The sequence below is a fragment of the Drosophila serrata genome, unplaced genomic scaffold (assembly GCF_035046125.1).
Source record: "Drosophila serrata isolate PLE 108 unplaced genomic scaffold, ASM3504612v1 contig_382, whole genome shotgun sequence".
Taxonomy (NCBI): domain Eukaryota; kingdom Metazoa; phylum Arthropoda; class Insecta; order Diptera; family Drosophilidae; genus Drosophila; species Drosophila serrata.
This window is the reverse complement of record NW_028257280.1, coordinates 1,269,238-1,503,359: the sequence shown is the minus strand read 5'-3', so window position 1 is coordinate 1,503,359 and position 234,122 is coordinate 1,269,238. Positions and strand designations below refer to the sequence as shown.

The 234,122-nt window shown below is 38.5% G+C and overlaps 10 protein-coding genes and 1 long non-coding RNA gene across 36 annotated transcripts in view; 6 read left to right on the top strand and 5 right to left on the bottom strand.

The window, feature by feature from the left end:
• Positions 1 to 34,246: 34,246 nt before the first annotated feature.
• On the bottom strand, positions 34,247 to 89,302 carry LOC110186962 (uncharacterized). The gene is made up of 2 exons (XR_002319860.2): positions 88,730 to 89,302; positions 34,247 to 34,312 (listed from the first exon to the last, which is right to left on the bottom strand). It is a non-coding gene; the product is annotated as an uncharacterized LOC110186962 (long non-coding RNA).
• Positions 56,682 to 194,994, top strand: Ptp99A (Protein tyrosine phosphatase 99A). 14 transcript variants are annotated; one of them, XM_086840221.1, is made up of 19 exons: positions 56,682 to 57,078; positions 63,696 to 64,176; positions 103,850 to 104,019; positions 106,875 to 107,001; positions 107,451 to 107,574; positions 114,235 to 114,416; positions 117,298 to 117,485; positions 122,413 to 122,527; positions 177,331 to 177,534; positions 178,749 to 179,029; positions 180,534 to 180,650; positions 182,688 to 182,827; positions 189,376 to 189,665; positions 189,724 to 190,064; positions 190,123 to 190,289; positions 190,359 to 190,914; positions 190,977 to 191,245; positions 191,352 to 191,626; positions 192,332 to 194,994. In XM_086840221.1, exons 2-19 carry the CDS (start codon positions 64,062 to 64,064, stop codon positions 192,367 to 192,369), a joined length of 3,699 nt encoding a protein of 1,232 aa, XP_086696347.1. In that variant the 5' UTR covers positions 56,682 to 57,078; positions 63,696 to 64,061; the 3' UTR covers positions 192,370 to 194,994. The 14 variants fall into 14 exon arrangements, with proteins under 14 accessions (XP_086696347.1, XP_020811958.1, XP_086696341.1 ...); XM_020956299.2 differs by having other exon boundaries at positions 191,792 to 194,994; XM_086840215.1 differs by having other exon boundaries at positions 191,352 to 194,994.
• Positions 154,296 to 197,233, bottom strand: LOC110186959 (uncharacterized). Of its 6 annotated transcripts, none has more exons than XR_015273314.1 (5): positions 196,255 to 197,233; positions 195,558 to 196,186; positions 195,338 to 195,499; positions 195,005 to 195,280; positions 154,296 to 154,327 (listed from the first exon to the last, which is right to left on the bottom strand). XR_015273314.1 is itself a non-coding variant. In XM_020956301.2 (5 exons), the coding sequence occupies exons 1-4, from the start codon at positions 197,131 to 197,133 to the stop codon at positions 195,008 to 195,010; spliced, it is 1,956 nt and encodes a 651-aa protein (XP_020811960.2). In that variant the 5' UTR covers positions 197,134 to 197,233; the 3' UTR covers positions 154,296 to 154,327; positions 195,005 to 195,007. The 6 variants fall into 6 exon arrangements, 4 of the variants coding, with proteins under 4 accessions (XP_020811960.2, XP_086696354.1, XP_020811959.2 ...); XM_020956301.2 differs by having other exon boundaries at positions 195,558 to 196,199; XM_086840228.1 differs by lacking the exon at positions 154,296 to 154,327 and adding an exon at positions 154,797 to 154,898 and having other exon boundaries at positions 195,558 to 196,199.
• Positions 197,234 to 197,352: 119 nt separating this feature from the next.
• Positions 197,353 to 198,516, top strand: LOC110186540 (tRNA-uridine aminocarboxypropyltransferase 1). The gene has a single exon (XM_020955744.2). It carries the CDS (start codon positions 197,469 to 197,471, stop codon positions 198,456 to 198,458), a length of 990 nt encoding a protein of 329 aa, XP_020811403.2. The 5' UTR covers positions 197,353 to 197,468; the 3' UTR covers positions 198,459 to 198,516.
• Spase12 (Signal peptidase complex subunit Spase12) lies at positions 198,454 to 199,115 on the bottom strand. Its single transcript, XM_020955745.2, has 3 exons — positions 198,933 to 199,115; positions 198,724 to 198,870; positions 198,454 to 198,654 (listed from the first exon to the last, which is right to left on the bottom strand). The coding sequence occupies exons 1-3, from the start codon at positions 198,954 to 198,956 to the stop codon at positions 198,520 to 198,522; spliced, it is 306 nt and encodes a 101-aa protein (XP_020811404.1). The 5' UTR covers positions 198,957 to 199,115; the 3' UTR covers positions 198,454 to 198,519.
• Positions 199,116 to 199,473: 358 nt separating this feature from the next.
• LOC110186648 (uncharacterized) lies at positions 199,474 to 202,200 on the bottom strand. Its single transcript, XM_020955909.2, has 4 exons — positions 202,105 to 202,200; positions 200,484 to 200,828; positions 200,153 to 200,220; positions 199,474 to 200,094 (listed from the first exon to the last, which is right to left on the bottom strand). The coding sequence occupies exons 2-4, from the start codon at positions 200,807 to 200,809 to the stop codon at positions 199,733 to 199,735; spliced, it is 756 nt and encodes a 251-aa protein (XP_020811568.1). The 5' UTR covers positions 200,810 to 200,828; positions 202,105 to 202,200; the 3' UTR covers positions 199,474 to 199,732.
• A 7-nt stretch (positions 202,201 to 202,207) lies between these two features.
• Diedel (diedel) lies at positions 202,208 to 203,488 on the top strand. The gene has a single exon (XM_086840214.1). It carries the CDS (start codon positions 203,063 to 203,065, stop codon positions 203,402 to 203,404), a length of 342 nt encoding a protein of 113 aa, XP_086696340.1. The 5' UTR covers positions 202,208 to 203,062; the 3' UTR covers positions 203,405 to 203,488.
• Positions 203,489 to 204,217: 729 nt separating this feature from the next.
• Positions 204,218 to 209,020, top strand: FipoQ (F-box/LRR-repeat protein FipoQ). Of its 4 annotated transcripts, XM_020955377.2 has the most exons (9): positions 204,306 to 204,439; positions 204,498 to 204,615; positions 205,501 to 205,714; positions 206,833 to 207,157; positions 207,215 to 207,408; positions 207,471 to 207,895; positions 207,955 to 208,122; positions 208,184 to 208,387; positions 208,446 to 209,020. In XM_020955377.2, the coding sequence occupies exons 3-9, from the start codon at positions 205,631 to 205,633 to the stop codon at positions 208,579 to 208,581; spliced, it is 1,536 nt and encodes a 511-aa protein (XP_020811036.2). In that variant the 5' UTR covers positions 204,306 to 204,439; positions 204,498 to 204,615; positions 205,501 to 205,630; the 3' UTR covers positions 208,582 to 209,020. The 4 variants fall into 4 exon arrangements, with proteins under 4 accessions (XP_020811037.2, XP_020811035.2, XP_020811036.2 ...); XM_020955378.2 differs by lacking the exon at positions 204,498 to 204,615 and having other exon boundaries at positions 204,218 to 204,439; XM_020955376.2 differs by having other exon boundaries at positions 204,290 to 204,615.
• Trc8 (TRC8 ring finger protein) lies at positions 208,881 to 215,243 on the bottom strand. 4 transcript variants are annotated; one of them, XM_020955374.2, is made up of 7 exons: positions 214,055 to 215,243; positions 211,395 to 211,965; positions 210,793 to 211,333; positions 210,556 to 210,730; positions 210,155 to 210,336; positions 209,894 to 210,094; positions 208,881 to 209,829 (listed from the first exon to the last, which is right to left on the bottom strand). In XM_020955374.2, exons 1-7 carry the CDS (start codon positions 214,488 to 214,490, stop codon positions 209,488 to 209,490), a joined length of 2,448 nt encoding a protein of 815 aa, XP_020811033.2. In that variant the 5' UTR covers positions 214,491 to 215,243; the 3' UTR covers positions 208,881 to 209,487. The 4 variants fall into 4 exon arrangements, with proteins under 4 accessions (XP_020811033.2, XP_086696338.1, XP_020811032.2 ...); XM_086840212.1 differs by having other exon boundaries at positions 208,881 to 209,832; positions 210,155 to 210,351; positions 214,055 to 215,222; XM_020955373.2 differs by having other exon boundaries at positions 210,155 to 210,351; positions 214,055 to 215,222.
• Positions 215,244 to 231,480: 16,237 nt separating this feature from the next.
• On the top strand, positions 231,481 to 232,229 carry LOC110186817 (uncharacterized). 2 transcript variants are annotated; one of them, XM_020956104.2, is made up of 3 exons: positions 231,481 to 231,854; positions 231,913 to 232,015; positions 232,073 to 232,229. In XM_020956104.2, the coding sequence occupies exons 1-3, from the start codon at positions 231,606 to 231,608 to the stop codon at positions 232,177 to 232,179; spliced, it is 459 nt and encodes a 152-aa protein (XP_020811763.1). In that variant the 5' UTR covers positions 231,481 to 231,605; the 3' UTR covers positions 232,180 to 232,229. The 2 variants fall into 2 exon arrangements, with proteins under 2 accessions (XP_020811763.1, XP_086696061.1); XM_086839935.1 differs by having other exon boundaries at positions 231,495 to 231,854; positions 231,913 to 232,011.
• A 1,589-nt stretch (positions 232,230 to 233,818) lies between these two features.
• Positions 233,819 to 234,122, top strand: part of ND-20L (NADH dehydrogenase (ubiquinone) 20 kDa subunit-like) — a 904-nt gene continuing 600 nt past the window's right edge. The window contains exons 1-2 of the mRNA XM_020956084.2: positions 233,819 to 233,936; positions 234,012 to 234,122. The exon at positions 234,012 to 234,122 is cut by the window's right edge and continues 600 nt beyond it. Of these exons, the coding sequence (XP_020811743.2) occupies positions 234,013 to 234,122 (110 nt within the window). The 5' untranslated portion in view covers positions 233,819 to 233,936; position 234,012. The remainder of the gene's footprint in view (positions 233,937 to 234,011) is intronic.

Sequence of the window (234,122 nt, the reverse complement as noted above, 5' to 3'; positions counted from 1 at the left end):
CTTTCTCTCTGTGCTTCAAGCGAATTCCCACTTGGGGTCTTCATTTCCTCTCCACAAAACTGATAGTTTTCCTTGGCGGGGCACTAGGGGGAAGTGCAAACAAAGCTCTGTGGCAAACTTATTTGCTTTACACAAAATATAAAAGCGCTGTGGCGGCGCACAACTGTTGCACAATCGAACACAAAGCAATTTTAATAAATTTTATGGTACACTTATTTGCATGGCACCTGGGAGCCCTCCAATTATTTGTCGACTACATTCCACATAGCAATTTTCTTTTATTAGAAAATACTATAATAATTCCTGGCCAAGTTGAGTTCGCATTGTTGTGCAAAGAGACCGAGAGGGGAAAACAAAAGAAGCTTTGCGCGAAAGTTTTCTATTTTATGAGAGGGAAAACCAAGGGCTGCGGAAAGTGGACAGTGCACAAGGGTTATATTATAGAGTTCATATAACGATATACTTCTAACTCACTTGTATTTTTCGCCTATGATTGCTGGGGAAGTTTTCATTCGGTGCCAAGAAGTTTTACTCATTTCCCAGGGACTCGACAATAATTGGCCTAAACTTTTGGCAAATAAAGAAAATCAATTGTCAACAAATTGCTGAAAATTAAGCTTCTTTTCCTACACAAGACTAAAAATATGTCTTCATCTTCACAATTAAAATTTTATCGAAACCTGAGAAGCTTTTGGGTAAAAAAGCAAACTTGTAAATAACAATGCATTTAAAACAATTATGAAATAAAGTATTTATCGCTTCAAAAAGTCAAGGACTTAGCAGACTCACATTTCCCTTGTGCGTTATATGTTTGATGCTTACTTTAATTGCACCCTTAAAGTCACGGACTCGGACCAAGTGCTGTGGCTCATATATCAAACTTTGAAGACAGCTTAGAGTTGAATGCGCATTCAGACATCAAAAGGTAGCCCCACAGCCAGGATCCTTCAGCTCGCAGGAGCTGGAAGCCGGGACGTGGAGTGCGAGTTTGTTTGCTGCCCAGTTGCAGTTGCTCCGCCTGGCTTCTGGCTTTTGTTTGGTCTGATGTCTGGGACTGGAGTCTGGGAGTCTGGGAGTCTGGAAGTCCTGGAGTCTGGGAGTCCTGGATTCTGATGTTTCTTTGGTGGTGACAGTTAAAGTGGCGTTCCGGCATTGCCAGGCATCCAAATAAATGCCGTGAAAACTCATGACACGCCAGCAGGGTTCTTAAGAACAGTGGCGTTTTAAGTTTGTTACAGCTGGATATTAATTCTTATTAATATTATTTTCTAAATTAAACGAATAATATTAACTATGAGTTAAGCTATATTTTCAAAGGGTTTAATATAAGAAGAATACCCTTGACATTTTTAAATGCATATTTTTAGCTTATTTTGAAACCTTTAATCGCGACTAAACTGAAAAAGTTACTAGAAATAATACTCTTAAATTAAGTGTCAGAATTAAAATGCATTTTTAAATTAAAATCTTAGAGTCAAGTCGCAAATTTAAACGTACTTTAATTTAAGATTAGTAATATCATTTAAAAACTTACAAATATATAAACATTTTCCACTATTCAGTCTCGTTGCTTTTGCTTAAACATTGCACTTGGCCAAGGGCTAATGCGCTTGTCACTGTCACTGCCCGGAAGCTGCCAGATGTTCTCCTATTTTTACCTGGACAAATGCATACACACTGCCCCACCGCCCCCTCCACCCCTCAGTATGAGCCATAATCAGGTAATTGTGGCCGGTGTTGCACCTGTCCCGCAAGCGCGAATATCGCGCATACGCCGCGTGGTACAAGGACGCAGGGATTAGGCTTTATTTCTTCTGCCGCTGCTGGTCGCTCGTTCGGTTGATTTAGTGCCTCCGCTTAGTGAGACCGGCAATTGTGAGCGACGCAACCGCTGACACTTAACTGTGAAAAATTGTGAATTATTATGGCAGGTTCCCCGCCCCCACTCACTGCCTTCCTTACACAATGGATATATTTTGTAGGCAGTAGTCGGTGTTCTTGGGGGATTTCCCTTTTTGCCTGTTTATGGCTGCGATTTGTTACGCACAATGGTGCGAGGAGCTTGTGTTGGCCACAAACAAGGGAGAATAACAAAAACAACCGCAACCAAAGGATATCTTTGATAAGCCGGAGCTTCTAATACCCTTATGAGACTGTGTTGTTTTCAAGATTTATGCGAAGCTAACAACCAGCAGTTAATATTTGATGGCAGAAATGCCATATTATTGAAGGAAATAGAGAGTTTCATTTAATAATAAAGTCTTAATTGAGTTTGGTTTACCAGGGATATACGAGATGGGTTTTCTTCAGTGAGTTTTAAGCATTTCTCTCAATATATTAATATTTCTCCAAACTTTCCGCAAAAATGACTTAACTCTCCGCAAGGGCATAATCTTCTAATGAGAGAGCAGAGGCTGCTGCTGCACCTTCCACCGGCGACTGTTGACAGGTAAAAGGCTAACAGGCAGTCGCCCAGGTAAACAAATAATTCAAAGTCATTTGCGCTGTGACTTGGCCCCATTGCCAGCTGCTCCCCGTTGGCTGAGCTCCACTCCTGCCACGTCCTAGTGGGAGCTGGCCAAGTGTGAAAAAAGTGTCAACGCTTTTTGCCACGTCCTGTGATTATGACACTAAAGAGGGCTCCAATCTGCGAGGAAAACGCTTCATGGGGGCCGGAAAACTCCAACTCTTACTATGACTCTGACTGTGACTCTGAGCATTTGGCCTGACCGAGTGTTTTGAGTGTTTCTGTGACTGTTTTTTTGTAGTTCTGTTTTGTATTTGAATTGCCTTTTGGTTTCCTAGGAAGATAAACGGATTTTCGGGGTTAGGATAATGGCGCTGGGAGTTTAAGGAAAGATAAAAAATTTTCCCTTCTGTTGGACGCTTAATTTCTATCAAAATTGTGATGACTGTGCTTTTATAATATTCTTTATAATTTGCCAAAGTAAAAGCGAACAATAAGAAAGTATTTGTGACCCACTTTTATATCTAATAATAGTATCTATTCTATTATTAAATACTACAACTACTGTAAATAATATAAGTCACATTTCTTCTCCTGTAGTTTAATTCCTTGACTGTCCTTCTCCTCCTTTAAATATCCTTTCTTGGCTCTTTAAAATAACGACCTCGCATGCAGTGGCACAACCCATTGGCACCGTTTTGGACATAAACAGTGTTTACTTAAACACACACAAAAAAAAAGAAGAGAATCGTTCAGTTGAGGCCACCTTCTTGTTTTCAGCTTCCTTGGCACCTTGTCCTCGCCTTCAACGGCGCCTCCCTTATCCTTTATCCATTTGCAGCTACCTTTCCTTCTCCTCAGATTCCCAGCTGCCTAAAGGTCCTTTTACGTTTTCTAGGCGCCTGCCTCCGCCTGCTGTTGGCTTGGGCAAACAAAAAATCTCATTAATCCATTAAGTATACGCCAAGAAAAAGTTCAAAGCGTCTGCTCACACACACACACACTCGCACACCCGCACACCCGCACACCCGCACACCCGCACACTCGGGCGGGGCAAGGACACTTGGAGCGACAGGAAGCCCACCGCGTGTATTATAGTAATGCGAGTGTGCGAGTGTAAGTTTGTGTTCAGTGTAAAAGAAAGCCTTTTGGGAGCACTAATGAGTTTGACATTGTTTCCTCCTAACAAGCAGCAAAGTTGCCCGAAACTGGGATGAGGAGGGGTTTCCCTCTAAAAAATCAGAGGAAGCCGACTGCATCGCCCAGACATTCCACCTTGGCATCTTTTCGGGCATTTCTATTGCGATTTCCTCTTGGGAGGAAGGACACAGGGACACAGCGAGAGAGAGACCGAAATGACTTTTATTCTACGCTTTCCACTCTTCAGCGTCGCCTCGCCATTTCTTCTTTTTTTTCTACTAATTAAAACCGTGTTGATAACACATTTCAATTTGGCTTCCGGCTGAGGCTTAAAGTTCTTTAAAAATAGAGGAATCGAACTAAGGATTTTACTAATGTTTAAAATATTAATTAGCGTTTTCAAAGGGAGGAAGCGAATAAACCAGATAAAAATATATTTGACAAGACTAGAATTTATTTTATTATTTATTGATATTTTTCTACAAGTTATAATATTTAAAATTACTAAAGAACGTACTTCAAAGCTCTTTCCATTTTAAAATGAAGGCATCAAAATTATCTATAAGCTATTTTCTTGTATGTAAGTTAGGCATTTCCCTCCCTTCCTTACCTTCAAAGCCCACTAAAGAATACTTTCACTAATTAAGAAGCCAGTTGATGGCAATTTTCCATGCGACTTCCGGCCGAAACTTAAAGCTTCCAGGGGTATAAGTGATTTTGCAGGGTTTTTGGCTCGGTTTGGAGGATTTTTTTCGCCAGTTTCCGGCATGAGTAATGTCTCCCTTTTGACTCATTTGGTTACACACTCCGCTCGCTCCACTTTGACTCATGCATGCATAAATATCCTGGATGGAAACTACGTCTGGGTACTGGATACTGCGTCCTGCTCCTGCTTTTCCTTTTCCTTTGCCCTTTCCATTTCCCTTTTCCCGGATTCTCCGACTTTTGTGTGCGCATATTTGTCGGCTCTGCGCTCTGCCGGCGTCGATTGTAAATTACGCCCCTAATGCGCCCATTTGTATGCTGCAAAAATTGCCGCTTATTGAATATTTAGCGAGCTCTCCACCTGACACAGGACCCCCCTCGCCAGGACCCCTCGCCAGGCTCCCTAATGAACTCATTTGGGATTTCGCATGCGTGCTTTTTAGACTGCACAAATCGGCGAGGCATAAAGAAAACCGAAAAGTTTTTCGCATTTTAAATAATTAAACAACAAAAAAGCCGCCCCCTACTTTCGGTTTTATATGTCCTTTTTTCGCTGACTCTGTTTGGGACCCGTTTGCGTATCGCAATCGGTTGCCAGGCCAATGAAGAGTGACTGAACTCAGTGACTGACTGACTGACAGGCGAAATGAGCTGGGATTATGGCCAGCGATAAGCGCTAAACAAGCAAATGAAGCCCGAAATGTGGCCTCCGGGGGCGGCCTCCGAAGAGGAGCAGAAATGGCAGCTTGGCCTTTTTTAAAGGATTCATTTTGGTTAAGAAAAAATATGTAATATTTTCACTTTGGAAGTCAAGAAATTTCACATAAATATACTTATATTTTCCCAATATAAAATCTGGCTTTTTTAAACACATTTCCTGTCATCTCTGTCATTGGCTTTCCTATGTGGGAGTTCTGTTGGAATTTGATTAGTTTTGAGAACTTTTCCTAGAATCCCAGCACTGGGAAACCCTTGGCTTGTGGCCTGGGCATAATTATAATGAAACTTTTGCCAGCGTAACGCCTTTTCATTCAGTTGCGCCATTGTGTCTTTCCTGGGAAAAATGTCATTTAAAAATATCTTTCGCTCGCCAAATCCTTGAACACCCAAACATTTACACACACAGAGATCGGGGGTAGCAGGATGTCTAGCAATCGATACTTCATTAAGATATCGTGCTCTAGACTTTCCGTTTACGTTTCCCTGATTACTTTGCATAGTTCCCTCCTTGCTCCCTCCTCTCCTGGCTTTGCCTTTGCCTTATCTGCCCTTCCCTTCGGATTTGGATTCTGATTCTGAATTTTGTGAACTTTCGCTCCTTCGTCCTGGCGTGTGTCTGTCCTTTGTCTTTGTCGGCCTCGGCTGGCTGGCTGGCGAATAAATCGCAAAATCGTATTAGAGGCCCGCAAATTATTTGCCACCGGATGTGTGGCCCAGCTGGCTGCCTATCGTCGGAAGTCGAAGCCGTTGGCCTGCCGCTTTCCTGGAGGAGATCCTTGCTAACCAAGTCTCAGTTCCAGTTCCACTTGGAGATCCTGGGGTCGTGGCCCTGTGTTTATCACATGAACACAATCAAATTAGCGCACATCGAGTGCAAATAGGCGGAGATAGGACCAGAAGGTACCAGGCAGTCCGAGCAGGATCGCTGGTTGGGTGAGAAGGTCTCCTTCATTCAACCAAAACGTGTAGATTAATTAATTCTTTTAAGGGGAGCTTTAAGTCTTTTATACCTTTTAGGTTTTATTTAACATTCAAGTAAACATTAATTGATTGTTAGTGAATATCTTTGAGGCAAAAGTCTTTTGGCCAAGTGGCTTTTGGCCACCGCATTGGGCAAGTTTGTTGAGGGAAACCCCAAAGAGACAGTGCGGTTTGTGAGTCCTCGCTTTTGGGGGTCTGGAGAAAGAGCAGCTCCTGCTGATTCCGCATCCTGCCCAATGAACTTCGACACCAGTGGGGCGTCCAGGAACTGTCCCACTTTGTTGCCAGTAATTCCCTGCTCCTGCCATGTCAGGACTTTTGTTGGGAGCTGTCAACAAGGAACTTTGCGGGGTTGCAGCAGCAACAGAAGTTGCAGTTGCAGTTGCGTTGCTCTGTTCAGTGCTCAGTCTCTCTGACAGCTCCGACAGAAAATATGAGCCGGCAAGGAATGGGCCCTGGGGTATATGTGTGTGGACAAGTACAGTGAAGCCTCCCGCCCGCTTGTCGCTGTCACATCTTTGTCATGTGGCTGCCGCTGTCAGGAGTCGAGACTCCAGACTCTCGACTCGAGAAGATTGCCGGCCATCCGGAGCCAAGCTCGGCGGCGGCAGCCTTCGTTTAATCAACATTACTTGTGCTTAAATCAATTAAAAACTAATTACGTTTTATGCCCCGTTGAGCACGCAACTTTGTGGCTTTTCTCCGAGGAAAATTCTCCCGCACAATCCTTTGAGTCTGCGTGCGCTCAAAAGGCGTTAATAGAATTGCAGCAGCACCTGGCCAAAAGCCTGCTAAGGCCAAAAGCCAGTGCATCTGCTTTGGCTTTGACTCATTTGGGGAATTTCGTGCTTTTCTGCTGCTGGGGAAAGCAAAAATTAGACGACACACAGGTGTATATCCCTGGGCTTATGACTGCAAAATTCGACATAAGATAAACGAGTGTTGGTTGTACCAAAGATAACTAATTACAAATGCGAATTGCTGTGGATTTTTCTGCACTGGGAAATGTGAAATATTTTGAATATGTTCTGAAATTCTCTTGGGACATATAAACTATCTCAATTACCAACTTCTGACTGAAATTTCTGCCACATTCTGTATCGACATTGGCTTATGCTTGCTTCCTACACAATTTAACCTATCATTAGCCCCCTTGCCACGCCCATGTCCAAACATAATTATAGCTCCTTGAATGGCTCTGGCTCCCACTCCCCCCCTTCCGCAATCTATCTAAACTGCAGCTAATCACAAGCTGCAAGCTGAGTAGCTCATAAATATGCATTTACACACTTTTGTACCGAGCAACTTGACATATTAATTTTTAATATATGCCTCCGCCTCTCTACCCCCTCTCCTCCTCCTCCTCCTGCTCCACTGAATCTGAATCTGCCACGGGTATTGCCAAGCCGCCAAGTGGACAAAGAGCGACCGGCTAATTAGCCAGCTCGCTCAATGGCCAATTGCCACGCAAAATCAGCCAAGGGTAGCGACAGGGCTCCGCGCTGTCCGGACTCCGGACTCCGGACTCTGGACTAAACACAGCGTTTAAAGCCAAAAAATAAACAACAATTTAGTGCAGATTAGCACCGAACACACACACACACAAACAGGAAGGGGGAGCGGAGACGAGCTCGTCGCCGCCTTTTGTTTATATTGTTGTACGTGTGTCGGCGCGGTAAGGTGCCATTGTTTCAACGCTCTGAACAGTCGAGTTCTGGCCGGAATCACCAGGTGGCCAGGTGGGCAGGTGGGCAGGTGGGTTAAGGGACGGGGGGACAGGGGGAGCAGGGGGGGACTGGTGACATTAGGCTCGGGTTTGAATGGAGCTGGCAGGCTGCTTACATGCATTGACTGGGGCTATGGATATACTGAGAGAAAGGGAGTAAATATTCAATATTGAAATCATTTTTAAACCATTTTCTATTCTATATTTTAAAGATAATTTATATACAAGTGTACTTTCTGTAATCCTTTCGGGAAAACCCTTCAGGAACTCTGATGTTCTTGCTGGGAAAGATATTTTAGGCACTACTTTAATGACCTAAACTTACTTCACTCACTCCCTGAAGCTGCACACTTCTATTTAACCACAAACTAAGCCACATTTTCTCGCAGTGCCTCAGTGGCCCAGCTGAGGGGCAAGGGGATGACCCAAGCCGAGGCCGAAGAGGGCTAACTGCCTTTAGTTTGGCTAATTGCTTGAAGAGCACACAACAGCGGCGAATGGCGATGGTGATGGCAAATGGCAAATGGCAAATGGCAATGACGATGGCGATGGCAAACTTCCGCTTCCGCTTTCCCCCCTGCGTTAAGCTGGCAAACTAATTAGATTCGTGCGCCTCATTGGGCCACTTTTGATTTTGATTTGTGCCTCGCAGGCTCCGCGAACTTTCTCCGAGGGTGGAGCCAGCACTGACTGCATCATATTTGGTTCAAGTTCGCGGGAAATGCACAAGAAAACTGCGCCAAAACAACAAATAAAAGCAAATGCGACATGTGGCCAAAAAACCACCGAAAAGAAAGTTCAAGCCAAGCCGCAAAAACAAAAAACTTTCTGGCCCTTCAGAAAATAATAATAATAAAAGCAACAAACTGAGAGAGGAAGAAAAAAAATTATGCGAAATTTAATTTGACTTTTGTTGTTTTGGAAAGATGTTGTTCTTGCCGCTCTTGTTGTTGGCAGCCACTTTTGCGCTTTCCATTTTAGTTTCCTGCCAGCTGGCAGCCAAATGCAGCAAGCTGCGCCCGGGGAGCCCGCTTTCCACCATCCCACCATCCCCGGAAAAGCCAAGAGCCCCTCGTGGCCCCTCCGCTCCTCTTCCGAAACTCGTAATTTGCCAGCTTGGCTTGTACACACTTAGTTTGTATTATTTAGTTGCAGCTGGTGGGGAGTTTGGGGCTACTAGGGTGCCCTCCATGTGAGCAAGAAATATGATTATCTTATGCATGCACTGCACTGCAGTGGGGCACCTAATAAGCCAAAGGGGCAATGCCAAAATTATGACCAAAGCTATTTGCAGGGTGCAATTCGGCCATACTTAAGTCATAACTCTTAAAAGAGACTCGGACACTTGCAAGTGCTTCTTCAATTTGCAATCAGGCAAGTTGTTTAACCAATATTATAATGAAATAAACTAAAGAAATTACATACAAAATATTTATTTAGTCTTTATTTCATTCGTAAATATTTGTAGTTTGTTTTAATGCAGACCAGGAATGCAAATACTTAAAGCTTATTTATGATCTATTTCGATGCGATCCTATCATTAAATTGCAAACTGCAAGGCTTAATAGAGTTCACTTATTTTTCGGGTATATCAAAGTCTTCCAAATATCATAACTAAGCCAAAAATTCATTAAAATTAATTCGAAAAGCTTTCCCATATTAGTTTTTGATAGGTTAATAAACCTGCATACTCAAATTTTAATTTAAAAAATTTCAGTTTTTTCCAGTTTTTGATAATTTTAATGATGTAACCCCTTATAAAATTTTCCAATTTTTGGAAAAAATCAATTTTTCCCAGACATAGCCAGATCGACTCGGCTTTTCATGCTGATCAAGAATATATATGATTTATAGGGTCGGAAATGATTTCTTCACTTTGTTGCAAGCTTTTTACTAAGATAATAATACCCTGCAATGGTAATAATAAAAGGTTTGGCTGGTAAAAATCTGTAAGCCTTTCGAATAATAACTTTGGGAATTATACCCCCAGAGACAGTACTTTAAACAAGCGAATATTGAAGAGCTCTATTATAATACATTAAAACTTTTTAAATCTATAATGCATTAATGCTGATTCATAGAGAAAGTGGATTGTAATGTAAATTATTTGCAAACCACAAACACTTTTCCTGTAAATAAAGTTGAAATATATTCCTTTCTTAACTATATGTGATTTCTAATATAAAGAATCCCCTCTGTTTTCGCGATTGCAGCTCTTTGTCAAAGGTGCTGGGGCAAAGTGGTTTTATATGTCCCTCGTAAATGGCAGCAAATGCATACGCCAAGTTGTGTTACACTTCTCAGGTGATTGGCGTCGGAAACTTGTTGGTTTTCCCTTTGATTTATATTGACAATTGCATTGCCAATAAATGTATTTTAGCGAATGGGTTTTTATTCCCCCACCCCACCAACTATTTTTGGTGGTAGAAAATAAGACCACTTTTATGTTTAATCCTTGGATCTAGATTTCTTTTGTGCTCGTTTCCCTTCCTCGAGAAGCAATCTGTGCGGGTCAATTAATAATTTATAAGGGGGGATGGTTGGGGATGGGGGTGGCTTCTATGGAGGGTGGCTTCCATGCAATATGCATAATGTGTGCCCTTTGATTTTCTGCTTTGGCATGCACATTTATTTATATTTCATTTTGGCGCTGCTGTCCCTTTCGGGTTTCCTTTGCCGCCGCTGCTGCTTAGCATTTCCTATTTATGTCGAGGACCTGGCTAAGGATTTTGGGCTGGAAGGGGGTGGTCGTTGGAGGGGGGAGTGGCCGTTTTCCTCCCTCTATTATGCAAGCCATGTGTGCTTGTATGTGTGTTCAATGTTTTTTTGTTTTTGTTTTTGCGGCCAGAGACGGTGCGAGTATAAAAACTAAAAACAAGCAGCGTCAGCATCAACGTTTTATATTAAAAACAACAACCGCAATGGTACACTGCGAGAAAAGCATAGCGGTCGATTTCAATATAAAATATATTATTAAACAGTTTCATAGGAAAAGAAGTGGATTTGAAAGTCTAAAATATATATGTTAAGACTAAATTGTAAAAGAAAGCCAATTTCAGTTTTTTAAAAATTTGATTTGACAGTTTTAAGCAGTCTTTTAAATTATTTGGCCCCCATGTTTCAATTAATATATATAAATCTGTTTGAAATTTATAAAATTGTACAATAAATGAATGTTTTAATATATATATACACCAAAATAAATATTTATAAACCCCTTTTCTTTTAAAATTTTACCACAAATAATCACATAATGATAAAAATATTCTTAAAGAATAATACATAATACAAACTATTACTAAAGTTTTATTTTTTGTAGTGCAACTACAACTGAAACTTGCAATCGGTGGCAGTGGCAACAACAAGAAGGAAAAAATAAAATACAAAGAAAGAAAACTTTGGTAAGCCGACTATTGTGTACCCTTAGAATTTGCACTTGCATTATTACATTGAATTAAGAATCAATCCTACCTATATCAAAAAATGCATTTCAATTCCGAAACCTTTTCTGTGTTTAAGGTAAATAAACATTTTCCATTTCTAGATCGAATTGTCTTTTAATATTCCAAAAGATAAGTATCTCGTATAATTGAAAATTACTCCTTTCAGGCGTTGAGTAAACTGATAATACCCAGCAAAAGCAGCAAGAGTATGAAAAGGAAAAATATCTAAAGTATTTACACTCGCTTTTAGTGGGTCCGGCCCCGCCCCCCTTTCTGCCCCTCACCCCCCTTCCGCCCCATTGTGGGCCATGTTTTCTAATTTTTGTGCACGCCACTCGCTAGCTTCGCTGCACGTTGTGTTGCATTTTATTTTTATGTCGCACTCATACGCTTTTGACTTTTAAACTCCTCTGTTTAAGTGTATTTAACATTTTCCTCTAATGATACTCAGAGCCAAGTGGCATTTGTTGCCCTCTCTCTCTCACTCTCTCTCTCTCTGTCTCTGCGGCAACTATTTCCGTCTCTTTCGCAATAAGCCGCTCTGCACAGTTGGTAAGTGGCAAAGCTTCCCGTTAGCTGCGGTTGGCAGTTGTCAAAGTGACCTCAAAGAACAGAGAAAGATGGAATCGCATGTGAGCTCATCTGTAAGTGTGTCTCTCTGTCCCTGTCCCCCTGTCCCCCGTCTCTGTCCCCCCTGTCCCTTTAACCCTCCTCCCTCTCTTGCCACCCCTTCATGCACCTGTCTCGTACTGAAAAGAGCTTTACCTGCATACACATGAGCATAGAAATACAGAAATACACTCGCTTACAGGCAGAGAAAAGGTATTAAAAAAATTGGGTCAACAATTTGGGTTCTCCTAAAACTGAAACGTATTAATTAAATATTAATTAATATTTAAGAAATATATTTTAAATTCAATAAGAAAGGTGTGTTATAGTGAAAGAGAGTCTAAAAGTATGTCAGTATCACTGAAGATGGTATGTTAATATACAATTTGATATTATAGAAATGAAGTCATTACATTTCTTTTCAATGTTTGTGTTATAATTGTGTACATTTAAAAATTTTAAATGTGTACTGATATTTGATTTAAATATTAAAATATATTCAATATTTTTTCTCTGTGCACGAAACACAGGTGAGGCCATGGCTAATGCATTTTGCTTTTGTCTGTTTATTCATCCGCCTTAATGAGCCCAGCCCTCAAGGCCAGCTTGTGTTTGACAGTTGGGAAATGCGCTTTTCTTCTACCGCTTCTCCTGCATATCCTTGCCCACCTCATATATCCTTTGTCGTTTACTTTTTCGGATGAAGCGAAATTAATTACGTTTTTATAGGCTAGCAAAACTGTGGGATTTAAATTGATTTGAGGTATAATTTGAATCTGAAATACGTTCTAAATGAACTCTAACCCCTTTTATGACGATGATATTTTAAGAAACTATTTAAGGTTTCGACTGAAACTGGTATCCTACTCGTTTTTAGAGGGGGTTTTCCACTCTGCCAGCCTTGAGGCATCCACCGAAATCGAGCAATCACAAATGGAAATGTCGCCAATTGCCGTTGACGTAGTTGCATGGCAACAGATACCTTGCGATGACATGGGGCAGAGCAGGTGAGTGGAAAAGGAGCAGGTGCCAAGGATGGCATGGGATGGATGTGGAATGTAAAAGCCGGAAGGGAATGGAAAATGCAGGGACAGCCAGCGACACTCGACGGACTCGCGGACTGATGAAGTACATACATACAACGCACTTGCAGCAACTCGACAACTCATTTGATTTACTTTTCATTTCCGGCTGCCTTGCAACAACACCTCAACAGCGATACAATGCACACTCACTGTCACTGTCACCGGCACACACACTCCACACACTCCACACACACACACCCGGGGAGTGTAGTCCTCGAAGCCGAGCGTTATGCAATTATAACTTTTGTCATTAGCAACTTAAAATGCAAATTGCTGCAATGAAGCGTCGTCGTCAACGTTGTCGTTGCCTTTTTCGGCACAGCTCCAGTCAGTCCTTCACTCTGTTCCCTATGGCACCCTCTGCACTTAAAGAAATTGTGAGGATTTTTCCTTAAATAAATGTGATTTTATAGGAACTGAAGCGGAGGTTATTTCAACTCCTCAAAGGGCTTTCATCACAGAATGAATTAAATGAATTTCTTAACAAAATGTACATCTCGATTTTCTTCAAGTGACTTTACCACTGGCGGGGCGTGGCAGTAGTCATTATTTAAAGTGTTATGACTTAAGTTGCTGTCGTTGGCTTTTAAACGTTATCTAAGTAGTTCCCGGTCCCGAGCCCCATATCAGCCATATGGCGGTGACATGACGTCCAAAGAGTCAACTGCCGTTTTACATACTCAGAGTCAGTTTCCTTGGGAAATGGCGGAAAATTGGAAGGCGAAGAGGAGGTCCTTCCCAATTAGCTCACTTCGCCGTCGCCAGTTAATTTGTAAGAGTTGTGCTCTGCTCTGCTTTTTATGCAACTGCCATAAAGCTTCCATTTCGGGTTTCTCTAGAGATTTTTTTTCACTGGCTCTTTGTTTTTCGGTGCTGCGATGGCAACATGCAACATTGTCGGCGGAAAAGCGGAAAAACTATGCGCAAGTTCAACAAGAAGTAACCATAAAAGTGGCGAGTGCTGAGTGCACCTTTGGCTTGAGTTCAACTCTGAGGAGTCCCTTTCCATCCTGTCACGTCAAAGGAATTAAACCAGGAAGTGCGAGCACTTTCTGCACCAATTCTCTCTCTCCTGGAGGACATTAAATCATTAAGAAGTGTCCCGGCGATTTGGTCTTGTAAATAATTCGGCGTGTGGGCCATAAAAGAAAGAATGTTATACGAGGCGCCATTTAAATGCCGCAAATGGGAGCTCTCCTAGTCCTCGTCCCTCTCCATAGTTCATAATTGACTGGCAATCCCTACTCATCACTCACACACAGATCATTAAGGGCTCAATCAGGCCTAAGATTTCATTCACTTCACTGGTTTTCCATTCAGAGGAGGAAGGTCAGGCAGGGGGGCAGGGCAACTAGTGTCGAATGCTGTTGTTGAGTTGATTAAATTGGTGTTAAAAAGTTTAAGTGCCTGTTGGTACAATGTAGGACAGTAAAATTTCATAGCCTACTTTGCCGCATCTCTCTTCCTAGTTCTTGCCCGACCTGTTCTGGCCATAAAAGCACGACGCCGCCGCTAACGCTAACTGTTACGTGTGTAGTTCAAGTGCGCACTTTTGGCCCACTCACTTCCCTTCTTCCCATCTGAAAGTCCTTGTCTTTGGCCAGGATATGAGCAAGGCCATGGGGGCAAGGATCCACCACCATTCAGTTAACTGTTAACGGCCAATGGTTGTAAGCTCACGGATATCCTCAATCGCCAATCGTCAGACTAGCCCTATTTGAACTTTCCAACTTGAACAGATTACACTGTTGATCAGAGATATAGGATTCACAATGGATTTAGATGTGAGAGAAATTCAATATAGGTATACAGATTTTAATATCTTTGTATTACTTGGTACTGGTTATTGAGTGAGATGTTTATTACATACCTCCATTCTTTATCATATATAAAAAGACTATCTTTAAAATGTATAATGTGTAAATTTGCAAATATTAAATCATATCAAATATAGGTGATAATATATAAAAGTAGAACAAAAGATAAACCTTGCTGTGTAGTGTTCACTGCGGATATAAGCTTACGACACGTGTCTGGACTGTCTAATTGGCAAAACGAATGAATCTATTTGGCAGAAGCGAATTTTCCCCCAGCTGACCGACCCCTTCTCCTCGACTCACATTTATTCCGATGCCCTGTTTTCCTGTTCCCCCTTCCCTTCACTCTCGGATTTCCGCTCCCCAGTCGAGCGTTTTCAATTAGAGGGCGAGAGCGCGCTTTCGATTTGCGTATTATTTATGGCGTCCGCAAATCGTGCACATTATTCATAAGCCCTGAGAGGGATAGCTTAATGGCCACTCGGAGCAGGGGTTCCCGGGATCCAGGGGCTGTTTTGGTCCATAAGGGGTGGCTGTATGACCACTAAGTAGCGAGAGCTGCTGCTCCTCCCCCTTCACAATGTCGAAGGGGCTAACTAAGTAATCTTGAATAGAGCGAGTTGTGGCCTTCATTTAATTCCCGGCTTGCACTTGGGGTAAACGGGTGCATGGATTATATTTAAGTTCTTGTTGAGAAACTATTGACATATTCTCAGCTGTCTTAATATAAACCAATAACATATTTAGATATGATAAATAATAAATAAATTTATATTAAACTATGTAACCTTTTTGTTCAAATTGCTTCTTGTAAATTGTTATCCCTTTTTCTTAGTTTTGGTTGCATATCATTGGAAACAGTTTTAGTTGTAGCATTCAAACTCTTAACGACTTTACCCCCGACATGTGTTCCTTGCGGTTGAATGCAATTCACCTGCATTCCGGACCAGGTGCGCGTTTATCTCTTACACACCACACACACACACCCAGACACACACACACACACCCAGACACACACTCACATTCTAGACACACCCGCAGACATGAGCCGCGCCATGAAATGCACAGAGTTGTGCGAGTTTCAACTGTTTGCCAGCCGCTGGCATCCATTTCCAAATGCGGTATTAGGCTAGCGATGTGCGTGAGTCCTGTCTGTAGGAGGCAGGCAAGGACTCAATCAGAGCAGAGGGAGGCCCCAACCTAAAGGATACGTTTTAAAACCAAATACAAGAGTCAAGGATTACAAAAAATAGCTTTAACCTTACTTAACTCTTGGATACAAAGTTTATTCAATTCTTCTTGACCAACTTCTCTTTAGATTTTTAATTATTTTAACATTTAATAATAATTTAATTTAGGGAAAAACAGTTTAATATCTAAAGAATACTATGTGGAACCACCTCTAGCTGCAGGACCAACAGGTTGACAGCGTTTAATGTATATACGTTGTTCCTGGTTTTGGTCCTGCCACTGCCATTCATTAAGCAAGGGGGAAGTGGATATGGTTATCCTGCCACTGGTCCTGCTCCTGCGTCTCAGCTGTAGACCATTCGAGCACTTAAGGCGACCGCATGGCCAAACCAAATGTCAGCACACAAATCCACCTAAGTCGCCAGGATACACGGCTGCGAAGAGGAGGTCCTGATGATGCCTGAGGTTACTCGGGGAAGCCCCTGAAACTGACAACTGACTGACCTTTTGGGAAAATTGTTGTGAATTTCCAAGACCTGTACTGGGATTTGATTGAAAATATTGTTTTTATGATGCCCAAAACTTCATATTTGCATGAAAATAATATATAGAGAGAGGGAAGTCCCTGCGGGAAGGACCCCATGTTCCAATGCCATTTCGTACTTAACAGTTAATCCTCTGTTAATATTTTTTTGCGCAATCGCACTTCTTGCTTCGTTCTCTTAAATGTTAGCCTAACAGTGTTTTTAATCGGAATTTGTTCCTTTGCCACAGCGTTTCAGGCCGGATTGTTCAGAAAGTAGTGCACTAGGTAATGGTTCGCATGCCAAGTTCACATTTCGGCCTCGGAGATAAAATATGTGTTTGCCACGGCGCCTCAAAAGAGTCCTTTTACCTCTGTTCTCCCCCCTCCCCCCCTCTAGTGGTTGCGTGTCCTGCCGCAATTTTACGGGAAGGGAACTCCCGGAGAAGGAGGGGGAGGTTCCAGATACTCTCCGCACTTGATAAAACCTGTTGAAAATATGGGAGGTCGTTGATTTATTGACTTGGTCGGGGGCAGAACGACTCTCGACAATATTTTAATTAAAAACTCTTTCCAAAAAAACACACACACAGAGTATTTTCATCTTTTTTGGCAGCCACAGTCGCCGTATTCCCTCAAGTAATTTTCGGGCAAAGATGAGGCATATCGAGGCCGGCCAGAGAGATGCAGACACCTAATAAAACTTTTGCGACAAGAGCTGCTTTCGAGTGTAACGAAAACAAAAACAATAATTTTTCCAAGCAAAGAGTAAAGTAAACTAAAGCGAGGAGGGAGAGACACCTGAACTGAACTGGACTGTGTCCTGTCCCCAGAAGGATTCTCGGGGACATTTGCAGTTTTCTATTTGCCATCTTGGCTGGGAATCTATTGTTGTTCTTGCTGCTGGAAAACTATTTGCCATCTCGACAATTTCCCGCACGTGCAGAGCATTCGGAAAAGCCAAGCAAAGTTTTTCGATTGCGGGTGCGATGGCAGGTGCAATATTTCAATAAAATCTATATATATAATATATATATATATATATCTATATTTACCAAAAGAAGAGCAACTTTCAATGATTTCATATTTTTCCCAGCCATTGGAGAAGGCAAATGGACTTCAATTTGCTTCTCAACTTCATTTTGGTATATACTTTTATGCCGAGAATCGGCAATTAATAACAATTAGAGCCGGCGCCGCCATCATCGCCTAATTGCGGATAATACATAACTCTCCCACTATATATAATATATTTATGTATATATCTGGGCTTACTTGCCGGCAATAATTTATGCCGAAAGCGTAATTAAATTAATTAGGATTAACTTTGGCTGTGCGCGCATTAAACTAGCTTTGATTAGCTTATGTTTCTGCATACATTTGACAACTTAGACATGCAGATACAAATGTATCTACGTGGCTGTCGCCGCATCTGCCTCTGCCTCTGCCTCTGTATCTGTATCTGTATCTGTATCTGTGTGCTGTTCGCTGTGCGTGTGTGTGTTTGGTGTGCGTGTGTATCTGTGTGTGTGTGGCGCACATGTCGCATGCTGTTTAATCTGAATGCTGGCGTTGGGTCGCTTCGGTAATCATAAAGATGGAATAAGCGATGAGCTCTGTCTGCTCTGTCTGCCAATTTGCTTTAGTTATGCCCTCACGCATTGTTGTTGTTGATGCTATTATTCCCGTTGTTATTGTTTTTGTATCTGGCATGTCCTGCCAAAGGTCCTTGTGAACCTTATCCGCTGATTCAGCCGATACATGCCCCAAAAGCATTAAAGAGAAGTTGCTGCTCCTTTACTCTAGGCTCTTGGCAGTCAAAATGTGTATACAATTAAATAAAATATTATTTCTTTAAATAAAATAAACACAAAAGTCCTTTTTATAAAGTTTTTTAGTTTAAACACCTATTTCAAAAGATTGGGGGCAAACAAATCATTATTTTCCAAAGCAAACCCTTTACAAATGCTTTGTAGTTTAATATTAAAACATTTTTTGACTAATATATACATTTTTTTTAACGGCAAAATGTGTACATATTTCTAGCTCAGCTTAATTTCATTTTAATTTGTTAAAGAAATTCCTTTGCAAATAAAAATCAAAGTTTAAAAAACTCATAACTATGCCAAAAAAGCCTTAATTTTAATTCGGAAAACAGTTTTCAGTTAGTTTTTCGTATATTTACAAATCTGCATAGTCAATTTAAAATTTAAAAAAATTCAAATTTTTCTCAATTTTTGACAATTTTAATGATGTAACCCCTTATAAAAATTTCAAAATTTTAAAAAATTTATTTTTTGACCGGACACGGCTAGAACAACTCGGCAGTTCATTCTGATCAAGAATATATATGATTTATAGGGTCACAAATGACTCCTTCATATTTTTCTAGGCTTCTAACTACAATTATAATACCATTCTTTGAGCCGATATTTATCTATATTTTATATGAATATGTGTTCTCCAAATCAATGTTTAAAAATCCCATAGCTAAGCCAAAAAAGGATTAATTTTAATTCAGAAACCACTTCTATGTTAGTTTTTAAAAGCTTAATAAATCTGCATAGTCAATCGAAAAATTAAAATTTTTGTCAATTTTTGTAAATTTTAACAATGTAACCCCTTTTAATATTTCGAAAAAATTAAAAAAAAAAATTTGTTCTGCCAAAGATGGCTAGATCGATTCTGCTGTTCATGCTGATCAAGAATATATATGATTTATGGGGTCGCAAATGACTCCTTTCCATCGTTACGATTATCCGACTAAAATTCGAATACCCTGGAAGGGTATTCATTGCCATTTTAAGTCTAAAAAACACATTCTTCATTCGCTATCTGATATATCATATGTATATGTTTCCCCTTTGCTTGGTTAAATCAAAGCTATAATTTATTGACCAACACACAATGGCAGTAAGTTTCGGTGACTTATCAGATTTTTAATGATTTCGCCACTTACTAGCATAAAAGTGCGAGTATGGCCGCATTTAAGATTTATTTTCGGTTTTTGTTGTGGGTTTTTCCTAGTTTCGGACTCGTCTAATTTATGTCACGAATAAATGTGTCGCAAATCATTACGCGAGGAATTTTCCTATTTTTTTTTCTGATTGTTGGATTGTCAGAGGACGCTTTATTTAATGGCTTGGAAATGGAAAAAATAAACAAACAAACTGGGTGCGGGAGCGGGAACGAGGAGTGGCTGTAGCTCCGGCGATGACGAGGCATTCGAGTTGGAGGACATCAGGACGAACGAGCCACCTAAATATAGACACAAATCACAAAAACTCAGGCTGGCAGTCAGGCAGGCAGGCGAAAGGAGCAAAACCAAAGCAGGATCCATTGTTTTTGTCCCCCTGTTTCTATTGTTGTTATCCTTGGTGGTGGCTGAGAATGAGCACATTAAATCAAAAGTGGTGCATAAAGCAGAAACAGGAGCAGAGGTCACTGGGGCTGGGACTGGAGCTGGAGCACAGAGTTTACATGGAGCAAAGAGCATCGAGTTGAAAACACAAGGATTAAAGGCGGCAGAAGGACGCTGAAAACGACGAAAACGAGGCAAACGTTTAACGCCTGCAGGATATTTATGATCATGAATTTTCTTATTGTGCTCCTCCAGCTACTGCCGCTCTACACTGAGCATAAAATGTAATTGAAAATCATCATCTAAGCAGAGGTTTAGTTATATTTCAGATATTACAATATTAAAATCTTTTCGGATTTGTATATTAGATATGAAAATTGTAAATAAGAACATGTTTTGTCTAGCTTAAATTATCTCTAAATATTTGCTTGGTTACATATGTTTATAATCATAATTAGAAACATACACCGCACTCATATTTTTACGGCTAAAAAACCTCTCAGTTTATAAATTACATTTCTGCATTTAACTAAATCTCATATATTTTCTTCAAGTGTCCTGCCGTTGGTCTTGTCTCGCCCACGCCTGTCCCGCCCGGCAGCCAGGACTCTAAGCGATTTATTAAAATGTGCAGCAGAAGGAGCAGACGTAGACAGAGTCGCAGGAGCGTCGAGCGGACAGCTGAAGGACTTGCAGGAGCTGATGTCTGAGATGAGCTGAGCCAGCCTCGACCTCGATAGCTCTCTCTCCGCTCGTCTGCATCGAATGGAGGTCCTTCGCCGCGCCCACCAATCGACAGAAATGAGTTATAAAACTTCAATAATCTGAGCGAAATATTTATTCATGTTTAGCACGCAGATATGCAAAGGGAGTGGCAAGGGAATCACGATGAGGGACGAGGGCAAGGAGAAGGAGCAGCAGAGGAGCCTTGGAGCGGCCATTACTTTATTTACATCATATCCTGCAGGATGTGCTTGGCACACCGTGCTGCTCACGACTGTGTGGCGCACTTACAGCGAATCAATAACAAAATAAATCGTTTTACAACCGCAGGACATTGTATTGTGTTACACAAAAGATTGCCAACGCCGTGCCACTCCCCCCTCCCGCCTCCCTCAAAAGGATTCGATGGATCCGATGGGTGCCCTCTTCAGCTGCAAGGAGCAAAAAGGATGAAGCAGCGAAGGGAGAAAGGAGAAATGAGAAAGGAGGGCAGGACTCCTGCTGCCAGGGCCAATGAAAGCGAAAGAAACGAAACGAATCGAGTCGAATCGAAACGGAGCGAAACGATACGAATAGGTACACTGTAAGTTTTAATATTTAATAATAATAATTATTTATTTTATTTATTTATTTATTATTGATATAATCATGAAATAAGGCATCTAGTTGATAATTTGTTGGAATTTTTCTCATAAGACAATTTTCTTGTTAGGTGTTTCAGACACATAAACTGATCTTCTAAATATTTTTATTAGCCCCTATAAACTATACAAATATTTAATATATATTTAAGATTTATTCATATTAAATATGCATTTTCTTGTATATTTATTTTTCTTGTGCTCTGTGCAGGAGTTGAGCTGCCAACAACAACAAGAACAACGAGGAACAATGCCCAGGCACTTGGCAGAGAAAACAAGCAATGAAAGGATATTATAGTAAAAGTATTTATACAGCGAAAGGGACAAAGCACCAGAGCAGAGGGAACAAGGACGAAGCACACAGAGCACCGAGCACCTCCAACACCGAGCTGGTAGATGCACTACGACGATAAAGTGAAAGGAAGTAGAAAGTATAAATCGTTGCAATCAATTTTCGCTATGTGCTAGGAATTGATAAACTGCTTCAGCTGCAGCTCTCAGCTCCCAGCTCCTGCAGGTTCAGGTCCAGATCCTGGGACTAGTCCGGTTTGCCTGTCAGTTGCCAGGCTCTATTTGGGTTACCTACATACCGCAGGAAAGTGAGAACTTATGGGTCACTGTGGGTGGCTTGCTGTTGGTTTTGTTTATGGCTTAGTTCTTCGTCCAAACAAGCTGCTTCTAATCGGAGCTTCAATTTTGATGAATTCCCAAACCACTGGGGAAAGCAGGGAAAATTGCAAAGGAAAACTAACATTTTTGCATGCTCTTCAATATGCTTTAATTACTACTTTCACTTCACATAGACAAAGTTAAAGAAACCGTGCTTATTGCGGAAACTCTCCACAGCATTTCCTGGAAGACATCCCTTTTTGCAATGACATCCTCTGGGATTGCACCTGCCACGGCCACACCAGGTGCCAACGACTCGGTCACCATTGCCGCAAATCTTCGCCTTACAGGTGTTGCCGTGTTTATCCTTTTTGCCGCCAAAAGTTCCACAGTTATGTCCTTTGCCATTCTCGGCCAACTCGAAGGAGATGTGAGAGGGCTTGCAGCAAACGGCAGAGGTTTCTGTCATCTTACAGCAAAGCCAAATGGCCAGGATCAGCGAAAGGACAATCACCAATCTCATCTCGAAGACACCAATTCGTAACTAATAAGCTTCAGAGAGAAACGAAGGTCTTTAAAGGTTTTGCCCCAACTGCTTCTAGTACAATTTGAAGATAATTCTTTTAATTGAGAAACAATTAGAGATAAGTCCCATGAGAGATCACTGAACTCTTTTCAAATCATTGCACGCTTCTTATCTACAATTAAGCAATTAGTACAAGAAGTTAAAAAATGCTGAAGACCATGTTACGTTTCATTTTACACAGAAAAAATATTAAAGATGTGTTTTACAAATTGTGACAAACTAGAGTTTAATGAATCGTTTAGCTTTCGTGAGGAGATACAAAAAAGAAGACAGATTTTCAAACTCCATCTCAAGTCTTGTGTATGAAAAACTAGGAATGTTAATGTGAACCACTTAATGAAAAAATAGTTCAATCAACTATGCATAAATAAGTCATTTCATATTGTAGTTCAAACAAAATAATAAAATACCAGGAAACCCCCCAGGAAACACACATGTGCTTGTTGTGGTTAAAATGAAACTAAGAAGATTGAGACTTCAAAACGGAATCCACTTAGCTTTAGTTTTTCTTTTCCGAGGAAAATCACTCTAAAATGATTTGACACTCGTCGGGGGCGGGGACAAGGGGACACAAGGACACAGGGACACAAGGACACCAAGGGAACAACGTGAGAAGTAGACGTTGACACATGCCGGCAAAAATATTGTGTATACGCCGCGTGGTACGCACAATAAAACCTAAAATTTATATACGTTACAGTGGCGGCACACAGCACTGCGACTGCAAAATAAATATTTTATAATTTAATCAACATAAAAGCAACAAAGCCGAGACAGAGATAGAAACAGAGAGAGAGAGAGCGGGACAATAAAAAGGCAGTAGCAAATACATACGTTGGCGCGATAATGCTTAATGATAAGCGCAAGTCGGCCAAGGAACGAGATGTATATATGGGAGCATAGGGGGAAAATACTCGCGGCAATAGGCCAAGATGTTTATCACACCGAGTGAGACAATAAAGCGCGGAGACAGACGTCAGCCTCGCTCCCATTTCGCTGGCGCTTTTCCACCGCCCGCCCCCTGCATTTTCCCGCAGTAGCATTTTCCAGCGCCCTGCGAGGTCGACGACTGGCGCTGACAAATGGACAATGTCTGACAGACGACAGGCCCGTGAGCATTTCGAGTTTGGACAAGTTTATATTTGCATTTATTTCTATTAGGCGCACATTTGTCAAAAGCTGTTTACGAGTGTGTGCCGCCGGAGATCAAATCTCGCAGACGTCTTTAACTTCTTCCTTCCTTTTTTTATTGTTATCCTTAAAGTTACCTTGTGGGATGGCGGATGTCACCGTTCGATTTGCTCAGCCGTTATTCCTTCCGTTCTTTCCTTTTTTTAGACAAACGGACTCATCAAAGTAATAAAATATTTATTTGGTATTGTTGTGCACTTTTATTTGACATCATAAACAAAACCCACAGAAGTGTAAACAAAGCTGGCGGGGACGTGTTCCCCCACTCGATGTTGTTGTTGTGCGGTTCGGTTGCTCCTGCGAGTCCTGTGACTCCTGTTGTTGGCTTATTTAAGACATAAAGTGCTCACGCACACCGACACACACGAGCCGAGTATTGACACGCTTACGTGTGGGCGTTCCTAAATTTAACGCCTTTGTATGCGGAAAATCGGAGGAGACGGCAGGAAAGAAATGAAAACCCCCCAAAACAGAAAAAAAACCAAAAACAGAGAACCGAAAAACAGAAAAACAGAAAACCAAACAAGGAACCAAGTCAAAAACGCATAAATTGTTGCTGCCGCTGCTGCCGTCGTGTGTAAATGGTTCTTGACATTGCCTCTAACTTGGCCGGGATGTTTTTCCGGCTTTTCTCCACCATTTCCTCTCCCTCCCCCTCCCCCTCCCCCTCCTCATCCTTGCTGTTTGTTTGTTTCGCATTCGTGGGCTTTAGATTTGGATTCGGATTCCATTGACCTCGTTGAATGATTCTACAAGTGCCGCAACGAATTTAACTGGCAATTCCGTTTGGAAATTTAATTCACAAAATCGTTGGGATCTCTCTGAACCGTTCAATTAATAGTGTAGGATTCAATGGAGACCCTCATAGCATTTTCCGCTATTAAAGAGCCTAATAAAGTCGTATTTAAAGATCAAGGTTTATCTCCAATTATAATTTATCAAAAAATAAGCGATAGCATTAGCCTCAATTTGGTAAGCTTTTGGATTTTAATATAATACTAGAGCTTTAATATTTAAATTAAATGAACAAAACTAAATTTTTAACACTTTTACTGAATTAAACTTCTACAAAATTGTTTTTATAACACATATATTGATATTCCAAATCGAAACAAATATGACCTTTGGCAAATATCGATTATTTGGTCTTCGTATACCTACAAGAAAACCTAAAATGCCTTTAATTCAACTCAGATAGCTTTTCTGTGTTAGTTTTTATAAGCTTAAAAATTCTGCATATTAAGTATTGAAATTGAATACCTTTAATTTTTGTTCAAATTTGTACACATTTTTTATTCTGTAAAAAATCATACAATTTTGAAATAAAAATCGAAAATTTATTTTGTTCACCAGTCATAACTAGATCGAATCGGTTGTTCATGCTGATCAAGAATATATAAGATTTATAAGGTCGGAAATGACTCCTTCACATCTTTACAAGTATCTGACTAAAAATAGAATACCCTACAAGGGTTTAAAAAAAGGATGCTCATCAGCTACATAAACTATTTGGCAATTGATTAAAAAGCTATTCATTTCTATCATTTACTCAGTTAAACTATAAATATATATTTTAATAGCATATGTTATTTATTCCATACTTCTCTCCCCCTCTAGAACTTTGTATCTTCCTTGATTCCTTTCTAGTTTCTTTTTTAATTCAACTACTTTGTTCTGCCTTTTCTTTATCCTTTTTAATCGCTGTCTTCTTGAGCCTTTCTTGGCCTCTTTTTCATCTCGTTCCTCCGTTAAGCTCCATATGCTACGGATTGGTGGAGATCCCAGGCCAAGGAGGCAGGGATGGGATATGAATATGGCAAAAAAGGAACAGCCGGCGGGCTCTAGACGCACTTTTTTGTTTATGCCACCTTAGTTCTGACTCCTAGTTCTCTCCTAGGTCTGCCCAGGTCCTTGGGAGCCTCGGGAGCCTCGGTCTTGTGGCAACGCTAGTGATTCTGCCGCTGATGCTGCCGGGCGCTTACGTGCCACGCATATAAATTATTGTATCTCGAGCGTATTAAAAATGTACGAGTGCTCATCTTGTTATCCTGTTGTGTAAGCGGATTATGTCAGGCATAAATGTCATGCGTTGGAGCGCCCCTGTGCTCTGCGTCCTTCGTCCTTGCTGCATTTACCTAGCTGCCGGCTGCCTTTTGTTTTCCATTTCGTTTCGAGCTGGGTTTGGTTTGGAGCGGAGCGGAAAAACCAGCACCACGTTTTTTGATCCACCGATTTGTTTAACAGTGTTGTTCAACCATTTTGCATTACACGCCACACAGGACCAAAAGGATATCAATAAAATGACGAGTGAAATTCAGTCCTAGCTGCATATGGTTGCAAAATTTGCATTTTCCATTTTAATATAATTTTTAATATATGACAGGGGCAAAATAATTAATATTTAAAATCAGTCAGAGTAGGTATATAATATCCATATCAATAGTTACATACGACATTAATTTTACACGGATATTATCATAAACTTTGATGTATTTGTAATCAATTTTGAATTTTGAAATTTACTTTCTTTATAAAATCAATATTTTTAATCCATAAAATAATGAGAATGTAAACCATTTCTTCCTTTACATGATTTTCCAATAATTATCCAACTTTATTTTCGTGTAACCCCGGAACCCTCGGGCACTATTTTCAGTGCCATTTGGTATTCACTTTTATTGAAATTTAAAACCACCGCCAATCGACACACGATGATGGCCCATAACTTGCGCTTAAAAACCGTAAGCCGTTCGTTTTTGGCCAGGGAAAGGGCCAGGGCCATGACTATGACTTTGGCTTTGGCTATGGCCATTTGGCAGTTTCCTGCTTCGCATTTCAGCCATTCAGCGCACTGCCATTTCGGTCAATAAACCGAGTCGAGCGAATGCAGGTCCGAAAAAAGCGTATGCAAATATACTACTACCACGTTTTCGCACGCTGGCGTTTTGTGTTTGCATTAGCTCAATTTTTATTGTCCGCCCAGGAAGTGCAAAAACGTGGCCAACAGAAATGTTCACTTTGCAGTTGCGTTGTGCACGTTGTGGCGGCTTATCGCCGGCTATATAGTTGGTCAGAAAATAAAACCGAAAGGCCGTAATGAGAGTCATATTTAGTAGGTTTGTTCTCGGTGAGAAACTCAGCAAATTGCTGGAATTTTCCTCCCTTTCCCCCAATTTATTTGCATTTCATTAATAATTACTCGCTTTTTTTATGATTGGATTACCTTGATCGGGAGACCTGCAAGTTAATGCTTGACAAAGCGTAAGGGCAAATAATTCCATAATTAACAGGGGAAAAAAAGGGCAGCGGCAGCAAGTGAACCGAAAATGCGACAATAATGAGCCAGAAATCACATTTCCAGCTTTGGCAAAGACAACAAATGATGACACAACCGAGCGAGGAGTACACTGCAGGCAAAGGAAATCAAATTTACAAAATATTTATGATTTCAATCAGTGATTTTTTAAGACAATTTGTAATTAATACGTTAAGAAATATGAATTGAAAACCATTGTGTTTTGAGCGAAAGTAGAACGAGTATGCTATACTTCTCTTCTCTTTACAAACTGATTAATAAAAACAAAATCTTAATAACAATTAAATTCCCTTCTAAGAAAATCGAATTCTAATTAAATTCCTTATTTAAAAATCGTTTACAACCATTTTCTACCAATCTTTGTAAGCAATTATACTTTTTTCCATGTACACTCCAGTTCTTATCAACAGCGTTGTCCACTCCAGTGGGTGGAGTTCCGATGGGGGGACGGTCTATGGGTCCACAGATATGCTATAACATAAAGTCCTAATTCACACACACACACATACGTACTCACACCACACTCATCCTAAGGACAGAAGGCGAAGGCACTTGGCCAGGCCAAGTTCTTGTTGTTGTGGCTGTTGTTTGCGTGTTTTTGAAGCGCCTTTGAAATTGGCGCTATCGTCGTCCCTCACACACACACACACACACCCACACACACCCACACATACACACAAAGCGTATGCCAGAGATGTCAGTTTGGTCATTTTGTGGATAGATTTAGATCCGAGAATATATAAATCTTTATATATTTTATAAGTATTTAAAATTAAGTAGTATTAAATCTTGGAATTTATTAAGAAACTATTTCTGACTTTCTAAAAACCATTGTTCTGGAAGATCTTGGCTTAAATGTTACACTAGGCTTCACTTAATATTAATTTACTAATAAAAAACTATAATTTTCTATTAATTTATAGAAATATATTTTGTTGAGGTAAAAACAAATGTAGTAACAGCATTCTAGGTCTTCCTAAAGTAAAAAAAAACTGTAATAATAACATTTGAAATAATAATAATAATAATAAATAATAACATTTGAAACTTTAAAATTGTTAGATGTTGCATTAAAAATCTTATTATTTTTTTATTTTATTATTTAAATTTTTGCTGATCTGTCCTTGTTTGTTGTTGGCACCACTGAGTAACACACACACTCACACACACACATACCCCCGGCACACACAGTTCCACAAATTATTTGCAGCTTATCAGCGCGTTGGCCGTTGTCCATTTTTATGGCCATTTGTTTTTGTTTTTGTTTTCGTTTGTTTTAGTTACTTCACTGGAGAGGGGGGAAACCCCCACCCAGAAGGGGGGACAGGAAAAGGGGAGTGGAAAAAAGTGTCCAGGGATGAAACGAAGAAGATGACGCGTATGGCTGATGGACCACAAAGTACTCACACTTGGAGAGGAAGAGAAAAAAATGAGGGGCAAGGACCTGGCCCACTTGAGGCAAGGACATCACTTGAAAATTGCCTAAGTAGTTATATTCCCACTCCTCATTTCCCTCTGTTTTTTTTCTATGCCTTGTTTTATTTTTCTCTGTTTCTGTTTGCTGCTTTGTTGCTACTTCTCCTTTGTTTTACGATTCCGACAGGCCCAAAATTGATTGTTGCCTGGAAAACTTTGGCCACAGAAAACTATCAGCAGTTCACCGCAAATATGTTTACCCCGAAAATGCTCTCAGATGTCATATGTAGATTGATAAACCCCAAATGTGCTTTGTCAATAAAGTTTTCAAGATACGAGAATATCCAGTTGCGGCAGTTTCCGATTTTCCACTCACTCCCTTGGCCCCTGCTCCTGTGATTACACTGGACTACAGGGAAGTTAATACCTATTTTTAGCAAGTCTTATCGATTAACCTTTTGCCATTAAGAGTTTCTTCGATTTTGTATGCTCTAAGTTTATCGAAAAATGTCGATATTTGGTTTCTTGTTCAGTATTTGATGCGAAAGTCGATATGTATATCGATATCGATATTTAAATAGTATCGTATATGTTTGTGCAATTAATTTATTATCTTGTTGATTTACCAGACAAATATGCTCATTTGTTGAGGACTTATTTAAATTATAATGAAATTTTAATCATTAAATGCGCTAATTTTCGATATTTGTTCGATACTCTTGACCATATTACACCTTTCACTCTCTTCGATCTAAGTCAAGTCCTTTGTATTTACTTTTAAAACTATTTCCATTTGATTATATATTATTTAATAGTTACTTGTTATCCTGTGTAAGTGAAGCATATGCCACAAGGGGCTTGCATTATTTATTGTTGCCCCAATTGAGTGGCTGATTTTGCGGTTGCCTCGCTGTTGATTGAAATCCATAGACGGTGGCGAGGTCAGGAGTCAACGAGGCTGGTCATCAATAAATCGTTCGCTGATTGCCGCCCTTGAATGTCCTGGCTGGTGGGCCAGTCAGCCAGGCCGCTCCTTGGTCCTCATTTTCCCCAATCCTTGGGCCACAAACGAAACGTTATTAAGTGGCACCGCAGGGCTTGGGGAAATTGCGGAAACACTCCTTGGCAATTAATGATGGCAATGGTTCGATCGGTGCCACATCGCGCATACGCAACGTTGGCGGAGCGGGGCAAATTAATTAAATGCCGGTCCGCATATGAATGCAAATGCTATAGCATCTCATTATGCGGCACTTTAAGTTCTTAACTTTTTAATAATCTCGGCGAATATATGCGAGTGGATGTGTAATCTGCTTAATGTTGTCAGAATAAAGCGGAATACAATGGACGAGAGCGGCGACGGCGACGGCGGCGGCGGCAAATAAGTTAAAAAGCATTTAATGCAGCGCCAGCATTAAAAATAAATGCAAAAAATATGAAAATCCTTGGCGCAGCTGGCAGAGGCATTCATAAATTATTTGTATTTAAATGAGCCTGCCGCCGCTAGGCTGTGGGTTTGTCAACGCCCAGCTTTAATTAAATTAAATAAAATAAAGTAAAATAATATAAAGCGTCGTGCTGCAATCTCTCCATCTCGAAGAAGACTGGTAACTATCGCTGGGAATTGCAAGGAGTTTTATGGCCTCCTTGCGCGTTTTTAACTGCCGCAACGTGAGTGGGAGCCACTGGCAGCGATTATCTGAAAAATCCCAAAAAAGCAACCCAAACGAGTTGCCAAGTAATGCAAAGGGCAAACAACCCCCAGGGCCCGATACCACTGCTGCTACCTCTTTGATAAGTATAGCGCCGAGTTTTGATTTTTCGCCTTTGCATTTACATATGTTAATTAACGAGGAACAAGGAAAATAGCTCTTACGCCCCTTACGTTGGCCAGGGCAACCTCAAGGCCTCAAGATGCTGCCGAGTGGCTTACGAATATCATATTAATTAAGTGCAGATCACACTCGCTAGGTAAACACTCTGAAAATGTGGGGAAATTCCAAGTAGGGGTGGGGGAAAAGGGTCTGCGGCTTTTCACAGATAACGAAGGATGCGCTGCGGTCGAAGGTCTCGGCTCTGAGGGGTGGATCTGCGGCTTGTCGAGGATTCTTGGCATTATTTTTCACGAGCCTGTGTGTTTACTCAAAAGCAAAGTAAAGCCTAATTACATTTGCTGTAAGGTAATTTAAATAATTTTGGTTAATGGAAAATGTGACTCTCTGAGTGATTATTATTGTGACAATAATTTGATGGCTGAAAAGCCAGAAAACATTCGCAAAATAACAGCTTGTCAATCCGAGACCAAATTAAACCTCAATCTGCATCTGATTCCTTTATTGCAATAAAAATTCGGCGAATAATCTCATCAATATCTGTATCTGTAGCCTGTCGTTCATATTTGACCAACTGTCCATCATTTTTTAAATACTAATAATCCGAGTATATATAAATAAAAACATGGCGAATCAACATTAAAGTGCTGAATGCCTGGAAAGATTATTCAAAGTCCGACTCAAACTTTCCGGTCAGACAAACACAAACAATTGACAAAGTTTCAATGCTCAAGTGGTAAATAATACAATAAATAACTTTCCCCAAATGAATTAGATGCTGGCCCAGAAACAAGGCCAGCTGGAAAATTGTAACTGCTGGGATTTTCCGTATTTCCGTACGTGCCCAGGAGAAAACGAGAGAGAGACAGACTCCTTCGAGTCCGAGTCGGCCTGTGAACTTCATAAATTTCTTATTTCGCTTTAAAGAGCGACAGTTTTCCGGCCCGTTTTCACGGAATTCATTGACCGCAAAACGATTTTATGGCCTCGCAGAGGGAGGAGCTAAAAAAAGAGCAAAACCTGGTCTGAGGATGCCATAAATTCCACACTTTCCTTGGGTAAAATCGAGGGAAAAACGTTGATTTGTGGCCGAGGCAATTAAATTCTGCATTCGGGGCTAATGCATCCTGTTTTCGGAAACAAGTTTCGGGCAAAGTTCTGTGATCCTGTGCGATCACAGAAGGAAATGTTTTCTTTTCTCAAGCAAATGCTAAAGTTTGGCAACTGGAAAATTGTTTACTCTGCCAGCCGACTGCCGACTGCCTGCCGAAAGTTTGGCCAACAAATCCGGACAGTTGAACCCAGTTTGACAATCAAATTCAGGGCGAAACTAGAAATTTGCAAGGCGCAGTGTGTTTATTTCTTTTGCTGAGCAAATTACGAGCACAAAAAGGGAGCAAAACTTCTGCCGGCTCTATTATTACATATTTGCATTGGCAAAATTGCAAATTAAATGTGCAGCAAATTGAATCCAAAGTATGTTTGTGATGCAAACACAGTCGTTACTTGGGATATCAGATAAAAATGCCTTTGTAAATGCAATTTAGTTTATTAGCAAGCCCAGTTAAAGTCGGGGTTCGGTTGCATTTTGGCTTAATTAATATTTGCTTCTCTCCGGGCTCGTCCTGGGGCTATCCTGGGCTTATCCTGCACATCGCCATGAATTTGTAACAATTCATTAAGATTCAAGCAGAGAGCGAGTCTGGGATCGTGTGTGCAACAAATATAGCCGCAGAATAAATATAAAACCCTTTCAGCGCCCCAGCTTTTGGCTATAAATAAGAACAACAATGCGACATTTTCAAGGACACTTGGCTGCCCAGCTGGTTTGTCTTTTTTCCCTACCTCCGCCCCCTACAGTTTCCTCTCCCGTTGGAGAAAATTTATACGACTTGCTAAAATTGCACATAAATTAAATTTATGTTTTATGAGCGTTGTCCTTGTCCGCTGTCTTATTCCCTGTTTTTGTGTGTGCGTTCCGCCTGGTTGTGTTTTGTTTTGGTTAAGTTTTCCCAGGCTTTTCTTGTTTTCCTCGTGTATTTTTGTGTCTCTTTTTATTTTTGGGCCTAGTTCCCTGGTTCACGTGCCGGAAAATCGCATTTATTTAATACGCACAGTAAATTTCAAGCACTTGGAACTAAATAGACGCACATTTAGTGCCGGGCCGATGGGCTTTTCCTCTACTATTTTGACCATTTCCCCCCAGTTTGAGTCTGAGACTGAACCTCCTCCACATGACACTAATAATTCACTTTGCGCAGTCAATTTGGCCAAATCGCTTCGGCTATTTTCCTCTGTCCTGCCGCGTCCTGCCGCGTCCTGCCATGTCCTGCCTTGTCCTGCTGATGTTCATTATTTTTAAACGGCGCTGACAGTTGTAAATCTGTCAGGCTTATTAACCGTTAAATGTCACTTAACTGTCATTCGCCGGCCATAACAATTCGACAAAAGGCCAAGAGCTGAAAGCCGAAAGCGCCCAAAGCCAAACGGGCCACATGAAATGAAGTCTGACGAAAAAATATGTGCATAATTCTGCACCAAAAGTTGTACATAAATTGCCCGAATAATAGAGAGAGGTGAGGTGAGGGCATTTCCGGTGGCATTAAGTAATGAAAGCGTGATCTCTTCTCGCGACTGTAATTATTTTCCACGTCTTTATTACATTTAAATGCCAATTTATTGCCTTCGATTAAATTATGCCCCCCCCTCCTGCAGCTGCAGCCTGAACATAAACTTATTTATGAAAATGATTTATGCCAAGGACCCTACTGTTACTCCCCAGTCTCCTATCCTACGGCCACTTTTATGGGCTTAATAAAGGATAAAGCCAAAGACTGATCGAATAGGGAATATATGGATTGGTTCTGTGAATTAATAACCATAGAACTGTGTTTTTCAGATATTTGCAATTAAACAACAAGAGAAAATAAAGTATTTATGGCACAAAACATTTAAGGAAATATTTTAGAGAGAAACTTTACTGTATAACTTGATTTATAAGAAACTCTGTACTCTGCGAAATCTAATTAAAATATGTCTTGTTTATGTTTCTTACAGTGTTTTTAGCATATACAACAGAGTAACGATTCCATTTTATTCGGATATCATATCCCGAGTTAATAAGCTCGATTCTTCGAAGGCATTACTTAATTAAAAGCCCAACTAATAGTCGATATGAAGAAAAAGGGTTTTTTCAACTATTTTAATATGCACTGCCGGAGGGGAATGCTAACGGAAACACGAATACATTTTCATAAATCTGGCAGAGCACTTTAATAATTTCCGTTTATCTCTTGTACTTGCAACGGCTGGGCAGCAGCTCAGCCTCAATGTTTTTCATCCGAGGTCCTTCGTCCTGCAGGCTGGCGTTTTACAAATCGCTTGACACAGCAGCAGCAGCAGCAACAGCAGCAGCAACAAGCAGCCAAAGTACAAAACTAAACAATGCAGGCTCAGCCCGGGGAATCAGAATCAGAACCAGAACCAGAGTCGGAGTCAGAGTCAGAGTCGGAGGCTACTTTGTAGCCATGCAACAAAGTCAAAAAAAAAAAAGGGACGAGAAAAAGCAACAGTGGAAATGGAAGGAGGCAGGCTGCGTATATAGGAATATGAAACATGGCAATAAATATTGTGCAGGCATTAAGCGCCTGGCCTTATTTTACTCGAGGTTTCGAGGTCCTGCAAGGAAGCATCGAACTGCTGGCCATCTGCGAGATGCGAGAGTGTTTGAGTGGCAGCAGGAACAGCAGCAGGACGAAGCCGAAGTGAAGCTGCTTTTCTTCGTAAAGCATTTCCACACCATTAAATTGACAATGCCCTTGGCCAGCTGCGTTGCATACTTTCCTGGACTTTTAGCCAGCGACATTAATAACACAAACAAACATTCATCTACTTGAGGAGCGAGTGGAAGGGGATTCCCCCCTTGTGTGCTCCACCAGGCCACAGCACTTTACACGCCAAATTAAGTAAACTAAATGGTTACAAATAGCTGGGCCACGCCTAAGTTTAGACTACAGATAGAGAAAAGAGGAGACAGCTTCCAGAGCAGTCAATGAATCTGAATAGAATTTAATGTTTTCAAAAGTATAAACCATATTTTAAGGCCTCTGATTGAAATGTTGAAAGAATGCTGTAGAAGCTGAAGTATTTTTTTGTATTTCCAAATTTCTAAATATATTTGTAATAGTTTTATGTAATTTCTTTGGACTCACCCATTTGTTGTAATTAAATCTGTAAGAAGAAAATATGAAAAAAGTTAGAAAGACTATATATACATATATATAATACAACTAGCTAACTTAGATATATATTTATCAAATTAAATACTGCATTAAATCAATTAATTTCTTCTTGTGCATTATCAATGAAGCCTCCCATTTGTATTCTAAGCCAAGGCAGTATTTCAAAAAGGAGTCAGCCAACTCTCATTGCCGAAATATCTCTTAATTCTTAAGTGAATCGGAGTTGCAGCCTGGAGCTTGTAGTGCCTCCTGGCGAGGCTTGAATATTTCAGGCACACGAAACAAGCAAATCGTTTAGGGCGCTCAACTTCCGTTTGGTGAAAGGCAACGGAAGCGCCGCCACACACACAGACAGATAGCGGCCAGGACATGCAATCAGCGCTTGTGAGTGTGTGTCTGTGTGTGTGTTTGTTGCACACATAATCGCAGCTCACTGCCCATTGAGGCACTTGCAATATGTCAGGACGAGTGCGAATGGAGCTCATGCATTGACCATCCACCCATCGACCATCGACCATCGTCCACCCGTCCATCGTCCATCGACCGACATCCTTTCGACGGCTTTTGTCGGCCTCTCCCGCTGCCAACAACAACAACAACAATCGCCGCAGAAAAGGAGCCGAGCCTGGCAAAAGATGAAGGCAAAGCAACTTTGCATGTTCCGTTCCAGCTCCGTCCAGAGAGAGAGAGGTGTTGAAAGCAATTGGCGTTAGAAAAATGTATATCCTCCGACCTCACATTCCCCATCACACCGAACGAAAAATACAGCATTAAACAAGAAATTAAAATAATTCCTGGTTACTTAAGCAAGCTTTCAACAAGCACTTAATGGTTTAACAACTTTAAAAAGTGTTTCATTGGAAAATTTTGTGTAGTTATTAAACCCTTTCAAAGTATTATAATTTCAGTCAGAAGCTTGAAACGCGGTGAAGGAGTCATTTCCGACCCCATAAATCATATATATTCTTGATCAGCATGAACAGCCGAGTCGATCTAGCCATCTACAGAGGAAAAATAAATTTTCGATTTTTTTTCCCCAATTTTATGATTTTTAAATCGACAAAATTTGACAAAAAATTTCAACTTTTTAAATTTTAAGTATTAGTATGCAGATTTGTTAACGTTTTAAAAACTAGCACAGAAAAGCTTTCCAAATTGAAATTAATGCATTTTTGACTTAGTTATGATATTTTAAAAACTTCGACTTAACCAAAAAATTAGCATATAAAAATTTAGATTTATATACCTAAATATATAAACTATTTTTGGTTATATTTCTGTAATCTACTTTACGAAAAATTCCTCCAGCTAAAACTACCTTTTCTGGCTGCTAAAATGAACTTTATAAGAAGAAATATTGTAGTTACTGGAACTAAGTTTTATAAATATGGCTATAAAGTTAAAAAATCAAGTTTAAGTATGTATTGCAATTGGAAAAGTTCCTTCAATTTATAAAGGATTTTAGAAGCTCGAATTAGAACAAAATTCAATACCCCACAAACGTTGTCTTCCGTTTCCTTTAATTTTCCCACATTTTAACCTATTTTCTCTAGTAAAATCATGCAGATTCTATCACTTTTCTCTCAGTGCACTCACATGCATTGGGGTGGGGGGGAGCATAAACGCATCGAGGCGTTGACAGCTCTGACGAGTCTGGGGGCAATGGAAAGCGAAGGGACCACCGGCGACGAGGTGCATTTGCCAGACCAAACGTGCCTAAAAATGTTGAAATTTTCCAGCTTGCAAAGCGTGAAAAGATAGTTTCGCCATCAGCACTAAAGACCCGCTACCCACCCGCCTCCCTTGGAAAAGCTCCCCTGATTTTCCGCATACCCAAGTCAAGTCCCCCTTGGCTCTAAGCCGAAACACTTTTACTGCCTTGTGGGTGTGGGCGTGGCCTGGTAACGCGAAAAAAGGTAATTTCTCTTTGAAGAGGACTCGGCGGAGGGGGAGAGGGGTTGGCGAAAGGACGAAAAATGAATTGCTAGAGGCTTGCTCCAAAGGAGCTCGGCCTATTCCTTCCCTAAGCATGTGTGTGTGTGTGTAATGATTTTCCATATACAATTTGTGGGGCTGGGATATGCAAAATAGTAGACCATAAAAGTCAAGCCGCCCCCCAGAGGTGTTAATTTAAAGCAAAAGTCAGGGAAAGGATCAAGTTGGAGGGGGTGGAGTAGAAAAAAGGAAAAGTTTCGGGGGATTTGTTGCCTGGTTGACAGTTTGGAATGCACTGAAAGAAGAGAAGGCATTATAACTCTATAAAAATTAACATTTTACAATATTTGTAAAACACTTTAATAAGTTTAAATATATGGAAAAAGTAAACAGAACCCACTAAATTATTTATTTAATTAATTAAGCATTTATTTTAATGTTTGGTAAACAATTCTCTGGCTACTGACATCGCAAAAGAACATATTTGGTAGTTGTGGACCGTGAAAAAGGATGGCTTATGCTGATATGGCAACCATATTTTCCCGCCTGCTTGTTAGTGGCCCCCTCCCTCCTCTCGAAAAACATTTTCCAGGGATTGTTAGGGCCAGCTTGATTGGACAACGGCGATGATTGGAGCCGGGGATTGATTATTTCTCAGGGCGCATTTAAGTGGCAGTCAGTCAAACAGGACTCTGTCCCGTATCCATCATCTGTATCCTCCCGGAGCCAGAGTCGGAGCCGGAGCGGAAATTGCTCCCCATACAGCATTTGCTGCCGAAAAGTTAACTATTCGCCATAATCGAAATGGCGGCAAAACATATTTCCAGGCCTCCTCCAGGCATATGCCCTCAGGTATCGTTGTCAAAAATAACAACATCAACTCAACCAACCAACTGCCAAAAAATCAAGAGGGAAGGAGGAAGAAAAGATCAACAATGACTGGGCGGGGCAGCGCCCTCGGAGTAAATTACAAATTAAATCATAAAACGGAAGTGACAGCGTGCACAGAGCGCAGAGCACAGATTTGGATTTATTACGTGACCAGAAACATTAAACGTTTTGCCATTAACACACGCGCTTTGGGCCAGGACTCTCAGTAGCTCTCAGTAGAGCCCACAGGCAGGAGGAGAATGTAATTGGCAACTGGAATGGGATGTAGTGGAGTCAGGACATGCCATGTAACCGTATCTGCAGCTGAATCTGTTCCTAAGCCAGCTGACCATGCAAACGAGCCTTGACTTCCGCCACTCTCTATGGGTTTTTATTTTAATTGTTTTGTCCTTGAATGGTGAGGGAAATTATAATATTATCATTCATTCATTCATTGAGAAACATTTCTGTAAATCTGTTATTAAGCCTGGCTTTAATATGGTGACAAGAGCTTTAAAGATTATTAGGTATAACAAGAACAACTTCTTGTTTATGTGAGAAAGCTAAAAAGTCCAAGCTTCAATTATTTATTTAATATTTCTCTTCTAGTGTTTGCATTGTTAAAGAAATTTACATTTTAGATTCACTCTCCCACTTGAAAGCCAAGGTTCAATTATTGTACTTCTCAAATCCCTGGGAATTTTTACCATTTTTCATTTATAATTATTGATTAATTCAATCTCTATATTATTATTATTGATAAATTGCCGCATTTATCCTTAACTCCTTTGCAAACATCTTTTGTTTATCTGCCAATTATTTTGCGAGAAAATGCTGCAGCTAATGAATTATGCATTTTGGCCAAAAACACTTTTCGGTTGCCAGGTGACAGGGGCGTAGCCAATTATTTTGCGGACTTCTCTGAAGAGAGAGAGAGGGGTGTAGATAGAGCCACTCATTATTCACTTTATGCATCAGTTAATTTCGGTAATAAAACACGTTCTCTGTCTCCGTGTGATTTGTCAGGCACAAAAGAGCATTGGCCGAGATATAAAGTAATTTCCATTTAATTGACATAATTGCGCACACTTCACATATTTAATCAATTGTCAAAGCGACACGCACACACACACACACAACTACTTAAGTGACACACACACACAACACACACACACACTCGTGCAATTGTCTGTTGCTCAGTTTGCCGTTAAGCTGACAATGACAGAAATGGCAATTTTATTGGCAGGCTCTGGCTAAATGGCCACTGGCATAGATAAATATTTGTTGGCTTGCCAAAGCGCGCTCCTCACACACACACACACACCTGGGACTTACACACACACGCACACACACATACATATACCAAAACACTTTCACACTGCCGCTGAGCCAAAGCTTTCACTCAAATGTCACTTATCGCCTCACCGACACCACACACACGCACACACACACACGTACGTTCGACACTCGAACTTGAACATCTGTTTACCATACATCCCAATCTGTGTGTTGGCGTGCACTGAGAAAAAATATTGTATATATTATTATAAAAAAAAATTAAGTGTCATGTGTTAAGAAGCTTTTATCAAATAAAATTCGTAAACATTGTATTCACAATGCAAACATGCAATTCAAACTATTTTCCGCAATTCAAATTAATTTCATTTTCTTTATACTATATTATAATTAAAACTTGAAAGGAAAGTTGCTTCGGGAAGCCAAAGTTTATATACCCTTCAAGTTTGCAATTGAATTTTAGGATCGATTCCGAAGCCAAAAAATAATTAATTTTAATTCGGAGAGCTTTCCCATGTTAGTTTTTAATAGCTTAATACATCTGCATACTCAATTTAAAATGTAGAAAACTTAAAATATTTATAAATTTTTCAAAATATTACAACTATAAAAATGTCGAACAAATATTCCAAATTTTTTTTTCTGACGGAGTAGTCTAGATCGACTCAGTTTTTTATGCTAATCAAGAATATATATGATTTATAGGGTCGGAAATGACTCCTTCACATTGTTAGAGGCTTTTTTCTTTGACCGAATATTCACCTCTATTTTAATATGAAAATATGTTCTACAAATCAAATTTCAAAATCTCATAACTAAGCCAAAAGTGAATTAATTTTAATTCGGAAACCACTCCTATGTTAGTTTTTAGTAGCTTTATAAATCTACATACTCAATTCAAAATGTAAAAAAATTAAAATTTTTCTTGTTAATTTTTGACTAAAATTATGACAACATTTGGAAAAGAAATTTAAAAAAACAATTTTTTTGCTGGATATGTCTAGATCGACTCCGTTTTCGATTCTAATCAAGAATATATATGCTTTATAGGGTCGGAAATGACTACTTCACTGCTTTGCATTAGTTCAAAGTCACTAAAATATTATTTAGGAGTATATAAATAATAATAATAATTAATTGTTCAAATCTAGATGGTACAGAATAATATTTACTTAACCGGATTTCTCGCAGTGCCTGTTTGAATATTTGGAAATTTGTTTTTAGCCTTTGTGGCCTGAAGCATTGAGATCCATCGCATTGACAGACAATCCCAACCGGATCTGGTGACTGTTCAAATATATTTAACGAGTTGCCCCGATTATAACGATTGATGAGAGCATATGCATATACACAGAGCACTGTGCATTGTTAATTAACAAACATAAGTATACAACAAATGGGGCTCTCAAGGAGGGTCAAGACTTTCTGTGTAATTTTCAATGGCCAGAAGAGTGCCGGGCCCAAGCAACTTGCAATAATTATGCATTACGGCTCATTATCGAAACGATTGCGGCAATTTAAGGCTCAATCAGTGCCGGCGACCACAACAAAAGGAGCTCAAGGCACTGGCACTGGCACCGGCACAGAAATGCGAAAGAAAATCACTTTAATTGCGATTAATTAATGACTCTTTAAATGGCCAATGCAGCGTAAGTCGCCTGCAATTTACGATTATTTGACCGTAATGAGAGGTAGTCCCTGTCACGGCCACTTATGCAAAGCAAAAAAAAGAAAAGAAAAGATGGAGATGGAGAAGGAGAAGGAAACTTCACCGAAAAGTGTCGGCCGCAGAGACAGAGAAATCCCGACTCTCTCTGACCCTTTTGAAACTAACCGAAAACTAAATTTCAAGGCTCATTGCGTGCACATAATGTGGCCAATGTGGGCTTGGGTCCTGCCAGGACCCTCACCCGTAGTGATGTGCACTGAACCTCACTAATGGAGCGGTCACACACACACACACCCACACACACCCATCTTACTCAGTCCCGAAAATTGCCAAAGTTTGACTTTGTTTGGACGTTTGGACGTCTGTCAGAGGTTCGGTCTTGGAAGGAGCTGCAAGACAAGAGAGGGGACCATGGCAAATTTGCATATGAAATACAAAAACGTTAATGATGCGTAAAATGATTCTGTTAGCTTGTAAAATTTCATGAAAAGCCAAGCCATAAATGAATGAACATGCGACTTTTTTGCCTTTACCCGAGCCCTGTAAGTCACTTGTTAACCTGTTGATAAATTTATGTCCTACAACATATGCCATTGAGGCGTATTTCACACGCATTTGATTATCGATTGGCAAAAAATACAGACACCGAGCACTGAGCACCCTGGAAATCTGGGGAAATATTAAAAACAAGCGCAAATCACATGCAACATTATGAAAAACGAGGAGCAAAAGGACAAGGGCTCCCAAAGGCGTTGGCCCGTTGGCAGGTGAAGCGGCTCAAATAAATGCGAATGAGTCTGCCGGGAAGCATAAATCATTCAAATGCGAAAATCAGTTAAAGCATAATGCGGCCATAAGACTGGTCTGTCTGTCTGTTTGTGGGTTTCTGCGGGGGAAAACAATCAAATAAGAGGCTAAGCAGAGAAAGAAAATGCTGGGAAAATGATGTAAGTCTTTGATTTTAAGAGAAATCATTTTTTTAAATGTTGAAAAGCTGCTTTTGCGGTGATATAAATGGTTTAATAAAGGGTAAAGGAGAAAGACAGAAAATATTGGGAAAATTATTAAAGATATATATTTTGATATAAATATCGAATGACTATTTTTAATAGTCTTTAATCCTTTTTAAAATCAAACATTGTTCCTTGTGTAGTCTTTTCCTTTTCCTCTCCTTAATTTAGCTTAAATCAATAAAGACTTAATGAAAATTGGAAGATAACTTTAGTGCCACGTATATTAATTTATGCCAATCGAAAGATAATTTCTGGATTAATATTCAATAGCAAGGTTTGAGCTCTTGAAAGAGTCTACTTAAAAAGCTATTAAATGCTACTTAGAGGTTAGAAATGATGAAAATAAATTAAATCGGATTAAAACGAAGAAGAATAAAGAGTTTAATTTAGGTCTTAAAATTGTTCTCCGTGTTTCTGTTGTTTTCCTTAAGTTTTCAAGATAATTTCACTGGCTTTTCCAGCTTCCACGAACTGCTGCCTATCGATGTTAATTCCGGGAAGGATAAACAAATAGTTTAGTGTCTAATTGTAAGCAAGGTTTAATGGCTTTGGAGTGAGGTTCAGACTTGGATAATTTATGGCATTAAATGCCATTAACTGCGCGGATTTACCTATGGCAGTAGCTACATGAATAATTTAAGCGAAAGTGTTACAACTTTTTGACAACAAATCCACTGACTAATTAAAGCCAACGTCGGATTTATGTGTCAAGCGTTTGTCAAGCCAGGCAACACAGGCACAGGACTCACTGTCACGGCTGGCAGCCAAAAAAGTTGCCACTAACTTTTCCCTCTGCCTCTCCCTCGGATTTTCCCCAAGTCCGCTTTCCCTGCCTGCTACTGAAATGCAGCTGTGCGATTAAATTAATAACTGCAAAGGATTAAAAAACTAACAGCCATGGCAAGGACATGGCGCCAAGCCAGCTGCTCCAGCGAATTAAAAAAAAAACAGAAAGGAAGAGTAACTTTCGCTGCAGCTTAGCTCCAGCTGGGAGTGGGAGTGGGGTTAAGAGTGGGCGCAGGTGGGTTAAGGGGGCATGGGGGATCCCCCAGGCCCTCATTTGCATAATATTTACTTATGAGCCGCCTTGAACCCTCCTCGGCAGCAGAAGCCGCTTGGAAGAAAATAATTTGCTAAATTATGTCTTAAATAGTTAACAAAGTTTGCACGAAAATGTGCGGACCTTTCTTGGCCACCAGATTTCCCAGCAAAAGGGGGATAAACAAAAGGGAGTTTCCCCCAGTAGTAGTTCTTCGCTCGGAAAATCATAAATCTTTGAGGCGGAATATGTTCCTGAGAGACAAGAATAATGTATTTGAAAATATGCAAAAACATGATGCAGTCCTTTCAATGGAGTTTTATTAGATTATTTGCCCAGATTTAATCCATAAATAAATGTAGTTTAAAATCAGGTAGCAAAATAACATTTTGGTAAAATCAGGAGAGTGTAAAGAAAGTGTAAAATGTATATTCAATATGTAGTCAAGCTTCCTACTATTATTATTTTGTGTGTAAATATTCATGGAAATTTGAACTTTCCCCTAATAGTTAATTTACCTACCGACTTCCCAGAATCGCCGCAGGACAAACAAAAGCCTTGATGGAATGCAAACAAAGATCAGGACGAAAACTGTGAACGACGTGACAACCACTGGGTCTGGTCCTTCGACAACTAGCAGCGGAAAACTTTAACTAATTCGCTTAAAGCAAGCTTCGCCATCAGCTTCAGCTGCAGTTTCCACCATTTCCCGGCTTATCTTCACATGACGCCGCCGCCGCTGCAGGGGCATGGAAAATCCGCACCGTAGACCGCGTAGACCCCCAATCGTAAATTTCAAGCGAAAACTTTCCATTAAGAAGCTCAAAAACAGATACGCAAAGTTCCGAGTGCTCATCGCGGGGGCGCGACATTGGCCGTGCAACAAATCACGGCCCGAAAAACCAACCGGAGACGGAGACGGAGATGCAGACCCAATCCCAATCCCAATCCCAATTCCAATCCCGGACAAAACCCTGCCGAACCAACCGACCAGGCATAATGGAAATCCCGTTGAACCTGTCCGCAGCCAACGATGCTGGCCGCCGGAAAATTTTGCAGGGAAATGAGGAAAGGAAAAATAGGAGAAAATAAGAATTGCAAAGATAGTCATCTAGACGAAATGATACTTGGTAGTCAGTGAAAGGTATTGGTAGTCGGTTGTAAGTTATTTAAACAATGTTTCAATAATACTAACATATTGTATAATATTTATCAGAAAAAATAAATAGTTAAAACACTTTTTAATAATATTTTAATTAATATTCGATTTGGGGAAAAATACATGAAAGCATTTATATCCCACATTCATTGTTTGATTAGTAAATATTAAGTAGATTTTAATGGGTTTGCTTTTGTCTAGTTTTCAATTGTTTCATTTGAAAATAAATATATCTATTTTAAAATACTTGTTTTCCAAACTTAATATTACGAAAATCAACTAAAAAGACTTCAGAATTATTCAGTTTCTATAAAATATAAATTCTACTTTTTGTCATTTTTAAAAACAGGTAATTTCACCTCTCAAAGTCTATCTTAGATTCTGCGGCTTGAACTAAACAAAATTGTATAAAAATATTAATAAATTTATATAAATATTATTCATTACTTAAAAATTATGTCGCCTAAGCCAAGACCAATTCCGATATACCCTTAATTTACAGGGTACAACTAGACGTGGCAGGAAGTGCACGCAGTCTGTTAGTCGGGAAGCGAATATCATAATTTACTTTGTCACCCGCTGCGAATTAGCGTGCCAGCCAGCCATGTGTGTGTGTGTGTGTGTAAGGTCCTGCCACTATATATTCTCAAATATATATATATATATATGCATGCGACTGGCCACGCCCACTTAGTGAGCCCAGCGTGGCGCTTAAAAAGCCGGAACATTTTAAACAAAAGCCAAGCTGAAGGCTCTCGAACTCCAACTCTCGAAAACTTTCGGCAAAACCACTTAAAAATTTTGTGTGCGCTGACTTTAACATACGATAAAGAGTCTGTCAGAGGGAAAGCTGGGATGCGAGGGGGAAAAGCTGGGGGGGTGGTGGCAGCCAAGACGAGCAGCCATTTTGGCCAGACAAATAAGCTACGTTGCAGGCTCAGATTGCAGTCACTGAGCGAGATGGCGGCGGTACAGTGGGAGAAAAAGTTAAAAGGAATTGTTTAAGATCACCAGAAAATGTTTTAGATATTTGGGAAAACTCAGTAATTAATTAAAAGGTCATGCCAATGTATTACAATTACTTTATTGATATGTACAAATGTAATTAAAAGACTATCTTTAGACTTATGTGAAATCTTTAAGCCTTTATGAAAAAGTCAGCTTTTCAGGAGGAAGAAAACAATTAATTTATAAAGAAACCAAGATAAAAAACTATTAGAAAATTTCCAGAAACAATTAAAATGTTTAAATTCCGTGTATTTAAACACTTGAGAACACTTCTTCATATTTTTTAAAATTTATTTAAATTTACTATATTTAAAAACGCACTTATTAGGAACAAAGATTTCTTCCTAATTCCCTGATCCTGCCCCTATTTTTTTGCCAAGTGCATGTCCTTTCTTCTCAGCCACTTCTATGTGTGTGTATGTGTGTTTGTGTGTGTGTGTGTTTGTGTGTGAGTCTGTGTTTGTGAGTGTAAGTTGGCCGCAATGCAAATTAATAAAAAAGCATTTGAGGCTGAACATTTTTACCAGCTTGGCTAATAAATAACGCGACGGCGACAGCTTCATTTGTTTAAGTGCCTGACAGAGTGGAACCAAAAAAAAAGAGAGAGAGTCGGAAAAGCCGCGAAGGAAAAAGTAACAAAAGTCGGGGGAGAGAGCGAGAGAGAGAGATAGAGACCGTCAGACAGCGTTTTAATCGCTCCATCAGAGCTCGGGCTCATGCATATTCATATCTTTATATATATAGTACTATATATATATACATTATTCTGGCTAAAAATACGCCGCCAAGTATGGCTCACTTAAGTGAACTATGAGTAGATATATTCCATTTGCAGTCTGCGTCATAATTAATGGACGCACACTTTGCTAAAGTCCTGCCAGGACTCCGACTGGAGTGTGGGGAAATTGCTTTGGCATTAGGAGCCAACAAATTATTATCCCTTATCGAATCGGACCGACGCACTAATGCGAATAAAGCATCCAATACTTTTTATGATGTGGGCTTTCAATATGATTACGATACAACTTTCCCCAGACACACCACACACACCACACACACACATCCTTTGGCATGCCATTTGCAAAGTCATCACGTATACGCCACCGCTTACAGTGCGAAAGCGAAAAGGACATGCTGCTCACATGCATTTAGATTGCTTTCGTTTTTATTCCAACCATTATTTCCGTTGTTATTTGCCATTATGACAATTCAGTTAGTCAAATTCCGTTACGGCTTAAAACTAATTTGAGATTAAGTTCCGAGATTCCACAGCCAAAGCCTCCGCCTCTGGGGGAGCTCCATTTTTGTGCATCAACAAGCAGAACGAAGAAACGAACGAACAGAAAGCCAGAAAAAAGGAAGTCAAAGTCCTGGGGTAACGGAAAAACGGCAAACGGAAAGCGAAAATGTAATAAGTGATTTACATGACTCGAAGGAATTCACTCCACCGCAGGGCACATGAAATCGAGAAATCGTCGACGAGGCCAGGGAAATCGATACTTCATTAAGATACAACCGAGAGGCACATACATAGGCAGACAATATCGCAATCTTCTTCTTATTCGACAGGAAAACTGGCAAATTTCAGGGGGGGAAAGCCAGTTCCTGACGATGGCTCCAGTGCTCTATAGCAGCTCCATGGCCTATCTAAATGGTTAGATGACTGATATGAGAGACGGAATCATGCTGTTTTCACTCCATGCCCCTCGAACTCACGCAGCACCATGGAGCATTAAAGTCGGGAAAGTGTTTTCGAACCGTTTTATTGACCCTCAATGTTTTTAGCCCCGTTAAGAGTGACAGGCCCGCACTGAATGCCATTGACAGGATGGCGGCTTAAGCACTCAGAGAAAATGATCTACTCTTGAAAAGGAAAAGTATTTGAAAATATTCAGTTAACATTTAATTGTAATATGTTATTTCCTAAATGATTCATTAGTATTATTGTTAGAAATCTTCTTTTTTTATATTACATTATAATAGCAAGTGTTATCTATTTTTCCCCAGTGTATGATGTATAGATATCATTGCCTGCTGGCGGTAATAATTCACATTGAACGACAATATCACGGATTTATCCAACTGAATTTTTCATGCGAAAATTTTTCGGCGGTCGCCCCTTTCCCGATCAAATCCTGGTCGCTGGCAAATTGAAAATTTGTGGCCCTTTTTAATGCTGTTGTCATATATTATGAAAATGTTGTGCTAGTCCCCTGGTCAGTCGGCAACTAAATTAGAGAATTTTAATGTGGGCGGTGACCGACCTCCAGCATACATGTATAATTTTAATTATTTAAGCTGCTGACAAAATGACAACAATGAAGAGGCGGCAGCCGGCGAACCCACAAATAATCGCAGCGGAAATTGAAATTATGTTTTGCTTGGTCTCATTTTCATTTCGGTTTTTGGGTATTGGTATTGAATAGGGCTTTTGGCTTAGGGTTTTTGGGTGCTTAATTTTCACTTCAATTAATTCAGGAATATTATTTCATTTACTTAAAGACTGCACTTTTAAGCTGCATTTGCATCTGCAGAACAATTTCAAAGTATATTCCGATCAAAGAAGCTTTCTTAAAATATAAATAAACTGTGTAAATTGGAAATTCTTTTAGAATAAAAAATATATAAACTTGCCGTAATTATGTTAAGCTAAAACTCAATTAAGACCAGTTCTTGCTCTTCCTAAACGAAATCAAATTTCACAACTCCCGCGGCGTTAATTGAGGATTCCTCAATAAAAAAAAGAAAGAAAGGTTAAAAGGGGCAAAACTCGTTAACCCATTAAAGCAGAGCGGTACTCCCCCTTTTTTTTCTTTCTTTGAGCTGGAATGTGTGTGCCTGCGAAAAGCTATTAAGACATAAAACATTTCCAACACCTTCTGGGAAACGCCTCGGAAAATGGAAGAAATCGCAGACAACTCGGTGGCACGAGGGGAAAATAGAAAGTAGCAGCGAAAATGAAATGTTTCTAATTCAACGAAACGCATTTCAACGTAATGAAAATGGGGGAAAATGGAAACGAACGACAGACAGCCGGCCACGCCTCCCCGCAGTGCCGTTGACATTTTTTCCGAACCTGCCGCTGACTGACAGTTGGAAAATCATCGGGGGAAGTGGGCGGTGGGACGGTGGGCGTGGTCCAAGGACATGCGTCGCCCCCCACCCCTGCCTGATGTAGTTTTCCCTTCCGTCTTCCGTCTTCCGCCTTTCGTCATTGCCCTGCTCGCAACACTTTTCCGCTTTTATTTTATAATATGAACAATTTCCTTCGCCTTCCTTTCGAATCGCTGCCACTTTCATGAAAAATGCACTTCAAAACTTTTCAATTTGAGAAGAGCAGCGTCTCGGATTCATCGCAGGCTCTCCTCTCCTCTCCTCCTCCGTGTGTGTTGTGTCGCTAATGACAATACACTTGTACTTTGGCTGTGTGTAGCCAGGAGTGTGTGTGTGTGACTGGGTGTGTGTGCGCACAGCATTTACGCTTCTTACTTATTTGATTTACGTTTCATTTCCGGCTGCCATATGCTGCCTCGCATACGAATTCGGAGACAAGGAAGCAGCGCAGCGTCGTTTTAGCTGCGATTTTACACTGTACAAAAAAAATTAAAGGAATGGAAATGATATTCAAATAGTCCGGTTGGCACTTAATGTATGGGAATAAGTGCAAACTGCAGATATATAAACTTTGGCTTTCCGAAATTAGTTTCCTTTCTTGTATACTGATCATATCGATCATAACTAAGCCTTAAATATTTGCATTCTTTGAATCAATATTTACGATAGTTTTATATCGAAAAATCAAAGTTTATAAAACTCATAACTAATCTAAAAAACAATTGTTTTCATTTGGAAGCCATTTCTATGTTAGTTTTATTAGGTTAATAAAACTGCATACTCAGATTAAAATTTAAAACTTTTCCCAATTTTCAAGAATTTTAACGACGTAACCCCTTAAAAACTTTTGAAAAAAAGTAAATTTTTGCCAGACGTAGCCAGATCGACTTAGTTTTCGGTGCTGATCAAGAATATATATGCTTTATAGAGTCCGAAATGTCTCCTTCACATTGTTTTCGGACTGTAGTTATAATACCATTTTTTGACCCATTATTTATATATATTTTTATATGAAAATATCATTTACAAATCACATTTAAAAATTTCATAACTTAGCCAAAAGAGCATTAATTTTAATTCAAAAATCACTTTTATGTTAGTTTTTAGTCCTTTAATAAATCTGCATACTCATTTTTAAATTAAAAAGTATTCAAATTTTTATCAATTTTTGACAATTTTAACGATGTAACCCCTTATAAAATTTCCAAATTTTTGAAAAAAAACATTTCTCCCGGAAATGGCTAGATCGACTTCGCTTTCGATGCTGATCAAGAATATATATGATATATGGGGTCGGAAATGGATCCTACAGTGCGTTTCGTATGCTGCAAGGATATAGAATGGCATAAAAAGGATACTAGACATGGACAAGGACAAAAGGACACTCAACCTTAACCTAACCTACTACATTTATTACCCAAGGCTAGCCCCTGAAAATCCCTTTATGATCTTCTAGTTTTATGTTCAAACTAAGTACTTAAAACATGTATGTATAATTTTTTTTCCTGGTGCAGCTGCCAGTGTGTGCTGCACTTCGTTTAAGTGTGTGAGTGAGGGTGACACACACTAAAAGCCGGGGACCCGTACATATACACATACACGTTATGCAATTATAACTTTTGTCGTTAGCAACTTTAAGCAACTTTAAACGTAAATTGCCGCCGTGAAGTAGCTTTTGGCGCACGCTCTCAAGCGCCATTCATACGTTTCGCACACCCCACACACACCCCACACACACATACACACACACATACACACACACATACACACACACACCATAGTTTGTTGTCGGCTTTGGCGCAAAGTGTGTGAAAGGTGTTTTATTGAATTAAGTGGGTTTAACGGGATTTCTATAATGCCGGCGACAGAGTCGTCCTGCATATGTATTTATTGTAACTACAGTTGCTAGTTTTCCCGCCCTTTCAGTTGGGGAAAATCAGTGGGTTGGTATGTGTTTGTGTGTGTGTGAGTTTGTCGGTTAAACTTTTTCTTTACATAACGCATACATTTTATTTAATTTTTTTTGTAAGGCTTGCCAAACCATAAAACCAAAAAATGTGCAAATAATGAGGGGCAGAAAGTTATAAATTGTTTGTGCAACAGTCAAGTGGCAGGGAACTATCAGAGATGTCACAGTACTCAATATAAGTAAGGTACTTTAAGGAACACAGGGTACTTATTCAAAGCGAGTACCATAAAGAAATAATATGTAAATAATGAAGAGGAGAATTTATGGGAATTTAATAGCATAATGTGAAGCTATAATTCTTTTAAACTTTAAAATTAATTAAATACAAATAACAACACTTTCTTGGCAAAGCTAAAACTTGACTTCTTTATGGCACCAAACCAGATAACAGATATTAGGTAATTTCTGTACCTAATTAATGAAAATGGTACACCCAAAATGATATGAATTATTATTCAAATCAAGTTGGCAAGAAAATCTGTAGGTGTTTTCCCTAATTCTCTTCCGACTTAACAAAGATACAAGAAACGGAGAAATAGTGTGACTTATTAACTAATCAGTTAAGTTAGTTGGAATTCCTTTAACTTGACCACAGCTCTACACTTCCGATCATAAACGTGTGCCGGTTGGTTATAATTAATGGAAAATGCTTGCATTTTCCAAGCTGCATGTTGCATGCAAAACTCATTTCCACTCGAAAGACTGCTTCGCTGCAGTTAATTTCCATGTTTTTCCAGCACTTTAATTGGCTTTTTTTAGAGAGGTCCTAGGACATGCAAAGGTCCAAATTAAGGCCAGTTACTACATTCGCCTGCCGTGTTACAATTTATTATTTAATTTGGCTTAGTCGCTTGTATTTTTTGTTTTTGTTTTAATATCTGTTAAATATTAATAAGCCATTTAACTGCCACAACATGGTTGATGCATGGGTCTCAATTAGGCTGCAAAGAGCTCGAAATTGTTTGCTTAATAAACGCCATTCATCAAATCGACACTTTCTGTGAGTGTTTGTGTGTGTTTATTTTTTTCATCTTGATTTTCTAGGGTTCAAACACGCAAAGTTCGTGTCGATTTAACCCCCCAAAAGACACCTGAAGGAAATACAGGTCAAGACGAGGGGCAGAGCTCACCTTAAGTGAATTAATATTTATTTATTTAATAATTCTCGCAACCCTGATCATGCATCAAAGGCAACCTAATTTGCCACATGCGGCGGATCTCTCGACATTTTGTTCATTCAATAATTTTTGTCCTTTGTTTGCCGTGGCACTTAGCAACGCAATTGACGTCGCGTCGAGAGTCTGCATCTGTGCTGCACCCTTGCCGGCGTAAAAAACAATATAAATATTAATGCTATTTGCTTAACAATTCAATTCGGCCGAGAGGGTTCAAGCGAACACTTGGCCGCTTCACACGAAAACGCGAACGGGGCCAACGGGGTGTTGCATATTAATCACAGACACACTGGGCCGAGGTGGGAATGCCTTATACTATATATCGTTCGCAATAAATTCAAGTGCTCAGAAACAGAGAAAAAAAAATTGTATAAAATATATATATAATAACTGCAGGGGGGGCAAATAATAATAAAAATACTTTTTATTTTTAAAAGGGAGTATGAACACAAGCGATAATTTTCAATGAAAAGCGAACATTAAATAGAAAATAGGAAAAAATTGTATGCAGAAGGGATAACTATCATAAAATGATACATATAAATAAATGGATTCACACAAGATTGAATAAAGCTTTTAGAAATTTTTAAATCTAAAGTTAAAAGCTACTCCATTAGAGCAATATAACAGAGGAATAAAAAAACAAAATAATATGTAAAAAATAATATTTCTAAAACCAAATTAGATTAAAATACACTTCAAATATAAATACAAATTTTAAATAAAAGATCTTCTTCATTTCTTAAGATGAAATGTACATGGTATCCATATTTTATTTCTCTCAGTGCAGAAGAAGAAGCGCAGGAAAAGTGCGTTTTGCTCCATTAGAACAATGTAACAGAAAATAGGGTAAGAAAACATAGGTATAAAACAACATTTCTGGAACCAATTTCGATTAAAAAAGCTTCAAATATTAATACAAATTTTAAATACAACATATTTTTCTTCTTTTTTTTGAAGATTTAATTTTTACACTATCCATATTTTATTTCTTTCAGTGCAGAAGAAGCGCAGGAAAAGTGCGTTTTGCCATTTGAGGCAACCCGGAGTGCAGCTCTCGCCGGGCGTCCGGGCTTCCGGTCCACCCAAAGGAGGGGTTGCACTCGTTTTAGGCTTGTAAGCCTCTGGAAATACTTTAATCCACTTCACAGTGACACTGAAATTAAAACACAGACACAGCAGCCGCTCAAAGGACATAAACAACCCTCGAAATTGCGTAAACGAGGAGGAATCGCGGCTCGATGAACGGATGGATGGAGTGCCTATGGATGTGGGATGGAAGAACGTTCAAATTGGCTGCTATCGCAATTATTCATACGGCGGCGACATTCATAAAATGTCGCGACAGAGCAGGCAGGCAGGCAGCAGCAGTTACCGTTAAGCCCAGGCACAGGACTCTAAAAGGACACTGGGAACTGTCCCCGGGACTGACGTCACTTTGACAGTTGAAACACAAATGCAATTATCACTTTATTTTAAACGATTTATGTGCAACACGGCTGGAATACAGGGAATACGAAACACGGCAGGACAGGACGCAGGACATGTAGACATGACAACGACGACAGCGCCAAACGGAAGCGGAAATGGCAACAAGCGCAGCCACCAAACGAACGGGCCCAATGTCCTGTCCCGTCCTGTCCTGTCCTGTCCTGTTCTGTTCGTTCGGGGAATATGCGGTCGGCCAAGGTGTGCGTGTGCAAACTGCACCGCATTCCGCAAGGATAAAAATACAAACTACTGACAAAAACAGTGCGAAATACCATTTATAGGGATCGATTTTTGTGTGCGACCCATGTTACGCGGTTTTAGCACTCAGCACGAACTTTACTAAAGAAATATTTGCAAATTTATCTCATTAAAAAAGGCATATACATATATATAGTTCTTGAATTATTGATATACATATTTATTATTAATAAAAAATCTTTATGCTTCGTTAGCCTCAAATTTAGACAGCCCATCAAGTGCGGCATCTCGACTTTAGTTTTATTTTTATCATTCAGAAAAAATCCTATTTATAAGCGAGCCATCCCTTGTGGCCGGGGCGAGTGTAATTTAGGACATGCATGTCCGCCATAACAGGCTCATATACAGGCAGTCCTGCCGTGCCAGAGTCCTTATCAATATTGTATTAGATCTGGACTCCAGATCCGTTGCAATTGCAACAGATTTCCATGAATGGCAGGAAGGCACAGACTGCCGCTGCTGCTTTTTTGTGAACCGCTGACTTATTGAAATTGACAGAAGGTTAATGGCGTTGAATGACGTTGAAATTGAGGCAGCAGTCCTGGCAATTTAACACCCCGCTGGGCAGGACCTCAAACGGGGGGCGGAAAAGCGGCTGCACGGCAGAGCGAGAGATTTGCGATAAAAAATGATTGCACATGCGAGCGTTTTGGCTCGAAATTGCAGCATTTGCGGCATGGAAATATACATATATGGTTCATATATATATGAGATACACAACTGAGAGGGGTGAGTCCTGATTGTCCTGGATTTGCACTTGCCGCTTCGGCTTTGGATTCGGATTTGGCGGGTTATCAGTGGCCCCGGCCATAAATCACTGTCAAGTGTCATTCGCCCTCGGAGCGGCATCCTTTATCCTGCCACCGAATGAAGCTAACTTTTCCACACACAGCCAGCCAGATATTCTCTCTCTTATATATATATATATAGATACCATATAGAGAGCGGTATCAACTTACCACGAACACGAGCCCGGGGGCAAAAAGGTGCAGCACCGCCGGAAGCTGCAGCAGGCACTCAAACGGAGACACGGAAAATGGCTGGGAAAAGGGGGATTGAGGCATGCTCCTGGTTTTGGTTCAGGCTTCTGGCAAAAAATCTACAAAAGTTGCTAATTAAAGTTTGTGTTTGGTATTGGGAAGGGGGGATTGGGGGCCATGAACTTCGCCCCCATGAACTTCCGGCCACCCCCAGCGAAAGTGTTATCCCCCAATGTCATCTCCAATTGTTCTAGCAACTCCAGCCAATGCACTGGGAGAAATAATGACATCAACTTAATGTTCTAATTAAAAGGTTATGTTAAAAATATATATAATTATTTTTCTTTTCAATCTCTAAGGATAAGAATCTTCTATAAACATGTTCTATTTATACTAAAAATTAAATTAAATTATTTAGCTGCCTTGAAAGCCATTTTTGACTTTAATTTATGGTTTAAATTCATTTCTCTGTTAATTTTAGCATTTTCTTCCTTACTTTTCCTTAAAAATAAGTAACATTTGATTGAAATAATTTTTTTTAAATTTAAATTTCATATCCCTTGGCATTTTTTCAGTGCACTTTCGTCCCCAGGTTCGGGAGACGCAGCTTGCATTCGTCATGCATTGGTTGGCATTTCGTTGCGCTGTCAGTTTGGCGAAAAACCGCAGAGCGAGTGACTTTTCCGCCCCTCTTCACCGCTCCCCGCCCCTCCCCTAAGGATGCCATGGCTAATTTCCGCTATTGTTCATAATTTTTATTGCGCTTGTTGCGAATTAGTTTCGGTTTCGACGCCCGGCGCCTGGCGCACCCCGATCCCTTCCCTTATCACTGTTGCAATTTTTTGCAATTTAAAGTGCGTTATAAATCGTCGCTGGTTAGGTTTAGGGGTTGTTCGGAGGTCCTGATGTCCTGATGTGCGGATGTCCGGGATGTTCCTTGAACTACATTTCCGAAAAGGCGTTGACATCACCGATTAAGGGGACTGACTGCACTGCTGACTCTCTCCCCGAGGGGGTGAGTTTTGTGCTTCCTTTTCGGAATTTCCTTTCCTGCAGGATGTTCCTGTTGGGCTATTAAATTGTGGCTTAGAGGAGGCGTGGCCATCGTTTAGGGGCAGGTGCCTGTATTGGCAATAATTGCGGAAGTTTCGACCGATCGACGCTACAAATTACGGGGTTCGATTGGGCATAGCAAATGTAAATGTTATTGGCGACTTTAATGGTGTTTTAGGCACAATAAATGGAAATTATGTGAAATATATTTCACAATGAAATTCGAATTTAAAATGTTCAGAGACTGCAGGTTTTATACCCTAGCTATTGGATCAGGGAACCAAATCATAACGAAACAAAAATTTAATTAATAACAATTTACTTTTATGCGCTACCTTTTTTTTAATTAATAATTACCTAATTTGCATGTGGAGTTAAATATTTAAAATTGTTAAAGTTTTGACCATTTTTATTATGCATTGTCAAGGACGTGTGTTTATTCTATAAACAGAACGAGCCACAGATCCTGTTAAGACCATTTTATATGAAAATGTTAATAAAAAGCAAAAACATGTTTATAAAATGAATGTAAACGGCAACTGTTAGCTAAAGTATTCCAAATGTGAGTAAAAAATCGAGCTTAAGCTATGTTAATAGGCAACAACATTTGCTGTAACACTTGTAACATTTTGTGAAACTGTTAACTAGTCCACTCGAAAGTAAAAGTTATAAGAACGGTATGATAAATAACATAACCACATCTTAACATTCAGTTCTATAGAACATTACATTCCCCTTACACTTTAACAGAACTCAAGCAACAGCTGCTAACTGCCTAGCAGAATTTTTAAAACCCATTACATTAGATGAAAGTAAACATTCGTAGGATTTAACATTCGTAAATTAAACAGAAGACTTTAACAGCCTGACGAATCCATTCCATCCCTCTATAAGCCGAATGTACTTTTACATTAACAAAGTGTTCGAAATGTAAAGCCATACTCAAAACAGTTTAAGAAAATAGCAGCCTTCGATTCGAACTGGCGGCAGTTGAGTCAGTAACATTCTCTTTTAAGCAAGGGGTAGTTTATGTTTTCACTGAGACTGTTATGAAAATTCACCAGATTCTGTGCTTTACAGCTGTTAGAACTAGCAGAACTTCGAACCTCTTACTGAGACCGTGTTAAAGGAATAACAGCTATGAAGCTGTGATTTTCAGAATGTTAACCATTACATGATTTCGATAAAACTGCTATATGTACTCCAGGGTAATTTTCGAAATATTTTCTGCTAAGGTCTAAATATACAGTGTTTAATGAGTGTACAGGTTTATGATTATGTTAGGCAGTACATGGAGCTTAAGAAGCACTTTATGTTAAGCAGACAGTTAAATATATCTGTGTTTCTGTTATGTTATTATGAGCCATTAAGCTGACAACATCAATAATGTTATTAAATATTAGCACTTCCTACTATTACCATTAATATAAAAAAACAAATAATTATAAAAATTTAAAAGGAATAAAAAGAACATAGATATTAAATTATTTCTATATTATATGTATTGTACTCAATTTTATAAATACAGAAGAATGAATGTCAAATGAATTGCTAATAATTTCCTAAACTGATTTTCTGCCATATGTAGTTACAAGATATAGCGTTAGCTTAAATTTATTACTTGAGGACAAGGATTTTGTTTTGTAATTAAACTAAGAATCAGGGTTTTAATAATGTGACAACTCATCATAACTTTACCAAACAAAATGTTAAAATAAATAAGCTGCATAAATCATTTTTAACACGCTTTAATCGTAATAAATCATAGGTTTATAGAAATATGAAAAAAATAAATAAATTTACAAAATAAATCATAATAACTCCCATGATTTACCATAATCAAATATTATCATAATTTGTGTTAAAGTCCTACCATTCTTGCATCTGGCAAGGACCTTCCGGTACTAATGAATATTCCTCTAAAATATTAACTGCCAACATTTCATTCCTATTCGTTTCAGAAGGCAACGCACCTGACCGCCTTGAGCAGGTCGTGTTGCGCTCTCTTCTCTTATCAGTGATAAGCCGGGCTAGATTCGGAGTCACTGTGGTGGGTTTCGGAGTCGAAACTAGAACAGGACACGAGAGAGAGTCCCGCAGGGAGAGCATGAGAGAGAGAGAGTAACTCTCGGCAGGACGATTGCCGAAGCAAAGTCCACCCGCGCACAAAAATCTAGGCAACGGAGCTCGGGCCTTCGGGTGGTGGGAATGCAGAACCCAAAGCTCGGGAACTCTGAACTCGGAACGCGAACTGAAAGCCGAGCCACCGAATGGATATGGTAGAGTGGTGCAACTTGGTGGATTCTCGGTGGCAACTGGGAACTGGGAACTGGGAACGGAATTTATTTGCGCAAAAGACGAAGCGCTCAGTTTCGTGTTTGTTGTGCGCTCGTAAGGATGTGTCCGCTGGTGGCGCTGCTGCCGGACTTCGTGCGTTCGCGTCGCGTGTGTGCGCGTTTATCCTGACGCCGCCGTTAGTGTCTCGGAATTATTATCCTGCATTCATGAGAAAAATATATATGAGAGAGAAATATATTGAGAAAAATCCATGTTATAAAGTCTGATTAAGAATGCAGCTGCAATCAGTGTCAAGTGCAAAGTTTTTGTTTGTGTTCGAAGGCGGGCTAAGATCCTCCACGATTCTCGACGCGGTCCTCATCGGGAATAGATCAACTCAGTGACTCAGAGAAGGCCTAGAGTGGGCAGGAAATAGACCACAGCAAAAGGTGGTTATCCTGGCATAATCCTTATAGATTCCTATAGTTCGTCTCCCTTAAACGCTTTCTAATCGTAGGCAGAATATTTTGCATTTACTTTTGGTTTTTTTTTCCGGCTTGTGACCCACTTTGTGGGGCCAGAATTGAGGCTTTCTTTTCTTTCCCCCCTTTGCGATTTGTTTTTGGCCAAGTCTGGAAGACATTTTTGGGCCTAAAACTTATCCCTTGGCCATCTCAGTTAATTAGTTTAATTAGTGAGTGTCGGCGGCTTGGTTTTCAGGGCTTTCTAGGCCCCGAAAATCGGTTTGCGGACCAAAAAACTTTTATTCTCAAACTGCTGACCCGGACTTTGGTCATGTCCTGCCGCTAATAGCCGACATTATTTGGGTTTTCAGATAAAAGGGTTGCCTTCGATCGACTAACTGACTCTGTATGTGCCATTGAGCAAACACTATGCTTAGGACACGGGACAACCCTTTTTATTTTTGCGCCATTTTTCTTAATTCCAGTGCCATTTGTTGGGGCAATAAAAGCCAGTCAGGCAGGCACGAGGCAAAGAAGACATTTCCAAATACAATGGAAATAATATATATATATATATATTTGTGTAAAAAATAAAAATAAGAGCAAACTAAAGTAAATTTATTTGCTTTGCCACTAAATTTGCGCTGATTTTTGGTGCCGCACTTTGGCATTATGTTTGCCCCACTCGAAAAAGACGAGGAGGAAAATGTGTTTGTCAACAAAAGCAGCGAAGCGCAAAAATGGTCCTTCGACCCAAGAGTATGTGTTTGTCCTGTGTGTGCGCTTAACCTTTGCCTGGATTGCTGCCTCACACGTTCTCAACTATTTTAAAATTTGCGGCACGTGCCCAAATTGCAAACATCAGCAAATAATAAAATAAATTCGCTGTAAGCCGAGGCTGCAACTGAATCTAAACAAACCAAATTAGATGCCCGGAGAGTGTGTCCTTTCTAATATATATAAATATATATCTATTTTTTTGTGTACTTTTGTGGACCATGGAAGTGCTTACAACATGATTAGGCGTATGTGGCTGGCACACATAAATTCCTGTGCGCAATAATCTCATTGTTGCAAGTTGTTGCAGGCTGCAATTGTGATGCACTTGATGCCACAAAGGCAACTTGTCGCTTTGCCTGGCAGTGTGGTGCTGGGGTTAAGGGGGGGGGGGGTGGTGGCTGGGAAAATCCTCCCCCCCACACACCCTTTGTTGTTGCACCAACACTTGAGCCACACACTGCGACGGCTGCAGTTGCACTTAAGCTGCTGCAGCGAGTTGTTATTCTTGTTATTCTTGCTATTCGTGTGTTTGTTATTTCGCCTCTCTAGTTTCTAGCATTTTCCTCATTTTTTCTCTATTTTTCCCTCTAGTTTTTCCTTTCTTTTTTTTCTACACTCCCATTGTGAACCGTCTGGCATTATAATCTCCATCTATATGTGCCAGGGAGAGCGTGGAGACAGCGCGGGACAAATATAGGGACAAGTCCTCGTAATATTGCGCTCACTTGACACGTGTTTTTTTTTATCCTGCTGGCGCGGAATTCAGTTTGTTTTTCACAGAGAAAATATATTTAAAATTCATGCTCTAGTCGGGTAAATATAAGGTTTTGTTTTTGGATTAAGTTAAGTTAAGTTAAGCAGGAGATGTAGGGGAAGTATGTGACTGAATTAGGATGTTGGTGAAGTTAGAAATGTGTTCTAAACTTAAAACTTAATTGTTAGAAAGTCTTTAGCGTGGTAAATAAATTTTAAAAACTTCTTTGTTTCTTTAAAATGGTTAATTAATATGTGATTTAAAAGCTCATTAAGTATGTAAAATTGTATACCAAGCTAAGCATAATTTTGAACATACAAATATTTTAAAAAGCTTGAGAGGTGCAATAATTTACTAGTGATTTGTAATGATTACTTGTAATAATGATAAAATATACTATAAATATTACTGCCATAATTAAAAGGAAGTTTTCATCTACAAATAAATTTAAAAGTACTAAGAACTTTCCGTTTTTAATACAAAAAATTAAAATAAAGAAAATACGCTCTTCTCTTGTACTTCCCTAACTTTAAATTTTAAACAAGTTCAATCAATTTCTTTATCCTTTTGCAAGGACATTGCGACACCTCTTGGCTGTCTGTGCTAATTAACCGAGTTGGCAGCAGCGGCATTCAGTTTCCCATTTAGTTGACTACTTTTCTTTCATGTCAAAGCATTTAATTATATTCCTACATTTACTTGCTCCAAGTTTGTTCCCTTTCCCTAGCATTTTCCTCATATTTTTTTTCCTTTTTCTGTTTGGACTTTGCCTGATTTATTTATGCATTTACCTTTTGCGAGTTGCCGGGGGGGAAGGGAGAAGGAAGCTGCTCTCCTACGCTGTCAGGCTGCCGGTTCGTTGTCTTAATTCATTTTTTATTCCAACGTAAATAAGCTGTAAATTACAACTTGTGTTGCTTTTGCTGCTGCTGCTCCCAATGTTGCTGCTGTCCTTTGCATATTTTGTATGATTCTACTCCGACAATTCCCGGGCTGCTTGTTTCCCTGCCTCATGCCAAATGCAGTGCCATATTTTTTCGCTCTTCACTGCCGCGCTGCGATGCACACAGAAAAAAAAATGCAGTGGTTGCACTATAAATCATTACATTTTCCCCTAGGAAAATATAAAGATAAAAGTGTGAATTTTTATTTGGATTCTTAGGCAAAAGGAAAAGTATTCCTAGAGGCAGGGTAAATCATGTTTATTAATCAATTTTTTAGCACATGTAACTTTGAGATTTCTTCCTTAAAACGTTGCAGAAATAATTACAAATTTTATTTGAATTAGGAAATAGAGAATTCTTGACAATAATTTTGAATTTTTGTACTCGAAAGAAACAGAAAAGCACTTGGTATCTTTTGCAGGTTTTATTGAGAAATGAAATCATTGACTAGTCTCCTTCAACATTATTCCTATATAATAAAAAGAATGCATTTTCCTCTTTACTTTTAAATATTTTTCCTATAAAATGAAAAGAATATATTTTCCAACAAAGATATGTCTACTTTAATTATTGATTTTAGTAAGCAACTCATTAGATTAAAACAGTAAATTATGAATTGATTATTCCCTCTTTTGATGCCTTTTTAAACCACTTTTTGATTATTAAAATTTCTATAAATTCCTAAAATTTCTGATATTTTTTCTCTCTGCTGGAAAGCTCACATTCGCCCCGTTGTTTTCGGTTGGCAGCTCCTGCTGCTTTTTTCGCTACTGTTTAATTTAAAGTTTTTCCCCCAAAAGGGAGTAGTTACTGCTGGGGGATGGTGCTGCACTTGGAAATGCGAAGGGCGACAAGTTGAGTTCGGTTTTGGCGTTGTCATAACTGCAAATCGGCTACTGACATCGCAGCTACTTAACGCTTTCCACCGCTCTCGCTTTTCCGCTTTTCCCCGAGCATTCAAGCGTGAAAGCGGCTCGGAACTGTCTGCTAATGGCCAAGACCGAAAGGGGGGAGAGTTATGTGAAAATTGAGAAAACTAGAAACTAGTATCCGTCGGAGGAACTTTAATTGCCCCCGGGCACTGGTCATTACGAGCTGTTTCTGTTTTCTGTTTTCCCGTTTGCCCGTTTTCCCATTTTCCGGGCTAACTTGTTGAGCTGAGTGACGAACCTCCACCGGAGATGAAAATGCTCCTATTCCTGGACAGGGGGGACAACAATTGTCGTTAAGGTGCTTAGCGCAAGGCGTTGCCTATTTTTTGGGGTCGGTCATGTCTAGCCGCCACTATTAATGGCTTCCTTGGGCTTCCACGTCTTCATTAGGATTCCACTTGGCCCCAGAATTACACAATCCTCCATTTGCGGTGGCAGTAATAATGGTGATTAGCGGGCTAACCACTAACCCAACATCAATAGAGAGAGAGTTCTTCAATTATACAAAATACCTATATTTGTACGTGTTCTTCAACTTTTTCGTTTGATGACACAACGAATTAAATATTACTTGTGGGTAATAGAGGAATACGTTATGGGGGAAATAATGAATAATTAAGTAGGGAAGCAAGTAAATTTCATAGAATTAGAATAAATAATAATAACTATTAGCAACTTGTCTATGAACAAGCAGTAAATATTAAAGAATTTCTACGTACATAACGTCAAAAATATATGAAAGTATTTACTAAACAAAAATTACAATAAAGAGCTATTTACACTTGTTTATCTGAACTACAAAATCGTGAAGGATTACGTAGAGATTTTTATGCTTAAAAATACAATCTAAAAGCATATTTTAAAATAATTTTTTAAGATAAAAAAGCAATCACATTTTAAGAAATATTTTTAAAAATGCAACCTTTATACGGTTTCTATAAATATTCTTCTTACTTTCCATAAAATTTACTCACCTATATGTTCTACAAAATATGTTGTGTTAAAACTCCCTCCTCAATTTTCAATTTAAAACATGTATTTAAAGCTCTTGTATTTATATCTCTTTGTGTAAAGTCAAACAAACTTGCGTTAATGTTGTTTCCTGGCCAGAACCATAACCAAACAAGCAACAAAGGCAACGCACTCAGGAAAAACTTATTTACACAAACTCAGTTTTTGTGCAGCCACAACACACACACACACACACACACACTAGAGAGTGGTGTCAGTGAAAAAGTCAACGTGTTTTTGCACACCTGAAAATCCTGGGGTGTGTAATATGGAAAATAACTTCAATTACCAACAGCGGCAGCAGCAGTGTAATATTTTGCCACAGCGATCCTTTGATTTTCATTTTCAAAAAAAAAGCCAGGGAAAAAGATATTGCATTAAAAACGATTGTGAAAATTATTTAAAAAAGTGAAATGAGAAAAAATGAAAAGCCATAAATGGAGCTGTTGCCAGGAACTCCTTTTCCGTTCTGTGCATTACGCAATTAATAAATTGTATTTAATGAAAAAATCAGTCAGAATAGATATGATTTTTAATCAAGAAGAGGTTTTCCCTTTTCAGTATTTTAATTATTTTAAAAGCAGTCAAGTTGCCATGAATTAATTATATAAATGGAGGATAAGTGCTTTTAAAAATGCTCTTGAAAATATAAAAAATAACTGCTATTCCAAATGAAATCTCTTTTAAAAAGGCACAAAAGTATGCTACGATCTATGTTAAGTTGTGAAATGAAAATATTTCCTTTGCTTATTTATTTGAAATCTCATATTCCGATTTGAAGACTTTCCTTGTTTTGGGACAAGTGCCAAAAGTTTGAAAAACGATTTGCACTGTGTTTTCATTTCAACTTTCCTCCATGGAAGTTACAAATTTGAACTTTAAATTTTAACGTCAACACATGGAGAATGGAGGATTCTCCCTTTTGGGAAGGAGGTTAACTGGAAAAAAAAGAAAAGAAAAACTCTCAGTGCAGCCTGCAGCAAACACATTAAAACAAAGTTTTTAAAAGCAACCACAACATTTACGTCATGTGCAATGTGCGGCGGGTTCCGTTGTTGTCAGTCCTTGTTGGTGTGTTTTTCCTGCTGCTGTTGCAGCTCCTCCTGCCAAAGTTTGGGGCACCTCGTTGGGGCGAAAGGAGCCAGGGGAGGGCGTGGCAGCTTTAAGGCAACCTCTCGCTCGTTTTTATAGTCAAAAGCCAAGTTGTTTTTTGGGGGCCAAGCAATCGCCATTTGCTGCCACATGTTGTAACTGTGTTTGCCGCATTAAATGTGCAGCCCGCCACGGGCGCATTTCACTTTTACTATAAGCCCGCTTTTACAGCTTGCAACACTCCCTCTCCCTCTCCCTCCCCCTCTCCCTTCCACTAGACCCCTTTTGGCCACATTAGTTGACTGCACACCACCAGCAGAGATTTCACTCCATTTTATGCTGTCAGACTTCCGAGAGCGCCGCTGTTCGCCATTCACTCTGCTCTGTTGTAAAAATGCCAAATTCATTTTCAGCATATAAACTTTGGTTACACACACACACACACACACTACACTCTCTCACACACACACATATGGGTAGTTTATGCCACCCCGCTGCGAGGGACTGACATCTTTAGTTAATTTTGCAGCCGCAAAAGAAAGGAAAAACTAAAAACGAAAGGGATAGTGCCTGCGGAATTTTAGGAGCCTGTAAAAATGAAACCCTGTGTCCCTGTATAAAGAAATTGAAAATGGTTCAAGGGGGAAATATTAAATTCACACCAGCTACAATTTTAATGTATTTAAAATGCAGAAAAGTGGGTTAAAAATTAGTTACTTTAAGACAATTAAAATTTTAGGAGAGACACTAAACTAGAAGTGATATAAAACAAGGGAGAAGGGAAATAAAAGACTTGGACTGTTTAATACAAATTAAACTGAAGTCTTAATTTTTTTATAAACAATTAAACTGTATGTCTTTTACAAAAATTGGTGATAACAGCAATTGAGAATATGAAAAAAAAACTATCTATTTGAACTTGAACTTTCCACAAAAAAACATGTTCCAAAACAATAAATTGTACAAATAAATTCTACCAACCCTGCTAGAAAGCTAAAATCGATCCCAAACCAAATCAAAAATGATCCTATTTACATAAAAAAAAAATAATAATAAAATTGCATTTTTCTATTTCTCTCGTATTTGCAGGCCCCGTTTCAAAATGATCACCTAAAGCAAAAATCAGTGCAAATACCAAATAAAAAAAAACTAAACTAAACTAAAAAATAACCAAGAGAAGCTACAACTCCCCAACTCAAACATAGTTTAATTGGCATTGGAAATAAACAAAAATACAAAAAAATATAAATGTAAATTGATTTCTAAGCCCAAGGCTGCCATAGAGAGAGTTGAAATCCAAATCCAAAAAACAAAAAACCCAACACCAAAAAACGTAACGCAAACCACCGCAAAAAATAAAATTGTTTTAGATTAAAAAGAGAGGGAGAAAATTGGAGGAAAAAAAAACAAAAAAACCCAAAAGAAAATATAAATTGCAATTGCAACATCAACAAAATGACGCTGCGCATATCGCCGGAATACGGAAATCATCGAGGGCTCATCATTCCTAGCTTTGTGCTGCTCCTGATCTCGGTCACCTTGCCAATTACCCGGGCAGGACGCATCTTTGGTAAGTCCTTGCCACCCCTTCTTTTTCCAGGAACATCATCATCACTCCCATCCGGCAGGATAACAGCCCCTTTCTTAACAAGATGAAATCAAAATTTCTATCAGTTGTTTGCGCCACTAATTAACGGGGGCAGTTTGCAGCTAATGGAATTTTTAATGCCACCAAAGACGCAATTTGTAAGCTCTGGCCAGAATTACTTAACGTGCACTGGGAAATAATACAAGTTAGAACATCAAAATCAAATTCTAAATCGATTGCAGGAGTAAGTTTTAATGGTAGAAATCTTTTGAGTCGAAGTCAAGTTCATTCTTCAATTGTATTGTATTGTATTGTAGTTTTAAAATGTTTCTTCGAGTGTATCCTTGCCCCCTGGCTCCTTCTTGTATTGGTTTCGGGTCAAAGCAGCTCATTGACACGGGAAGTCCTTCGGGTGTGGGTGTGTGTGTGTGTGTGTTAGAGCTCATGTTCCTTTCGTATTAATTATAATTACAGAAGGTCGCCTTTTTATGCCAGTCGACGTCGTTTACATTAATGAGGGGACGTCAATGTCAAAAATAAACAAAAGCCAAAAAGCACAAACCTCACATTGTATTGGAAATGCCAACGCCGTGTTTTTTGTATTTTCTCTGCTTCTTTTTTTTGGCATTTGTTGTCTTTCGCTTGGGTGTACAATTTTTGTTGTTGTTTGTTTGCTTGTGGATGTAATGAAAATAATTACATTTCTTGTACGTGGTTTGTAATGCCAACAGAACAGGGGAAAAGTCACCAGATTTTTTTTTCGGGGGAAACGAGGAGCAGCACACATTCCGAACTAATTAACTGACAAATAAATAAGTAAACATGGCAACAGTTTTGTACATATGGCGATAATTTACATTTAATTATGGCAGCATAACTAGTTTTCCCCCCGCCGAACCCCGACCATTTCCCGGCTGTCATAACTGCCAAAAAGGGTTGTGCACACACACATTAACCGTACTCTCGAAACTTTCTCCGGAGCCTGAGTCTCTCTCTAATTGCAGGCAGGTTTTCTATCCTTAACGTCCCTCCAGAGCCATTAGATTCGTTCAGAGGACATTCGGCGCCGGCAGCTGAAAAATTTTTAGTGAAAGCGGACACAACACTAGTTGCGAAAAACCACAAATAAAAAAAACAACTTTTGTTGACACACATTTTTTGTGTGTGTGCCCCGAAAATGTGCACGCAAATGAGAGCAGTTCGCTCGTCATCAAGAGCGGCAATAAAAAATAAAAAGGTTAAAACTGAACCTAAAAAACCCCTTTCTCTTCGGTGCTAAAACATAAAAAGCCACCGCTTTAAAATAGTGTTGTCTGTTTTGGTTTTATTGCGAACAAAATCGAAATCATTTTGGGATTATCCTGGGCTCTGGCAAACAATCTCTTTATGGGGATACGGCTTTAGAAGCACCATTTTTGCATTTTTAAAATTGCAAAAAATGTAGCAATTAGAATAATTTTACGGATTAGAAAATCAACGATAAAGAGTGTTTAAAAATAAAGCAATAGAATAAATTTAAAATAAAAATAATCGATGATTTAATGTGGCAAATAACTATTTATTAATTATTAAATTAAATATATTAAAAACATATACTCCACAAATCCTTTTACCCTTCAAATTTCAGTCAAAAGCTAAAAAAAACATTAAAGGAGTCATTTCCGACCCCATAAATCATATATATTCTTAATCAGCATCAACAGGCGAATCGATCTAGCTTAATCTGACAAAAATTAAAGTTTTTCAATATTTGCACAATTTTTAAAGGTGTTAAATTGTGAAATTTGAAGTTAGAAAAATTGATAAAAATTTTAGTTTTAAAATATGTTAATTTGTGTATGCAGATTTGTTAATCTAATAAAAACTGGCATAGGACAGCTTTCCGAGTTAAAATTAATGCATTTTTGACTTCGTTATGAGTTTTTTAAGCTTTGATTTGTAGAACAAATTTTAATATTAAAATATCAATAAAAAGACTCATAAATTAATATTATAATTTTACTCAAAAGCTTAAAAAAACATTGAAGAAGTCATTTCCGACCCTATAAAGCATATATATTCTTAATCAGCATCAACAGGCGAATCGATCTAGCTTAATCTGACCAAAATTTAAGATTTTCAAAATTTTCACTTTTTTATAAGGTGTAAAATTGTGAAATTCAAATGGTGAAAAATTGATAAAAATTTGAGTTTTTAAAAATTGTAAATTCAGTATGCAGATTTATTAATCTACTAAAAACTAGCACAGGACAGCTTTCAGAATTAAAATTAATGCATTTTTGACTAAGTTATGAGTTTTAGAAAGATTGATTTATCAATAGAAAGTGTCATAATTCTATATCAATAAATATAATTAAGTTAAATCCAATTAAAGTGATAAAAATTATCCTAAAAATTACTAGTAACTTAAAATTTTGAATTTCGCATCACTATCACACATTTGTACAAACATTTCTGATTACAGAGCATGGACATGAGTGTGTGTGTCTGCATGGCATTAGGTTGCCAGTTGCGCGGCGCGGTGCTTCTTGTCAGGCATTTTAATGTCTGCCTTCAGAGCAATAAAACTGCAATGCCGCCACACAAACAACCAGACACACACACACACACACCCACACACACACACACACACACACACACTCTCACTGACACACATATAGATATATCCGACCATGAAAGCGAAAAGTTTACGCGCTTGTTTGCTATAATTTCGATTGTTTTCACAGCAGCAGCAGCAGTAACAACAATTGCAACCTGCCACGCCCACCCACCCCCAAACTCGCACACACACACACACACACACACACACTCCCAGATTCCGACGCCTTTCAGCTCCCAGGACAATTGTGCGCCATTCTGCAGCAATTTTCGTTTTATTGATGTGCATTGCAGCCGCCATTGCAACGAAGTTTGATGCTGCAACTGCAACTGCACTCACACACGAAAAGAGGGGAAGAAAAAGGGAAAAGTGTCCAGACCATAGAATACCCGGGACAGCAATTTGCTATAATTATTAAATACTTTTAATTTAGATAGCTAGAAGAGTTGAGTAAATGGTCTTGCTCAACTTTATGTTGCCTACTTTTAAGGGACTGCTGTGAGGATATAAAGAAGAGCTCTTAAATCTATAAAAATTAACCTTAGGAGTTTTGTTTTAATAGGTGTATAATATCACTTTTCATTAGTATGAAATTTCCAACTTCAAAGAATGTGCTTCATTACAATTAATTAATTCCAATCAACCATCTATTAGTTAATAAAAGGTTATTCTCATAACCTGTTACCTTAACTTCTGCCCCTAAAACCCATATACCCTTAAATACTCAACAATCACTTCACTTCCACTACTACTACTACCGAGTATTATAAGCTGTATAAGTAGCATACACTTTTACTTTACTTTTGTTTGCGTTATGTACTTTCGGTTAAGTGCGAGAAATTTATGAAAAACTTTTGAAAATGTTTTCGCAATTAAAGTTCCAGCGACACAAACAAAAGGAGAGGGTTTTCGGGATGGGAATGGGGATGGAGATGGGGATGGATGCTGTTTCGAACAAAACAGAGTGTACTTGGTCCACTTTGAGCCATCTAACACGCTTTTCGCACAGAACTGGCTTAAGTGGCCGTGTAACTGCAGCTGCTGCTGGTTGGATGCAGCTAATTGTTGGCCTAAATGGTGCCCAGGCAAAACACAAAGGAAACTACTGCTTTCAGTTGAAACGTATCTTGTGAGAAGGGGAGATATATCGCCTCAATTGGTAGAGATATTTCTAAAAGTTTCCAAGTCAAAAGATATTTCAAGACTAGAGGGATAATAATTTAATGCTAAGCCTCAAATAATATTCAAAAACTATAGTTTCACTTTTATAATTCATACAATTCTTCTAAAGAGATATATTCTTTGTGCTTTCCTAAACAATTTCAAGTAAGAAACTCCCGCTTTAATGTCATTTCTTTAAGCACTTGGAAAGTAGCAGCACTCCTTCCTCCATCCCTTCAGGATATTGTGAATTGCTGTCGCCTCGGATACAACATAAAGTTAATGGGTAACCAATAAAAACAATGGTGGCGGCAGAAGTCCCCATGAATAAGTCAGACAACTGTTTCGCTGTACTTTGAGGATACGAATACGAATGCGAATAAGTTGAATCGGCAATTTTAGCCATCAGGACTTATTTATTGGGCCAACGAGGGGGCCACGTGTGCGCTTCAGTTACCTGTTTCGGTCCCTGGGGGAATGCTCACACAGACATTGTCTTGCTGGCCATTTAGGAATAGTCAAACATTAAGCGCAAATTGGTGAATTGAATGCTTGAATAGCGACTGGGCCCATTGTTTGCCACAGGATACAAAGGATCCTTTTCACACATCCGCAATCGCATTGGCAAAGTGTATTAGAAGCGTCGTGTGTCGCAAATCGTTTCGCCTTTTGTTTTTTAAATTATTCATGTTATGGCTAAGAGCAAACAGCGATTTAGGACTCCCCCGATCCGTGTGGCACCACGCACTTTATATTCAGCTCATTACGGCCTCCTCTTCCCCCTCAGCAATTGGCGACATCGTTGAGATTTTATTCAGCGTAGGCAACGCGTCCTTGGCGGCGGCTATCCTGTCTGGAGTAATTTCTTTATTAGATTCATTTCAGGGCCCTCTAGGAAATTCTCACTTGCCCCTGGGCCCTGGGCAAAGGCAAAGGCAAAGCCAGTGGAGGAGCTATAACAGAGGCTAAAAACAATTTTCTAAATTAGTTTTGCTATCCTCTTGCCTTTACGAACGAGAAATGCTAGAAAATAGCACAAGGAAATTGGTTAAGAATTACATTGAGTGGCGAATGGGGATAAAAGTAAGTTTCTTTCAACAGTTTTAATAACTTTTAAAGCTGAATCGGCTTAAACTCCGACTTTTTCCCCACAAACAGTGGCATATAAATCATCAAAACCACCGAACGACTCTACCTTACGGTTGTTAAATATTCAATAAAATGAAAAATATAAAAAGGGATCCGATATACGCATATTTATTTTATTTTTGGGTTGGGCTTCGCGGGCCTTTATGACAACAAATTTTAATCATTATAAAATATACAGGAGCGTGGAAAATTCACTGTTCGGCCAAAAAACACGTTCAATCCAAAAAAAAGGCAACGAATTTTCACCTGCTAACCATTTATGCACGAAAAACAGTTAAAAAGGGATACTGAATTTTACGCCTGCATAATATATTATATACATTTTAATTAGTTTGTAATTAAGTAGGGAAAACCAAAAGAGAACGTGTTATTTCGGCGAATAAATAAATGCAATAAATTAATATAATCTTATATAAATTATAACCCTTTTCCTATGAAATAAGAGCTCAACTTTAAATCCTTTTTCTCCCTTTCCCAAGTTTATTTTAGACTTAAACTTTCGTTGAAAGTGGTGTCCACAATTTCTGAGTAATTAAGTTGCAACTTTTTCAATATGTACCTTGAATCCTTTACTCCCACTCTCTGAAGTGGGTTAAAAATAGCACAGGAAATGGCAAATCCATTCGCATTGACAAACTAAAAGTGCAAACACGAACTGCTTTGACAGTTGTTTGGTTTTGCCGGCAGAGCAACCCACACGAGTACATGGTAAATAATGCGGAATATTTGACTTTTTCCATAATAAAGAAAATAGGGGAAACTCGAAATCTAAAATAGAAAATGGCAAATGGCAAATAGAAAATATAGTACGGACATGTCACCAAAATATGCCAAATTTTGCGGACGACAGAGGACCCGCAAAAACTACAATGCACTGGGACATCGAGAGAGCGAAATAGCGACACGGACATAGGGACCCCGCGGATTTCCTGGGCCAAAAAGGACCCCTCAATATGCCTGGCAATTTGATGGCTGCCGGCCATTGGCATTTTCAATTAATGGAAAATTGTCAGCGGGGCTTCTCTGCGGGAAAATAATAGGGGAATGGTGGAAACTGCAGCAGCAGCAGCGACGGCGGCAATAGAAAAACGACACATGCATATCAATTAGCAGGTTCCAGCAGGTCCTGAGAGTCCAATTTTTGATTCAGAAATCGGAAAGTTATAGAGAAAGAGAACCCAATCAAGCGATCGTCGTCGTACTTGAAATCCGATATGAGTTATCACAAATTGCGTATACGCCGAGTGGACTCGATTTCTGCTTGTTTGCCTCGTCATTTGCTGAAACCAGGCAGCCGTAGCCCGGAAATTCAATTAAAAATCAAAACGCCAGAGTCTGAATATTCAGCCAACTATGCACATATCTACATAAAGTGTATGAGCCGTAAATAAACGTAAAAATAAAAAACAACAAAAAACATTCTGGGAATGCGAAATATATTGGCAAATAATAATGCTGTAAAAACCAATGAAAACTATTCCAGCAATGTGCAAATTAAAAAATCCTTTACTTCCATAAAAATCTGATGCAAAAATCAAATTGCTGTGTGCTTGCCATTGTTTTAGTTTTAGTTTTTTTTTTGGAAAATTGCAAATAATATTTTACGCTTTTTACACAAAATTTTCTACAACGCTGGCTTCGTCCAGTAAAAGAGTCCTTATTGTTGCTGTTTCTCGACAGTGTCCTTGTTGTCGTGGCTTGGTCTGCATATCGAAATAATGCTGTTACAAGTTTAATTAAATTTCTGGAGCCAGTAGTGGTGGTGGCCAAAACACAATGTTCTCGGCTTGCAAAAAGGGTTTATTTTTGGCCCGGCCAAAGAATGTCATCGTTATCAACGACAGCAGCAGCAACAACATCAGCAGCACATTGTTTATAAATTTATAATCGCATCATGCACATTAATATAAACGAGTAAATATACAATCTAAATGAGAGAGAGAGAATTTCATCAGCCTAAGCTGATACTCTCCTCTATTTGCGGATATTTTGGGACAAAACGGAAATTAAATTTTCATTACAATTGTCCTGGGCAAACAAACACAACAAAGACACACACAATTAACCCATTGGGAAATTATGAAATTTATGCAGGTCGTAAATCTTCAACACAAAGTTTTCGGGGACAAAGTTGTCGCCCGAAAAACACAAATAACTCGATCAATGTGGGTCATTAAGCAATTTAATTGCATTTAATGTTTATTTAGCCAGCAATTCGCAATGCTTTTGTTGTGTAAACAACAATAATTGATTAGACAATCACAAATTACATTCGGTAAATATCGATGATTAAAAATATATTCAATGTATGGGAAAAATATCACATAGTATTTGTGTTTTTTTTTTTATTTCAATCTGCAACTGTCATTTCATTATTTCCTCCGGCTTTAAGAGCAGAATGAAGAAGGACCTCCTTTGTTATTCCCTGTGCCATCATCATCCTGCTGCGCCCATTATAATCCCGGCTAAGCTGCGGCGATTATTGTCTAAAAAATTCATGTATTTCATTATTAGCCTCGCTCGGTGCCAGCGGCTCAGCATTTCCGGGGCCAGCTTCCCGGCCGCCCCACCTGCGGCTGTTCATTTGCTGTCATAATTTAATTTTTGCCACCAGTCCAGGACCAAAGCTCACACAGACCGGAGGGGCGCACATCCTGTGATGTGATGCTAGGACCTGGGTCCGGTCCTTTGGCTTTGCCTTGGTCCTTTGGCCCCCGTTTCCTGCAGGCGGCAGGCGGCAGGGCAGCATTGTCTGCAGAAAGTCAACATAATCCACAGAGTCCCCCCACAGTTCCCCAGTTTCCCATTTTCCCCAGTTCTGGGCCAGGCTTCGAAAATCCCAATGTGGTCGCCGCTGTGGCTCATTAATCCATGCAGCCGAATGGTAGCCCTCCACATGGCTTGTTTTGGTTTTGGTTTTTGCCAGCTCACTACCCCAACTACTAGTACACTGAGAAAAAAATTGAGTAGATGGAATCAAGAGGATTTTTGTGATAATTATGCAAATTGTAGAACTCTTTATCTAAGATAATAACTGTACATTCTTGATGGAAAGCAATAGCAGTATTTTAATTAACAACAAGATCATCTGAATGTAATTTAATCTTAGTTAGAATCAGTTGGGAATTATAGGGATTTTATATGCAAAACGAGAGTTTTATTTTAAATTTATTTTATAAACTTAACACCAACATATATTGGATTCTTTAGTATTCTTTAGTACTTCTTTATCCGCTTAAAAAAGTTACCTGCAAATGAAAACTCCCTTGAATTAAAGATAAAATCCTTGCAAGTCTCTCCTTAATTTCTCTCAGTGCTCTACCCACCATCTGCAGCTGGGTGATGGTCCCATAAATCAGCTGCCCGCGGGGCAGTTCATCATCATCATCATTATCGCGGTCGCAGCGGCAAATGAGCGATTCCCCATCTGGACTCTCGACGACTCCCAAAAAATTAGTTGCGTTGCGCGCATGAATGTCACCATTTCTGTCGCTCAATTTGCTACACAAATTATAAACACCAAATGGAAATTGTAATAAAAAATGTGACAGAAACACGGACCTCGTATCGCCCCGGGGATCCTTGAAGTCCTATATACATCTACATATATATAGGGACCCCCAAAAAAGGGTGGGCAGTCGGTGGGCCGACTTCAACTTTGGTGAAATTGAAATGCCTCTGGCTTATTTAAGCATTTATTTCGGCGACGCGAACAACGAGGCGGAAAGTCAATAATGAATAAACTTCCCCAAGCAGCCGTGGCAGCTTTAAGAGTCCAGAAGCAGCGGCTAACAGTAATAAAATTCGCATAAAAATCATTTCGCCACAGCTTTAGCCAAAAAAAAGACAGAAAGAAGAGAATCCTGAATGTTGACCGACTTCAAGCTGCGTCACAGGACAATGGGTGATGCGAGAAATGTATAAAAAACAAGTCCACTTAAAGTTTTGCTTCTTTTCCTGAGCTTCTGAAGAGATTTAGGTGGCAGTCCAGAGTCAAAAGAAAACAATAGCTTAACGTCTTCCTTTGCAGACTAATCATAAAAGAATTATTATTATTACTAAACCATTTGGCTTGAATAACAGACAGTTTTATGGGTAAAATTGGGAGTATATTAATAAAATCAATCAAGTATTTCCAGCAGAAATTGAGGGATAAATACCACTCTGATAATGCTTTATATATTTGCACAAATAAACTAAATAAATAATAACATTAAATTATAAATTCCAGCCAATTTCAGCCACTGTGCCTAGTGTCATCCATGGCCATTGCATTTTGCGTTGGCAAGTGGCCCAAAGCTGGCCAAGAGTTGGGTTTGAGCCTGGTCAAAAGAGAGAGAGCGAGAGTTCGTGATGTCGCGCCTATCACAACCAATTTACTAACGAAGCAGATAAATCCAATTTCTGGACGACAGCGGCTTAGCTTGCAGCGGAAAGCAAAAAAAATAAAATAAAATAAAGTAAAAATAACGAGAAGAGCACTTCCTATCGCTGGGGACAATTTCCGGTTCCGGCTGGCCAGCGCCTGACAATAACGCTGCTTCTTAGTTCAGTTTATTAAGCCAATCAGCGAGTTTATTAGGCTCTTAAAGCGTTTAGCACTAGTCGCTGTCCGATGGGTTTTTAAACAGCGGGGTTTTCGGGTTTCTGGTTTCTTTGATGCCGCCTTTGATCTGACTTTAAATTAATTAAATGAAGTAATTACAAAGTGCGAGCGCCAAAGAGGAAGCACTCAGGCAGATTGGAATGCGGTTGCCGAGATGAATTCCGGCTTGGCTTCTAGAAAAACACCTTTGGCAGGAAACAGCAGCAGCAGCAGCAGCACTCGACAAAGAGATGTTGCACAGCCGCAGGGCGCAGATTCCGAGTCAGCAAGGATTCTTCTTAGAGTCTTCTGTTTGCCAGTTCATTGCAGAGAATTTTAATCAATTGCAGTCGGCAGGGCAACACAAAGCCATGGCCAAGACAGCTGCTGGTCGTCCTCCTCCATCCTCCAAAGACATTTTAATTTCTGCTACAGTCATTCATTATTGTTTGCTCCGGATTTCCCAGTGAGTTATTATGCAAGTTGCAAACAAAAGTATTTTTGATACCAAGTAAAATGCGAGCAACACATGGCCAGGACAGGGCACATTTATAGTATATATTTTTCGGGCCGAACGGAAAGTTTTAAATTAAATTTCATCTCAGCAACGAATCCTACTACTTCTATGCGTGCGAAGGCCAAGAAGATGCACCAGCTGCAGTCTGACCCAAATTCCGGGCCAAGTTCTCTTCTCCTCCTTTGGGTTTTCCACACTCGATGCCTGGATAGATAGAAAGATGGATGGATACGGCCCTTGAATCCTTGCCAAGTGTGACTTTCCATCTCTAGGGAGTGTTTTTTTTTTCTTCTAGCCTTTGGGAATCGTTTTCCCTTGAGGGTCTTTTTTGTGGGGAAAAGTATTTCAACAATTTTGTAGGCAGAAAAACATTGGGAATTCCCAATTACATTTCAATTTTTATCAGTAACAAAAAATGAATGGCCGAAATGTGTATACCCTTAAAGTTACCCTTATAAAATAGATCATAACTAACCCAAAAATGCTTTAATTTAAATTCGGAAAGCTGTTCTGTGCTAGTTTTTATAAAATTAACAAACCTGCGTACTCGATTTTCAAGTTTTTTAAATTTCAATTTTTGTCAATATTTTGACATTTTAACAATGTGAAATTTTATGATAAAATTTGGAAGAAAAATTATTGAAAAATTTTTTTCCGCCAAATGTGGCTAGATCGATTCGGCTTTTCATGCTGATCAAGAATATATATGAATTATAGGGTCGAAAACGACTCCTTCACTTAGTTTCAAGCTTCTGACTGAACCTAGAATACCCTGTAAAAGTACAAAAATGGATTAGGTGTATATGTTAAACGTGAACACACAATTTAACATACAAAAATGCATTAATTTCAATTCGGAAACATGTTCTGCGCTAGTTTTTATAAGCTTAACAAATCTGCATACTCTATTTTTCAGTTTATTGAATTTGAATTTTTTTTGTCAAATTTTGACATTTTAACAATGTGAAATTTTATGATAAAATTTTTATAAAAAAATTTTGAAAAATTATTTTCCACCAAATATGGCTAGATCGATTCGGCTTTTCATTCTGATCAAGAATATATATGAATTATAGGGTCGGAAATGACTCCTTCACTTAGTTTCAAGCTTTTGACTGAACCTAGAATACCCTGTAATAGTACAAGAAAAGGGTTTCAGTGTGTATTTTAAACGTAAACATGCGACTCGAAGGATCACAATTTAATATACAAAACTTGTAAACATTTTTCCATTCTTTTGAAGCAAACACAGCTCACTCTTCGTCTGAAATCAAAATAGGTCCTTTGGGCGGTCGCTGACTTCCATCATAATACAATTTTTATAATTTAATCAAGCTGAAAGCTGCATGGCATCATCGCCATCGGCCCGATGTGCAAATAAAAATAAGTGCGACAATAAAACAAAAGCCAAACAGAAGCGATGCCGTGCGAGTGGAGATTAACAATGGAGGCGTCGCAGGCAGTTTTTACGACCCGAGTGCGATCCCGATGCGATGGCATCCTTCATGGCACGCATTTGTCATACACTTTTCGGGGCCATAAAAGGATTCCTTCTCCTCCTCCTCCGGCGGCGGAGTGTCGTAAAGCATCTCTCAGATGCAGAAACAGATACTCATCGCAGTGTTTTAAAGGATCTCTTGCTTGCTCTTTGAAGCCTGGCTCGGGGGTCATAAATCTATTAATTTTCATTACGCAATTACCAGGGGCGAGAGTGTCAGGAGGAGGTCAGTCCCATGTACTCTATGTGCTAATTACAGGACACTCGATCAATCAAAATCCTAGAGAGCGGCCCCATGAATGCGGTGATTAATTGCCCGATTTTGGTCATACGCATACACAAATTTATCATATAAATATTAAAGGTAGTCGATGCCCGGGCACAATTCGACAGTTTAATCCCCTTTCGCATATATGCGTGTTTTTGCTTCAAACATTTGATACCCATGAATATTTTAAAAGCATTTCGAAAATTGCCAACAAAACAGAAACAGAGACCGAAGCACACACGGAGCACAAGCGGAAATAAATGCAATACATTTGAATAAACAGGCTTACACATACTTAAACAAATGCACATGTTGCCATATACATCCATAGGGGTCCTGGGTGGGCCTTGTCAACCACTTGTTATTTCCAGGATGAGAAGGATGTTTGCTGCTCTGCTTACAATTTATATCCGATTTTAATATTGAATTTCTCTCTGCTAAGTCAAAGCCAAATGAACTTTGTTGTTCTGTTCGAGCGGAATTGGCAAAAGGGATTTTTAGCTCGATTTCGTTGCCAAGGCAACAATAAACTCGGCAGCCAGGATTATCTGTCAGTGTATGCACACAAAACAAGGCACTGAGAGAAAGGTTGAGTGACTTAACTAATATTAGTTAAAGAAAATAAAACGAATAAGTATCTCTTCCCCCTTTGATTTTGTAAATTTCTTCAAATGCTTTTAGCCTATGAAAACTCAAAGATTATAACTGAAACTGATATTTGTATCCCCTTTTTTTCTCCTGCTGTGGATAATCTACGGTTGTCGTCATAGGGAAATCGCCATCGGATATGATTTATAAAACATTTATTCAGAGGCCCGACAATGGCCTAACAAGCCCAATCATTGTGCCTATTTACTTCCGATATATCTAAATCGGACCGATAATGTTCACATGAGCAGTCAGTCAGTCAGCAAGTCGCGTTGCCAACGAAATTTGACTAATTAAAGCGGGATATATGTATATGAAAGGAGGAAGGATATATGTGTATTTATATGTGTGCATGGTGTGCCTTTCAAAGGAACAACTTGCTCACGTAATTGCCGGAGAAATCTAATCAGACTTTCTGATGTTGTGTGTTGCCATTAGGGTCATGTGTGTGCGCTTGTGTGCGGGGCTTTTCCGGGAGGAGAAACGGAGAAAACTTCTCGCATGCTCGGCGGGCCCACGCACAAAATGGAAATGCATAAATCAAATTGTTAGAGATTGGTAACCAAGCAGAGATAAACGCGTATTATTATGCCTTCAGATGGTTGGAAGGAGAGGCGGGAATCGAGGCCTTACCCGCTGATTCATGTTTCTTATCATCCATCAATCAATCGGCAGGCAAGGATATTGTGCCATTATTAATAGTCTCAGTCTCAGTCTCAGTACCAGTTCCATTCCCAGTCAGGGATATGTGCTACCAGTATTTAAGCGGCTCGAGACTCTAGAACCTGTGCCACCTCCCCTTTCTTGGCTGTTGAAAACTTGCGAAACAATTTATCGAGCGGAACTCAAACACACAAATAAGTGGGCAAAGTACACACACACAATCCAAGGAGAAAGGAGAAAGTGCTAGAGTAACAACAGGGTGGCTCCTTAAATGAAAATATAAAGTTTTGAACTCTATTATATTGATAACTAATATAATATTATATAAAATATCATAGAGAAAATATAAACAAAGTTATGTACTTGAAGTATCCTATACAGGTGTATTTTAATTAAAAGTTCATAACTTCCTATTTAAATAACAAACTAAACCATAGGAATGACCCTTGAATGCATTATGCTCCTCTTAAAATATAGTATAAATATAATAATACATATATATATTGTTTTTTGCTTCTCAAAAGGCATACAAATGAAATGAAATCTCTTTCTCTACCATAAAAGACAACACTGATTGGCATATTTGCTACATTTTCCGATAAGTATATACTTTTCTCAATAATCCTCCTAAAGCTCCCTTTTACCTTCATAATAACTCAAAGAAACCACTTGACAATCCTCAAAAACCATATCGAGTGCCACCCTAACCCCACACACAGGATGCAAATGGATGACGACAAGGCAGCCCAAAAGGCGTTGTGTTGGCACAACTGGCAAAACTTTACCCGAATGCCGAGTGCAAGGCGCAGATATTGTGGGCGATCGGGAGGGAAAAGTCGGAAAAGCAGCGGTGGAAACCTCACAGAACTCACAGCACAGACAAGTATTGTCCTCGTGGCCAGACCCAGGCCCAGGACCCAGAACCCAGGCCACTTGGCGCATTCCAGACGAGTGAAAACTTGATAAACTGGGTCAACCCACGGGCTGGCTTTTCCCCCCTTAATCTGTGGCCCACTGTGCTTATTCAGGGAAAATCAATCTAAATGCAGGCCGCAAAAGCCGTGCCCGGCCTGGGTTTCCAATTAATGCATTAAAACGCTTAGCGCAACAGCTGCGATATGAAAAGGGGGATTCCCCTACTGACAATTAGGTGTTACAGCGGAATCTGACTCGAAACCACAAACCATTCCCAATCAGCCGCCAGTCATGATTCAATTTGAGCATTTAACCGTGGAAAATAATGGGTTAAGTTGTCTGGGATATCTGAGATGCTTTCGGAAAGCAACATAATTATAGGAATTTATCCATTAATTTAATGTGTATTTATAGGCTGGAAAAGGAGGAAATGCTGCGTAGGAAAATACTATAATAATTGAACACTAAAAACACTATTGCATCAACTTCAAAAGAATAGTTAAACTTGGCTCTCAATCTCATATATTTCCCTAATAAATCCAACCCTAAACCTATATAATTAGCCCTGATTTTGCAAGTGCATCCTCGGCAGGAGTCAATAAAATGCAAATGAGCCTTGTGGCGCAAATACAGGACGAAATATAATACAATTTGCACGTTGACCGCATTCCACTCGCCTCCTGTTTTCGCCTCCCCTTGAAGTGAGGGTGTGGCTGCTATTGGCCAAAGTCAAAGGCAATGGGAAAGGCAAAGCCAAGGCCCGCAGTAAATGTAGACCGCATGATTTGTATCACAAATGGGCCACAAATGGCCAAAATACACACACACTTACACACAACCAGGCTCATGGAGTGGCCAGTGCAAACATTTATTGCTAATTGCCGAAAGGACATTTGCATAAACTTAACAAAACCCAAAGTTTTCCACACACACACACACACACACTGAAACAAACGGCAACTTGACCACACACACATACACACATGCTGGCAAGCAAGTGGGCGTGGCACGTGCAATTTTCCAACCAATTGCGACAAGCACCCACAGCTATAAACTTGATTCAATTTGCGACACAAACTTTGGCGGCAGTGGCTGTAGTAGTTCCTCAATTGCCAGTTTATAATTGATTTCCCACCCACTCGTTCCAAAAGGAAAAACCGTTTCATTTCCTCACCATTTAAATTAAATGCCAGAGAATTTCGGTGTGACTGCAAGTAGCTTTTTCCTTCTACTCCCCTCCCTTTCTACTCGGTGGCGTAATTATAGCCAAAGTGCAGCGTCACTTGTGCATTTTATTGGCTTTAATTGCCTTCGTCACACGCGGCGTATGAGTAATGGCAATTTAGAAAACGCGTCGCGCACGTCTATATATATTTATATATAGTTACTAAATGTGATACATACATATGTATGGCATACACACTCCAAAAACTATTTGTTATGCAATGAACGGCTTGGCCTATTTAGGTGACGAGGTGTACGGAAATGCAGAGAGAAAAAATGTGTAAAGTTTGGGGAAAATATTAGGGAAAAATAAGAGAACAATTAGTTGAAAAATTTATATCATTCTTAAGGATATTCTGATGATTTTTTGGTGTATAAATTCTCTTGACTAATAATTATAGCAAACAAGATTAGTAATAAACCGGTTTTCTACTTTTTTACTGCTCATTTTCAAACACATTTAATTTCAATAATTATTAATTAATTATTAGACCTTTTTTTGCTCTGTACCTGGGACATTCGCAGGAAGGAACTGCAAACCAAACTGACTGACCATTTGTCCTTTTATCGCACACACGCACATAAATTGACCAAATTAATGCGAAAAGTGAACACGCGCCGGGCAAGGAATCGTATGGAATGGATCGGTTAAAGGAAGACGAAGGAGCTTCGTCCTGGCATGTGTTTTAATGAAGTGCTCCACACACAGGCCTTTTATTCCGACTTCTTCTTCTCCCTTTGACTTTGACTCAAGCCTAACGATGACATCAATGGCTGACTTTCACTTCACTTTCTCCCCTTAAAGAGAGATGGAGAAAGAACGAGGGAGATAGAAAAGATTTGGCCAAGTGCCCTTATCAAAGTGACAACAGGCGCAACATCGTTTTGCCTTTCTGCCATTCTTTTATTAAGCCAAGTTACAAAGTTACAGGGCCAGTAACAGTGGTTAATGGTTGCAGAAATAATTGGTATATAGAGTGAAGTTTATAAAAAATATTATATAGAAATTTGATTGCATTTTTCTATCAGAAATAAATAATCATTATTATATTATGATTTCCTTAAGTATCTTCTTACACCCTCTTGATAGGCCATATTTTTAGTCTTTCATTACTTTATTTTGCCCTTTCATTATCCAAGTCGTTACTCATCTCTCGACTGATATTTGCAATTCCCTCTGAGATGACATCTTACATTTCAGCACGCACAAATGCATTCCAGTCTCGGCAGAGTTATTGATAAAACTTTTCCCGGGTTGCTGGGACCACCACCCACGGCAATTATAAGGCCCCACAACCGATTTGTTGTTTATGTGGCAATAGGCCATAGACCGAAAAGCGGAAAACAAAAAACTATTAGCATTAAATTCACAAAATACAACACAACACAACACAAAAAGCAGAGACAGACACAGACCGAACTGAGCTGTGTCTGTGCTGCACATAAAGCACAGGAAATTGCATTTTTACTTTAAAAAATAGAAAAGAGTCTGTGGATGGGAAATGAAAATCTGTTTATGAAGTCATTGTGCCGCCAATGGGGATATCAAAGCCACCAAAAGTTGCCGTCGTCCTGCGACTTGCTGCACTTTGCTGCAATCCCGACGCCCGTTTTGGCGGCTTTTATTTTCGGATTTTCTTGCTCTGACTGGCTCCGTTGCCGTCTATTTGCCATTTAAATGGAAAATTTCGAGTGGCATTTGCAAACAGAAAACGTGGCCGAAAACGCGGCGGAAAAGTGGGTGAAAATAAGCCGCGACGACGAGGGGAAACTCGGAAAATTACATCGGGGCATGGATCGGGGGACTCCTACTGCCTGCCTGCCTGCCTGACTGCAATTTTTGCAATTACAAGCCGGCAAAATTTTCATTGTTATGGCCGTAATGAAAATGGCTGCAACCATTTTCTGGCTTAGCCCCGGCATTTTATATTAATTAATATTAAACATAAGCCAAGGCACAGGGGCGCGAGCACCGAAATGAAATTTGCATTTTGACGCTGCAATTTGATTGATGAAAAATGTAATTAGTTGCCTGAAATATTAAGAGGGGCGAACAAAAACACATAATTGCTAAAATTCTTTACATAGTTGAGTTTTTAGGAAAAAAGCTGAAAGACGAGCTGCTAGTTTCTTTACATTTGTCTTGGCTCAGACTCCCAGGCACTTGCAGCCAAGGATTTTCACTGGAAAAACCCCTATTGACGGAGCAAATAAAGCTCTTCTGCGGTCATTTCATTATCGAGTTGCCGGCAATCAAGTCGAATGCCGAATGCAACAAAAAAAATCCTTTAGCACTCTTCGCCACAATGCCATTCAACTGCAGCTTTGTCCTGTTTAATGCAGTTAGCAGGAGCAGGACCTGTGCAGCATTTGTTTACTTCAGTGTCATTCAGCGGAGAAACAGCGGGCACTGCTCAAAATAATATTTAAAGAAGGAAATAAGACAGTTTTTAGATATTAAATATTGTTATCAAATTGAGAACATATTAGGGATTAGGAAACACCTATTTCTAGACACAAAAGTACTTTATAATCAATTATTTCTATCCAAATTAGGATACAAAATAACAAAACAAAATAACAAAAGTTTTCCTTTACATTAAATAAAAACTAACAATTATCTAGCAGCAACATTTTGATTAACCCCAAACTAATCATCATAAAATAATTTCTAAAGTATTATTTTTAATGATTTCCAAATTGTACTACAAAACCAATTGAAATAATTATACAAATACAATTTATTAACCAATTTTAATTCAGAATTTATTGGATATAAATATATATATATAAAAGCAAACAAAAACCAGCTTTCCATACCATAAAATTTAATTTGAATTTAATGCTAATAAAATGACTGTTTGGTGCTGCTGATTAAGATTTATGCTTAGTGTTTCCTCCCCCACCCTCTATATATATATATAGATCGGGGGCCAATCAGTTGACTTAGCTTCCGCTCCGCTGCTGTTGAATAAACAAGCCAAAAAGTCAGAAAAATATACTACCAAAAAAACAGACAGTGCGACGACAGAAGCAAACATTTTCTGCACAGCAGCAAACTTTTTCACTTTTCGCCTCGCTTTTCCCTATATATATTTTTGTTGGCTTTTGGTTTGTTTTCTATTTTTTATCGCCATCCGCATTTCATTTTGATAAATTGCAAACCGCCCCCGCTCCCTGCCCCCGAGGAGACCCTAGTTGTTGAGTGGGCGTGTCTGGCAGCCCATTAAGCCAAAGTGGAGGAGATCCTGACTGTCCCGCGGTTGCCTCTGCTGACCCAAAACCCGGTTCAGTCAATGCAATTTAATTACTGTTTATGCATAATGATCGTTAGGCATTGCCTAATTAAGCAGCACTCGGATGGGCAGCGATAACATTTTCACCTAAAACTATTTTCTGTCAGGGCAACACCTCAAATTGAAATGGAATGGAATTGCATTTGGCGCACAATAAATTATGCAAATCAAGCAATTACCTGGCTCTCTCCTCTCCATTAGTTGGACTTTGTCACCTGTCTGGATCAACGTCAGCCGAGCTGTGCAAAAACATTTACCAATTTACATAAAATTTGTATGCTCATTTGCTAAATTCACAAATTAATTGCCATCGCACTTGCACACGTTGCGCATACGACGCGTGGTCCAACTGCAAATTCGCCAACTGCTGCCTAATGAGGCAGCCAACCGCACATGGCGATAGTTATTGAAGGATATATATGGTTATATATAAGGAGAAAATCTATGTCATCGGTAACCGACATTTGTGGGTATCGCTATTCGAGCAGAAAATATGGATCAACTAGAAGATGTCATTCAGTTCGTGTTAATCGAATTTTAACATTAAAAGATAATAGCTTGGAAAATGTTAATCAGAAATTTGAATTTCCACGAGAATGTAGTATATGTTCTAATGTCAAACTATAATGAACAAGAGTTTCAAACTATAATGCTATAAGAATAATAATTTATTGGGTAATTTTATTGAATTGAAATCTGTAAGAAACAAACATGAAAGAACTCAACTCAACTCAAACAAAACCTTTTGAAAAATATTATAACATATTTCTAAGAATTTAAAACAATAATGTTGATAACTTAAAGCTTTAATTGCCACACAGAAAATCCTCTTTGATTTAACATATAAAACTATTATTCTAAATTCCTTATTAAAGTCACAATTTTATTGCAAAACAAAAGTCTTTTCCTGATTATTCTGCCAACAAAAGCAATGTTTGTTTATAAACTAAGGTAAAACTCAGGTGGCAACGATAAGCACGGACTCAAAACTTAAGTCCTTGCTAAGCCGCTGCTCAAATATAAAGTAAATGCGACCAATTAATTGGAGCAGCAGTGATTTTAAGCTGCCGGCTGTCACCTGCTGGTGGAGGGGGAACCGCCTCGAAATGTAATTTCCTGAATTGCAGTTTTGAATACACAATTCCGTGCCCCCACATTCAATGGGGTCCTTTGCGGCAGACGACGTGCTCATTGGAGTGGCTTCTACACTCACTCCTCCCCCAGGATACACACTCGTCGTCGTCGTCGTCGTCCTCATCCGAAAAAAGGACTCGGAATGCTCGAGTGGACAGGTAATGGAAGCTGTCAGAAACTGCGACATCACCGCTGTCAGTGGCTCCACTTTTCCAGTTCCTTTTTTTGTATTTTTTGTTGCAAACAAAGAGCGAAAAGAAAAAGGAAAATATGAAATGCGTGAAGGCGGCGGCGAAGAAATGTATTTGCCCAGCCGTATGCAAATTTATTCACTTGGACGCAAATAATACAATTTCAATGGCATTAATGAAAACAATTTTCATAAATGAATGGAACCAGCGGCAGAAAGCCGAAAGCGAGGGAAGTGCCATTCAACGAGCCGCATCAAATTTGGTTGCAAGCGAAAAGTAGCTTAATATTCCCTTCCATTTTTTTGTTTTGTTTTATTTTTTTGAAGTTTTTTTTAGCTGCTAAATTCCATTTCCATTTGGGAAATATTACTTACTGCACGGGGAAAAATATACAACAGCAAATATCTCATTTTTGAGGCAATATATGGAATAATTTTAATCAAAAGCAGAGATATTTCATGGCTAGAAAAACTGAAAATTATGAAAATAATATTATTTTTGAGTACAAAAATAGTTATACTCAAACCAGAATAGAATTTAATCATTATAGATTTTGAATAACCAAAATAAACCCTAATTTCAAATGATATAATAGGCTATAATATATAATATAAAGCCAAAATTAAAACCAAATTCTCATTAACTCAAAATGAATATTTACAAATTCATGAATTATTAATATAACATTTTGCCTAGAAACTGGAAACTAATGTAATAAATAATGTAATAAATCAATGACCAATTCTCATTTATATTTTTTTTTTATATATTTCTCATGTTTTCTCTGTTTTTTAAATATCTTTTTTTGTACGTGGGAGTGTCCAAACTTTGACACTTGAAATTTTTTCAGAAATCGACACGGCGGCAAAGTTTGCAGACGAATATCGAACGCTTCTGCTGTTTGAGGATTAGAGGTGTGGGGGAAAAACAGGGAGAGAGTTTGGGAAAAACTGCAGCTCATTCGGGGCGTTTATGGTCGCTTTGGCGTAATTTCTATTATTTTCCATGGCCGGCACTGTGGGCGCACTCGAAAAGCAAACAATTAAATGTCCAGACTGCGCCCGTGGGCATGCTGTGAACAGAACAAATTGAGGTCAGAACGGCATGGCCAACAGAACGGGGTGAAGCACCAGTGGCGGTGGCAGTGGCAGCAACAGCCAAAAGGGGAAAACCCAAAACAACAGTTAAAAGAAAATTGGCTACCACAAAATGAAGTCGACTGGGAGCTGCCAGAGAGCAGAGAGAAGAGCTAGGAGAGAGAGCTCAAGGCTGGAGCTGAGGCTGTGAGGCGGCGGAAAACTGGGACCTGGCCATGGCCACACGCCAAACACTTGTATTTTTGGGGTCATAAAAGCAGGGGAAAATTGTGCTAATTAACCCTAAAAGAAAGCTTCTCCCGGGCGGCCGTCCCGTGTGTGTTTCTGCTCGTCCTGCTCCTCCTTCGGTGTGCATTTAAAATTATTTTGCACATTATTGCCGCTCATTGTTTTTATAACCCAATTATTATACAACAAAGTGTTGTTGTTTTGTGTACTGCTTAGAGCGGGAGGCCTTCCATGCAAAAATAGCTTTTATGCTGTCAAGTGGCCATAACACGCATACGACACGTTGCCACCCGCTGCCACAGAACCCAAAACACAGAACACAAAACACAAACGTAACAGCCACAAATATGAGTAATTAGCCGTAAAAATACAAACAATATAATATTTAGCATGTGATTACAGGTTGCTATCGTTATGATAGCCAGGCTACGAGCCCCCCAACAATGAATCACAAACAATTTGGCCAACTAACAACTTTTAATGTGTGTGTTGCCAGCAAAAAGGAAAATAAAACCCAACGACACACTCACATTTGGGAAAAATAAACAAAAGTATGTGTGTGTGGGTGTGTGTGTATTGTATGCAAAAACCCAAAAGCAAACGAAAATTTCCATTTTTTTTTGGTTGGGAAGGGAAAAGAAACCGTAAACCATAGAGTGGAAAACACCTAAACAAACAGCACGTGGCTAGGATCCTGCTGCTCCTGCTCATATTGTTTTCGGCCAAGAAAAACAGTGCCACAGTCTTTAATAATTTTTGTTCTGTGTTTATAGTTGTCCAGGGAGGAGAGCGGGGGCAAAAAACAAATATATATAAAAGTGCTTATGCTGGGGAATTACTATCAAAAAGGCATTAAGCAGCCATATGCGGCAAACGATAAATGCGAGCAACTAAATTTAAATTTAAGCGGTTGCCAGGCACCAACCAGGCCACAGGCAAACATGGCATAAAAAAAGTAAAGGGGGCACTTTAGTGCACAGAGAAAAATATTTTAATTTTATTTAACGAAAAATAAGAAATATAGAAAACAATAAGAAAGAAAATTGACTTTGGGAAACCTAAATGCATATAAACTTGCAGTTTGCAATTGAATGATAGGATTGTATTAAAAATCTATCATAACTAAGCTTGAAATATAGGAATTCTTTAAATTGATATTTTTAAATGACAATTCAAAGTAAAAAACTCATAACTAAGCCAAGAAAGCATTAATTTTAATTCGGAAAGCTTTCCTTTGTTATTTTTTATTAGATTAATAAATATGCATACTCAATTTAAAATTTAAAATAATTTGAATTTTTATTAATTTTTCAACATTCAACTTTGTAAATTTTTAAGCCCTATAAAGTTGTGAAAATTTTGAAAAAATTAAATTTGGCTCGGACATATCTAGAAAGATTCGCCTGTTGATGCTGATCAAGAATATATATGATTTATAGGGTCGGAAATGACTCCTTCACATTGTTCTAGGCTTCGGACTATAATTATAATATTATTCTTTATTTATCTTATTGTTTTCTTTATCTATTTTTTATATGGAATTTTGTTCGACAAATCAAAGCTTAAAAATCTCCTAACTAAGCCAAAAATGAATTAATTTTAATTCGGAAAGCTGTCATGTGCTAGATTTTGTTAGTTTAATAAATCTGAATACTTTATTTGAAATTTTAATAAATTTACATTTTTATCACTTTTTCATCATTTAAATTTCATCTTTTTACACCTTATAAAATTTCGAAAATTTTGAAAAAACTAAATTTTGCTAAGATATATCTAGATCGATTCGCTTGTTAATGCTGATCAAGAATATATATGATTTATAGGGTCGGAAATGACTCCCTACAGAATTACAAGCTTATAACTAAAATAAAAAACCCTGCAAGGGTATAATAATAGGCTTCATTATAAAGATCATTAATGGGAATATATGTATAATTACATTCTGCTTCATAAGTTCTTTAATTTTTAAAAAATCCATTTAGTTATTAGCTTACAAATAATATATATAACAAGTATATTTCTATACACTGAATGATATGTAATATATTTTTGTGTTCTAGTGTAGTTAGATAGGAAAGACATACGTGTGCACTCAGTGGCGGATGTGCGTGTTTTTCGGAACTGACTTGGCTGCCACCTCGCAACTTCCTAATGCCGCAAAGTCATTTGGTGGCTTATGTTGCGCCTTTCGCCAGCGACAAACAATGCCCCCGACACGACCGGCAAACAAACGGCAAAACAGTATTGAGTTGAGGTGAAAAATATGCAAAAGCCAGCAGCAGCAGCAGCGGTGGGAGTAGTGCCGAAAACGAAACAACGAAACCCCCTCCTGTACGACGGAAACGGAAGTGGAGGTGGAAGTGGAAGTGAGAGCGCTAAGGGGGGTGGGAGAGGAGGAATGGCACACGCAAAAACCATCCGCTGATCATTTATAATGCGGCACAACACGGCGTATGCGTAACATGCCTATACACCTAGCCACATCCCAATGAGTTGTGTGTTTGGTAATTCCTTCGGTCTGGCTTGGTGTTGCCATCGCTGTCGCTGTTGTCATTGCTGCGTGCGTTGTTGCCATTAGCCGAGGTTCGTTTAACGCCTGGCTAGGTATTCCCCTCTATATATGTACTCCCCCACATTAATATTACCATAGCAGACACACTCAGGTGAATACTCTGAATTCAGAGACATACAAAAAAAAAAATTATAAGAAGACCGTCTGATTTTTATTTGGCTTATTTATTCAGACAAGCTAAATTTGAACAAGAAAATAAAGCCAACTTTGGTACTCCGATATGGGTATATCCAATTTGGATAATTAGGAATTGATAAATTTTGGTAAAAAGTCAAAAAGATCTAACAGGATATATTTAGAACATGAGATGATATGATATAATAATATGAACGGTTTTTAAAATGGTAATTAAAATTGTGTAAATTAATTCTATTTTAAATTTGACTTTTCTCCCCATATTATATATTACTATGTTTATATATAGTAATCAAGCTTAAGGGAGATAATATATAAGTTAAGTTTCATTAGATTTCGCTTGCATTGAGCTTTTATCCACAAATTTACATATTGACAAGAAAAGAACAGGTAAACAAAGGCAGCTTAATAACCACAATAGTGGATCGTATTCCTAAAGTGGATCGTATTCCTAAAGTGGATCGTATTCCTGAAATGGATATTCTTGAAGTGGCTCTCTCGCTCTTACCTTCCACTTTCAAGAGCGAGAACAAACGTTACTCAACTTACCCTTTCTATACACAGTAAAAGACAAGAACAAGAGAAAACAAAATAAGCTTGCGAAATGTGAAAGAAAGATGATAAAAGAAAAAGAAAATAGTTTTATCTCACTCACCCGTTTACATTGTTTGCTACTGCAGATCCCAATTGCGAATTAGTAGAAAAGCAAAAACAAAGAAATAAGAATAAGTCTTGTAGTTTTTGGAAGGTATGGCACACTTACATACATTTGCACTTGCACATAAAAAAAAAACAAAAAAAAACTTAAAAGAAAAAAACTTAAAAGCTGCTCATAACCTTCTGTTTTGGGGCTGCTTGCCCCTCACTTCACTGACACTTTTCACCACGCGAGATCACTGATTTTCCACACTTTACGTATCTGCCACTGGCTTTATGTAGTTTTCCTTTGCTTTCACCTTTCACCGCTTCGGCGATCTTCTCCCTGGAGACCTTTTCATTTTCGTTTTCATTGTTCCTCCGTTTCGTTTGGCGATGTTGGAGGAACTGATTTCCAACATCAACCGGGAGAGCCGCTCTGCGATACTGGAAGGCGGCGATGTTAAGAGCGAGAGAGGGGATTTCGCCAATATCAGCTGGACACTTCCAAAAAGCTTTCATTTTCGACCTGGACTGGAAACAAGATCCAATTTGTAGCTGATGAATAGTGGATAGCTTTTAGCGTACTTTCCTAATTGGAGAAAAGAACAAAATATATTTAGTTAATAAGTATAAAAGAAACTAAGTAATTACAATTATTTTCGTTCCTGTTTCGACTTATACACTTGTTAGAGTATATAGAAAAACGAATATGGATAGAAATTGGCTTTAATACAAAAAGAAGGTATTTTGACTGGATAAAAAGTTTATGACTTATTTAACTTAATTATATGTATCTTAATTTATCCTTAAAGAATAGACTTATTTAAAATCGATCATTTCTCTCTATAATTGTAACATCATTTTTATCTTTGTGTAAATTCCTTCCAGGATTTTTATTTCTCCTTCGAAATTAGTCTGTACAAAAATTTCCAATCAATATCCAAAATTTTTGTGGAAATGGCAGCTGCTCGACTTAAAAGTGATTTCTATGCTTAAGGAGAATTCCCAGAAAATATATTCAGCAATATACAGCTCCCACAGTCGCAGTCGTATTATTATTTATTTTTTTCTTTTCTTTTCTTTGACTTTCTGCGACTTAAATAGACCCGCTCACATTTCACACGAAAAGAGGAGGCGCCTGTTGGCGCTTTTCCTCGTCACTGCTTCGACGCTTCGAGACGATGATAAATTAATTGGTTTTTTATTTATGATGCCACGGCGTTGCTACTGCCACTGCCACTCCCACAGTCTAAGTCACAGTCACAGACACAGTCACAGTCACATTCACAGTCACAGTCAGAGGCAGGAGTACTGACACTCGACATCCTTGACTTCTGAGTATTTTGGCAAATTGTCGCTACCCAGAGACTGAGAAGCGAAGCTCCTGTCGAAGTGTGTGAAATGTTCTTTTCGCACTGCCCGATTTTCTACCATTCCGAGTTAATTGATTTACGCCCCAGACGTTGGCTGTCATCGATTGATTGGGAGCAATAAACCGACTGTGGACCAGGTCAGTGCCAGGCCGAAAGACCAACAACAGAATGTGGCCCCAACTGTGACTTTGTCTCTCTGTTCCTCTATCATTCTGACAATTTATTAGCAAATGTAATGAGCAGGGTTTATTAGCCGTTCGGCTCGTGTTTGCATCTAATTGAAATTTACATGCTCACCGGACGTTCCAGCATATCCTGTCGACCACTACCATGTGTGTGTTAGTCCTGTGCTTGTGTAGGTGAATGCAAACAATTGTCATCATTAAAATAACGGCATGGATGCCAGGATACACACACACACGCACACACTGAGAGTTGGTTGTGCATCTGGCGAACAATAAATAAAGACAATTTGCAGCTGCAATTATTATGAGAACCGATAAGCCAGCTAAGCAGTTCAACATGTGCTTCGCAGGGGGTTCTTCTCCTCTGTGGAGGAGAACTAGGCAATATCAACAATAAAGACGCAATCCGACCCCCCATCACATCACTCCGGTTGCCAATGCACCGGAATCTGGGTCAGAGTGTGCCCGGAAATGTTAAGCAGTTTCTGGAAATGGTTAAGCCTAAACAGCACCTAAAAGTACATCGAGGGAAAATATTATCGAGAAAATCTATATTCCAAGTGGTTTAATCTAAATTTAATGGATTTATAGGTTCTTTTATCACACATTTATAACATTTATTGAGATTTTAGATGTTTCTAATACTTGACAAAGGGTAAGTGTGACCATGCTAAGTGCAGAAAATGTTTTTAAATAATTAAATACAATCTGAATATGATTTTAATGAAGGTTAATTACCCTTTAAACTGCATTTTAATACTTATCAAATCAGGAACTTCAATTTTTGGTTAAAAAACAAACTTGAGTTTAAGGAAATAGAGAATATTTTGGTTGCACGGAACACTTTATTTATTTTGCCTACCTGGTAACACTATTCTTTTTAAAAAATACGTTCTATATTTGATATAAACATAAATAAAACTCAATAAAATTCAAACTCTTGATACATTTTCCCTGTGCACTTTATGCATCCCAGGATCAGGAGCTTCATCAGCTTTAAGTTGTCACCATTGACAGGAGATGAGATTCGGATTCTGCATTCAACTTCAAAGTGCTTCGAATTAGTCGGCACATGTACAGTTATTTAAGGCCTGTCTGAGAGAAACGTTAAGTGCTCTGCGGTCCGAAGATGGAGATGAAGATGAAGAGAACTTTGAATGCCAGTTTTGGTGTGGCCCGAATTGCTGGCGAGCTTGGAGCTGGCCAGAGAACTTGTGGCCTTTGCCTGTGGCCGGGGCAATTTCGAAAACCAATTTGGCCAAAACCTGGGGAATGCCTTTGAAAACACTTGAAGCAGGCATCAGGAGTAGTAGCAGCAGCTGCAGTCTGCCATATGAGAGAACGTTCAGTGTCATTAGCCCCCATACAAAGCTCACAAAAATTAGACTAATGAATACAAATGGATATCTAGATTAATCCAATACTAGCTGTCGCCTTATTTATAGTACCCAGAGGAAGTGGGTAAAAAAAGCAGTGTCACTGTGACCCACTTGGGGGGCTGGATTATTTTTACCAAGGCAAACCACTTCATTAGCAAAGCCACAAAAAGTGCACATCATTGTGGGGCCAAAATAGAAAGAGAACCAAGGTGAAATCAATACTAAAGTGGTGCCATTAGCAAAGCGATCTTCTGTCCTCTTCCTTTGGGTTCTTTATGTTATGCACCGCCGACACGCGAGCTCATTTCCCATTAAAAACTGCCGACAGTTTTCACCACTCCACACGCTGTGGACTGTGCCGAGCTTATAAACAAATAATCATGGCGCATTTTAATGAGCAAACCAAGCGCTTAATAGTTAATGTTTGTCGGGAGACGAGGAGACCCGTCCTCATCCTGATCCCGCCGACAGCTGCCACAGCACGCGCAGGCAAACAGAGTCGCGATGAGTGCCAGACGAGAGAGCATTTAAGTTTTGCATGCTCTGTAATTAAAATAATAAACACGCGCAAAATGCATTAGAAAATTTTGCCGAAGGGGAGCTTAAGAGCAACAGTAGTAGGAAAAGCAACAGCAACTACCAAGCCTGCCGGCTGAAAAGCTAGACAACGAACGGCTCACGTTGCGTATACGCAACGCTTGACGTTTGTTTGCTCGGCTAAAACGAGGAATCTCAACGAAAACTCCTCCATCTGCCACTGCTCCCCATGTGTTTATTTGCGCGACCAGGCTCGTGCTATTTGTGTTGGCTGTTTCACTTAGAGCGCCCTCGCAACCTGCCCTCAGGTGTGTCATTCCACAGTCCCTGTGTTTTCCTCTATACCCATGATTTTTCCCCACATTCAGAGCCTCGGGGAGATGGAGCAAAAAAACAGCAGCCACAACACAACGGATGCCTGCAATGGCCCATTGTGGTGGCATGCACCGTACACTTGACCTGTAAAAATGGTTACAATGCCAGGTTGCACAGTGAGCAAAATAGTTTGTGACCTATGACCTAGAAATAATTGGAATTTTACTAAAGTATTTCGAGAAATTAAATATCTTTGTGTAAAATATATATGTTTATACAGGAAATCTAACACAAACTTCGAAATTAAATCTAAAGGTGAAAGATCTTAGAGATTGAGATTAAATTGTAATTTAAAGTCATGTACTTATTAAGCTCTACTTTATGTTTTAATTGATTTCTAAGTATTTAATTTAAGAACTTATGATCTTATGTTGTATTCATTCAGTATCACCAAACATATCAAAACATTTCCTGTTTTATAAATTATTTTTCTTATCTAAAACCCAACATAATCCAAAATTCGAAACATATTCTTCAGTGTCTCTCTCTGAAAACCAGTAGAACCTCCGGAAATGCTGAGGAAATCAAGGCTTAAGGTGACGTTCTACTGCCTCTTTGATTCTGGTTTGTTTGCTTGCTTCGATTCGCAACAAAATTCAATTCCGGCAAGTGCAACGAGTGAAAGTTGTGCCCCCTTTGAAAGGCTCAACCTTCTCCATTTACCCCTTATCCTTTTGCAATTTTCAGCATTTAAATGTTTCCAAGTACTTAGCAAAAATGTTGCTGCCAACCCGAGGGCAACACAATGAGACACTTTTGCATTTCCGTCAGTCGCACGCAGAAATAAAGCAATGCTTCTTCTGCTAAACACTTGGTGACTGTGAAAAACGAAATGTATATAAAAAAAATACAAAAATGTTGTAACAAACAAAACAAGTGGGCGGAATGGGGGCGTGGCCTGGGGTTGACTGAGTGGTTAGCTGGGATGGCATACTGCATTACATCTGTAGACGTCAACTGTGTCAGCTATGGCTGATGTTGCAGCTGCAGATGTTGCAGCAGCAGTCCGTAGATGTTGCTGCTGCAGGGTTGAGGGTGTTGCTGCTGCTGCTGCTGTGGCGTTGAGTGCGCCTGTCGACGCTCGAGTGTATCAAACACAACGGCAACATCAGCTGCAGCGAGGAGTGTGTGTGGGTGCACTTAAGAGTCACTGTGTCAGTAAACAACTGACCCACTTTGTGATGAACAGGGGGGAGCAGGGGCAGCAGCACCACCACCACCACCGAAAAGCAACAACAACAAGAGCTGCCCACTCTATTTATCATATTGCATGCTGCGTAGCCTCCACAAAAGCGTAGCATACTTTTTTGGGCAACAAAAAACCAACGCGAGATAGATGCAAATGGAAATAGGATGCAGTGTTGTTAACTTTTGCCATCTGGCTATTTATTAAAATGGGGATTTTTAGAGGTCTGATTGCTAGCTTTAGATTTTGATGCTTAATTTTGAAAGGATTTTTTATAGATATAAGTAAGAAAACGTTTTAGCTATCTGCAAGTTAAGTAAATAATAAATAAGGTCAAATATTTCTTTAAGAAATGTAATCAAATATATTCCCAATAAATAACTAATCAGCCCACAAAGCTAACTCCATAATTTAAAAAAAGAATTAATTCAATAAAACCCCATTTACTTAAAATTTAAAAATATATAAAAGCTTTTAAATTCTCCCCTAAAAAATTTAGCTATTTAATTTGATCAAAAAAAAAGCAGGGCCAACTCTGATGAAAAGGACATAAAATGTGTGGGGCAAGGCAGAAAGATAAAATATGCGGCATTTAAATAGCGCAAAAATATCTATGAAAATATTTTTGTTGGCCAGACAACAACTCGTTCCGCCACCGCCGCTGCTTGTGTTTGCATTGTTTTCATTATTTTCACTCGTGGCAAAATAAATACGTTTTCCATTATTTCCCCGATTCGTGGGGCGTAGAATTTTTGAATTTTCACCCAGATAAGTGGGGAAAATGCTGCGCTGCTCTCTCACTCACTGATCCTGAGCGCTTTTCCTTTTGGCATTTTGGCAATTTGTCAGCGCTAATTTCGCGTTGATTATCTCCCACACACACATACACACAGTATTTATATATGGATTGGCATTGTGTGTGTGTGTATTATGTAATCATGACTGCTCCACTTTTGGCTGTTTTCCTTCGGTTTTGCTTTGCCAAGCGCATTTTGCCGACGTCTGTGCCGCCGCGCTGACAATTAAATGAAAGTAAGATAAATTGTCGCATTTGTTTACAGTTCAACTTGTCGTTTTGTGTGTTTAATTTAAGCGGAATTTGTTGGGAGTGTTTTTCCCCTTGCCAAGGAGAGAGAAAGCGGAGGTTAACATCGACAAAAGATATACCAAGGTCGAGGCAGTTTAGCTGCCTTAATTTATTAGATACACGCCGGGTTCGTCGCCGCAAATATTTCGCCAAGGATCGAAATCCCCAGTTGTGTAATTTTTGCCAAGTAAGGGAAAAGTTAGAAAACTATACCAAATATAAAGATTTCTCTTGCTCAGACCCTCATAACTTGTAAATAGTCATATCTCTAAGTAAGTAATAAGAACCATATTTAATCTATTTAAATAGAATTCCAAATTAGTTGGCTGAAAACTCAACTTCCTTTCAAGTCTCGCTGGTTAACCCGCATGTCCTGGCTGCAAAAAGCAGATGCATGCGGGTGCCCATTAGCATAAACTTTAAGGACATCCCTCAGATACGCGGAAATTATTTTTAATGTCCTGCCGCCAGCAGAAACAAACAACAACACTTGCATGTGGCAGAGAAAAGAGTGCTTTCCGAACGAAGTTTCACTGCGGAAAAACGGGTGGGCGCCAAAGCGCTTTAATGACGACCGGGCGTTAAGTAATTTTCCTTGTATTTTCCGGCGGCGGCCGCATGCCAGCGCCTTTGGCTTAATGCGCTTGTATCCGCATCAGTTTCGCTGTCGCTGTACCTGTCGCAGCTGTTGCTTCTCCAGCTGCTGGTTATCCTGCCCCCCGCTCCTGCCCCTGCGTCCTGCGACCTGCGTCCTGCCAATGGCCTTTGGTGTCATTTGACTCGCAATTACCGCCCCCATAGGGCGGCCACCCCCCACTCCAAGGGCGACTCCTAAGTGGCCCACTCCCACGCACAAGGCTGCTGGCTCCTTCTTCTTCGTTTTCTACTTGAGGACAATGTAAATTTGATTATCGCTCCGGCAAATATTTGTCAGCCACTCACTAAGGCGACGAGAGCGGGTATGGGAGTTTTTCCTAAAAGGGGGCTAGATTGGCTCAAAGCTTTTGTCGCTGACATATTTATCTAGACGTTTTCCCGCTGACATTTTCACTGGCCGGCCAGCATTTGCCTTTCAATTTGCACGCAGAAAAATATCCAAAAACTTAATATTATATATATGTTAATAAAAGCGTTAAAAACATATACATATGTATATAAGGAGATTTTAAATCACCTTTATATATTCGGGGAATATTATTTGGGAAATGCTTAGCAGAGACTGCTAAATTTAAGAAATTAATTCGAAAAAGCTTTCAAAAGATTTTAAATCTCTTAAGACTTATTAAAAGTATGCTGCATACATTTCATTTTTAAATACATATTCAAGAGAAATTATTCAGAAATGGTTTCCAAGAGAAATTGCATTCCAAGAAACATTTTAAAAGTTTTGAAAAGATTTGACATCTCTACAAAGGCTTATTGAAATATTTAGTTTAATTTGCCTTCAAATTTAAAAAAGCCTTTAAGTTATATTGATAGTTGAAGCAGAAACATTTTACTTTAAAATATTTAAAGATAAACCATAACTAAAAAATACTCTAGAGGAAAAGTTGAGAAACATATAAATATATATAAAATCGTTCCCAATTTGTTTATATTTTTTTCTGTGTATCCCACCAGCAAACTCAACTTTTGTTTAGCTTCTCATGATTAATTAAAACTTGCTTCCTATTTTTGGCATGTTGTTGTATTAGTCCTTGTTGTATACTCTTTTGTTGTATTCCTCGTTATTGTTGTTTAACCAATTGTTGTTCTTTTAGTTGTTGTATTTCTAGTTGTTATTGTATTTCCCATCGTCGTGTTGCATTGTTTGTTGTCTGTCCAGTGTGAACATGTTTCTTTTTTACCACGCAGCTTTTCAACAAATTACAGCAGGACCTTCGTAGGACCTACGTAGTACGTAGGATGGGAAAACCAGAGGCCGGAAAAGTGGGCGGTCTCGGGACCTATGGTATCCTTCTTTGGGGGGCGTGGCAACAAAAGTTGCGGGCAACGGATTTTGGACTCATTAGGCTCGTTCACACAGCCGTTGTCGCTGGCTGGTGTGAAAATTCAGCAAATATATATATATATATATAGAGAGAGAGAGGTGTGTTGATATCCTTAAATGTATCAGTGTGTGTGTGAGTGGGTGTGCCTACGTGTGTGTGTGTTTCAGTGGGCGGGTGTCTATGTGTAAACACAGGACTTAATGAGAAAAGAACTTACTCTGCTGTTTGAGTTTGGTTCCTGTTTCTGTTTCTGTTTCCGCGTTCCGTTTTCGTTTCTTTATTTTTTCCCCTTGTCGCTTTTTGTTTTCGATAATGTCGACGAATTCTATTTAGTTTACACAGAGTTACTCAGGTGTTTCAGGTGACAGACATCCAAACACCTTTTCGATTTATTGTCTCTTCCTTTTGCGGTTTCAAATTAAAACCCAATTCATTTCCACTGTAAATAGAGAAAAAGATGAAGATAATTCTATGGAAATTATGGCAGAGAGTTAGAGTATGGATTCTATAAAAAATTACAGCCGGAAAGCATTAAGCTCATAAAGAAAATAACAAGCGATTTAAATTAATTACCATAAACTGGCATAAATTAATGCTTTTTTTTTGCTATACAGTCAAGATAATAAAATATATAAAATCTGAGCTTTATTCCATCTAGATAAATTAATTCAATGAAAGATTGGTTAATGAGTAGAGCAGGGTTTATGATGAAGGAAAGGAAAACAAACGATGGAAAATCAATTGAAATAAAAAAAAAACACTTCAAAAAAATAAAAATTATGCCAGGAATGCAAAGAATGCGGATTTTGTGTATTTAAATTTTTTTCTCTTTTAGGTTATATAAAACTTTATAAAAAACAGAAGAAATTCTTGAATAAAAAGGTAAACTATGAAATGATATTAATTAGCAGAGAACAATAAAAGTTTTAATTCTTCATAAATTTTAATGCAAAAAAGCATTCTAAAAGATTCAAGTCTCTATAAAATATGTCATTAAAAATGTATAAATGTGGCAAGAATTTCAAAGTTAATGAATTTTAATTGCTATAAATCATAAATTAACATTTTATAAACACTTTAAAATGTCTATAAAATATAATTGGATTCCTAAGTTCAATTTAAATATTATCCCGTTTAAATTCGCCTCGGATTTCCTATTTCCTATTTCGTGTTTATTTTATTTTCAAATTCATATAGATCGCATTTAAAAGAGGGACGTAAGCGGAAATAACGAGCTGAAACAACACTGCTAATTACTTTCTCATTATGCAGGCTATTTAGCTTTAATTACACTAAGCTCCAAGCCACGACAGGCGCACACACACACACAGGACTCGCAGGACACACAGGACAGACACACACAAACACTGAGGGACACATGGAGAGCGCACTCAAAGCGCTTCTAAAACTAGCAAAAATGAGGGAAAAAAAGAAGGACAGCGCTCAAATGCTCGAAATTCGCCGGGAAAAGTGGCAACAGCATTTGAGCCTTTCACTTTTCACCTGCCTCCCTCATTTTGCCTCCGGCTTTCTCCCGCTGGCAATTCCAATTTACAGCGCAAAATGTTCAGAATTTTCCATTTGAATTTTTGGTGTAGGCAGAGGCAGCTGTGTAGGGGGGATGTGTTGGAAAAACGAATGCTCTTGTGCGCCAATTTTCCGGCTCTCGGCTTGGGAGGAGGAGGCTGCAGCGCCAAAAAGTATGCAGCCATAATGAGGCGAGAGCTCACATCCAGCCGAGTGTCGGGGTATTCTTTACGATCAATTTTCAGGCTTTTCAATCCGGTCTCAGTTCGCCGGGGCCCTCGGTTAATTATATCAATTTAACAAAGAGCCCGGGGAGCACCTGTCTGTGGCAAACTCTTTTTAAATGTAAATATATACACAGGAAGAAGGAGTAAGTTATCTACATTATCTCATCAAGTACGGTAAAATACACTTTCATCTCTCACTAATGATCCATGCTTCCTTTTAAAAGTATGAATATTTTAATCAAATCCAGGTGGTTTATGAAAATATAAATTGTATACTTTAAACCCATTTCAAATCAATGGACAATGATTATAATTTTAATCCCCAAAAAATATCGCTTTTAGCTGACCCAAACTCTCTGCCAATATTTTCCCGCCGTGCATGTGTGTTGGCCAGGTTTATTTGCATTTTAATATGGCTCGTATTTTATGGGGCTTTCATATTGTTGTAGGTATTTACAATATATATGTATATACATTTTCCTTTTAAGCCGCATTTGTGTAATGAAACGGAAGGGATTACCGCTGGCCAACCACCCACCCAGAATCCAGTACATGGCAACCCCTAACCCCTTTTTCCTTTTCCCTTTTCCCTTGAAACGAAATGTTTAACGAAATTGAAACACATTTGCCTGACAGTTGCCATCAGCTTGGCTTCAATTTGATGTCAGCATTATTGACTGATCCTTCGGGGCCCCGGCCCAGGGATCTTGCATATATGTACATATGTTTACCCGAGGCTGAAACACTTCAAGTTGCCTAGTTAAAGTTAAGTGTCCGTGGGCGGGCAGCAAAGGGGGCGTGGCCCCTGCTCAATCATATTTCACATTCACCACTTGTCAGCTTTTATCTCGTTTTCGTCATCCCAAGAAGTGCCCATCTTATTCCCGAGCTTCTCTCTCTCCCTCGGTCTCCCTCCGGTTGTCATAATTTCATTATTTGCTGCGCTCAGGCATAAAAAAAGGGATATTGTCTGGCTGCCAGGATAACTCTGTATGTGTGTAGTCTGTGTGTGTGTGTGTCTGTGTGGGATGGGTTGTCATGAGCACGATGTTCGCATGTCCTTTCCATCGACGTCTGCACACGCATTTATTTCTCAGCTTCTGTGGCAGTTGGCGGCCATCGCCAGGATGACAGAAAGTGTCTATACAAACAGCAGACAGGACACAAATACAGAAGGACGAGGACAAGATACGCACAAGGACAGGCAGAGAAAAAATAAAGGACCAAGGTCTACCCCCAAGTTAATATTTAATTTATGTAAAGTTATTCAAAGTTGATGTTTTTAAAGGTTAGAAAGAAGTTTCTTAACGATATTTCTTAAGAAGTAAACTTGTAATTTATGTTCAGAATATTCTGTAGTGTAAGAAATAAATACTATGAGTATTTTTGAATAGAGTTCACCCTTCCCTGTTCCATATAATTATTAATAATCTATAGAGATTAGTGAAAATCTCTTTGATTGATGGACGATTACTACGTTTGACGTGCTCAATTGTGCAAGTCTATTTGGGTATATCCTCTCTCTGTTTTTTTCGAGTGCACACATGCGTGGCACATCCTTTTTCCAGCCAGTCGAGTTGACTGACTGACGCTATGGCCACGTGCCTCAAGTTATGAGAGCCACCGGCTGCCGAGTGTCCACCGAGCGACCGAAACTTCAATTTTAATTGGATAATTACTCATCCAATCCGAGGATTTAATCCCGCCTGAAATTGATGCACCGCACCAGCAGGGGTTGCTGAGCTCGGTTAATAGGGTTGAGTCCTGTGAGGTGAATCCTCGATGAATCCTTACTCAATGCTCTCTTTGAACCTGCTGCGGCTCAAGTGGTTCGACTGTCTGTCTGTCCCCGTGTGTGTGTGTTCGTAAAACGTTCTCGGAAAATTGCATCGCAATGGCTTCCAAATAGATGCACTCCTGAAAGGGGCAGGGAGCAACTTGTTGGCTGCCACGCACAAAGTCCATTCAAAATGCATTTGAATGGGGACCGGATACGGATGACACCCGGAATGTGCAGCAATTGAATGCCAAAAGGGGGTAAAGCTGCCAAATGGCCAAATGGCATTTCCATTCACAAGTCGCCGGCATTAAATGCTCTCCGAATTGCAGCTGCATGCAAATGATCTCCCCAAACAGTTGCCATGCACACAAATATTATAAGGGCGCTACTCTATTGCCAGTCTTTATCTATTATCTGCCTCGACTTTACTCTGAAAGCTGTGTGTGTTTTCCACAACCTCAAGCTGAATCTCTTCGTGTTTTCCTTCTTTTTTTGTAGCTGCAGACAATTGACACGGCAACGGGTCAGAGGAGCTCACGAGTTGCCAGTACAAACAATCTGAGAGAGAGTTAAGTGGTGTAATATTTGTAGTGCTTAGAAGTTTCACTCAGGGAAAAATATATATGAAAAATATATATTTTAAGGTTGTAGGAGGATTTCCCTTAATTTTTATGTATTTTAAGAGGATATGTAAAGAGTAAACCGCCAAGGATTCTACTTGAATAGAGTAGAATTTATTGTACTTAGAAGTATAGCATTTTAACTATATTTTCTGTACTTATGTAACTGCTTTAAATCCTTAAATATATATTAATTTATTATTATTTTCTGTAGTTCCTAGTCTTTAGATTTCCTACTATTTCTCAGTGCAATTTTCCCGAGAACAAGGGGTGCAAAATCATTCTATTGAAGCCGCCGCTGCCAAGCACTGAGGCATAAACTCAATATTTTCATCTTTTATGCGCTCTGTCGGGTTTTACGCTAGGATTTCTAAAGGCACAGGAGATACATATCCTGCGAATCCGTACCCAAATCCAAAGCCTGTCTGCCCTTCGTTGATTAGAATCAACATAAATAAAATTAATTGTTGCCGGTTGAGTCGTCAGTTGAATTGGGGGTTGCATTCAATTTGATTATTAGCTCAATTCAGTCAACCTCGAAAAAGGAAGGACGACACCCCTGGTCCTCGCCTACTTATTTCGATTTTGTCGTTGGGCTAATTTTCCTGTGGTCCGAAATCCCCGGAGACCTCGCTTGGTTGCCACAAAATAATTATAATTTATTTACAGTGCCCCTCTGTCTGTCTGTCTGTTCGCTGGACTGAAAGTCTCACTGTTTGCTGCTTAATTGCCAACTTCTACTTCAAAAAGGACCTCCACCCTCTATAAATTGTGTGCAATTGTTTCCTGAACTCGGGGCCATTGCATCAGGAAATTAAACTGCGATTCGGGCCCTCTGTTTCTGACTGCCTTCAGTCTCATCTGTATGCAGCCGGCAAAATATGCAAAAATGACATGCCTCCCACGGCAAAACACTGAGAGAAAATGAATTACAAGTAAATCTACATATCAAATGGTGTTGATTATTAAACATTTTATATTTAATTAAACTCTTATTAGGCTGTGAGCTTACGAGAAATATCTATAGTATTTTATAGTAGCTTAACTTAAGAAAACCTAGCTTTTCAAAGAGTAAATATTCAGCATCCAAAGCCTAGAAAAGTATGAAACAATATTCCAGACATCCTAAGTTTAATCTTAATATAATTTCTGAGGAATACATTTTTCCCCCAGTGCATTCCTATTCCAACTTCTAAGCCCTCCAAGTCCCTGCCGCTTTTCCAAAATCATAAATTACACCAAAAACTGACCCCCAAGCAGCGGGAATGCCGAATGTATTATGCAAAATGCTGCACAACGAGCTCTTGGCTGAACTGAAATTTAATTTCCAAAAGGCAGACACACACACACAGCAGAAAACACACACAGAACATGCAAGACAATGAATCGATAATTTATAAATACTCGGCGATGATCGTTTTGGAAAAGCCGTGGGTAACCGTGGCTTTAGGTGGACAAAAGCTGCATTCATTTTGAAATAATCAACGAAAATGCTGAAAACCCAGAACCGAGAACCGAAAACCAGAAAACCCGAAAAACCAGTAAAGCATTTGTGCCCCGGCTGCCATTCGAAGTGGGGCAGCACTTGAAATGCAGTCGTTGTGGCAACCAGTTGAGCTGCAAGCTCCAACTAGCTAATGGCTGGGTTTTTGGCATTGAATCGGTCTGGTTTTCGGCATGATTTCTCAATTGATTGCAAGTGGCGGCTCTCTCTCTGGACAGCCAGGATCGGAGCCGGAGCTAGAAGAGTCCTGTCATGCCTAATGCTTATTACCAACACTTGGACGCTTGGCAATTTATGCAGGACGATGCGATGCGATGCGATGCAGCTGCCAAAGCTGCTTACGTTGAGTCCTTGGCCAACTGCCCATTGGCCAGTCGATTTATTATACCCTTGAAAAGGAGTATCATGGACTTGGCTGGCATTGTAAACTCCATAATCTTGATCAGAACTTATCAGCGAGGTTGTCCCTTTGTCCGGGAATTTATTTCCAGGATAGGTCTCCTCCCAATTTAAGAGAATTTTTAGCTTGAATTTCTTTTAATATATAAGTCATGGAATAATCCTTCTTCATAGAGTATTTCAGGTTTCTATAAACTCCTCCAGCCTGTCCTGTCCTGTTGTTTCTATAATTTTAATTGAAGCTACGCACAAGAGAGACATATCGAGAGAGAGCGAGTGGTTTGGGCTTCTCGAAATTGGAATGCATTTTTGGCAATTTCCAAAACAAATATTGCTCGAAAGGATCTGGGAGTAAGCTGCTCCTGCATGAAGCCACCTCCATTTTATGCTCAGGTGACCAGTTGGGCATCTAGCAAATAGTTTAGTGCACGAAAGTGCTTTCAACACACACACACTCCGACTATGACAGGGATGGGCACTTGCTCCGTAAACATGTTATGTAATTAAAATGCCTGGCAGATATTTTGGCCAAACATTTTGCGGCTGCTTTTCCGCTTTTGTGTGCCAAAAATATTCCTTTCCAAATAACTTTGGAGCTGCTCGTTTTTATGAGAACGCCAACGCCAACGAGGCCGACAAAGTCTCCGACTTTGCTCGTAGCCCCCGAAACTTTCTCAATGGAATGCCCCAAATTCTGGCAAAGCTTTCACCACTTTCACGGCAGAGAAGCTCTCCTTTTTTTCCTTTTTTTTTTAAGGCGTCTCCTGGATGGTGCACTCTTATGGGGCTAAAAATAGCACAAGAGCTAAAAATACGACAAACTCTCTTTGATGTTTAAATGAATATTAAAATAGATCAGTACAATATTAATACCAAAAGGTGGTTTTAACATCTCTATTAAATTCTTAATATCCTTTTTTTACCAGTGATTCCACTGACGGTTATTATTTTATTTATTCCTTGCAGACGTCACAAATCTGGACTACGTAAAGGTGAATGCCGAGGCGGGCAAAAACGTGACCATTCCGTGTCCTGGGGTCAACGAGCACTCGCTGGTGGACACTCTGGTGTGGAAAACAGCCTCGACGACCATTGCCCAGTTTGCGAATCGGATACCATTGCTCCACAGTCCAAGGGTGAGTTATTTATATTGAATTTTAATAAATAAGAACGCTTAAATTAAGGAGAAGAAAATCATTGAGTTACTAGTGAAAAGCCTGAAGAAACCAAATTCTATGAGTTATTTGGTACTATTTTGAGGTAAAAATGGAGTCTTTTCCCTAAAAATATATTCTAATTTAAAGATGATTTAACTCTACTTTAAACTAAATAAATAAACCGCTTACGACCCCTTTTAAAGCCTGTAAAAACATCACAAATTTAAGGCTTTTCGTCTCCTGTAAAACCCCCAGACATTCCCAAGTGCAATTTTCACTCAAAAATGGCACTCCCGTGTCATATTAGAATTCATTTCGACACTTAGCGCCCTTCCCCCACCCTCACCACCTCGCAGGACTCAGGCTGAGGAAGGACCCTCTAATATATATGACCCTGCCTGGTGCTCAGTGCTCGGTGTTCAGGGCAAAAACGAAGCTGTTAAAATAATTGATAGCCGGCTGCCGGGCGGCTGTTTGAACTTTGCCCTTCGTCCTCGAACTGAAGGCGATGAGTGCAAGAAAGTGCAGCGAAAGTCCCGACAACTAAGTGGCCATCAATGGGGTGGAGCTCAGGACTCGGAAGTACAGAGCAAGCCGGCGCGCGGCTAATATATTTTAAATGTTTGATAGTTGCACTAAAACAAAAGCGACATGGCGCAAAAGGAAAAAATAGGGAAAATAAAACAGAAGCAGGGAAAGCGTTCAAGTGGCTGCCAGATGGCAGGAAACAAGAGAGTTGGTAGCTGGGAGTTGGGAGTTGGGATCTGGGCCCGAAAGCAATTGCAACGGCCTTAAACGCACTCGGGGGGCCATTGAGGCGGCGCAGGAAGAATGATGAAGTTGCCTCCGATTCTGGTAGCCAGATGATGAAGGACCCCAAGATGTTGGCACTGCGAGAAAACTACTATATCTACTTCACTTCTTCTTCGACTTTCCCCTCTTCAATTCTTTTTTCTGTGCTTTCTTTAATATGAGGATAGTTTTTAAATGAAAAGATTTTTATAAGGATTAAAAGTATAACAAAATTTCTGGGATATTGTGCTGTAATTAAAGGTAAGAGAGAGAATCCTTGATAGTTTGTTTGTCTAAAAAATATTCACTGTTTTTTGAAATCAAAGGATCATTTTCGAAGAGATAATTTAAAGAAAGTATCAAAGTAAAAGGAAATTGTCAGTAAATATTCCATAAACTTTACAAATGAAATTCCTCTTTAAGTTGCTGCTTAAATAATATTTTTCAAGTGTTTCCCAAATTCTAAATATAATTTTCCCGAGATAGGTATGTAAGAAAGTACTTAAATTATATAAAATTGTAATGATATATTGTCGCAACATTGAAAAACAATTGCCTTAAGACATGCTCAAAATAGATTATATTTTCTCAATGCTTTCTCTAAGCTAAGCTGCCTTTTTTCGGTTGTCTTTAGACTTTTGAGAGTATTTTTTCCCAAGTGTAACCAGCAGATTCTTGAGCCTGAGCTGCAGGAGCGGACTAGAGAACCGGCTATGTGTTAAATGGCAGACTGGGACACTTGAGCTGCAGCCAAAGTTGGTCCCAATCCTGCTTCGTGAGCTCTCGGCTCGCATTTCTTGGCCTCCGCCAAGTTGCAGGACTGCAGGCTGCCTTCTTGGCCCGGCTATTATGTGTATTAAAAGTTTTTCACCTTGGCACAGTGGCTGCTTCATTTTATTACAACTGACACATGACCCCCCGGCACACACACCCCCTGCACCCTGCACCCTACACCCTATACCCTGCGGACCCTGCTGGGCTATTAACTTTTGTTTTATGGCCAAGACTGGAAATGATTCATGTTTGCACAAGCTAAGCGGACTAAGGAGATCCTTACCAGGGATTTGCCGCTACTCGCTCGAGTGTGTGTGTTTTATTTTCTACAAAGAAAACAAAGGAAGGGGAAAGGAGGAAAATACTTTCCTCAAGTCACCACTCACTTGGTCATGTGGGCGGCGGTCAAAAGGGCGATAAGTGTAATTAGAGTTTACTACAAAATCGTATTGGAAATTAAAAATTCCACATGGTAAATTTTCTGGCAAATATTCCCAGGACTAAGTCCTGCCTGCCTTTCTGCTGCTGTAGCCAGTGTGCAATCGGGCGGCAGAATTTTCCCCCAAAATATATGTATATATAGACAGGGAAAGGAACTGAAGCTGAGGCTGAAACTGAGGCATTTCAAGTTGTAATTTGAGGGCATACAGTGGCAAGGATACAAAAGTAAATAACAGGGTCAGGCATGCGAAGATAAACCAGATACTTTAACTGCAGCAGCAGCAGCTAACAGATGGAAAATAATTTAGTTTTCCACATTCGAAGCGGCTGTAAATTCAAACGAAATGCATATCACAATAATCTGTGATGAAAATCCTTATTAAATTTCAGGCCATAAAGGTACGGAAATTATTTGTTGGGGAAAAACAAACAAATCCTGGATGAATTTACTGCCAATGCGACTGGCTTTTGGCTTAAAATTAAACTAGGGAAGAGAGAGATACATAACATAGTTCAATTATGAGCCGGAGCCAGCTTTGTGGCCAAAACAAATTTGGCCTGAGACAGTATAAGTTTTAGGGCGGGTCGATGACATGCTATGCCTTTTGTTTGTGCTTCGGCCACATACTATATATGTAAGTTTTCCTTACTATTAAAAACTTTTTCTGGCCTGTGCAAAGTGGAAACTCATGTCGTCGGCCGCCTTGTTATTTGTCAGGGGCTTCGCTTCACTCTCGGTAGATTTTAATTTTCCAAATCGCAAATATATAGAGGGAGGAGGAAACGTAGAGAGAGATTTATAATTAAGTTCCCTAAACTCGTTGCAGATACAACTTTTATCGGACAACTTTGGCCTGCAGTTTACGCCTTCCTTGGCGAGTGATACATCGGAGTACATTTGCCTGGTAAACGATCGGCATATTCCAGAGGCTATAGTCGATTTACTAGTGCAAGGTAAGGATATTATTAATATTACTATATTTAAAATCATAAATTACTTTACTCTTTAAAATATTATTATAACCCTTGAAATATATTATCAGTAATTCCCTCCGTTTTTCCTTTAAAACTCCCTGCCTTTTCTCGTTTGCTTTCTTAATGAAACGCTTAACTACTTTTAATGATTTTTCCGGTTTACTTGGCCAACACATCCCCCCCTGTCAAGGATTGCATTTTCCGATATGTCTTCCTTACACTGCCACCGGACTTGCGTTTCATTTTCCTTTTCTTTTTTGCTGTATTATTTTTCCTTCGATTTCTCACTTGTGTTTTCATTGTCGTTGCCTCCGCCTTGACATGATTTCCATTTGCATTCCACTGATAGCTGGCAGTTTTCCCAATGCTCCGCCGATTCTCCATCTCGATTTCATTCTCCATTCTCAATATTTTTCTCTTCCCTGCAGATGTGCCCGATCCGCCGGAGCGTCCATTGTTGATAAGTTTCACATCACGCTCGGTGAACTTATCCTGGGCGCACTCGCAGCATCCGCGGAATGCGCCCGTCACGCATTTTATTATTGAAACGCGGTAAGTGTTGCCACCGAGAGATGAGGAGATGCACCAGCAGTGGTGACAACTCTGGCTTACATCAATTACCTTGACTTAAGTGAACAAATTCTAGGAAAAAGCAGGAAAAAACTAATTTTTTAGTCGATAAATATCGATTTAATTTGTGAGAAATAAAGATATAAAGATATGAGAAATAAAGATATAATTCGAAACGAGTAATTTGAACAGAAACTAGAAAATATTACTTGGAATTTACGTTAGAATATAAGTGACTAAACATTAAATCTTTGATTAAGGTATATTCTGTAATATACCTATCCATAAAAGTTTCAGGTTATAAAAATGGTATGTTATGTTATAAAATGTTCCCTGCTCTAAAATTAGAAATATCCTGTCTCAATTAGAATCAGATTTAAAGTTGATTTTAAAACAAAAACTAATAGTAAGAGGATATTTTCGATGAATACAACTATTGCAGTATACTAATAAATCGATATATCATAGATACAAGATATTTTCGTTAGGCAAAACTATCGCAGTATGCTCATAAATCGATATATTATAGATACGATATATTCCCGATAGATATTCGTAAACTATAGCTGAAGAATCGTTTAAAAAATAGCTAATTCAGCAACTCCTTCCCTCTGTTACGATTTGTTTTAAGCTGATGAAGTGCCATTGGAATGCTTGGTATTTGCCTGGGGGAAGGGGAGGATTGGAGGATTGGGGCGGCTAAGTGGATGCTGTGGGCATCCAAGGGCGCTGCTATAGCTGTCCGTGGCGATGATGGCGATGATGGACGCGCGGCCATGATTGACACATGCAAAGGCGCATTTGCCAAAGGATGCACCAACTGCGGCTGACCCCATTGCGCTAATGAATTAGCGAGCGGAGCGGAAGAGAAGGATGCACACACACACACCAAGCAGCTGGCCACGCCCATTTCCGCCTTTGACTTAAACTCAACGCCCACCTGATTTTCGCATTTATGAAAAGCGGAGAGCATCGACGGCTTTGGCTGCACCGGTGCATTCAATTAAATTCATGCGTTTATGGCTGGCTTACTTGGACAGTCGAGGTTGAGATTATAGGTCGAGGGAATATTAAATATTTGGGGATAACAGAAAATTCAAGAGGATGAAACTATGAAGTAAAATATTTTCCATAAGATAACTGACCTTCTTGAGGCATACCAGTTAATTGTTTTGGGCATGTTTAAAATTCCTACATTTATCAAAGAGCTTCAGATTATATTTATAAAATCTTGTGCTTCTTATTAACTCTTTATAAATAAATATAAAATGACTTATTGTAGAATTTATAATAATATATTATAATGGAAACCTTTCTAAAAAGAAATTCCCTATATCCGACACCCTATAAATTCTTTATAAGAACACTTTCTTTCCCTGCAAATAACTTCTACATTTCTGGCGGCCACTGTAAATCTCAGATCCTCACACACACACACACACACACACTCTCTACCTTGGTGGTCCTTTAATTAATATGTAAAGGGATGACGACGATATGCATGACTACGGGGATACGCACTTCACTTGTGCTCCATTTAAATAGAAAAGAAAACACTGGCACGCACACAGAACCGCCACCATCTGTGGGCGTAAATGGGGTTCCCCGGGTTAAGTCGAGCATATATCCATACAAATATCCATATATATAGAGAGAGGAGAGAGTACGTATACGCCACGGTGTACATCGTATATGACTGGCATTGTGCGGCGCTGGCTATTTTCCGAATAACTTGAACTCAATGCGGGGCATGAAATATAAAAGCAAGCGAAAGCCGTCGCCGCCAACGCAGCACAAAGGCCAAGCGAAAATGTTGGAAATACAACAAGAAAACAAAAAAAAAAATAAAACGCAGAAAGAAAAACCAAAAAGCGAAACTTTTTCAATAAATTTCCATCAACTGCAGTAGCACTAGCAGTAGGACGACGCTTGGTGGGCGTTCCTTTTTCCGGGGCAGGAGGAGGGGCCGTGTCCTCGACAAGACACTGGGGCTCCCAGTACAATCGATGACAGCCAACTGGAAAGCAGAGCCTGCGGTGCATTTATGCAAAATAAGAAATAACTGCACCCATACACAAACACACACGGTGCGGGGAAAAACACTGAAAATACTGAAAACACTGAAGGAAATGTGAACACGCGCCGCCGCCTGCCAAGTGTGCATACACGGGGAGAAATTATAACTTAAAAGATTTCATAAAAAATTAATGAGGAAGCAAAAGATTTGACTTCCTAACAGCTTCCTAAAATGTATAATTTTCTATTGAATAAAAAATTTAGAAAACGTTTCCGTGTCTTATGAAACTTCTCGCTTTTCAGTAAAAGAACACTTTTCCTTCTTGCTTTTCTGCAAGATCTCTTTCTTCTCTCATTTTCTATCTTTTGAAGGATATAAATGAGAGCAATCACAACTGCGAAAGCAGGAAATCTATTTAAATTTATTGGGTTTTGGCGTGTAATTTCTATAATTTTCCCCCGCTATTTTCTCTCACTGCCTTGGTGCAGCTCATACGCAGCATAGCATACTTTTTTGGGCAACGCGAACACACAGAAAATGAAGCTGCCCCATCTCTTCAGCTCTGCATCTCCAGCAAACGCGGGCCTGCAGACTGCATTTTATGTAAATTCCCATCGACATGGGAGTGAGTCGAGTTCTTGATGCCTCCCCACTAGCCTGTACTCCCGGATCCCTTTGAGGCACTGCACCCACTCCCACTCCCACGCCTCTTATTTACATTTTCGCTTGATTCGGTTTATTTGCGCATATGAAAAGGGGGCTGGGGGATGGCAGAAGGCGGTTTAATATGCACACGAACTGCCATCGAAATTGAAAGACGTCAACCCACGACGATGATGATGATGATGGTGATGGTGGGGATGGTAATGGTGATGGGGACATGCTTACGCCGGATTTGCCGGCTGGCAATTGAAATGGGACGACTCTGGCCTGTCCTGGCCCTGTCCTGCCCTGCAGAGCGTTAAGTCTATCCATAAATTGCTGCCCCGTCAACTGTTGCATTGCCAGAGGGCTGGGCAGGATAATGTCATCGGTTGCGAGGATATGCTTTTGCATATATGTATATAGATATAGATATGCCATATGAGCACACAGCAGACATTTATGCATCGACGTTTTGTGTGTCGCATATTTCACTGACATAACTTTCGGTCAACCGAAAACTGGGCCAAAACTTTGTGGCTTGCCACTCCACAACATTCCCTCTGACATGTTTATCAACTCCGCTCTGCTCGGGATACTGTTTTCCTCGATTTCATTCACCAGAAAGGCAAACAACAAAACAAAAAAATTGTGCATAACATTATGCCCTGTCCGCTGATGAATCAGATATAGCCAGCCCTTCATCTCACTTGGCTGCATTTTTATTCACTGGATTTTCCAGTGTGTTTATTTAGTATATTTTCTCTTTTTTTTTGTTGTACCCGTAGCAAAGCAATTTAATTAATTCTCGCTTTTTATGAAAACATTTTCATTTGCTAGTAATTTTTGTTTGCTTTTGACATTATGTAAAGTGCGTTTCAAAAGCATAATGAACTGTTTAAAGGCAATGAAAAGTAAAAAACAAAAACAGAAATAAAAACATTGCTTAAAATATGTTGGAATTAATAAGAGAACAAAAAAGGAAAGATTGTAGTTTACATATCCCTTGCAATTTCCACTCAAAAAAGGATAAAGTCTGAAATCAATTCACAAGTAAGCTTACAATTTTCGGATTCTTTGAATCAATATTTTTGCAAATTTTTATATACAAATTTTCCCGTACCCCAAATCTTAAAAAACTCGTAACTTAGACAAAAAAGCATTAATTTCGATTCCAAAAACTGTTTTGTTTTAGTTATCAATAAGTTAATAAATCTGCATACCTAAATTACATTTTTAAGATATTCAAATTTTTGACAGTTTTTCAAGATTACAATAATGTAAAAATCTGGTATACAATTTCGAAAAAATTTTCAAAAATTTATTTTCTTTCCTTCATGCCTAGAACGATTCTCCTGTTAATGCTGATCAAGAATATATATGGTTTATAGGATCGGAAACGACTCCTTCACTCCATTATCAGCTTCTGACTGAAATGTTAATACTTAGCCAGGGTATTCTTTGGGTCGATATTTATCCTATATTTTTATATGCTTTAAAAACTCATAACTAAGCCAAAAATGCATTAAATTCGATTCGGAAAGCTGTTCTGTGCTAGTTTTTAATAGGTTAATAAATCAGCATACCTAAATTACATTTTTAAAATAATTAAATATTTGTTAATTTCACAAGATGTCAATAATGCCAAAATATCCCTTTAAAATTTTGAACAAAATTTCAAAAATGTATTTCTTTTCCTACATGTCTAGAAAGATTCGCCTGTTAATTCTGATCAAGAATATATATGGTTATAGGGTTGGAAATGACCCCTTCAGTGCGTTTCAAGCTTCTGACTGAAAATATAATACTCTGTAAGGGTATAAAAATAACCAACTACTAAGAGATTTTAAATGTCTTATAGTCTATGGCTTTTATTAAATAAACCATTCGAAACCTGAAACATTGAAACAATGAACAGGAGAACATTAATTTGTAGTTGTTATTTGACCAATAAATTCCTCCTTTTTTCCTACCGAGTCCCTGAGTTATCTGCACTATTTGTCCATTAACTTTAAGAACTTCGTCCTGGCAAGTAAACTGTCCTGTTTCAACAACTCCTGTGTGTGTCCCTCGGCCGTATATAGATACGATGATATTCCAGCAAAGGCAAACACACGCAGATGCATAAATAACTCATATTCATTTGTTTAATATGAAAAAAAGTAAGTAAAGCAAACATTTTTAAAGCAGCTTACCAGGCAACGAAGAAAAACAAAGATAACTACAAATAAAAAATAAAAAGAAGGGCATCCAATACATGTCTGTGAAAGGCCGCAAATTTATTTGCCATTGTGGTTACTTTGGACCAAGAATCTCTTCCCTATACACACACAAGGATATTTTTTCAACTCGAGGGTTACAGGACACCAGAGAGGGAGAGGGAGAGAGAGTACATTTTTCATATGTTTTTCATGGGCCAGGACAGGCCTGGGCCATGCTTCATAAAGTCGCCAAACAAATTTTTTGTATCGAATGCAACGTGTGTCCGGCTGCCTCCGATACAGGAATATATACTATATATATATATATGAATATATATATATATATTCGCTAAATGCCCATTGCCAAACGCAAACAGATGGGGCACAGCACTCAGCGCGGAAGCTGCTCGCACGCATTTATTAATTTTAATCATTTTTTTGACACAATTTCCTTCCGGCTGGTCGTGTTTTTTATTTTTATTTTCCTGACGTGGGTTTATTGATTGTCACCCCATTCATGAAATACTCTCAAACATTTTTCATCGGCCGTGTATTTAAACAATTTTTAATCGCAGCCATGAAAGCCTGGGGCCTTGTGCCCCGCCACTCAAATCGGTAAGCCCCATTTAAAATCAAACGAAGGCCACAGCGAAATTTATGCTAACCCCCCCTCTCAGCCAGAATGTGCCAAAAAATATGCTAAAATTATGTGAGTTTAAACCAAAATTTACTACACTTTGAAATGTGCCATGAAAAATGTTCATTGTGCGAGAGGCGGCGGGACTGCGGGTAATTTATATGCGTTGGGGGGTCTTCTCTTCTCCTTTCTTTTCTTTTTTTGTTGTATTTTGGAAAGGTTCCATATAGGTGTGGGTTTGTACAAAAGAGGCGCATAAATATTTTAGTGCCTATGTGCGGCACACATTTCGGATGGTATCCCCAAAGGAGGCACCCGCCCCGCCCACAAGTGTCATGCAAATCCGCATCCGTTTTATATAAATTTTCATAATGCATTTTATGCCCATGGTTTATGTATATTGGCGACCTCTCCCCCAGCAAAACATATAGATTTCTGATATATATTAAATATATAGATGTATAAAGGGGGATATTTGCGACGCGTGTGGCCAGCAATTGAGCTGGTAATTGCAATATAAATGCACAATAATGAAATGATTCGTTCAAATAATTTTCGGGCGAATCAAAATGTTTTGTTTGGTCGCGTTTTCGTTTACTCGATTAATTGCTCAATGAATTTTCCATCTGAATGATGATACATTCAGCGTACACTTTAAATTAATGAGGTCAAATTGGGTCTTTAAATTAGGAAATGCAATTGGATTGTCCATGTCCTGTGTGTCCTGCTTATTGATCAATAAATATGGACTGTTGAAAGTGTGTACAGAAAAAGGATGAGCAAGGTAATCTCTTGGTTTTGTTGGTTTTATTGGTTTTCAAAATAAGCTAAAGAATTATTAACTTTATTAAATTAGCTTGATTCTTTGCTGATTTCCTACAGAAATTATCACTTAATTAAATCTGTTGTAGAGTTAATTAGGAAGGAGTTTATGAACGATATGAAATGAATTTAATAAACTTAATTTCTGTATAAAATAATCGCTTTAAGATTGTTCTAAAGAGTTTAATACAAATTAAAATAAATAGTAATTTTCAAGACCTTAAAACATTTATTAATTACTTTAATAAACTAGGGAGAATCTTTAAATTATCCTACAAAATAAATATTTTAATAAAATTGTATATTTTTCCCCCACTTTTCAGAGAGGGCGAGGATGGCATCTGGGAGCAGCTGGCTAGGATCTATACAAAGACAAATGCCACATCATATCAGGTGACAGGACTCACGCCCTTCACTGTCTACAGCTTTCGCCTGTTGGCGGTCAATAAGCTGGGCATCAGTCCGCCGTCCAAGGAGTCCTACTACATAGTCACGCTGCGCGAGGGTGAGTCCCAAGTCCTTCCTTATCCTTATCCTACGTTACGCACTTTATTGGACCCGAAACCATAAACTATTTCGCGTAGGCTGTTCACATGTCATAACAAATTTACTATATAGAGAACAGGACCGGGGTTAAGTTACGCGACATACATGACATAACAAATTTTACAATCGCATTAATTTTTCATTTGAATTCCGAACGACTTGGCCTGACTTTTAAGTGCCCCGTCAATGAAAAGTTGTCATGGCCTCAGCCCCAGCTTTGGTCCCTCCTCTCACCCCGGCAACTGCCAGCAATTACGGCCTCATAAAGCCCGGCGGAGTCTCCTCACGTTGTATACGTTTAATTATTTTTCCGCTGACGGTAGGCCATCCGCCTAGGCCCGGCCAGGTGTGTCGTCATTTTATGGCGAGGCTTCGGTGAGGGTGAGGGATCCTTGCTCGTCCTTTCACGGATGCACGGCAGCCTCGCAGCAACATTAAATGCGTCCGCCTTGGCTGAAGGAAATTACAACTGCGGCCGCAATAATAGTTATCACGCAAGGAGTATATTTGTTTTGTTTTGGTATTTAAATATTTTTATTTATAACCATAAAAACAAAATGGTGAAGTACAGAAAATACAAGGATTTAAAGTGGAAATTTAAATGGTAGAAAATATTGTATCTATACATTAGACGAGATGTAAAAGTTGCAATACTTTGTTACTGCAATAACCTTTATTATATATCGAAGCGAAAAAAGGGACAACAAAACAGTTATTTTTCGCTTACATCGATATTTATTCGATAATTCGATAACTAAAATTTCAATACATCAAAATGTATGATCATTTCAATAAGATTTTGAGCGCATTATTTTTGTTCATATTCAAAATCGACTTCCACTTGCGTTTATAGTATTATAAGTATTTCCAAAATGATATGTTTTTTAATATTATTCTAACTTCACATTAATAACCTAATGATAAAATATAACATAATAAAGCTTCAATATTTAAAGTATATAAAAATAAAATATATATTAGAAGAAGTCACCATTTTTTTACCCTCTATAGTACCCCTGGAAAAGTGAGTTTTCGGCACACTTAAATTTTAGAGGCAGCTTTTATTTCATTAGCATGCGATGACAAAAGCCTACAAACTTCATTGCCGCAAAGTTTTTGAGGAAACTACTTCTCCTTACTGAGTGACATTCTGTTGTTTTCTGCCTTTGATGCACTAATTTCGGTGCCGAATGCCTTTAGGATTCATGTCACTTGGCTGACATTTCACCTGCTGCTGTTACTCTGTTGCCTTGACTGCCCCAGACAATGATTAATCGTATCGCCAGTGCGTGTCCCACATATAGTATATCGCCCATATATGACGATATTATACATATATACACAAATGGACTCTGAAAAGTCACAAAACTTTCCGTAGGCTTTAAGAGCGCGAGACACATTAATCAAAGGCAAAGTAGCAGGAACAGCAACAGCGACAAGCTATTAGCAACACATTTGTCTTACGGACATTGGAAATGACTTTGCCAAGGCACTGTTAGAAAATCTTAAGGAATAATTAATAATTTGCTTAAAATAGGAATAGATTGGGAACATCTTTAAATTATGAAGAGAATTTTTTGGGTTTTTAAACTAGGAGAAGATCTATAAAAATGAAAGAACATACAAAGGACACCCACTGGAGCTTCAAATTGGTTCCAAATTTAAAAGAAAACATTCCAAATAATTTCTTTCAGTGCTGGCATTTTGGGTTTCGGTGTGAAATTCCATTTATGCCGCCCTGCCACGCACAATGGAATGCGACCCAAGCTGCCGATGCTGCAACACATGCGGTTACAAATTAGTCAATAGTGTGTTGCCGCGCGTCCTTAGCTCCTGAGAGCTCATTAAGGTCCTTCTGGTCCGGGTCCTTCGAGCTATGAATGTGTGTGTGCTGCGGTCGCCGGCCGAGTTGCCAATTTGTATAAATTAAGCCAGCGGCATGCATAAATTAACCGAATGACACACACCTAACAGCAGCAGCGCGATGCTGAGCGCGGATATCTTGAATCTAAGCGGCGGAAAAAGCGAAAACTTTTCAATTTGCCAAAAGCAAACTTTCTTCGGCATCAATGTCAAGCCGAAAGACACAAAATATCTTTTAATTTATTTATAAATTCATTGAGCTATGCCAAGAATTTCACCCTCCTTTTTCGTGGAGAAAGCAGCGCCTGGCAAACTGCCAGATCATCCCTAGCTCACCTGGTATACACTACAAAAAAAGGGGTAATTCATTTAGAAAATGAAGTATTTAATAGGATTAAATTAAGAGCGAAAAAATAAGGTATAAATTACGACGATTTTGACTTCTGAAAACCCCGAAAATATGGAAAACCGAGAACAATGTTCTAAAAGATAACTTTTGAGCAAACAGTAAACTCTCTGGGGCATTTTCAAGCACTTGAATGCTACTTTTTAGCGAATTAATCTCATTAATTTTGTTCAGTGTACCTTCTGAGACACACGCATCATTTAACCTGCGAGTAATGCTCACAGACAGGACCAACAAAAGGGAAACGGATGCGCGAATAGGCAAGGACTCCAGGAGCCAAAGGATCCCATGCCACAGCAAGTCTTAGGGTAAAAAAAAAACAGGCCTTGGCACTTGCAACTTATGTTGCGTGACAGTGACAACTTGACAATGCCACAGACAACGTTCCGCTTTACATGACAGGTCAGGGGTTCAGCAACTCGGTCGCACAAAAACTTTTGCACGGCGTTTTTAATTTCGAATTTTTGAGTTAGAGAACTTTTTGGCAGACCCTCCTCCCCACCCAGAGAAAGTTTTCTAGGAATTACCCAATCTAGTTCTCATGACTCTCTCTTGACTTAATCTCTTGCAGCTCCCACGGGCAAGCCCATACCCACGACGGCCCACAACACGTCCTCGACATCGGTGTACATCTCGTGGAAGCCACCGCCGCCGGATACCATACTGGGCGAGTTTCTGGGCTACCGCATTACATATCGTCCTCGCGATCGGGATCCCAACGACACCAAGGAGATCTACATAAGGGACAATACCGTGGAGGTGAGTTTTCCGGGGTGTCCTGGCTGCCCTGGTTGCCCTGAGTCTCCTGCTGACTTTCCTATTTAGTTGTACGCGGCAACAATAATTGAATTTCATGATTTCTGACACTTTTGCCATATGGCAAATGCAGTTTAGGAATTCAAATGCAGTGAGAGAAATTTGTGTTTAGGAAAATAAAATGAAAAACAAAAAACTTAGCTTTTGAGCTAGAACTTAATTGTAAGAACCTTTAGTTAACAAGAAAATGTAGCTTTGCTTTGGAAGTTCTGAAACTCACTTCATTATACATTAATTATATGATCTCTGTGTGTCCTTTCTTCTATTTAATATCTTATATATTATTAAATTTTAATAATAATTAATTTATTAACCCCTAATTTTCCCCAAGTGCATACCAAATAGAGAGCCAGCTTTCGTGTCCCGCCTGCAGCGTCATTCAATTTAGCTTTGGTTTTCGGGGTTCGGGGTTTGGTTTTCAGTTCGTGTCTGTCTAACTTGCCACGTGCATATCATTTTCTTAGCTCGAGGATTTCCCAGTTTTCCCGGCTTAAAGTTTTGTCTAAAAATGTTTCCGAGTGTGAGTGTGCTTTTGTGCCCTGTCATTCGCTGGCTTAAAGTCACATCAGCGGCGGTATTAAAAAGTAATTTACACCTGGCCAAAAGGAAAACATTTCCCAGACACCCACAGAAATGCCAGCAGGGTTACAAGTGTTTTTTCGGTGGCCACCTGTCAAGGTGTTGCCATATCTCGTTTGGGGACCAAAACCCCCGCCGATATCACAGGCAATTTGTTAACGATTAGTTCTCAGCTGGGGCCAGTGTTCGTTCTAGGCCAAAAGCAGTGGGTGTGTGTGTATGCCTTGGCACGCAACTTGGCTAATGAAGAAAGTCCCAGGAAAATGGGGGGCGGGAAATGAACGGAAAATAAGGGAGGGAGAAATATTAGGGGGCGAAGCCCGGGACAAATAACTTGGGAATACCTTTCAATAAAAGATAAGTTTAGCTGAAAGGAAATAACAAACACTTAATCTTGTTTTGTTGAATTGTTTACGGGATGATTTTATTTTAGTTGATGAAGCTTATTTCTTACCTAAATATATGGAAAATACTATAAATAATAAACACATATTAAACACAGCTATAAGAAGTGTAAAAAACATAGAAATTCTAGGAATTTTGTCAAATATGGGAAATGAATTCCCGGCTTAAGTCCTTTAAAAAAACTGAAAGCCAAACCCCTGCCGGCCAACTTCTTAAAGCCATTCAAAACCAAATATAGAAGCCAGAGCAGAGGGAATGCATGCCGGATGCATTTGCTGTCTTAAAAATATGCAAAAATTATTAGCGATAATGTTCACGTACGACACTCGAAAAAAATAAGCCAAGCACACACCCACTCTGCCTGGAAAAATAGAAAAATTTTGGGAGGCGAGGAAAAATTCGAGGGAAATGGGGACGTAACAACGGCTGATTGCCACAAGCGCGGCACGCTTTTGTGCTCGAGTGCATATTTTGTCCTTATCTAGACGCAGCTAGCCGTCTCTGTCTCTATCGCAGGACCAGCTCTATCTGGCTGCTCCTTTGCATGTCGCTGGCATGCTGAAATATTATCCTTGCAGGCAGAAACGTGCGACTTTAGTTATGCTTATTTTTTATTCTTTTTTGTTGGGTTCGTGAAAGTAAAGTGCACAAGGAGAAAATGTATTTACAAAATAGATTTTGTCAATTGAATAAATTGAATAAACTTAAACTTAAACCTTAATCGATTTTAAAAATGCCGAGAAAAAGGACTTGCTGTTCCTAGTTTCAATCAAAAAACCCTTAAGTTTTGTCCATAATATTTCTCCAGATGCACAAGTTTTATTTTTTCGCCCTGCTCAAGTCATTTTGGTGGACTCCAGGACATGGCTTTCTGTTATTCCCATATCGCAGCATCAGCATTCAGGAGCCTGCGGCTTCTGTCGACCTGCCACGCCCCGTTTTAGCGCCCCTCTCTCTTCTGGCCAGGGGCAGCTCACATTGAGCTGTCACGTGTGAGGTGGAAAATTTCAGTTTTTCACCAGCTTCGCCTGCAGGGCTAAATTTGCCAATTTTCTAATTAAAATTTCTGCGCCGTAAAGCATAAATTTCGCAACTTTTACGTAGATAAAAGCCGGAAAGTCGAGTCACACGATACCTCAAAGGAACTTGTTCCGCACAAAAAAAAAAACTGGACAGAAAAAGGACTCTATTCCGACACCGATATTGTTGATGAACAAGACTACCAGAAAAAAATAGAAAAGCAAATAAAACAGAAGGTTCAGCGGGGAAAAATTGTGTATAAAAGTGTGGAGTTTTTCACAGGAGCCATTCAGGATTTGTTTGACAGATGAAATTTGCATCTGTCTGTATATCCAGAATTTCCTTTTTCTGTTTCGCCAGAATCTTTTTCTTTGCAGCACCATCAAAACCGCTGGGCAGTAATTAACGCAGGGACGAAAAAAGGGAATATTTAGATGCTTATCTTGCCGCTTCACACTTTCAAAAGTTATGCAATATGGCGGCAAGTTGTGGCAACTTTATCAATTACATTATATCAATTACGATGGGGCATGAGGCACGCGGGGAGCATTGCCCTTGGGCAGTTCCAACTTTCTGCTGACCATAAAAATAAAAGCAGTTGTAAATTTTTCGGCCTCATTTACTGGCGACTAAATAAAATGGAATTATATGACCCCCCAAACTACTATCACATATAGAAGCAGTAAATCCCAGCAACTACGACAATTGTGGCTAGGAAAATATGTCATCAATTTTGCTTTAATAATAACTTTTAATCAAATAATTGCTTAGTATAAGTTTTAGTTTCTCCTAAAGAAACTTTAGAAATCACATGTAAACCTGATTTATTAGTCTGAGTAAGGGTCTTAAAAGACTTTCCATGAATTTATAGAGCTATTTTCTCAACCGCAACTGTAAAGGGCCTACAAAGATATCACGCTTTTCCAAAGGGGGGATGGGGGCATAACTGCTGCGATAGTGGCTGGCGCCGTCTGAAAAGCCCAGAAAGTAGCCACTTAAGCTGTTGGCATGGCAGTCAATCCGCTGCTAAGCACAAGCCTAGAATTCGCACAGTCGAAAACCCGTTGGTTTTGTGGTTTAACCGCAGACGAACTCACACACACACACACATATATATATATACATGGAGAGATACACAGGATGCTCGCTCGCTCGTACACAAATTCAACTGGAGAAGCCGAGCGCTCTAATGTATGCTACATAATTTGCACTCGCCTCAGGCAGCTGACCATTTGCAAAAGCCGGGAAAAGAGTGTGAGTGTGTGTGTGTGTGTGTATTAGCGAGTGTGTGTAAGCGGTGTGTTAGTTAGCGTAGCACTCTAAGTCTGCGGCTTGTTTTATGGCTTCGCACTGCTTTTGACCTTTGGTTAAACTTTAATCAGCCGGCACTCTCGCTCGCGGAAATTCATGGACAAAGCCAGCGAAACGGACTCACTTATGGGCAAATCCAATAGGATGCACTGAGGGGAAAAGTTCTAGTGAAATTTAATCTTTCTATAATATTAGAACTTAAAAAAGAGGCAAAGAATTTATTTTTAATTTCATATTTCCCTTCAAAGACAGATTTTCTTTGCAAAAAATATTCTCTTTACCAGATGTGAATATTTATTATATTTTTAGCAATAGAATGCTTTCAGTTTATATTTTATAATGTTGATTTAGTTATTTTTCAATCTATGAATATTACCCTTTACAAATAAAACTATATTTTACATACAAATATTAATATATTGTTAATTTCCACTTTTTTCTTAGTTCCCAATTTAATTTATTAATTTTGATTTTATATTTCTTTCTTAATTAAATTGTATTACTTTTTTTGCTGTGCATATGTGTGTGTGTGTGTGCTTGGCGGCAATTAAGGCAAAGACTCTTTGGTCGTTGCCCAAGCAACTCAATTTCCTTTTGCACCGACCAACATCAACGCAGCAGCAACTGCAAATCAATTTTAAGTGCTGCAATTTTCATATTTGCCAACGGCAACGCACAAAAGTATGCAACGCGCAATTTCCGCTCCAAGCATGCACAATGCTCAGCGAGGAGGAGGAGGTGGAGGAGGCTTGAGGGGGAGGAGTTTTCTCGGGGGCGGAGCGGTGCGGGTCGGGGGGTACTTTTCCAGAGGCTGATGCTGCAGAGAACCACTTGCTGGAAGTGCTCCACTTTATTTTGTTATGCGCCTTCAACGGCCAACAAATGAAAAGTCTTTGGTGTGGAGTGCACGGCGGGAAAACAAATTAAATAGGGAATATTGGTAGAAAAAAAATTGGGAAAATTACAAAATATATATAAGATTTTCAATTAACTGTGTACCAAATTTTAGAAGTGACAGCTTTGAAAAATTAGTTATTTATATAAATTTAGAAAAGGTAACTTTAGAAGTCCCTTTAAATTTTAAAAATATTTAATAAAGCATACTAAAGTAGTTACAATATGCAATATTATTTTTATTTCTTTACTAAAATATTAATTTAGAAATATAAAAATATATTTTGATTTACAAAAAAGTAAAGAAACTTCTGATATTTATTTTATATTTAAATTCTTGCTACTGTGGAACTAATTTCAAAATAATCATAGCAAAATTCGCTAGAAATTTACGAATTTTATTTTATTTTGAAAAGTGTTTAAAAGTACCCAATAAAATATGTTAGGTAACATGTTTAGGTACATTTCTAGAATACCATTTGCAGATTTGTTAAATTTGTAATATAAAAAATGTAATGAAATTTAAACAACACTTTTCCCAATCACCTTTAATTATTTCTTGCCGTGTACCTTTAGTGTTTGCATTTTAAAGCGGCAGATTTAAATGATTCCAACCCCAACAGAACTGAATTGAACTGAAAAATCTCCTTCTCGCTTTCAGAGTCATGAAATACAGAATCTGCAGACATACACGCAGTACAAGGTGACCGTGCAGGTGTTCAATCCGGAGGGACTGGGACCGGAGACCACCATTCTGGTGATGACCGACGAAGGAGGTGAGTGTTCGTCCCAAAATAAGTGCAAGTGCCAGAGCAGTTTTCAGATTCAGATTCAGATGGAGATGCATGGGATTTTCCACAGCCCGGAATACCCGGCCAGATACATTATCAATGATGCATGCCACAGAGTTCTTGCCCCTGGGGAATTGTGGCTGTCAGGCATTCAGACGATGGCCGCAAGTCAATAAGTTTTTGGCCAGGCCAAAAGTATTTCTCGCATATGCACGAGTATCTTTGAAACCGAGAAATTCCAAATATTACGGCTTATTGACATGCCAGACAAGTGACCAAGACCGTAATGCATATAATATATATACATCCGATCCGATACAAGATGCAGATGCAGATGCAGTAGTTGCGTCAAAAACAAAATTCGCCTTTGTGTGCAGTTTTAGTTTTTCCGCTCACTTTTTCCCACTTTTCCCCAGCTCCTTGGCCTCTGTGTGGGAAAAAAGCAACTTTGAGATTCGCTCAACCACAAAATGCCTCGCCCATGCAATGAAGCAAACAAATAAAAGTTTAACTCCGACCAGAGGCTAAGGAAAATATGTTGCAATTTTTCATATTTTCCACCCCTTCCCCGCTCTCCTCTGCTTTGGCATTTTCCAGCAGCTTTTCCGCTGCAGACCGCAGTCTGTATTGAAATGGAAGAAGAATACTCTCTTTTTCTCGCACAAACAAATAGAAATACAAAATAAATATTGCTTACTTAAACTTTTGCCATATGCTGCTCAGTCAGCAACAAAAACTGCCCAGGCATGTCCTTTCTATTTCGAGGTTTTCTCCTTTTCTTACTCCGTTACTTGGGCTGGGAAATTGGGTATATTGTTTCCTTGGGAAATAAATACTTGCAAAGGAAATCGTACTTAATTTTGATGGCAAATTCGGAAAGTGAATAGATTGCAGCATAAATATATTTAAATATCAAAAAGAGTTATATATTTCTATTCTATTCCTTAAAAATTGTTCTAACAGGTTGATTAATATTTCTTATTTCTCATTTTAATATTTGTATTATTTTGTATTATTATTCTACCTATTCTAAGGTTTTTCCTTGCCTTCTATACATTATTCAAATTATATAATGAACTTCCTATTACTTAACCCCCACAAAGTCTGCCAAAGACCGGGTATCCCATGGTCGGGGCAATTCAGGCGCTGCCTTTTGTTATCCTTTTTCGCATTGTTACGCCGATTCCTTTTGAATCCTGGACGATTCCGCCACGTGGATTTCCGGCGGCATCGTTACACTCCGGGTATCGCCAGACGACGACGCCGCCGCCGCCGCTGGCGGAAGTGTTGATGCCATAGACGCCGGCCGGCTGATGTCGGCGGAACGTAAATTATAAGCATTTGGCCATAAATAATGTATATATAAAATCGGGCAGAACGGATAAAGAACTCCAACGTGTGCGGATTTATGGGATGGGATTTAATTTCCTGCAGTCAGCGCAAATCTGTTTGCATAAGCATGCCGAGATGTCTTGGGCAAATATTTCCCAGCTTCGCGAGCGAAGTTTTTCCCAGCGCTCGGCGCTAAGACCCGAAAACTCTTTTGAAAGTTGCCAAAAAAGCTTAGCGGCATAATTAGCATAAAATTCTAGTTGAAAATCCTTTGGCATCTCCAGCATCAGCTTCAGCTTCAGCCGGAAACCGAATAAAATCAGATTCGATAAAAACGAGAAAAATATGCAAGGAGGCAGGTAGCTCTCCCGTATGGATTTGTCTCTCGTATTATTATTATTATTATTTTTCCCTTTGCGGCTAAGCTGCTTTGAGTGAGTGGTGGGAAAAAAAAGAAAGAAAAATCTATATAACTCTGGATTTTTGCGACAGCTGGCATAACTCTGTAATTTCCGAATTTTCCACGTTTCTTCCGCAACATTTTTGTGTGTGTTTGTGTCGCAGGGTAACCTGGCAGGTGCAGACGGGCAAAGCTTTCCTGGGGATTTGCAGCGGCTTAAGCAGCAACTTTTGGCCAAGGCCAAGACCGGGAACAGGACCAGTAACAGGACACAGCTGCTCCTAATAGAATCCTGCCAATTCCGTGTGGGAGGCACAAGAATAGGCAGGATGGCAGAGCCGATGCGCGTGGCAGTTGATTAATTACCCTCGAATATTTGCCACAAAACAGCCGCAAATAGCTGGCAAAACCAAAGCGGAAAATTCCGGCACTCAAAGAAAATAGTATGAGTATAAAATATTAAATATATATATTAAATAATATATAAAATATTAAAAGCTCTGACAATGGTCTGAAAAATAATAGAAAGTTATTACAATGTTTTATGTGAAAGAAGTATAAGTACTTAAGTCTTTCCAGAATTAATCCCTAAAAAATATACTAAAGCTTTAGCAGTAATTGATGATGCTTGAGCATTATCTACGTTTATTTCCCACTAAAAATACCCACAAATTTCCCACAGTGTATGCTAAATTAAATTTTCAAACTCAAGAGAGCGTAACCAAAGAAACTCGTGCTGTGGCCGCCGCCTGCAACACACGGACCACATGCGGTGAAAATTATGAAGCCTTGCAGTGCAGCTTAGCAGCAACGTTGAGGCGGGGTCATGAAATCCAAGGAAATCCAGGGAAATCCAAGCAAGGAAATCCAAGCTGAAGGCACAACCAGATAATGTCCTTAGAAGGGAACTCAACCGGCGATTGCAAAACAATTCTAAGGCTTCACCGAGAGCTCTTTGCACTCTCCTTCGACTTTGGCCGCTGTCTTTGATTAGATATTTTCCACTTTCCTTTCGGTCCGTCTGCCTTTGTTATTGCGTTTTAACTTTTGACATTGGGCCCAGTCGCAGTTCGGACTTACGGACAACGAGATCCTTTCCAAATGGTCTTGTTTTCCTCCTCGTTTGCCTCGGCACGCACTAGGATTTCATTTTGCCAAGGGTCTAAGGGGGGAACCTCTTGTGGCCAAGGTGCATTTTTTTTGTTTTCTATTTTCTAAGTACTGATTATAGGAAGAGTCTACTGTTTACAAGGATATTTTTGTTATGAGAAAGTATTTAGCATACTTTAAATAGAGTGTAATAAAATAAATTATATTTTTGAAATTGATTACAAGTTTAATATTTACAACAATAGCTAAACTCTTACTTTTTATATCAAGTTTATTTAGCATCTTTTATGCGAAAACCCTAGTAATTGATGTATCTCCTGGTGATTTCTTTCATGTATGTAGTACAGGGTATTTCTTAGCAAGTCCTTTTTTCTTACTAAGTCTTTGTACCTTTTTTCTTGTTGTACTGCACTGCAGACAGTTCAAGGGGCGTTGGGTGTCCTTTAACTTCCCCCACTTTCCCCCGAAACACTTGTCGCTCCAAGGAGCCAAGGAGGAGACAGTTGTTGGACAATCGTAATGGCTTTGTGCCTGGTGTTTCCCTGATAACTTCGTTTCGTTTTCATTTCGTGTACGTTGTACATTGTACGTACATGGGAAAACACTTGATAGTCCCGTACAACTTTTGACTTTAACGCGTCCCCGAGTGTCCTTTGCTCCCTTAACCTGTCCGGCTGAAAAGGATGAACTGAGCTGGTTAAGACCTAGACTGACACGGGAGCACTAGTTGGTGGTGCAATTTAATTTGTCTGTTACTCGAGGGCCTCGGCAGCCGCCGGCTGCTCTCTTTAAAATCAAATTTATAATTCAAACAACCTGCAGCACTTCAAATGGCTTTGACTCGCCGCCCTCACTCTCTCTTTCGGCCAAAATGCAAAATCAACGCAGCCAAAACAAACGCTCCATTAGACGCGTTGCCAAGGGCATTAAATGAAGCGCAATTTTCAGACACTGAAAATTTGTAAATGTATGAAAAATTCAATATAAATAATGTTCTCTGGGGTTAGTAATAAATTTTCCATACATTAATTAAAGAGTTGCATTTCAAAATTTAAAAGTTATTAAAAACAATTGATAAAGTTGTCTTCTAAGGTTTCAGTTTTTATAAATAATTTAACAAAATTAATTTAAGAGAAACCCCACATTATAAAAAGGAGAAATTTCGACTTGAAATGTATTATTTCATTTAAAATTTGATATTTTTGTTTACAAATTTTCAGTAAGTAAGAAAAATCTGATTAAAATTAAAAGATTTATAACCCTTTCGTACTGATTTCATTTTTCGAACTGTGCAATTCCTTAAAGATACTATTATCCTTAGAGCTCCGCTGGCAATTTATCACCGCCCGTTTGTCAAACGCCCACCCCAAAAAAGAAGGGGGCGCGGTCGCGTTGCCTTTTTCCACAGCCGCTGCAAGCCAGGAAAATTAATAGACACACGCACAGAGAGAGAGGGCGAGAGAGTTTCCACCAGGTGGAAAAGGAGGAGCCAAAAAAATATGGCAAATCGCACTTGCATTTGAGGAGATGCTGCCACTCCTTCAGTCTAAAGTAAATGGAAAATGCAAGAGGAAAATCCAGAGGGGGGAGGGGGATTGCAAGATGGAAAATGGGAAATCCATTTGCAGAGAGAAAACGCGCGGGACTGTCAAAAGCTGGGCGACCGGAATCCGCCGGCGACCAAGTTTGCAGCTACAAAATTAATTACCTTTGGCTACTTTCAACTAGCTGCGGTTTTCTCTCTGGGAAAACTCCAACCCCCCGGGAAAACACCACCCCGCCTCCTACTGCCTACTGGTTCAGTGCATCCGCTGGCCCAGCCGCAACTAGGAAAAAATGTTGTATATATATAAATACCAGATAGTAGGACCCAAAACTCTGGGCACAAGCAGTTTCCTTTCGTGGAAAACTGCGGGCGGCTAACGGAAGTGACGAGCTGCAACCTGTGAACGAGAGGGGGCGAAGGGAAAGCGAGGGGAAATGCAACTACAACAACATCGGCAAGAAGCGACAACAACGCAAAGAGATAAAACACCAGGGAACTAAACTTTCCTTCGGCCAGAATGAATACTTAATACACTTTCAGGTCGCCCCCGGTGGAGATCTAATTGAGATGGGAATTAATTGTGGATTTGGGTGGGACTTTCAAGGGATTTTGTAGGGTAAGAATGGTTTAGGGATATACTTTATACAAAATTTCATTATTATATTAAATTACATCTCAAAGGAAACTATGCTTTTATAAGTCAAGCGACATTAAAATTGATAATTCCAAATATATTTCGCAATCTAACAGAAATTAAATTAAATCTGTGGAAGAAAGAACTTCTAGTTCCCTAAATATAAAATAATATATACTTAAATCCAATCTGGATCAATTATTCAATCTGGATCAATTAAGAACTAAAGGTTTTACAACAAGGTAGTACCTTGTTTTCGGATTATTATTTTAATAAATTCTTCTAAAAAACCCCTGATTTCAGTTGAAAGTTTTAAAGTTAAAATTTTCTGATTTAAATAATTAAAAAATATATATTTTAAAGAACGAGGTCCTTGCAAATCTACAAATCCAACCCCTTGAAATTAAACCCTTTTTCTTCTGATAAAGAGAAAGGGTAACCTGAAGCCCGCAGCAAAAAGCGCTAAGATACAAGTCTGAAAGTATCAAAGAAAAGCGGCGGAGAGTTGGCAGGGAAAGCGCGGCAAGTAAGGCAGGGAAAATGGGTGGGAAATTCAAGAAGGACGAAACGACGACTCCTCTGTCGGATAAGGTACAACGTGAAAAGTATGTTTTAATAAAAGCGGAAATGAAGCAGCGTTACCGTTATTTCCTGTTTGCGCACAGTTTTGTTTGCGGCAGAAAAGAGGGCGGGGAAAAGAGGTTCGAAGGCAAGGAAAAGCGCACCGAGGCCAGCTGCATTTTCATTCCCCGGTAAAAACCAAAAATGATAAACCGCAAACCACTTAAAAAACTTGCAAGCAAAAAGCAAAAACTTTTTCCTAAATAGACGAAATTAATGAGCAGCCTGCAGATCAGATTCTCAGGATTTTCCACCAAAAAAAAGAAAGAGAAACATAGAGAAAAGCAGCAGGAGAAGGTGAGGACTTTACAAATTCATTGATTTCGCTTTCGGACTTTGAAGAAGTTCTTAAATTTTAAAGGAACTTGGGAAAGTGCATTTAGAACTTATTAGAAACTTGTAAATTAAAGCGAATGGAATAGAGCTCAGTCTTAAGCTTCAAAAATACTATTAAAATCTCTGAAAAAATATGTATTTCCTTTCCGATTGAAGTAGATTCCCAATAATGTTTTATCTCCTCGATCCACGTGTCTGATAATGTGGATTAAGACCTCAAACCTCATATGGGGAATTGGTTTCCAGTTGGCAAATCCCATTTCACCTTTGTGTGCGAGTTGCTTATCCTACTCCACATCTCATAATATGCACACACATATCACTGAGGAAAAAAACTGGGAAAGAAAGAAGGCGGAGCCTTTTCTCTTTTGGGGAAAATCAGGCTAATAAAACATTTGCAAGCAATCAGAAAGTTTCAGCGCTTTTCTGCGATGGTTGTCATTGCATGTCTGGCCGCTGGCAGGCGGAGCTGTAATGCAAAATGGAGGCCCAAGGAGGAGACTACGACTACGACGACGCTTTTCCATCGACTTGACTCCCTGCCTCGTTTTTCCCCATTTTCCACCCTCCCCCTGACTTTTGGGGGCACTCGAAGCCGGCTGCCAGAATGAAAACGAAATAAAATGTTCGGAAAGTTGTTGAAAATGGCATTCGGCGTTGACAAATAATTTCATATCATGTCTGCGATTTCCTTTTTCTTTTCCTTATTTTTTTTTTTTTTAGCAAAAGGATGCCCTCCGCCTTTGATTTCCTTCCCTGTCTCCCCTTTCTTCATTCCGCCTTGTCTGGGGATCAATTTCATTTGATTTTTCGTGCGCCTTTTGCGGGACATGAGACTATGCAAGCCATGAGTCTATTAAAGAGGACCACCCGAAGTCACTGATATTGCTCTATTTAACACGGAGAGAAATTGGGATGACTTTTTGGGAACATTTTTAAAAAAATTTACCGAGAAATATGAATAAAAATGGATAATAATTCAAAGGATTTACCAAGATCTTATCAATGGCAAGCTGCTTCTGATTAAGGTGTTGGATGTAGAATATAACCATAAATGTTACAATACATACAATACATATCGATATTTGTTGAGAAAGTTAATAATAAATCGATAATTTAGTGCTCCGACACATGGGAAATAAATCAATATTATGTTTGAGATATCGGAACAATATATTCAGCAAAGAAAACATTATTGAAATAATTATAAATGCAATAATTCCGATATTTAAAAATTAATTACATCAAAATTTAATATATATTTTTAGTAAATGATTTAATTTATCGTTATTAAAAAGTGGATATCATCAAAGATGACTATATTTTCAATAACTCTCCATCTTTTTATCGAACATTTTCTCCCGATATACAATCTTAGGTCAGACATTTCAACTTTTAAATCAATTCTTTCTAAATAATCCCCTTATAAATTTGGGAAAAAAATAAGAGGCTTTTCCCCAGTGCATTCACCTGTCGTCCCCAGTATTTTTTCTGAGAGTCATCCTCTCCTCCACCCCTCCTCCTTGGAAAACTCCCTGACAAGTTTTCCTTTTTTTGACAAATTCTCCGCTCTTGCAGCGACACACGCTCAATCACTTTGGCCCGAGGCGGATTTTAAAGTCTTTAACTTTTCTTTTGACTTTTTGTATTTTGATCCGATGGAGGGGAACAATCTTTTTTCCTGTTCGATTTTCATCTGTATTTTCCTTTTCGTTTTTTTTTTTCATCTGAAGTTCATAGTCAAAAGGATTGCAATAACAGCAGGAACAACAAGAGCAAACAGGCAGCCGGCAATCTTTTTGATGGCACCTCCAGTATCTGTGTGGGTGTATCTATGTGTGTGTGTGTGTGTGGGAGTATCACCGTGCGTGTGTGTGTGTGTGTGTGTGTGTGTGTGTGTGGTGTTTGTGGGTGTGCCGCACTCAGGCGTGCGTGTCTGTCACCGTCCGCATTTTCCTCAGTGCGCGTGTATGTGTGTGTGGGCTGGCCTGGGGGCTTTTCCCGCTTTTGGCTTCGGCAAAAGTGCAGAAAATTTGTGCAAGTTACGTGCTTGATTACATTTTTCCAAACTTTTTCTCTGCCACTTTTCCTCCATGCCATTTTGGCCATTGACAGGGTGTTCGATAAGGTTAAGGTTCACAACGTTTTTTGGCCATCGCCGGAGTACACCACAAAAAAAGATGTAAAATCAAACGATATATTTGTTGGTGCCATGAAATTATTTAAACAAAATGTAGTAGATAAACTTATAAACCGTGCCATTATTTAAACAAAATGTAGTAGAAAAACTATCACAGGTTTTTTTAAACTCTTAACCAAAGAAAAATGTAATTCAATATATAAATATTTATCAAAAAAATTTAACGGTAAACTAATCCTTGCAATTCGCACTCGAAAATAGGATCAAGTCAGAAAATAATTAATAACTAAGCTTAAAATTTTCGCTTTGTTTTAATCAATAAATTATTGAATCACCCAAAGCTTAAAAAATTCATAACCAAGCCAAAAATGCATTAATTTCGATTCAAAAAACTTTTCTGTGCTAGTTTTCAATAAGTTAATAAATCTGCATACCTAAATTACATTTTTTAAATGTTAAAATTTTTTTTCAATTTTTCAAGGTTTCAATAATGTAAAAAACCTCTCCCAAAATGTTGAAAAAATTTTTAAATTTTTTTTGCTTTCCTTCATGCCTAGAAAGATTCGCCTAATTATTCTGATCAAGAATATATACGGTTTATAGGGTCGGAAATGACTGATTCCCAACGTTTTAGGCTTCAGGTTGAAATTATAATACCCTGCAAGGGCATTCTATAGGTCAAAATTTATCTATAACTTATATGACGATTTTTCGAAAACCTACACCAGAACAATACTCATATCTAAGCTAAAAATGCATTAAATTCGATTCGGAAAGCAGTTCTGTGTTAGTTTTTAATAGGTTAATAAATCTGCATACCTAAATTACATTTGTTAAATATTCTAATTTTGTCAATTTTTCAAGATGTCAATAATATAAAAACCTGTTATAAAATTTCGAAAAAAAATTTCAAATTTTTTTTTGCTTTCCTACATGCCTAGAACGATTCGCCTGATGATGCTGATTAAGAAAATATATGGATTATAGGGTCGGAAATGACTTCTTCAATTCGTTTGAAGCTTCTGACTGGGTATAATAATAAATTTACTCAAAAAATAAATATAATATAAGTTATGGTTTATGAAGCGGCTCCTTAAATTTCTTATACCAATAATAAAATATAGTATTTGTCTAGCTAACAAATTTTTAATAAATTGATTATGCTTTGCTCTTGTCGAAACCAAAAATTTGTTGGGCAAAGAAATTGTAAGAAGATTTCTACAAAGAACAAATTTCTTACTTAACAAAACTAGTAAAAAAAAAACAATTTTTATGGGTTATAAACTCTTTCTTATATTAATTTAATATTTTTTCAAGTGTCAAATCTCTGTGGAATCTTTTCCTCCAAACCCATTGAAACGCAGTATCGATTAATGGATAATAGGCCTGACACCTGGCCATGCAAACACTCACAATAGAGAGAACAGGCTTTTAACAAATTGTGGTCGTGTATAATCGGCTTAAATTAAACAAATCTAAGCAATTAAGTGACGGGAACAAGACCAAAATCCCAAATCCCCCTTAAAAACGAACGGAAAATGCAAGGGAAAAGCACCTCAAATCAAATGGCAAACAAAGTAATCAACCCAAGGGCCAAGATTGCATGACATTTTGCCGGGAAATCGGCTTACAGCACATTTTCGGAAATTTCCTGACAAATGAAGATGGGTCTGAAGCACTTCCTCCTGCCGATTGGTAATGCCTTTCAAGCTGCATTTCTGAGTTTGAGCACAAATTGTATCGGAGTTTTTGGGCTATAATTGAAGTTGCTTTTATGATTAAGTGTCTTCTGGCCACAGGTTTCGATGGGTTAATGAAGAAAGGAGGCGTTGCCACAGGGCGTATGATGGATTTGGATCCTTGCTCGTCCTTGCTCGTCCTCCGACACACACGGACAAACACTACATGTTGGACGTCACGACGGCTGTTGCTATCGTTCTTCTGTTCACTCTGTAAAATTAGTTTTGCACTTTGTACATTGTCAGTGGCATTCTTTACATTTCTTGTTTGCCCTCAGCTCGAGACTCGACTTGCCTCCTCCCCATTTCCCGCATTTTCCGGGCCCAGCAACCGGCTTTCCCCCCGGAACTTTCGGCAGCTCTAACTCAGTTAGCCTGCCCAGCTGGCTGCGGTCTTTCTATCCGTATATCTGTATTTGTATATATATGAATATATATTTGTATCTGTATCTGTATCTCGACTTGTAGCTGTATCTGTCGCAGGTCCAGCAGCTGCATCCTGTATCTGTAAGTTTGTGTGTGCGGGTGTGGACCACTCAACTTCAGCCTGTCATGTTGCACGTCCTCTAGGCTGGTGCACTGGGAGATAATACTGAGACTTTTGATAGCATAAATATCAAAATAAGGGATTCCATAGGGAAAATGTTATAGAATCTTATAAATTATAATTATAAAACAATATAAAATGTAAATAAGAAAGAATGCTTTATGATAGTGCTACTAAATCCTTAAAACTTTGATTTAACATGACGAAATTAGACACAAAATGTTTCTAGGCAAATGTAGCTATGCAAAGGTTGCTAGGCACATGTTGAGCAACATTTAAGATGTACATATATCGATAGGCAAAGTCTAATTTGATATATCGATCATATTATTTCGCTCAAGATTATATCAAAAATATTGTAATTCCATTTAACATAATTGTGTAATTTCTGCAAGAGTTTCACCCTTTTAAAATGCAATTTTATAATATATTTTATATAAGGTAGGGACCCTTATTCACTCTACTTTTTTGATCAGTGGAAGTCCTTCCTGCTCTGCATTTCGAGGGCGACTTTCACGTGGTTAGTTTGCTGCCGCAGACAAAACTATGCACATTTAACGCTAAACGGAGGCTGTCTGCCTCCGCTCCCTTTCGCCTGCCACCGACCATTTCCTTCGTAAATCAGTTTTGGGCCAAAGCTTTGAAATTTATTTAAATGCCCGAAAGCTCGTAATAAAGGAGACGTAGATTTATGCGGCCTTGTGCCATATGCCAGCTGCCAAGTGCCGACTGCCGACTGGCTACCGGCGAGTGCCAAGTGAAACGGAGACCCGACCCCAAGTAGGCAAAACATCTCTGGACCAGGCCTAAAGCCCATGTGTGTCTGGCACTGATTGCCACAAAACTCAGACACATGCACTACTCCACGTACTGTGCATTTTCATTTGCACTGTGGAAAAGCGAGAAAAGCGAGAAGAGCGGAGAGCCCACTCCCCACGCACTTAGCCAAATTGCAGTCGGGGCTTGGCTTGGCCTGGTGAAAATGTCTTCGCGCAGTCGCCATCGCAAAAGCGTTAAAACCGCATTTGCAAACTAACACCCAAGCCCAGACACATATGCAGCATTTTCCCCTTAGAATTTTCCACTCCTCTTCCCACACATCCCATAGAATTTTCACCCGACTTGTACAGCTTTTTGTGCGTTTTTAAAATGTAAATCCTGGAAATTTTATGCACATTGTGCACGGAGAGGGAGCGGCGGCGGAGCGGAGGAGTGGCGAAGCTGCCTGGCCATGGCTTATATAAAATTTTGTAAAATTGCATTTACACCACAAACACATTTGCATTTGAAATGCGCCTCCCCCTTATCCGTTTTCTCCTTTGTTGTTGTTGTTTCTGGCATTACAAGTACAAGAGTCCCGATTTCAGGATACAGCAGCGGACAGCGGAAATGTCCCAAAGGCCCAGAAGGGAGCACACAGTGGGGGTTGAGAGTATAGGGAAACCCTATATTTTATAATAATTTTCTATAAATATAATAGAAAGTTGTGGTATTATTTTAAGACTTGTCAGTCATTTACTTAAGAGATTATGAAGGTTTCCAGACTTTTATAATTTACTGAATAAAATATGTGCTTTATATAAATTCGAATGCCTAAAGCTCTTAATTTCTTTTAATAAGGGTCTTTAAATATAAATTGTTTAATAAAATCTATGCTAGAATATATTTATACTAAAGTAAAGTTTAACATAAACTTAAATATATCTAGAAATTGTTTCAATTCAAGTTCAATAATAAAAATTTCCTCCCAACTAATTATAAACATTCTTCGGACCTTAAAAAGAATGTAAAATTGTAATTAAATTAACTAACGCAATCTCCTTTGTAATGTAAACATTTTATGTAGAATTTATTCAAGTTTTCTCACTTTTAATTTGGAAAATGGCTGGGGGAAAACTTTCGTCTCTGCCAAGTGTATCTTTTGCTTCACAAATGTTTACACTATTTGAGTTTTAAAGTACAACACATGCATTTAGCAAATAAAATACATTTTACAAATGCGATGCTCCACCGTTCCCTCAGCTGGAGGAGTTTTCTTGCATTTGTTTAGTCGGTTGCAGTGCCTGGAAATCCTGTTTGGCAAATATCCTTGTCAGGAACATTTCGCATCTGATGGCATCTGGTGTAAAAGGCCTTGGTCCAGGCTTTAAAGCGAGGCATTAATTGAATCACGAGAATGTTCGTTTGTGGGTAAAATTATATTGCCGCTTTTGATGTAGCTAAGCGCCATCCTTTGACCAAGGCCCAAAAGGAAACGGGCTTAGCAACCGAGAAGGACTAAGAGAACAGTGATTACAGCTTAGGACGCAATTTAATTATAAATAGCGCCAATTAATCAGGGCTTTCTGCCCTGAGCCCCGGCCGAGTGACAATGGCAACCTGGAGCGGCCATTGTCCGCACCAATTCCCTCCCCTCCGCATGTATCCTGCCCCCCCGGGGCAGTTGTCCTGATTTGCAGTCCATTGTGAGCCGGCCACGCCCAGCGTTTTGCATAACTTAAGCCCCTCTCTCTGGCAACGGGTTGAGCTGCCTTTCCTTCTCCTGCAGCGTCTTCGTCCTGTTTCCCCCTTTCGGTTTCCTTGTAGTTCCTGCGTTAATTTGATTTAAGCATTTATGGCATGCGGTCGCTGTTCTTCGCGGCGAGCGTTTTCTTCCGGCAGCTGTCATCGCATCAGGGTCACAGATTTTCCGACTTTTTTTGGGAGTGGCTTATGCAGGACTTGGCTGTGGCCTTCAGAGGTCCTTAGCGAATGACCGGAGAAAAATAAATCCTAGCTAAAGCTGTCAAAAATTTTTAAATGGTATTTTTCGCTAAGGAAATGCAGTGTTTGCTTACACAACATTCTTGATTCATTTTGAAGCTTTTTAAAATTGCAAAAAATAAATTAAAGTACCTACAACTTGCACTTAATTTTTAGAGTTATAAACCTCTATAAAACTCAATTGTTTCTCTTCGAAATAAGACCTTAAATTCTCTTTTTATACTTGACGTATACTTGATATTTCTGCACATCCTTGTTATGCATTTAACCTGGAATATACCCGACATATACCCCCTATAAAAAAAGCCCAACAGCCGCTGTCAACTCTTTTCGAAAAGAGTAACTCCAAAAAAAAAGGCAAAAACATTTTGGAAGCAAGGAAACATCAAACGACCTTCGCACATATTTCATCTACCAAAATTGTGACAGCAAACGGCGGCGGGTGTATATTTCCGACCGCCAATATTATACGAAAACTTTCTCCTACCTTTTTTTTGGGGGGCTGCGCCTATGCGGTTACCACCTTGCGTCGCGTAAAACGCATAAATTTTATTCAATTTCTGTCATTTCACGAAATGTATAAACACATCACGCTGCGTTGCCACACGTCCCACCCATCACCCCCTCAAACCCCCTGCCCTATGGCAACCGCACACACACCACACACCACACACCTGAGCCGAGCATTGAACCTCGAAAACCAAACCAAACCAGAGACCAGGACAAACCAAACCAGGACAAACCAAACCAAACCAACCCAGAACAGAACACAAGAGAACAGCGAACAGGACGCGCTTTGCCTGCATTGTACATTTGCGGCTTTTGGGGGATTTTTCGGGGGCTTTAGCCAAAACAGCCAAAGTCAAAATAACAGCTAATAAAAATTAGTATAAAGGGTTTGAGGGTTTAAAATTGTTTAAAAAAGAGCAGAAAAGCAAGCAAACTTGACTTAAAAGATTGTAAATTCCTAATAGATGTATGATCCTATAAGGTTTAAAATTGGTTTGATTTCATTAACACAGTTATTTTTATATACCCATATTTTATACACCCATATTTATTCTAAACCTCTCTATATTTTAAGGGGTTAAAAAATTCTATTATTTAAATCAAAAACAAAAGTTTTAAAATGATAGAGGTATGAAAATGCAAATATTTACAAATATTTTTAAAGGGCATTAAGGAAGGTTAAGTTTATTATTCCAAGATAAAAAACTCACACTGAAACACCACAAAAAAACATATTTGAAATATGATTTTCCTTAATTTAAATTAGCAAAGATACAACTGTTCTCTGTAAAAAAAAAAAATAACTCCTTCTAACCCACTTTAAAAGTGGCTTAAGCTTCACCAAAGTCCTTAAACATTTTTAAAGGCCTTGGGAACAAAAGCATCTGTACTTTATGCTGAGTGTTATTTTTATGACCTTCACTGTACTTACATGCACGTACCGCACATGCACATATATATATATATATATCTGTATATGTGAGCATTTAACCTGAGCGCGACGTTACGTATACGCCGCGTGTGCCGCATGGCCAGAAAGCACGCGCCCCAAAAATATTATTTTCATTTTTCTGCCACTCGAGCAGCGGAAAAGTATTTTGCGCTTAAAGAAGCGCCCAGGAAACGACGAGCGGATGTGGCCCAAGGAATGCAAATAAACCAAGGAGTAAAAAAACACACACATTCACATGAAGAAAACTGGGGAAAAACAGTGAAAGAGTGCCTTGAGCCGGGGCACAAAGGCAAGGCAAAGGCATAAGACTTTCCAGGAAAAGCGAAGAGGAGTTTAGGAGCAGAGGCAGGAAGCCGGGACTAAGTAAATTTTCAAAACATTTTGCTCGTCGTTGCGCTTTTGTCGCATTAGCGTACGTGATAACGTCATGGAACAACGGCCCCCACAATAGCGTAAGAGTAGAAAAAAATAAAACCCAGCAGCATCAGAATCAGGAGCTAAGCTAACCCATATGTATGCCAAGATCCAGGACCAAAACATGGCCATATGTAACGCATACAGAAGGAGAAAAATATTATATTGAAAATATATTTAATACAAGCTGCAGTCATAGTTATTTTAATGATCTTAAATTGGGTAATTTTCATATAAATATTGTGTAGAAAAATCTATTAAGAGGAGTCATAAGGATTAAAGGAAATCCCATTTTAAAAGTTAGGTAAATCATACCATTTTTCATATCCATATCTTGATAAGATCTTGAACTCATATTTAAGAACTTAATAAAATATATTCCCTAGTACGATTTAACTAATATTTCATAAGTATTCCTATTACTTCAGCATTTTCCTCCTGTGTCTATGTTTTTGCATCTGCTTACTTGGCAGACTCTGCTCTATTTTTGTGTCCTGCGTATTGAATTTATTTGTACTCCTTCGTAACCAAGAATAAAAGATAGAAAAAACCCACACACCCACTGTCTGAGGAGTTGAGAAATCCCGATATTATCGACACAAACATAACTTCAGTCAAAGTTTTAAAGTTCTAAGGGGCGCGCAAGAGAGAAATAAATATATTTTTCGATTGCTGCAAGTGAAGCTAAAATGCTGCACAAATTTCAGCGAAAATTCAGTGAAATTTCACCATAATTGATGGCTTTGGTTAAGCTGAAAACCCATCGATGCCCCACTTTGAGCCACTTGACTGAAGCATTAGAAGAAAGTTTCCACAACCAGGGTAAGGATATATACACACAAATATATATATATAGTGCTTCTGGTGGTGTACAGTCGACGTTCCGCCACAAATCAATGTAAATGGCATGCATACATTACTCATACGCAGCGTGGTACTGTGAGGAGTGGGAGAAGAGGCAAAGGATTGTGGAAAACTTGCAGCTAATGATGCTTCAATTGCTGCTTCTTATGAGTTGCAAAACGTTGAATGAATGAGCGCCATTGCATTGACTGGGAATGTGTGTTTGTGCCACTGAGGGAAAGGATCCCCAGGACCTTCGGGTGCAGTCTTGGGTCTGGGTGAGGATGATGACGACATTGCTGATAATGATGCATGCGGCAAATCAATTTTGTTGTATTACGCCAAAAGTGTGCACAACTGCTGCTGCTAGGAGAAGGAAAATGCTTGGTGAAAATGGGGGAAAACTGGGTGCGGGAAACCCACCAACATTAGCACTAGAGTTCCACCCAGACGCTCAGCTTTTATGTTGTGCCCTCTCCTTCTCCTTTTTTTTTGTGTGTATTTTTTAGTTTGGTTTGCTGGCGGGTTTTCCTTTTTTATTTTCATTTTTCCTCTGGCTGTCACGCCCCCGCCGCTGCAATGCCATTTTTGTGTCGTAATACTTTAGGGGCATGTGGCATTCGGCTACATCCCTGAAGTCCTTAAGCGACGCCACCCCTCAAGGACCTCCTTGCCAGCTAGCTGCTTCATTGGATGTGTAACAAATGTTGCACTATAGTTTTTCCTTCTGGTTTTCCTTTTTTTTTCGCCAGAGAATTAGTTACTCTGGCTTAGAGAGTGAAAGAAATACATATGGCCATGCTGAGGGAATTTTTATTGATTCCAAAGAACCGGGAAAATAATAAATAACATTGAACAGCTCTTTATCATTTATGGGAATTTAATTGTGGGTTATTCCACTAAATAATAGAGCTATAAATTTGGTATAACAATTATTAAAAGGGAAAGTAACAAACATTAAGAACAAAAATTATAACATATGTAGTATCAACTCTCTACATTATATACATACCCCATAAAAAATGTCCTTTAATTGCCTCAAATTTAGAGAAATTATATAAAATAAATATCTTGTTGTTTACGCATAGCAATTACTGCATTCATAATTTCCACAATTAATATGCAACGTCAACGTTGCAAACACAAACAAATTTCTTCACTAACCAAACAATTCAATCGTAATTAAATCAAGTTATCAGCCACAAAATTTCATATTAAAATTGTTGTTATTTCTGCGAAAAGGGAAAACAAACGCAGAATTTATATTGACAAAACAAAAAACAGGAAAAAAGGAGTGCAAAAAAAATAAATTGATTAACCTTTTGGCCTAAAAGAAAACAGGACACGCATAACATACAAGATGAAAAATTAAAATGTGTATCAGCGAATGTTGCTGTAAATTGAAAATTGAATTGAATGTCGTTTTGCTTTTGAGTTTCATGACCCTAAAACGATTTTATAATCGAAAATCAAACACAACAGGAAAGTGAAAAGAAGAGATGGTCCGATGGCTTCTTCTTCGTCTCTTATTTTTTTGTGCCAAACTGTTTCAACATTTTCATTTTAATCTTATTAAAATGTTACGCGCTCCATGGACCCCCTCTCTCTTTCCGTTTTTTCTGGGCACAATTTGGTATTGAAATAAGTTTTTAAATTAATTTTTTGTTAGCTAAAGTTGGCCAAACTGAGCTCTGGCCAAGGGCTGGCGGCAAGGAAATGGGCGTGTGAATGGACCAATTGTGTTCCATATTGATTGAATCGAGGGGAAAGGGAGGCAGGACGGCTTTTCTTTCTCTCTCTGTGTGTGTGTGTGTGTATATAAACAGCAATTGTTAGCTATTTGTTGCTGCAAAATTGAAAAACTTTGGCCTGCCTGCCGCTGATTGACAGAAACGTTACAAAACGCGACAAGGAACAAGGAGCAACAAAAAAAGAGAAAAAGAAAATCGTATGCAATTAAAATATAATTGTTGCCCGGGACTCGATTTAACAGGCTTCGCTTGAAATAAAAACGAATGAAGTATCTTACGGAAATTCCCAATGCCACAATTGCGTGTTTATTTATGGAAAAAAACATGCTGGTAATGCGCCCCCAGTGCAACGCCATAATATCCCGAAAATTTGCCAGGGAAAACCCTGCCATTTTAACCCCATTTTCCCCAGTTTTTCACCCCGCTTTTCCCCACAGCTGCTCCCCTGCAGCTTGTCTGTTTGAATTCCGTGTGCATTTCATTTGCCACATTGTTGAAGCGCTTTTAACTGCGAAGTTACAGCAGCAGCAGCAACTCGCAACAACTTTGCTTCCTTCCCTTTTTCCATTTTCATTTTCCATTTCTTTTTTTTTTTTTTTGTGAGTTGCGCATAAATCACATAAACAACGTTCTCAGATTTTTCGCATATGATATTTGTGATTTCCGTAGATGTAGATGGGTAACCAATGCAGTTGGTTTTTCCGGGAAATAAAAGGAAATACTAAACAAAGCAGGAAAAAAAAAACAGGGGAAGTCCTAGGAAAAACAAAGTGAAGCTAAAAACAAACAGAGCTCGAAATGCAAAGCGATGGGTTTAAATTTAAAAAATAATCTGTGCTTACTAAAGGATCAATTTAACTCAAGTAAGAATAATTTAAGAACGAAATAAGACACTTGAATTATTTAATGAATTGTTACAAATTCCCATTAGTATATCGGATCAATAAAATCGGAGCAAGAAACAATTTCTGTTACAAAACAATTTTATTTTATATATATATTGATATTTTCGATATATAAAGTGTACCATATATATAATACGATTTTGTATAGTCTTTAAGCAAAGAGACTTCAAATTAATTATTGTCCGAAAAATTTAAGAATATTTTTTTATAAAATCTACATTAATCGATTAATCTTTAATTTTTCTAATTAAGGGTCTAAATTTTATATAATTTAATATATTACATTCCTATTCGAAATATAGAACAAGAAAGGAAACTAACAACTAAAAGCAAGAGTTTATAAGACCCTAGGCGGATATCTATAAAAACTAGGCTTCAAATATTGTCATGAATCGATATTAATCGATATTTTCGTATAACAATTTTTTTGACAAATAAAAGTTTAAAAACGCATAGCTAAGGCAAATAGGGATTAATTTTGATTCGGAAAGCATTCCTATGATAGTTTTAATTAGATTACAAATCCATTCTCAATTTAAACTTGAAAAAATCAACTTTTTTTTTCAATTTTTTTACGTTTTTAAAAACTTATAAAAATTCATAACAAGATTTTTCTGTCTAAGATGGCTAGATAGATTCTGCTGTTGATGCTGGTCAAGAATATATTATTTATATAATTATAGGGTCTAAAATTACTCTTTTACAATGTTATAGGCTTCTGACTAAAATTATAATACCCTGCAAGGGTATAAAGATGAAACAAAACTAGTTAACATATATTTTTAAAATATATATCTTCATAAATTATTATTATATCAACTTCCAAAGCAGAGCCTGAAGCCAAAGACCATTACTCTATCCGGTGATGAGCAATAAAAATCTGAATACAATGGAAACTCCGTCTATAACTGAGACTGAGCTGAATTATTACTTGAATTTTTTTTGTTTTTGGTAATGATTTGTTATGATTTCTGATCCTGAGCGGTTTGATTGCACGACTCGCGAGTGGCAACAATGCAATGCGTTTTATGCTGCCATTAAAATATATCCCCCTGATTGCTCCTTTCGCATCCCTCCGGCTGCATCTTTTGGTTTTTCCTGGAGCAAAGTAATTTAGAGTCCTCGACATGTCAGTTTTCCACCCACACACACACACACACAGTAAGTTAGTTTCATGTAATCCTGGAGCTCATTGCTTATATCTCTCTGGCCATTTGCCATTTTTATTTCACTTGCCACACTCTTGCCTCGGCTACATTTTTCAATTTACTTGGGGACAAGCCGGAGACTCCCAGGATCTAGAATCCCAAAAAAAAGGAGAGAAAAAATAAACCCCGAAAGAAAAACCCAGGCAGGCGGCAAAACTTCAGAGCTCACTTCGTCGACGTAAATTTACACATTTTTCTGCCACATTAAGCGGCCCAAGAAGCCGAATTGGGTTGAGCCGGGTCGTGTATTCCCCAAAGTGCAATAAACATGCGCTCTACAGTCGCACACATTCGCATATGGACACTTGCCATGGCCTACTTAAGTTCAAAAAAAGGAGCTAACGAAAAGCTGCCCCAAATATAAGCTGCAAGATGTTTTTGTAAGCCACCTGAGCTTTCTTTGAAATGTAGACATATTGATTGCATATTATCTCTATCTGTTTTATACTTAAATATTTTCTACAATAAAGAAATAAGTAACTAACTTTCCTTAAATTGCTAGAATTATTATTTATATATATATATATCCTTAGGTAATTTTCGTTTATAATTGTGACTAGAATCCAATGTAGAGAACAAATACTTCATTTATCTCGTTTTATTAAGATTTATAAACATAGTAAATGCCTTTAAAGGAAATATTGTACGTAATGTTATTATTATTAATAAATTTACTTGAGTTTACTTATTATTTCTTAAGGGAGTTTTGGGTTGTTATGAAATGTGTTTCAGCCTTAAAGAAAAAGTTTATTTTATTTAAAAAAGAAGAACTCCATCTGCTAGCTTCAAACTTTAAAAAGGAAATGAAATTGAAATATCCTGGTCTAGCGAAAGTTTTTCTATTTCTTTACATTTATATATATATCTATACATTTTATAAATATATAAAAAATATATATATAAAGCCTTGGTCTTGTTAAACACTCAACAGTTAAGGGCTTCACAAATATTTATTGTGTCATTGATTTTGCCGCAAAAGCCGTCGAGCTCATTCGATTTTCTTTCAAAGTCCCGTTGCCGTCGTGGCCTTTCCCTTTTTCCATTTCCCTTTTCCCTTTTCCTTTTATCCTGTATTTATCCAGAGAGCAATGCAGCTGGGAAAGTGGAGGGACAAATATTAAATAGCAAACTAAAGGAGGATAAAAGTTAAAAGAACTTTGCCAGCTGATTGGATGTGAAATTAAATTTCACACAAAAACAAACTGAAACTTTTAAATTGCAACTAAACACACTCTAAATTGGGATTATTTGGATAATATTTATTAAGGCATTGGAATAATGTATAGATTTGTTCTCTTAAATAATGGGTTAATAATATTTTTCGGTAAAATTAATTGCTAATCTCATTTCTTGGCGAATTTATTGCCTTTGCAATGGCGAATAATAGTTTTAAAATTTATAATTAAGCAAGAGAAAAATCAAACTCCTAATTTTTGTTATAAATTATCTCGAAATATTCTAGTTCTAATAGAATTTATTCAGATATTTGTTCTTTGGTTGAATTGATGATCTGATTTGCACTTTCAAATGCCGAATAATATTTAATAAAATAAAAAATCGCAGTATTAATTAAAGGATATCTGTTATTTCCGTGTTGTAAACGCATAAATCCCAATTAAATGTGTTTCAATTGAAGCAAAAATATATTTAAAAACTAATTAAAATAAATTGCTGACTTGATTCAGTTACATATATTTTTTTACACACTATCACTAAGTAATTTGATTTAATTTAACTCTTGGCTCGTTAATTAATTAAAATTTGCATTCTTCTCTCTACTCTCGTTTCAGGTAAGTCAGATTGTCTGTGTATTTGTACCTGGCCAGGTATGGCAGCCAATAATTTGCGTATGACTTGTCAGTGGTTTAATTAAAATGAACTGCAGCACAAAGTGTGTGTGCACACACACCCGTGGATATGTGGACGTGCGGGCCAATGGTGTGTAAATAAAACTAATCCGGAGTTGAGCGACCGCATAAATCAGCCGCAGAATCGAATGCGAAAAACACCGAGCCAGTCAGGCGAATGTAATTATAAATCATTGGGTGCAATATATGTATGCTATATATGCTGTGAATGTGTATAATAAAACGGAGGTAGCTGCAGGCCTAATTGGCCTCCACTGTGAGTGAGTGAATACATCCACACACAGCACACAATATGCATCAATAATTCATAAAATTAAATAGCTCCTTGCTGCGGCAAACTGTGGGTGGAGGGAGGCCTTTTGATGGACTCAACTCTCTCTGACAGGTTCATATCACTCGTCACTCATCCAACCCACCGACTCCCCTTCGACTCTTCTCCTGTCACACACACGGAGTCATAAAAACCAGACACACAGGACCTGACAACATAATAATAATAAATTAAAATATTAGCGCTTAATTAAAATTATCAATTCCCTCAAACCCAACTGCGATTAGTCACCAAGTTTGAAGGTCCCATCAGCGGCATTTTCATGTCTACTCCATAAAACTCCTTCCATTTCAATTCTGAATTCATTTACATACACAGTTAAAAAGTAATGCAAAATTATAGGAAGAGTTCTATTAACAACACTAAATCACTTGGAATACAAATTATACTGCAAATTTCAGAAACAAATTAATTATGCGATAATACTTTACACATTCTTTTATCTATAAAAATTAATAAATAAATCAGAAACATCTCAAAAATTAACATCAAACATTCTTATATATAATAATTCCTTATAATTTACACATTTTATTTTCACTAACACTCAATTATTTAATGCGTAAGCAAGTGTGTTCAAAAATTACGTTCTAGATTAGATAATTCAAAAACCCAATATTTATTAATTCTATATTCAAGACCCATCCATTTTCGCTCACTGTATACACCGCACACACTTGCATAATTCACTCACTCCACTTAATGGCAAAAATTTCGATGTTTTTGTGGCAAGGCTTAAAAATAATACATATTTTTCAACTAAATCCATATTTATTTAATGGCATTCGAGAGCCCCAAACAATGCAATTAATTAAGTGCGGGGCTTTATTGTTTATTTAACGCCTCGGCTTCGCGGCTAGCCCCACGGCCTTGTCTCATATGGGATTTGGCCCCGAAATCATGACAGCGATGGCATAATATTTAAACAATTCCAATTTATATTCGACCCCGTGAAAAACAAGTGTCACTTTATAAAATATGAAAGTGAGAAGACAAATGCTTTTTGGGAATAAATATTTAAGAATCGAGGTTTAATTTAATTGGAGATAAAGGAGTTATCTGATTTTTTGGATTAATAAAATATCTTTTGAGTTAGGAAGTAGTGTTTGACATATATATTAAATAAAAAGGAACTCAGAATAAACCATTTTAAACTAAGAATAAGATTTAAGGAATAAGGATATAAAACTAATTATAGTTTGCACTATTTAAGTTAACTAGTGTAAACATCAAATTTTTTTTCAACATTTTCTCATAAGAACTAATAGATACCAACGATTACGAATAATTCAATTTTTCCTATGCATTTCTTCGCTCCAAATCCAATATTCTAATTTGATAAAATCCATTCAGGGAGTCACCATTTCGTTAGATTTATTACCCAAGTGTATAAGAGAATGAAGTGAACTTCCCTGGACATTTGCCAGCTCATTTTTCACCTTAGTTAACTGACTGCAAACAGGATTCGATTGCAGTCTGTGCACTCTCTGGATGTGTGTGTGTGTTTGTGTCCTGGCATATCCGTAGGTGAATATAAATCAATCAAGCTCCGTTCAGTTTGGATGTACACATACCTCCCATTCCCCCCAATCCCCAACACTAATCACAATCCCTTAGGGAGAAAGGGGGAAGTCCCCCGCTTGACGTTGTAATGAGTGCCGAGGATCGATTTCCGTTTTGGCAATAACTCAACTTCAACGAAATCCAATCTAAGGTGGAAAGTTATACCTGCTCCCGAACAAGTGTTTACAGTTATTAATCTGATTATATTTAACGTAGGGGGAGGAAAAAGGAAAGGAGTTATCTGCAAATACAGAATTTTCCAACGTTATCTGTGAGGTGGATTTTCCTCTTTCCCTCGCACATTTCACTCGAAACTTTTCAAGTGCCCATATAAGTAATGACACATCAGTCTGACGACGTCGACTGTTCTTGGCTGATGTGTGATGCCATTGCGATGCGAGTGGGTTGGAATCCTTCCATCCTGAATCCCGGAATGACTCCGGGGTCGAGAGCTCCTGCTCCTGCTCCAGCTCCTGCTCCAGCTCCTGCTCCTGCTCCTGGTTCGGGATCTGAGAAGCCGGCTTCTTGTCAGTCGCTTTTGCCAATTGACAGCATGACAAGTGAGCAGCATGAGAATTCAACTCGTACACATACGGAAATATATGTAAAGTTAAAACAACACACACAAAAAACAGAAGCAGCAGCTCTCAGCCACTGAGAGCCAAAAAATGTATGCTATAAAAAGTTTTCAGCTGCGACAACTTTTGCTTAACTTTTGCCAGCAAAATGTGCAACTCTCAGTCTGTTCAACATACATCTAAAAAATATATATATACATATTTATACTATATATATACATGGGGCAAAAAAACGAGTCCCTTAAACTTGACATTTTCATAGGGCAATAAAATATAAGAAGATTTCAACTTGAAACAGTTGACCTTTGGGTGAACAAGCATTTCGATTCTTTGGGTTTCATTATTTCCACTTTTTAGAGTGTGATATTAAACCCCTTGAAAGGCATTTAAATTCTTTAAAAATCAACAAGTTTCACTCTATTTAAATATATATATTTTTCTTTCTGTGCAACATGTATGCATTCCTCTATTTGATATGTATAAAATTTGTGCTTTGTATTTCATTCCTGCGTGTGTCCTGCTCAATCTTGCCAGCAAGATTTAATTAATCAATTATAACGATAGCAGAATAACTTTTTTGTGACAGTCCCAGATGGGGAAAATTCACACACACACAGAGAGTGGGAAAATGCTCGGAAGCCACAGATAAATCCAAATGTCACAAGCTCTTTAACAATTTAAAACCCCGAAAAAAAGAGAGACCCAACTATTATTTGTTGGCAAATTTATGCATTCGTAATAAATATTCAAGCGACATTATTTACATGTGACAGTTGTGATTTCTTGCCGATTCGAATACACTTGGGCGGCATAAATCCAAATTAGAGAATGTGTTCTATATTTATATAAATAAATATCAATTAGAAATGAGAAATGGAGAGCTTTGCGGTCTTAAGCTGACTCCAATTTGCTGGCCATGTTTCTGTACCTGAAAGAACCTTTTAGTTGATCAATCTCAAGCGGAAACCTCTTGACAATTAATTGAAAAATGGTTGAAAATGGTTGCCGAAAAACCTCAAAAACTATTGAGAGCTGCTGGTCTTTTGTGGGGATATTGCATAAAATATGCCAATATTCACTCGGATATGCTGGGATATCCCCGGGGGCTTTCTGGTACTGCTTCTCAGTCCTCCTTCAGTCCCAAAACGACAACGCATTCATCACCATTTGCTTAAAGTGACGCGTCAACACCCCCGGCCCCTGGCTACACTCGAGGAAAAAGGGGAGCAGGAAAAAATAGCATACAGAAAATAAGAGTTGAAAAACGAAGGGAAACACGCAAAGCAAAGCCCAGTGCAACTTCAGTTCATCCGGAGTGAAGCATTTTTTAACACTCATACGCCCCTTTGGCCATGCACACACACACTCCCTATGTATATGTGTGTATCCTTCGCTTTTCCTTTCTATGTATTTTGTCATATTCCCTCGCTGCAGCTGTGGAAAATGCATTGTTGTTGTCTTTTAAGGTTCATCAAAGCTTCAACATTGTTTGGTCACAGTTGTTGGCCAACATCTCATCCCATTTTCCCAGCTTCCCATTTTCCCTCGTCTCTGTCTCTCTCTCTCTCTCTCTCACTCACTCGTTCGTCATACTTCCGTAGCTGTCTTGTGAAATTTTTCCTGTGGGAGTTAAAATATGCACAAACTGATTCCCTTCTCGTCCTTACCCGTTGTCTCCCAACATTTCCCAACGTTGTCCTCCTTTTTGCCCCTGACTTTTTCACTTTGGCCCCCGAGAAGTAACCATAACACTGAGCGAAAAGATGGGTAGAAAAAGCCATGAAAAATTGGGTATATATAAAATAGTGTTTAGAGTGTTTCTTAATAAAACAATAAATACAGAATGAACAGCATCTCATTAAGGGAGAGCAGAAAATATAATCGTTAGGATCTTAGGAACCTCTTGGGATCCTTAGGATCATCGAGAATGTTAGGATCTTTCTTAAAAAGGCTAATATATAAATAGATATTTTTAATATTATCTAAATATATTTTTAATGTGTCTTTTCATTTGAAGAATATAAATAACTATTTAAAATACCTTGAATACGAATATGTAAAAAAATATACAAGTTTCACAGAGGCTTTACGTTATATAAAATGTATAAATAGATAATATATCCTTAATTTTTTTTAAAGAATATAATTATGACAATTTCAAGGGGTTTTCTTTTAAGAATATCCTTCAAGAGTACACTATTATTTCTCTCCGTGTAGTTGGCCTGACAGCAGCTCTGTGCAACCGAGTAGTTATGCTCCAGTGCATGTGCAACTTGTCTGTTGTTTATGACGCCCTACGCTGCCACGCCCTCTCCCGCCTGCATACCTCCCCCCCCTTGATCCTTTTCTTCTTTTTTTTTGATGCAATATGATGGTGTGTGCGTGTGTCATCATCATCATCATCATCAACATCATCATACGTCTCGGTTTCGTGCTGAAATCGCAGGCATATCATCTACACACATGCACAACAAATGAGTCCTGGCGCAGGATAATAGAAAGAGAAAGAGTTTAGGATGAAGAAAATAGAAGAGCAAAAGAGAGAGAGAGAGAGAGAGAGAGAGAGAGAGAGAGAGAGCGGATAGTGCATAGAAAGAGAAAGAAGATTAAGCTATGAGTAAAGGAAGCAGATCTCAACACTTGGCTGGCGCATCAAATGGAAACCACTTTGGCAGCTGCAGATTTGCCACCTCGCAGATTACAAAAGAAAAAAGAGGAAAACTAAACTTTAATTTTCACCTTTTGCTTACCTGAGGTCTAGATTTTTAAGTAGAATTTTTAGGTAAATTTTGTTTGAGTTTTTGGGAGGTTTTTCAGATGCTTTTAGGGGTTCTGTTATAATTAATTCCCTTAGAAATGATCCCAAATTGAAACACATTTAAATTTCCAATTAATTTCGAATGCTCACACATATAATGTATGTGATCGTTCTCCAACTATTCTATTTCTTCAACTATTTATCTTTGTCTGCTCATTTTGCGCTTTTACAAAGTAGAGAGAGAGCTGCAAATATTTTTCAATAAAATTGCATTTTTCTATGGAATTTATTGAAGTTGCTGAGGAGCAGGGAAGGACTGAACACTGAGCCACATTTCGCAAAGATTGTTCACTGTGAGTAATGGCCCAGACAAATGGCAGGCAACTCAGCAGAGTCGCAAACTCCGGCAATGATGTCCTTTTTGGACGAACTTGGTGATAGCATTGTAAGGAGGATGACGTCGCCATGCAGATCATGGCAGCGACAGGACAGAAATATTATTATGCCGGGGCATTATGTTCACAATGTTGTCTGCCATTTAGTCAGTTTGCATGTCATGTGAGAGAGAGAGCTAGGTTCCCCTATAATGGAAATCATAAATTTCCACAGTCTGCCCTCGAGTCCTTGAGTCCTTGAGTCCTGCCGCCGCCTGCAATTGATATGTCTGAGTGGACGAGTTGATCGTGTGACAAGTGTTGGGAAAAGTGAAGGAACAGGTGGTCCCCAAGAACCATGAATCATGTGCCTTGAAGAGACCCAAAAAAAAAAAATAATACTAGAGAATCCCGAGGAAAGTAGAACTGATTTCCAAGCAGTTCTTATTCAAAAATTCCGATTTAAAGACACTTCAAACTTCATAAATCATTCAAAATTGTGGCCCCCAAAAATATAGTTAAATGGAAATATTTTTCACTTATTTCTAGCATCACCGAACGGATAATTTCCGCTCCTTTGTAGGGACACAAAACTGGCAAATTGCGATGAGTGTGCGTGAATTGTGTGTGAGAGCATGAAATTAAATTCCGTGCAAACAACAATAACCCTTTGAGGCAGCTACGAGCAATAACAGGAACATTTACCAAGGGGAGGTCCTTCCGCCTCGCCAAAGTGAGAGAGAGAGGGAGAGAGAGAGAGAGAGAGAAAGAGAGAGACCGAGCCGCTGGCCAAAAAGTACGGCGGCAGCTAAAATAAATTGAATCGAATTTAATGTCAAAAGTGCAGCATATAATTGGCTTAATGCTACGGGTGGCAGCAACAACGTGTCGCATGCAATGCAACACCAAACTGCAACTGGGGGGCACTAACACTAACACAAATACCAAGGCACTGCGAGAAAAATTTCTAGGGTTTACGAGTTTGAGAAATCAGTATTTATACATATATAGAAGCCAGAAAGTATGGATGTACATTTATGAATCTTAAATCACTATATATTTATGTGAGATAAAATGAAAAGGATAAAAGGATATAGAAATATATATTATAGTATATTATATATTATATGTACTATATAGTTTCGATATGTTTACATTATCTGCATTCCAGAATTCTCCCTTAATTAGGAACACGATAAGCTTAAATTTTATATACTCCTGCTGTTTTCATTATATCATTGAATCGGTAATACAATAATACAACTAAACCTAAAATATTTGCATTCTTTGATTCGATATTCATCGATATTTTTGAATGACATTTTTTCGACATATCAAATCTGAAAAAACTCATAACTACGCCAAAAAAGCATTAATTTTAATTCGGTAAGCTTTCCCATGTTAATTTTTATTAGATTTATAATTCTGCTTACTCAGTTTAAAATTTAAAAAAACTCAAATATTTATCAATTTTTCACACAAATTTATAAGCTATAAAATGTGGAAAAAATTTGCAAAATTTTTTATTCCGCCGGAATTGTCTGAATCGATTCGGCTTTTCATGCTGATCAAGAATATATATGATTTATAGGGTCGGAAATGACTCCTTCACGCGTAATAAGCTTTTGACTAAAATTATATTACTCTGCAGGGGTATTTAATAAAATCTTTAAAAAGTTTAAACAAATAAATTAAAATTCAAGTGCAGCATTAATATTGTTACAGTATTCTGTTTTTTTTTTTAACTAAAACTATATCACTCAGAAAGGGTATTTAATAAAATGTTTTAAAAGTTTAAACAAATAAATTAAGAAAATAGTTCAAGTGTAGCACTAATATTGTTACTGCATTGCTCTTGTTTATTTTTTCTCTCCGTGTTCACACACCTGCCTGTGGACACCTGACCCTCTCTGCAGCTCACAGCTGCTCTCTCTTTTTCAGTTATTGCCTTTGTGCGTTTGGCGTTAAAAGCGCAAAATTCAATTTCGTTTTATTGTTCGTTAGTTAAACAGCGGGGCTGCTGCAGGACGTGGACTGTGGGCTGTGGGCTGCAGGATGCAGGATGCAGTGGTGGGCGTGGTAATTGCATTTCGCCCACCTGTGACGCTTGGTTACCCCTTCACCCAAAAGATCTCGGGGCGTATGAGCCCCGTCCATAAACGTGCACAAAGGCAATGTTGGCGGCAGAAGCAGGGCAAGACCCCTGCAAACAAATCATAAAACAATAATTAACCCACAACCCTGGGGCTTTATCGAATGACGATGATGATGGGCGAAACCGCTTCGATTTTGGGTCCAAAATGGTAACTGTCAAAGCCGTATTCGAAAGCAATCCTAACCCTTAACCCCTGACTTGAGCAACTGCACAATAATTGACCCACTTAGCTGGGGGGCACTGTGCCATCGAGCTAGCTCCCTGTGTCTGCGGTTGTGATTTTGATTTCAACTCGGACTCCGACTCTAGTCGTGGTCCTGTGTCCTGCCAATTTCCCAGGGACATGTCCTTCCCCTACCCACTTGACTTTGATGGCCAAAGAGACACAGAAAGAAAAGACACAGAAGTCGCTTCTAAATGAAATAACAAGGTGGGCCAGGACACAAAATTTGGGTATAATTAATATTATTTTGTATGGAAATAAAGCTAAAATATTACAAAAGGAATTCATTTGATAGAATTAGAGGGAATTAAATCAAAAGTAAATCACAAAAAATCCCCAAATGATTGGAATTCTTAAGTAAAACATTTTTCTTAGCACAGCTTATCCAAGGATACTTTGATTTCTGATTTAAATTGTATATGCAACATATTTTTTTATGTGCAAACAAATACTCCCACTCGAAGTCGAACTCGAACTCGGAATGGTTACTGTGAGTGTGTGCTATTATTAATCGGTTGGGTTTTCCAAAAAGGGTTAATAACAGCCAACACGGAAATTCAATATAATCCGATTTGTTATTGTGCAAGCTTCACTTTTGTGCAGTGCACGGAAAAACGAGATAAATGATATGTTTGATTGGCTCATTAAATGTTATTTGATTTGATTTGATTGACTATCGTCAATCGTGTTTTTGTAACATGAGCATTTAGCTTATTATAAAAAGCAGAATATAAATAAATAAATATTTCATGAAGTGGAAAATGATATTAGTTTCCCTTATGTCCTTATAATTTCCACTTTAAAGGCCATTGAAAAGCATTTATGTGTGATCAATTGGTGTCCATTTTAAGACTCTGGCAGGAGATAATGTATTCAGGGCTAAATACAAATAGAAAATATATATATATAAAATATATCCCCTGGCAACTTGTTTATGCCACTTTCCCAGGGAGATTTTTCAATGGCAACGCTGATGAAGAAGCCACATTTATCGCATTTTTTTAAGGGGAGGGGTTTGCGTTGGCGAAAATCTCTTATTCATATGCTCGTGAGCACCTTCTTTGCGCTTCGCACATAAATTTTCCAGCGTTTTTGTCACAATTTCTTATCTCATAAGCATAAAATTAACAACCAGCCAAAATGGCGACAAAATCAACGTAAGAAAACTGTGAGGGAGGACACCGGGAACGTTATTCTGAACGTTATTTAAAATCGACGCCTGCGGCGCAGCTATAAAAATTTGTGCGCGATAAAATGGAATTATGAGGACGACAACAGCAAGGACAATGACGATGACGATGCTGGTGCGGGTGCGAGAGCAGGACACGTGTTCTTATTAATTTTAATGCATATTAAAAATCGCATACCCGAGGGCCCGTCTTCCCTTAAAACGAGAGCGAACTGTATCAATAAAGAGACCTTCAAAAAGGAGAAGGTAGCATTATGGAGACCCCAAACTCGTAAAATATCACAAACCACACAAAGCAGAGAGAAAGACACACACAGGCACTCGGAAAAAAGTATATGAAAACATATATTCTTGATACAAAAATCAACAAAAACAGTCCAAACCGTTTAAAAACTATCCTTGAAATCATTCTGCTATAAAAAGGATTAATCTAAGTTTTTAAATGTAGCACAAATTAAATTCCACATTTCATCAATTTCTTATGAAATTTAAAATAACATTTTCTTTCAGTGTACCCACAAACCAAACACACACACCCACACACACTTTTATTGTTAAGGAACCGACTTATGTTTATTAGATTTTATGGCGCTCATCTCAGCTAAGCTCGATGGTCTTGCGGTTGTCTCTCGGTTCACATTTTTGTTTCTCGGCTAAAATATCTTAATAGAAAACAGATAATTCATAAAATATTTACTAAGTGGCTAACACACACACACTCCAGAACCTTTAAATCAGTCAGAAGGGAAGCGAGGATGGAGGCAAAAATGCCGATGGCAATGTCTGCCCATGTAAAATAAACCGAGTTTTAGCCACAGTTGTGGTTATGATTTTTATAACCACCATATCATGCCCTCTAAATGGCTTAGCTTGGTATAGGGTATGTTGGTTATTAGAAGGCATTAAAATTTATGAAATTTCAGAATATTTTTAAAGTAAATTTAAAGTTGAACTTGTACTTACATATCGCAAAATGTATGTAGTTGCAATTGAATCTGTAAATAAAATAAATTCGGAAAGATTAAAATCAATAAATTGTTTTTAATTAAATAATTTACTAATTATTAATTTTTAAGTAACTTTCACACGAAAATCCTTTTAAATTGTGCTTAAAAGTATGCAGTAATAACCCATTTTTCCTGATTCCAACAACGAATTTTACACCATAGGGTGGAATAAATTTAAAGTGATCTTAATCATTTAATTATATTTGTCTTGAATATTCCCCACCTGGTGCGTATTTATTTTATATACTTTTAAATTAAGAACATATTGCTTTACTTAAAATATATTTAAAGCATTTCCTAGTCGACTTTTGCACCATAATTTGATATTTTGTCTTGTTCTCACTGCTGCTCTCACACTTTACAGATAAATAATGCACAAAAGTTGTTCATTTAACTTTACTTGTTTGTTTCATTTCATTTGGTCTGCTGAATCCTGCGCAGAATTGTGCTCTGTTCCGTTGTCTTGTTCTGGTTACCTTCCCTTACCTTCTGGTTTGGATTTAGATTTGGATTTGCCCTGTACCTGTGCCTTGGCCGGTGCCATGTGCCGCGAATAAATCTTGAGGAGCGGGAAAAGGCGGAGGAAAGGAAAAAAGAAAAGTTGAGAAAACTCATTCACATAATTTTCCAGTTTATTGTGAGCTGCTGCTGTTGCTGTTGCGGCATGATATACACACACCTGGACGGCATAAACCTGCTCTAATTACGGGCCAAAAAAAGAAACCATAAAATATAAATAAAAATCATTCATTTTGTGCACGTTGCTGCTGCCGGCGGTGCTTTTTCCCCTACCATCTAGATCCTATTCCTGCGCGGATTCCTGCGAAGGAGTCCTTCTGTGCGTTAAATTTTTATAGCCTACACTTGGGCGCCCGACCAAGTTACTGCCACTTAATGAATTAACATTATTTTGATGGGTTTTATGCTTTTTTCATACTTTAGCAGCCTCGAAAACTCCTCTGGCAGCTGCGGCATGCCATCGGCTATTGGTCATGCCCGGCAACACCTCGCCTGGCTTTTAACTTTTTAATAAGCCACAAAATAAGGCAAAGAGAAAAATATTATATTCGCAGCATAAGCATAATTCAAATCATTTCATTAACATTTGGGGCCGCATCCCTTTTTTTCTTCGTTTTATAACGGCGCACGGGGGCACGGGAAATTGCTTTTTAAGTACTTAACTTCAATGCAAGCGGGTGAAAAACTTTTGAGGCTGCTGCAGCACCAAGCCCTTGGCACTGAGGAAAACCCTATTTTCCACCTATTAAAATTAAGCATCAAATTGTGGCTTACTCAACTGGTTTAATTCCTCAAAGTTTAGGTCTTAAAAACGGGATTGAAAAATTGTTAACTTTAGCTTTAAGCTTAGAAAACATTAATTAACATTAAACTTAACATTTTCTTTATTTCTTTAAAAATCTTAAAATATTTTTTAATATTTAATCAGTTTTTACATTTAGAATTCAAAATTTATGATATGGATAATGCATTTAATAATATAATTTCCCTACAGTAATTCCAAATATATAAAGAATCAAAAATAAAGAAAAACTAGAGGTTATGAAAAATTGTTTTATTAAAAAGGTGTTCTATATTTTCTTTCTGAAATGTAACCTTCATTTATTTTTTTTTCTCTGTCACAAAACACAAAAATATAAAGTGCAAGCGCCCAAGTGAAAGTTTTTATTAAATGCATGAAACGAGTCAAAGTCGTCTCTGCCAAAGGCTATATGCCACACGTTTATATATATATATCCTTTATATAAATTTATATATATTTTATATATATATTTTCCCCGTTTAAATGTGTGTGTGCGTGGGCGTGTTTCGGCTGTGTGTGTGTGTGCGTGTAGGGCCATAAATCTAAGTGCTTTAACGCCTTTGGGGCGACTTGGCAACGCCTACTTTTGCGGCTGATGTAACTGCCAGTTAGTGGAGTCCCGAGTCCTACGTCCTTCGTCCTGCGTCCTGAATATATGCCCCAGCTACTGCCATACTGCTATAATGAGTTTTCAAGTGGTTCCCTGCATAGGCAGGTAATTTCATTCTAATGCCTAATGATGTATCATCTACTAAGAGGGAACTTGCACAATGAAAGGTGGAAGGGCTGCCCTGCTTAATCCTAATTTGGTTAGTTTAACCGGCTTTGCATCGATTTAATAGGTTGTGAGGTAATAATAGAACACTCTTAAGCACTGACAAGTAAACTATAAATTTATATATTAACAAATAATATATATGAATATATCTAGGCACACGTTTATCCACAATCTGGCAATATGACGTTACCTGGAATCGAGTTACAAACTAATTACATTCGATAAGTGTTATCTATAGTCTGGCGATAAATATCAAATTTCCAATAACTCAATAGCAAAGATAATGATAAGCTAACTGAATGATAATGCAAATATTTTCAATTAACCAGGAACTATTATAACATTCGTTAATTGATACAGACGAGACAAAGTCAAGCGAGGCGTTTTCAAATTTGGCGCCAAAGACGCAATTTTATTTAAAGATTGAGCATTTGTAGAGTTTATAAAAGGAAAATGATTGTTTTAAACTAGAAAGTGTATAATCTAAAGTCTAACTTTAATCAGTTCTGGGGTCAAAAGATCTTATATTTCGCTAATCAACTAAGTCAAAAATTCATAAGAAAGAATTTTGATTTTACAGAAAAATATATTTCTAAACTAAGCTTAGGTTGAGTTCTTATCAGTTTTGGGGTGAAAAAACGGCTTAGCAACAAAACATCTTTCTTAATTAAAAAAAAAACAAGAAAGGAAAGAGAGAACCGAAGTTTATATACCCTTGAAATTTGAACTCAAAATAGAATATAGCCTAAAAATCATTCTATAACTAATTTCGCATTCCTTGAATCAATATTTATCAAGATTTTTATTGACAATATTTTCGAAAACCCAAAGCTTAAAAACTTATAACTAAGCCAAAAAAGCATAAATTTTGATTCGGAAAGCTGTTCTGTGTCAGGTTAATAAATCTGCATACCTAAATTAGGTTTTTTAAATATTAAATTTTTTTACATTTTTAGAATGTCAACAATGTCAAAATTTCACTTAAAAAATGTTGACAAAATTTTCAAAACTTTTTTGCTTTTTTAAATGCCTAGAAAGATTTGCCTGATTATGCTGATCAAGAATATATATGGATTATATGGTCGGAAATTACTCCTTCACTACGTTTTACCCTGCAAGGTCATAAATATTAACTTTTTTTTAAATTGATATTTACCTATAAATTTATATAACTATTTTCTTACAACCTACACCGGTAAATACTCATAACTAATGCAAAAAAGCATTAATTTCCATTCTGAAAACTGATCTGTGCTAGTTTTTAAAAGATTAATAAAACTGCATACCTTATTTCCATTATTAAATTTTCAAAATGTCAACAATGTAAAAATGTCCCTTAAAAATGTTGAAAAAACTTTTAAAAATTTGTTGCTTTCCTACATGACTAAAACGATTCTCCTATTGATTCTGATCATAAATATATATGGTGTGATATATTTACTGTGTTTCCAGCTTCTGACTGAAAGTTAGTACCCCACAAGGGTATAATAAATACCGAGTTACAGTAATAATAAATGATACACATTATTTCAATTATAAAACGTATAACGAAAATGCTTAACATGCTTAAAATTCCGTAACAAACTTCCATAAAAATATTATCTACTTATTTAAAAACGACTCGAATTCAAAATTTCGCGCCAAAAGGCGTTGAAATTCCCCGGAAGATGAAAAATCCCTCGACTCGCTCAACATTCAAGCGAGTTAGTCACCCTCTCTCTCTCTCGCTCTCCATGACAGAGAACATTTCGCCGCTCTCTCTGACTAGCAGCTGCCGTTTTAATTGAAGCGGCGAATTCATCTGCACGCCGCACCGCGGCGAATCCATCTTCGTATCTTTCTCTCCCTCTCTCTGTGTCGCGTCGCTCTGTCATCATCATCAGTCGCCGTCGTCGTCGTCGTCTCGTCGCTGTGGTTTTTAAATTCTGATTGTGGCCATCCCGTAAAAAGAGGCAAATGTGCAATGAAAATTAAATAAAAACCTTTGTTTAAGCGAGCCAAAATATAGAATAACACGCACAAAGTAATGACAGGCTGGAAAAACGATGGAAAACAGTGAAAATCTAAGGAAAACATAGTGCGGAAAAGCCAGTGTCTGTGTCTGTGTTTGGTGGTGGCGAAAAAATAGAAAAAAAAAACTCTTTGCGCAGCAGCCGCCTTTTTTTGGGACGGAACCAGCAGAAGAAATCCATGAGATACTTTTTTAGTATCTTTACCGAATAAATACAATATATTTAGTGCAAAAAAAAACACAAATAAGAAAACCTAACAAATTCAAAGATAAACCAAAAGCCATAAGAATCAAACAAACAATACTGAAACCCATAAAACCATGTCACATATGTATAAATAATAACTATAAAATGCTTTATAATCTGCCATTAATATGGATTCTGTTAGTAATATATTTATTTAGCTCCAACGATTGCTTCTTCTTTGCTCTTATTGTTGTTGCTGTTGTTGTTGGGTCCCTTTGTTCGGCGCCTTTGTTGTTGTTGCGAATAGCATTTTGTGTACCTTTCAAGAAATCAATAAAACAAAAAAAAGAACCCACAAACTCCGCTCAAAACGAGTATCGCTTTGCCGCTCTCTCTCTCGCTGTCTGCTGGTAGTCCTCTCTTCTAGCCACACCACACACACGCTCTCTCTCTCTCTCTCTCTGTGTGTGTTTTGTTGACATTTTACCGCTTGAAAAACTATTAAAAAATCCAGCAAATTATGTCAATAATTTAGCATATTTTCAAGCCACCGGATGGGGCAGCAGAAAATCAAAAAGGGAGGAAAAACTACACAGCGAAAAAGGGGGGAAAGAGAACCCCTTCTGTACATATATAAATTTTTTGAGCTGCGCAATTCGTGATGACAGTTAAATGACACAATTCCCGGCTTGAAATTTTTTTTTGGGGCTGGGTCGCATTCACAATTCGCATTTTCTGCAGCGAATTCAAGGGGGGGGGAAAGGGGGAGCATTTTCCCCCTCGCTTTTTCCCACGTATCCTGTTATCCTTTTGTAGCACGTGCATTGCGGCTCTATTGATTTTTCGCACATCGCATGGGCTCCCGTTTTTCCCCGTTTTCATTCCCTCATTTTCCGGTTCCGGTTTCTCCCATTTCTCTGGATTCTCCGGATTCCCGTTTTCCTCCTTTTCTTTCTCCTTTTCTATTGCCACATTCTTGGTGCATGCGCGATGTTCACTTCCATCCATTTTCATACATTTTCATCCATTTTCATCTATTTTCGCACACCCAGTGCACTGACCTTAGCCCATGACTGTCAACATTTTGAAACACACTTGGGGGAAAAATGTCAGATATAAATTTCATATATAAAACATATTTGAATCATAAAATATATTTGTGGATAAAAAATATATAATTTAACACCTAAATTGGAAATCTGAAGTACATTTCCTATAAATAAAGTTAAAAATACAATTTTGTGAATATCAAAATCATAAATAAATGTCTTCCTTAGTAAAAGATACAACTTATAGATATATCCTTGAAAGCTTTTGAATTACTTTCAAGATGTCTGCTTCTTTAAATTGTTTTTTCCATAATTAAACAATATATATTTATATATAACAAATAATCTTATTAACTTTCCAAGAACTACAACCTCCCTTTCGTTTCTGTTTCTCTGTACATTTTAGCCACCTTTTCATTCGGTTTTCTCTCTCTTTTTCGACTGCATTTAAGTACACATTTGTTTGGCTTACAAATTAACGCCATTCGAAGTGTTGGCTGGATAAACAAACAAGTGATTTTATTTCATCGCAGCTCACAATGTGGGCCATTCATAAGAGGCGGCAATTGGGGGGCTTTCCGCGTCAAGTAAACAAACTGCTGGAACTCCGGCAGATGGAACTGGAGGAACCCAAAGCCATAAAACGGATTCTGAAACAGAAACAGATCCCCAAGTGGGGCGACTGACTGACTGGCCCAGAATGTGGGTTATCATAGAATCTCACGCTCATTACGCCGAGGTGGGTGGAGTCTCAGTTTGTTTTTTAGGGAGAGAGAGAGAGAGAGGGACAGGTAGTGAGTTTTCAGCACGCGAGTGCCTCTTCCAGGAAAATGCATTCGATTCCCGCAGGAATTGTGGGTGGAAAATTGTTCTGGGTTCTAATAATAGTTTAGGGGTAAGGGAACTAAACTCCAGAGAATATGGTTCTTAATTTTAATGATGTTATCATTAGTTGGGAATTGCAGGTACTTATTTCCCTTATTTTGTTTGTAAGTGTTGAAATGCAGTTTAAATATCTCAATTTGGTTTTGGTTAAAACTATTTTTGTTAGTTTATAGAAGCTAAGAGGTATTAACTTTACATTTCAGATAGCTTTAGTTCATGTAACTTGGCTACTGTATACCACATATTAGCATTATAATATGTATCTCTTTATCATTTTATTGATACTAAAAGCATCCTCTACTAACCCACTCTTATAGTAAATAGGCTTACTTTTTCAAACCGTTGTAAGCCATATTTCCGATAGGAAAGACCCTTCTCATCCCACACGCAGTTCTTCCGGTTACCTAAGATTATTATTCCAAAGACTCACTCCCCTGAACATTTTCACTTTTTATCAAAGAACTGAGACAGACAAATTGTCTATTATTTCGTATCTCCGGACAGTGAATAATGGAACCCCCCGATGTCTTTATGTATCTGGCCAGACTTTATAAGTATTGATGGGTTGTCCGAATGTGAGTGATGGATAGAAAAACACACACTGTGACATGTAAATGGGGACTTCCCACTGTTTTTTTCGGGTACCTAGCATGTTTGGAGAGGAAGGGTATTATTATTCACCTAAAAAGTGAGAGGTAACTATGATGAAAGTATAGATTTTAATTAATAATAATACAGTTACCAGAATATTTTAATTTTGAATATAGGAATTTAATGTTACTACAATTGCTAATCAATATCTTCTTGTTCTACTTTAACCCACATTTATGGTTGTTTTGACTTCCTTTTTAATTTCAAATATAAAACCCAAGGTATCCCCTAGTCGAGGCTTTTAACCATCTCGCTTTTCTTTAGATTTTCGTCTGCAGTTGTCAGGCAATTTGCCTTCCGCCAATTGATTTCTGTTTAGAGCCCTCATTCGTTTTTCCATTTACCCCGCAGTTCTATGTTGTATTTTTAGTGATTTTCAATTATCTGTCAGTTGTTGTCATAGTCGTTGGGTCATAGGCGAATGCTAATCAGAGAGAATCGGGGGAAATCAGTGAATCCACCGACTTGTGTCCACTTAGGAGGAGTCTCTCTCCCTCACTCTCTCTCTCTCTCCCTCTCTCTCTCTCTCTCTCTGTGACCGTTATTAAGCACTTACTGGCCCCACAAATGGCCGACAATTGTCGCTTGATTGGCCAATTTCCATGGTCGGATCAGCGACTTTGAACGCGACTTCGACCCGCTTAACCATTTCATTTTATTGTATTTCCTCCCACCTCCTTTTCTCTGCCCCGTTCTCTGTCTTTATCTCTGGTTTCAGAGTAATCTTTTGTGTGTTTCTATTTTTATAAAAGAAAGAAAAAACATAAGACCTCTTACTTGTGGCCAGCAGAAGGCACATCTGTGCGTCTTTTTGGCACAGAGAAAAATGTGTATCAAATGTCATAAGCAAAAGCAATTCATTATGTCAGACAATTTGAAGAAAACTAAGGGACATACAGAGATTTTTGGGATTATTATAAATATTAGTTATTATTTAATACGAAGAATGAAGAAAAATAGGAAAATAAGGAAGAGCAACTTTTCTCAAGTAATTTTTTATGAATTATTCCTGACACATTGTAGCTTGAAATGTGATTTTTGAATAATTTTGTTATATTCGAAACTTGTTAAAAATTACCTCTTCTTATCTGCAATTTTTCTTAGTGTAAGGCTTAAGACTACACCGAAAGCTTTGGCCGTTGGCTTACTTTTTGCATGCGGCAATTTGATGAGCTGCTAATTAGCCGCTACGTCGACGGCGACGCTGACTGCGGTTGCGGTTAGCTGGCCAAACACGAGCAACAATACTGTACAGTAAGCACTCCTTAGTAGTGAACCCTTTGTTACAAGAATTTTACATTTTGGTTCTGATTTTAATTAATCTTTAAAAATGATTTTCTTCAATGAAAATAATCAAATAATAATTACAAAACAAATAAATAAATACAAAAATAGGTAATAAGCTTTCCAATTTTTTAAATAGATATTAGCCTTCTAAGAAAAAAATATAAGAGATTATTAAAAATTATAAAAACTATAATTATTTACAGTGATTTATGTTCGGATTTAAAAAATGTAATTACAGAATAAATATCACAATTAAAAATTTAATAACATAAATATTAGCTGTTATAGAAAACTCCCAATAAGTCTTTGCTAACAAGATTTATGAATTATCTTAATCCACCTTATAGACTCTCCACTGTACTTTACTTGGCTGCAAAAAAAGACCCCGAGAATATAGCGTGCTGAGGCTAATTCTGAATGAATCAGCACGAGCTCCCTGTAATTTGCACTTTGCCCGTCTCCATTCGTCTCCACTCCCTCTGCCCCCCTCCTATCTCTCTCTCTCTCTTTATTATGGTCTCCCCACTTCCCCTTTTTTTCGCTTTGTGCATTTTATTACAGTGCAATTGCTGTTGTTGGCAGAGAACAAAGAGGAACGGAAAAGCGATGGAATGTTTCACTTATCCGGTGTCGTTAGGGTTCGTGTATGGAAAAACTCGACTCCAAATTGCAGTGCTTAGGCAGCTTATGGATTGAGATCGATTAGCTTCACATCCATTTATGTTTTTTACAGTTCGAGAAAAAAAATGTGTTATTGCAATGACAGAAGTTGGAGAAATGTATTAATTATGAATTGGAATTAAATAAAAGAAATTTACAATTTTAATTTAGAATCGAAAATTATCGCCTTAAGAAGATATATATCGATAGAATCGTTAAACATGCAACAAAGGTGATTTAAATTATACGATATATCTAACCAAATGCTTATCGATTTATGTATGTATCAACTTTCAAGTTAAATATCGATAATATATCGATATCTTCTGTCATCCCTAGTCAAGGCATAATTGAAGCTTCTCTAAACATTTTTGTAGTTTGTTCTTTTTTCGCCTCAGGCATTATCTATACGCCCAATCATTAATTTTACGCGATTTTTCCCCGCGCTCCTCCTCTCCTCATCTTAACCCAAAGCGCAGCATCTTAACCCACAGCTGGCGCACACATGTCGTCAGCAAATCGTTTGTGGGCATTGCCAATTTGTTGGTGGCTTTATATATGGGCATATATGTATATACATATTAATCTATATATATATATAATTTGTATATATATTTTATGGGGAGTGTATTTTTAAAGGCGGCTGCATCTTCGCCGGCGGATGGTTGAACCCCATTGAACTCTTTTTTCGTTCCAAGGGATACGAGAACAACAATAATGTGCAGAAAAGTGTGAAGAAAATGCGAAAAAAAACAGCACAGAACACTAAAAGAGAGAAAGAAGAGAACTGAAACAATGGCAGAGGAGTATTGAAAAAATGCAATAAATTATCATAAATAAAAGTAAACCGAATATAAAAGAGAAGAGGACTCAGGCTTGATGGGGTTCAAACTCGGGGTTCAGATTTTTTCTTTAGCTTTTTTTGGGTTGGCCCGCTTTGAAAAATATGTTACACCACAACAATAACAACAACAACAATGGAGTTTTTTTTACAACGCAAGAAAAAAGTGATTCATCAAAGATAAACACAGATTTTTTGTAGTTTTCTGTTTTTCTTTTCAAGCCTCACACATTTTATGGTGTTTGTTTAGCGTCAAAACAGAAATCAAACTTAATCAATGAAAAACTAACCACAACATCATAAAAATAAAACAAACTATAGTAAACCGTGACAACAGAGAAATAAAAAAAAAACATTCAAATGAAACAATATAAATATTTAGCTAAGTTTTATGGAAGCAAAAAAACTTTTTGAAATGGTTCAAAAAGGAGAAATAAACACAAAAATTGCGTATTAAATAAAGTTCAAATTTAATTAATATACAAATTTAAATACCGCTTTATAAACCTGGTTTTAAATATTATATTTCCCAATTTTCATATAAATGTTTAGTGCCAAAATGGAAATCATTTAAACCCAACCAACTACCAACCTAAGAACCCTTAATAAAAAAAGTATAAAAAGCACAAAACTGTAAACAACGCACAAAATGTTGTAAGTTTAAAGAAAAATCACCCAGAGAAACCCAGTCCTACTGAACAGTGGGACAAAAACGCACAAAAAGTGAACAAAGCAAAGAAAACCAACCACAAGAACGAGTAAATCAACGAGGGAAACCCCCCAAACACTTCCTAGGAATTATCAAACGAATCAAGATGCCACGAAATCAGCTCCACGCTCTTCTACGAGCCCTGCTGAAGCTGCTGCTGTTCGTCAGCATCGCGGAGCACTGTGCCACCGCCCTGCCCACCACATCCCAATCCTCGCCAGCTCCATTTACCGCACCGCCATCGTCGCCAGGAATCATTGCCACCTCTACTTCTTCCGAACGCAATCTGGCCGATCTAGTCAATCCTAATAATAATATCAATATTAATAATAACAACAATCCGGAGACGGAGACAACCGGTTCCGGTTGGGAAACCCTTGAGACTGAATTGGGAAGTCCAGGAACTACGATGAAAAGCTCTACTTCCACGGGAAAGGACGCTGAGAAGGAGCCAAACCTAATGAGCACATCGGCCACCTCGATAGAGCAGCAGGATCAGCCGCCGGAAGTACCCGCCACCACGTTGGCCTTTGCCAATGCAGTTCCGGTTCCGGTGGCCGGTGAAATGGGAAACGGAAATGGCAATGGCGGTTCAGGAATGGCTTTCAACGATGCCACGCCCCCGTATGCGGCAGTTGACGATAATTATGGTAAATAGAAGAAGATGCATACAATATTTCTAAGGCTTAAAGAGGGAATTAAGAGTTTCTATAAGAAAAATGGTAATATCATTTGGCTGTAGCTTAACCCCAACTCTGCACATTTCTACTAGCCAAATTTGCAACCCTTTTAACCCTTAATTTTAATAATTCATAGACTGAAGAACTTGCCCGGGGCCAGACCCCAAAAACAAGTCCAATACCAAAGGAAAACAAAAACAAGAAAGTTCGATGGGCCTTCGACAAGAATTGGCAATTATAGGTTGCTCAACTAGGTTCATTGACACCGCAGAAGTTTCCCTTCCATCCTTAACCCTTAACCCCCAACCCTTAACCCCACTCTGACTGCCTTAACCCTCTATTGACCGCCCCCTCCCCTGTTCAAACAGGCAGAAGAACTTGTGTAGTTGCTCAGTTATTATCTGCTGAAGGAACAACAATAAAATACATAGATAAATCCAGCACAAGAACAACAGCAATTGCATACTTCAAGGCAATTAAGAGAGTTTTCATTTCCGGTTTGGCACGCAGCCCCCCCCTTCCGGATTCCGAACCCCTTTTCGGAGGGAGGAGGGGCGGCGCAGCGTCAACAACTCTGCCTCCTTCGTGTAATATGGCAAAATTCTCACGCAAAACTTTTAGCTTTGGCCAAAATGAATTATTTAACATTGTTTTGGGACGGGCTAACTTATTACACGAAGAAAAAAAAGGTCTAAAAGCTTTGATTAATTATTTAAATTAAATGAATTGAAAATCAATATAAATATTACATTATGATGAGTAAACATAAATTGGGGTTTATATAAGAACAATAACCAATATTCATAATATTTAAATCACATATTTTTTTCAAGGCTTGTAATATGATTTCCTTCCTTGAAATATTTTAAAGGGAAATTATGACAATATATATTTAGTTTCCTTTAGACCTTAAACCCAGAATAAATACTTCTTTCCCTCACTGCAACTACTACTATTTCTGGCAACTATTTTCATTTTTACCTCTAATTTTCTTGATGTTGAACCTGCCTCATGAAATATGTCCGGGGCATTGACAGGCAGCCGTCGGGCTGCTCGTTAAAACTTGGCCAGCGGGGGTGCCAAAGCGGCAACATGTTCCCAGGCTCTGAAAGGACTACGCCAACCGAAAGGACACGCGATGCGCACACAGGACACAAAACAATTAACAACTTAACTTTTATGGGCCACAATTATTTGGTATTTTATTTGTTAAGCCGCACAGCCAACTATTTTTATGGGCACGTCATTAAATTGGAGCGCCACTGTTGAAGGCTGCCTGAGCAAGTCTTAAATTGCTCTCAAGACCAATTTTTTTTTTGGCTCAGACAAAATTTGCATTCACGATATTCCCTCTGGGTTAAATTCGCATTCGTGTTTAAGCTCAGACTGACAGACTTCAAAATTGCAGGACATTCCCCCCCTCGAACTCTGGCCAAAAACGAAAACCTCCTGATTTGCTGGCCACACGCCAAACCTGTATTAGGTTGCAGTCTTTAGGGGCAGGTGCTACGTGACCACGCCCCCTTAAATTAATAAGAAAAAAATCTGGGACACACAAAGGGAGTGGTCATAATGGGGTTACAAATAAAAATTAGTTACTTGTGCGGTAACTAGCCCAAGGTCCTTTTCGTTGATTTATGGCAGGAATCGGGGTTAAATGCAAGTCAAGGAGGTTACTCAAATAAGGGAGTCCTTTAAATTAGCTACAAAAGTAGCGGAGATATTAAAAAGGATTTTAAAATTTAGTTGTTATACTTTAAAGTTGGATAAACAAGGATATTTTTCTTTGATTCTTCTTCAACAATTGACACTTTCCTTAAATGCTTGCAAAACCAAGCACATAATAAAGGATTATTATCATTATCAATTCAATAACATGTTGATTACTAAATTTGTAAAATAATTAATTAGTTTAGTAAAAACGTATAAACCAGTAAAGAAAAAAACAGAGTTAGTTCAACTTAAAATACAAGCAATTTAAAATGATTAAATAAATAAGCAACTTTTCAAATGCTAAACTTGTAAATCTAAATAAGATATTAGGTTGCGTTTCTGCGTAGAACCTTATAAAATTTTCCATAAAAAAACCGAAATAACCTTTACAATTATAAAAATAACCCGCTTAAACCACTTTAAAATTCAGTTTACCAGCTTATTAACACGTCCAGTCAACTAGCTCAGACAATCATAAATTAAATTCATCTCTTTTTTCCTTTTTGCAACCTTATTTGAATGCTTGGCTGCCCTCGTCAGTAATTACTGTTTCAGTCAAACGAATTCATTACTTTTTTCCCAGAAAATTCGTTTATAGATATATGTATATATGCTGGAAAAATTAAAATAATTGCCAGACAGCAATGAACTTGTGATCGCTTCAATTAATAAAGCAATCAATGGCTTGCCTTAAATATTTTCTAGTAATTACACGGCCAAAGTTTAGAGTTTTCTGTAAACTCATTTTGGCCGAAACACTTTAATTAATAAACCTGCTGAATCAACATTTTCACAAATCATTTTTTTTGGCACCACCCGCTGCTGCTGCCTGTGATATTTCCAGCGAGTCATTAGTTTAATTAATTGTTTTGCCACAACTTTTGTGCAGCCAGAAGTGCCACAAGCAGCGCGGGTGTTGAGTTAATTTTTTGTAAATTCATTTTCCCTTTCAAGAACCCACCAGCAGCAGCTGAGAGCTGTCACAAATTTTTGTAGAGAGTAACACTTTCGGCCGAGCGATGAAAAGTGCAGTTCATCAAGTGGGAAAAACACTCGAGCACTTTTCGAGGGGCGGAAAATCATGGGAAATCGCCTTCGCATCTGTCAGATACGTACTTGCAGTTTTGACAAACAACAGTTGACAAAACAACTTTTGACAAGCGAGAAAATGTCTCTGAACAAAATCAGAATTAATAGTTGGAGCACATGAATGAATGAGAAATTAATTAATTTTAATTAATTTGATATCTGCAATACATATTTGCAAATGTATTATGTATTTAACTGATATTTTTGTAAATGAGATAATGAATGAGTCACAAACGTAAAATAAATCAATAATCCTGGACCAGATAAGGGTTATTTAATAATGCTATCCACACTTGTTAGTAGAAATATATTATTAAATGGCAGTTTATATAAGTTTATCCTGGATATTTACTATAAACATATATATGAAAAGAATATATATTTAAACAACTAATAAACAAGTCACTTTACATCCATTTTATTCACTGATTAGAAATAAGTAAAAACCAAACAGAAACTGTAAATACATAGAGGTTTTCCTCGATTTGTAAACAACAAATTTTGCGGCGCCTCGCAAAGAACTTTCCCTCGCTTTTCTGCTCTGATTAGAAGGACTCAAAAATAGTGTGTTTTTCCCCGGCTCTCGGCTTGACCAGAAACCGCAACGCAAACACTTTGAACTTAAATATTCCACTCGCCACTCGAAGTTTTAGCCAAGAGGCAAACTGGCCAGTGTGTCCCTGATCTTTGGCTATATCATACCTCCACTCAAAGTCCAAAAGTCCGAAAGTCGGACATGTTGCAGGCGCGCCAGGAAGTTGGCTAATACAAATTGGCACAACTTTTTGGCTTGTCAACGGCAAAAACAGGCAACTTTGCTACGTACTCTTGTATTTTGACAAATGATTTGCGTCTCTACACCAGAAAAAAACAAAAACAAGAAACCGAAAAACAAAAAACACAGAGAAAGTCTTGGGAGAACTATGAGTAAAAATAGAAATAAAAATAAAACCGAGAGAAACTTTGATTTTGAACTTTATCCGGTTCCGGAGGAAAGTTTCCCCTCGCTTCCTTCGATCCATAGAAATGTTCACAGGACACTGAGTTATGAACATGACTTGTCAAGAAATACATTAAAAGTGCAAAGTAGTGAAGGCTCCTCCGGCAGGAGGATGAAAACAATCATTTAGTAGCCAGCAAATTTGGTCCAGCCAAAAAAGCATAAATCATTGAACTTTTCACAGCAAAAAGGCGAACAGCCATCAATCATTTAGCCGGCTTCGCTCCTGTCTTGATTTTAATTTGCAACAGGACTTTCTTTTGCAAAAAGGAGCGTGCTCAAGGCGTCTCTTTTTCCACGTCTCATAAATGATAAGCCAGCTGACTAGACTTCACAACAAGTACTCGAGCATGATGTTTTCCATGGGGGAAAACAGATTGTGCTCCCTTTGAGCTGCGCTTTTCCACGGCCTGTCACTCGGGGCTTTCACTCACACAAGTATTGCCTACTTATCAGCTGCAATGTACTGAGCCTAATTTATGGAGAAACTCCTGCAAGGACTTCAGATAGCAGAGAAGGATGAGGAATGTAAGTAGCTAGGCAGGCAGCAGGATTAAGATTTATACTTTTGAATACTCTTTTGCTGCTTTAAATGCAGAAATTAATCAAGAAAATATATTTTAAAAATAAAAGAGATATTTTTTGTGCAATTATATATAAAGTGTCAAATTGGAAAGTATTTTATTTAGAAAACAGATACAAAGGGAAATTCTGGTATATATTGTTATAAATTTAAAATAATATTTATAGTATGTTAAATCTTTACTTTAAATTCCAATATTAATACGTAAAAATAAGCTTGGGTTTGCAAAAGGTATTTGTAATCCCATAATTTTTCCAATTAACTAAAGAACTCGAACTCGATATAAATAAAGACGTTTACTGTGATTACCTCAAAAATATTAAACTTTTTTCCACCCTCTCTATTCTTTTTCCTAGAAAATAAAAACATTTTGATAGATGGCCTCTGAGTCAAAGCAAACAGAAAAAAAAACTGAAATCAGAATCAAGAACATAGATAAGCCCTTTCTTTGTTGTTGTTGCTGGGGAATATTTTCCGCTTTTTATGGCTCAACCACGTGCCAACCCGCATTTAGACACGCCCACTCAGAGTTGAAAAATAAAAAAAGAAAAGGCGGCAGATAGAAAAATGTTGCTGCTGCCTCGGCGACAACTTCCGCCTAACTGCACTTCAACATGTCAATTTTTCTTGTGCAGAAAAAAGCACAAACCCCAACCCAACTCTCTCACCCCCAGAAACGCCTACGAAAAATGCCATTCAAGGGGGAAAACTCACAGCTCAACTTACATGAGTGTGTGTGTGTGTTTGCTCTGGCATTTTTCCACTCCACACCAAGTCACTTGTCATGGAGGAGGCCTTTTGTCTGCCCGAGAACCCCATCCCCATCCCCAGATCCCATCCTTCAGAAGCGGAGCGGCGCTTTAAATCATAAACACCTTGTTAGTGCAACAACTCGACACTTTGAACGTGACATTGATGCCTGTTTTTGTGTCCCCGATCCCAAACCCGAGAACCCGAACCCAAAACAGTTTCCGTGTCTCAAGCATCGAAAAAAAATCAAGCCGGAAGGTGAGGGAGCTGTATGTGGTTACCCCAATGGTGCTTCCATGTGCAACTTCCTGCCGATAACCTCTTGCTCACATGCCACAATATACATATATATATATATGTGTGGAGCCTTATCGCTACGCTCTTGGCCATGGAGCAACCAGGACCAAGCAGCCAGGAGAGTCCTGGCCAGACAGTCGCCCTTAATTAGCCATCGTTGCCTCGTTGAGACTTTGGACCAAAAGGCGGGCTTAAAGTGGAAGTTCAGAGGAAAAATTTATGGTGGGAATTCAGAAATTTTTCAAACATTTTTGTGAATTAAAAATACAGTTGAAATATTTGAATTCTTAAATGCTTTAAAATGTTATACTTTGGGCGTCTAAAAGTATGCAATGATTAGCAAATTCAAGCAAATTCTTGTCTTGCTTACTTTAAACCCTGTACAGTGAGAGTTACTTTTTTTATTTTTAAAATTTACTACAGAAATTTCCCTTTTAATAAACATAGTTTACCATTTTTAAAGACCTTAATACGCCAATTATACGAAAATAAGTTCAAAATCCTTTTTAAATTATAATAGTGTTAAAAATCTCGAAATGTTTTAAAAACAAAATATAATTGAAACTATAATAACTAAATATAGTGACATTGCTTACTTTTAAGGAGTTTTCTTTGAGCCATTTTTATGTATCTATATATGTTTAAGTACATAAATTTGTAATTGAAAGACTTTAAGTCTGTGATTGCCTTACAGATTTAAAGTCTATTCATCTACAAATATATGTACTAAAACATAGAACAACAATTGTTTCTCCGAGTGAAACAACGTTCTGCATTTACCCTTTAGGCTAAACACACACAAATTCCCTGGCTTTGACCCGAAAATAGACACATGTCAAAGGTTCTCAAACGTTTGCAAATTAGTGAACATTACAGTTCCCTTATAAAAATCCCATTCAAAAGGGTCATCGGTGGATTTCAACTGACAACTCGAGTGGCAAAAGCACTTTGAAATATATATACATATATATATAGATATACTGTTTGTCGTTTGACTATTTGTCAGAATCACTTTCCAATTGTGTGTGTGTTATTGGGGCCTCCCTTGAAGTGTGTCAGTTTTGTAGCTGCTGTGCCCTTTGTTTTGTGCATTTGACAGTAAAGCTTTGTGTTTAAATAGGGCCAAGAGGCATATACTAGTCCAAAGATATGCCATTTATGGCAATGACATTGCTTTAATCAAAATGTCTAAGCTTATAATTTAAGCCATTTAAATTGAATTAAATTTACTTGGTGTTTAATTCAAGAAATACTAAGTAATAATATCAAAGAAAATATTTATTTTTAAATTCCTTTTCTCCTAATATAAACTCCAAATAAATTGTTTATTAATTCAACTTGATTTTTAAAGACCCTTTTTCCTTCAGGGATCAAAGTTCAAAAAGGTTCGACACACACACACACACATGCACGCAGACTCTGCTGCTCATGTGTGTGCATTCAAAATGGCTGCCGCGTTACTTCCGCTAAGTGATGGCGGAGCCTTTTGGTCCATTCAGTGTTTGCTCTTGGCCATCAAAGCTTTCGGGGGACAAAACTTTGCAGCGTTTTTCTTTTTTTTCCCCCTTATTTTTTCACAGCTTGTTGTCGTTGCTGTTATTTTTTTTGCTCTCTTTTTTTTTCGGTCTTTATTTCGCATAATTTTTGTGCCTTTGTGGAGCCTTTGACGCCTTTTGAAAGGCAGTCACCTGGGTTTTTTACCTTTTTTTTGTGAATGAGTGAGTGAGTGTGTGAGTGTGTGAGTGTGTATTCTCTAATTGTTGGTTTGTGTGCATATCTCTGTCTTTCCGTGTTTTCCCTGCTTTTGTTTAGTTTTTACGTCTGGACGAAATCCGTAAAGCAGCTCGTGAAGTTAAGCAACAACAATAAAGTACGAAGAGCAACAAATAAATAAGGCATAGAGCGGGAACAACAATAGCTAACAGACGGTCCTTCTAGTTTTTTATTTATTTTTTATTATTATTTAAGGACAGAGTGAAAAAATTTTATTTGTATTCCTTCTATTTATGTATTTTAAGCAAGCTTAGTTGTGATCTCAAATATATTTCTTCGTGATATGATTTATTTTAAGCAATATTTATGAGCATAAAAACTCTAAGAAATATTTCGAATGTTTTAAAAAATAATTGAATATAAATATTCCCATAAAAATATAAAAAATAACGCTTAAAGAAAACCCTTTCTAGTTTTTGAGTGTATTTTTCAAGCTGTTTGTTGTTTATATATATTTTTTTTTCGAGGCTTAGACAACTTAATGCTATTTGCTCTACACACACTAACTCACAAACACACACACACACCTTGCCGCCCCTCTGAAGGATCCTTAAGCTGCCGCCTTTTGTTTGCAGTTTTTAACAACTTAAGCACGTCGTCGTCGGTATTGGTTTTTCCAAGGCTCTACTCTTTTTTTACACCAGATTTTCCCCCTCCTCGACTTTCCGCGAAGGAGTATGTGTGTTTCCTAGTTACATCTATATTTTTTTCTACTTCCTGCCTTTGCCTTTGTGAAAATAATCACGCGCGCGCTTTGAGTGTTCTCCCCTCTTAGTTTTCCCAGGCTTTGCGAATTTTCCTTTGCTTTTTCACACTTGGTTACTTCCGGCGCCTGAGCCTGAGCAAATAGTAGGTGCACAAATAAGAAAACAAAAAAAAGAACGTATCTATTGTTTTCTTTTAATTTGGCCGAGGACTTGTCAAATGTTGAGACGGCAAAAGAAAAGGGTTGGAAAAGCTGGCATAGCTTCCTGAATGTCTTCCATGAGACTCAATTTATTGGTTTATAACTCCATTTGTTATTTAAATTTAATTATTAATAACAATGTGGGCTTTTATTTAAATAAATCGATTAGTAAACATGTGGCAATAAATATTTATAATAAATTTTTATACATTTTATGGGTAATTCTATTTTGCATTTAATTGTTATTTCATCAAAGCAATTTAAGTAAATTTTAAGACAATTTCGGATTGATTGATTTGCTTTGCAAATCTTTCCATTTCCCAAACTTACATTGCATTAAAATAATAAATGAATTAATTATTTCTTCAAGACTGCCTTTTCTTTATTAACTTTTCCCACCTAAACTAGTTTTATTTTCCATTCTGCGGCTGATTGATTCCGGCTCTCATTTCATTCTCAATTATTTATGTAATATTTGGCAAACAAAAACCAATCACCGGTATTTAGTGAAGGGCTTTTCCCGCACATCTGCTCCTCACCTCCTCACCTGTCTTCTGCGAGTGGCAAACCTATTAACTTTTCTCCCACTCCTTTTCCTATATTCGCCTGAAAGGACATTTATCGTTGTGTGTGTGTGTGTGTGTGTGTGTGGAGCACTTTGTTGCTTAATTGATTTTAATACAACTACACCGTCGCGACCCTTGCTCCTCTCGAGTGAGTTGTTCGCTTTCATAGTTCGAGTTCGAGTCTATAAATTGGCTTTTCCTTTTCCCTTTTCCATTCCCATTTTCTCTGCTTTCCTTTTTTTCCGCAGATGCAGCAGCAGCTGCCTGTCCATTTCCCATTTCCATTTCCGTTTGCAATTGCAAAGAGTCTGCTCAGAGCCCAGGCCAAGGATGAAGTACAAGAAGACACCGAAGTAGGAGAAGCAGGGAAAATGAGAGCCAGTGAAAGAGAGAGCGGAGAAAGAGGCAAAGAAAGTAGAAATGCCATTTATTGAATTGTATAAATTTCTATACATTCACAGAGGACTGTTTATTCTGCTCAGCCAAGTGTTCATGTGTGGGTTGCCTCCTTTTCTTACTTGTATACACAGGGAGAAAACTTGGGTGATAATTATACTATTGCTGGGTATTATAATTTCAGTCAAAAGCTAATAACCCATTGAGGGAGTCATTTCCGACCCCATATTGCATATATATTCTTCATCAGAATAAAAAGCCGAATCGATCGAGCCATATCCGGAAGAAAACAATATTTTAAATGTTTTTCACATTTTTTAATCACAAATCTCAGATCTGTCAAATTTTTAAAAATTGTCAAAAAATTTTAGTTTATTAAACTTCAAATTGGGTATGCAGATTTATTAACCTTAATAAAACTAACATAGGACAACTTTCCGATTTAAAATTAATGCATTTTTGGCTTAGTTATGGGAATTAAAAAATGTGATTTTTAGAACAAATTTTCATATAAAATACATATAAATATCCGCTTAAAGAATGGAATTATAATTAAAGTCAGAAGCTTGTAACTCTGTAAGGAGTCATTTCCCATCCTATAAATCATATATATTCTTGATCAGCATTAGCAGCCGAATCGATCTAGCCATCTTAGGCAGAAAAACAAATTAAAAAATTTTTTTTCACATTTTTAAATCACTTATTTTCAGATCTGTAAAATTTAAATAAATTTCAATAAATTAAAGTTTTTTAAACTTTAAAATGTTTATGCAGATTTATCAGCCTTATAAAAACTAACATGGGACAGCTTTCCGAATTAAAATTAACGCATTTTTGGCTTAGTTATAAGATTTTTAGGCTTTGATTTTTAGAACAAATTTTCATATAAAATACATATAAATATCCGCCTAAAGAATGGTATTATAATTAAAGTCAGAAGCTGGTAACACTGTAAAGGAATCATTTCCGACCCTATAAATCATATATATTCTTGATCAGCACTAACAGCCGAATAGAACTAGCTATATCCGGGAGAAAAATAAAATTAAAAATTTTTTCTCATTTTTAAATCACTAATTTTACATGTGTACAATTTTTAAAAATTGTTAAAAAAATTTAATTTTTTGAAATTTTAAATTGGGTATGCAGATTTGTTAACCTTATAAAAATAGCATGGGAAAGCTTTCCGATTTCAAATTTATGCATTTTTGGCCAAGTTATAAAATTTTTAAAATTTGGTTTTTACGAACATATGGTCTTATAAAAATATTGATAAAATACGATCCAATAATTGAATTGAAAATTGCAAGGGTATAGAAATTTCTTATTGAAAACTTTTTTTAATGGTTTTTATCCAAATTGATTAGGAATCTCTTTTAAAATTGAAATCATAAATAAATAAATGACTTTTCATAGAATTTAAATATTTTTTCCGACCTTCTTAAGAGCGTGCAACATATTTACTTATTAAATTTATATATTATTTCAAATAATTTCTGTCAGTGTTTTTTCAGGCATTCAAGTATGTGTGTGTTTTGTTAAGCTTTATCGCATTTGCATGGCAAAAGTCTTCGGTCGGGAGTTGAGGGGTCAAGTGCCCGTTGCCTCGGCCCTCGGGTCACTCATTTGTTCTTTTGATTGCAAAACGCTTTTTGCTCGTTTGGCCGGGTCGGGACAGGGACAGGGCGGTGGTCTTTTGTTGTATTAGTAAAATAAATTACCATTTAGTGCTTTTTGCCACTTGCACACACACACACACACACACCTGTCTAAGGCAACCCCTTTGGCTGTCACACATGGTCGAGTGTGTTGTCCTTTGGCTTGCAAATGAAATTATTGCCAGGGCTTTTGCATCCGCTGCTGGTTTTGCTGGATTATAAGCCACCATCAGTGAGGAGAGAGCATCTGTGTGTGGGTGTCTCTGTGTGTGTGTGTGTGCTCCCCTAGTGTGTGTGTGTGTGTGTACAGTGCAGGCCATAATAAATTGCTAGCAATCGCATTTCCGTTTCTTTATGCGCTTCGATTACGTTGCGCTTTACTTGCGCCAATTCTTTTCCATTTCTCCCTCTCGGTAATTGAATATATAATTTTTTTCTCCTATCCCCACACACACACATCCTGCACACACACCCCGCACACACATGCCATTTGAATATAAATTGTTTTATCTGCTTCTGCAAAATATTCATTTCAATTTATTTTACTTGCGATTACTTCTTCTCTTCTTCGTCTTCCTGTTTTATTTGTTATTTTCTTTAATGTTGTTGTTTCCTTTCCTTTTTTTTTTTTTGTTATTTAATAAATTATTTATGCATTGTCATTTGGCGTCATTCGGCTTGCACACGCCGCTAAGTATGCAAACATTTCTTATTTACAAATTCCAGGATTCTTTCTTCTGTATGTGTGTGTGTGTGTGTGTGTGTGTGTGTGTATTAAGTGCACAAGGGATTTGGTATAAAATTGTTATACATTTGACTTGAAAAACTCGAAGAGTTGGGAATTAACTTTGGAAAGCATAAATCACTCAAAGAAAGGGTATATTACGGTAAGAAAATTCTAGGAAAATCAACAAGAATAAAATGGAAAATTTCAAATACTCACAATACAAATTATAAAATAAGAAAACGCTGTACAAAAATATATAATATTTTACAGCAAATATTATATATTCTAATAAGTATTAAAGATTCCTAAATAAATCCCACTTCCTTGTTTGCTCAACTCCTTGGGGATTACTTGGTGGAGGTTTTAAGCCGAAAAGTATTCAACGAAACATGACCTCTAAGTACAAGAACAAATTTAACTTTTTACTTTTGATACTCATCCCCAACTTATTTATATTATTCTTATATTTGCAGTGCCAAGCAAACCCCAGAATCTCACCGTCTTAGATGTGTCGGCCAACAGCATCACAATGTCCTGGCATCCGCCCAAGAATCAGAACGGAGCCATTGCCGGCTATCATGTGTTTCACATTCATGACAATCAAACTGGCGTGGAAATTGTGAAGAACTCAAGGAATTCAGCGGAGACTCTAATACACTTTGAGCTGCAGAATTTAAGTGAGTTGAAACTACATAATACTTTTAGAATGAAACTGAGATAGAAAGAAGTATTACTTAAGAAGCCCTGGGATCCTGGCAACCCTTGCTCCAAATTAATTCAACCTTTCCGCCTGCCTACGGTAAATAAATTTGAAACGGTCATTCCGATCAAAGGATTCCCCTCCTGTTTTCCACACGATTTGGTCCTCTGTCAACTTGAACATCAAACTGTCAGGCCCAAAAAAGAAACGCCCACGGCGAGTGAAAACCCTTGAACCCCCGGGCCGAGAGCTATTATTAACTCTAATTGAGGCTCCTGTCAAATTGTTTGCCAAGCTGCTTTGTAATTAAATAGTTTCAAGTGCCTGTTGCCACTTTTTTGTTGTTTCTGACGCTCAAAATCGTAGTACACCGCCGCTAATTTCGCTGATTAAGGCGGTGGTGCGACGGTGTCTGTTCTTAGGCTGCCAAAACAGCATCTATCTCGCGGAATTCGTGGCATTACACTCGCTGGAGTTCTTCGGCGGTTGCGGGGAAAGAAGCTATGCAATTAAGTTGCAACAAAGTTATGCTGCGCCGCATATTCCGCATTCCCACACATGCGCCCCCCCGCCCCCCACATTGTTTAATTTAATTACACGACTCAGGTGCACTTTCCTCGGCGCCTGCAGAAAATTCCAAAAGGAGCAACCGCCATGGCAACATTTAATTATATCCAAATTTAATCCAAGTAGATGTCAGCAGTTCCTCTTGTTAATTAAATACAATTAAGGCTGACAGCTTCGCTTGAGGCAAAGTTTTCTTCTCTTTTTTTTCGTGGCATAAAAAATCAATTCAGTTTCAGCGTTATTGTTGTCCCCTTTACATTTTCGCTGAGTTAAATTTAATTATAAAGCCGAACTGGCAACCGCCAGGCTGTGTTCTGCATCCTGCATTGTCCTGCGGTGACGTTGCTCATAATGGCCAGCGAAAGATGGCCCGATATTCAGAAATATATATACATATATGCAACTGACATCTGCTGGCAGTATTTACGACCAATAAAAAGCCTCAACTGTCACACCCGAGAGGTTCTTAAGTGGAAATAAGGACATATTAAGGGTTTACATTAATGACAGAGTAACCAGTTTGGAAAAAATGACAAGGAAATTGTCCATTTTTATAGAAATTATGTCTGTATCCTTCTTTTGTGTATCTATAATCCATTTTTTAATTACTATATTTAATTCCAGGACCCTATACCGATTACCGTGTAATTGTAAAGGCATTTACCACCAAAAACGAGGGCGAACCCTCCGATCAAATTGCCCAGCGAACGGATGTGGGAGGACCCAGTGCACCTGCCATTGTCAATCTCACCTGTCACTCCCAGGAGTCCATCACAATACGCTGGCGAAGACCCTACGAATTCTACAACACCATCGATTTTTATGTGATCAAAACACGACTGGCTGGACAGGATACGCATCGGGATATAAGGATAAATGCTTCGGCGAAGGAACTAGAGACGGCGGTAAGTCGATATATTTGTTGCAATTTATTATCGAAGTTTATTTAAATTTGCCAAGTTACAAATAATTTTTAAAGATATTTAAACTTTAAATTTGATACTTTTCAACATTTAAAAATTTAGTATATAACATTTTAAGATATTTTCGATATCATATTGGACACGATACATTTTTTATCGATTTTCCTCTCGATTTTACGACACTTCCCTAGCTATCTGCACTTATTAAAACCCTTTGGGAGTCTGGCAGTCATAATTTAAGTGCAGGTTTACCAACAAAAAATACACAAATTTACAAAAATATATATAGAAATATTCCCGCGTTGTTAGCAACCATTTTTATGGCCCTGCCAAGTTGGCAACATAGAGTTGTCCTCCCTCTGATATGTCAATCGAGACGGCTTATCGCGGCTATTTGGCCAGAGCCACCTACATGTATCCATTAAAAAACGAAAAGTTCTATGATATACTGCCTAATACAGATACAGATATCCAGAGGAGGAGCTCAACAACAAACAAAAAATATATATATAAATAAAATACCCGGGCCAGTAATAATTGCATTTTTATGCAACAAACAACAAACGGCATACAGAAAAACTCCCCGACAGCCAAGCTGTAAATATTTTACTAAAAAATTTCTATACCCAAAAAAAAAAGGAAAAAAAAAGAGAAAGGATATTCACACACTAGGGCCAAAAGTGTTGCATACTTTTCCGGTGGAACCACCGCGGAGGGGGGATCCTGTGGATGAGGGGCACCCGCACGAATGGGGCTTACCCACCTGCGAAAATAAATTAAATTTATGTTGTTTTTCCTGTCCGCCTTTGTGCCGCACTCGGGCTCCTCTTTCCTTTTTATTTAGCGCCCAGAAAAAGAGTAAATAAATTTATAAAAAATACAAGTTTTGTCGTGGGGAATGCAGCGAGGCAAACAAATTTCGCAACAATAAAATGTTATCATACACATAGCTGACTTTTTCCATATCTGGAAAATACGAAGAAAAAAAACCTAGTGGGTTTCCCTTGTTTTTTTTCCCGCTTTCCCTTCTGGAACTATCCTTCTTTTTGGGACGCCAGGTTCTGCCTTTACAGTGTCGCTTCAACTTCGACATCGTGTGCTTTTGTTTCGGTCAGTTTGGAAAATATTTTTGTAATTGAAATATTTTTGTGAGCGGCAAACAAGGTTTTTCGTTGAACAAACTAAACAACAGGAATGGCAATAATTTCCACCTTTGTTTTTACACATATGAATGCAAAAAAGTTGGGGGGAAAACGGATTTGGCCAACAGTTAAATGAGAACCAACAGAAAATGGATTTATTTATTTTATTTAAAGCTTATAAACTGTCTCTAAATCAAGTTAGGGCTTAATGGAGTCGAGATAAATAAACGATTGAAATGTAATATCTAAACTTTCAGTTAAGTTTTATGGTAAATTATTTTCTACAACGATTCCAACATAAAATAACAATCTAATAACCTTTATTTATTTATGCATTTTTCCAGATGATTCTACAAAATCTTACCACCAACTCGTACTATGAGGTCAAAGTGGCAGCGGCCACATTCAGTGTCATAAACCCAAAGAGAATAGTGCTGGGAAAATTTTCGGAGTCAAGGATTGTAAGTAGCGCATAAAGATATCAAATGCAACTCACACGTACACGTACACACCCACAACCTCAAACCAACACCTGCCACATGGCGGAAAACTTGGCATTTTGTTTTGTAATGCTGAAAAAAAAGAAAATAAGAAGAAAAATGCAAGGCAGAGATATAGAGTAAGAAGAGGCGTGGCATGCCATAAACTTGGCAGCCTCGGCGTTGTCAGTTTCCATATCAGATTACATGTCCGAAAAGGAGATTTTACACCAAAAATGTATTTAGTTGGAAAAATTCAATCCTGTTTTCTTGCAACAACAGAATATCTTTGTCCTTTTTATGCTCCTTCACCCTTTCGTATATCTCCTTCTATGCATTATTGAGTCATGAACCACTTGGACCTCGGGGCGTATGCGTAATGAGGGGCTTATGCGCACTTAATGGAAGTCTACGAAACAACAATGACTGGCCACGCCCCAGTCATTGTACTTATGCAGAGAGAGAAATAATTATGGCATTGATTTAACAAGAGTTATGGGAATTTATGCTATATTTTCATGAGTTTTTATTATGTCATACACTTTTCAAGCTCTAAATAATATGGAAAAACGTTAAAGTTTAATAGAAATCTTATTTTGAAAGGAAACCAACCCCCTGTCAAATCTGTTTAAACATAAAATTCGACGAAAAAATATCAATACTTTTAAAATAAGATAATTAAAATAATTATTTATCAATAACTAATATTAATCCTTTTCTTTTAATGTACCTGCGTTCGTTTATTGACATTTAAGACCGCACAGCAACTCCTTTCAACCTGTCACAACAACATCCTTAATGACATTTCATACACACACAGCACACTCTCCCCACACACACACACACACACACACTCACCGCAAACTTTGTTGCATGCATAAAATATGTATAATCCGAAAGTTGTGGCAAAAATATAGCAATTTAGTTGACCTCAACTCCAGAGTTTGGGGATTGCGGATGAAGGAACCGCAGCGACACGCCCTTATAAGTATGCAGCAATATTTTTTGTGGCCTCTTCTCCACCCCCCTCGCCCCCACCCCCAGGCTCGGAAAAACCTCCCTTCATTCATAATTCATCGCAATTGTTGTTGTTGGTCCGCCTGAATTTCAAGTGGCCTGCACCTTTTGGCCGCATTTACATGGCCCGCTGCCATTTTCCGCTTACCGCACATCGCGTCCACCCCCTCCCCTTTAGCGAAAAATGGCGCTCATTTATATCCTTTCTTTAATTTTTTTTTTTTTTTTTTTGATTCCTTTTTGTGTGTCAGAATCACGGGAATCGTATGCAAAAAGTGGAAATAAACAAAAGCAAATATGGAGAGGAGTGCGCGAAAAACAAACAATGGGGAAGTGGGGGAGAAAAAATCAACTAAAATAATGCTCGAATATAATGATAACACAGGAGTAAACTCACACACACACTTAACGTACATACATGTGTTACAGGAAAACAAAATATACAGAAATTGATTACAATTTCCTTGAGCAAAAAAAGTTAGGTTTTCCATAAATTTGATATATACTATTTTAAAAGCGTTTTCCTAGCTCCTTACTTGATTTAAAAAAAGGAAATTATACTAGCAATGAAAAAAACTATCGATAGATCGAACATGAAATTCGATATACAAATCGATATTATAAAGTTTCCATGTAGTATTATTATTAAATTGGTTATTTTTCGGAAATTTTTTAAATCCGCGATTCTTTAATGATGTGATATCAATGTGGTATTTTTCTATATTAAAAAATTTCAATATGTTCACAGTTTACGACATTTTCGAAATGAGTTGATGTATCACACAGGATTTTTTTGTTAGATATGCATTTATAGTTATTATTCCATTATTATGATATCGGTTGTTTTTCAAACTATATAACAAATAAGATGCATAACGCACATTCGAAATATCATCATTAAATTGTTTTTGTACTTAAAAATTCTTTATATTTCCCATTACAATTAAGAATTTCTAAAATATTTTTCCTTATTATAACTCAAACCCTATTTTCCCAATTTAGATACAATTGCAACCAAACTGCGAGAAACTTCAACCTTTGCTGCGCCAATCGCATAATGACTACAATCTGGCCGTTTTGGTGGGCATTATCTTCAGCTGCTTCGGCATCATCCTGATCATCATGGCCTTCTTCCTGTGGAGGTAAGTGGCGCTCTATGTCTATATGCATACATATATCTATCTATCTATATAAGCTATAAATAAATAAATAAAGGAGGAAACAAGTGCAGCTAAGGCAGCTGCTTTTCCTCAGACAGTCGCGTGCAGTTCCATAAATAAAACTGGGGAGCAGAGTGAGAGTGTTGTGTTGTCAAAGTGTTGAGTGAAAAGCGCTGTCCTCCCACTCCTTCGATTTGAATTTAAAAATAAATACACAAGTCGCGTAGCTGCAGCTATAAAAAATTGCTATTTTTAAATTATAAACTTAAAGCGCTGAAATATGTCGAATTTCCCAAGCGAACCAGAAACTGAGAGGCCTTTACTGGAGGCCTTAAAACGTTTCATTTTCAAATAATGTGAATTAGTTAAAACTTTTTGTGTGGCATAACATTATAATTAAAGCTCTTCACGATCTATTTAACACTAGTATTTAGCAGGCGTAAAATTATCAATTTAAACTAAGACACATGTCTGTTTGTTATAAAGGAAATACATTTAGAATTTTCAACTTTCCGCCAAAAACATTAAATTCTCAATTAAAACCTTTCCTCTTTTAACTATATATCTTAATGGAGTTTTCCCATTTTTAAATACAAAACAATTATCATTTAAATTATCTGTGAAGCATTAATAACATCATTTCATGGAATACTTATCCAATTAGCATTCGTCATGCTCTCCCTGTTTCCCAGTGATTTCCACTCTAATATTAATTAACACAAACATCACTGGAAAGCGAATAAAAAAAAGACGGAAAGCAAATAAAAATACAGCAAAAGGGATTCCAATGCTGAAATAATTAATCCTTTCCCCAGTGTCCCTTTCAAACCAATCCATAATTAAGGAAATAACTCGACCGTTTTCACTCCTCCACTCCTGCCCGGAAAATGCGAGAAAAACAGATACTCATATTCTCTCGGAAATGTTAATTAAAATTCAAATCGCAAGAAAAAAGAAAAAGAAGCAAGAGTCCGGAGCGAAGCCAAAGACAAAGACAAGCAAAACAATTTTAAGTTACTTAAAATCTTTATTAAATGTAAAAGTGGTTAACCCATTTGCCCAGAGCCCAAGCAGAAGCCGGCGAAGCATTTTCCCGCAGCATTTTCCCGACGACAAAAAATGTGTGTGTGTGTGTGTGTGTGTGTGCAAGGCAAATGAAAAGCGTTTTTCCCACCCACCCACAAGGACTTCAATGGAAAAGAATTTTTGCATATTTTCTTCTGTCGAAGCGATTTTTCATGCTGCCGCGAATATGCCAAATGAAAGTTACCCCTTAATTTTTCCTTTTTTTCCTGCCCCTTCTCGGGTTGCCTAACAAATTAATGCCATTTTTATTTATTTTTTACAAATACCCGCGGCCACTGGGAGTGGTGGTGTTGCCATCCCATTCTTCAAGTTACCCAAGTTTTAGAGCGGAAAAAATTATATATTTTATTAAGCAAACAAAGGCGAATTTTCTACAATTTCCTTTTCAATGCAAACAAATAATACAAAAAAAATAAATGGGAAATGGGAAAAAGTAAAGAGTGCAGAGTGGGTGGAAAACCCCCAGAACAAAAGTCAGGGAAATGCGAGATGGAAAAAGGGTTTGGTGAGAAAATAAAAAATCTTGCAGAACTCAATTCGCGGCGGCTCTTGGGCGAAATCATCATTTACATTTGCATTCACAGTGCACTAATCAACGTTTAGTGGCAGCCACTGGAGGCCTGAATGGGGTCCTGAAACTCCTGGGGAGGGAGCAGCAGCAGCAGGACTCCAGGACCTCTCTCTTTCAATAAGTCCTGCGGGTTACACACTCTGGAAAAACCCGACCACGACAGGCTTGTACAACGCCAAGTGGAAATACTTTAGCAGTTCGTTATGGCAACAATTTGCTCTGCAATGATAGCCATCATTCTTGGTTACACTTTCGACGTTTTTATACTTGTTAGAAAAAAGGGTAATGGTTATGGAAGAAAAGGATTTTTTATTTAAAAAGTTGTTACTAACTGAAAAAGAAGATAAAACCTTGATGATATTTTTAAAGAACATCAGAAATTAACTCTTAAAAACATCAGAAATTAAGAAAGGTAACCAATGCCTTTTTAATCAATTTTAAAACAAGTTTTGAGCGATTCATAACTCAATCATTTCTAAAGCATTATTAAGACCATGATACATAATTAAGCCTATTAATTTAGTTCGTTTTTACTATATCAGAATAGAAAAAGCTATTGTAAATATATTTTAAAATATTCTACAAAAACAAATGTACCTTCTACAGTTCCAATTTTAAAATTTCAGCTAAAGATTTTATTGAAAAATATAATTTATTGTTACATGAACTCAATATATTCCCTGCAGAGTATCTAAACGTCATCATTTTTCCTATTGATTCATCTCCTAAAATATTTTCCATTTGCATTCCGACACCGAAATAGCAAAAACATACGACAACTTTTTCCCCCTTTTTCTCTCTGGGATTCTCTGTGTGTTTGTTGTTAGTTTTCTCATATCTGATGCAGTTTGAGAACATTGTTTTTGTGTCGACGACGACGATGGCTTTATTTTGCCAGTTCATATATATGTCTGGGTTTTCCTGTGAAACTTTTCCCTTTTGCCAGAAATAGAAAAGCCAACCAAGAAATTGTCAGTATGTGTGTATTGATAACTTTTGCCGAAAAAGTTCCATTTCACATTATCATCCCTTTTCTCTTCGAGGGAGTTTATCAACTGTATCCAATGTTACAAATACCAAACATTATCTTCTTTCCGAAGGGCAAATTTCTTGAATTAGGCAATGCAACTTTTATTGCGGAAGTGTTTATCTGCCGCAATTAAACGATTAACAAATCTATATATATATTGACTCTATATCTCTATATAAGGCTGCGTTTCTTAATTGATTAATTGATGAGCAACAGTTGCAAATGTTTTGTAAAGTTCATTAGGCAATCTTGGGAGATCTCTACCTCCTAGAATGCATTTAAAAACTTTGTAATATAATATACAAAACAAAGGTTAAATCAAAGTCGTGTTTGGATAATAGCTGACATCAGGATTATATAGTATTTTAGCTGGAATAATCACAGTATTTATTCGGTTAATGAACATACTTGAAAATTAAATAAAATAAGTCGGATTTTTACATATTTTAAACCATATAAAAACGGTATTTTTATGACTATTAAACTATTTTAAAATCTTCAACATTTTCCTAACTCTTTATAAATATTGTGTATCATTAAGAGGTTAAACATCTATATTTGCAAAACTATCCGATAATATTTCACTTCTGTTTATTCTCCTGTTAAATCAATATTTATTATTTATCTTTTTAATAATAATGTCATTTACTTGAGCTTATAAAAGACTTTTAATTATTTTATTAATTAAATAATATTATATAAGAATAACCCAAGGTTCTTAGCCAATATTTACTGTTTGTATAGAAAAAAAACCAATGCAAAAACTAGCTATTTTTTATTGCACCTCAAAGTACACTCGACGTGAGTTTTGTTATCAAACAGCTGATTTGAAAAAGCTCCAAAGCTCGCTCTTTTTGTATCCCCCTTGTTTTTTTTATCGCTCTCAACTTGTCAAACTCTTTTGGGGGGCCAAAGATCAGGCAGAAAAGTGAGAGAAAAGCGAGAGAAAAAGCTCTGGCAATGCGCCGATCGCTAATTGACAAGAGTTCATTTGTTCCAAGCACGCGCGTCTATAAGCACGGCAAAAATTACACACATTTTTCTGCGCCGTCGAGAGCAAACAATATAAAACAGCAATAAATACAAAATCTTATCAATAAAACACACACGCGGGGAAAATACGTTTAATTAAGACAAAGATAAGCGGCGAGAGGAGACAACACCAGCTGCTAGCATATTGTTTTATGCGCTTTTATTATAATTTTTTTTTGTCGCCGCGTTTGTTTATAACGTCACAACCTCGCGGTGTCTGTGCAATTATTATATATATTTTTTGGCGACACTGCACCGCCAATATGACGTAATTTGTGCAATTTGTGTTAGGGAAACATATGTAAGCGGAAAAACAAAAATCAAAACAAAAAAAAAAGAAGGCAATGCAATTCTAAGCATAGCTACGACATTATGTCAGGTTGCAAGGAAAAGCGGAAAAGCAGCAGCGGCAGTCCCATGCTGCCAGCAGCAGCAACATCAACAAATGCAACATCGTCGGCACCAAGGTTGTTGCGCCGTAAATCGCAACGTGGAAATTGGTTTACGTAAGTTTTTCGCAGCTGCACCCCCGGGAAAATCGTCATCATCAAGTGGGTCACTTGGCGTAATTCTCACGTGTTTGCCCAAACACAAACAAAAAAGTCATAATTATAATATATACACTAAAAGAAAAGCGGTGGACTTTAAATAAAGTGAATGAATAATAAGTTAAGTAAATTCTCCAAAGAAAGGGAAGAGGAGAAATCACTTCGAATTAAAATCTTTAAGCAAAGAAGGCTAAAAGTATGCAAGGAATTATCTTGACATGAAAAGTGATTCCAGTTCTTTGGAGAATTGGAGTTTTGGTGAAGAAAATAACAAAACAAATCCCTTGGAATTAAAATCTACTACAAAATGTGGAAATAATTTAACAGAGAGACTCAGACTAGGAAAATGTTATTTCAATACTCCCAGGAAAATACCTCTACAAGAGGACAATAATATATTTCTAGACACCAAAGCTCTAGGTTGTTAGTTAAATTACTTATATTTCTTGATTTTTTAATTTAAATTTAATTTAAAAGCTAAATTCTTGTACTCTTAGGGACAATTCCAATATTGACTTTTCAGGGAGATTTCAATTTCCATTTGCTCCGCCCCCATAAAGTATGCAATACCATATTAATGACTTGGGCAAACTTTTCCACCATGCTCTGAGCTTTGATAACTTGTTCGAAATTTTATAAATATTTTCCCATTAAACATAAACAAAATACACCGCTTAATGAATAACCACCTCAAGCGGAAGTCGACATAAAAATAAATAAATAAACACATTTTTTTGGTGCGTAATAGAGAGCCGCTAAAAAAGCAAAAGCAAAAGTTGCTGGTAAACAACAACAGTAGTGAGATGATGAGAGGGGGAGTGGGAGTGGGAATCAAAGAAAAACATATGTAAATATATGTGCATACATCGCAGCCATGAGAAGGAATTTCGCATTTTCTATTTATTTGTTATTTTTTCCACTCTTGTGTCCAGAGCTGAATCCTCCTCTGTCTCCCGTTGTGATAAGAAATATGTGTATTGAAACAATTATGAAAGTTCCGATTGCCACAGAGCTACTTTTGTTTATGCTTCTGCGAAACTTCGTAGAGTAAACAATGAAACATCTTTGAATTATTCCACGGAATTGCTTACAACGACAGATAGATATCAGCTTCAATTTATACATTAAAAAAGAAAAGTAAACATTGGGAAATCAACTTATCAATACTTGGAACTTGAAGTTTTATGGACAATGGGGAGTGGTCTTGGATAAGGAGACATCTCATTCAGATAGCTTATCTTTAACTAATGCTTGCAGAACTATAAAAAAGATAATAGTTATCTTAAGAGAAAAAATATTCCATCTTAAATAATTTGTTAAGCATTATGAAAGTCCTTAAAAGATCCTTAAGAATGGTGAAACGCTTGATATATCGTTTAGATATTTTAGAAATTGTAGAACTTGTCACAGGACTAAACCATTCGATTTATCCTATTTCCCCGCACTGGAACTTGCCTCGAAATCCTTTCAGAAATCCTGCAATAAAGGCAACAACCGGCGAGTGTTAAAAGTTTGCTCAAAACTTGCCAAGTTCTGGGCTGTTCGAGAGTTCACTTGTAGGCAAAACTTGGGCGCAAAAGTTGGAGCGTGCTCCTTGTAATCGCTTAAGCCAATTACACAAACTTAACCTCAATTTGTACTAAGAAAGGGGGATGGTTCTGTAATGCCCAGCACCTTTGTCATTATTGTCACTCATTTAAATCAGCTTTGTGCAAATATTTGCGCAGACTTTGGGCCAGGACCTGTCCAGCAAAATTACTTTCTTATGCCTGGCTGCAGGTGAATGCCAAGCAAACCCACAAAGACCACTTCCTCTTTTAGCTCTTTATATTTAAAAATATATATATAGAACAATTTCTGTAGCTTTCTGTGCCACCTGCTTATTTATGCATTTTGATTTTGTTTAGAACTGATTGCAGCTGCTTCATAATTCCTCGTAGTTTCTGAACTTTTTGCAAAGGAAAACTGTATTCTGCTCGTCTCTGTTCTCTAAGATATAGAATTTACACCTTTACACCTTTTTCTGCAAGTAGCTTTTGTAAGAAAAAATAGGACCTAGTCGGTGGTCAGTGAGACTTCTGCTCTAGTTACCACTATGACACCAAATTGTGTACAAAGTGAAACTTATAAACAAAGTTCTCTTTTTATAAAGAATAGCGAAACCTTGTCAAAGAAATCGTGAAAGGCAGCTACTGATGTAGACTTACAAAGTTAAAACCACAAAACTAATTAACACTGGACCCATTCTTTTAACTCCTTTCAGCAGAAAGTGCTTCCATGCGGCCTACTACTACCTGGACGATCCACCGCATCATCCCAATGCCCCGCAGGTGGATTGGGAAAATCCTGTAAAGATTGGCGATGAAATCCGTGCCGCAGTTCCCGTAAATGAATTCGCCAAACATGTGGCATCTTTGCATGCCGATGGAGATATTGGATTTAGCAGGGAATACGAGGCGATACAGAATGAATGCATTAGCGATGATCTGCCCTGTGAGCACTCGCAGCATCCGGAGAATAAGCGCAAGAACCGCTATCTGAACATTACAGCCTGTGAGTATAGAATTTGATATACAATTTTCAATATATTAATTCAATTAACTATTTGCAGACGATCACAGCCGTGTGCATTTGCATCCGACACCTGGCCAAAAGAAGAACCTGGACTACATCAATGCCAACTTTATTGACGGTTACCAAAAGGGACACGCCTTCATTGGCACCCAAGGTCCTCTGCCCGATACCTTCGACTGCTTCTGGCGCATGATCTGGGAGCAGAGGGTGGCCATCATTGTGATGATCACCAATCTGGTGGAACGCGGCAGACGCAAATGCGACATGTACTGGCCCAAGGATGGTGTGGAGACCTATGGAGTAATCCAGGTCAAGCTCATCGAGGAGGAAGTCATGTCCACCTACACGGTTCGCACTCTGCAGATCAAGCACTTGAAGGTAAGTATTTTACAGTTAAAAAACTATTTAAAATTAACTTGAAATTTAAATATTACAGCTCAAGAAGAAGAAGCAATGCAATACGGAGAAACTGGTGTATCAATATCATTATACCAACTGGCCCGATCATGGCACACCGGATCATCCCCTGCCTGTTCTCAACTTTGTCAAGAAATCATCGGCTGCCAATCCCCCCGAGGCTGGTCCCATAGTCGTGCACTGCAGGTGAATATTTAACAAATTACATATTTTATATTTCTATATCTAAATACCATATCTTCTATTATATTTTAGCGCTGGCGTTGGTCGCACTGGAACCTACATTGTCCTAGATGCTATGCTCAAGCAGATTCAGCAGAAATCGATTGTGAATGTCTTTGGCTTTTTGCGTCACATTCGAGCGCAGAGGAACTTCCTCGTCCAGACCGAGGAGCAGTACATATTCCTGCACGACGCCTTGGTCGAGGCCATCGCATCCAGGGAGACAAATCTGCTCGCCGAGCAGGTGGAGGAGCTGAAGAACTGTACACCGTACTTGGAGCAACAGTACAAGAACATCATCCAATTCCAGCCGAAGGACATTCACATTGCATCGGCCATGAAGCAGGTGAACTCGATCAAGAATCGCGGGGCCATCTTCCCCATTGAGGGCAGTCGAGTGCATTTGACCCCGAAGCCGGGCGAGGATGGCAGTGACTATATCAACGCCTCCTGGCTGCACGGCTTCAGGAGATTGAGGGACTTCATAGTCACCCAGCATCCGATGGCGCACACGATAAAGGACTTCTGGCAAATGGTCTGGGACCATAATGCACAGACTGTCGTGCTGCTCTCATCGCTTGACGATATTGTGAGTATATAAGGATCTATTTTCCCTTGAATACTTTTTAATAATATACTTGTTTTCATTAGAACTTTGCCCAGTTTTGGCCGGATGAGGCCACGCCAATCGAGAGCGATCACTATCGCGTCAAGTATCTGAACAAGATAAACAAGAGCGACTATGTGAGCCGGGACTTTGTCATCCAGTCGATACAGGATGACTACGAGCTGACAGTCAAGATGCTGCACTGTCCCAGCTGGCCGGAGATGTCGAATCCGAACAGCATCTACGATTTCATAGTCGATGTGCACGAGCGCTGCAATGACTATCGAAATGGACCAATCGTCATTGTTGACAGGTGAGAGAAACCCAAAAGAACAAGCTGCCTTTTACTTTATATTATCCTGTATATTATTTTAGATATTCTATGAACCTTTTCTTATTAAAACATTTTCTCTTTCAAGATACGGTGGCGCTCAGGCGTGCACCTTCTGTGCGATCTCATCGCTGGCCATCGAGATGGAATACTGCAGCACGGCGAATATCTACCAATACGCAAAGCTGTACCATAACAAGAGGCCCGGAGTGTGGACCTCCAGCGAGGATATACGCGTCATTTACAACATACTTTCATTTTTGCCTGGCAATTTGAACCTGCTGAAGCGCACGGCGCTTCGGACTGAATTCGAGGATGTGACAACGGCCACGCCGGATCTCTATAGCAAAATATGCAGCAATGGTAATGTTCCACAGCATGTCATACTGCAGCAGCAGCTGGGGATGCAGCAGCAGCAGCTACAGCTACAGCAGCAGCAGCAGCAGCTCAACCTGACCACACTCCATGATACACCGCCCGATACTAATCCAAGCCTATCGCCCATTCTGTCATTGTTACCGCCCGCAGTTGTCCCGCTGTCCAACTCATCCACACCACCACCAACATCACCATCATCCCCACAGACCATCATTGAACTGCCCTCACCCGCAACTCCAACAGCAGCTTCGAATACGGCCACAACAACACCAACAATTCCAATCACTACTACAACAACAACAACATCAACAACAACACCTTCACCACTCGCCTCCCCAAACAGTTTAACCCATACTAATGCCAATTTCCATACTGTTACTAATGTCAATGCTGCTAAACTCATGGAACTCGAACTCAATTTCGAACAACAACAATTGCAACATCAACAACAACAAATGCTGGCCCGAATACAACAACAAACGCAACTTCAACAACAATACAACACGCATCATCAACACAACAACGTGGGTGAATTGCTGATGAATCCAACGATTGCCACACCAACAACCGCATTGGAAATCTCACCAACAACCACACCAACGTCACCATCGTCACCAACAACCGCAACGATGGTCAACAACAATAATATTGACAACAACAATATTAATAACGTCACAACCACAAATGCAGCAGCGACAGATGCTCAAAACTTAGATATTGTAGGCTAAACTAAAGATAAATTTACAGAGAGAAAAAATTTAAATCATTTTATAAATGTTTAAATATAAATATTTAAATTTAAAATTAAATTTAAAACCATACGATTACGTATATATAGCGATGTATTTATTAACATTTAAGTCGTTTAAGTGAAGAGAACAACCCATAACTTATTATTCATTTGCCGCGTAGCAAGCTCATGTTTTAACTTTAATTTATTACGCTCAGTTGTTCTCTGTATGTACTATCTAAATTATTTCGTTTTTGCTGTCATTTTTATACATATATCTTAAGTTTATAATATAAATATTTTTTACAACCTATTTAGTCAGAGGGGAAAAAAAGTCAATCGAAAATAGTTTCTGATGCAAGGAAAGTGCGAAAACTTAATCACAAATTGAAACAAATGGTAACGTAGCAAAATGCACAAATCGAACGAGAGTAGAATTAAACAAAACAGCAGACATTTGTCTATATAAAATATATAAATATATAAAGTAATGATTCGTTAATGCAGGTTAATGCTGCACAACACACACTTGTGCCATGATTTCTTAAGCTACCCACAAAGCAAGCTCCTATTAAAATAATAATTATTAGTTGAATTTATCGAGTTAACTTTTTGCATTTCGAATTGATTCAGTGTCCGTCCTAGAATCTGTTATCTTTCAAGTTCATGTTTTCTGTTCAAAAAAGAGAGAAACTCAAGTTGAAAAAATTGAAAGGCGAATTTAAAACAAGAAAGCGACTTATTGGCAAAAATAATCCGAATTAGCAAAAAAGCACTTAACACCGAGCACACACCACACCCACACACACATCACTGTAAATCCCAAAAGTAAAAAGATGCACCAAGAGCACGAGAAAACATCACGGAATAAATTTTGTAAATAGAAAACTTGGTCCAGGCAACTGAACTGGATCCTAGGTATACTCCTCTTCCTGCAAAAGCTAAGAAATAATATTGTAAAATAAACCCTAGAGCGATAAGTTAATGTAAAACTAAAATAAAACGAAGCAAAAAGTATTACTATAAATATATATAAATATAAATAACGATACATGTGAAAAAAGGGACATAAAAAAGAAAATAGAGAGCCCCCGAATGCATAACTCGACTCCAGTTTTGTTTTGTTTTTCCCTTTATTCGATGCACACGGGGTGTTATCACATTCGCTGGGCGTAATCGTAATCTGTACAGTTCTTAAAGATAGCCTCATATGTGGGATAAATATTAAATATTAAAGCTTCGCACTCTGAATTGCCATAGCTGAAGGCCTGTGTGTGGGAGTTATAAATCTATTCGATTTGAAAATCCAATTAAATGGAGTTTAAAACCAGGCAGGCACCACACACAGGCCAAGCTTAGAGAGCAAGTGAATTAGTAAATATTTTTACATTTTATATGTAGAATGAAAAATGAAGAGATAAGCGTATGAAAGAAACGATAAAGAAACATGTTTTAAAGACTGGTTTTTTGTACACTTTAACTTGAATAAGCATGGTATACTGATTATGTAAATGAACGTAACGAAATGTCAACAAAAGGTCCTTCAGTTTCCTCTTAGATTTATCCCAATCGAATGTAGTCAGAGACTACTACTGGTTGATGCACAGTTGATGGGTTTCTATCCCTTCGATCCTGATCTTATCAATGCGAGAGTGCATTTCCAATCCAATCATTTGTCAGCTGTTACCAGCCAAAATTGGCTCTACATATTAACCAACCAACTAATGACCAATTTTTTCTGAGATTTATGTTTCTTAGGCACTAAAACCCGACTTAGGCTAAGGTAATACTTATATATACGCTCTAGCAGGCTTGTAAATTCTCATACTGACAACCAATGCTTCATCTGTAATATAACGAACCAGAGAATCATATTATTTCGATACCAAATATTGGAGTAACAATGCATTTTAACTGTTGCAAAAACGAAAGCGAAACACACATAAATAGCAAACTATAGATGGATATTTCTATATACACACATTATGTACATAATGTCGCAGCCAAATGACGAAGCTTAATCAACAGAAAATTACGAGTAATCAGGAGTTCTACAAATTAAATTAAAAGCAAGCACAGCAGACACTTTTCGAGCAAACGAGGAAACCTTTCCGCGACTAAACTACCTTCACACATTTAACTAAAGTAAAAATCGAAACGATAAAACAACAGATTATCTAATTGATGGTGTTATATGCAATTTATAAATGTGATGAATGTCAAAGTTAAGAGTATAAACCATTTAAAAACAGAAACAAAATGAAATAAATATTAATGAAAAGATTCGATTAATGAGAGAGAGCTGAAATGTAGCGAAACATTACACAAGTAAGAAGTAAAGCATGCCCACGATTTTAGAGCTAAGCATAAACCTAGATCAAGATGAATAGTACCCAAGAGGCAGACCATAGATTTTAAAGACACACAAAAGATAGTGCTAGGGACTATCTCCCCAGCTTATAAAAAACAAAACAAAATAATGGTATATATATATATGAATATATGTATATGTATGGTACACCTAAGCTAAGCGTAAGCCAATGAGAAAATGAAAAATTATGAAGCTAATGATAGACAAGGATAAAGAAGCGTCGAAATAAAGAACACATCAAATTGCAACAAATAACACTTACCTCTTAGCTGGGCGCTTGTGTTTCCACAACGAATTCCACTTGCATCAGCCCGAAATGGCTGCGGCGCAAAACATCCGGTGTCCAAGTGAGTAACACTCCATTCCCTGCCTGCTCTTTTGGTGCCATTTCAAAGATAATTTTCGCCATATACAGCCTCAGAGTGGCATAAGTCAGGCGCTTTTTACCCGAACCCTCGCTAACCGGTGGACGCACATAGGGCACAAAGTGCTCTCCATCCGGATGACGCTCAAAGGCACGCACCAACTGCAGTTCAATCTGTGAAAGTCATTATATAAAAAGGTGGAACAAGTGTACATATACATTGGTACCCACATTCCCCGTGCTGAAGATGCGCTTGACGGTGTGCGAGGTTGTAAAGTGCCAGGTGTATTTGGTAAGACCTTTATATCGGCCCGATTCTATCACAGTTACCTTATCCAAAGGACGACGCTTAATTCCCGCACTGAAGCACTTGCAAAAGTGCGAAAAGGTGTCCTGAAATAAAGTTAAGTATAAAATATCATTAATGCTTGAGCTAGTTTTAAAATCCTACCTTGTGCACGTGAAAGCTTTGCTGAACCAATCGTTTTGTGATCCCCGCCTGAGGTGTTGCCTGGGGCTCAAGTGATTCATTGAGCAGCTCAACCACATGATCCAGCCAAGCGGAGTATGCCAATGCCGGCTGTACGGATGCCTCCAAGCAGGGAGTATCCAGGACCTGAGTCTGATCTGGCTTATTCACAATTAGCGCTCTTTTGGCTGGCAGGGGCGGTTGTTTCCTCGACTTTACTTCTGTCACGATCTCCGAGGCTTTGACAGGAGCCGCCTTTTTAACCATCGCAATGGTAGCCAACTCAATTGGCAGCTGATCGGTTACCACCGCAGGCGAGGCCTCCGAAAAGATGGGTGGAGCGGCCAAGATGTTGTACGGCTCACTGATTAGCGGCAGCTCAATGTCCTCGCTGCTCAGATCAATCTGATCCGTTGGCTGGAACTGGTCCATCAGCTCGATATTGCAGTCCGTGAGCTCAATGGGCTCCGCATAGACATCGCAGTTGGACAGCAGCTGCGAGTCGTTGGCGTAGTGGATGAGGGCATTGCTGGTGGCTTGGTTCGAATTGCTGTGACTGGTGGTGGCCGCCGCTTGCATGTTGTCCAGGTTGAAGGCGCCGTCGGACAGATCTGGCAGGGGAAGCTAAATGGAGTAAAGTTCTGAATGATGGCGGAATGCAAGTAAATACAATACTCACATCCAGCTGATCGCCAAAGACCAGAATGTCCACCTGAGCATCAAAGTCATCGTCCTCCATGTGCAGGCTCAAGCGCAGATCCTCGGCAGCGCCATCTCCGAGAGGTGTCTCCAGCTGCGAGGGCATCCAGAAGGACTGCAGGCCGCTGGTGAAGTGTCCGTATAAACGTTTGCCGTGCGGTGAGCTTAGGATGCCCGCCAGGACGAGCAGCAGGTGGTCGCAGATCTCGTCCTGCATCACCAGAGAGTTGTCCGGCTCCACGATAATCTTCAGTTTCCGGCAGGCGCAGGCATAGCTGGCCCCCGGCTTCCTCTTGGAGCCATTGGCCAGGGCGGTGACGTGCAGTCGAGCAGCTGGACAGGACTCGGACCGTTCGCACTTGACCACAAAGGTGGTGGCGTTTAGTCGCTGAACAGCTGGCAGGTGCTCCTGCTCCTCGGCGTACTTGTACAGCTGCCAGAGCTGTTGCTTCTGTTCCTGGCTGATGTTCAGATTCCACAGCACCTCGCGGGACACACCGTAGGCCTGGGCCTTGGGAAACTCCGGGCCCAGATCGCGGCAGGTCTTGACGTGCACGCAGTCCTCGGTGGCTTTTACGCCGCCCTTGTAGCAGGACTCCGCGTAGCACACCGCCTTGCTGGACACCACTGCCGCATCCGGCTGCAGGGACACTGTCACCTCCTGTATAACCACAAAGTTTCGCGGCTGCTGCTCCTTCTCTTTGGATCGCAGCGAGTAAACCGTGGATCCTGGCCGCAGAGACACCAATTGGACGGCGTCAAGAACATTTCTGCGCTGCGGACACTCGATGTTACGGCAGAGCTGGGCTCGATTTCCGTTCAGAGCACCGCAGTGGACACACTTCCGAATGCCCCGCATCGTATTTCGCGAACTTTTACCGAGGAAAACATACGTTTTTCACTATTTTTCACTAATTTTACCGGAGAATGATTCTTAACATTTCCCGCGCGAACAGCTGACTAGGCTATCGCTATCGCTGTTATCGATTGACCAAACTGGCTAGAAATAGCCAAAAAGAAATAGCTAAGATGACGGCACTGCATGCAGTAATTGGGGGTATTCCAGAACATATGTTTTTCGAGTAGTCGCCAGCCCTGCGATGGGTGTTATCGATAACTTTGTACAAGTTGCGGAAATCGGTTACATTTATGGTTTTTTGAGCTTTAAATTGTGATTTCTTAGTTTAAAACAAGATGTCGCATCCCCTGGATGCCCAAGAGTCGCGCGTACGCAAGCACCCGTTCGTGGGCATGCGGATCTCCGACCACACCGTACTGGACACCATCGAGGGACGGCACAATTGCCGGCTGTGCCACCGTTCGAGGAAGTTCTTCTGCTACAATTGCTACATACCCGTCGGCGAACTGGCGACTGTGCTGCCCCAACTGAAGCTGCCGCTGCTGGTGGACATAATCAAGCACAAGAAGGAGATTGACGGCAAGAGCACGGCTGTGCATGCGGCCGTCTTGGCGCCGGAACATGTGCGAATCCATACATTTCCGGACATACCGGACTATAGAAAGGAGGACGGGGTGGTGCTGATCTTTCCCAGCGCCAAGGCGGCCACGGTGCCGCAGCTCTTCGAGCGCAACGTTCAGCTGCAGATAGGAGAGAACTATGGCCTGCCCAAGGGCCACCACATGGGAACCATGCTGCGCCGCCGTATGGACGAGGTGGAGATCCAAGGGGGCGATGACAAGCCGGAGCAGGAGCTGCGCTGCTGGAAACTGGACAACCTGCCAATCCGGCGGGCTGTCTTCATCGACAGCACGTGGAACCAGAGTCGCGGCATTTACGCCGACGAGCGGGTCCGAGGCTTGAGAACGGTGGTGCTGCAGAATCGGCTGTCGCAGTTCTGGCGCCATCAGCGCGGCAGTCCACGCTGGTACCTAGCCACCATTGAGGCCATCCACCAGTTCCTCCTTGAGGTGCACATCAACGCCTGGGGCCTGAGTGCCCATTACCGCGGCCTGGACAATCTGGAGATAACCGAGAGCTTCCATCGGCTGGCCGAACCGCTCAAGGTGGTTCCTGCGCCGGCGGCATCGGAGGAAGTCGTAGACCGGGAATCGCCATACAACGGACAGTACGACGACCTGCTTTTCTTCTTCGCCAACATGTACGATCTCATCCACAAATACTACGATCACAACGAACTCATTGCCTATCGACGTCCCATTTAGTTATAGTTTATATTCTTGGATAGAGTGTGAGAAATACACGAATTACGCCTAACTAGGACTACTACTTCTTCTTCTTCTTGCCCTCGTCACCGGACTCGGAGCTGGGGGACGACTTGCCGGAGGAGCCATCCGTTTGGATGGGTTTCTGCCACTTGAGGGGGTTGCGACGGAACAAGGGCCATGGCGGAATGGTGATCTAAGATTCGGGGTGGTCGGAAATTAATTTGAGACAATTCCAGATGGGACTTGGCCCGAGGACACTCACCAGAGAGGAGAGCAGGAAGCCAGCTCCCAGGATATACACAGTTTGCGAAAATTGCTGGACAATTGCTCCGTAGATGAGGCCGATAACGCCGAAAACTGTGATGATGAGCCGGGACCAGCGCTCCGCCTTTCCCTGGCCCACAAAATCCTGCGGTTTAGAGGTGAATTAGAGTTAAGTTGAGGTTTAATTTATATACTTCAAGCACCTACCATATGCGTCTGTATGTCCAGCATTCTGTTTGAGAGATTATTCGTTAATTGCAGCTATTTTTTCACGTAAACAAATTCTGGGATGCGGCACGTCAGCAGTAAGTGTTGGTATCGATTAGTCGATTTATAGAGTTGCAAGCTATCGACTACTCGATTTCAAGATACGACTGCAAAACAGTGTTCGGTGTTATCGAATATGAATATTTGCTGTTACATTTCAAATGTTAACGTTATTATTTAATTATTATTCAATTTCTATTGAAACGCATAACTATTTAAATTATAATTTACTATTAAACGATAATTAAACGAAATTTAATTCCTAAATCATAGTGATAATCAAATTAAAACAGAATATTTCTGGGAAGAGATTCTTCAATTTAAAATAATAATAATCAAATGTTCAAAAAGTTATTGACAAGTTTGATATTACTGTAGTTGTTATAAAATATTCTTTCCAGTTTCTAACATCTATTAAATCCCGACTTTATAAGTATAATTATATCTTAACAACGCTATTCAATAAAAAACAACAGACAAATTTGTAAAAGTTATGTCGTGATTTAATTAATCGTTCGTTGTTGCTCAGACATTAAATTTGTACGATGCGTTTTTGATGGCTGTTCGAACCGTGGACGTAATTGATGTGTGTGTTTCTACTAATAAATAAGTGGCGCTTCGTAAGGCTACGATTAAATATAAATATATAAGGCGAATGTGCGTGGGGAATGCCTTAGTTTATGCCTTATCCATTCCAATATATTAGATTGGCATTATTTCCAAGTTCCTGAGGCTTTTGCTCAGACCCTTTGCGCTTTTGTGCGACGCAGGTTCACAATGTTGATCACACAGATGGCCAGCCAGGCGAATAGGGCCAACCAGGCGAAGATCAGGGTGAAATAGAGGCATGCAGCGGTATTAATGCGTCCATAGCGCCTCCGCTCATACGAGATGCTCTCCACCAAATAGTCCATGAAGTCGAAAACGGCGGCACAAGACAATCGGGACTTGATCACGGGCACTATATTGCCCACACCCTGGATTTCCTTCAAAAGCGATTCCCTGTACTGCTTGCAGGTCACCTCAAATCCATCCGTGAATATGGCAGAGTAAATCAGTTGATAGATGGCCATGATCACAGAGATGACGGTAGCCGGGAGCCCTATCAAAGCAAGGAAAAGTTATTAAATATCTTGTTAAATTGCATTAAGAATACTCACAATAATATGGGGAGAGTCCATCGGGTGTAAGTTCCGACTCTGTGGTTACCACAATCATGTCACCGGATCTGAAAGAAATGTATTAAAAATAAAGTCAATTATTTATTTTTTAAACCAATAGAATGTAAGTTCCAATTTCGAAATTCTTTTCCCCATCCAATTGCCTTATTTGGCAATATTATTACTCATACGCAGCGTGGTCACTATTAGCATAAGACCTAATTAGAAGAGCGAATGTGTGTCCCGGTTAACCGATCGATTAACCCACTTGACCCCCAGAGACAGTCGCGTCGGAATTGGAATTAGAATGTCCGGATCTGGGACCACTCACCGCTGCCTGATTGTGGCCGTGCCCGCCTTGGGCTTGCCCCGCCCGATGCACATCCGATATCCATGGTAGATGCCCAGCACGATGGCAAAGATCAGCGGCAGCAGCAGTCCGTAGGTGGCATAGTGGCAATAGGCGATGTTGCCGCCCTCGAAGCTGTTGTACGTGCTCCGGCTGTGGAGGACGCAGCCGCAGTTGGTGTCCGGACAGGCGTTCAGGACGTAGCGCCAATGAGACCAGGCCACCGCCGAGGTGATGCAACAGACCACCGAAGTCACGATCGCCGTGGGGTATAGAAAGGAGAGAGCTCGCTCCGCGGAGTATGACATCTTGTTTGTTCGGTAAAGTCTAAAATAGAGTTTAAAAAAATTCATGTTTTTAAAATACCGACCATAGAATACAGTGACTACACTTAAAATAAATCAATCAAATATTAAAAAGTATGATGAATATATCATTAAGTCCATTGAATATTATATATCTGTATATATCACTTTAAATATTATTTACTGATATAGCTTTTTAAGTTTTTATATAAAAGTTAGTTCACTAATTAAACTCAAATTGTAATTAAATAATTTAAAAAAGTAATTTTTGTTTATTTTCGTATCTTCACAAGGAAACCTTTCGCAATTGTTCTTATATTAAGATAAATGTATAATTGAAGTGGGATTGTGGGCTCATAAATTCCATCTTGGGATTCAAATTGGTTTAGACTCAATTAATTCGGCATTTTTGAGCTCTGTAATTCCGCATAATTGTAATTGCATCTAATTTGTTTATGACAATTGCTCAAGGGGGGTCGTCTTGGGATTGGTCACGGCTGTTTTTTTCGAACATATATTAATTGAGGAAATAAAATGCGATATTTTAATGTATTATTCTAGAAAAAAGAGTATTAGAAAATGTTCTAAATTTATACGCACTAATCAAACAGAAGGGTTAAAGTAATAAAATTTAATATTCTTATAAAAACACATAATTATTACTTTCAAAGACTATTAATAAGTGTTTTTCCTCCTAAGTAAAAAATTTTTATAAATATTTGGCGAAGGACATGCGATAAGAAAAAAGTTTTTATTTGTATGAAATTTACAATTTAATGCTTTTAGTATGAAACTAATTTATGCTATGCAATTTACTTTATTTATATATATATTTTTTAGAATATTTATTTGGATTACAATTATTTTAAAATGTAATAGTAATACAAAATTAAAATTGATAAGATCAATTGAAATGCATATTGATATGTTCTATAAAATTGTTTGTACTTATAATAAATATTTAATATTTTTGGTCATAAATACGGAATATTTATTCTCTTTTTTATTATTCTCTTTTCTGGGCGTCTCTCTTTCTCACTCTCACTCTTACTCTCCCACACACATGCACACACACGCAAACAAACTGGTTGCAACTTGCAACGCGCACTGTACCAAATATAAACAAACATTAATGCCTTATTTTTTCAATTGGTCAGATCAGTAGATTTTACATTTTGTTTATAAATGTTTAGTTTGGTAATTTAAGAGGCACTTTTATCACAGAAATTCGAATAAACAACGAAACTCCGCTGCTGCTGACACATGCACGCACACAGGCGCAGTAGGGGCACACCTACGTTTATCGATAGCGGGAGACAACAACAACTGGCTCGTTGGGCGGCGGAGAAACGAATGAAAAAAGTGAGGCGGTTGTTATGGCGATGGCTTCTGATCAGAACCAGTGTTGCACTAAAGTTATCGAATAATTTGAGTGGGAACAGCTGTTTTTAGTAATTTGAATTTTGTTGGGATTTAAATTTATATAAATTCAACCTTCAAAAATGTGTTTTATAACTTCGAAAATTGGATGTATTAAATTTCTAACCGCTTCTGGCTTCAAAAAATAAATATGTTTTCGGTAAAAAATAACTAAATTGGCAATATTTATTTAAAGTTTATGTTGTAAAGTCAGCTGTTTCTTGTTCTGTTATCACAGATTTTATAATTCTATTAATACATACACATTTTTTTATTATTTTAAATTTAATTTTTATTTTAATTATTTGCAAATATTAATAAACAATAATTCTAGTAATTAAAGTTTATATTGTAAAGTCACCTGTTTCTTGTTCTGTTATCACAGATTTTATAATTCTATTAATACTATTAACAATATTAATTTTATTTTATTTTACATGATTTTGGAAATAAGAAAATAGTTTTATACTTAAAAAATATAATAATTCTATTAAATCAATGGATCGTTCGATTGAGTTTATAATAGAAAATTTTAAAAAATGTACATTATAACCATATGTCTATAATAAACATTCAATTATACTATTATTTTGTAATCTACTGTTTACATAAGAAAGCTTTTGTTTTACATATATTTCTTGTAAAATATTACATTATCTATCTAAGATTTCAATCTGTTCCTAGAAATAATGCACTATCAATATTAGTTCACTTGAAATTTAATGCTTATATATATGTATATGTAGCTTTTTTATTTGCTGACTCAGCGAAAATATTCGAATATTAGCCTATAAATTCGAATTATATTGGGACGAAATCATCATTCACTGTCTAACCATGGGATCATCAATAGTCTACACACTTTTCCTCATTGGGATTTGTTGCCTGGCTTTGGTCAGGGATGCGCAGGCAGAGTGCTGCGTCACCGTGGAGGATGTGACCTTTACGGTCGATAGGGGCACCTGCTCATCCGTGGGTGGCTATGGAGGCTCCACCTGCGAGGTGCGGATCTGCGCGGACGGAGTGGCCCAGGTGGGCAGCTTCTGCGGACAAGGATCTTGCAACATGTTTGGTTGCAACTGCGACGGCGGATGTCTGACCGGCGAGTGGACCAAGACTTTTGTGGAAAGATACGAGAACTATGGAGTTCGAATTATTAAGTCCCATAAGTTTCCTTAATACAAAACTTTCCATTTGAATAAACCTATTATATTATTTGGAAAATTATATAGCTAAATAAATGATGATATCGTTCTTGTTAAATTTTGTTTGAAATTCTAATAAATTGTAATAATTATTATACCCTTGCAGTACATTAAAACATTAGTCAGAAGCTTGAAACGTAATGAAGGAAACATTTCCGACCCTATAAACCATATATATTCTTGATCAGCATCATCAGGCGAATCTTTTTAGGCATGTAGGATATTTTGACATTGTTGACTTTTGAAAAATTGAAGAAATTTTAATGTTTTCAAAATTTTATTTAAGGTATGCAGATTTGTTAACCTATTAAAAACTAGCACAGAACAGCTTTCCGATTCGAAATTAAGACACTTTTGGCTAAGTTGTGATGTTTGAAATTTTTTATATACCCAAAATAATTAGCATTAAAAATATCCGTTTAATATATCAAGAATACTCATATATTAGGTTTTTTTTTTACTTTTGTAAGGGGGATATTCCGGAATGCAATTTCATGAGTCAGTGAATGTAACCTCCAGATTTCGGATCATATATATTAAGGACCTTAAGGATATATGACCTAAAGGGCTTTATAGAGAGCTCCTCAGACAGTGCATGATGAGAGCAGCTCTGCTATCAAATAATACAAATTTATGATTTATTTGTGGACTCTCATAACGCAAATGCTATTTTTTGTGTGTTGAAGCTATATGAAAATGAATACCTCGGATGCCACGCCCCATTATTTGGCCTCTTGTTGGCCGGGCGCCATCAGAGCAACGGACTTGCAGGTTACATCTGCTCTTCGCTTTGGGATCGTCCCCGAATAACCCCTCCATGTCCATCGGAGCGGTCCGACCATCTAGCCGAACGGATTTTGGCATTCTGCTGACCATTTTTCGCGGACGCCTGAGTTTCCTCAGTCGCCAGAGAGTTGTGGAGCCGTCAAGTGCGCGGAACGCCGAAGATCGCCCATGTAAATGCCGTAGAATCGACCGATATCCGCCGGATACTGCATCCAATTAGCAAGTAATTTGCCAGCGAAGAAGTGAATGAAATCATTGCAATTTGCCAAGTATTTCCGCAGCATTGTCGTGGCAAAAGTTTCGAAATTGCATTATTTTTCGGTGATTTTCGAGACGTTGCAGCCACACAAATTGGCAACCAGAGCCAGGCGAAAGGCCTATAAATAACCCAGGCAAAGGGTAAAACAAATTTTTGATGTGTACTCGAAAATTAAATAATGAAAAAAGAAAACAAAAAGAAAACAGTGTACATAAAATAAATTTTGCATAATTTGACACTGCCGAAATTTGCTGTATTTTAACAATCTAATTGCAAGTTGCACTAAGGCAACAAGTAATTAATTAATGGCTTTTGTTCTTGCATCAAATTGTTTTTATAGAGTGTCTAACAATTTCATTTGATTGATCAATAAAATGGGTAATTATGTGTCTTGTGATGCTTAAACATTAAAAACGTATGGCTTCTATTTTCGCTTTTGCATCCTTTGGTCATTCATTTGGATAGCACATAAACATTATTATATTATAACTGTGAAATCTAATAATTAAGAATATTAATAATATGTAAATCAATAATATAATAAAATAATACAAAAGTAAATAATAAGTTCATATTCAAAAAGCAAAAGCACTTTTCCTTCGCAAGCAGTCCTAGAACAGCTTAATTAAGCTAACTTACGAAGTAATATGGTTGCTTGAACATTCCTATGCACATTTGTGTTAGTATTTATTGTCTTTTTTATGTAAAATTATTATTATTAAATATTTTAAAAGTAAACAACTAAAAGTATTAAGAGCAGAGATTATCCTGACAATTGATGTACTGCTTATATAAGCAGTGCAAAAATTCGCAACCTGATTTTGAATCCAAGGAACTGCTTGGGACAGTGCAAATACTTCTCAAGCAGTAATTGAATCCAAGAAACTGCTTAGGAAAGCTTAATTCAATTTTAAGTCATCGAATAACTAATTTAAATAATATTTTTGAAAAACAATAAACAATTATAATGTCGAACCTTCACCAAATCGCAAATCTCATGAATGAACTGCTTGTGCTACTTATAGACGCCAACACATGCATATTCCCAATAGAGTTAGCACCAATAGATAGAACCAGACTCACCCGGATCCAGAGCCACAAAAATAAACCATAACACAGAACACTTTCCACGATTGATCCGAGGCATATCCTGCCATGGATAATTGGAATGTTTTGGCAGCACAAACGCAGGCGATCGGAGGACGCGATGATCTCAATGCGGCGGGAAAAACGCGACTGGTGAGTAGCATTCCAATTACTATATAGTAAACAAAACAAACCCGGCCGATCGGTGGCGTATATATAGAATACTTGGCAAACAAATAAAATTCTTTCAAATACATATACCACAAAGTACACTCAAATTAATTTAATTTAATTTAAATCAATCAGAAATAAGAAGATGTCTTTGTTAGATATATTTTGAAAAGATGAATCTATCAAATAGATGATGTAGTTAGTATCACAAGAGAAAATCAGTTTTAATTGATTTGATGGGATTTCAAATATAGTCAGACTCTTTGGGAACTCTTAGAAATAGCATTTTTAATTTGATTTTAATTTGGGTTAATAGATATTTCCTCACTGTATTTAATAGAAAATCTTACATACTTCTTGTTGGACGATATTCAGTGGTTCTGGGAGAGTGCGTAAGTAGTGCGGGTCTGCGAAACAGCTGATGATAGGTCTCTCGAATCTCTGCTGCCATTATTACTACCGCTCGTCTATTAATAGGTATCCCTGTTTTTCTCTTGAGTCGATTGCCTGGCGGTGGGTCGGTCTTTTGGAGAATCCGATGCGATCTCGGTGGGATCTCCCACTCGCAGTAGCGCGAAAGTAGCTCAGTCCGACGGACATTCAGCTGGCAGGCCGAAAAACGCGTGGTGTTCCTCTGTGTTTTTTTAACTATATATTTTTTTTATATAAGCAAGTGCTTTCGAATCGAATCTATATAGACAAGTGCAACACCTGGACTGAGGGATGGATATTTCCACGGATATCTGGGGTCAGCTGGCCGTCGAAGCCTCGCAGGTTTACCTGTCGGATGGCACAGTTCGCAGCCCTTTTGCCGATACGGTATTGGTTTTTTGAAATTTAAAGATATACTTTACTTATTCCTCGCTCTTTGTCTGGGAGAGAAAGGCCTGAGTGAAAGAGAGATATTCTGCAAAATAATAAAAACGAATTAATTCAAAAATTTTGTGATAACATATAGATGGACATCACTGAGAATAGGAGATTAAGAGAACGAAAGTTAATTAAACTGAAAGTGGAGGGCTATTGTTTTTTAATGTCCCATTAAATAACCTCTTTAAATTACTGAAATTATACATTTATATATATTTTCTTAACCACAGACCATTGAGAAGCTTCCTGACAAGGTTCTGTTGCACATTTTCTCGTATCTATCGCATCGCGAGATTTGCCGCCTGGCCAGGATTTGTCGTCGCTGGCGCTCGATTGCCTATGATACACGTCTCTGGAAGAATGTATCCTTGCGGCCGGAGGTCTCCGGCTTGCATGTGGGTTCCCTGGAGATGCTGCTCCAGCTGATATCCGTGAGATTCGGTCCTACGCTGCGGTACATTGAGCTGCCAATTGAGCTCATCACGCACACGGTGCTCCATGAACTGTCGGCCAAGTGCCCCAATCTCACGCACATGCTGCTGGATTTCTCCACGGGTGAGTTAACTATGACTTTATTATTAATTTATAATTACTACTTTATGTTCATTTTAGCTATGCAGCTGCATGACTTTAGCGAGATGCAGGCTTTCCCCACCAAACTCCGGTACATGTGCATCTGCCTGTCGGAGGTCATCTTCATGGAGGGTTTCATGCGCAAGATTTACAACTTTATCAACGGTTTGGAGGTACTGCATCTCATAGGCACTTACGAGAAGTGCGAGGAGGAGGAGGAGGAGATCTACGAGGTACACCCACATTATTTCTTACATTCTATATATATTCTATATAATGCTTTCTATCCCCACAGGTAATCAACGTTCACAAACTAAAGTCGGCTACGCCCAATTTGCGGGTGATTAATCTTTATGGAATCAACTTCATCGACGACTCGCACATCGATGCCTTTAGCTCCAACTGCATCCAGCTGGAGTGCCTGGCCGTGAACTTTTGCAACAAGGTCACCGGATCCACTCTGAAGACCCTCATCCAGAGATCGAAGCGTCTGACCTGCCTGCTGATGAACGGAACCAGCCTGAAGTCCGAGTTCGTGATGCAGGCGGAGTGGGACAAGTGCGCCTTGCAGGAGCTGGATATCACGGCCACGGATCTGTCCACCGAGTGTCTGGTGGATATGCTGACCAGGATACCCAGCCTCAAGTTCTTGTCCGCCGGTCAGATCAATGGTTTCAACGATAGTGTGCTCAAGCAGTGGATGGAGTCGGGCACAACGAGGTGAGTGGGCTTTAGCTTTGTCTTTTCGTCCTTTATTTAATTCGTATATTTTATCCCAGATCTCTGATTTCTCTGGACCTGGACTCCTCCGACAACATCACGGATGAGGGCCTGCTCAAGTTCGTGCAGCGTCAGGGACACCAACTCAGCGCCTGCTGTCTCTCGGGAATGCCCCACATCACGGACCAGTTATGGATGAGCATTCTACCTTTGCTGGGAAACTGCAAGTATGAATTTCTATTATTTATGTTAAATTATTATCATAACAAAACATTTGAACCGGTAAAGGATCATTGTGATGGGCACTGCTGAGAAACTGGGCGTTAACATCCACGTGGATCAACTGATGGACACCATTGCCTCCAACTGCGGCAATCTGGAGCGTCTGGAGTTGCGTTGGGATCCGGACAACTTGCGTTTCTCCGACAAAAGCCAGAAGGCCATCGATATATTGCGTGTCAAGTGCCTCAAGCTGCGATGCATGGTCCTCAGGTAAGGGCTTTGACTTCTGTTTGTTTATTTTTCGTAACCTAATCTCCTGGCTTTCCAGCGATGGTCGTTACTATGAGACGGTGAAGGCCAACTTCGAGCGAGCTGATCGCATTACTGTGGTCCGTACCACCACCTGTTGCCGGGTGTCGCCTTATCACCTGCTCCGCAACTACAACGACTTGATTTTCAATTGAGATCGCTTCAGAGGAACTTGAATTAGAGACGTTTGTATATCGTTTGTTTATATACAAAATTCATAGAAAACTTTGATATTTTTTTACCAACTTAAGGCTATACCCTTAAGCGTGGAGATTCTACTACTACAAACAGTGCACTTTGGAGCTGTAAAGCTTTCTCAAATGTCAGCAAACATTTCTTTTCAGTTGAATGTTTATAAAATGAAATAGATTTTGCTTTGCATCTCCAAAACTCACTGTTTATATTGTTATATATCCCCGAAGAGAATCCGCAACAAAAATCAATACAATTGTTATTTTCTGTGTGTTTTTTGCTTAAATTAGACTATTATCTGTTTGCTGTTTTCTGTATTTTCCGCTTCTTTTTCGTTTAATTATATTAAATCTAAATAAACGTACATAGGTGTAATTTAAATTAAAAAAAAAGAAAACAAAACAATGATTTTTTTCTTTTTACATTTACAAAATTATACACATTTTTCATCGCAATTGATTTCGTTTTATTTATGTTTTTAACTAGTTTTTTTTCGTTTTACTTGGTAACTTGATTAAATCATTTTCAGACTTTACCACAAAATGTTTTTTTTTCTCATGCTGCTGGGTGCTTTTTTTACACTGATTTAGGGCTAAGTTTCTTATTTTTTTGTTTGTGTTTTTCAACATTTTTGGATCAACTTTTTACCATAAACTTAACTTACATAGATCTCTGGTTCAATTATCGTCTCTTCAACACGTTCGGGGGACGCGTTTATAATTTAATTTAATTTAAGCATGGCTGCGTCTGACTGTGGCCTATGAGGATCGAGGGGTGTGTTAGGTGTGTGTGTGTGTGTTACGAAAAGAGAGAGGGGAAAGCATTTGCATTTTTACATAATGTATATATTAGAAGTTGAAGAGGTACGCCTATTGCTGTTCTTGCGACATCCGGAACATGTGCGTTGTATTGCTGGCCGCCGCCGTGGCCACCGCTGCCGCCGATGTGGCCGTTGGCGGTGGCGGCTGGGCGGATGTGGAGCTAATGTAGCTGCTGGCACTGCTACCACCACCGCCGGCACTGGAACTGGCACTGTTCGCTGCCACAACAGCGGCCGACTCCACAATGGCCGCGGCAGCCTCGGCTCCAATCTGTGCCGCTGCTGTTGCAACAACTGATGCGTTCGCGGAAGTGGCGGTCATCTCCGGCACATCGGGAGTAGTTCGTTCTGGCGTGCGTCGTGCGGCCGCTCCGCCAGCATTGTTGCCATCCTGCTTGAAATTATTAATTCATTTAAAAAGGCTACCCAACCAGGAATAGCTTTAGCGCACTCACATCTCTTGGATAAAGCCTGAGGGGCTGTTCTGCCTGAGCTGCTGCCACTGGTTCGGTCTCCTGAGCATTATCCTCCGCCTTGTCCGTGTACATCATTATCTCGTGGCACAGAGGACAACGATCCTGAACGTACAACCATTTGCGTAGGCAAACGCCGTGGAAGAAGTGCCGACACCGCGTTATCTTGGCCGAGTACATCTCCTGCAAATATTTATAACATATATATTTTGTTGTTTATGATATTCCGGCTGATAATCTCACCTGGTAGCATATGGCGCAGACATCGTCAAAGGCCTGTAACTGCGCTGGCGTCGCCTCTGGCAGTGCGGAGATCTTGTGGACCGCCGAGCGGCGCTTCATGAACACCGACCATCCCGCCCGGGCCTCGCACCAAATGTTGAAGTAGGCATGGATGCACATCATTATCGCTCTGATGGCGCCGCCTGTAGCATTTTGGGCTATCAAGTTATAATTATCGATACACAAAAAAAAATCAACCAAATAAACAAAAAAAATTACATGCACACACAGATGAGACTGACTAATGGAATGCTGGACGGACGCGCAACGAATATATCCGGATGTGCCCCACAAAAGCGATGAATCCCACCGTTCACTCAATGAGTTTAATGACAAACAGATGCGGACGCTAAGCCACTTACCAGATTCAAAGATCAGGATCCAAGCACCGTTTATAAAGAGCAAAATGCCAAAGCAAAACTCCACCGAATTGCCAAAGGCCCGAACATAGTACAGATAATCGTCCAGCTTCTCCCAGAAGAACTGCCGACGGGCGTCCAGGAGGAAGAGCGTGTAGGTGGCCAGCGAAACGAGCACCTAAAGGGAGTTAATTTTATTTCATTATTTTTTGAAATTTATTTCCGAAGAACAGCTCTTACCTTAACGATAACCTCAACGGAGAAGGCGGTAACTGCCAGCAACCAGGTGGAGATGGATCTTTGCGACCAGAGGTAGTAAAGCAGGGAGACGGGCATCACCACCAGAAAAGCGCACACGGTTAAAGCACGAACATGACGCTTCCTAGATGGATTTCGCGCCGCACTCAACGACATCAGAATGGGCGATACGATGTTGTGGAGGAAGTGCAGCAAGGCGGTCATAAGCAGGCAAAGATTCCGGCACAATCTCACAAAACGCTTGTCCGGCGCCAAAGAAGTCAGGCCCGTTTGCAAGGCCAAAATGTAGAAGAGCACCGCCGACACAGTGCCCAGGGATTTCTCCTCATCATTGTCATAGGTAAGCAGATACCACTGGAAGCCGCGACCAATGTAATGGCATATCATTGAGATGACACCGGTCATGCCCAGTACGGCGGTTAGTGTCTCACATCCATCGACTAGCAGTTTCTCGGTCGCTGGCATTAGTTCCAAGGGTTCATCAGTTTCCGCCATGGCCAAGGCATATCCACCCTGAATGATTCTGTTTTAAGAGGTAATTATTTTAGTTTTATTTTAATTATATTAGTTAATTGCTCGCTCACCTGATGGTCCAGAAAACCCGCAACACATTGGGCACATTCAATCGCTGCCACTCGTTCTCGATCAATGCGGATAGGCCAAAGTTGGACACGAAATTCATGGCATATTGATACCCATTGTACACCGTTCGACTCGCCTCCATGGCGCTGTGCATCAGCGTTATCATTGTCAGGATGATGGGCGTAAATCCAGCCACCAAGGGCAGTTGTTGCACCATCTTCGGGGGTAGCGGCAGCATGGCCACCAGTATGGGACTAGCAAAGATGATGGGCATCGATCTCTGGAGCATCTCGTACCTGGGACCCAGATGGATATAAGCGAAGAGCATGCCCATAAACCATTGGGCCATTAGGTGCGGTGCCAAAGACATGACCACCCCGCCCGAATCCAGTAACCTTGTGGTGTTCAACGACATCAGGTCCTCCAGTATGCAGGGACTGTGCTCCATCAGCGCCAGAGCACTTACGTTGGACCAGTAGGAGAGAAAGGTGAGGGCGAGCGAGGTGAGGAACATGTAGACCATCACCAGGTGACGGGTCCAGAGCATAAAGATGCAGGCGGCTGAGAGGAAACCTGCAACACACAAAGGTAATGAATGAGTCAAGTGCTACGCATTGGCATGGATTCACTTTGTGTTTGTTTCCATTTTTAATGGACGGTCAAAGTACGCGCGCGATTAGCGCCCTTGGAATTTAGTGGTTTTGTTGGCTCGGGTCGACAGCAATGAACTTTTAAATAAATTGGATAGGTTTGTATTTCATTTTTGTACTTTCTGTCTCATTGCTGGGAAAGCTTAAGTATATTACAAGTAAGTATATAAAATCTAGAGCAAATTTCAAACTGTTTTTTGTTTAAGAATAGGTAATTTCTAGTTCAATATCATTCAAAGAATTACTAGCTTCTTTCCTGTCTTTGGCCATTACCTGACCTATCTAAATGCATTATCATTAGTTTAATCTATTTTTGAAGATAACAGACCTCTCTTTACATTTTAAAACTTAACAATGATTCGGTACACTTCTCTGCTATCTTATTTCAGTTCGTACTTATTTTCTATAACAGTCATAGTGATTAGGCGAGAAAAAAAACAATGGGAAAGCATTCCAAACAGTTTCTTTCGATGGCGTTTCATTTTCCTACGTCAGAGCTTCTAGGAGCTTGAAGGTTTATATACATAATTAACAAATCTATGGAGCTTTGTTGATGTTCATTATCAAGGAGTATTATCGATTTCCTTTATAAGAAGGCGAGGGAGTGAATAAATTAAAATAACTGAATAGAATATTAAATGCCTTTGTTTGGTAATTATATGAAACTAGAAACTATTTTAAAATAGACGAGAAATTGTAAATAACAAAGAAATGGTCCTAAATTGAAATAAAAGAAGATAGGAAAGTGACTTTGGGAAGCCAAAGTTTGTATACCATTGTTCAATTTGAAATAACTATGTATGTATATAATGTGGGAATAAATCGATATATTTATTTGAAAAATTTTTCGGGTAAATTAAAATTTTTCAAATATCATAACTAGGCTAAAAATACATTAATTTAAAAACGAAAACCTTTTCTGTGTTAGTTTTTATCAGATTATTAAATCTGCATACTTAGTTTAAAGTTCTTTAAAATAATATTTTTTTTTTTGTCCGTTTTGTCGATTTGAAAATTGTGAAAATTTGGAAAAAATTAAATTTTTTTTGACATAGCTTGATCGATTTGCCTGTTAACGCTGCTCAAGAATATATATGCTTTATAGGGTCGGAAATGACTCTTTACAGAGTTACAAGCTTCTGACTAATATTATAATACCTTTCTTTAAGCGTATATTTATCTATATTTTATGTGATAATTTGCTCTATAAATAAAAGTTAAAAAACCCATAACTAAGTCAAAAATGCATTAATTTTAATTCGGAAAGCTGTTCCATGTAAGTTTTTATTAGAATAATAAATCTACATACTGAATTCAAAATTTTTAAAAACTAAAATTTTGATCAATTTTTTCAAAGTGCAAATATCAAAATTTACCCCTTATAAAAATGTAAAAATTTTGAAAAATGTAAATTTTTGTCAGACAAAGCTAGATCGATTCGCCTGTTAACGCTGATCAAGAATATATATGCTTTATAGGGTCGGAAATGACTTCTTACAGAGTTACAAGCTTCTGATTAAAATTGTAACACCCTGCAAGGGTACAAATAAATAGATCTGAAATTTTTGGTATAAATTTGATCAAAATTTATATGTACTTGACACTATTTACTATTTGCAATTTGGCAAGTTTTATACATTTTTAAGTAGATTAAACTTGTTATAGAAACTATAACGAAAATTAAATAAACCGTAATTCTACCGAAATAGCTGAGATATAAGTCATTTTAAATGTGGTCTAAATCGATGCTAGATAATATGAAATCTTACAGAAAAAAATCAATTTACATTTTCTAATTTATAATATTTAATCTAAGGCAACCCGGTTAACTATATAAATGAATTTTTAAGCATATTTCCCCTTTTAAATATGGAAAATAACTTGGCAAGTCTTTGAGCTAACAAAGCCTAACACAGGCCTTGACCGCGGCTTTAATGGAGTGACGTGTACATTCAGGGAAACACCTTTAGTGTCCCCGAAACCCATCAAGATGCTCCCCGATAATGACTCACCAAAGAGGCAGATGACAAACTTGACGGTGGTGATGCTGAGCACATCCGATAGCGTCTCATCGTGGGCCAGCTCGTCCATCAGCGAATTGAAGCCGGAGCTGAGTATGCCCTCCGATTGCGCCGATCTCGAGGCATTCTCGATGCTCCGTTCCAGGGCTTCCTGGGCGACAGCGGCAGCTGAGGTGGTGGCGGCCGCTACGGTATCGCCCAGGCCGAAGAAGGCCTTGATGCTGGCAAAGGGATCTTGGTCGGGATCCGTTGAGGCGGCATCTGTCTTGGGCAGGGATTCGTCCGACGACGAGGACGGCGACGACTTGTCCGGATAGAGCCGCGTGGGCAGGCCCATGCCAATCTTCAGGATCTCATCGATGACCATCACGGGCGGTACGCGCATCATGACGTCCACCAGACCCAGAACCTTCGTTCGCATGGACATTGTAACTGTCTGCTGATCCCGCGTGACTCGGCAATTTGTGGCCGCCTGTCTGCGCCTCCGGTTTCAGTTCCACTGCGATTCCAGCGACTTCCAATCTCTCAGTTCCAATTGCTTCTCGTCGCCGCACGCATTTGTTGTGTGGCCTTCGCGTCTTCCAATTTCGCAAATAACAAACCAAGAAAAACACAACACAACAAGCGAAATGATGACAGTGTACTTGCGCAGGTGTGCGTGCGTGCCGTGTCCGTGTCCGTGTTGCTCTCGGTGTCGGTGCGCGCGTTTGTGTTCGTGTGAAAATATATCAGATTGAAAAGGTAAGGAGGTAAAAGGTAAAAGGTAGGTCCGTCGGCAGGTGGTACGTTTCGTCTTCGCTTTCTCTCTCTATTTTGAGCTCTTCGCTGTGCCGTTGCTCGTTGCGGCCGACTTTATCCTACGATTTTTTGCCCGAACTTTACACTTTTTCACAATTGGTTTTTTGTTTTTCTCCTCTGCTTCTCCTCCCCTTCTTCGTCGTCGCACGGCTATCGATAGGCGACTATCGGCTATCGTCTATCGTTATCGGCTCTATCTTGACGGAACACGGGGCAGTGCTGCAAAACTCCTTCATAAATCTATCGATTAGAGAGATAGTTTTGGCGCGTCTGTTGCGGAATTCAAAGTGGAAGAACTGATGGCGGGAAATTCAATTTCATGCTCTCTGGTGCCGTGTGTGTGCGTTTCGGGCGGAAATACTGAAAATTTTAGTAAACAAAATTTACTGAAAATTGAAATGCGCAATGGTTACGGCTTGGCCTTCTCCTTTTTTAATTGTAATAGTTATTTGAAGCTTTTAATTTTTACTATTATTATTACTTATTAACTACTTTCCCTAACTACACAGTCCATTTTCTTTTTAATGTAATTACATTTACATACATCCCATGTTTTATCATTGACTTTCTTTCAAAAATCACTTCCCTTTTCCATATTTCAGGTGAAATGTCTGCAGTACAAACGATTCCCTGGTATACATTTCCTGAATTCCTTCTTATAACTCCAATATCGTCATTTACGTGAATTTCCTCAATTGTTCGGTCATTAACTTTTGCCATTTGGAACCTTAATTGTTGTTCTTTCTTGTTTGCTACCCCTTCTCTTATGCAAATGCCTCAAATTGAGGCAATGCAGTCCGCATTTAGGTTTCGCTTTGCCCCAAAACGCAACGCTCGTAATTATGCGCAATTGTTTAGCGTTTAGCTCGGAGAGTTCAACTAACATAATTGATTTTTCATGCCGCGCCACAAGAATTTTAAACAAACTGCACACACGGGTCATAACAAAACAAAAAGCGACAAAAAAAGGCAGCCGTTTGTAAGTCGAAGAATGCATGCAGGTTTCTCGATTTCTTTATTCCGAACTCAGGGTATTTGGGGTAATGCGATTTGGATTGCAAATAGGTCAGAGTTTAATGCTTAAGGGGTTTTCTTTTAAAATTCCACACATGAGGGGTTTGATTAGATTTAAAATAAAGAAACATAAGTTAATTTTTGTTGTGACAAATGCTAAACAAATTGTGGCAAAGGGTGTGCCAAACTACGGACAAAGTTCTGTGAAAATATAAACAATACTGGTTAGTTAGTTTTCGTTTAAATTATTACCCTTTAACTTTACTTTAATGGTTTTTTATTTTTAAGTTTTTAATTTTGTTCGTATTTTATGTTCTGGCAACAAAAATATAAATTATTTTCCTATATTATATAATGTTAAGAATAAAATTAGAGTATTTAGAGTTCATAATTCCTGAAATAGACCACAATCCCGCTTATTTGCATAGTTTTCACGAGGCTTTTGGTTCCAGCGAGTCGCATTGCATACTTCAAGGGGCAGCAAATTGCACAAATTACATATATGTATATTTTGAATTTTATTTAATTCCCCCCTTTTCGGAGGGGCAGAGGCAAACAGTTAACACTCCCCGAGGCACTGGGGGCCCCCTAATATGGGCCTCATATATTTAATGTAATCAGTGTAATTGTCATCGGCGAGACCCGGGAGGGAGCTCGATATGGACCGAGATCCTCCGAGATCCGAGATCCGAGAGCCGAGATCCTCTCTCTTTGCAGTTCGCACGCATGGCAATTGTATAATTTATCGCTCCAGTTCTAATCGGCGGAGCTGTCATTGAGACAGCTGACCAGGCCGGGATTCGGATTCGGATTCGGATCGGAAGGCTAGCGGCGGCTGGGATCTCGGGGGAACGATTTAATTCGCTAACCATATAAGTCGGAAATTTGTACGTTGATTAACGCGCCAATCGTTTTACACAACAACGTACAAAGTGTCGATGGTCGATGGTCTCCATGTCTCACCAGCTCCCCACTTGGTCCCTTGCTTTTTTCCGCGACTCTAATTGCAGTTTCATTTTCCAACGTCTATGTGTGATTTCATTACACTTTGGTGGCTACACTGCTATAAATCTGGTATAATTTGGAGCTATAATTTTAAAAACTTTTCTATAAATAGTTCTCAAGAGAAACACCAACTAAAACCTTTTTAGTTTTGTGTTTCCACCTAATTCGGTGAGAATTAGTAAACTATTGCTTGTGCATCACAGGCAAAGCATTGCAAAGGGAGTGGGAGACAGTTCAAAAGTTTATCAAGATAATATTTTCTAATTTATGTATTTTCATTTATTAAATAATACGCTTTTTTTTCAAGGTATAAGCGAATGGCCAGGAAGACAGGACCAGGACCAATATGCGAGCTTGAGAACCAGCTCAATGCGTTTCCCAGCCTGTGATTACCACTCAGAGATAGTGGCTATATAGATAGATATAGGCAGGTGGAAACCTGCTGCGATGCCAAATGAATTAGCAGACGTTAACGCGGCCGAAAGGGGATGTAAAATCAAAGCCATCTTTTAATTTTAGTTACGACTAATAAATACCTTTTAGGCTTTAGTTTTTAATTTTAATTATATAGTATTTTTAATCTAATAAAACAAAAATTACCTTTAAGTTTTATTATTATATTTAAGCTATATAAATATATTTAATTTTCTGACAGCAAAAACATACCTTAAAGAATTTTCAAGGGTATTTAACAAATCGTCATTTAAAACAGTTAAAAATTGCATCTTAGCTGGCTTTCTACCAATATCACTGCCATTATGCTCTTAATAATGTCATTTAATTACTGACTGTAACAAACCAAATTTAATTATTTCTAATTGGGTAAAATGTTTTTTTTTAACAAGTTAATTACCAATGATCACAATTCATAGCTCACTGTTAAATGGTTTATAATTCTTTTTGCGAAACTAGGTTAGTAAAGCAAATATCAGTTGATATTGATAAGATAATGCTATCTTGACTTTTGAATTGTTGATAAGAGTTTTTATGAACTGAACAAGATTTTAATGTGTGAAAATAAAATTTTGATAATCAGCATATTTTTATTAGTAATTATTATTAGAACATTATTTAGATACTTTTTGTTTATCAGCATATTTTTATTAGTTATTATTATTAGAAAATTGTTAGATACTTTTTGGCTTAAATAAAAAGTTTACGAATTACTATAAGATGATCAGTTAAGAGTATATGTGGTAAATAATGAGTGAAATTTTTGCTTTTTAATTCATTAATAATAAGTACATTATTATTTCATATTACCCTTCAAATAAAACCTTCTTAAAACCAGTGACAATTACTTCCTAAAGCATTCATTTCATTACCAAAATAAACTCAACTTATATATGTACATATATATTCCCCAACTGCATTATATTGTTTTCCCAACTCCATCTGCAGGATTATCTTCTTCGGCTTATCCCCAGTTTTTTTATATTTCTTCCCTTTGCCTTAATTGGATGCCACTTGCTCCAGGAAAGTAAGAACCCATCTTCAGGCTTCTGTGAACTTGTCATAATTGCCTTTACCATCTCGTCTTGTTTCGGTTGAAATATATATATATTTCATATTGAAATGGATCCCAGCATCCGAAAAAAGCGACGGGCCCCAATTATCTTTTGCATTCGGCGAATAATTAGGAGCTTGATTGACATGCGGATAAGGAGACATACACTTGGAATGCCATAGCAAATTATCGAACGGCTACCGTGCTGTGGCTGTGGCTGTGTACTCCTGATCCACAAAAATCAAAGGCCATGACGACAGCAGCCCAAGGAGACTGAGGAGACTGAGGATGGGACGCGGGAAATGGGGATCGCAGGACAGAGGACGACAACGACGCCTTCCATTTATTGGCTGAATGATGCTGCGCCTTTGTCTGCACATAAAGTGGTAATCTGATGCTGCGACCGATACAGAAGCCATTCCAAAAACAATGACCGGGACAGGGACAGGGACAGGGATCGGGATCGGGAGCGGAGGAGCACGGACTCCTTGGACCATGGACCATGCGATGGAAACCCGTTTTGTGGCATCGCAGCAATTACAATATGTTTAACTACGTCAGCGCCTTATCGGCGGCTCCAAGGACTTGCACTTGCAGAAATTGTCCAGTTTAATGGATTTACTATAAAAGATAAATTAATAAAAACTAAAACTAATATTTTACGATATTTAAATTTGATTAAGTGTTATATTTTGGTTGATTTATAATGTAGATAATGTGACTTTCTTTTGATCTGCTTTCCTAATTCAAACTCTTTGTAACTACCAATTTCTCACAGTGTTAGTTGTGGACATTTTGGGAGCTGCTACTCCTTCCTCCCTCCCAGCCGGAATTTCCCCCCGACCATGTCAGCGATTAATCCAGCCGACTGGCCATCAAACCGCTTGTTAGCCTGGATTCGGTTGCAGATTTGGGAATGGGGATTGGGGATTGGGGATCCAGCTCCCAAGTAGAACTGGGAGCCGCCTCATCATCGATTGTGTTATCGATGGCGTTGCCGGCTTGAGCCTCCGTTTTGGGGCTTCGGTTTTGGGACTCGCGAGTCCTGGCCCCCATTGGAATCTCATTTGCGATTAAGTTCTTATGGCCACTGTGCGCGCACCGTTTCGTGGAAAGTTTGGTCCGCCAGAGCAGATCTTTATTGTTCGATTGGTTTATTTATAATAATTAGGTGCGCTGTCCTTGCCGTATTTCTCCCTCTCCCTCTGTCTCTGTCTCTTATTTATTTTATTTTATTTTATTCGCCAAGCTTATCGGCTGTGGCTTGGCCATAAATTCTTTAAGCTCGCACCTTTTTATTGTGCGCACTCACACACGCGGCTATTTGCAGATTGCAATCGCGGCGGGGCCTGCGCGCATGCGCACAAAATCCACAGAAAATGAGCGCACAGAAAATACGGGCCAGGAACCGGTAGCAATAGGGATGCATACTGAGAGGAGGATAATAATATCGCTCTCAATATCATATTGGATACATCTTTAACTTGGATATATAAAAAAATATTGCAATTATATTATTAATATTAATCGAAGAAAATCTAAAAACATATTAGTGAATTCGGAATAAGTCTACTTTTCCTATTATATGCCCGATATATCAAACAGAATATTAATTAAACGCTCATATTTTTCCATATATCGATTATTTATCAATTAATGTATCGACTTTTACCATAAATATCACACACATTTTCGATATATTGATTTTTTCTGCCATCTCTAGGTGGCTCCCGTCCCGACACGACTCTGGAGCGCGTTCCTTTGGTAAATTGCTCACATTAGCAGGTTGTACGACTTATTAAGTAAGCACAATTTGCGTGGACGCCGCCCAAATAAAAAGGGGGGCAACAGAAAAAAGCAAAGGAAGCCAAGGAAAGCCAAGGAGGATGCTGAAAATAATGGTCAGCCGTTAAAGGTGGCGACCAGGAGCCGCCTATCCGGACAAGTGATTGTTTTATAATTGCAATCGCAATTGCAGTTCGCAGTTCGATCCGCTAAATTGGACCCGACTTCGATGTGGACCTGGACCGAGTGCTGTGCTCCTCCTCCTGGCCGGTGCTCTGCCGTGTTGTGTTGTGGGCTGGTCGGCGAAATTGGCAATCCATTTGAATGAATAATTGCTCAATTACCGAGCACAGCCGCCGCTGGCGAAGCGCCTAACGAGTCACACTTGCTGGGCGGAAAATTGTTTTCGAAATTTGTCTGACTTGCGGTCAGCATGGGTGCGACTTAAAACTTAATTGGAGCGGAGCTGAAGGCAAGAGATCGTTATTCTGTGTCCAGAAAGTAAACACCTGCTGGTACAGGGCTATCTTCAGGCGTACTTTAGGACACGAGAGCGATTAACTTCATTAATTGGGCATTTTAGAGTGGATTATGGATTATTCAATCACACCCAAGTTATTGTTACTTTATTTATTTCAATCCATTAATCATAGATATTAGTTCACAATTTGACATTCCAGTGTACCCTTGCATACATATATATATATTTTTTTTAATTAAAATATTTTTATCTTTTCAGAGATGAAGCATTTTTTTTAATGCTAAAGAAGTTTTTGAAACTCGTTATATCGCGGTGTATCGTTATTTTCATACGGAAAACAAATAAATGAATGAACCTATGGGACCATTGTAAGCCTAAAGTAATATTGTCAATAATTGATAAAGTAATAATACAAATAACAATTTATATATATTTTTTTGTTTTTTGTCATTTTGTTGAAAGAAACAGTTCATAACAATAATAGCACACGAACATACTGCTAATGTGCTTAAACGTCTTGAAGTTGGCTTTATTTAATTGTTTTTAAGGTATTTGTCCATATTTGAATGTATATTTATCAATCCCCTTTAAAAATATTAAATCAATTCAAAAATTTAAATTTTTGAACATACGTCACTTGCTGCCATCGATATATCGATATGGAAAATATTTCAACGATACTTTGTCCTTAAACACGAAGATCGCTATATCGATACTACTACTACTACTACTACTGAAAAGTTGCGGAGAATAAATGTGCGGGAAAAAATGTCTTATTTGCCGGTAAAAACTGTTCCAAATGTGAATTTAAGACTAGTGAAACAATAAGAACAACGGAAAATCCCAATTGGATAACACCAACGCTGTGAATCAATGAAAACTTCTTGTGCAATTAGGATCAAAGGAGTTGGTCAGCTCCCAACACATACTACGTACATATACATGAAGTGAAATAACAATTAAAGAAAATAAGCAGGTCCGCGGGCTTTAAGTCTAGCACATGTGATTAACAAGTGATTAATTAGTGCTTAATAATATGCAATATCTTTAAACACATTCACAATGCCAACGATCGCCATAAGAGAGAGAGAGAAAAGAGAGCAGTTGACTCTATTCGCAATTCTCGGTTGTTATAGTGGACGCGCGGGGGAGTACGAAGAACGGGCAAATGAAAGAGCGAAAAGTGCGGAAAAGCGGGAGAGAAGCTGGTAATATCGATGTCGAAACATCGAAACTGCACGAAAACGTGCGAAAAACGGATAAATTGCGAGCCGGAAAATCTACGCTCGGGATGTGTACAGCCGTTAGTTTTTTATCAATGCCCTTTCGAAATATTAAATCAATTAAATAATTTTGCTCAACGTCACTTGCGATATATCGATATTGCAACGATACTCCATCCTTAAACACGAAGATCGCTATATCGATACTACCACTACTACTACGACGAAAAAGTTGCGGAGAACAAATTTGCGGGAAAAAAGGTCTAATTTGCTGGTGAAAACTATTCCAAATGTGAATTTAAAACGAGATAAACAATAAGAAGAACCGAATTTCCCAATTGGATAACACAACCGGTGTGTATAAAAGAAAACTTCTTGTGCAATTAGGATCAAAGGAGTTGCCCCGTACGCAGCACATACATACATACATACATTGAAGTACACATCTCGTACATGCATATGTATATACATGAAGTGCAGTAACAATTAAAGAAAATTAGCAAGTCCGCGGGAATTTAGCCTAGCACAAGTGATTACTAAGTGATTAATTAGTGCTAAAATGTAATATCCTTAAAAACCTACACAACGATCGCCATCAAACGGTTGCAGCAGTGAAGAAAAGAGAGAGAGAGAGAGAGCCATTGACTCTATTCGCAATTTTCGGTTGTGGTGGACGCGCGGGGGAGTCGAAGAACAGGCAAATAAAGGAACGAAAAAGTGCGGCAAAACGTGGAAAAAACGGGTAATATAGACGTATCGTGAGCGATATTCGCCGTGAAAAAAACATCGAAACCGACTTATTGTGAATTATTGTGTGAAAATGGTTCTAAATATAGAATTTCAACAAGTCAGAGGAAAAGCACTCTTGCAGTTTTAACTTTCAACAATAAATAACTGGGTGAGTGACGACCACATTCATATCTTCTTTTATTTTATTGCTGTGTAGCAAGATAAAGTGAAGAGCATTTTCTTGACTTTTCTTCACCACACCTTATTTAAGTTTGTTGCTATTCTCCATTAGGGTTTGTGTCTCCGCTATAGGTCCCTAAAAATGAAATGAAAAGGCTCACTAACGGGATCTTTTTAGATCCCGTTAATGAAAGCTATTTTTAATTAGAAATGAAAACCTAAAAATAATTTATTTTAAAATTTAATTTTTATGCACATATTCTCAAATTTATTTACCTTGTTTTTATATTTATATTTACAATATTTATATTATTTTAATATATATTATATATTATTTTTATATGTATATATTACTCGGATATTTTTACTCTTGCCCAAAGTGTTAGCGTAAATGCCGAATAAGTTGTTGCTTATATTCTGAGCCTTAGCAACATGTTGCTCAACATGTTTTTGGCAACTTGTATTGAGTATTATAATTATCGTTAGAAACTTGTGAAGCTATGAAGGAGTCATTTCCGGCCATATAAATTATATATATTCATGATCAGCATCAACAGCCGAGTCAATCTAGCCATCTCAAATAGAACAAATTTGTTTACTAATTTTTTCAACATTATAATGGGGTTAAAGTGTTGAAAAAAATTGTACAAAATGTATTTATTATTTTTTTTTTCATTTTAAATTAAATATGAAAATTTATTACCGTAATAAAAACAAGCATAGGAAAGCTTTCCGAATTTAAAACAATGCTATTTTGGGTTTAGTTATGCCATTTATTTACTTTCGATTGCCGAAAAAGTTGTCTATAAAAATATCGATTTAAAAAATTCGACTATTTTAGGCTTAGTTATGATCCCGATATTAGTTTTATTGTTAAAATAAAACTTAAAAGCCAATTTAGTGCCAAATTTTTAAATAAGGACTTCACACAGAAAATCGTTAAACGAAGCAGCAAATTAAATACAAAATATTCGCGGATCGAGCCGATTTAAGCCCGCAGATTAACCAAAGTTGGGAAAGCGCGACAAAAATGGCGCTAAGCCCGCGGAGAGCGGGAGACAATAAGCGACATCGGCCAGGGCATTATATATATATAGGAGCAGATATAAAACGGTAGCCAAGGCACTGGCATTAGGGTGAAATCGAAGAAATGAAACTGGACCAGTTTAAGCGGAAGCAACGATGCCCGATGCTTTGTGATGAGGATGGAGGCCTCGCGGTTGGAGCTGGATCTTGGATGTGGATGTGGATGTGGATGCTGGCTGGATCTGGGATCGCTACTTGGACTGCGGCTGTCTGCGGGCACGTAAGAAATTTCATACTAATTGGCATAAATACCAAGTGTTGGGGAGAGAGACGTTGCTCGCTTTGGCCCGGCGACACTGACAGACTGATCAACTGACGAACTGACGCACTGACATTGAGCTGAGGCAGCAAAAAATATCAAATAGATACAGTAGGGATTTTTATAAATTATTCTCCGGGGATTTATAGATTAATAAATTTATAAAATTAAGAATTCGAAAAATTAAGCCATGATTAAATTATCCATTAAATATAATATAATATAATAATATAATAATATAATAATATAATAATATAATAATAATATAATTATATATATAAAAATGAAATCTAATAAAATGTTACACACTTTTTTAAACCACTCGAAGGTTTAAAACTGAACATAAAAATTGTTTTTAAAATTTGAAAAGATTAAATTAAAAAAAATATATATGAAAATAATTAAATTTAAAGTCAATGAAAAGAGATTCCTTAATCTATTTATCAGTCAATTTTGAACTAATGAAGTGTTATAAATTTTTAAAAGTTACAGTTGGGTTTTAAGACCTTTTTAAAAAATAAATTTTGAAGTATTAATCCTTCCATGCGAGGCTCTACTGTAAATTGAAAAAAGCCAGTGATCGAGAGAGGCAAACGCTTGTCGATGAGATCTTCACCTTGGCAATCATTAATCGTCTGCCAGCGACATAATATCGATGATGGAGCTGTGTCTCCCCCAGCTCTCGTTCCTCTTCTCATCTAAGCCAGTTTGTGATTGTTTTTATTTTATTTTATCCTCGATCGCTCCGCTAGTTGGCCGGCGTGCAATGCTGGAATGCTCATCGAACCAATTGAAATTGCTGTGACAACAATAAAAATTCAACTTTGGGGCCTCTTTTTGCAGACAAAGCCAATGTTGCTGTTGCTGCTGCTGTTGCATCTGTTGCTGCTGCATCAGTTGCTGCTGCTGCAACTTGCTGCTTGCTGCTTTTCAACATTTTGCCGTCTGGTTTGACTGACTGACAATTAGACGTTGCTAAAATGTTGACTGATCAAGCGATTTGTAGCTGTAAATTCATCTCTATTCGAGAGTTCATGTCTGGCTCTGCCTGGGAATGTTGCTGCTGCCTCGCAGGTTTTCTTTTATTATTGTGGGTTTTTTTTATTTATTCGCCAGCAACACTCTTTTTTATTGCCTTTGTCTGGCTGTGGTGTTCATTGGTCCTCCTCCTGGCCTGGCTGGCGGCTACTTGTCGCTGTTAAAATCCAATTAATCGAACAATTTACTTTGCTGCGTTTAGCGATGGTGTCGCAATTGGGGCCTAGGATATGGGGGGATATCCGATATGCGATTGATAGTCCGTGTCAGGGAATAATTTAATATCTGCAGATGGGATTTGTTCTCAAATTTGCATATCTTTTGTGCCATGTAATAATTTAAAAAATTAGAAATTAATAGGAAAAGAGAACGCCACATCAATTACGCTCTCAAATTTGCTTATTTTTGATCCTAAACAGGGAATAATTTTAAGGAGCTTAATAAGCTACAATATTATCAAGTTTATTATTATTTAAAACTTGTTTAATTACTTGCACGTGTTTGCACTGTTTAATAACTCATTTCTGTGAGCATCTCTCAGGAGATATTGACTTCAACTTTTCCACATTTCCACTGCCACTTCCATTTGGCTAACGATCTGTAAGTGTTAAGACATAAATTACATACCGCCGCGGGACATGACAGCCCAACAAAATGTGGAGTCTTTTTTTTTCGGGGCGGCCACCCCTTTTCCTTTGGCTGGGCAACCGAGCATGATTAGTGTCAATTTTTGTCACTTTAATAGCCTCGTTTATGCGCCTTTAAGCCGAGCCAAAGGCCTTCGCTCCGCTCTGCTCCGCTCTGTCTGCCTCGTTCGGTTGCATTAAAAAAGGAAGTGTGCCCTATAAAATAGGCCAAAAAAGGCCGCCGCCCCAAATAATGGCAGGAGAGAGCGACGTTTTCATTAATAGACGTTCTCCTCGGTCGGATATCAAAGCGGAAACTTCAGAGTCGTGCCGCTACTCTACTCTACGCCCGTCCCCATTAAACCACAAAATTTATTGCGCCAACTAAAACGAAATCTCGGCGCATATCTCTGACAGTTGAAGTGGAGTTTGGGGGGAGTTTTGGAGTTTGGGGATCCGATCCCGTGCCATTCCCCAGTCCCAGATCCGCGATCCTGACAACAACTTAATTCAAGTGTTGTCACTTTGTCGTGTTCCATAAACGCTTAAAAGCGCTGCTCATTAATTTTCAAGTGTAACTTTTATTAGGTATTTAAAATGCGTGCGATGGCAACATGCCGCATCCCATAAATTCGACGGTGCATCTTTTTATTTATATATGTATGTATATGGTAGACCCCGATCTCGGAGTATCCCTCATCCAGCCACATGTTGCAGTCTTTTGCAGCATCCCCAGCCAGCGTGTCGCACATACTTGAGATTGCATTAGTTCGGTCCACACCCTCAAAAAATACCTACATATCGTTTTGAGGGGAAACACGTAACACTTCAGGGGAGCCGGAGAGTGATCAATGCTGCCTCATCTGCCCGTTCACAACCCATTGCATTAATAATCCATAACATCCATAACGCTAAGATTCTATGGATTAGGGATGGCAGCGTGAGTGATTTTAAAATATATTAAAAAATAATCAGATCGATTATTACTAAGCTTAAAATATTTACATTCTTTAAATAGATATTTATATATGACAATTTTCATTGACAAATCAATGTTTAAAAAACTCATAACTAAGCCAAAAATCAATTAATTTTAATTCGGAAAGCAGTTCAATGTTAGTTTTTATTAGTTTAAAAAATCTGCATACTCGATTTTAAAATTTACAAAATTTAAAATTTTGTCAATTTTTTAAATTTTAATTTTGATAATTTAACCACTTATAAAAATGTGAAAAAATTGATCAATTTATTTTGGTCCCAAATATGTCTAGATCAATTCGGTTTTTGATGCTGATCAAGAATATTTATGATTTATAGGGTCGGAAATGACTCCTTCACGTAGTTTGAAGCTTCTAACTAAAACTATAATACCAATTTTCAGTCGATAATATTTATCTTTTTTTATGACAATTTGTTTAACAATTAGAAGATTAAAAATCTCATAACTTAGGCAAAAAACATTTAATTTCAATTCGGAAAGCAGTCCTATGTTAGTTTTTAATAGTTTAATAATTCTTCATACTCAATTTTACAATTTACAAAATTTAAAATTTTGTCAATTTTTTAAATTTTAATTTTGATAATTTACCCCTTATAAAAATGTGAAAAAATCTATCAATTTTTTTTTGTCTCGGATATGTCTAGATCGATTCGGCAGTTGATGCTGATCAAGAATATATATGATTTATAGGGTCGGAAATGACTCCTTCACATTGTTAGCAGCTTATGACTAAAATAATAATACCCTGGAAAGTTACACAAATTTATACATTTCTATTCTATCTTTTCGTTCTAATTATGATTTCATCGGGGAAAGTAGAAGGACTGTGCTAATTAATATTTATAATTAATTTATAATATTTTTTCTAGACAGAAAACTGGTCTGCGAATAATTATAAGATAAATATTTCAAAAGAATTGAATTTAACAATTTTTTCTAGGTCATAGATTTTGTTTTGGGGTGTACACACTGACAGCGGTATTTTTTCGTATGTGTAAACAAACTTTTGGTATTTTTGCCAGTTGCAAAATTAATACTTCTCCCAATAGGTGTGTGCACATTGTTCTTTGTTTACATTGCGTTTCGTGCAATGTTTAGTGAGTAATTATAAATTAAACTTAGTAAACCCGCGTAAAGTAAAGTAAAAATGTGAATCTAGTTCATCTCTAGTTGCCACCCACGGAATGCAGCATCCGAACTATCCGGGCAATGTCGATAAATCAAGAGGGAGATGAGACACCTTCGGCAGCGGAGGGACTCCACTTGGAGTAAATCGGGTGAAATATTGTCGCAGCTAATGCTGTTAATGAAACAACGTAATTATCTATTAGGAGGGACTCGCGGAGCACCCTACACTACTTAGGGAAACTTCGGGTCGCTGCGCTCATTAATTATCCGGGAAAGTGAAAGTGCGGTCGAGAAGAGAAGCGGAGCCACAAAACCAAAACAAATACATGGCAAAAACAAACACACGAAGGAAATGCAAAGACAAAAACAAATGTTCTTGGGGTAAGTGATGGGCATGCGAGTGACATTATTGTGTTTTAAAAGGATTTTGTGTGTTTTACATAATAGCCACAAAGAACTCGATCAAAGCAAGCCGCATTGGGTTGTTTTTTAGGAGGGGAAACAAGAGAAAGGGGAGGAATGTTAAAACTACATACATATACATATATGCTATAGAAATTCCAGTTGTCCTTAAAATATTACACAGAGCTCTAAGAGTTGGCCTTATATTTATACGTTGTTTTTACTTAAAAGGAAATTATGAAGTGCTTTATTTAGTAAATGAACTTAGGGTTAAATTCTAATTTTTATTAGAAAAAATATAATATAGTATTCCCCTTAGGAAATCCAATTGAAAAGTTAATATAGTCTCTAATTATTCACCCACCAAATATAAAGTTGTTTATCCAATTATTCGCAAATTAATCAAAACGGTTAGTTAAAAAACAGCAGGCGTTTGCCACGCCCCCGAATAAAAATAAAAGGCGGGAGGCGTTATGCTTGAATTCATTTGAACTCGAGCGAAACGCCAACGAACGGAGCAGCAATTCCATCTCCATTTTCTGCTTTTCCCCTCCCGCGGCGTTTGTCATGCGCTTAGATAACATTGTCATTAATCGTTCGTAATTAATTATCGACTCTGGTCTGGGGCTTTATTTTAAAGTAGTTATTATTATAACGAACTGTCAACACCTACTTATACAGTCCAGTGGAGCACTTCCTTCTCCCTTGGTCCCGCAGCGATGCAAGTTTAGCTTTTAAAAGGCTATATTTTAGCGAGAGTTTTATATATTTGTTTTTTGTTTTTGTGATATAATATATAAGGCTTCATTTTGATCTTATAATTCTCAGTGATCAAGGCATTGAAAAGGGCCTAAAAGTTTGGTAATAAAAATAAGTAAGAACATGTTTAATTTTTAATATTTAAAATATTTTCAGCAACATGATAGTTAATTCCTTACCAAAATAGATGTAACCTTCTTAAAAAGTATAGTTTCTTTAACATTCTTACCTTTAGCTACCTTTGTGTGCTTTTCGATGACCTTCTGGGTGTTCTTTGTGAGCAAGTCTTTAAGCTTTTTTTTATAGAGACAACACTGGCACACCCCTCTCCTCATCCATTTTGGGTGGTCAAACACTCTGAGTGACGGTGGCCAAAAACCCGTTTGCCTCGCTCCCCCCCTGCCCCTCAGTGGCATGTGTGTAAATGTATGTTAATTTGCCGATCGTTAAATACGAAAATTTGTTGATTTTATTGTCGTCAGTTGGGTTTCCACTGGCTTTTGTCTTTTGCATCTTTAATTGGTTAACCATATGGCCGCGATCTGATTTGTTAACGTTAACCTGTAACTTGAATTTTACTTCTTGTGTGGGGCTGTTAAATTAGCGTTTATCGGGGCGAACATTAAGGCTTAATTGTGGCCTATCTTTTGGGTAAAGCAAGTTGGTTCCTTTTAGTTTGGTTTAGTTCCTTTTAATATATTTAAAAAATAATTTCAATGAGCATTTTGGTCTTACATTGTTGCAAGAGCAACCCATCTTTGCAGTGGGTCCTCTTCCTGTCCCCTCGAACTAGAAATAACATTGGCACAATTGGAATTTAATGGAGTCAATTTGGTGTTTTGGTGATGCATAAACTGGGGAAAAGTCTGTGGGTTCAGTTGAATGCAAAAGTCACAATGAAAACGGAAAGCTGAAGCTGTTGATGCACTTAACAAAATAATTAACAAATCAAGATGTATTGCAATTAAATTGCAATGGAGTAATACAACAAAACATTTGTCAGGTTCTTTATAATAAACCTTTCTCGTAATATCAACACTTATTAAAATTATTACAATCTTTTAGAAGGAAGCCATTTTTGTATGTTTTTTGCTGTGTGATGTTGCTGCTGCTGCTGTTGTTGCTGCTGCTGCTCCTGTTGCTGCCCGCTAACAATGCAGATCAAGAGATGAGCGCGTCCATTTCGGTCTGCGGATGAGGATCGGCCATTGTGTTCCATTTGGCATGTTGTTTTAGGAGCTCGCTAAAAAGACAAATGTGGTGTGGAGTATTTGTGGAGTTGCTGTGACTCTGTGGGAGCCAGTATAGCGCGTGTTAGTTCCACTCGTTAAGGATTTACGAGCAATTTTTATCACTTTGAGGATCGCTGACAAATCCGGCAACAACAATGCAATGCAATGCAATGCAACATGCGCATAATAATGGCAAGTTGTGTCCAACTCACACACATATACCCTCGAAGATATAGCCACAATTTCGGAGGAGGACATCCTACGAATATATATATATACATATACCATATGTAAGACAGGAAGCAGCGCGCTCGCTCGCCTGTCTCATCGTTGTCGCTGATGTGGCCAAAAGTGGCCAATAAAACCCCAGCGACGATGTCACCAAAACAGCAACAGCCGCAGAGAAGCAGCAGCAGCAGCCACAATTGCAGCAACTGCTGCGAAAAAGCAGAAGCTGCGGCAACGATGACGACGAATTATAGCAAAGTAATCGCACTGCAACAGTCCAGTCCTTGTCCAGTTTCAAAATACCCTTTCAAGGGTTCTTAAAGAGCTTAGCTCAGGTATAAAGTTTGAAGAAGTTCGAAAGAACATTTGAGATTTTAGATAACAAAAAAGTGGTCCCCCTGTTGTTACTTGATAATGATTATATATAGTAATGAAACATTACCAATTTTTTATAAATTAAGCATAGATTTTATATATTCGTAAAGCGAACTAGAGGCCCTCTTAAGAATCGAGGTTGTTACTTCTTTATTAGCACTATAATTCTCAATTAAAACTGGCTAAAACCAGGTTTATTAAATAGAACTCAACCTTAAAGACTGCTGTATAAGGAAGTTGTTTAATTTGATAAATATTCATAATAATATTTAAAACATATTTAATATTTAATTAAAAGAGTATCCTAAACTGCACTGCCCACAATTGCAATCCTTCTTGGCCTTTACTTACATTTATATCGCATCTCTCTCTGTCTCCTTTTCACCACATTTTTAACTTGGCCAATACTTTTGTCGTAGTTGTTGTTGTTGGCGGCTTTTGGCGTTGATTTCCCTTCCAATTTATGTGACATATTGATTTTAAATTGATGATAGTCTATTTTGCGTTGTCCCCAGCGAACGAATGAAACCATTTTAAATTGGCTTTTTATGCATAAAGCAGCACTTTTGAAAAGCTTTAGAGAGAAAACTATTAAATCATGAGCTCGATCATTAGTTTTCAAAATTTTACCTTATCGACAAGGGCTTGAATTTCCCCAAAAAAATTGTGTACATACAAATTTCAAGTATGCATTTAAAGAGTTTCCTGTTTTGCATACCCCTTAAGTGGGGCACGGTTATCGTGGGTATTACCTTCAGTACTGGTTACTTTATCCTTGGCACCACAGGATTTCAGATGGTGATCGACGCCAAATATGATAAGGATCTCATCTGGTTCTTCCGGAAGATGTCAATCAAAACCTGTGTGGCGGTAGGCTCGTTAATCTTTTACATCATGGGGTGCTTTAACGTCATGTTGGCCTACGGCGCCTACAACGTAAGTCTTGACCAAGTTACGACCTTTAGCAAATCTATAAGGCCATTTCGCACTTTAGGGCAATCATCGGATGGTTGGCATATGGTTATTGGTGCACTTTTCAGTGTTTATGCTGACAATATATAGCGCTCTGGTCCATACCTATTTCCTGCTCCATGTGGGTGAGCTAATACAAGGTTTAAGTTTGTAATTTTCAATACAATTATCCCAATTTGCAGTCGCCATGGGCTATTCCATGTTCGTGGTGAGGTCCTTCTATGAGACTTTGGCACCGGCCTCGGGTAATGAACTGGAAGGTGAGGATTCCAGTGAGGAGGATGTCTAAGTGACCTTTGTTTTTTTAATTTGTACAATACAAGACGATATAACTTAAAACTCGTTTTGATACCGCTCTCCAGTTTGGGTGACATATCTGTGTATTAATCTATTTTGCATTGTCAATTTAGTTTTTATTTTTTAAATTGACATTTTTGCTGCGTAACAGCAGTGGTCCTACCTATATATGACTTCATCAGCAGAAGCTGCAGCAGGAGCAGGTCCACTCCAGACGACTTGGCTGGGAAACTGACTTGCCATTCATAGGCTCACATTTAAATGCAAATTTAATTCAATTAATGATGCATCAAATGCAGCCAATGCCTAATTGCCATGCGATGATCGTCGTTTGCCTTGTCTGCCTGTCTCCTGTCTCTTGTCTCCTGTATTTTTTATTATTTTTAACCCCCGACCATGCGTTTTTCTATTGCTCATCCTGAAGGATTCTCAAGGCAGCTGCAACTGCTGCGACAATATTGATGATTTAGTGGCTTGCCTGTGTGGCACCAAAGGCGTAATTAGACAAGCATTGTGCAAAAGCGTTAATTAAAAACCGCAAAAAGACACAGCCAGCAGCAGCAGGCAGGCAGTTGCCATTTTTCCAACCGAGCAATATTGACTGCCAGCTGCGACAGCGCCATGACTACGCCAAAAAGCACTTTGAAAAATAAACTCATTAGCTTTGAGAATCTGGGTTTAAGTTTAAATATGTTTTTATGAATATTTTTAAAACATAAAACGCACAAGAATTGATTGATTTATGTTTTTAATGACATATCTTATACATAATCAAACTGGGAATATTTCTTACAAGTTCATTATAATGAGTTTTGAAGAAAGTTGATTACATTTGCTTAGGGAAATCAATATTATATTAAAACTATAAAGAATTTTCTTACGGAAATTTGTACCTTTATTTAATAAATCTTAAAGAAACATCTGTAATGTAGGGTTTTAAAACAATAGTTCATCTAACTTAATGTAAATGCCCCATTTTACCTTATTTTTTCTTTGAGAAATTCTTTAATTATTATTATATAAATATGAACATCAAATAATATAATAAATTCACTTGATTCACATGATTTCTCCAAGTGCCTTTCTCTATGTTCGCCTTCGTAATGAGCCCAAGCATCGATTGCGTAAGCTCTCCGCGGATGCATCCACTCCGTGGCCCAGGTTCCGTGTCCCAGCTCCATGTCCCCAATGTCCCCAGTGTCCCCAGGTCCCCGGGTCCCATTAAATACCCGATCATCAGCATCAGCAGCGGGGGCTGGCGCTGCTGTTGCTGCTGCAATCAGCTAATAATTTCCTTTTAAACGATCTCGGTGCGAATGTGGCATGAATGGGAGACTTCTCATGCGTATTTATGAGGCCCGTGAGCCCAGAGAGTGATTCCTGTTCGCTGTCCGCCCAGGCCGTTGAATGTCTATGATTTTGGATTGATTTTGACGCCAGGAAGAGAGAGACCATTGATGGGTATGGGAATTCTAAAGAAATCCATAGAACAACGAGCTGAAAGGGGTCACGTCTTAAGGTGCAATCATAAATTATTATTATTGCCCCTTAAATATTAAGTATCTCCAAGAATATTAATAGTATATTGCTTTTAAAAAGATTAAAAAGGTTTTAGATATAGTTTTTGTAAACAATTATTATAGTTTCATATCAAATTTACCCAAGATCGCATTACCTTTTCTAAAATCTGTCAAAGTTCTGATAAGTAGAACTATTTGCCATAACTGGACCATTCCCTAAAATCAGAAAGTAAGTTTCTCACACGCTGTTTTTTTTTTCTGCAACTATAAACAAGGTAATATATATTTATTAAAATCCACCAAGGATGTTGCGTATTCAGGTTGCCAGGAAGTTGCTCCTGAGTCGCTTGCCAGCGATGATTCCATATCCTTTGGCTCGTGGGCAAAAGACCATGCCAGTCACTGACACTTCCTT

Bases quoted from the DNA above. Each gene is read 5' to 3' on its own strand.
- Ptp99A (XM_086840215.1), top strand. From the start codon at position 64,062: ATGACGCTGCGCATATCGCCGGAATACGGAAATCATCGAGGGCTCATC. The intron at 104,020-106,874 runs GTGAGTTATTTA...AACTCGTTGCAG, and splicing joins CATTGCTCCACAGTCCAAGG to ATACAACTTTTATCGGACAA. The intron at 114,417-117,297 runs GTGAGTCCCAAG...AATCTCTTGCAG, and splicing joins CATAGTCACGCTGCGCGAGG to CTCCCACGGGCAAGCCCATA.
- LOC110186959 (XM_020956301.2), bottom strand. From the start codon at position 197,133: ATGCGGGGCATTCGGAAGTGTGTCCACTGCGGTGCTCTGAACGGAAAT. The intron at 195,500-195,557 runs GTAGGATTTTAA...ACTTTATTTCAG, and splicing joins AAAGCTTTCACGTGCACAAG to GACACCTTTTCGCACTTTTG. The intron at 195,281-195,337 runs GTGGGTACCAAT...TGACTTTCACAG, and splicing joins GCATCTTCAGCACGGGGAAT to ATTGAACTGCAGTTGGTGCG.
- LOC110186540 (XM_020955744.2), top strand. From the start codon at position 197,469: ATGTCGCATCCCCTGGATGCCCAAGAGTCGCGCGTACGCAAGCACCCG.
- Spase12 (XM_020955745.2), bottom strand. From the start codon at position 198,956: ATGCTGGACATACAGACGCATATG. The intron at 198,871-198,932 runs GTAGGTGCTTGA...TCTAAACCGCAG, and splicing joins TGGACATACAGACGCATATG to GATTTTGTGGGCCAGGGAAA. The intron at 198,655-198,723 runs GTGAGTGTCCTC...CCCGAATCTTAG, and splicing joins GCTTCCTGCTCTCCTCTCTG to ATCACCATTCCGCCATGGCC.
- LOC110186648 (XM_020955909.2), bottom strand. From the start codon at position 200,809: ATGTCATACTCCGCGGAGCGAGCTCTCTCCTTTCTATACCCCACGGCG. The intron at 200,221-200,483 runs GTGAGTGGTCCC...CATTTCTTTCAG, and splicing joins ACGGCCACAATCAGGCAGCG to ATCCGGTGACATGATTGTGG. The intron at 200,095-200,152 runs GTGAGTATTCTT...TTGCTTTGATAG, and splicing joins TGGACTCTCCCCATATTATT to GGCTCCCGGCTACCGTCATC.
- Diedel (XM_086840214.1), top strand. From the start codon at position 203,063: ATGGGATCATCAATAGTCTACACACTTTTCCTCATTGGGATTTGTTGC.
- FipoQ (XM_020955375.2), top strand. From the start codon at position 206,456: ATGGATATTTCCACGGATATCTGGGGTCAGCTGGCCGTCGAAGCCTCG. The intron at 206,552-206,832 runs GTATTGGTTTTT...TCTTAACCACAG, and splicing joins GCAGCCCTTTTGCCGATACG to ACCATTGAGAAGCTTCCTGA. The intron at 207,896-207,954 runs GTGAGTGGGCTT...ATTTTATCCCAG, and splicing joins ATGGAGTCGGGCACAACGAG to ATCTCTGATTTCTCTGGACC.
- Trc8 (XM_086840212.1), bottom strand. From the start codon at position 214,490: ATGTCCATGCGAACGAAGGTTCTGGGTCTGGTGGACGTCATGATGCGC. The intron at 210,731-210,792 runs GTAAGAGCTGTT...AACTCCCTTTAG, and splicing joins CCGTTGAGGTTATCGTTAAG to GTGCTCGTTTCGCTGGCCAC. The intron at 209,833-209,893 runs GTGAGTGCGCTA...AATAATTTCAAG, and splicing joins TCAGGCTTTATCCAAGAGAT to CAGGATGGCAACAATGCTGG.
- LOC110186817 (XM_020956104.2), top strand. From the start codon at position 231,606: ATGCATTTAAAGAGTTTCCTGTTTTGCATACCCCTTAAGTGGGGCACG. The intron at 231,855-231,912 runs GTAAGTCTTGAC...TTCGCACTTTAG, and splicing joins TGGCCTACGGCGCCTACAAC to GGCAATCATCGGATGGTTGG. The intron at 232,016-232,072 runs GTGAGCTAATAC...CCCAATTTGCAG, and splicing joins CTATTTCCTGCTCCATGTGG to TCGCCATGGGCTATTCCATG.